The sequence below is a fragment of the Ursus arctos genome, unplaced genomic scaffold, assembly GCF_023065955.2.
Source record: "Ursus arctos isolate Adak ecotype North America unplaced genomic scaffold, UrsArc2.0 scaffold_3, whole genome shotgun sequence".
Classification (NCBI taxonomy): Eukaryota; Metazoa; Chordata; class Mammalia; order Carnivora; family Ursidae; genus Ursus; species Ursus arctos.
In genome coordinates, this window is record NW_026622985.1 from 86,077,861 (window position 1) to 86,366,218 (window position 288,358).

The window sequence follows — 288,358 nt, forward strand, 5'->3', positions numbered from 1 at the left end:
TCCCGTAATCTACATTCTGGAGATTGGATTTTTTTGAGCCAAGTTTCTTTTTCAACTTTCTCTTCTACCATCCCATCCTCCAATTCACTAATTTGTTCTTCTGCCTCATTTACCCTGGCCGTCAGAGCATCCAGTTTAGACTGCATTTGATTCATAGCATTTTTAATTTCTGCCAGATTCACTCTCATTTCCTCCCCTAGAGATTCTATATTCTCGTTAATATTTTCGTTAATATTTTTTTCAAGCTTACACATTATCTTGACCATTGTTACTCTGAACTCCATTTCTGACAATTTGGTTATATCCATATCCATTAGTTCTGTGGCAGAGGCCACAGTCTCTGTTTCTTTTCTTTGTTGCGGGGGATTCCTCCTCCTTGTCATTCTGATGAGGGGAGGTTGCGGGGATGTAGTGTCCAGATTATTGATCATGACCCAAGCAATGTGCACTTGTTTTATAGGGACCTTAGGGATGTGGGCTTCTTGATTTTTCAGCCTGCCTTCTGGGGGAGGGGCCTGCTGCGCTGACACTCAGGCAACCCTGTTTGGGTAGAGTCGCCCCGTCCCCTGTGAGGGGTGGGGATGGGCACAATGCAAACTGGTATTTCCGGGCTTTTGTTCCCTGGCGACTTTCCCTGGCGGTTTTCTGTGCCTCTGCTGAGAGAGCAGCAGTGACCGAATATTAGCCTCTTTCTCAGAACAGAGATCGCCGTCCGTTCTCCACTGAGCTCTCCTGGCCACTTTAACTCTCTTTCTGTCGGTGCTGCTAAAAACCCGGCAGCGTCCCGGGTTGTGCGCCCCACAGCCACTCTCCCAGCCCTCACTTCCAGGGCCAGCACATCTCTGTCCTTTGTGCTTCTAACACCGCCAGCCGCCCCCAGTTCCCATGCGCGTGCTCCCCAGCTCCCTGTTTCAGTGTCGTTCATGTGTGCTCCGGAGCTCTGGTTTTCAGTCTGGTCGGTGCTCCTGAGCTCCTGGTTTCAGTCTAGTTCGAGTGGGCACTCCGGAGCTCCGGTTTTCATTCTGGTCTCACACGCACTTCGGAGCTCCAGTTTTCAGTCTGGTCGCGCGTGTGCTCCCAAGCTCCCATCTCAGTCGCTTTCTCGGAGGCTGCTGGTCGGCGAATCCATCCTGCTCCCCAGTGCAGGTGGCTACTGCTTCCCGGCGCCTGAGCTCCGTGGCTCCATCCCCCTTCCATTTATCTTCCAATATCTATGTGCAGATTCAGGGCTCTCTGCTTCGTACCTCAATACTCAGCGCTGGAGATGTTTGTTTGTAGAGATCCAGATGTATCTTCATACGTCTCGGGCTGATTTCGTGGGTGTTCAGGATGATCTGGTAGATATCCAGCTCGATTCAGGGGAACCAACTGAATAAAGGTCCCCTATTCCTCCACCATCTTTTTTCTTCCCCCCATTTCTGTTGTTTTAATGCACCCAGTTTGTGGTAATTGTTAGAGTAGACCTAGGAAACTAATACAGATGGTAAAGGCAGCAAAAAAAAAAAGAAAGAAAGAAAGAAAAAGGAGAACGAGTGTGGTGCTATACTGACTTCCCTTTGAACATGCTGAGATCAAACATGTTATAACTTTGTTTTGTAAGATCTAATAATATGTCCTATAAGTCACAGGTCAAACAGATCAAGTCACAATTTAGTGAGCAGGAGTAAGTGCTCAGAAGAGAGCACAGGAGCAGGAGCAGTAACACCCTAATGTGTATGTTTTTTATGCATATTAGTGTCTGTAAACTGGTAGATGCTCTGAAAACAAAAAACAGCACAGTTGCTCTCAGGCTTTCATTTCTCTTTGTGATAAAAAAGTAACTAGCTATTTATATGTAATTAAATTATTTTGTATTGGGAAATATTTTTGTTCTTTGGTTTTTGGGTCCCGGTGAAGTTCCCTTATGATAAAATAGATTCTTATATTATCTGAATTTTTATTATGAGTGTGTATTACTTATATAATCAAGAAATAAAAATAATTTCTAATTTCAAAAGTAAAAGGTTACGATCTACTAGGGTATACAGACTAGTTTTTCCTTGTTTCTCTTTGTAAAGTGCCCAAAATAAATTAGCCAATAAGGTCCTTAATTTCTTTTAATAGCTAAGAAGGTACCTAAGAAGGTAATGAAAGATGACAGGTCATGCAAAATGATTTTTCCATAGAAAAGTCATTTTAAGTGTTTTTGTTTATACTACATATTTAAATTTCTGAGCTTGTAGAAAAAGGAAGAATATAAATAAGACTGACTGGATATAGATAGAAAATATTGAAATGAGTAAATGTTAGGTGAGTGATACTTTTTTATAAGATTGTGAAGAAAGGTAAGAAAAATTTGTTTTACAAAGTCAACATTTAGCATATTCACAAATATAAAGTAAATTCATTTTATAGTTTTGAGTTTTCTCAAGCCAAAAGAGGAAGGTCATTTCTTTTTAGGTGTTTTGTCTACAATTAAAATAAGCTCTTACCAGATTTTTATAGCCAGGTTTTTATAGGTGTCATAACTTGAACCAAAGAGAATTGGAAAGGAGTAAGCCATCTGAGAGAAGTATTTACTAGTTTAATAATGGTGTGAATCTGTTTGTCATCTTCTGCAGAACCAGCACTGGGAGCACTTGCTTCCTCCACCCCTCTGGTGGTTTCCATGGGTTTTCCTGGCACAGCTTCTCTTCCTGCCACACTGTGCCTGCCATCTTTTTCAGTGCATACGCCTACTATTTTTCCCCTTAAAATGCCTCAGTGATCTGCATACATCCCTGTTCTTTAAATTTCCTCAGCCTGATTCAGGACATTACACTCTTCACTCAGTGGTTCCAGGTGTGATAGTGCTCTGTGTGTTCATTAACTGGATGGACAGGGTCCATTCACCATATGTATGCACCTCGAATCATCATGACTTGCACTGTAAATATCTTACCATTGTATTTGTCCGTTATACCTTGACAGAGCTGGGGGGACAAACACTCTAGCATTTCAGAAGTATTCAATGTAGCTAAATGTGTCTGAATTGTTGGAAAGGAGGTTCCAAAGGGAGAAGGCAATGTAAGTAAAGGCAAGAAGGTGCTACCATTGCCCAGAACCCATGAGAGGAACACCTGGGCTACCACAACATGCAGCAAGGAGCCAGGAGCTTGCAGGCCCTCCAGTGCTGCTGAGCTCGCTGCTGACATCACAGCAGCTGCCAGAGCCAGAAGCAGATCAAAATGACTTCTTTCTCTTGATTTCCAATCAGCTGCCAAAGCCTCCCTTTGGCAGAATTTAATCAAAACCCAGTTAGCAAAGGAGTCCAGGAAAAATAGTTTGGAGACTTACAGTCCTTGGCAGAAGGGAGGAGAAAATAAAAAGGCATGTGTGGGGCTGAGAGCCAAGAGGGAACTAAGCCATGCACCCCAGAACAGATCACAATAGAAAAGGTGGGGCAAACAGATCTACTCCATTTACCTCATAGGCCACCATGTAGCTTGGGTAGCCTGACAGCCTGACTAGGCCAGTGGTTCCCAAAATGTTGCTGTGTTTTTTGAATCACCTGGGATCTTTAAAAAAAAGTACCCAAGCCTGGTTTCCACCCCCCTAAATGTTCTGATTTAATTGATAAGGGGTGTAACCTGAACATCAAGATTTGTGAAACCTCTCAAGTGATTTTTGTGTCCAGTACATTTGGGGCTGGTGCCATAGGTGATAGTGGCAGCCAGAGTGTCTGGATGGCAGGGCACTGCAGCAGCAGTGCGTCTGTGAAAAATGTGAAATTTTCACCTGGGACTTGAGAAACTTGCAGGGGTACTGTTGTCATGTATAAGGAGGAGAGAAACCTCAGTAGGGTGAAGACACCTTGAAATAAAGTCAGTGCCAATATATGAAAATCAGGCTCATGATTCAAATAGGTACACAGTTATTACCATTACCCTAGACTTGTTTGGAGTGCCAAACATTCAAGGTAGTGTTTTTCTTTTTCTTTCTTTTTTTTTTTTTAAGTTCAATTAGCCAACATCATTAGTTTTTTTTTTTTTGTTTTGTTTTTTTATTATTATGTTCAATTAGCCAGCATATAGTATGTCATTAGTTTTTGATGTAGTGTTCAACGATTCATCAGTTGTGTACAGCACCCAGTGCTCATCACCACACGTGCCCTCCTTAATACCCATCACCCGGTCACCCCATCCCCCGTACCCCTCCCTTCTGTAAACCTCAGTTTGTTTCCCTGGTCGAGAGTCTCTCATGGTTCATCTCCCCCTCTGATTTCCCAACCTTCAGTTTTCCCTTCTTCTCCTAACGATCTCCCTGCTATTCCTTATGTTCCACAAATGAATGAAACCATATGATAATTGTCTTTCTCTGCTTGACTTATTTCTGTTAGCATAATCCCCTCCAGTTCCATCCATGTGGATGCAAATAGTGGGTATTCATCCTTTCTGATGGCTGAGTAATATTCCATTGTATATATGAACCACATCTTCTTTATCCATTCATCTGTTGAAGGGCATCTTGGCTCCTTCCACAGTTTGGCTATTGTGGACATTGTTGTTATGAACATTGGTGTGTATGTGTCCCTTCTTTTCACTACATCTGTATCTTTGGGGTAAATACCCAGTAGTGCAATTGCTGGGTCGTAGGGTAGCTCTATTTTTAACGTCCTGGGGAACCTCCATACTGTTTTCCAGAGTGGCTGTGCCAGCTTGCATTCCCACCAGCAGTGTTAGAGGTTCCCCTTTCTCCACATCCTCACCAACATTTGTTGTTTCCTGTCTTTTTAATTTTATCCATTCTAACTGGTGTAAGGTGGTATCTCAGAACTTATCAAACTCAGCACCCAAAAGAAAAATAATCCAGTCAAATATGGGTAAAATGAACAGATACTTCTCCAAAGAAGACATACAGATGGTTAACAGAAACATGAAAAAAATACTCCACATCACTTGCCATCAGGGTAGTGTTTTTTATGTAGAGGTTAGGCTAATATATTTATAATATGGTTTGTATTTTATTTTGCAAATTTACATAGCATCTTCAGGAAAATATCTCTTATACTTTTGAAGAGCATCCTAAATGAAAACAAAACACCAAAAAATGTTGGCAGAGTAAGGTAGAATGATCATTGAACTTTGGGACAGACCAAAACACTGAGTTACAGTCTATGATTTGCCTTTTTGTAATTATGTATTCCTGAGTAAGAGATTAAACTCTCTGGACCTCTAAAAAAAAAATCAATAGATGAGGTATGAGAACCCTTCTGGCGCAAATATTCTGGATTATTCTGTCATTTATAGTATCTCTTTATCATAAGATACTTTGAGTAGGTTTTGCACTTTTAACTTATCCTTCTAAAGCCCTCTCTAGGAAGGAATTGTTTTGCTTATAGGTGAATGGCTCAGAATTCCCATAGTCTCGCTTCTGAATTAGTTCATCTAAAATTACACAGTAATCACATAACTGGCTGTAGGAATTCTCTCCATACTGTACATGTTCTCTGGGGCAAGAGAAGAAAGGAAAACAAGAGTTGTTTGGCATAGCACAGAGAACTGAGGCTCTATAGACATGCACACAAACGTTTGGCCTCTTCAGACCACTTATAGGGTGTCTCTAGTTAAACTTACAGTCAATTTTAGGTATAATTAAAAAAATAAGTTTTAGTACAATATTATTAATTTAGAATGTAAATACAAGGGTTTTTTAAAAATAGTTACACCTTTATCCCCAAGAGTGAACAGAAAAATAAATGTATCTTCTGTTTTGGTAATGGAGAATTTGAGCATTGAATCAGGTTCTACTTGCATTTCTTATTCTTCACTTACACTGAGTGAAACAAGTCTAAAGTTACAGTCACACATCACTGGGAAAGGCAGCCAGAATAAGAGGGCTCTGTCAGATAGTTTTGGATGGTTGGATTCACATGGACTCAGCTTCTTCCTGTGCTCCTCCCTCAATGCCAAGTTGGTAGGTATGTTTCAGTCAAAAGCTGTTAGGTTGACTAGTTCAGTTAAAAAAATAATGAATGGCAAATGGATTCCCAATTCACTCTTTGCATGTATTCAATGCTCCAGAGGGTTCCTTATGTTTATAATATCATTTGGATGTGATTTTAAAATACTCTTAACAATTTATCATCAATTTTTTCTTTAGTCAGTTAAAAAAATTTATAAAGGGTTAGGAAAAAAAAATTTCAGCAATCTATTTATTGTCTATGATAGCTAATTTTATTTGTCAATTTGACTGAACCAAAAGAACCGTATTATTTCTTGCTGTATCTGTAAGGGTGTTTCTGGACGAGTGAACTCAGTAGACTGCACTCATCCATTTCATTGACTGACAGCCTGACTAGAACAAAAGGCAAAGGAAGGAAGAATTAGCCCCTTTCTCCTGCCTCATTGGTTGAGCTGAGACACCTCACCTCTTTTCCTGTGCCCAGATTGGGATTTACATTATTGGTTCCCCTGGATCTCAGGCCTTTGGACTCGGACCAAATTACACCACTGGCTTTCCAGCATCTCTAGCTTGCAGACTTGCTTGAATTTCTTGTTTTATTGACTTTGAGTTTATAGGTTAACCATAATGGAAAAGTGAGTTTTCTTTGTGAAATATTTTTTTTAATAATTTATATGTAATTCTGTGCATTTCCCTTTCAAAAAATGATCACTAAGTGCTGAGAAGGGTCAAAGGAAGAGAGAATGAAGGTAAAGTGAAGAAGCATAGGTGAAGAATGTGGTCTATTTCTTGGGTGTTATTCATCCTGACCCCAGCCAGAGAGAATTGTCTTTTGATTAATGAATATTCACAGCTGAGTGATGGTTGGCTTTTTATTTGCTTAACACTGAAAGTAGAAAAAATAAGGAAAATTAATGGATTGTCATGGTCTACATGCTTCAAATCTTTTTTTAAGGTTTTATTTATTTGAGAGAAAGTGAGAGAGAGAGAGAGAAAGAGAGAGGATGTGCACAAGCTGGCAGGGAGATGCAGAGAGAGGGAGAGGGAGAAGCAGACTCCTGCTGAGCAGGGAGCCTGATGGGGACTCCATCCCACGACCCTGGGATCATGACGTGAGACAAGGACAGATGCTTAACTGACTCAGCCACCCAGGCGCCCCTACATGCTTCTAATCTTCCAAAATGCCTTTGGAGGGAAATAATCCCATAATTCCCTAACCCTGCTAAGCTTTTTTCCTCAGTCATTTGATACTTGTCTGTATTTTGGTTCCTCAGGTCTAGCTAGTTTTGCTGAAAATGCTTCTAGGAGGGGAAATGCAGAACAGTCCGAGGCATGCTGATTTTTTTTTTTAAAGGGAAAGGGAGAACTTTTTCCTTAAATTATGTAAAAGGTAACTTTTAATATGATTATTAGTAATTTCCTTTCATAATCCTAGATTCAGTTTAGTATTCCTCAGCTCTTTGATTCCTGATTATCAGCATGCATTAGATAATTATATTGAAGACACATTGTTTCAAATGTGCTTGAAGACCATGTTTATATATCTTTTCCATTTCTAAGTCCTTGAAACACTTCTTTCATTCTTTCTTTATTAAAAGTATCTGGGTTAATGTCTAAAAGCATCTTTAACAACATAGAAAACACATCAAGAAATAAATCCTGCAATGAACTATAGAGAAAGCATCAATACAGGTGTTTCATTCTTGTTATTTTACTTTCAATATGGTAATTTTTCTCCCACAATGAATGCTGACCCTGATTATGAAGAACCCTGGCTGAGAGCAAGGGTTGGGGGTGGTGAAAACGAGAAGGTTTGTGTGTGTCTGGGTTTTGGTTAGAAGAAGAAAATTTACAGGTACAACAGTTTTTTTTTCTATGCAGTAATTTTTTTTTTCTTGACCTAGTCTGCATGCAGAGTCTCCTGGGGCAGAACCTCCATTTTACGTAGAGAGCCACTTACCTAGTTTCAGCTTCTAGGAAAATTCCTTATTGAGACACTCACTGATCTAACTGTTCCATGGTCCTTAAATTAATCAACCTGCTAACCACCTGACAGGGCTGGTCCTACTCCCACTTCCAGCTGCCTTTGGAATTGTAAAACTGTGGAAGTCTTGCTGAGTAAACTCATTTTTTTGGTGGTCCTTGTTTTTAAGCCTGTGCATGAATTGCAGAGACTAAGCTTAGTCAGATTTCATAATATGTTTTATGCTGTCAAGAAATTTCTCTATGTTCTGATAATTTAACCACATCTTTTTGGTTTTTGCAGTGGTACAACAGATTTAGTGGTGCACAGTTGTTTTTAGAGTTTTCTCACATTTCAGGAAGATTTAAAGGAGGAGGAGAGGTAGTCATAGATGTTAGTCAACCATCCTGAAGAAGAATCTCTAATAGGAATTTGGAAAATGGAAACCAAACACTTAAAATCCCAGTGACTAATAGAACAAATGTTTTTCCTCAGTAAATTGTGTGGTTTTTTTTTTCAAAAGATAAATACTAAGCTAAAATTTACTTATGAGCAGATGGAATATCGTAGTGGAGACAAAACCCCAGAAGATGCAAGAAGTGATAGGATCCAGCATTTAGGGGAAAGAACTCAGACTAGAGAAGTGGAAAACATTAATTCTTTGAGAATTGAAAGGATAACTTTAGAGACAGCTATTTACTTTAGTGCATTATAAAGCTCATGCAGATTGGTCTCATCGTCTCAATTCAATAAAAGCTTAATCATTAATTAAAAGCTAAGGGGAGAAAAATGGAGAAGTTGGAAAGAAAAAATCTGAAATTATCTTTTTAGGGATTTTTTTTTTTAAGATTTATTTATTTGAGAGAGAGAGAGCACGCATGTGCACGCAGGGGAGGTGCAGAGGGAGAGAATCCTCAAACAGACTCCCAGCTGAGAGGGTGGTGTGCCCCAGGGCTCTATCCCAGGACCCTGAGATTATGACCTGAGCTGAAATCAAGAGTCGAGTCAGATGCTTAACCAACTGAGCCAATCAGACACCCCAGGGAATGTTTTTTTAAAGCCAAATAAGGGGTGCCTGGGTGGCTCAGTCAGTTAAGCTTCTGCCTTTGGCTCAGATCATGATCCCATTAGGGACCTGGGTTGGAGCCCCTCACCTGTCCAGCTCCCTGCTCAGTGGGGAGTCTGCTTCTCCCTCTGCCCCTCCCCCTGCTCATGCTCACTCAGTTTCTCTCTCTAATAAACAAAATCTTTTAAAAACCCAAATAAGATTAGAATTTTGGGAACAGTAAAATATTTGTAATAATGCCATTTGGTACCATCTGAGAGAGAGAGAGAAAGATTAAATAGGAAAAGTAGCACGGCAGATGCTAGGAAAGTTGAGGGTGGTAGGAAAATCCATGGTAGACCATAGGAAACATTAGTAGGGGAGCATGAAGTGTAAGGGAAGTGTCTAATCTGGCAACCAGAGGACTGGTTACAGGGAACTGGGGAAATAGGGTAAGCTGATAATATTAAAATAGGCAAATTTAATTAATTAGTTAATCAAATTAATTTAAATGGATTGATTTTAAGTCAGCAAGCTAATTGAAAATAAACTTTTTTCCCCCTGAACTTTGCAACCATTTATTAACATGGAAAAAAATGAAAGTATCTCCTATGCTTTGAGGATCTTTCTCTTTCTTGCCTGAATTCTTTTCTTCTGCATTGTTTCTACTGCCAAGAGCCCACTTATTGCTGTGCAAAGCTCAACCATGGTCAAAGTCAGGTGTATATCATTCTGGCTCCTTACTGTCCAGGGATGTGTGGCGCTTTCATTGCTGCTACTCTCATTCCTATGCGTCCATCTCCATGCCCTTCCCACTCGTCTTCATTACTACCGGAGAGAATCACAGGTGGCTGTCTCGCCCTTCCTTTCCCCGTTTTCAAATCTTAGTTGTCCCTTTCCTTTAGACAGATGAGAGTCCTCATTTTTCAGAAAACTTTATGACTTCTTAGCACTTAAAGGATCAAATCCAGACTCCTCAAATGGGTACTTAAGTATTTGCCCTGTTTTCTATTTACCACCCTCCCTGTCTGCCTTCCCAACCCATGCCCCCAACCTTTCAACTCCACCGTCTTTGTATCACATTAAGTGGCTGTGCCAGGCAGATGCTTTCCTCCTTGCCACCAGCCACCCTCGGATACCCTCACCTGCGCTTTGGTCATAAAATACTCTTACCTCCACATGTGCATTGAAGCCCATTGTCCAAAACACATTTTCTCTTCTTCTCAGTGACAATTCCCTAGCTATTGTGGCCCGTAGGGATAGCATACTTCTCTATGACTACCATTAATTTTGTTTTCTAAATGAGAGCAGTGTGTGGCATTAGTTTAACTCCTTATGAAACAATTCTTTGAAGTGCCTTTATTCAGCATAGGTTTGTCATTTAGGGGAAGAAGTTCCTTGACAAAATCTTTCTGACTTCAGTTTTTCCCAGCATTCATGGAATGTACAATCCAGAGAAAACTGAAAGTAGAGAACTGTAGGGCCAAGATAGATCAAGTAATATTTTTTTTTCATTCTCAGTTAAAGAGAGAATAGCATAAATAAATACACAACATGAAAGAATAACATAAATACATAGCATAAATAAATTAAAAATTACTACTCTTCTAAAAAGATTGAACTACATTTGCAAGGTTCCCCTATTTGAAAAGCACTCTTAAGACTCAGCCTCTGTGCTTTGGGTTATATCACTGAAGGATTCGATAATGTAGAATCCTGCTTTTTGTTGAAGTTAGAGGAATAATATCATTTCATTTCTTTCACCCTAAAATTTCTGTTGAATTTGATGTGATGGGTCAGTTGAAACTAGCTAATTCAAAAGAAGAAAAAAATGCTGTCTTAAATGAAAAATCATTTGTACTGTTTTAAAAAATAGTACAATACATTATAAGGAAAACTGTACAACATTCAGTGCTGTATGGAACTCAATTAATCTGTAAGCCATTAAGTAAATGTAATCTTACAATGTTTCCTTGCTTCTCTGAAGTATCAATGCATTATAGCAGTCTGGCAAGGCTCTCAGCCATTACAAATAATAGAGTTAGAGTTGCCCACACACTCATCACTCTCAGGGAATATCCCTCTGCCTGAGTTTCCTATTACAGAAAGAAAACAATGCTCGTGATTGAAAGGGAGGGAGGGAGAGAGGGAGAGAGAGGAAAGAGAGAGAGAGATCGAGGGAGGGGGAGAGAGAGAGAGAGAGAGAGAATTTTTACCTTTTGCTTCTTTATTTCTGGGAATCTTTTTGCAACAACTTATTGGGTCTGCCTGTTCCCTCCAAAATTCACTGTGGGAACCATTTGCTTTGTGTGAAAATGAAGAGTGGAACCCTTTACACTCCTATAAAAGACCTTCTGTACAGTGTGGTAGGGTTGAGAAGGTTGAGAGGAGGATCTTACGGTCAGTGACTTAGAGATGTTGCACAGGCTTCTAGGAATCCCAGGGAAGTGTCCATAGTTCACACGCCATCATTCAGTTAGCAATGACATACCCTTGCTTCCCAATTTCCTATTTTTTGTCAGGTATGAGGAAGGAAAGCACCTTGATCCTATAGACTAGAAAACTAAAAAAACGCATTGGATATTATTTGAAAGTGTAAAATATGTATATTATCTGCGTATCATCTTTCATTAAATTACCTATTTTATTTTTAGCATTTACCAAATTTGATAGAGAATTGGGACTGATAAGAGTGAAATGAAGAGAGACCAGAAGAGTTCTGGCCTCCAAAGCAGGGAATACAATTGGCTGTGGGCGTCTGAAGCAGCATGACCATAAATAAAGGGGGTTATTTTTATAGTGTAGGGGATCCAGGGCTTTGTGTATGATAGTACAGGGAGGATTTATTATTAGCAATGGGAAAAACAGATTTCCAAATTTAGAGACCACTCAACATTCATGAACTTGGAAATTCCAGGCAAACTTGAAACCTCTTGTTGGCATCTGAGTTGATTTATCCTTGGCAAGAGACTATGTGTTTCTTTTGTTTCTTTTTTCAGCAGAATAAAATAGTTGCCTCAAATAAAACTTAAATTAGTGCTTTCTTCAAGTTGTTTTATATATGTGTGTATATATATCTATACAAAAATATACACATATGTACACATATATAATAGAAGCTATACGTACAGACATTGTAAAAAATTACAGATAACAAAAATCATAAACAATAATAAAAATCATACTTAATGTTAACACCTTAGTGTACACCCTCCTGGATCTCCCCTCTGTTCTCCTCCTCCTCTTCTTCCTTTCCATCCCTCCATCTCTCTCTCTCTATCTCTCTCTTTGGGAGTTAGTTGAATAAGTTCCTCTCTCTCTCAGAGTTCTATGAATAACACAAACATAAATGTATCTTTTTTAACAAAACATCACACCATATATTTCTGTAACCTGTTTTTTTAGTCAATAATTTTTATCTTTTTTTACAATTACAATGTTATATTCTTTGGTAATCAGAAAGGAGGTCCTGAAGCAAGAGAATAGATGAAGATGAGGAGCAAGAGTAAACAATTTACATATTTAATTTGGTAAATGTATTTAACCTTAAGCAATGATAGAAGCAAAAAGACAGACTATTTGAAATCATGTGCATTTCAGAAAGTGTTTAAAATTAGTTCACTGCCTGATATATAAGAGTTTTTCTTCTGATTAAGTAACTTGTTTTGAGTTTTATATATGACCCCTATAAGATAGATCCTAGAATTACATAATATTTATATTTTTTAAAAGGGAGGAAGGGGGGGCGCCTGAGTGGCTCAGTTCATTAAGCATCTGCCTGCTGCTCTGGTTATGATCTCAGGGTCCTGGGATCAAGCCCTGCTTCAGGCTCCCTGCTCAGTGGGGAGCCTGCTTCTCCCTCTCCCTCTGCCGCTCCCCTTGCTTGTGTTCTCTTGCTCTCTCACTCTCAAATAAATAAATAAAATCTTTAAAAAATAAAAGGAAGAAAGGAGGGAAAGGTACTATTAGGTGCAGAGGAGACTGTGATGATTTTCAGAAGTATTGTGTAGGGGCGCCTGGGTGGCTCAGTCGTTCAGCATCTGCCTTCAGCTCAGGGCGTGATCCCAGCGTTCTGGGATTGAGCCCTGCATCAAGCTCCTCCAATGGGAGCCTGCTTCTTCCTCTCCCACACTTCCTGCTTGTGTTCCCTCTCTCGCTGGCTGTCTTTCTCTCTCTGTCAAATAAATAAATAAAATCGTTAAAAAAAATGTATTGTGTAAGCAAAGAGCAGAGGAGACAGAGTTGGATTCTCAGGTGGTATATCAAGAACACTCATACGTAATATAATCTTAGAATGCTGTTCTCATTCTCAGTAGGTTCCTGGGGTAATTAATTTGCATTACATATATAAATTATCATTGCAGCTAGAACAGAGAACTCTAGACCTATAATCTCTTTTTATGAATGGTCATTTGTTAGGGAAGCCATTTTCTTTGAATTGAGTTGTCAAAATTCTTCTTTTCCCATGTGTTCTCATTTCCAAACCTGGAAACTTTGTTTCTCCTTTCTGAAATAATGTGTTCAAGTAGGCTGATAAATTTTTCTTCCAAGATCTGACATCTGGGAGAGAAACAGCTACCATGTTAGTCCCTGGTCTTCAACCAAATGAAGAGACTTAATCACATTGGGAAATGACTTTATGTAAGTCTGAGTAATCTGTTTTCTTCCAGGGAAGGTCATGTCAGGATTTTAATAAAGGTGTCAAAGAAAACAGAAAAGAGAATTATAAAAATGTCAACCTTTGGTAACAATGGAGAATGGAGCCGATCCTTGCAGGTGACTTTAATAGCCCTGCTCAATAATTACACAAAAAGAGCTGCAAGAAGCATTCACTGAAAGAAAAGTTATCTTAAATTTATTCTTTCATTTCCTCTCTTCACTGAAGGAAATGAGTAAAGATGGATATAAGGAATAATTAGAAGGGAAGATTTTCAGAATTTTTCATCATTTCTCATTTCTGTGTTACCCAGAATGCCTTGCTCTTTCTTCCTATTATTTGTTTGGCAGTTACCTGTGTTCACCACACTTTATCTTGAATTCATTTCTTGAATGCAGATTCTTTCTTCTTCTGTGTGAGAGTTTTCACAGGGGCCAGAAGATTGGCATCCAAGACATCAGTGGTCCTCATTATAAACCTCATCTTTGCCTCTCCCTCCACAGGACATCAGATAGAACTATTTCAGGGTAACTTTTATGAACAAGCATTCATTTACTATAGGGGAAATCTAAATTTATCCTTCCTTTTTTGGACTCGAACATCATTAATTTATGTTTCACATTTATGAGTGCTTATGATTGTCAATAAACTGCCAGAAAATGAAAGGTGCTATGGTAGCTGGAAATTCAAAGGTGGAACAGCATATGCCTGGAAAACCCAAGAGAAAATAGGAACCGGGTTCTCATTAAAAGGGCTTCTTCAAAACGTTTAGAGTAAATGCCATTTGGCCTGGTGATATTTTTTTAATAAAATTTATCCAATAGATGAAGAACATTCTGTGAATTTTGCACTATTGGATTGCTATCTGTGACCTCTCAAGTTCAAAGACAGTTTGACAACAGGATATTCTGTCTTATTACCTTCAGTGCCCATGGAGTTATAGATTTCATTTGGCTCCTCTGATTTTAATCTTGTTTTTATCTCTGTGAATGCCTTTTAAAATATATACTTTTTATATTAACATACAGTAAAATTAGCAAGTGTGTCATACAGTTCTGTGACTTTTTACACACGTATAAATTTGCAAAACTACCACCACAATCAGGGTACAGAACAATTCCATCACTCTGACAGATTCCATCTTGCTATCCTTTTGTAGTCACACTGTCCCCCACCCCGAAACCTGGCAACTGCTGATCTGATCTATAGCTTTGTCTTCACAAGAATGCTCTCTAAATAGAAGGTAACTTTTTGAGAATGGGTTGTTTTAGTCAGCAACATGCGATTGAGATTCTTCCAAGATGTTGCCGTGTACCAACAGTGCACATGCTTTTCATTGCTGAGTAGTATTCCGCCGTATGAATGCACTAAAATATTTTCATCCATTCACTCATTGAAGGCCATTTGGCTGCTATGAACTTTGCAGTAGTGTTGTATGCATCTAGGTTTTCATTTCTTTATTGTGAGCGCCTACAAGTGAGGTTGTTAGATCACATGAAATGTAGGTGCTTATAAGAAATTGCCAAACTGTTTTCTAGAGTGGTTATTCTATTGTTCATTCCTTCCAGGAATATTCCAGTTGCTCCTCTTTTCCAGCAGCACTTGGTATTGTCAGTATATCTTATTTTAGCCATTCTAATAAGTTGACAAAAGTATTGGCGGTTTTATTTCCCTTTGTACAATTTTTAGAGATTTCTCTGGATGTTTTAATACATGTATTTTTTTTTAAAGATTTATTTATTTATTTAAGAGAGCAAGAGAGAGCATTTGTATGTACATGAGTGAGGGGAGGGGCAGAGGGAGAGAATCTTCAAGCAGACTCCCTGCTGAGCATGGATCCCTACATGGGGCTCAGTCTCACAACGTTGAGATCATGGCCTGAGCCAAAATCAAGAATCAGATGCTCAACTGACTGAGCCATCCAGACATCCCCAATATGCATATTTAACTCTACTAATGTTTTTATCACTTCAAGTAGAACCTTACCACCATATAGATCCCTTTACCCTTCCTGCTTTATGCTGTCGTGGTTTATGCATTACCTCCACACACATTGGAAACCTCATTAGACAGGGTCACGCTTTTGCTTTCAACTGTCAAAACATATTTTATACAACTAAACAAAAGAATAGTTTATTATATTCACCCTGATTTTTACTCTTATTTTTTTACTCTTGATTTCTGTTACTGTTTCTTTATTCCTGATGTTCCAAGTTTCTTTGGGGTAGCATTTGTCTTTTGTCTTAAGAATTTCTTTATGATATTATTACAGTGTGTTTGCTACTAACAAATCTGTTTTCCTTAATCCAAGAGTATTTTTATTTCATCTTCATTCCTGAAGGATATTTTGGCTGGCTTGGGAATTCTGCATTATATTTCTAGAATTGTCATTGCTCATTTTTCTGGCCCCATGATTTTTGAGGAGACATCCATAGTCATTTGAAACATTATTCCAGTACAAATACACATTATTTTTCCCTGGGTACTTTTAAGAGTTTTTCTCTTTACCTTTGGTTCTAAGCAGTTTAATTATGATATGTTTAGATATGGATTGTGGGGAATTTATCTTCTGTGAGATTTTCTGAATTTGTGGGTTTACTTCTTTTGCCAAATTCAAGAAATTCTCAGTCTTTATTTTTTTCAATTTTTTGTACTGCATTTTCTCTTCTCCTCAAGCACTGATAGCCTGAATGTCAGACATTATAATACCTTCCCACATGTCCCTGAAGCTCTATGTAACTTTTTCCATTAATTTTGTACTTCATTGACTCATATTGGATGATTTCTAACTGAACTGTCTTCAAATTCACTGAGTCTTTCTTCAGTCTTCTTCATTTTGCTATTGGCTCATCCATTGAGTTTTGTTGTTTTTACTTTTTGTTATATTTTTCAGTTCTCAAGTTTCCATTTTGTTCTTCTTTATATAGAAAATGATACATCTGTGCCATCTCAGTGTTGACTTCTGATTGTTCTTTCTCATGGGAGTTGAGATTTTTCTTGTTCTTCATAGGCTAAGTACTTGGGGATTGTATCCTGGACATCTTCAATATTATGTTATGAGACTGGTTTAATTTCGATAGTGAATACTATATTTTAAGGAGGCAGTCATCCTGAGGCTCAGGCCCAGGATTGGGCTCAGGCTGCAAGTCTTAACCAACCTTTTGTGGGTTGTGATTTCAATGTCAGTTCAAGTTTCAGATTCTGAGGATATATGCCATGTGTACACCTCCCACTGAACAGTCTGGGACTTGAGTGGTGGTCCATCCCATAGTTTGATTATCAAAGTCCAGCCACTCTGTTTAGGGTTAGGTTCATATATACTTAGCTTAGAGATGAACCTAAGAGTTCATAAAGGACTTTACAAGGTCACATTCCCATATTCATCCTGCTCTGTGGTCTCCTCAGTACTCCCTTTTAGGTACTCCATTGAGGAAGCCAGGCTTTATATACCCTCTTGTACTGTGTACTTTCTTGGACTATGCCTGTGTCTATCCAAGAGGATAGAGACACAGATAAGTAATAAGAATTTTCCCCTGCCCCTTGTGACCACGGCTTCTCTAATAGGAAAGAAAGGTACCTTTCTTTCAGAATTTTAGACTTCTTTGGATCTCCATTGCCTCTGCTGCTGTTACATCATAAGATTATTTGGGGTCTAGGATGTAAGAAAACAAAGGAAAAACAAATGAAAAATGAGGAATTTCCTCTATTGTATCTGAATGTTACAAGACCATTTCCTGACTCAACATAATAAAGGCCATATATGATAAACCCATAGATAACATCATACTCAGTGGGGAAAAACTGAGAGCTTTTCCCCTAAGGTCAGGAACAAGACAAGGATGTCCACCCTTACCACTTTTATTCTATACAGTACTGGAACTCCTAGCCATAGCAATTAGACAACAAAAAGAAATAAAAGGCATCCAAATAGGTGAAGAAGTAGTAAAACTTTCACTATTTGCAAATGATACTATAAATAGAAAACCAAAAAAAAACTCCACCAAAAAACTACTAGAACTGATAAGTGAATCCAGTAAGGTCTCATGATACAAAATAAATGTGCAGAAATCTGTTGCATTTCTACACACTTATAATGAAGCAGCAGAAACAGAAATTAAGAAAATAATCCCATTTACGATTGCACCAAAAATAATAAAGTAACTAGGAATAAACCCAACCAAAAAGGTGAAAAACTTGTACTATGAAAACTATAAAACATTGATGAAAGAAATTGAGGAAGACACACAAAAAAATGGAAAGACATCCCATGCTCATGGATTGGAAGAACAAATATTGTTTAAATGTCTAAACCCAAAACAATCTACAGGTTTAATGCAGTCCCTATCAAAATACCAATAGGATTTTTCACAGAACTAGAACAAAAAGTCCTAAAATTTGTATGGAACCACAAAAGACCTTGCATACCCAAAGGAATCTTGAAAGGGAAAAACAAAGCTGGAAGTATCACAATTCCAGACTTCAAGTTATATTACAAAGCTGTAGTAATCAAAACACAATGGTACTAGCACAAAAACAGACACATAGATCCATGGAACAGAATGGAAAACCCAGAAATAAAACCACAATCACATGGTTAATTAATCTTTGACAAAGCAGGGAAGAATATCCAGTGGGAAAAAGACAGTCTCTTCAGCAAGTGGTGTTGGGAAAACTGATCAGCTACATGCAAAAGAATGAAACTGGATCACTTTCTTACACCACACACAAAAATAAGCTCAAAATGGATTAAAAACCTAAATGTGAGACCTGGAACCATAAAAACCCTAGAAGATAATACAGACAGTAGGGTCTCTGACATCAGCCATAGCAACATTTTTCTAGATAGGTCTCTTGAGGCATGAAAAACAACAGCAAAAATAAAATACTGGACTATATCAAAATGAAAACCTTCTGCTCAGCAAAGGAAACACTCAATAAAACTAAAAGGCACCTATAGAATGGCAAAAGATATTTGCAAGTGACCTATCCAATAAAGGGTTAGTATCCAAAATATATAAAGGACTTATAACTGATGAAGGTGATCTTGACCCTATTACTTTATTTTTTAAAATATTTTGTTATTTATTTTAGAGAGAACACGAGCAGGGGAAGGGATAAAGAGAGAGGCAGAGGAGCTTAAGCAGACTCTGTGCTGAGTGTGGACCCGAGTTGGGACCCTGATGAGATCATGACCTGGGCTGAAATCAGGAGCCAGATGCTTAACCAATTGAGCCACCCACGTGCCCAGACTCTATTACTTTAGACCTTAACCAAGGGTCAACCCATAGTGGCAAGTCTGTCCTTTATTTTCTCATAGTGTTGCTTTGTCTCCTCTTTGTTCCTCCAGAGCCAAGTGCACCCTGTGAGCAGGTTCTGTCTCACAGTTAACTTCCTCAAGAGTTACCATATATATGACCTCTCTATAAAGAAACAAAGGAGTCAGCCATGAAGGGAAAATACATGATCTTTAGTGTTGACACCAAGGTTCCATCCTCCCCTGTCAAAAGGTGCCTGAAATTGAGGAAGGAGAACTACAAAAGATGTAGATGGTTGTATTAATTGGGTATTACTGCAGCAAACTATCCTATGATGAGGACGGGAATCCTAGGAGAAAGCAGAAGTGCACAAGAGCCTATAAAGACACATATGTCAGAAATGGCATAACATTGCTTCTACCACATTTCATTGGCCATAGTTGAGTCATGAGGCCTGCCCAGACTCAAAGGATAATTAGACTCCACCTCTTGATGGGAAGCTTGCAAGGGGTGTGGATACAGGGAAGGGAAGCATTGTGACCAGTGATATTAACTTGGAGAAAGAAGCTAATTTTTAAAATTATTTAAATAATTCTGCTTAAATATGTTTAAGTAAAATTATTTAGTAAATAATATTAGAAGTTATGGATAACTATGGCAAAAGTTTGAAGATGTAACATGCATTGAGATCTGAAAACACTTTTCTACTCTCATGTTATTTTCACTTTTATAGCATTCCTTTGGCATTGTCTCCATAACCTATCATTGATAATTCCTATGGCTCCTTCTACTTGAAGCGGTAGGATTTTTTAGAGAATGTGTGACCTGCTCTGTTCTTTATAATAGTGCTGTGTTTGGATTGCTCCCAGCATTTAAGTTAAACATACTGTGCTCCCCTCCCCCCACCCCTTTCAGCTGTATCCTAGCATGTCTGGACATGCTACCATTCTCTCTGGACCAGAAGCTAGTCCATGAAAAGCCAAGGACATTTGGAAGACTGTGTAGGTTTCCACATTTGTCTAAAATATGAAGAGTGAATTGAAGTTAAAATTAATCAAATACTTCATCTGAATTTCTTAAAACATCCCTTGGTAATTTTCTAAGGGACTCTTGAGTTCTGTATTCAATATGAAAATATTGAAGATGTAAGCAAAATTGGTAGTTGGTTGTTTTAAAACATTCAACCTGGGTCTGTTCTGGCTGGTGGATGAAGAAATAGAAGGATTTGGTCGTTGGTTCTCTTTCAAGCCATGCATGTGTGAAAGCCCAACTAAGAACAAAACTCAGAGGCCTGAGTTGCCTCCCAGTTCATGTCAGAATAGCTTGCTTTCATGTTTTGAAAATGGATAAAAGTAGTGGTATAATTTTTTTTCTCTGAATGAAGATCTTAAACAGGCCAATATTCCTTTGTCTTTAATACTGACTCCATTAACATAACAGCTCATTCATTCACCCTTTCCTCTAATTTCTTTTTGGGTTATGAATAGATAACTGTACTCCCTCCAAACATGATCTATAAAGACACAGAATCATAGTTTATTGGACCAGAACTTACTGTTGTAATCCTATAAAACTTAGACTACACTGTGGTCAATCATTAATATGATAGATTAATTGCTATGTAATATACTACTCTATGTAGTAATTAGGCATAGGAAAAAATTCCATAAATTTTTTGAAGTTACTATTACTCTTTCATAGTAAAGCCAAGTTCTTAAAATCTCTTGTCTTTGTTATTATTTATCTTTAAATTCTGTCAGTCAACATTTTTCTCCAAATTTACATACATCCACTAACACTTAATTCAGAGGCAGTTTTCTGGTTTTGAATTTTGATTCATCTCATGTTACCCACTACAGCCTGGCTCTATTACTTTTGTTGCTCTTTTCTGTTCTTCTCTTTCTCTGCCTTTTACCTGAGTCTTCTGGGAGCCTTTTCAGCTATTCACTGTCTGGAAGACCTAATCCTAGATATTCTAGATGATGGAAGGACCGTAGTTACAGTAACTCTGAGTCACTGGGCTTTGGGTGGATGGTCAAAACCATAAGAATATGATTATGTGCTGGACCATGGTTAGGCTACAGTGTGGAAGGGAAGAGGAAGCAGCACAGGAGAATGACCTGCGTGTGGAGGCATGTCAGTGCTCAGGGAAAAAGTCTTCAAAGTCAGTTTTCCTGGTTAGAAACCAGTAACTCCTGGACTCATGCTCCTCCATCTCTCCCCACCAGATCAGGGTCCTTCAAAAGGTTCCTCCTTAGCAAACGGAAGGAAGTTTAAAAGGGAGTTCAGAACAATAGAACCAAGATTTCAGACTTTCCTCAGGAAGATACAGTAAGATTTCAGGAGCAGTGGGGAGGATTCTGACAGGAATTTCCCCAGATATATGCCTACATACCCCCTTGCCAGAATGGTTACAGTTATTTTACAATTATATGCCCGAAACTTAACTAAGCTTGGATTTATTTTTTAGCCCTTTATAAGGGCAAGTCTTGATTCTTCTGGATTGTGTGAGAATTGTGTTTGAGGATCAAGGATCCCATTCATTTAGGTTTGCCAGGCTCATCTCCAGTCCTCTTAGGTGAGGTCTCAAATTTGTTGCCCATATTTTGCTTGGGTTCTTAAGCCTGCTTCCCTAGATTCTTCCCTTGAATTCTGTTATTGTCCGCACTAAGTCTTGGTATCATCATCTACCTTTCAGTGTTTTCTCAAATTAACCTACAGCCACCCATACCTTATAGAGGTTATCAGTTGCCCAGTAACTATTTCCTATAATGTTCATCAACACGTGATGTGCCTTTGGAAGTACAGTATGAAGAGAGGATAATGAGGAAATGGAAAGCAACCTGAGTTGCCTAAAAGGGAATCTAAAAGGGCCTAATGATCAGGTTTAAACAAAACTTAAGGAAGACTAAATAAAATTTGGATTACTTTACCGTTTTGCCTAAAGCTAGCTCTTCTACCTTTCAGTGGTGAAGAGAAGCTGGCAGCCCGTGCGGGAGTGTTTGCAGTGACGTGCTCTGTGCACAGTAGCCCGGGAGAGGCCGCGTTGCCAGTCAGGCTCTAACTCAAAATGTTCGCACTGAGAGGGACTTCAGAATCATCTCTTCCAACTTCCTCATTTTACAGGTGAGGAAACTGGGACCAAAAAAGCCACTTGCCCAGGGTCAGTCATAAGGACTCTGTGCAGAGAGGCAAGGAGCCCCAGCATTAATTCAGTGTGGTGAGAACGAGCTGCTCCATAGCTGTAGCCTTGACAGCTAAAGCCATTTTCATTGATCTCACAAGCTGAGACAGAAGTTTGTCCTCTGGATATTTCTTTCTCTTGCCTTAAAGGGAAAGCATTCTGCTGTCATTTGGACTTTCTGTTAATTCTCTTTGCCTTCTCTCTGCTAAGACCCTTAGAATCACCCTTTACTTACTGAAAAGCTCATTTACTTACTGCAGAAGCTGATTTCATTGGCCAAGACTACAAAACTTGTAGTCAGCATTACCAGAGAGGAAATCTTTGGCACTAATTTTCCATAAATGTAAGTTTTCTTCCTTTCACTTTATGACTCTCATGTCATTTAATCAATGCCTTTAAGTTTACATTCCTATAAAAAATAAATAAGTATCTATTTCCAAAGTCTATGGGAGCTTGGCAACGATGAGACAACAGCTGTGGGTTTCTATCCTTTTTCTTTTTCCCACTTCATAATAACTCCTTATCTATAACACATTTTTCTAATTTTAAAAAGTTTTTTTTAAGGCTAGTACTACCCACTTCTATGATTGAAACTACATAATTTTCCTAGCCTGGTAGTTAGTTATCACTCTGGGGAGAGGTAGACAGGAGTAAGAGAGGACTGAAGGTAGAAGCCCCTGTACAAGTTTGCAGAATGACATATGCCCACTCAGACTCCACCCCACTTCCCTCTGAAGCACAGTTCTCAAGTTTGGTCCAAAGACCAGCCGCCCCATCACCACTTAGGTACTTGCTGGGAATGCAGGTTTCTAGCCCCACTATACACCTGCTGAATCCGAGACTCTGGGGTGGGAACAAGCAATTCCTGTTTTAACACGCCCTCCAGGCAACTTGCATGCTCACTAAGCTTTGAGAACCGCCACGGCAGAGTGTAGCTCCCAAACCAACAGTGCTCATTTTTTTGTGGAATATGTGGATTAAAATCACTGTTTTGGAGGCGCCTGGGTGGCTCAGCTATTAAGTGTCTGCCTTCGGCTCAGGCTCAGGTCATGATCCCAGAGTGCTGGGATCGAGCCCCATATTGGGCTCCCTGCTCGGCAGGAAGCCTGCTTCTTCCTCTTCACACTCCCCTTGCTTGTGTTCTCTCTCTTGCTGTCTCTCTCTGTCAAATAAATAAATAAAATCTTAAAAAAAAAATCACTGTTATGCCCACCAAGTATATTTACTGAGTCTTTCATTGGCATATCTGAAATTTACTCATTTAAACTTTTGCACAAGTCTAGAGGACCAAAGATGATGGTTTTTACTCCAGAGAGAGCATTGTCTCCTCAGAGTCTTTTGCGAGCACTGGGGAGTTCCTGCTGCTACTTCCCTGAGGCCAGCCCAGCAAACTTGCTGTAATGAGGCCAAAAGCTCTTTACTTTATACTGTTCTAAAGTACTTATGAAATCATTGCATATAAAATTAGTAAGGAGATGCAAAATCCAATTTTACTATATAATGTTTATTTTTAACTTTAAAATCCTAAGCTATTCTAGTGATGAGTTGGGATCTCTTGCACATTCAGATTTTAGAAGTGCAAAAAAAAAAAATAGCACTGTACTTACAAAGGTTTAAAAGATCATTGTGAGAAAAACTGCTCTCTTCCTTTTCACTAAAACTGAAGAATAGTTTCAGCTGGTGTAGATACTTCCTCTGAGTGTGGGTGTCAGTGTTTGCAATTCCTATATATTTGGATGAATACAAATAAGAGTTTGTGTGTCTATTTGATTGAATGGATCTCTATGTTTAGTGAACACAGGCCTATGTTCAACTGTAAATAGATGTAGAGATGTGACTCTTTTTGGAAGTGTACCTATAAATACATGCATGACTGGAGAGCTATATGCTGAAGCATCTATGTATGCATGCGTTAGGGCTGATTTAAAACAAAGATGAAGAAATCCACTTAGCCTCTGCTCTTCTGTCTTCAAGAGCTATGTCGAATTTTTAAGTACTGTTCTTATACGATGATACATTCTTCCCTGTTAGAAGATATGTAATTTTTCCTATTATAAAAATAATATTTGGTTTCTGGAAAAGACTTTTGCAAAATGCAAAAATATAAAGAGTTCAAATTAAGGTATTCCTTTTTATACTATCCCTTTTCTTTTAACTGTTTTTTCTCCCCTTACTTCTAGATTAGTGTTCTTTACATTACTCCCTGCTTCCCTCTGTTTCCCACATTGTCTTTCCACATTGTCAATATAAATGTCTTTTTTTTTTTTAAAGATTTTATTTATTTATTTGACAGAGAGAGACAGCCAGAGAGAGAGGGAACGCAAGCAGGGGGAGTGGGAGAAGAAGAAGCAGGCTCCTAGCGGGGGGGGGGGGGGGCTGATGTGGGGCTTGATCCCAGAACACTGGGATTACGCCCTGAGCCGAAGGCAGATGCTTAACGACTGCGCCACCCAGGCACCCCCTATATAAATGTCTTTTTAAGAATGTCACAGATAGGAGATAGCAGTCAGATATTTGGAGCAATTCTTAGGTTCAGAAATTGGTTGTTTCTGACCATTATAGATCAGAGAAAGACACATAGCATTATTAGGGAAATATATTATAATGCATCAGATGGAAACTTTGCATATAATAGAAATATAATATCAAAGATGATAAGCAGACTATATAAAATGAACACATCTAGTCTAAATCAATTATAATAGTAGCTTCATTTATTGAGCACATAGTGTGGTCCAGCTGCTTTTTATATGGCATATCATTTGAAATACTCAAAACAACCTTAGGTCATTCTATTTTCTTCTTCTATAGATGAGGTAAATGAAGCTTGTAAAGAATTTTCCCAGGGCACAAATGGATTTCTAACAAATGCTCTGATGTGCATTAACTCCCAGTTCTGTCTGATCCAAATCCTCTGCTTTTAATCCCTATGCTGTACCTCAAAATATATAAGAAGAAGAATTCATAAATTGAATGTAATATAATGAAAAGAATACAAATTTCGGAGCTAAGAGGAACTGAAAGATCTTCTAGTCTAGTTCCTTCAGTCAACAAAGGAGAAAAGCTAATGTACTGAAGTATTAATTTGCTTAACATCATACAACTAGGGGCACCTGGGTGGTTCATTCGGTTAAACAGCCAACTCTTGATTTTCACTCAGGTCATGATCTCAGGGTCCTGGGATGGAGTGCCCCACATCGGGCTCCATGCTCAGTGGGGAGTTGGCTTGGGGATTCACTCTCTACCTCTCCCTCTGCCTTCCCCCCTGTGCGTGCATGCTCTTTCTGTCTCTCTCAAATAAATAAGTAAAATCTTTAAAAAAAAAATAAAAAACATCACACAACTAGCTAGTGGCAAAGCAGGGGGTAGAATGCCAACCTCTCCTAAGTGTCAGGATCATACTGGCACCTAGATCTGTGGTTCCTTTGATGTAGACTGGCTCCAAATTTCCACAGGGTATGTCCTCATGAGCCTATCTGTATATTATCAATAAAAATCACTTTTAGCCCAGACTGAAATAAGTTGCTGTGCCATCCCCTTTTCCTACTAAAATTCATGCTTATTTCTGCTTTACTTTTATGTGTTGAGAGGGTGAGGTGAAGGGACAAAGTAAGAGATGGTCAGACTCTCCAAATTAGAAGGCTACAGATTCTGAATGTGATAGACAAAAGAACAGAAAGAAAAAGAAGAATTAAGATTTTGACTTCGTCCCACAAAATCTCCATTTCTTGCCACTGGACTTTGATGTATACTGAACTACCTCTTCTAAGTGAGGCAAGTAAGGCAGTTAAGAGGTAGTAAAAGATTCAGTCTCCTACACCTGGCATTAATATAACACTTGTGTTAACTGTGCTGGAATTAAAATTAAAAAAAAAACTTAATAAAAAGAAAAAGATTCGATGTCCTAAACTGTGGCATATAAACTATTTGGTTGATCATATAAGTCTTTGTATTTTTGCTCAGAAATTCCAAATTGTTACTATTTCTGACTAATATCAGAAAAGAGATGATCACATTTCAGGCTCTCATCAAGGACTCTTCATCTTTCTAAGTTAAAGCACCTCATTTATTTGAGTTTCTACTCTGTCCCTCTTCCTAAAAATCCTACATGAGAAACCTCTACATCTTAAATGAAACTTAAAGTAATTCTACTTAGGACACACACACACTGGGCATTAACTCCCACAAGCTAATAGGGTCATACTCTCATTTTTCTAAACAAAGAAAATCAACAGTACACTGGTTACTGTGCTGTTAGTGGCTAACTCCATGCGAATAGAAACCGTATCTGTTTTGCTCACCACTCTGTATGCACGCTGCTCCCGGCACGGTGCCTGACACAGAGTCAGTATTTGCTAAGTAAGTGCATGATGAAAGAGTGATTGAGAGAACGAGATGGATCTCTGTAACAAATGCCGTCATCATTTATTTGTTGATATGTCTCTCACTTTATTTATGTATTTTTATTAATTTTATTGAGATTAATTCATATACAGTTTATCCATTTAGTGTACCGTTCAGTGGCTTTTAATATACGCACAGAATTGTGCATCCATTACGACAACTCACTTTAGGACATTTTCATTACCCCACAGTGAAACTCCACACCCCTGAATCTTCACCCTCCTTCACATTTCCTAGTTCTTCCAACAGCCCCATCCTGCTGTTTCAGTAGATTTTCCCTGTTCTGGACAGTTCCTATAAATTGACCCATGTAATATGTGGACTTTCATGACTGGGTTCTTTCACTTACAACATTTTGGGGTTTGTCTATGTTGTAGCATGTATCAGCTCTTAATTTATTTTTATTGCTGAATAATATAACATTGTATGGATATAGCATTTACCAGTTCATCCACTGATGGGCGTTTGGGTTGTTTCCACTTGTTGGGTGTTATGAATAATGCTTTTATGCATATTCACCTACAAGTTTCTGTGTGGAGGTAGGTTTTCATTTCTCTTGGGTGTGTAGCTAGGAGTGGAATTGCTTGATTATACGGTAACTGTGTTAACCATTTGAGGAACTGCCAGACTGTTTACCAAAGTGGCTGTGTCATAAACATTTGTTGAATTATATAGTTATTTCATCTGCAGGTTTTCTGTGGGTTTTCCTAACTTCCTTGAAAGTGAGAATCAAGGAGGTTAAGCCACATTTAAAAAACTGCCTTTGATGGCACTGTTTAATTCCATGTTTAATTTACTACTTCCTATTGAATCGATTGTTGGATAACACATATATTAGGGGCACGGGATGTGTAGGTCAATCAAAATCCTATCTCTGGTATTTTGAAACTTAACTTTTTCCATCCATCACAGAAACTAGGAGTTTTCTTTAGGATATGTCACATTATTTACACAAGAAGGAATGGAGGGTAATCTGTGTGCTTCTGTATATGCTCTCCATTACATGTTAGACAGTCAAAAATTACATATCTTAGGAGTGATGAAACTCAATTTTGGAAAGACTAGCTTACGCATGGTTATATTAGTAGAAGGATTTGAAGCTGGGATTTGAATCCAGGTCTTCTCACTTCAAGTGTGTGTATGTGTATATTTGTGTGTATATTTTCCTAGAGGATTTTTTATAACCTCCCACCATGAATAATTGGCATTAGAGTAATAAGTCTTAGCATTTCTTGCTCGAGCGTTCTCTATCTGATTTGTATTTGCAAAATTATTGTTGACCTGCTCACAGAGAAACAGCACAACTTGGTGTTTGTGAGACTAAAAGAAGAAAACTTCTTGGCTGAATATCCCAGATTCTGTCCTCATGTACCTCAAGGGTGAATTTAGATTGGAAACAAATGTACTGAGTTTTGTTCCATCTCTTTAATTCCATTTGGCATTTGTTATATTTAATATGTTAGAGGTATAAAATATCTCCTTAGAACAAAAGTTCATTATGGTATTATCTATTTGTAGAGTCTATGTAAGCAGAACATCTCCTGGGCCATCTTTCAGAATTACTAAATGATTGCACTGATTCCCACAAGCTCTTATCTTTAAAGTATCCCCCCTTTCTTCCAAAGCTGAAGTAAGAAATGGAAACACATATGCACACATGAAGAAATAGCATCTGTTTCTGATCCAGCTTTTGTCATTCTGACATGAAGGGGTTAAAAGAGCTGGTAAGCATAATCTTACTCATTAAGAATGACTAGAAGGAGAAGCATGGAATTATCACATTTACATTTTAGGATAAAATCTCGTGGTTGTGGGATAAATAGACACTGAAACTAATACATATTGAACATCAAGTCGTTACCAGTCCCCTATTAGGAAATGTATATTCATTATCTCAGTTAAACCACCTAAAGTACTAGAAATTAGAGAGTCATTGTCCTCTTCATTTTACAGATAGAAACTAAGGCTTGGAGAAGTTAACTTTGTCCAAGCTCACACTACCAGAAAATAATAGATGTGAGTTTTAGATCACAGATGTGTCTAACATTAAAATCTGTTCTTCTTCCAGTAAACTACCTTTCCAGTTAAACTGCTAAGTCCAGTAAGGATGATTGCAATATCTTTAAAATATAAGACATTATAGAAGAAATTCTCTAAGATACTTGGGGAATGTATAAGTTCTTCCAAATGGAGGATAATTTGATATATTTTCCTCCAAGAACTAAATAAGCACCATTTGAAATCAGCACATTGTATGCAAACATCTGCTGCAAAATTAGTTTCCAAAAGAGCTTGAAAACAGCCTGTCAGATGTTTAGAGTAGATTACACCTCATATTCTTGTTTACCCTATTGATGCAATTAGCTAACATCTTTTGTGAAGATGGTATTGAGTGAAATGAAGATCAGTATCTACTGTACTAATGACAAATTATTTTTAAGTATTAAAATTCAACAAGACTTAAAATGTCTTGTATTAACTCCACTAATACCACTTTGCCTGTATATTCACTCTGAATGCTCAGTGGCAACAGTCTGTTTACATAGCAGCCCCAAATATGTCTTATTGCAAAGTTACTGAATTTGAAAGATCAGTACTTTGAATGTGGAGCATGTGTGTCTGAGTATGAGTATAATGATGATAGACATATTTTAAAATGGCAGAAATAGTTAATGAAGAGATTGCTTTCCTCCATATTTAAAATGTATTACAATAATAGGTATGTTTAAAAAAAAAACTAATAAGACGTAGGCATTCTCAAAATCAAGATGAGCATCTTCGTAAACCAGAAAGAGAATAGAATTATAAAACACAAAGAGGTAAACTCAGTGTGAAGCCATCTAATTCCTAGATCCGGAACTGAAAATAGTGGTAGCCTGATGTTCTGCTACAGGAATTAAGAACATCTTCATATAATGTGAACCAAAGTCAGGCTTAGTGCCAAAAAAATAAGAAGAGTCTGAACTCATTGCTTATCCACAGAAGGTGAAAAATCTGTGATTAACATTTTTTCCAGCTTCATAGAGATACAATTTACATATAATATTGTATTAGTTTAATGTATACAATATAATGATTTGATATATATGTATGTATTGTGAAATGATTATGACAATAAGTTTAGTTAACATCCATCACCTCACATAATTACAGTTATTTTTATTGTGAAGAGAACTTTTAAAATCTACTCTCTTAGGGATGCCTGGGTATCTCAGTCAGTTAAGTGTCTGCCTTTGGCTCGGGTCATGATGCTGGGGTCCTGGGACTGAGTCCCGCATTGGGCTTCCTGCTCAGTGGGGAGCCTGCTTCTCCCTCTGCCTCTCCCCCTGCTTGTGCTCTCTCTTTCTCTCACACAAATAAATAAAATCTTTTAAAAAAAAAAGTACCCTCTTAGCAACTTTCAAGGATACAATTGTATTGTTGACTGTGGTCACCATGCTGTATATCACATTCTTAGAACTTACGTATCTTAACTGGAAGCTTGTACCCTCACCCATTTCTCCCACCTTTCACACTCTATCTGCTGCCTCTGGTAGCCATCAGTTTGTTCTCTGTTCCTATGAGTTTAGTTTTTTAAGATTGCACATGTGAGATCATCCAGTATATGTCTTTGTCTGACTTAATAATGCCCTCAGGGTCCATTATTATACATATATAGTAGGGTCTATATATATAGCAAATTTTCCATATCTATTAATCCATCAATGGACACTTAGGGTGTTTCCATGTCTTGGCTATTGCAAATAATGCTACTATTGTAAATAATGAGCGTGGGAGTACAGATACCTCTTTGAGATTCTTTTTTTTTTTTTAAAGATTTTATTTATTTATGTGACAGAGAAACAGCCAGTGAGAGAGGGAACACAGCAGGCGAGTGAGAGAGGAAGAAGCAGGCTCCCAGTGGAGGAGCCCGATGTGGGACTCGATCCCGGAACGCCGGGATCACGCCCTGAGCCGAAGGCAGACGCTTTAACGACTGCGCTACCCAGGCGCCCCCCTCTTTGAGATTCTTATTTCATTTCCTTTGGATACATACTCAGAAGGGGAGTTGCTGGATAATTCTATTTTTAATTTTTTGAGGAACCTCCATACTGTTTTCCACAGTGGCTGCACCAATTGACATTCCTACCAACAGTGTACAGGGTTCCCTTTTCTCCATACCCTCACCAACACTTGCTGTCCCTTGTCTCTTTGAGGATAGCCATTCTAACAGGAGAGAGGTGGTATCTCATGGTGGTTTTAATTTGCATTTCCTGATAATTAGTGATGTTAAACACCTTCTCATGTACCTGTAAGGTATTTGTGTGTCTTCTTTGGAAACATGTCTATTCAGCACCTCTGCCCATTTTTAAATCAGATTGTTTGGGTTATTTATTTATTTATTTATTTGCTATTGAGTTGTATGAATTTTTATGTATTTTGAATACTAACCCCTTAGCAGATACGTGTTTTTTCACCTATTTGGTAATTACTTTTTAATTTTTTGATTGTTTTCTTTGCTATACAGAAGCCCTTTAGTTTAATGCAGTTCTGTTTGTTTACTTTTGCTTTTGTTGCATTTGCTTATGGTGTCAAAAACCTCATTGGCAAGACCAATGTCAAGAAAGTTATTGGCTATTTATTTATTTATAATTCCAGTATAGTTAACATACAGTGTTATATTAGTTTCAGGTGTGTAATATAGTGATTCAACAGTTCTGTGCATTCCTGAGTGCTCATAAGGATAAGGGCACTCTTAATCCTCGTCACCTATTTCACCCATCCCCCCCCACCGCCTCTCTCGTGACCATCAGTTTGTTCTCTATAGTTAAGAGTCTGTTTTTTGTTTGTTGCTTTTCTTCTCTGTTTGCTGTGTTTTCTTCTAGGAATTTTAGGGGTTTAGGTCTTACATTCAAGTCCTTCATCTGTTTTGAGTTGATTTTTGTGTGTGGTGTAAGATGGGGGTACAGTTTTACTCTTTTGCCTATGATTGTCCTGTTTTCTCAATATCATTGATTAAAGAGACTATTCCTTCCCCTTTGTATATTCTTGGCTCCTTTGTTATAAATTAATTGACCAAATATACATGGGTTTATTTCTGGGCTCTGTGTTCTGTTCCATTGATTTATGTATGTTTTTATGCCAACAACATACTGTTTTGATTACCATAGTTTTGTAATCAGAAAGTATGCCTCCAGCTTTATTCTTTTTCAAGATTCCTTTGGCTATTTAGGGTCTTTTATGGTTTTATACAAATTTTAGGATTGTTTATTCCTGTGTAAAATGCCATTGGATTTTGACAAGGATTGCACTGAATCTGTAGATTGCTTTGGGTACTAGTTCAACAGTATTAATTTTTCCAACTCATGAGCATGGAATAGCTCTCCATTCATTTGTGTCTTCTTCAGTTTCTTTCATCACTATATTATAGTTGTTTTTTGTTTGTTTTTTGGGTTTTTTTGTTTTTGTTTTTGTTTTGAGAGAGATGAGAGAGGGGAGAGGGGCAGGCGGCAGAGGGAGAGGGAAAGAGAGACTCTTGAGCAGGGCTCAATCTCATGATCCTGAGATTATGACCTGAGCCAAAATTAAGAGTTGCATGCCCAATCGACTGTGTCACCCAGGCATCCCCACTTTTTAAGGATTTATTTATTTATTTTAGAGAGAGAGAGAGAGAGCTGGGGGGGGCGGGTGTGAAGGATCATTTTCTTAATTTCTCTTTCTGGTATCAGAGATAGCCCAGCTTTTGGCAGACCTGAAAACCTGAGGTAGAATCACTACAATCAACCTGCAGTTTCATGAGCAAGAAATAAATACTTATTATTAGATGCCACTGATATTGTCTGGTTGTTTGTTACACCAAAATAGCAGACCAATATAGAAATTGGTACTAGAAGTTGGGTAATGATGTTATAGAAAACCTGATTATGTGCCAGGCTCTAAGGAACTATTATGAAAGACTGTAAAAATGTACACTATATTATGTATTAGTAAATATTTGGCAAAAACTATCACCTAGGTTAACTTGGAAGACAGAAAATGTGAGTAAGCAGCTCCACCTAGTAGAAGGGCATATTCTTCAGGGCCCTCTTCAGTAGTGGGTAAGGGGTAGAAGGAAAGAAATGTCCCCCAACCCCAGACAGTGGAGATGAGTCAGGAGGGAAAATTGACTAGGAAGCTCCTTCTCAGCAGAGAGAAATCTGTGAACATTTGCCTACCAGGGTTTCAGAATTGCTATGGCCAGTGATTCTGTGTGTCTCCCCTTTTATTATTTGTGAATGGGAGTATTAATTGCATGTATTCTGTCCCTACCTAGAGAAGAGTATTATAGAATAGATTCCTGCTCAGAGAGGTGAAAGGATTGAAAATATGAAAAACTAATATAATATATAGATGATAGACTCAGAAGCCACAAACACAAATTTAATAGGAATTATAGAATTAGTTAATAGAGGAAATTGAAGAGAAGCACTATCTGAAGAAACAGTAATCAAATAATTTTCCTAATTTTTTTTTATTCATGTCTGGTAGGTGTATAAATAGCCAAGACAATCTGGGAAAATGTTTTGTGGTGTCTACTAAAGTTCCATATACGCCAAACTCTGTGACCTAGCAACTCCTTTTCTGGGTATATACTTTTAAGAAATGTGTGTGTATGCCCACCAAAAGACATGTACAGGAATGTTTGTGGCAGTTTTATTCATAATAGCTAAAGTTGGAAGCAGTGCAAGGGAATATCTATCCAAAGACTTAAAAATGAAAGGAGAAATATGTTCATGAGTAGACTACCACATAGCAATAAAAAATAATTGATTACTGTTCCATGCATCAACATGGATGAGTCTCACAAATGTGAAAGAGTAGGGGCGCCTGGGTGGCACAGCGGTTAAGCGTCTGCCTTCGGCTCAGGGCGTGGTCCCGGCGTTATGGGATCGAGCCCCACATCAGGCTCCTGTGCTATGGGCCTGCTTCCTCCTCTCCCACTCCCCCTGCTTGTGTTCCCTCTCTCGCTGGCTGTCTCTATCTCTGTCAAATAAATAAATAAATAAAATCTTAAAAAAAAGAAATGTGAAAGAGTAAAAGAAGCCACACAGAAAAGTTTGTAGGATTCTGTTTACAATTGGTAGTATTAATCTGTGATAACAGAAGTCAGATTAATGGTTAACGTGGGCAGTAGACATCAACTGGGCATAATGGGCCTTCTGAAGGGTGTTGACAGTGTTCTGTGAGATAGATCGGGATGGGTGCCTGGGTGGCTCAGTTGGTTAAGCGGCTCCCTTCAGTTCTGGTCATGATCTCGGTGTCCCGGGATCAAGCCCCACATTGGGCTCCCTGCTCTGTGGGGAGTCTGCTTCTCCCTCTGCCCCTGACCCCACTCATGCCCTCTTTCTCTCTCTCTCTCAAATAAATAAATAAAATCTTTAAAAAAGATTGATCTGGATGTTGTAACATGTAGATATTCATATATAAAAACCCATAGGGATACACACATCACATTTGTGCACTTATCTGTTATACATCAATAAATAAATAGAAATTTTCAGGATTGAAAATGTCATGATTTCTCAGATCAGATGTTCTCACTCCTATATCTCTACTGTGTCCCTTGGGCCTCTGGCTTTCTGAATCAGTTTTTTCTGTGACAAACCTGTTTTCCTAAAGCATGTCTATTGGGGCTAGAGGGTGGTAGTATAGGAGACCTCACCAGGGCTACCAACTTTTTACTATGAAAACTTTTCAAAATTCCCTTGCTTTTAGATCATTTATTTTTTGTGTGTCTTTTTGGTCCCTGATGCCCCCAAGTCCTAAACCTCTCAGAGATAAGCAGGAAGAACTAGCTGCTCTTCTCCCATGGTCCCCTGTGTTCAGCTGGGTCAGTTACACACTCATCCGTGTGCTTTCTCCTCACCTAAAATTCAGTGAAGGCTTCCATTTGCTGGAGCCTTCCTCTTTCCCATTCTCTCTATTCCTGTGTGTTGAATACGTACATACTCTCTCACACACATATGTGTGTGTATATAATTGTGTTTTAGTGGGATTTGGCAGAGAAACAACAAATATTTGATGTATAAATTCATTAGAACACTTAAAAATCCAGACCCATGAGATACAGATACAGAGGTTTGATTGACTTACATTTGGGAGACATCCCACACCTTTTCACACAGAAGAAAGCCCAAGCTGCTGCTGTTCAGGACTTCCAACTTTACTAGGAACTGGGGAACCTCCCTTAAGACTGAGACTAATCAGAATAAAGAATTAGAGAAGAGGATTGAAGGATTTTAATTTCTTAGGATTTTAAATTGCAAGGGCAAGGAGTTTAAATTTTTGGCCTTTAATTCTTCTTTGATAATTTAATAATGAAAGAGAATTTTTATTGTGCAAAATTGGGATAGTGGGATATTTTATGTTGATGAAAAAATTCATAGTAATTTTATGGAGTCATTTGTGTTCATTGCATAACCTCTAGTGAGTTATATGCCACAGAATGGTAGGGAAACATTTGAAGTAAGAATTATAATAGTGATGAGATATTAGTTTGAGGGTATATGTTAGTCTTTGGGTTAACTTAATTTATGATCCAGGCCCATTTCAGAATTCTGAATTGGAGAGGGGGAGGAGCAAAAGATGAACTTCCCACATTAGTCCCAGAGATATAGACAAAGAAGCAGTGTTGTGTATTGAAAAAGTGGCCCATGAGTGTGGGAGCTGGTCTTCTTCCTTGAGGTATACTGCCCTACCCTTAAGTTGTGGGGGAAAAAGAAATTGCAGACTGTGGGAAGTATTACAGATTTTGTGTGGGTTTAAATCTCAGCTCAGACACTTATTAACAGTGTGACCTTGGGCAAGTTACTTACTCTTTCTATGCCTTCAGTTATTCATCATTAAAGCGGAGATATCATGTAGAGTTTTGGTAAATATTAAATATTTTAATAAATATAAATTTATTAGAAGAGAGGGTAGCATATGGCAAACACCTTGTAAATATTACCCACATATTAATTCTCTTTCCTTCCATATTTCTGCCGTGGTCCTTTAGGAGATTTGGGACCATGGCTTTGCTTCAAAGCAACCTCTTGGACAGATGAACGTAGGGAAGAGCTTCATGCAGAGGGAACCCAGCCAGTATTTCCCCTCTTCTTCTGAGCAGCCTGTCCTTAAGATGCAAGGATTCCGTTTCCCTTCCTGTGGCACGCTATGCCCTGGGTGTGGGGGGAAATGGCAGTTCTGGGAGGATACATTGAATTCCAGAGGAAATAATACCTGGCCACAGGACAAGCCATATTTTCTACCTCAGTTTTACCAGTAGTAAATCATATACTTTGATCACTCATCTCTTTTGCTCTGTATCTCTCAACCGATTCTGTTCTTGGTGATGGAGTGGCATGGCGAGTGAGTGTGATTAGTCATCATACTGCAATCTTCAAATAACATATTCATTTATTATTCTATTTATAGTCTTTTTACATTCCATAAGAGACAGCTTGTATGGAAAAAAAGAATATTTAATAGAATCATTAATATACACATGGATTCAGATTTTTTTTAAATATCAGGAGATAATTAAAAGCACTGAAAGTCCAGATCAATTAAGTATTAAAATATAACTTTGTACATCATGTCAGCCAAAGCCAAATGCTAACTTCTCAGATGAAGTTTTCTGTTGTCACTTTGTAAAGCAGGGCCAGGAAGAACCAAGAGAATAGGCCGTTGATGTGATAAAAAAGGAAGCACTAGGGGCGCCTGGGTGGCACAGCGGTTGAGCGTCTGCCTTCGGCTCAGGGCGTGATCCCGGCGTTCCGGGATCGAGCCCCACATCAGGCTCCTCTGCTGTGAGCCTGCTTCTTCCTCTCCCACTCCCCCTGCTTGTGTTCCCTCTCTCGCTGGCTGTCTCTATCTCTGTCAAATAAATAAATAAAATCTTTAAAAAAAAAAAAAAAAAAAAAAGGAAGCACTAGTGAAGGTAAACATCCCTATTTTATGTGTAATTTTAGAAGTAAACTTTAACAAACCCTCAGGAATGTAGTGATTATATTCCTCAATATGCTACATAAAACTGACATGTATGCTGGAATTCACTGTAATGAATTTAATTTTTATACAGTAAAAAATCCTGTGTATGATTTCTGAAGTAAATGCAGTCAAAAATAAAGCAGACTTTGCATTACATTACATGGCTGTGCAAATAAAATATTGATACTCAGGTGTCAATGTCAGATAATGTCAAAAGACACGTAAAATAATGTCTTAGCAGCTTTATGTATATGGGCCAAAACAGGAAAATACCCAACTGCTCATCAGTTAGAATGGATTAACAAACTGTATTTTATTCAATCACTAAAATACTATACAGCTATAAAAAAGAATTCAAGAAAAGGCAGTAAAAAATAATGAAGAAAATATATTGAAATGAGTCAAGGAAAGGCAATTATAGCATATTATTTGGAAATGTGGAGATAAATACTGGAAGACACGGCAGGAAGAAATCATTATAGTTGTCTGAGGGAATCAGGACTAAAAGATGTGAAGCGGTATGGTGGCAGCTGAGTATAATTTTAAATGCAGACCATGTTTACCTTGTAGGACCATAAAATGCAGTAGCGCAGGACTGTAAAAATGACCATGTAAGTTGAGACTGGGCAAAGAAATGTCAGTAATTAATGGAAAATCCACAATTGTTGTTTAACTGTAAAACGTTTTTGTCAAAACATTAAAATATCTGTCAGTTATAAAAAATAATAAAATCTCTGTCAGTTATATATGTGTAGGGAAAGGGCAAAAAAGCTGTTAATTTACTAAATAAATCTCCACTTACTAATTACAACTTTGTAAAACCGTAGAAATTGTATTAATTAAAAAACAATTTATGTTCTATATCATGGCAATTATATTATTTTAATTATATTTCTATAAAAGGATGCGTTTTGTAACTGTTTAAGAATTAATTAATTTAAAATATCCATGAAGTACTTATTTAAATATAATACCAAATACATATTTATTGAGTACACTGTGGTTTAAAATATTAGAAACCTTTGAAAATTAAAATGTTTTATTTCTTTGTTAGAAACTCATCAGGGAGTAATTTGAACAGTGCTTGCTTTTCTCCTCTCATCGTAGAACTTACAGTATAGAGCAAGTTATCTTTTCTGTGCCTTGGCAGATTGTCATACTCCATTCTAATTTTGAATCGACTGGTAACATTTTATCCTTAATGCTTTCAATGTTGAGAAATATGCCTGAGAGTTCCCTTAACCTGAGGTTCTTTGCCAGTGTCAGTTCCTCTGGGAGGTCTTCATGCTTTTGGTCTCAACTGGTTTCCTCATTTATGATTAGAAGTTGGCCTTCGCTAAGTCCCTCTGACTGTATATCTAGAGGCTCTCAAAGAGAGGCTGTGTCAATATTCCCATGGCCTGCTGTTTCTTCTGTAACTACATTTCTGGCCGATTCAAGTTCCACTTCTAGCATTATCTGTTTTCACTGCTTTGCTGCACTTTCATCTTTTTTGGCCAACTTCTTTAGATTATCCATTTTTGTATCATGTCATATGGGTTTATCACTGAGAGATGAGGACACCACAACTGCATGCTTTGTTGTCTGTGTGTGAACTGAGTAATCGATGCCCAGTAACCGATCGCCAACAGATTTTAAAAGAAGTGACATGATTGGTCACTGATGATAATGTGCTCTTGTTATTTGCATATTGATTTCTGGACTCAAAAGCTAGTAGGGGAGTTTGTACTTTATGTAATTACTCACAATTAATATACCATGGTAACTGAAATTTGAATGACGCTGTTGGGAGGCTGGTGTTTAACTAAGCCATGGAAACTTAACTACATAAATGTTCCCATTGCATACTTTCTACATCTCTTTTTGATGTAAACACATTCGCAGGTGTCCCAGGCATCAATAGGTTTCTCCTCCTTTTTTGAGAAATTTCTTCTCTGCTTCATTTCTTTTGTGAAGAAGTGATTGAAGAGACACAAAAGAGAAGCTATTTTCTTCAAAACTTACAAAATGATTGAAGTTCCCATGGAATGGGCCAAAGTGGAAATAGCCAGCAGAGGCAGTTCATGCTCCATGGCTGTACATGCTATTAAATAGTAGTTTTTTGGAGAAAGTTTAAAAAATACCTTTCCCTATAGTCAAATTACTCTACTAATGAGACTGTCATCTCAGGTGGGACAAGGAAATGTTGGGACAAGGGAGTAGTGTGGGATCGTACTCAGGGGTGGTAGATCTTGGTATTGACTTTCAGAATCACGCATCTACTTTTTACAGTGAAAACCGGAATACTTATATTTAGAACACACTGATGTTGACTGTGTATGTCTAATATATTGGCTCGTGCTCCACATATAACATTGCTTTTCTTTTCTTATTGCTGTGTAGATTTCCCATACTTTGGTCTAGATTTTTACCCTCTCTCTCTTTTAAGGTTAGCGGCAAATGTTTGCACTTTCGTATTGCCTTGATTTCCAAAGAACTGTTTGCGTGTGCTATCTAATGAAAATGTGCTGGATCTGTGCTTCTGGTTTCTAATATGGCAATTATAGTGCTATTTCTTGATTCAGCTTTGCAGAGACATAAGAATAGAGCAGGTAGTGGTAATATCAACTTCAGCATCTATTTTACTTCCAGATCCAACTTATTATACCTTTTGGAACAAGCATATTAAAAGATGGCCCAGAGAGTACTGTAGCTGAAAAGAAGTGTAGCAGTCCTATTGTTCTATCCTCTCATTTTAATGATGAGGAAACTGGACTCTGAACAATTATTAACTATTCTTGAAGTTAGTAGATTAAACAGGACTACAACCCAGTCATTTGATTCCTAGGTCATTGACCTTTCTGATACTTTGTGCTTCTATAGGCTGACAACTATAAGAATAGGCTCAGAGATTATTTTAAAACGGTCTCTAGGGGCACCTGGGTGGCTCAGTCAGGTAAGCATCTGACTTAGTCTCAGGTCAAGGTCTCAGGGTTCTGGGATCAAGCCCTATGTGGGGCCGCATACTCAGCGGGGAGTCTGCTTGTCCCTCTGCCCCTAGTCCTGCTTATACTTTCTCTGTCTCTCAAATAAATAAATAAAATCTTTTTAAAAATGTCTATAAGGCACAGTGAGTGCTATATTGAAAAAAAATTATCTCCAAATATATTTTCTCTCATGAGAAATGATTTGTGCCAAATAAGACTACAATAATTTATAAGTTGAGACAGTTGCTTTGTGCATCTCCCAGACATCTCAAACTGTGTCTATTGAGCTAAAACACATCAAACTGAAATCCAATTGAACTGGTCCCTTGGATAACTACGATGACTAACAGGCTCAGTTTGCCAGATCATTTGAGTGAAGATGAATTGCTGAAGAGTCAGATCATTTACCTGGAAAATGTTCGCTTGTAGATGTGGTCATGGTGAAAAGATAGTAGTTTTTAAAAGTCTATTTTGAATTCCCAGAAACTTTCTGAAGTCAAGGACCACTATTCATACATATTATATAAACCATACGTAATATATCTATACCTCTATCTTCCCAACTCCTGTGGAAAATGAAGATTATATCATGATTGATTGCCACTTGGAGAAATATATTTGGTTTGGGAGTGGTAAGGGCATAAGGCCAAACAGATACATATTTTGGGTAACTTTCTTTTGTCTTGTCTTATAACTAAATTAAGACAGACTCTTAACGTGTTAGAGGCAGAATCTTTGTTCTTTCTGAGCCTAGACTAGAACTCCTATCTCCTAATTCCCAACTAAGTGCTCTTTCTACTATATTCTATGAATTGTTAGTTGTCTCTTTTGGATACCCTCATTGATGAGACAAGAAAGCAGTTGTGTCTTTAATCTACTGTTCTGTTTCAGCACAGTGTCCTATTCAAAAGAAATGACAATCTAATTCCAAAAATGACTGCTACTGAAATTCTAGTTGAAGTTTAAATGAAAATCCTCCCTGGAGTTCCATTCCCACACCATGCAATATTCTTTACTCTTCTTTTTACCCATCCGTCTCCCCAAAGCTCAAGTAGAGATTGTCATTTGTGCCATCTCTCACTTTAACCATCCTCCACTTTAAAATCCAATACACAAGGACTTTTGTATTTCTTATCATTCTTCTTTTTGCTTTATGGTTTTTTCCTCTACAGAGAATTCCTATGCCCTTCCCAATGCAAATCCATGCAGTCTACCCTTTATGCCACTTTGCACAAGGTCGGGAACCAGCACGATGAGAAAGGCACTTTTTGCATTGTTTTGCTTTTGCAAAGGGAAGAAAAGGCTATGAATGTTCAACATGTGTGCCTTTTTCTTTCACATATCTTTCTGACAATTCAAGTTCTTTCCACAAAATGAGGCAAAGTATACATATATACATAAATTATGGTTTTATATTTTATTTGACATTTTTCTCTAAGTCTCTTCTTTCATCTCTTTTTTCCTCAGTATCTGCACTTACAACCAGGAGACCTTGTGTGAAGAAAGGAAGGGCCTGAATGAGTTCTATAGGACAAGGTAAGATATAGATTCATACATCAGTGAATATGATTATATATTTGAGTTTCTGTGCCTCCATTCTCAATTCTGTTTATCCCTGTGTAGCTATATCTGTGCCCAGAAAGTAACAGGGTGGATGACAGCTGTAACAACAGTCACTCTGTTTATGTTTATACAAATGACAAAATGACAATACTAGAGCCATTTTGTGATATTACTGATTGTAGCAAAGACAGACATAATTTATTCAAATGTATCATTTGAGGTAGACATGAAATAAAAGATTAATAATGCACTAAGAATGATTGGTTGTATTGTTCAGCTACCACATGTCTGTTATTTTACATATCAGAAAATCTTCTATTACGTAAACTTTTTTTTTAGTTTGGAGTTCAGAATGATACTACTTTTATTGTACTATATCATGTTGTATTTAACTAAATGACCATAAAAATATCGCCCATATTACTAGCTGTTTTTAAGTGGGACAATGATAAAATGAGGACTATCTTTCTTCCACCTCGAATTTGGTCAGAACCTGTGACTGCTCAGACACAGGGAAGAAGTGAGGCTGTGTGACTTCTGAATCTAGCACTTCAAGGGAATATGGTTTTCTCCTGGCTTTTTTGGTTATATACATATTTGGATCCCTGGGCTCCAAAGAAATCTTGCTATCCTGAAGCTGCCATGCCAGAGAGACCATTTGGAGAGATTGCAAACTGAGATCCTCAACCACTATCCTCACTTTTGAGTTTTCTCAGCTCAGTCATCAGGCATGCGAGGGGTAATGCTTCAAATGACCATGGCTTCAACCACCATATGTAGAAATTAAACAAAACACTCTTAACTGGTGAGAAAGGAAGAAATCACAAGGGAAATTAGAAAATATCTCGAGACAAATGAAACAAAAACATAAAATACCAACATTTATGGAATGCAGCAAAGGCAGTGCTCAGAGGAAATGTATAGCTAATAATGCCTACATTAAAGAAGGAGATCTAAAATCGATAACCTAACTCTGTACTTTGGGGAAGTAGGAAAAGAAAGGAAAAGCTACCTTCAAAACTAGCAGAAGAAGGAAAGGATAAAGATTAGAGCTGGGATAAATGAACAGAAAATAGAAAAACAACATAGAAAATTAACAAAACCATAAGTTGAATCTTTGAAATGATCAACAAATTAATGCTGCTGAATTGTACAATTAACAATGGTTAAATGGCTTATGTTATATGAATTTTAGCACAATAAAATGTAAAAAATCGAGTGTGGAATGCACTCCTCTCCCCTAGAAGATCACAGTAATTCTTGTTTTTGCTCAATAGGTTATCAGGATAGAAGTGACTGTATTTCCTAAATAGGTAAATAAGTGTTTGTAGGCACTCATAAAACATCAGTATGCTTGGAAAAAAGTGAAATATGCAAGAAAGTAGAACAGAGTTACATAGGAATAAGATGAGAAAAGAGTCAAAGTGGAGGCCTTCATCTTACCCAGAAAAATGAACACTTCCTTGAGTCAATAGCATAGGCTGAGAAATTGGGTAGAAATAATGGAATCATTACTAAGGTCTAGAAAAGGAAGATTGACTGAAATCCCTTGAGGTACCAAGGAAAGTACAAACCACCAGCCCTCTATAAAGAATGAAGGAGTAGAGTTGGTGATTAAATTAATGAAAAAGTTTGGAACAATAGGAAGTCAACAAGCAATAAATAGGATTGCTAAGTATCAGCAAGAGTCCAGCTGAGGTTAGATAACACGACTTTTGCCCCAAATTTAATTGACAAGTTAATTTTTTAAAAATGCTTGGGTATCTACTCTCTACCAGGAAATTGGGTACTTAGTATTCAAAGTTGAATAAGATAGTCTTCACCTTCAGTGTGACGAGGGTGAGGAGATATATGTAAGGACCTTTCTACACCAGTGATTATCAAAATTTAATGAGCATTAGAAATTACCCCAAAGGCTTATGAAAACAGATAGCTCGTGCCATTCTCAGAGTTCCTCATTTGGTTGGTTTGGAGTGGAGCCTAAGAATTTGCATTTCTAACAAATTCCCCAGGGCTGCTGCTTGGATGAACCACACTTTGAGAAGCATTGCTCTGTAGACACTGTAATAAGTTGCTCCTGCTGGTGATGTTCAAACTCTTCTTTCCTCCATAATCTCTGTCATGTTCCTCTGCTATGTTACTCTCTCCCTCACTGGACCACTGCTTATCTTCTCTGTTTGAATGCAATGTCAGCTCCTCTTCACTGCTGGCCTCTGTGTGGATAATTGTACCTGCTTGAGGCAGGACAGAAAAATATTTTTCTCATTCGAGAAATAAAGCTGCTGTAAATTTTAAGTGTTTTTCCCATAGTTGCATAACCGATTATTGACACAGCTGGGGTTTAGAGTTCGCTCATTACTCTTAGCTTCATGCCTTTGTCAGTACAATACAGAGGTAGTCTTAGTCATCCAAAGCTCTGGGAAGGAGCAGACATCACAGAAAAGCAGTAACTGAGACGTGGAAATGGGCTTATGTGACCCTGCTCTGATTTTCTTCTCTTTGGGAGATAATAAGTTATGACATTTGAGGGCAGATGGAAGATGTCTTATAAAATCAGGCAAACTTCTGGATTAGGGAGGTGTCTGACTAGCATTCCATGACTTGTTCTCTCTGAGCTTTCAATGAAATACCTATGCAGACTTAAAATAAAAAGAAAACCTGTAACATCAAAGACTGAAAGCAAAAACAAGTTACTAGGAGAATCTGAGAGAAATTAACACTAACTTAACACCTATAAGCTGTAATAAAAAGCATTCATCCACAGTTTATATTGACAGCAGTGCTGCTCAAGAGAAAATATTCTGCCTGGCATGAAGGACTGCATGGGGATGCCTCTTCCCATCTCTGCTGTCTTCCATCTAGATAACAAGTCCTGGGAATTGTACTAACCAGAGACCCAGGCAGTGGTCCCTCTGCTGCCTTATTGGCTCACTGAGTTTTAATCCTGTTCTGTACCATGTATCTTCCCACCATTGCTCTCCCTACATCCATTCCAATAGGACAGTTGCCAGTATCGGGACACAGGTAAGTGTGCAAGTGGACAGGCGTTGAAGTTAGCAGAAGAAAGGACAGAAATGGATCAGGACTGGAGAAGCTCCTTTGGACATTGTAGCAAAGCAAGTTTCTAGAAACAGAAAACCACAAATAGCTTTAAATCATTCACAAAAACACTCTTTACAGTAAAAGGAGCATATAGCATGTGATGGTTAATTCGATGTGTCAACCTGACTGAGGTAGGGGGTGACCAGCTAGCTGGTAAATGTTACTTCTGGGTGTGTCTGTGAGGGTGTTTCCAGAGGAGATTAGCCTGTGAATCTGTAGGCTGAGTAGAGGAGATTGGCCCTCACCACTGTGAGCAGGCATCACCTAATACCTTCAGGGCCTGAATAAAACAAAAAGGTTTGGAATAAGGAGGAATTCTTTCTTCTTGTCTCTTCTTGAGCTGGAGTATCCATCTTCTCTTGGCCTTTGTCACGGAAACTCCTGGCCTCTGGATTCCGGGACTTAGACTAGTGCCTCCTCTTTCGGGCCTTAGGCCTTGGACTGGGGATTGCACCCTATGCTCCCCAAGTTCTCAGGCCTTTGGACTCATAGTGAAATATACCATCAGCTCTCCTGGTTCTCCAGCTTGCTTATGGCATATCAGCAGACATAGTGGGACTTAGCCTACACAATCACGTGAGCCTATTCCCACTATTATGCTCCACTGTGTCTCTCTGTGTATATCCTCTTAGTTCTCTTGCTCTGGAGAACCCAGACTAATGAACACCAGGTCCAGGTTACTCTGTTTTAGAATAGTTTTCACCCCAGTAAAATTTGACTAGGCGGTGTATTTATCTAGTTTGATATCTGCCATGAGGATTCTAACAATTGAGGTACAGTGATAATAATTAAGAAGAAGCTGTGTCTTTATTTTCATCTTTCTCTCTCTCTCTCTCAATAAACATTATGCTTTGCTGGAAGGTAGCTTTTATTTCAAGGATAACTAATAGAGTAGATAACTATAATATCTGCAGCCTAAGAGGAAAATAGTATGCAGAGTTAACATACTTTTGAGAAAGTATTTCCGGAAACAGGCATAAAATTTAGAATGCATCGGTTCTTGTGTTCTCAGGAAAATATAAAGAAATATGACCTCTAAGATATGAGAAATGAACAAAGAATTGATAAGACTACAATTTGAGATGAGAAAAAGCTATGAGAGGCAGATATAAATAAAAAGCTGATAAAAATGATATAGTAGCTTATAATAAAATTAAAAATAAAAGGGCAAAATAAAATATGTATGAGAACAAATAAGGACAAAGAGACACTACAGAAAATTAAATTAGTGATGAGCAAGGTGAACTTGAGATATTCCTTAAGGAAATGCAGAGGAAATGGAGGAGATGAAGCATATTAAAAGTTGAAATACTTCCACAGGTACTCTGAGAACTTCACCCCACTTCCCTGAAAATAGAATTATATTTTGGATAGGACATATTTTAAAAATGTATTTCTGGGTTCACAATTCTACTCAGCCCTTTAGGAGTAGGAAGATTCTGTTGGGAATGACAAGCAACAGAAAGTCCAAGAGCAGATTTGTGCTGAGGATAATAGCCTGTAGCAGCTTTACCATCAGGAGACTGAGCCTTGAGCCAGCTGAAAGCACAGATTTGAGCCCAAGGTCCTGCACTGAGCCCAGACATCCACGTGCTAGACTCTGGGTCCTGGAAGAGGCAGAAGCAAACTTTCCCTGGAGGAGAATCATCCTGAATTGAGATCCACAGGAGTTCCACAGATCAGAATCAAACAGTGATTTTCAATCAAAGATCTAAAATGCTCAAAGAGACAGAAGATCATAAGTAGGAATCAGCAGAAGTAACAAACAAAAGATACAGATGCCAAGAACTGAAGATAATGTAATTATCAGATATAAATTATGGACTAGTGATACGTGAAACAGGTGAAGAAATTAAGGGCAGGAACACAAACTGCAAGCAACAAGAGAATAATAAGGCAGCTTTTTTTTTTAAAGTGGAACTTCACAAAATGAAATATAATTGTGAAATCTAAAACTCAGTTGATGATTTGAACATCAGACACATGCACATATACCCCTGAGAGATTAAATTTTTTTAAATAATTCTATGTATCATGATAAAATAAATAACAATAAAGTGAAGATCTTAAAAGCAGGCAAAGAGAAATCATACTTAAAAAGAATGCAAGTAGACAGCAGACTCAAAAGCAACAAGATGACAGTGAGTTAATATACTCATAATGTTCAAAGAAAATGACTGTCAAGTACAGTTGCACCTAGCAAAATAACCTTTTAAGAACAAAGGGAAAATAAAGACATTTTAAGTGAAACAAAAACAAGAGTTTGTCAAGTAATGGAACTTCTTTAAAGGAAGTTCTACACATCAATAAAGAAAACAATCCAACAGAAAAATGGGCCAAACCATGAATAGACTTTTTATAGATAAGAACACACAAATGGTATATAAACATGCAAAAAGATACTCAAAAGTACTATCAGAGATATGTAAATTAAGAGCACAATGAGATATAATTTTAAAACAAATAAATTGACAAAAATAGCAACTTATGAAAATGTCAAAAGAGGTGTATATCTGCTTGAATTTTTATAAGCCGATAATGGCAGTGTAAATCTGTGAAAGCAAAAAAAAAATCTGTGAAAGCAGATTGAGAACAATTTGGTATTATTTTATAAATACGAATATTCACATTACCTATGACCTAGCTATTACTCTTAGACAAATCTCTAGAGAAATGCTTGAAAGTCCATAAGAGAGCACATTTACAAAACGTTCATTGCAGCTTTAATCTTAAAAACAAAAACTAGAATCAATGTACTTTGTTGTCAAGATAATGGGTAAATAAAAATTGTATATCATACAATGGATTGTTATACAGCAATGAAAATCAATTATGGCTACATGTAACATGAAGAATTCTAGAAACATTATATTAAATGGTTGGGGGAAAAATAAAGGTCCCAGAAATCTGTAAGTAGGTTGATACCATTTTTATAACTTAAAATTAAGCAAAATTAATCAATGAACTGTCATGAATATGGATGTCTGTACATATATGTATGATATATTAAAGCTATTTTAAAATGCAGAAGGATGACAAAAACAAAATGATACTGGCTCTTCCTTGAAGGTAGATCCAGGAAGGGATAAGCAGGAAGCACACAGGCTGAACTGGGATTGCTGTGTTGGCAATGGTTTAGTTGGGGAGCAGCATGATAAGATTGCTAGTCTTTTGTGTTGTGCTTTATAACTTACATTCATGTTATCTTTAGCTTTTTTTTTTCCTGCATGACAACTATTATATTAAAATATAAAGGAAAATAAATATGACAAAGAATAGTTAACAAATCTGATTCATTTTAGGTATAAATTACTGATAATTCGACTTCCTAAAGAACTGAAAATAGCAAATGGAAGAGAAACTAACAATAGAAAAGAAAAAAAAAATCCAGAGCTGAAGAAAACCTGAGTCAGTTAAAATCATTGATGATAACATATTTTAATGTATTTTTTTTAAATGTGCCCCTGTAAACAATCATGGAAATGTGAAGAACCCCCTCCCCTGAATAAAACAAAAAGAAAATTAAACAAAAATAACAGATTACTTACAAAGAAAGAATTAGGTCTGGGAGAGAACAACTTTTATTTATTTATGAGTTAATATAAAGTGAGGGAGAAAGGGTTGCATGTATAGCCTAACACTCCATGGAAGGAAGATGAATGAATGAGGAGTGTAGAGGTGCTAACAAAGGAAGAAAGAACAGGCTAACTTCAGATTTATCCTCTTCAATAATAAACTCAGGAAGACAATGAAGAAATTTTTTTAACAGAATTAAAATTTTAATTGTGGAAAATGAAAGCAATTCAAATGACCAGTGATAGGAAAATTATTAGATTTAGCCAAATCCATACCAGGATTATTATCTGTGCCCTAAAAATAAGATTACCACCTGACCAGTGCTCCTCAAAATTGTCAGTCGTCAAGAACAAGAAATGTCTGAGGAACTGCCCAGCCTCAAGAATAGCTTTAATCCCAAGCAATAATGGAAGATATGAAACAAGATTTTCAGACATAATTGTTTATTTCAACACTATTCATAATAGTGAGAATATGAAGCAATATGAGTATTTAGTAATAGTAAAATAGTCTTAAAATTTTTGATACATGCATACCAATGTACGCACTAGTCAGCTATCATTAATCAAGTTTTATGACATGAATTAAATGAGGTAAGAACATTCCAAATATAAAAGCAGGTTGCAAAGCAATATACAGTATAATTTCTACTGAGATCAGTGTGCTCTCAGAATATCTGATATGCCTATTTAGAGGTTTCTTTTTTTCACCACTTAAGTCACCATGATGACCTAGATACAATAGGTAAGACCATAGTGGCCATTTGACCTAACTAAGCTCTGTGCTAGCCAGTGGCCTAGGATATAGTTGGGTACAAATTTGGGCTACTCAAAAATAAAGGAAACTATTTATAACAACTGGATTCACTCTATTAGACATTTGGTATTTTTAAATAAAGAGTTGAACAATTTTTAGTAGATATGGAAGTAAAAAAAAAAAAAAAAAACGAAAAAACACCTAGAAAACAGTCTTGATGTGGAAAACACCCAAGTCATATTAATGATCATTCTAGATCATGAAGCCATAAAATTTTGCTACTGAGACCTGTTGGGTACATCTGCTTTAGAGTCTGGATTACTTTGCCATCCACAATCTATATTCCTATCTCCATAAGGACAAATTACATTAGTATTCTTGAGTATACCTGCAAGATGTTGCTTTTTTCCATATATATCCTTATACTAAAACCTACGTTACCTGAAGATATTTTCTTCTTTGTAACCAAAGAGCCCAAGTGATACAGTATTTTACTGCTCTGATTTTATAATTGTCTATTTTTGGATAATAAATTTCTGTACACATATCCATACACATGTTGAAGATGAACTAAAATGAAATATACCAAAATCTTGACACAAGTTTATTCAAATGTGTATTGAGTGGTACTGTGTGCCTCACGGCATCCACAGCAGGGGTATATAACAGTGAGAACTGAACACCTGCCTCCCTAGTGCTTGCATTACCATCAGATTCTGACAGTAATTGTCTGAATGGTGGGGTTATAGGAGACTTTTACTTGTCTTATACTCTTACATATTTCTGAATTTTCTGCAGTATGCATTTTTAGCATAAATCGATATTAGTTTAAAACACAAGAAATATGTCTTCTCTGAGATTCTGATTTCTGCCTCTCAAGGGAAATTCACTAGGAGGAAACAAAAGCCAGAGAACTAATGTGGTCTGTTTTGTTTTGTTTTGTTTGTGTTTGTGTTTGATTTTTTCCCTTGGATGGAATCAGCAAAGAAAATAGCATCCTGTAAAGAAAAGATTTGATTCCTCTGATAAAAAAGGCAACAAGAATAGTTTAATGAGAACAACAGCCTGGCTTCTGAATTGTTCACTACATTTTGAGCCCTGTTACAGTCACTGCAATGCTATACATTTATAGAACTTGGTGTTTTTCAAAGCTTGTCCTTCTGTTCTTCTCCCTACAACTTTGAGAGGCAGGTAGGGCAAATGTCATTATTTTAAGTCTGTGGAGCCATCACAGGTTAAGAGAAGTTAAGTCACTCTCCCCTAGTTGCACACTTTAAAAATGGCATAGCCCAGACTAAAACCTTTGTTTCCTTCGTGTAATTCTCTTCCCACCACACTGCATGCACGCACCTTGTCCTGCAACTGGCCTTTCTTACTGTTCATCTTGATTACACTATTGTGGGGAAAATTATGGTTACATTGTTAGAAATTACATTCTAACGAGTGTTTAGACTTCAGACAGATTCTCGGAATCATTGAGTTTTGGTGGAATAGAACAACTAGTCCATTGAAAGGCCATTCTTCCATAGGGTGCAGCAGAATATAACTTCATTCTTTCCTGTCTTTGTACCTCTAAACACTCTGTGCGGGCTCCATTTTTTGCTTTCATTGCCTTCGAGCAGATTTAATAACTGTCCTACTCTCTTGGACATTAAAAAATATCCTCTAGTCTCATAAATCACAAGTAAAGTCTCCATTTCCATAGTTTAAAAAAAATTTTAAATTAAAAAATTTAAAATTTTTTTTAAAAAGCTGAATCCAGGGGCGCCTGAGTGGCTCAGTGGTTAAGATCTGCCTTCGGCTCAGGGCGTGATCCCGGCATTCTGGGATCGAACCCCACATCAGGCTCCTCTGCTGGGAGCCTGCTTCTTCCTCTCCCACTCCCCCTGCTTGTGTTCCCTCTCTCGCTGGCTGTCTCTCTCTGTCAAATAAATAAATAAAATCTTTAAAAAAAATAAAAATAAAAATAAAAAATAATAAAAAATAAAAAGCTGAATCCAATGTAATCACAACTCCTAACTTAATGTTAAATATTCATACCTCCCGAGTGTGATATTGCTTCAAGCTCGGCAGCCTTCAGTGAAGAAATAGGATGTGCACCTTCACTTCTCTTGCCTTTTGCTCCTTCTTATGCTACCTTCCTCCCCCCCCCACCCCCACCATGGAGTATTCTTGCTGGCACCTGGCTGGCACCTGGCTGCTGGGGCAATATAGAATAAATTGGGGACAGGAAAGATCTTACGTGTGGCCTGGTATTGGTGTTCTCTGGGTTTAGTGGATTTTTAAAGCTGACTTTCCTGCATGGTACTTTATGGATACCTTAGAGATTCTCCATTGGAAATATTGTTTATATCTCTCTCAGTATGGACAACGGCCCATCCTCCAGCCAGAGACTGATGTGGCCACTGAAGATAGTCCCCTCTGAATCTACATCTCAGCTTATACCTCAGCTTCTTCCTGTGGCGATAGCTTGTCCCTAGAAGGGAGCCCTCTTGGAAAATGTCTCTTTCAAGTGACCTGCAGACCAGTTCCCTCCTACATGGCTCTTCATCTAGGCTTATCCAGTGGAAAGACACATTTTGTCTTGCTGCTTGTGGAAGCTTAGCTGACACCTGTGGAGATTTCTCTTTCCCTCTCCCACCAGCTCCAGCTGCAACTCTTGCCTCTAAAGTTCAGAGATGTGGGACAAAAATCTGTCCCCTCGATTCCTCCAAACTGCAAGGGGATAAATTTGAAACTCCCTGAGTGATCCTCTCAAAACCCCTCTTCCCTGACTGGAATTGAGAATGAAATAAATGCCCATTTCCCTTCCTCCATGGGGGGGATAAGGGAAAATACCATGACTCAAAATTGGACCCCCCCCCCCAAAATCCTCTCTAACAAAAACCATGACTTCTCCTCTATGCCTAGAGGTAGGTAAGCGTCACAGAACTGTTTCACTTTTGCAAGTCTGCATAAGTTATCATGGTGTAATTAATGGGCCCCTATTGTTTTCTTTTTGATTAGGAGGCTATCATAAAACTTAACAAAGACCTCTTTTTTCCTGATTTATGAGTTGAACTGAAAACTTAAAGATGTTGCTCTTATGGGTTCTAGCTCAGTTTTTAGAAACTGTCCCAGGGAAAGCAGTGAACTGAAACACAAAACTCTCAACAAAACTGAAATATGTAAACCTGGTTCCCTATACATCAATTTGTCCAGTGACACTATTTAATATTCAGAAGTGTTTCAGTATAATAATGTGAGAATCTTCTAAAACAGAAATGTACATCTCTAACCCTTCACACATCACCTACTGCCTCTCCACACATTTGCTTCTTCTCATTACCATCCATTTAATAACATAACTATAACTAATCTCTAAACCAGTGGTTCTCAGACCTAGGTGGATTATGGGAGTTTTTAAAATATGACAATACCCAGTCCTCAGACCAATTAAAGCAGAATCTCTGGGCATTGGAACTAGTCTCAGCAGTTTTAAAAGCTCCCCAGCTGACTCTAACATGCATTTAGGGGTGAGAACTGCTGCTATAAAGTCTTGAAGTGGAATGCCACTTAAGAGTCAGTCTACATTCAATCTTTTTATATCCACAAGTAAGGAAGGATAAGCTACTACTTAAGTGATTTTGGTTCTGCTCATGATCTCTCCAACCTGGATATGGGGTCATGGTTCAGTAAAATACATAAGGGCAGATGGACACAAAGAGAAGGAGCCCAGCTACCTGGCTCCTGGTGCTTCTTTTCACCTGAACATCTGCTTTTGAGCCCTGTAGGAAGAGGGAGGACAGAAACTAGATTATTCTTCCTGAGTTTTCGCTAGAGGAATATGAATGTCTTTCACCTCTAAGCCATAAAAAGCATCTATGTGCTGGAGCCAGGTCATAACAACTCAAGAGAGACAACTGTTAAATGTTCAGGAATTTGGGAAACCAGTTGTTGTCACATTGAAATTGACCACGATGGGAATATTTACACTATATAAATAAAATGCTATAAATCAGGACTCCCTAGTTTACCCTGAGAGAACCACCTGTCAAACATTTACCAGCAAAGCACTAGATATTAGTATTGAAAAGGTGCTTCTCGAACTTTGTTCTTACTTTTGAAGTTTGAGGCAAAGGATAGGAGGCTTCGAAGCTGGAAGTTTCAACAAAACTAATAGAAATTACCTACTCGATAAAATTTTATAGAACTGGAAAAGAGGGAAACATGAATCATTCTCATAAACTATGTACTTACTCATGTAGATCTACTAAAGTGCATTTGTCGTAATATAGAAAAAAACGTACTGTAGGTGTTTCTCAACTTATTAAAGTTAATTAGTGCCCTTGCAACAGTTCAGCTCTACTAATTAGTATCCAACTTCTGTTTTTAAATCTATGCATGAGGAAGCAGTGTTTTTGTTTTTCTAAATGCCATGTTTATTCCTTTAGTTTCTGATGTCGGGATATGTTCAGGTAATTTAAAAAATTGTTTCAGTAAATTATGGGTAAATACCATTTCTCTTTCCCTGTAGAGTCAAGATTCATTTTAAGGGGAAATTATTTTATGCAGGATTATATTACTTTGAAAGAATATACCACTGTACTGAACACAAGGTGACACACTATGAAGACGGTGATGGAAGCCCTTGAGATGGCTGATTTTTTAAAATTTACCATCTCAGTATTTTCTCTTCCATCAAATACACTAAAAACATTAACTTAAATAATACAAATTAAATAATACGAATACTCAACAAGACCAAAGAGGCAGGTCATGTCAGCTGTTTAAAGTATAACTAATGACTGTTACACATACCAGTGGCAGATACTAGATAGGTAGGTAGGTAGGTAGGTAGGTAGGTAGATAGATAGATAGATAGATAGATAGATGGATGGATAGATATCGTGACCTTGACTTTATTAAACTTGAATGTAATGGCTCCATGGTTCAGAACTCAATTTTTACTGTACCTCCCTTTTATTCCACCTTCCAAGCCCAATCAAAATGTATTGTTTCTGTGATCTCATCCCTTCAAGGACTGATACTGTGGTACCTACATTTGTACTTCCTGAAAGAGTCAATGTCTAATCCAAAATACCCATCCAAAGACCGAGAATTTCAAAGAATCATAAGAGAATGTTGGAGCAATTTGAGGCCAAGTTTAACAGCACCCATAACATTGCATCCAATGTGAAGAAAGGCCTCTTCATCCTTCTCTAAGGAAAATTCTTGGTAAACACACAGCTGGAATGGTGGGATCTTTGGTAAGATTAACTCTTTCTAGTAAATGTTTTTCTCATTCATATAAACTGCATCTGTAGCAGTATATTCCACCCTTGAGCTTGGCATTTGACTGGAGAGAGAAACTGGGATCATGTTAAGTCACCCCACCCAGTACCCATTCAGCACATACATTAAACTGTGTTTGAAACCTCTTAGAGGTTTTGGTCTTATTTTGTTTTGTTTTGTTTTTTAACTGTACTTTCAGCTGATGCAGTATTGTACATCAAATCCCATTTGATTTAGGAAGGCTCATTCATAATATGAGAAAATTATTAAGATATAGTGAATGAATTAGTAAAAACAATGTTGATAACTGTTCTTTGTGATAACTTAAAAATATGCAAGGGAGCAGACGTTAGCTCTGGTTGGTGCTGGTGAGTGATGTTTATTCTCTCTACTTTGTTTCTAAACATTAACATAAAATGCACACATAAATGTCTTTTTTGTTTAACATATGTTTATTGGACAGAAATTCCTGATCATGGGCACTTCATAATCCATTTAGCTAACAGGACTTATAAAATGAGTCAAAATTATTCATACAGGGGCCAAGCTGAGCTTTGCAAATCAGGAGAACATTTGTCATTTGAAATTTTTCCTATCAGCTCATTAATACCTGCTATTCTTCTAACAAAGAACCAGTTATTTTGTTCTCTATTTAGAGCAACTAATGTCCAGTAGCAATCCCACAGAGAGTCAAATAATAAACACCGCCTTCATACTGAGGAATAAAGGGTCTCTCCTGAGTGTTAGAAGGAACTGAGCTCCTCTTATTCCTTTCCCAGCCCCCAGAAAGAAACATTAGATGTTGTAAGAAATTAAGTCAAATAGAGGATTTCCATTCTCAGTGAGTTAGTAAGCATCCCAAGCAATACTTCAAAATCCAAACCAAGAAAGAGTTAATGTTCCCTTTCCTTTACGTTCCCCATTTCCCAATTACCTGGATGCAGGTTTTAGTTCCAGACAGCGATCTAACTTATCTATCTTTCTTTTCTTTTTTTTTCCTTTTCTTTTTTTGCCTGTGCAACTGCTACCTAGTAATCTTTCCAGAACTCATTTCATTGTCTCTCTTTTAAAAAATTTAGCTATGATGTTCCATCTGCTATCACTGAACTAGAATGTCCCCAAAATGTAAAGTGAGTCCCACTGGGATTTGCCTCAAAGAATCATTTGCCTGGTAAACAGTAAATCGCAGAATGGGTTTTAACTTCTTTCAATTAGCAGCAACAACAACAACAAAAATGAAGAAGAGAGATGGGAAAGGGAGACAAAGACTCACTCAGCTTGCATTGTAGTCATGTCTAAATCCACTGAATGAAAGTGGCTGTTGAAGGAGCCATAAGACTTCAACATTGCAAGGCAGAGTAGCCTGAAATTTCTCTGGGGTGGAGGGTTCAACAGAGAAGAACATAGGGAAGCTGTCACATTTCTGTTTCTTATTATGAAAGATCTCAGAGTACTTAAAAGCTCCCCCTTTAAATTACTTTCCCATACAATATTTATAAGTAGGACATTTTGCTTGCCAGTGCACTTGACAGAAAGAAAGTGCTCCCTCCTGCTTTTGTGGGAAAGCAGTAGAACAGTTTGGGATTCTTCAGTTAGGTAGGAAACTAGATCATTTATTGAGCAAGTCTTCATGGAGTGCTTACTATATCCCAGAGCCTGTGCTAAGCACTGGGTAAATTAAGGTATATGTAGTCCTTGACAAGTGAGTTTACTGCCTGGTGAAAGTGACACGTATCAATAAATAACCATTCAAGCAAAGGCATAATTAGAACTGTGACTTGGACTATGAAGAAGTAGTAGATGATATATAAGAGCCTATAAAAGGATTTATTCTAGTGATGGATGCCAGAATGAGACTGAGATGGGTGATCTGAAGGATGAGTAAGGGATTACTACAGTTTAATGGGAGTAAAGAGCTTTAACTAAAGCCACAGGAAAACTTCTGTACCCTGTGCAAAAATGCTGTGGTAGCATGGAGCATCCCAAGCATTCGGTGCTAGAAGACAGCCATTCTGGCTGAGGCAGGAAGAGTGAACATGACAAGGTCCGTATTTTGCCTTGTAGACAAATGTTAAGGAGTTTTGCTTTTGTAATTTTTATTTTGAAATAATTTTAGATTTATGGAAAAGAGTTTAAAGATAATAAAGAGAATTCCCATATTCTTTTTGCTCAGGCTTCCCTATTATTAACATCTTATATTGCCATGGTATATTTATGAAAACTAACAAGTTAACATTGGTACAATATGATTAAACTACAGATGTATTCAGATTTTACCAATTTTTCCACTCATGCCCTCTGTCCCTTTCAGGACCTAAATCAGGATGCTATGTTGCTTTTAATCATCATGTATTCTCAGTATCTTCCAATCTGTGATAGTTTCTTAGTTTTTCTTCTTCTTTCATGATACTGACACCCTTAAGAAGAGTACTGGTCAGTTATCTTATAGAGTTCCTTTCATTTAGTTTGTCTCATGTTTTGTATAATTGGAATGAGCTTATGGATTTGGGGGAAGCATACTACAGAGATGAAGTGTCTTTTTCATATCTTATCAGGAAGTACATAATATCAACAGGACTTAATACTGATGGTATTAACTTATTAGATCATTTTGTTAATGTAGTATCTGTGAGATTTCTCTACTATAAAGTTACTATTTTTTTCCTTTCCATACTCTATTAATTAAAAGTGAGTCACTATGTCCAAAGAGAAGAGAATGAACCTCCATCTCCTGTAGACATGAATATCGAATAATTTGTGGACATCTATTAGAACCACCATAACGATGAATATGTATTTGTGAGAGATACTTTGAAGCTGTGCAAATATCCTGTGTTTCTTGAAGTTTCACCCACAAACTGTAGTATGCATTAGTGAATCATGCCTGCAGCAATTACTACTGAGGTGAATTTCTTATTTACTTACTGAAAGTAATCATAACAATAGCAAGACCCAAAACAGTTCAGCATTTGCCTAGATTTACTCAACCCTCCACTAGCAGCAGAAGAAGCATGTGCATTTCAGGCATAAATGCAAATTATCTCAGTTCTGCTATTCTACAAACTATGCTCAGGAACCCCCCCCCCCAAAAAAAAGTTGTGAAACGTCAAAACAATGCATATAGAGAACTATACATGATCAAGAGACAAAGCAGTCAATACAATCAGACTCAGAAATGATCAAGATTTTGGAATTTGAGGCAGGCATTTAAAATTAACTATGATTAATGTGTTCAAGTCTCCAGTGGAGGAAATTGACAAAGTACTGTAATATGAGCCATTTCAACAGAGATGGAAACCATACGAAAAAAAAGGAAATGCTAAAAATAAAACCACAGTAACAGAGGTGAAAAGTCACTTTGATAGTCTCAACACTACATTCAAAATAATTAAAAGAAGAATCAGTGATTTTGAAGATTTTTCAACAGAAATTACCCAAATTGAAACACAAATGGAAAAACAAAAACAGAGCATCTCAATCTGCAGGAAAATATCAAATGGTTTAACATACATGCAATTCTTCCTCTCTCCTGCAAAGGGACAGGATGAGTATTTGAAGAGTAAATCATTGAGAATTTTCTAAAAATAGCAAAATATATCAAACTTACAAACACAGGGAATTTTGGGAATTCCAAGCACAATAAAATCCAAAGGAAATAAAACACATGTACACACCTAGATATATCATATTTCAATAGCTCAAAACAAGAAATAAAGAGATTTTATATCTTGAAGATATTCACAGAAAATAATGGGACAATTGCAACAGACTTACTATCAAAAATTTTGCAAGCCCCCCAAAAAAGATTATCATGTTTAATATAGCTAAAAGTAAAATGATATCAGGGGCGCCTGGGTGGCACAGCGGTTAAGCGTCTGCCTTCGGCTCAGGGCGTGATCCCAGCGTTATGGGATCGAGCCCCACATCAGGCTCCTCTGCTATGAGCCTGCTTCTTCCTCTCCCACTCCCCCTGCTTGTGTTCCCTCTCTCGCTGGCTGTCTCTATCTCTGTCGAATAAATAAATAAAAAAATCTTTAAAAAAAAAAAAAAAAAAGTAAAATGATATCAGCCTAAAATTTTATTCATAGTGAAAATACCTTCAATAAGTAAAATAGAATATTTTTAGGCAAACAAAAATAGGGTATTCATTGCCAGGAGAACTGCCCTACAAGAAATGTATTTAAAAATGGTCTTCGGGAAGACTAAATGTGATATAAGAATAAAAACTTAGATCTACACAAAGAAATAAAAATTCCTAGAAATGGTTAATATAAATGTAAATATTTGTATAAATGTAAAAAAAAAGATTTTTAAAGAAATCTTAATTGCTCTGGAAGATATCTTACTGCCTCCCATATAAATAATAGCAGTGTATTTGGGTTGATAACTATGAAGAAATAGCACAGATGACAATAGCATAAAAATAGGAGGGAGCAATCTACTGTAATTTGTGAAATTCTTATACTACATGCCAAACCATATAGTATTATTGGAAGGTAGGTTGTAATTAAAGATGCATATTATAAACCTCAAGACAACCATTAAATTTTTAAAGAGGTATAAATTAGAATCCAATAATGGAGATTAAATGGATTCTTATGAACATAAAAGTAATTCAAAAGCTGCCAGAAAGAAAAAAAAAAGAGAGACAGAAATAAAGGAACAAGAAACAAACGCAACACATAGTGTTCTATGTTTGTCAAGTCTGAATGGAAAAATAGTGATATGTAACAATATGAACATATAAATATTTGGGAGAGGGTATTTTACCTATTTTACATACATAAAATACATATTTCTATTTTACATATTTGCATATTAATTTCAATTTTAAAAAAAGATTTTATTTACTTATTTGATACAGAGAGCGCACAAGCAAGGGGAGTGGCAGGCAGAGGGAGAGGGAGAAGCAGGCTGCCTGCTGAGCATGAAGCCTGTCTTGGGGCTCGATCCCAGGACCCTGGGATCATGACCTGAGCCAAAGGCAGATACTTGACCGATGGCGCCACCCAGGCGCCTCAGTTTATTTCAGTTTTTATGTAATTGTTTTATCATGGTGTTTATGCTGTGTTGTTTATTGAAGAGATTTTTGAAATCATAACCAAGTGGAATTTTGTCTCTTTGATTCTCTCTCTCTCTCTCTCACCCACCACCTCTTTACCCAGACTCCATACTCCCGTCTCTCACATCAGCCATCAGTGGGGAGTGTAGTCCTGTACACCATGAGGTCATTACAAAAGCATCACGCTTTATTTGTTGATACTGATTTTCATTTCAGTGAATAGAGTGAGACAGTGTTTGGGAAAAATAAATATAATAAAGTAAATGTAAAACTAAAGAATATTTCTTTCTAAAAAATTACTTGTTTTAATATTTATACTTGCTCAAAATCAAGTGTAATTAAGAAAGAAGAATATCCCACCATGCCACCGAAAAAGGATAATCAGTCACTATTTTGTTATGGTTTTTCAGACATTTTCCCATGCAATTATAAGCACATGTATGGAACACTGTAAAAACAAAATCTAATGTGCATGTTATTGATTTTTCCCTTTTTTACTGTCATATTGATTTTGATTATTTTTTACCAACATAGTTTTTAGTTAATTTGCTTTTACCGTTTTCCTTATTTTCCTCAGCCGATTATTATTTTTCATTTAATTTTATGATTATTACTGAAAATATTTTATGGTAGTGTGAAGATATGTTAAAAATGATCCTCTCTACATGTCATTATGTAACATATTCTCATTTATCTGGCTGTTTTTGCTGAGAATTGTATTTGGGAGTTTCAGTAACCCTGCTGTTTAGGTAACAGAGTTTATTCTTCTTATTGCTGAGTAGGAGTCCGTTATTGAATATTCCACAGTTTTTTACATTTAATAGCTTGATAACCATTTTGAAAGATGAAAAGGAAGGAGGAGGAAGAGCACTGCTCCTTGGACATTTGTTTGCCAAGCTCTGTGCTTAGCAATTTATCTGCATTATTCTAATTAATCCCCACCAGGAACTTGTGAAGTAGGCACTATTGTTATCCCATATTTACAAGGGAAATAACCGAGGCACAGGGCATATAAAAGACTTGTGCAACGTCATATTGCTAATAAGTGACTGATCCTGTATTTGAACAGTTAACTATACTCGTTCAGTACCCCAAGTCTTGACAACCATGAAATATTCCTTCTCCATCCAACTCCAGGAGTACATAAAACTGTTTCCTCCAACATTAACCAGCACTGTTGTAACAAATGATTTTTTAAAAATTTCTAACTGCTATATTTGTAAAATCAAACCTTACACTGATAGCAGAAATCATAATTTCAATCTGCAGAGTAAAGCCTCATTTTTCAAGCATATCTAAAAACACTTTGAAGTTATTTAATATCATTTTCATAGTATTGTATTCTCCCTTTCTTCTCTTTTCCTTTTCTCTTTTAACTTCTTGTATCAGGTGCTCCCTGCATCGTACATCTTGGAATTTCTGTAAAATTCCACAGTCAGAAGAATCCATACATGGTTCAATATTGATATCTAAACTAGGATTGCCAGAGTTAGTAAATAAGAATACCCAGTTAAATTAGAGTTTCAGGTAGACGGTGAAGATTTTTTAAATGGACTTATGTCCCTATGAAATTTTAGGAATAATTTATACAAAAATTATTTGTTGTTCATCTTAAATTCAGATTTAACTGATGTCCTGTGTTTTTCCTGACAAGACTAATCTAAACTAAAGCAATATAGTTTTTGAAGTTTTCTTCCCTGATGAGAGATAATCCTGTGTGTCCCAGGCAAGTAGAAACATAAGACAGTATCACAAATGTTGCTTACTGGGTTTGTTTGTATAAAAAGAACATCTAAAGTCTACAATTAAAAATGCAATTTCTTCCCTCCTTCAGAAACCCTCCATACCACCTCCCCAAGTAATTTAAGGGGAAAAAAAAACAAAACACAAAAACAAAAAACAGGGCACCAATAGCATGAATAGGATACCTTAAAATAAACAGGGTCCACTTTTTGTCCAAGTGTGCCCTCATTGAAGTAAGAACTCAAAAATATGGGCCAACATTCCTGATATGAATAGAATTAGTTGGGGAGATACCCTCCTCTCTCACTTCTGTTCCACTCCCCTTGCCCACTATACTGCAATCTTGAAACAGACCTGGAGATAGCACTTTTGCAAATGCAATGAAATTGCTTGCATGCAGCTATCATGAACCACCCAGAGTAGGGAATGCTTTTTCCTTCGACAGGTGTAAAACTTATAAAGACACTAACGGAAGGCAATTTGAGACTCTTTAACCTTCCCCTTTGGCTTAGAGTTAGGTTGAGGACCTTGTGAGTCCCAGCTCCTTTCTGTCACTAGCCCCAAGCCCTGATCTGCCAGAATGATGGTGAGGCTCTCCTGGATGGCACGAGTATTCAAAGTTAGCATGCCGTTCAATGCAGTCTATTTAAAACTTTATTAGGAGCTTGGATTTTTCCTCCCCTATAATTTAGAAGGCAGAACAGAGAGGCAGTTTGCTCTTAAAACAATGCAATTGTGAGCTCCTGAGCTGTTGTCAGACTCACTTCCCTTCCATGGAAAGTAACTCCCTTGATGTGTGCCAGTGATCTGTGTACCCCCAGATTAAATGAGAGAGGGTTCACATAGCTTGTGCTTAATTCCGGACCTTGAAAAATGGTGAAATGACTATAGAAGGGACCTAAGCAGCAGGCAGGAGACTTGGGCCTAGTTACCTTTTTCTCAGTCTTGCTTCCCATTAGTTGTATGACCTTAGGTAAATTGCTTATCATCTTTGAGCTGCAGTATCCTCTTATATAAAATACAGGTTCTTGACTGGATTATTATAATGATCCTTTTGAAGGTTTTTGCCATTTTACATTAGTGTTTTGTTTCCCTTGAGATTCTTTTTAAAATAATATTTATTATATTATGTTAGTCACCATACAGTATACATCCCTAGTTTTTGATATAAAGTTCGATGATTCATTACTTGCATATAACACCCAGTGCACCATGCAACACGTGCCCTCCTTAATACCCATCACCAGTCTATCCCATTCCCCCACCCCCCTCCCCTCTGAAGCCCTCAGTTTGTGTGTTTTGTTCAGTTCTTCCAGCCATGCCACTGCTCGGGCAGTAGTCATATATCACAGGATTCACTAGCTGTCTCACAACTCTTTTAGAAACCTTTATATAACAGACCAGGATAAGGAATATCAAGGGCTGCAGCCTAAAGGCCCTCTGGGAAAAAAAGATAACAATGTGTAATTCTTAAAAACAAAAACAACCAAAGCACCGAAGTATACATGAGAAAGGGAAGAAAGGGGAAATATACCAGAGGGGAATATTCAAATAATTGGACAAAAAGATGAGTAGGAGGAAAACAGAGTGACAGCATTGTAGTTCAGGGTTCAAATGAGATGCTGTTTTTTCCAAGGGGTGGTAAAGATACTACACAGGAAGAAAGCGAAAGACATTGTCACATGGAGGAAGGAACAAGTTCAGGCTGCAGAAGTAAAACTGTGTTCATTCTTCTGATGAGCAGAAGAGCTATAAACTTTCTCTAAATATTCCTGAGAAATAAATAAAGCATGTAGAATCACGTATACAACTACCAATTTCTATCCTTGGGTTGTTGGGCTATATGACAGAAAGGGAACAGCAAGGCAAGGTAATGAGTGGGGTGGAGTAATTGGGTAGCAGTTCGTATTATGGAATGGAAGAAATTAGTCATGTGGGAGTGGGGATACAGAGGAAATGATGGGGAAGAAGAGCAGTGATGTGTGTCTATACTCCCTGGGAACTCTGAGAAACAGCAGCCTACTCAGAAACTCTTGACAGTGTTGGAGAGAGCTCTGGATGTTGAACACTTAAGGAAAGATGGAAATTTCTCCAAATTCTTCAGTGACAGAGCAGAAAGTATATTCAATTTGACAGACATTTGAGTTAGACTTCATGGACTTTTTTTTCCCCCCTTTGGGCAGCTGATGGGTAGCTGCTCCCTCAAGCTGGATAAAGAGATAGGTTTACTCTGGGCTGCAGAGGCAGCTGGTACGGTGAGGCTCAGTCTCTACTTGAGATAGATGCAAGCTTCACAGGAAAAACAGACAGATTTGGGGCTTTTTCCCTTTCCTTTCATCCATTATGCCTATTAATTTGATAATTTTTTCATTCACCTGGATGTAAAGAATGAGGCGTATTTTCATCTGATCAACAGAAAGGAAATGGATTGGGCATTAGCCTTTGACTCTTACCAATTGATGTCAAGTGCGGTTCCTGTTTTCATAGTAGAAGTTAAAACATGAAGACACAGAGTAGAAAGGAGCCTTAAAATGTGTGTGACTAGAGAGTGGAGAGGGTTATAGACAGTGGAATAAATAATGAAGAAGGATATCACGTTCTATGCAGCACTGTCTCATAGGTCAGTAAAGGAGGTAAATATCCCTAACTCCATGAACGTTTTCAAGTTGGCCTCTTTCAGTAGGCCATTGAGTGTATAACTTAGCATTCGTTCAGTGGGTTTTGCACTCCTGGCTCTACAGAGAAGAACTTTGTCACAGCCACAGCCAGCCCTCTAATCCCATAATGCAAATATCTCTTATTTCTGTGTCATTTAGCTTTCAGAATTGACAGCTAGACAGTCTGTCATAGAAAGCCAAGCTGTAAGTATTTACTGAGTACCTACTCTATGCAAAGTCTGTATTAAAAACTGAGAAGACAAAGGTGGAAAGAAAATCTCTGCCTTAAGTTTTCATTGTAGCTTTAAAGAAAAACGTTTAACAAAGCTAATTCATAGCAAAATATGTCAAAGAGGGCTCAGAAAAATAATGGCACAAATGTTGAAAATGTGAAAAAGAAAAATGTACAGAAAAAGAAACATGGCTTAAAAACAGCTGAAAAGATAGAAAGAAAAGTGTGATGAATATAAACATATACGTATTATAATAACACATTAGCATTTTTATCAATCAGGTTGGTAAAAACTGAAAACATCCAGATTGGTGAGGAAAAATAAATCCTCATACATACTGCTAGTGAGTTTTGGAGGGGAACTTGTGAAATTTTATTTAAATTTTAAGTGTATGCACAGTTGACACAACATTTCCTTTTTGATAAATCTCTCCTATAAATGTTACGTAAGTATTCTATAGAAGAGCAGAAATATTCATCATCAAATTGCCTGTCCTAGTGAAACATTGGAACAATCCAAAAGATACATATATATAATCACATACGTAATATGATCACATTAAAAATTGAGTATGTGCATGCACGAAGTATTTGCACACTTTGGGGGAAAGACAAAAGGGAGATCGTGCAAATGAGGGATTGGATGTGAGCTCTGTGGAGGACCAGGTGGTTCTTTTTCTAGGTATACTAATTACATACGTTACAGGAGATGTGTAGAAAAACCTGAACAGTATTAACTTCTTAGTAGTTGTTACTTTGGGAGAGGGATCTTGTAGACAAGTTAGTGGTCTTTCCATTTTTTTTTTTTTTTTACACATCTCTGCACAGTTTGAATTTTTTACAGCAGTAGGTAGTACTTCTGTAATTTAACAATCAACAACAAAAATTGAGACTTATCACAAAGCACCACATGGTTTATATTCAGGTGAATTGTAGAGACAGTAAAAATGATACAGAGATTCAGAAAGATAGCCTTCCCAGCTGGCTTACTCATGGGGATTGGTGGCAGGGATCACATTCAAGTTATGTCTCAGAAGGTACTGCGTTAGAATCCATGGAGTCAGCACTGACATCGTCTTAGTTGTCAGCTCACTGCAAGTGGCCGAGCGCAGCAGGAATAGCATCGACATATGTCTGAGCTATGGGTCCAGAGCAAAGGGCTGTTACTTACTGAAGGAATTGGGCCTGCCTAATCTTTCTGTATCTCAGTTTAAAATAAAGGACTTTAGACAGATCTCTCTCAAGACCCTGGGAGTTCAAACATTTTCCCCCCACAGAAAAAGGTTGATAGAGAAGGATGGCAAATATTGCAGAAAAGGTTAGCATGAATCAGATTGTAGTTGGTTTTGAATGTCAGGCCAGAGAAGATGAGCTTTATCTCATTTCATCATTCGGGATTTCAGAGTGGGAGACTTCTGGAACTGTAATCTGGCAGTGATATGAAGGAGTAATGGCTAGAAGTAGTGGGGAGGGTTATTTGGAGGTCCTGTCAATTGAAAAGGTGATGTAAAAATAACTTGTAGTGTTGGGGCACCTGGGTGCCTCAGTCAGTTAAGTGTCTGGCTCTTGCTTTCACCTCAGGTTATGATCTCAGGGTCCTGAGATCAAACCCTACGTTGGGCTCCATGCTGAGCGTGGAGTCCACTTGGGATTCTTTCCCTTTTCCTCTTCCTCCCCCTATGCCCATCCCCCTCCCTAAAATAAATAAATAAATAAATAAATAAATAAATAAATAAATAAATAAATAAATAAAATCTTTTAAAAAAATGACTTGTATTGCATACTGGCTATGGGTATAGAAAAATGGAAAAATCTTGGACCTGGTGTTAGAATAGATAATAGAGGCCTTGGGGTTGGAAGATGTAATTTTGTTGCTAATATTTCAGTTGGGGAATAAAAATATTATTAAACAGATATGTGTATGTCACTAGAAGATCTTGTTGTGGGGAAAAAAGAAAAGGGATTAAAGTTTAAGCCCTGGGTAATATTTATTAGTGCCTTGGTCACTGATTTATAAACTATAGGGGTACATTAACAGATCCATATTCTTGCCTGTAAATGGAAATGGGATGATGTGCTCAACAGTAGCCAGCATAAACACCGTGCATTAAGAACTGAAAACCACAGAGGGCGTGTGCAACACACAGGAACGGTCACAAGAAACTCCTCACTTCCATATTTAAATTTTGCACTTTTTGTTCTAACAAGTGAAATGCTGGGAGGTTTAAATTTTGCCATTTTTATGACAGATTTCTTTTGTAAAGAAAATATTTTTTATTCTTGTACCTCCTTTTTTATTTACGTAGCCCTCGTAAACACTTTTGACTCCATTGAGTATGCTCAACCCTTTGAGCTGAAGATGCTGCGTATTACAACATTGTTTTGCATGAGGGGACTTTAACTCAGAGAGCCTATGGTGATTTACCCAAAGGCACTGGGTATGCACTATCACTGGGGATGCAATAGTGAATAAGAACGAACCAGACAAAGTCCCCACTCTCATGGAGCTTACACTCCATATAAGTCTTAGCTCGTGTTCCCAGGAAAACAGACTCTGAAGTGGAGGTTTGTGTACAGGAGGTTTATGAGGGATCAAGACATGTCCAAGTGATCAAAGCAGGTTTGGTCAAAGGAAAAGGCAAAATTGATAATTAATTCCAACAAGAAAACTGCAGAGACAGCCTAGAGTTGGGATGGCCTTTGCACTGAACATGTATTAGTTGTGGTTGCCCCATGGGAGAGACAAACCTTGAGTGAGCCCGCTTCCTTTAGTCAATGGCAGTGTCCCTCAGAGCAGGCTCATTACCCACGATCTGTGAGCAGGCCCCACTCTCCACAGCTTGGAGAATGAATGTCTAGTTCCTGAAGGGATATCTGAGTGATGCCTCACAGCATCCAGTATGGCAAATATATGTGTGCTCTGTCAGGTGGTGACTGCGGTAACCATGGAGAAGAAGAAGGCAAGGCAAGGCATTAGAGCCTCCGTGGGAGGAGGGGGCTTCTATCCAGAAAAGGCACTAGGGTATATTGAGAAGAGATTTGAAAGAGGCGAAAGCACAAAGCATGCATATTTCTGTGGTCAGAACATTCCAAGTAGAAGGGAAAAAACCTGCAAAGGCTCTGAGGCAGGACATGCTGGTTGATGTGTTTGAGGAACAGCAAGGAAACCACTGGGCCTTAAGCGGCATGAATAGGGGGCACATTGGTGAGAGGTGAGATCAGAGAACTGGTATAGGGACAGAGGAGAATCGTGCAGAGTCATACTCACCAAACATTGCGTTTCTACCATAGCCAGGCCTGATGAGCAAGGTATCAATAAGCAAGGGTGACTAGGCTCCTGCTGTCATGGAGTTTATATCTGATGGAGGGTTGGGGAACATGGAGCAGCACATAGGGTAAACAAAAGTATAAACGGTTCTATTCAGTAGTGGTCAGCACTAGTAAGAAAATGTCTAAAAGGGTAAGTGATAGAAAATGAAGGAGGTACAGAGGAATCTTCAGATTGTGTGATCAGGAAAGTATCTTCAAAAAGGTGATACTAGGATTGAGACCTGAATCACCTAAAAATGACACCAGAACCTAAATGCAAATTACTGAACAATGTAGAAATTTATTCAATTTACATATATTCACACTCTTTCTCTCATTTCAGTTAATGGCATGTGGACTTTGGGAAAATTCTATCAGGTATAATTAATTTTAAATGTGCCAAACTCACTAGCCAGGTACAAGATGCTACTGGACTGACTCTCAAAGACAGTTGAGCAGTCAGATCCTTGGGTTCATTGTTTTAGAGATAGGACCAGAGTCCTTATCCATCCTTGTTCATTCAAGTCATCCCTGGAATGCAAGGCTGATGAATGTCCAGAGAACAAAACAGATAAAATCGGTCTAATTGAGCCACCATTTGTCAATTTTTCATTACCTTATTTAATTAGAACTTGGTGAATGAGACTAAGGCAATCTCCTCTGTGAGTCAATTAACTTCATATAGTTCTATAGTGACTTTGCAGATTTATTATCGCAACTAACATTTCAATTCAATCCACCTCGAAAAAATGCTTATTAATAACGGATCGTGTACAAAGCACGATGCTAGATGCAACAAGTGTACTTAGATGATCAGTATATGGTCCATGTCCCCAAGAAGGTTACAAGAGAATTAGAGAAGGTGATATTTATGGAAGAATAGAGCACCAAGCTGATTGTGATAACTATTATGGGAGCACAGTGGCTAATCATTAATTATTAAATACTGCTTTTGATCACGAAGCAGATAAGGCAAGTGAATTTAATGCAGCTGATCAGCAATACTAAAATACACTTTAAGGAGCATATCTTTAACCAACATTAACAGCAGGTAGCAAATATAACTTACTAATTTACTTCATCATTTTGCACAGATATCAGATGCTACAGATTATATCGTGTCATCCCCTCCCCAATTAATATGTTGAAACCCTAGCTGCAGTACCTCAGAATATGGCCTTTTTTGGATAGGGTCTTTACAAGTTAAAATGAGGTCATTAGCATGAGCCCTAATCTAATATGACTGGTGTCTTAATAAAAGGAGTAAATTTGGAGACAGACTTGCCTAATTTAGAGAATGTCATGTGAACACAGAGGCTTTTTATAAGCCAGGAAGAGAAGCCTGGAACAGACTCTTGTAGCTCTCAGAAGGAACTAACTCTGACAAGGCCTTGATCTCAGATGCCTACAGAACCACAAGATAGTATTTTTCTGCTAAGCCACCCAGGTTATGGTACTTTGTGATGGCAGTCCTAGAAAACTAATACACAAAGTTTAAATATGCTTCCTGTTATTGTCTAAAGGCAGGAAAGAATATTAGCTAATGCATTGATTAACCCCTGCTTATGTATTTGTCTAGCTCATATAGAAATGAGAGCTTGGGAAAACATTTATTTTCAAGATGACTAAAGTTTAGGGGCGCCTGGGTGGCACAGTCGTTGAGTCCTCTCCCACTCCCTCTGCTTGTGTTCCTCTCTGCTGGCTGTCTCTGTCAAATAAATAAATAAAATCTAAAAAAAAAAAAAAAATGACAAGTTGATTCCTTCAAGTCCTGTTTCTGTTTTTTTTTCTTTAAAGAAATTAATCTACGACATATATCAATTTTTCTGCCCTTTGAAAGAGTAGAGTTGGCATAATTCAACCTCAGGATTATCAGAATGACTCAAAAATATTTAGCCAACTTGTAACACAGCAAACTTTGCAAGGGCCTTTGTGGTGAGAAAGGTTTTGTGTTCTCTCTGTGGCCCCAGAGAGCGCTGCCTCTTAAAGTCTCAGAGGATTTTTTATTGATTTTTCTTTTTTTCACTCTTTCCAGGTTTTTAATCATCCATTCTCCTTAGTGTCTGTGTGCCTGTTCCTTAATTTTTGTAATTGAATGCAGTTAACCTTCTATTGGTTTGGAAATCAGATAACAGAGTCTGTGAGAGGTGAAGAAAGTTGCGTCTGTCTGTGTAAGGAATTCCCCCCCACAAAACATATCTTAGGGTCTTTTTTTAAAAATATCTATTTGTAAAGCAAAGGAAGTGTCTGTCTGTTTGCTTGGAACATGCAGTAATGTTTCAAATACTTCATTTGGTGGAAGTCTGTGTTTTGACCAAGTAAGTTATTGCTTTATTTTCATCCTGGGATGTAAGGCTCTCTGGTGTCCTGTTCCCACAGGTATGCTAATCACCTGCACCTCCCTGAGGACACTGTATCCTGCAATGGTCTGTATCCTTAGAATGGATCTCTCATTTATAAACCATCAACTTTAGGACAACTTGGGGAAAAAGAGCCGTAGCTGATTTCAGAGAAAGGACCTGTCCTTCATTCTCTAGTTCTGATAAACTGCATGATTAATCTGTGAAGTAAATGCTTTTCTGGAGAACCTGTGTATCGAGACACAACCTCTTTAAAATTTTTTCACTGGACCATGGTGGACAGACCTCAGATTACCTGATGTTGGTCCTGATTCAGCTCTAGTTCTAACCCTGTGTCTTCTGCTCCTTCTCTGCTTGCTCTGCTAATCTCCCATGGTTTGCCACCCCTGCTGCTGCTCCTCATTCCACAATGTCTCCTTAGGCAGTCTCAGCCTTACCCATGGCTTCAATTACCACCTAGGAGGAAATGACTCATAAAGTTATATATCTAGCTTAGACCTTTATTTGAGTTTCAGATCTGTAGTTTCAATTGTCTATTTGCCATTCCCTCTTGTTTGTCTGAAAGGTCCTTCAAATTCAGTATGCCCACCATGAAACCTTCTCTGAGAGCTTTTGTTCTCTTCCTGTGTTTCCAGTTTTAGTCAATGGCATCACCACCTCAGATTGCAGGCTGTCATCCTCAAAATCTCCCTCTTTCTCCACCATATTCACGCCTTGCCAAACTTCATAAAATTCACCTCATTAAATATTTTGGAGTTCACCATTTTTCTCTCTTCCCATCACAGTGCATTGGTCTTAGGCAATGGCCATGTCAGCCTGCCCCCATTTATTCTGGCCTTCCTCCAACCCATTCTCCTCACTGTGGCCAGCACATTTTTTCAACACATTTGATTATAGTCATCTTTCCTCAAACCACTTGAATTCTCCAGTGGCTTCCCACTACCTTCATCATAAAGACACGGAGTTCTTTTTTCTTTTAAAGATTTTTATTTATTTATTTGACAGAGAGAGAGACAGCCAGCGAGAGAGGGAATATAAGCAGGGGGAGTGGGAGAGGAAGAAGCAGGCTCCCAGCAGAGCAGGGAGCCCGATGCAGGGCTTGATCCCAGGACCCTGGGATCACGCCCTGAGCCGAAGGCAGACGCTTAACGACTGAGCTACCCAGGTGCCCCGGAGACACGGAGTTCTTAAATATAGCTATACTTCATGCATGGCTTCCCTCCTCCACGCCTACCCAATCCATCACCTCTCATGAAAGGCATCCCGTAAATCTCCTCATTTCATCCCTACAGATTTTTCTTTAGTTTTTTCTACCCTCCACATTCTCTCCCACCACAGAATATTTGACCGGTAGTTCCGTTTTCCAGGCAAACATTTCCTTCAGCCCCTTACCTGATTCATTCCTCCTCCGTCTATGGGATGTCAGCTCAAGCTTTCCTTCCTCAGGCAAGCCTTCTCTGACCTTCCTGGCAGATTCAGATCCCCCATTAGGCACAGAGCAACATGACCTTTATTCCATTACGTTTATCACAGCCGTCACTTTGCATTGAGTTTGTGGGATTACTTGCTTAAGGTTTGCTCCACTACACTGCAAGTCCTTCGTTCACCATTGTATCCCAGGTGGTTTTCCCAGAACCTGACATATTGTAGTTGCTTAATAAATATTTATTTAATAAATGAATGGGTGAAAAATGATGACATTGCAGTGATTCGGAGGCTGCATGGGCTCCTAAGCATCTCCCCAGGGTTACAAAGAAATTTATAAGACTAACTTGGGCTAGGGTATAAAGGTAGTACCAAAAAAAAGTGACTGCACCTGAATAGAAAATTGTATGGGTAAGAAATAAATTAGGTCCTTAGCTATATTTCTGGGATAGGATTGCTAAGAATTAAAGATATGGGTTCAGACATCTATGTTTTTCAAAATAAATACTATTATGTAAATAAATGTAAATAAGTAAGAAATAGGCTAAGGAAAAAAAAACTGGCATTGTCCAGAGTTATCATCCATGTTGAGGCCTGTTTCTGAGGTGCACAGCATTGTATTAGAGCCTAGTTTGAGCATGTCTCAAAGCCTTCACGGGAGCTATTTTCTCTCAGAAATATTCTTAGTCCAGAACTCAACGTTGCTCATTTATCACCAGTTATGTCTCTGATGAAGTTTCAGCTCTTTAGTGTCATGCCTTGCCTGACTATCTTCATCGATCAGAATAGGATAAGTTATGTTGTAGAGGGAAAGATGTATATTTGTGGCATAAAACAACAAAGTTTCATTTCACAATCCCATTATCTATCCAGTGTGGTTAGCAGGAGTCGTTCAGGGACCCCAGCTGTGGAGCTTCTGCCATCTTGAATGTTCCAGTTGCTATATCAGAGGGAAGGAGAGCCCTGGAGGTTCTCACACTGGTAAATGCTCAGCTTTGAGTCCTGTCAGTGCCACTCATACCTCATAAGTAAAACTGATCACATGAGCCTATCCCACCAAAACTGCAATCTGATGTTGTGTCAGCGAGGAGGGAGAACTAGAAATATTTAGCAAACTGCATAATATCTGATCTAGACTAGTCTCTTTACTTGCTTTTGTATTTTATAGTAATTATAATTGTTTCATACACACACACACACACACACACACACACACACACAATTATTTTTCTGTTTACTGCCTGCTTCTCTTACAAGATGCCCATGAAAGCAAAATTTTGTCTTGGTCAACCTTTAGCTCTACCACATAGAACCATACATAGCTTATAGTAGACAGTAAATAAATATTGTTTATTGAATGAATGTGAATAATCTGTGGTGGCTTTTTTTTTATTTATTTTTATTTTTTTTTTTTTTAGCCCATACCTTCTGTCCAAGCCTTTTAGTAATGAGTTCAGTTTGCCTTTATTCTGGGTCAAGAGCATTGCAGGACTATAAAGACAGGTTATAAGCAAGAGCTATGAGATTCAAGGCAGAGATTGAAATTAGGATGTGGAAAGACATAGGAAAGCAATTCAGACCAAGAAAATTCACAGAAGCTACATGTGGTTTGCAGCACTGGGTCAGGGAAAACCTGACCTTTTGGCTCCATCTGGCTTTGCCAAAACTCAGATGAGGGAATTGATGGTAAGGCAAGGGCTACTCCAAAATGGAGGCAACTTTATAACTCCTTCCCAGGTTCTGATCAATCAGTCACTTCCCAGGTCTTAGAGATCTCGACAGAGACTGACACCACAGAATGATTGGCCATTTGGGCCTATCCTGATCATCTGCTATGAAAGAATGTATGTTGTCCTCTTTCCAAGGTACTGACTCAAAACTAGTAAATAGGTTGAAGTATCCTAAGTGCTGAACATTAATATCAATAAACTACCTCTTCAAACCTTTTGCACACACCCCCCCCCCCCCCCACCATAAGAAAATTACTGTAGCCAGTATACTTGACTGAGACTTTTGGTACAATTATATTACCACTAACATAAGGACTCACCTGGAAATTTGGATAAGCTGAATTAATGTTAAGCCTACAATACCTAAATCATTGTCTGTGACATTGCTGGAAACTTGGTATATTACTTTCCTCTGGCTGCTGTAGCAAATTATTATAAACTTGGCTTAAAACAATTATAAAATTATTATCTTATAATTTGGTAGTTCAAAAGTACCAAAACGAATCTCCCTAGGCTGCAGTCAAGGTATCAGGAAGGCTGCATTGCTTCTGGAGGCTCTAAGAGAGAATCTGTTTTCTTGCATTTTCCAGCTTCAGCAGCCTTCGTGCATCCCTTGGCTCATGGCCCCTTCCATGTTCAAAGCCAATGATGGCCAGTCAAGTCCTTGTTACATCCCATTACTCTGATACTGAGTCTTAAGGACACTTACGTAGCATGGGGCCCAACTGAATAATGTAGGACAATCTCTCTATCTTAAGATCAATGGATTAGCAATGGATTAGCAACTATAATTATATTTTCCATTTAAATATTTTTAGCCATGTATGGGAACAGGTTTAGATATTACAGGGATTAGAATGTGGACGTCTTTGGAGGGGGAGACATTTTTCTGCCTAACGAACTTAGCATATATAAACATTAAAGATTATAAAAAGCATCATAAAGTGAGTTAAAGGAATATTATGAGTAGCTGGTTTCTCAAAATATAATGAGTCTTAAGGTATTAAAATATTTTTTAAATAATCTGGAATTGCTTAGGATGGACACATTGCCATTTTGTGGATACAGAGAATGAAACATGGATGAGTTAAATTTCTTGTCTAAGGCCGTGTCAACTGGAAGAATTCAGATTAGGATCCAGAGCACTTTCTACTAAGACATCACTGTTGCATTTCACTTAGGAAGCCAGGTTATTTTCTAATAGATTTTAGAACAGATCTGTCAAGTGGTTAACATTTGTTTTTAAATTAGTGAAGCATAAAATCATAAATTTACAATACTAAGGTAATTAAGAAATAATAGAGTGAGGTCATCCTTTGATTTTCATCAAAGGATGTTGGTCATTCCTCTAAATAGGTGGTGCAGGGATATCCCAGTGCTTAAGGTGACCTGGCTACGAGAGGCTGATGTCCCCAGATGTGGCCGGGTGCACATTCACCCAGTTCATCCATTACAACAGGGCAGTGCTGTGTACAGGCTACATCATCCTTTTTGTGAGAAGCTGAAGTTTGCCATTTGCTGATCTCACCACACAGAGTATGCACATAAATAGACAAATGTTTGGCAAGTTATTTTTAAGTGAGTCAAGATGGTCACTATTAAGGAAATATATAAACATTTGCGGTGATAGGAGCAAACATAGGACAAGGTGAATGGAGAGACTGGAGATCTCCAAAAGAACCATTCATCTGCAAATTCATGCTGTTTGGAATTGCATTATGAAGTATTATCTATACTAGAGAGTCACTTCTATTCTTCAGGGTGAACCGAAAGCTAAACAAATACTCTGCATGTTTATACACAGTCACATAGAAATGCTTAAAAAACTCTGCCTCCCTAGTGCTGCTGTGCTTTGTAATACTGGCATAGGAGATGCTATTTATATCTTTAATAAAACACTGAGATTAATTTTTCTGCTTCACCATGGATCCATTTTGAGAGACACAGTGGCATGCTGGTTTTGAGTATTAGACTCTGACCCTTCTCCTTAGCAACTAGGTGGCTATACACTTTCAGCTCTCTCCTCCCCACCATCACCACACCCCAAGTGTCTTTTGAGTAAGTTCTTTTCCTCTGTGCCATCAGGCTTCCAAAAGAGGCCCACAGAGAGAACTGTCACCACACCAGGGAGAAAGCGAGCAAAGAGAAAGAGGGAGGCGGAAGCTTTTTCAGGACTGTTTTTGTTTTCTCTACTTAATCACCTTAAGAGCTCAATGAAATGGGTTTATAAGCTGTACTGGAGGAGCTGAGAACTTTCAGGCTTCAGTGTGAGAGCCAAGCTGTAGTTTCCAGCAGTTTAGCAAAGGAGCACAAAACAGCAGTGTCCCATTGCCCTTTCCTGACAGCGTAGTTTCCCATCCTCCCAAGGGTGTGTGTGCTGGTGCATGCAAGAAGCTAGTTAGTTGTCTTGTTCAGATCGTATCTGAAAAAGTAAGTGCCTTTTTCACAATTTCTTCCCGTATTCCCTCTGTCCGCTGTAATCTCTTTCCAGCCACTGCAAACATTTTTAGAATTTATTCCTATTTTTCTGTCTTCATTAGTCTGTCAATCCAGTGCTTTCCTTTTAGGTCACAAGTTAAATTCACCGGTGATAGCTCCAGATTAGAACCACAAATAACAATCACTTCTGGAGAGGAGGGAGAATGAAATAAGACATTTTGCCAATTCTCCCATTTCGGAGTAAGTCACTGTCACTAAACAGGCATAGTGAGATATGTGTTTAATGTGTTGTGATAATTTTTAATGAAACATAAATGATGTTTATGTTAGTGTGTATATTAGTGTTCTGGCCAAAGGTAATCAGCCCAGTGCCAAAGACAACTCCTATTTAACATGAGTTTTAAAATTCATCCCTGAGAATCATTACCGTATCGGTATGGTAGTATCCTGAGAAACGTTGCCTAGAGTTTTTCAAGTTGTGAGCAGTTAACTACATCGAATATAGTTGAGACTGAATATGGTTAAAGAGAGCTGACTTGGTCACTGGAGGGAAGGTCTGCTGTGCATACAGCTCAGCTGTAGTGACCACACCCTGATTTACAGGAAATGTTGTTAGGTTTAAAAGAGATAGGAGGAGCATGGTTCAGACCAGAAATATATACATTTAAGAAGGAGTCCAAGTCTGAACTTACTCAGAAGCATTAGGAAGTACAGATTTGGGGCCAAGATTCTCTGGTGAATCTCAAGCCAATCTGTAGGATGTGTAAGAACAGGGTAGCAATTAGGCCTGAGAGGATATTTAAAAGCAAATAGGCTTGGAATGAGAAAACATTTGTGAATTTGAGTAAGTCAGTTTCTTTTATAAATGTGTAGATTCATAGGGAGTTAGTCTATATCATTTTACTATCAAAAAGTACTTATGGTCTAGAAGATTAGAAACTCATTCCTAAAGTGAACAGGTATCACTACTTATAATTTTAGAAGCCAGAGCAAAGCAAATCTTGGAGTTCTGTATTTGATGCAAGGCAGGACAGGCCCTAAACATCTTTGTTTTAGAACAGAAATTTCATCTTCATTGAGAGCCATATAAGGACAAGGTACCTAGATTCAGTATTCCATACCAGGAGCTGGTGAGACCAAGAACATGAACAAAAGGAGGCACCAGCGACTCCTTCATTTTTCTGGTAGGAGTTCACATATTTTCTTTTCTGGTGTGATTTGAATGCACAGTATTAACACGCTGCCCCACACTTTCCCTGTCTCCAGCCACATATTGGTTAATATTCTCTTAAGTAGACATTATAACACCTGCCTGAAGTGAGTTAGAATTGGTCAAGAAGAAATCAGTCATTCACATCACAGTTTAATTACATATCCACAGTCAATGATAATTCACATTTTACAAAATGCTTTTCACAGATATGACTTCATTTGCTCAGCACTACTTTGGGGCACAGTCTACACATTGTTTACATATGAGGGAACTGAGGTAAAGGACTAAGCATTTTGTCTGAGATCACATATCTGATTAAGTTCTGAACCTAAACCTTGCTTTAAGCTGTGTGGAGGATTTTAAATCCCATCTTTCCTATGTTTTGGCCCTAAAAGCAAATCTCCTGTTTCTATTTTAGCAATTTCCATCTAGCTCACTCTCCTAGTATTGTCCACATGATCTCTGCTTCTGAGATGATGATAAGGAAGCTTCCTACAGAGCACTGTTCTTGGATACTGGGTGCCATAATCCCACTTTCACCTTGAAAATGTACATTTTCCCCCAATTTTCATTCTGTCACCCATCACTCTGGGCCAGCTCAGGGCAAGACATATAGAAGCCTGGGAGAACATTCCCAGGGAGAAAAGCCTAGTATCATTCTGCAAACTGGAAGTATGGACTATGGCTTAAAACAAGGGTTCCATTCTTTGAGTCCGTTCCATGAACAGGGACTGCATTCCAGTTGGAAGTAACATGACCATCATCCCTAATGCTGTTATGTAATTAGAATAAGCTGTAACAGGCATGACTAAGAGTTTTCTTGTCAAGAAATTACAGAAATGTCCATGTGCCAGGGGCGCTCATTGCTAAGCGACTTTGTAGTCACCTTATTACCTCTAAAACACAAAACAAATTAGTAAAAGAAAGTAAAGAGTTACAGAGGAATTGGAAGTACACCCTAGAACATAGGACACTGCACACAGAGTGTGTAGAGGTGCATCTGTCCTGTTCTAGGCTTCTCCATTAACTAACCTTGGAAATTAGACATGGAATCCAATGACTTTTAGTTACATTTGTCCACCCTGGATACTATAAAGCATGAGCCCATGGTTTTGGTAGATGGTGTAGGGGAGGAAAAATAATGTTCCTTCCACCCTTCTAGGTTCTTGGCTGAGACCCCCATAATAGGAGAAAAACAAGCAAAAGTTTAGTAACATGTATACGTCCAGAATATATGGGAGAGACCCAGGAAAACTGAGTAACTCCCCTGTAGTGGCCCATGCTGTCACCTTGAATAACATCTCCAGCTAAAGACAGAAGAAAATACTGGGTGAAGGGAAATGAAGACAGTTATGGGAGTTACCCAGAAAAACAGTAAGGTGAGGGTCAGGTCATGATACACATTTAAACCCTCACCTTCTCCATTGATAAGAGTTTCAAGAGATTTGTCATCCTTCTCTTCCTGGTACAGAGAGGGAGACATCTTTACAAATGGAGATTTCGCCTATAAATGTCTCTTACAAAAAGCTAACTTCTATGGTGCGCCTGGGTGGCTCAGTCGGTTAAGTGTCCAACTCTTGATTTCGGCTCAGGTCATCATCTCAGAGTCCTGAGATCGAGCCCTGTACTGGGCTCCATGTTGAGTGCCAAGTCTGCTTGAGATTCTCTCTCTCCCTCTCTCTCTCTCTCTCTCTCTCTCTGCCCCTCCCCTCACTCTCCCTCTCTCTTTCTAGTTCTCTCTCTCAAATAAATAAGTAAATAAAATATTTTTTTAAAAAAGGTAACTTTTTAAAACTTTTTTTAAAAACTTTTTTAAAAAAGAAAGAAAAAGGTAACTTCTCAGTTTTCAGAGCTTCTCCTTTATCTCCTGTTCCTTAAAAATAACCAGGTCAAAATAATCAATATGCCAAAGAGGCATATTTGGGGATGGCATAGTCAGCTCCCTTCCTTGGTCATTAGTGTATGCCTTAAATTTTAATAATGCCTTCCCAGTGATTGCTTTACATGATTGCTTAGCTTGTTTACATGAAACTTGCTCAAGAAAGAAACATTTCCAGGGGATTACTGTCAAGCAGGAGAATCTATATACTCCATATCCTGGCATCAATAAAAGGAGAGCACATTGTGTCAGCTGCAGAGCTCTGAGGTTAGGTTTTCACTGGTTGTTATTGAAGACTTTCAGTGATTACCAGTACATGTTTATTTGGCATGCTTTTTAAATTAACTCATTTTCTAGGGAAAGGTTTGTCATTAGAAGTCTTGTAGGAATGTAGCACGTACATTGACTTTGCCTGGGGCCTTATCTCATTCCTTTCAGCGGGGATTTATACAGTACTGCCTATGAGATTTTGTAAATGAGACCCTTAAGCCCCAAACCCAGGGACCTTGCTGAATAAATGAGGAAGAAGAGACCAAGTGTCCAGGATCCATCTCATTAGGCACAGGAAATCAAGGAGTGCTTTAGGGATGCTTCTTTGGGTACAGTAGTTTTGGAGTTTTTTGTTTGTTTTTAAATTTTTATTTAAGTTCTAATTACATACAGTACAATATTGGTTTCAGGAGTAGAATTCAGTGATTCATCACTTACATACAATACTTAGTGCTCATCACAGCAAGTACCCTCTTTAATACCCATCACCCATCTAGCCCATCCTCCACCCATCTCCCTCCATCAACCCTCTTGTTCTCTGTCGTTAAGAGTCTCTTATGGTTTGTTGTCTTCTCTTTTTTCTTTTTTCCCCCCTTTCCGTATGTTCATCTGTTTTGTTTCTTAAATTCCACATATGAGTAAAATTATGGTATTTGTCTTTCTCTGACTCATTTCACTTAGCATAATACTCTCTAATTCCGTCTGTGTTGTTGCAAATGTCAAGATTTCATTCTTTTTGATGGCTGAGTAGTATTCCATTGTGTGTGTGTGTGTGTGTGTGTGTGTGTGTGTGTGTGTGTGTGTGTGTATCACACCTCTTCTTTATCCATTCATCAGTCGATGGACATCTGGGCTCTTTTCGTTGTTTGGCTATTGCTGATGATGCTACTATAAACATTGGGGGTGCATGTACCCTTTTAAATCTGTATTTTTGTATACTTTGGGTAAATACCTAGTAGTGTAATGGCTGGATTATAGAGTAGTTCTATTTTTAACTTTTTGAGAAACCTCCATACTGTTTTACACAATGGCTGCACCAGTTTGCATTCCCACCAACAGTGCAAGAAGGTTCCCCTTTCTCTGCATCCTCGCCAATGCCTGCTGTTTCCTGTGTTGTTAATTTTAGTCATTCTGGCAGGAGTGAGGTGGTATCTGATCATGGTTTTGATTTGCATTTCCCTGAGGATGAGTGATGTTGAGCATCTTTTCATGTGTCTGTTAGCCATCTGGGTGTCTTCTTTGGAAAAGTGTCTATTCATGTCTTCTGCCCATTTCTTAACTGGATTATTTGGTTTTGGGGTGATAAGTTCTTTATAGATTTTGGATACTAGCCCTTAATCAGATATGTCATTTGCAAATATCTTCTCCCATTCCATAGGCTGCCTTTAGGTTTTGATTGTTTCCTTTTTGGGTACAATAGTAAGAGAAGGAGTCTGTTTTTAAAATGAAAATGTCTATAATACCCTCCAGTTACATCCACATCGATGTAAATGGGTATTATACTGAGCGAAATAAGTCAATCAGAGAAACACAATTATCATACGGTTTTACTCATATGTGGAATATAAGACACCGTGCAGAGGATCATAGTGGAAGGGAGAGAAAACTGAATGGGAAGTCGTCATGGAGGGAGAAAAACCATGAGAGACTCTTGACTCTAGGAGGTAAACTGAGGGTTGCTGTAGGGGAGGTGGGTGGGGGATGGGCTAGATGGGTGATGGGCATTAAGCAGGGCACATGATGTGATGAGCAGTGGGTGTTATACACAACTGATGAATTTTGAACACTACATCGGAAACTAATGATGTACTATATGTTGGGTAATGGGATCTAAATAAAAATAAATAAATAAAATGACCAAAAAAAAAAAAAAGTGAAAAGGTCTATTTGGAGCAATATTATCCAACACATTCAGTTTGAGTCTTGCTTGGCAAACCACTGCTTTCTGCACCACAGTGATCTCAGTCACTCTCATTAAATAGAGGGTAAATCACATTTAGTGAGGACACTGTCCTGTGTTGTGGGGGCTCCAGGATATGGTTTCTTAGAATGTGTTAGCATTTCCACCCTTCCCTTGAAAGACCCTTCTAGATTAAGATAGGGTGAAGTATATGACCTGAGAAATTATGTGAATTCCCGTGAGTGTGTGATTAATTCACTTAAAGTCTAAGAAATTAGGTTTCTTTACAGAGTAAAAGGATATTGAGTATTCTAGACTACCCTTTCCTGCACAACGGGCCATGGATTAAAATAATTTGGAGCCCCGTGCACAAAGAAGGGTCTGATAAAAGTTTCACTTTGCATTTGCATTCTAGAATCTTACCTCTGCCTTAGACTCCAGCATCCAGCTTAGGCTGCGGAAGGAGAAAGCTTAAGCTGTTTGTGAAAATACACCTGAGGTAGAAGGCAGTTGAAATGTTTCAGTTCTTTGTGTTAGAGGTTACCTCCAAAGACATCTCAGCATTACCTCCTGGTAGGAGGAATGCACATACACTAAATGCTTCTCTAAGTAAACATGCGTCCCAGCGGCCTTTTACTTCTGCATGCGTAACACTGATTTATCACCATTGCAGCTGCTTAACATTTTGCAGGGCCGTGTTTCATTCCCTCCCCCCTCCTTCTTTGCATTCCCTTTTTGAAAAAGAGCTCTGTACTGTATTTTAAATATTTTAGACTCGGCAGCAGTAAAAGTTTTCAGGCTGTGGATAACACCATCCCTGCAAGGAGAGGAAGATTTTAACACAGCTGTGATACCAAACTTCAAGAAAAAAGGAAAAGGAAAAGGAAAAAAAAATAGGCAAGCTATTTGTTTGTTAGACTGTCCCCAAACACTGTCCATCAGAATGATTCCCATTTGTGTGTGGAAATTCCTGCTGCAGGGTCTGCAAAAATAAAAAAAGCTTAGGATTTTCTAGAAGAAATGGAGATCATCTTCTCTAGCTAAAGAATAGAAGCATTACAATTACTCCGAGAAGGTTTATATGGGAAACAAAAAACTGTGAGAAGAATGGCGTGTCTCTTACGGGGCTGTTATTAAGATTTCAAAACAGTGAGGGACACTGAAGAACCCGTTTTAAGCAGTGATTGTCATCTAGTGGAGGGTCACTTTTAATGCAGGATTGTTCTCGTTCACACTGAGGTCAAGGAATAGAAAAGTTCCTTTGGTAGATTTTAGCTACATCAGCCTGCCATTCCCAAACTTCCTGCTGATAAATGCTGTGCTTGCCTAGTTCAACTCTTGAACGGTTTGTGTGAGCAGGAGATGAAGGAGGCAGGCTCTCCTGCTCTGGGCCCATTTCCCCCATAGAGGCCAAGTTTTCACCTTCATTTTTTTTCTTGGTTCTTTGAAAGCAGAAAATTAAGAAAATGTTATGGCCGCCATACCTGGTGGGAAATCACTTGAGTTGAACTTGTCACCCTCTTAATCCACTTATGATGATAGAGCGCTGATTTGTGCATCTAATTACTGAAGCGTAATTATGCTGCACTGAAATCAACGTGGCACAATAAAATATGCACCACCTTCCCAGGAATGAGACATGCCGTTCTCCTTCTCCTCGCCGTTAGTAGTGACCTTATTTACAGTCTTAATCAAAAGGGAGCTTTGTCAAAGATTCAAAGTCATCCCTTTCAGGCAGCTGAGCTATGCGACACATGCCTAAAACTAGCTTTATGAGGTTGTAGGTAATGAAGTTTGGCTTCACAAATGGAAATTACTAATTTATTAGTGTTCTTTGAGGTGGAAAATAGCCATGTAGATAAAGGAGAACACGTAGGTGCATTCTACAAAGTCTTTAAAAAGCACTTTTGAAAATGTTCCACACCATGGCTTACGAATAAATGTAAAAGCTGTATGCTCAGAATTCGGGTGTACTCTTTTATCTCAGAAAGAGAACTGGCTTAAGAAATAAAAGTAGAATGCTCAGAATACATATGATCTCCTCTTGTAAAGAAAGAGAAACTAGAAGGGAGAAGGATGGGGGGGCTGGGGGTTCAGTGTTATGTTGGATTATGTTTAAGACGCTTACTGCATGGTGTTGATGAGCAGTATGGTTCCCATTGGCAAGACTCATTCTTAAATATTCTGATTCAGTAGGTCAGAGGTATGGTCCCAGAATCTATGTTTTTAAATCCTAACAGTCTTATGATTATAGCTTATTTGCTATATACCAGGCATTCCTCTGAAAATTTTACATGAATTAACTCTATTCCTTAAAACAGCCCCAGGAGATATTACTATCACTTTTTCCCTTTTACAGGGCAATTAAATAATTTTTCCAAAATCACACATTGAGTGGCACAACTATAAATGTACATAAAAAAAAGTGTCTTCAGTGATGACCTAGAAGAAGAAAATGGACATCATTGCAGATCGTTTGGCAAAAATACTGCTTCCATTTGCAGCTCTTTTCCAAAAGGCCATGAGTATAGTGACTTCCTTTAAACACAGTAGTTCAGTTATTCACAGACTGTTTTATTCAAGTTTAAGAAAATATTTGTTAGCTTTATTGGCTTTTTGCTTGTATCACTTTTTTTGGAATGTGTAGTCTTGTTTATAAGAAGGCGTTAATGGTATGAAAGAACAAATCAGCAACGTATTACTGGGTTTTCTTCTCCATTAGTGGTCAGGGATCCATTCCCCTTTACATTTCTTCTTTGGTGTATATGTGGAGGGAGGGGTGGTGGGTACTGGCAGGTGGTTCAGAAAGATTGGAGCAACTCCATGGGTTGGTAGGGGTTTAATAAAAATAATGGAGTAAGGAAGGAAAGTGTAAATTCATTTTTAAAAGAGCACCTAAAGGAGAGGAAGTAACTAAATCAGATTGTTAATGTCATAGACCAAACACCTGGGGAGGCTGGGACCAAGATTGGACAGAACTGTCTTGATTTTCTAACAAGTATCTTATAATCTTCCAGTGATGGCAGGATGTAGGGATATGGAGGCTGAAGGTAAAGCCACGGTGTTATAATGCATTATTTCAGGATGACTTCAATCAAGCAAAATCGAGTTTATGCCACATCCTGCTTGGTGGTGGCTCCGAGTTAACAGGCAGAAACTTTTCGCTATAGGATTTCCATTTCTCAGTGAATTTATATTGCTGTATAATCGTTTATCTTGATTGGCAGCTGCTACATGGGTGTCTTATATGCGTATCTTTCCTAACCAATAAGACCGAAAGCTTAATAAAGAACAGGGGCACTAACTTGCTTTTCCATATGCTCTTTGAAACACCTAGCAAAACCTGGGCATCAAGAATTGAACTGAATTAAATCGGATATATTAAACCAACTTGTTCTTTGTCTTTGTGATGCAAAAGGTGATGTATCTAATTCTGTTATTCAGTTTAAGGTTTCATTGTTTTTCATTTGATCGCAAAAGGTAAAAATTGATGTTATCTTCATATACATATATACTTTCGCAAAAGGAAGTCTTGTTCTCAGCTATACTTTAGAATCATAACATTGTACCTTTATCAAATGGGTTAGTATCTAAAAATAACAAGCAGTCTTCTCGGAAGGAATTTCTCATTAAAATGAAGAAATAAAAACCTAAGGCTATTCAGAACACAAGAAGTTTGCATCTTAATTCTTTTCGTGGAGACCTCAAATTCCATGAAGTGTTATCAGTGCTTTGTAATCTAATGCCTACTAGTTGAAGAAAACATGGACACTAGACCATGCTTAAAATTAGAAGAAAAAAAAATTACCTCTCTCTGTAACACATTTGCCAATATCCCAAAGAAATAAACAATCCGTAAAGAGTTCAGCATGATTACATGTTTACAAAGCACAGAGGATTTATTCTAACATTTTTCCACCTGGAAAAATTGAGCTTAAGCATCTTCAGCAATCTAGAAGCAACATTGTGTTCTTTCCAATGTGTCATGTCGCCTTTATAGTAATCATGTACTTGCAGAACTGGGACTGGGTGGTGGTGGTAATTGTAAAGGTTCTGGTGTAGAAATTGCAGATGGAGAGCTAGGCTCTGGGGATGGACGTGGAGGAGCGGAAAGGAGCCTGGAGAAAAAGGCTGTCATATTTGCTCAGAAGAACCGCCAAATCAGAGAGCAGAGGAGATTTCATTGGAGGAGCGCCTTCAACAGCAACTAATCCTGTCATATTGAAAGAAAATTGTAAATGTTCTCTCCAGAAATTGTCCGCCCATTGCAGCGAATCGAACACACACGCAGGAACACAGACACGGTCTCCTGCTATACCAAAGGCGCCTGGGCGCATAGACCCGCTCCGGCGAGCGAGCCACCGCACGCGCGCGCGCGCACACACACACTCTCGGGCGCACGCCGTCTCTCTCTCTCTCTCTCTCTCTCTCTCTCTCTCTCTCTCTCTCTCTCACACACACACACACACACACACACACACACACACACACACACACACACGCCAGCCTGCGGGTTGGCTAAGGGCCTTGAAACCGCAGATCCCACTAGGACATCGCCAGAGGCACTGAAGTAGGTGTTGCCCCCCACAGTAATTACTACTTCCCCAAACACTTTGGTGAAGAAATGAATCCCGCCCAGCTCGCGGGTGCATCCAGGTCTTGGTTCTGTTATGCTCTCCAGACTCCTCTTCTTCGTGAAAGCCAGGTTTGAAAGTCCTTTCTGCGTTTCCTTTGGTGGTTTGGTGTGGAGGGCGGGGGCAGCGTCGGTTTAACTCCAGCCTAAACAGCGAAGGGGTTCCAGACTCGCCAAGTGACCGGGACCGGTGTGGGGTGTGCGACTCTGCCCGCGCGCGCCCGAGGTCCGCAGCTCTTGTCCGAGCCTTTGGGTCCGCTCTCACCCCGCCTCCCCGCCCCACCCCTCTGGCTGTCGCGGCACCAACTAATCTTTGCCTTTTCTCTTGCAAGATCAAGGGAGAAAAGGAGCTGGCGGCTGGCTTCGGACTCTGAGCGGGGCGCAGCTCGTTCCCGGGCCAGTCAGCCCCGAACCCGCGAAGGGGCTCCTCGCTCCTGCCAGCCTTCATCAAGGAAATCGCAGCCCGGGAGGCAGCTGGAGCTACACCGGCGGCAGGTAAGGGCGCCGCGCTGCCCAGCTCTCAGTTCGCCCGCGCCAGGGACCCTGGCACGGCAGGGTCTCTCCCAATCCCCAGAACCCGGCGTGGAGGGATCGGGGACTGGGAAATTGGGCGGTAGTCCTCCACAAGTGCAGATTCTCAGATGGAAACTTTGACTCTTGGGGCTTGGAGGGTTGAAGGCAAGTGATGGCGGGTCTGGAAGGAGGGAGCAAACGAGGCAAAGCGAGAGGCGGGGGCGCGATTCCGCGGGTCACTGAGTCCGGCGGAATGTGGCGAAGGCAGCCTGCGAGCCGCGCCTGCAGGGCATTGCTCTCCTTCCAGCCTGCTAGCCCTCTCCCCAAGATGCTGTCATGGAAGAGACAAGGAGAGCTTCGCCCTTTCCTGCCCCTCACGCTCCCTCTTGTTGGGGGGTCTGGCCACGTCTCCCGGGCGTTTGGGGTGGAGGCCCAGCTCGCCCCGGCTCCACAGTCCCCTGGCTCCGCCTTCCGAGCAGCCCCTTGGGTGCCGGCGCTGGGTCGCTGGAGGGAGACTTGGTGCTGCGGTCCGAGGACCTCCGCCAAGGGGTGCCGGGAGTGGGGGGGGGGGGGGGTTATAAGAATGAGGAAAGGATCCCAGGACAGAGGAAGGGGGCAATCTCCTGCAACCCCATCCCACTTCGGTCCCGCACACCAGGTCAGCAATCCGCCTGGGCTTGGGACAGTGTCCCAGCCGGAAGCCCGCAAGGTCCGGGATCATGCCAGGGCTTCCCCTACCTCCACCTCACTGTGAGCCCTAGGCCACCGAGGTGGGGCACGGGGTCACAGTTGGGGGCTGCTGCGCCCACAGTGCCCCTAGTTGTCCGCACCTGCGAACCTGGGTGATCGCTGCTAACTTGTAGCTCGCAGAACCGGTGAGGTATGGTCCAAGCCCGCGCAGGGTGGATTGTGCAGAAATCCCACCTGTGCGCTCTGCCCCGTGCCCCTGCCCCCCCTTTAGGGGTGGAGGAGGTTCCCCCTGGGAGAGCTTTCAAGAAGGGAAGTTTCCCCTGAATTAGTGACCCAGAAAGCAGCACACACCCACTGCCTCAGTCCCCCTCTAGCGTCCCCATCTTTTTCTCTGCCCATCGCTGTCCTCAAGGCTGCTTTAAGCCACAAAATCGTCCATGCAAGGGTCCATGGAGCCACCAGCCCCAAGGCTGTCGCATATATGAAAATATCTGTGGGAGTCAGCCGGTGCAGACAAGCAGGAGGAGAGCAGAGAAATAGAGGTAAACGCCTAAGGCAAGCAGAGCTGCCTGCTGATAGCTCACCCAAGCCGCCCTCCCGTGTCCTTATGTCAGTTCACGGCCATGGCAGGTCTGTGGCCTCAGTCACAGGAGGGTTCCAAGTCCGCCTGACCAGGTGCTGCAAGCCCAGCTGGAGCCTGGCACCTCCCAGTCCTCAAGCTTCGGAATCCCCCACGTTGACTTTCTAGTTCCCTTTCCTCTCTCTCTCTATGGTTTGTTTTTGCATTTCTTGCTCTTTTTCCTAGCGCTGGGTGGCAGTGGGTACGTGGCAGCCAGCCGTGTGGTTTGTCCATCCCCTAGTACACGCAGCCAGCACCACAAACACACGTCCCCACGCTCTACCACACACTGGCCCGCTCTCTGGTATGCTGCCCCTGCTCCGCAGCCTGGGGCACCTGCAGCAGCGTCCACTGCCAGGGCCATGCAGAGGGCAGGGCTGGAGGAGAGGGGAGCCATCCAGACTCCAGAGGGAAACCATGGGGCAACAGAAATGGTCTGAGAAAAACTCGAATTTGGGGGTGGGGTGGGGTGAGGGTGAGGAGGCTCTGGGGGAACTGGCCAGGGAGTTATGGCTCCAGCTGTGCGTGGTCAGTGGGCCAGAGGCTGGTGCACCCAGGCTTCTGCCTTGGGCATGCCTCAGGCCAGAGCCCAGCCACAGCGGGCAGCCTCTCTGCAAACCTCCCAAGGAAGTCCAAATGGCCAGATCCTGGGGTAACCAGCACCTGACTTCACTCCAGGCTATTCTGGCTTACTGGGTTTAAGAGGGCTCTAAAAGTGAGGTAGCTTATAAACTCCTGAAACTCAACCCGGCATTGTGTGGCAAAGGCCACGCATTCTATTCTGTTGGCAATCTGTATGTGTGTATACATTGTATTGGAAAGCATATGGCAGGGAAATGACATTTTCACTGATAAGCAAATAATGATGACGATACACTTTAGAAGCTACAGTTAGGCACGTGTGCATGTCATATTTGGGTGATAACAACAAGGAACTGATAATCATAGAAGTAAACCAATTGATTTGGCCAGAAGACAGTTTCACATTGGGAACTGTATTGGGCTGCAATTTAGAAAGTGGACTTTTGAGACTTGTCAAATGGACGGAAGAATTTTGTTCTAGTAGTGTCAAAGCTTTGCAGGATTTGGCACTGAAGGTCTCAAGAAGTGATATGTTAATGCCAGGTGAATTTTTATTGCTATTACTATTATTAGTAATGTGTTCCAGTTGAGGCAGTACATAGATAAGCGAATTCTGCTGATTCTATATTTTTTACTAGGCTGAACAATTAGGCCAATTAAAGCTGAAAAATAAGGGTGTGGAAATTCCAGCCAAGTCAGCTTGCTGTTTTAAAACTCTCTGAATGAAGTGGGGTGGGAGTGAGAGAGAGTCCTGAGACCCAAAATTTCTGCCAGATGCTTGGTCTTCCTACAGAAGAAAGAGGCATATTTGTTTATGTAAGTATGCCTAAAAGTGTCTGGAGAGGGACTGGAGTGACAAAATAGGTAGATTTGAATATCCCTACCATGTTCAAGTTCAAGGGAACCCAAAGAAAACATTTGCAGCTCTCAACTTCAGGGGCAGATAGGGAAGGGACCAGTAGTCAAACGTAGGTAAAAGTCTCTTGGGATGCATCCCCATGTTGTCTCAATTCTGGGGGAAAGCAGAGAGAGAGAGGCTGTCTTCACTTTTAAAAACCACATTACTCCAAATGTAACCCTTTCCCCTTCTTTACACAGATAATTCCAACATCAGGCACTTGGATGTACCTTCTAGTGACATTTTCCAGTTCCAATCCAGGGCAGCCGTCCCCCAGGGCCAAGGGCACAGGAGGGAGGGGCAGCCTCTGACGTCTGAGGAGTACAGCAGTCCCCAGCCTACTGGCTGTCAGGGAAGGCAGGAGAGGCATGGCATCCACTTTTGTGGGAGAGGGTAGGCAGGCTGATTAGGGGGCACCTGTCTCTCCCATCCACGACAGTGACCAAAGTTAAGGCAAGTGCAAAAGAGGAAGAAGAGGGGACAGTAGAATAATAGGAAATGAAGAGGGACTGGGAAAGGAGTCAGTGAGGGCAAGAATGTGTGGGTGTGCCATTAACAGCCCCCCGAAGTGCTCCGTCAGCGATGTCAGTCTCTGCAGTGTGCCTGTGACAGGATGCCTATCAGTGATTCCCTAAACACAGCCACTCACAGCACACCCCACTCATGATCTTATCTTAATCTTTATTCACTTTACTCAGTACGATCTAGACACTGACAAACATTTTGTCACACATTTCTCTTGAAGGACTGGTTTTCTTCATTTAAACTTGTATTTGAATTGTTTGGACGTCTTATGGTATGAATTCTGTGTCATTTTCCTCAGACTCCTATACATCAAACACCGTCAGTATTCTCCTTGTGACTATTACTACCTGTCATTGATCCCCTGTCACCTGTCTGCACTTTGTCTACCTTCGGTTCATGGAGCAAGGCGTTGGGACTGCTTTTGTTACAAGGTATCAGAGCCAGTGTCCTCATTGCATACCCCAAAGCTCAACTGAGTCATGTGATCGTGGTGGTGGTGGTGTGTGTGGTTTCTGTTTTTCCTTGGAAATGAGTTTTCATAGAGTGTGTTCTAAGTCCCTGGCACTGTCCTAAGCACCTTTCATGTATTGTTATCATCTGTTCTGTTAGTGCTTTATCCCCACTGGTGAAGATAGTGTCTGGTACATCCTAGGAGCTTATTAAATATTTGTTGAATATTTATTCAAGAATGAGTAGATGAATCAATTCTCATGTTGTCACTGTAACAACCCTGTGAGGTAGACGTAATTTTCCCCATTTTGCAGCATTCGGAGGGGTCAGGTAATGGCCCAAGATTGCACAGCTGGTACATTGCAGCCCCTAGATGCAAACACAAGCCTGTTGGACTTCAGTCTTTGTCTTACGCTGTGCTGATTGGCTCTCTGAATAGTGGCAGCATTCATTTTCCCTCTGTTTGGGGAAGTCAAAGCTCTGGTGTTCAGAGTTCAGCATTGTTCTCCCCATCCTTTAATTCAGCTCTGCATATGCTTGTTGGATCCCCTAAACCCTAAGCAAGGCAGATTCGGTGCCAACTAGATTCTTAGTTGGCACAACATGCTTGTTCTGATTAATCAGTGAATGCCTCTGGCAGAGGAAAACAAACGCACCAAAATTACCTGATATTTTGGCAGATGTTCTTTCCGTCTTTTGCTGTACTAAGATTTCCTTTTGTCTGGTGCACAGGATGAAAAAGAGTGTTGATATCTTTCAGATTAACTCAGGACATGCGCTGAAGTGGGTGAAGAGGCTTTCCTAGCATGAGGCAGATCACCAAGAGCTGCCGAAGGGCCCACATCTCCCAACTTCGAGTATAGTGTCTCCTCATTTTGCCATGCAGAATGAGTTCCTCTTAATTTATTAAGATTGCCCGTGCTTACAGTCCTGAATTTCAATGGCAACTTTTAATTTTAGTTAGGATTTACTATCCCCCTTTCTTCTGAGAGGCGTGATGTGACTTTGTGTGAAACAGCTATTAGCAAAGGGCGAGTGAGGTAGGTGCTGGCTGGTTTGCCTCCTTCCACACTTCATATATTCTTGTCTTTATTTTGCTTCCCTTTTTTCCCCTCATGTTCAAGCTCCTTCTTTTATACTGTGACCTAAATATACAATCATCTTAACTGGTGCTGTTACCATGGTAATGCTTCATGGTAGATAAGGGTACATACTAAAAAATCAGTTTCTTTCATTAGCAATGGAATTCCTTCTTTCTCCCTCTCTCCCAAATCCTGGCTTTCACTGAATGATGCCCTCTGGTGTTCAGTAACAGGAAGCACATTGCTTTGGAGAGGGCAAGAACCATCATTTTTTAAAACTTTGAGAAAATTTCAATTCTAATTTTAATTTGAAATGGACAAAAGCGAGAAAGACCTGTAATTAGTATATTTTTTAAGCAGAGAGATTGGTAGAAGTTCATAGCCTGAACATTGTGAGTGCCGTTTGCTCTGTAGAATTCTAGAAAGTTACGGGAAAGCTGGGATATTTATACCCTTATCTGTTTAAAATTGCTATGAAAATATTTCTGTGGGAGACAAAGAGAGTCCATTGAAGCATTTCTGGAAGAAAAATCTAATGGAATCTTCTGTATTTTTAAGTCTTTAAAACTTCAAAGTGGAAGTCTTTTATCTTTAGAATGAGAACATTTTTATTGGTGGATAGGATATATAATTTTTAGTTGTTTTGTTATATGAGAACCTTGGAAGTTTTACTCTATATTGTTGTGTGAATAGTAATGCCAATCTGCACATTATTATTAGTCACAAATTACATGACATTAGAAGAAGTGAGGTTGATATGCTATAAGCATGTCTTCTTTTTTCCTCCCTCCAAATTCTGCTCACACCGTGGTGTCCCCCTGTCCAACCTGTCCCTGAAATTTGGCTAGAATTCTTTCCCTCCTCTCCATCCACATAACTTTTCCAGACCTTTAGCATCTCTCACATGAACTGTCACCAGAGCCTTGCATTTCTAACTGGTCTCCCACCTCCAGTCTTTCCCTAGTACAATCTATGCCTCACGCTGCCAGCATGACCTTTCTAAAATGCAAATCTGAACATGTCATCCTCTTGTTAAAAATTCTTCACTGTTTCTCAACTGTCTAGGATAAACTCTAAAATCAAACCCACATGAGCTCTTCTTCCGTAGCTGACCAAAGCCTTTTCACCAGGCTGTGTCTCTTTCTGCCCTTTCTACATTCTCCCACTGCGCAAGGAAATAATACACATAAATAGCTGTGTAGTGACTGGCACAGAGTAAATGCTAAATAAATATTGGCCAACATATTTGCCTCTTTATTCCCTCCTCTGCTTCCTTCTCCTTTTCCCCTCCTCCTCTTTATCGAATTTATTAGTAGTATGGTAGGCAATGATAAACATCACACGCACATTAGCCATCACCCAAACGAATAACAATAGCTGAGAAAAGCAGTGATGTGGCAGGTACTTTGCTGAATATTTTATACTCCATATCTCATTTAATCTCCCACAGCCAGGCACACTGCATTCCAGTTACTCAGTGCATGTTTGTTATTTTAATATGCATAGTTGATATAATAATGGTGACACTTGACAGTTACAGCAAAGTGCTTGGAAGGTGAAAACATGGGTTTTTCATTTTAAAGAGTTCTTTGGGGTTGGCGGAAATATGTTCTTGGAGAGTAAACTGAACTATTTACAGAAGGGTTAGCCTATAGAAGTGTTACAGAACTTGGGTGATTTTACCTGGTGCGGGTAGCAGAGTGCCAGCTGGAGCTCGCTAGGGAGGCCCAGGAAGGTCTGAAGTGAGAACAGAGGCCATAATTTTATAAATATATATGTTTCAAATGCGTTAGAAATACGGAGCTTCATTTTTTCCTGCTGTTTTTTCACAGATAATGTGCTCCTTGGTCTGTATGCATAGACTCGCATTCTATTTTATTGTGTCAAGGGAGCTATTGGCATCTCCACAGGCTACACACCAGTAGGGCTGGCAAGCCCGTGGATAATGTGCAATGGTACTAGCAACAGAACTGAAGATCTGGATTTTTTAAGGTCAGTGAAAATAAATAGCAAGAAGTGTGGTAGCAGAGCAGTATTTTGAAGTGATCTGTATTTACTAGGTTCAGAAAAGCAGTACTTCTCTTTTCCGAACCCTATACACCGTTGAGTGTTGATCTCATGGCAGAACCGGACCCCTTTTCCAGCAGTCAGTATTCAGAGACATCGGGTTAAGTGCTTTGAATCACTAGATTCTGAATTAGTTAAACCACTACTGTCTTCTAAAAAGGCTTTTAAAAGATGAATTCACAGGTTATGTCATTGAAATACTCTGTCTTGCAAAGATTTTCAGGCAGTAGGTTTGGGGTCAGACCCAGAAATCTATTCTTTAGCATCTCAGGTGATATTGAGGTGGGTAATGACAGCGCCACTTTTTAAATAATACCAGATCGAAGAACTGGCATCCAAAGGGCATTGAAGAGGAACAAAGATAGGATGCTCTGCTTGATGTAGCCACCCTGACATCGTAAGAGTTTTCCAGCTTGTGTGAGCCATTGAGGCTGAGAGCTTCGTTGTGGCCAGAGACTGGTTTTCTGGTGTGAGTGATCAAGAACTACTCGGGAGGGCAGCCAGAGGGAAAGATGCTTCTCTTCCATTTCATACCGTCCCTGTACCTGTTTATTTAGAGGGGCACAGTCCCTACCTGTGTATCTTATGTGCTTATGCTAAGTCAGCTCTGGCCATTTAAGATAATGTAAGCAACTTGATTTCTTTGCTATGCTTTGCTTCACTCCTTCTCCTCCACAGTTCCGCTCACCCTCCCTGGTATCTTCCTGGGAAGATTTCTTCATGATTCCAGAGCTCCTCTGTGCTCTCTCCTGTCTGGTGTTCTGACAAAGTTTCCATGACTAATCCAGCTGGACCAAGCACCTGGCCCTCATCCTCTTTTTTCCCCCCAGCCCTAGTGGAGGTATTAGAGTGAGAAAATATTCTTTAAAGTTAACGGGCATGCATTTCATTGTTACTGGTGAGAAATGCTGGTGAGCTGTCATGATCCTCAGTAACAGACTGATATATTACATGTAATATCTCCCCTAGCAATAGGAACGTTGTAATGACTTTTCCTGATGTTATTGCTCACCCTTGGTCATGAAGATGATTCCTGCACTTTAATAAAGCAAAGTAGCTTCCCCTTACCTCCCCAACTATGCCAAGCCAGTAAACAAGACGCAATAATATAAGAAGACAAGCCTATTATTTCTTGATTATTTAATTAACTAAGGATGTTTTTAAAAGCAGTGAGATGGGGAGCTAAAGAATTCCCCGAAGACTAATTTTTCCCACTCTTCATAAAAGCTAAGCATGGAACAACTTGATTGGTAGAGAGAAGAACATAAATTTCACAGACAATTTCATATTGTTGAACACGGTGAAGATTTTCTCACACCCTGTGCCTTCCTTGGCACCACTATAGAGAGAAGAGGCGTCTACCATATAACCAGCATGAAAATAGGAAATGATAGGAAAACTCTACTTGATTGTACTCTTTAGAGAGCATCAGGACACTTGGTTTCATTTTAGGGAGAAGATAAAGTACAGCCCCAGGGCCAAAGTATTTCCCAGATCTGACCGCTGTTTTCTTGCTTCATTCTCAAAATTACTTTTCTATCAAATTTTATCAGTGGAGTGGGCAGTTATGTCCTCACTTGTAAGCCTGAATATTACAAACTGTTTTTCCTCCCTTTGTACCATGTGCTGGGAGTACTGAAGGTGTGCAGAGTGGTGGAAGAGTCCGTTTAATTTCTGTTGTCTTGGCTAAGGATGTCACTCAAAGCCAAACAAGGAATCACACTTTTGCTTTTATTTTGCAGTGACCATGACTGGATATTTCTATGTTAGGGAAAATTTCAAATTTTGGATAAGGTTCTCTTTCTGTGACAATTAAAATGACAACAAAAACAAAGAAACAACAGCCACTCTTCCTTAGGTATAGACCAAGTTTTCGGACCCGTGTCATTTCTTTACATATGTTATTCCTATACTTCATGCCAGCCCTGTGTGGTAGATGTTTGTTATTATTATTTACTTTTTTGTAAGTCTAGAAATTGGAGCTCGTGGACGTGCACGAGTTCGTTCTAGGTCTGAGAGTGAGTTCGTTGCTTCAGGCATCAGTCACCCATTTAATGTCAACGATCATTTTAAAAATTTTTTGTTTTGCTTTACTATACCATAAGCAGTTTTTTTAATAGCTCATATCATTTGGCATTTAATTCCAATAAGACAAGAAAAATTAGAGAGAGAAGAAAAAGAAATCGAGGCATATCACACTTTGAGCCAGTGTTTAGAAAAGGGAATCACGAAAACCAAGTTCATGTTCGAGGAATTGGTCTCAGGTGAGATTTAGAATGTGTCGTGGCTACTTACCCCTCGGCTTAGTCTAATTCTAGGCTTCCTGTTTGAAGATGCTTGCTCCTTCATAGTTCCTGGGGAACTCTTTCCAGGCACAGTGGGGGAAAGAGTCTAAGCAAGGCTTTCGGTATGGGATTTCTAAAGCAGAAAATATGATTTCTTGAATATTTATAAAGCGTATGTATGTTGGAAAATTTCTGTTGCCCATGAAAACACTGTGTGCTAGTAAAATATTATTTAGTCTCCTTCTATTTCATATTATTCTGTCTATTCCCTTTCTCTGCAAAACTATGGCTATTACTTAACATTAACCTCTGCATTGCAGATATAAAACAGAAGGCCAAAGGAACTAATTATTCTGAGGGATGCACCATCAGTGGATTAATTCTATTTTTGTTTGCATGTCCACTGTCACCTCTAACCATTTGTTTGTATGTTCCAAGTCTCCAGAGAATCATTAGTGTCTATTGGTAAATGATAATACCAGCTAATTTTTTTACAATTAATTGAAATTTCACACTCTTACGTTTCAATATCAGTCAATATTTTTACACACTGACACTTTTAATCAAGGATTATCTTTCACAAGGGAGCTACAACAGGGCTCTAATTAATTAAAGTGATAATTGCTCCTCTCCCTTGCAGTTTGTTAGTTACATAACACATCTTTCAGGAAATTCACATCCTTAGCATTTAAAATTCCTTCATTTATAAGGAGACACCTTGGCTTCTGCCTCTGTAAGAATTTCCTGAAAATTCAAATTTCTTTTATTTTCAAGCAGGGATACAGAAAAGAGGTCATATTTATATTCCAGCATGTTTCCATATTCAAAAAAATAAATAAATAAAATGGTGCCTTTCTATCACTGAAGCATTCAGATGAAATCCCAGGGGTCATTCTCATGGAAGAAAGAGGTTGTCAGGTGTCTCTTCTTTGATGTTCACTAGCTCATTTTAGTTTCTTTACCACAGTGCAAGTCCCCATGGTCCATTCCTCTTGGATCTTTCTCCCGTTTCTCAAACCTCAGTTACTTAATTGCTCCTGCCTCTCCGCAGCTTTTTCAGTGCCTACGGTTTGTTATATTTTTCTTCTTGGTTTAGTCCCATTATTTTAGTAGATATTGAATCTAGAGAGTCGGCTATAATTGGCAGCCCTGCTCTCTTCTCCTTTAATAGATATTGCTCCAATTTCTGTATTTTGGCACCTCTTGGTATGAGATGCATTTTCAGAAATAATTGATGGTGACTGTAAATCTGTTAGCTCATCTCCCTAAGACTTAGGAATCGCAGATCATTGAAATCACTGCACCTTGTATTGGTCAGATATTCTAAAGGGCATTATCCCTGTTTGCTTCTTTTAATTAAATTAATGTGACTTACTCATTCCCCTTGCAGCAACTATTTGGCTACTTTTTAAAATCCGTTTTTTCTCTCAAACTCCCGTGTGCTCTTACTCTACATTTCCAATATAATTGAAAATGGAACAGTTTCAATAGTTCAGTTATCTAAAATTCAAAGTACTATTTTTTCATTACTCTGTATAATTATTGGAAGATAACTTTTCTTGGGCTGCCTGGGTGGCACAGTTGGTTAAGCATCTTGAATTTGGCTCAGGTCGTGATCTCAGTGTCCTGAGACTGAGCCCACTGTTGGGCTCCATGCTTGGCTGGGAGTCTGCTTGAGATTCTCTCTCCCTCTCCCCCTGCCCCTCCCACTTATGTTCTCTCTCTCGATCTTTAAAATAAATAAATCTTCTTTTTTTCTAAAAAAGGAAGATAACTTTCTTGCTGCACTAATTTCATGCTTTTAAAATAAACTTTATTTTTTAGAACAGTGTTACGTTAACAGCAAAATTGAGTAGAAAGTACAGAGCATTCCCATAAACTCCCTGTCCCACTATCAACATCCTGCACAGGAGTGGTACAGTTGTTACAGTGGATGACCTACATTAACACATCATAATCATCCAAGGTCCATAGCTTTACATAAGGCTTCACTCTTGGTGTTGTGTGTTCTGTGGGTTTTGACAAATATATAATGGCATGTATCTACCATTATAGTGTCACAAAGAGTAATTTCATTGCCCTAAAAATCTCCTGTGGCCCCCATTTATCCCTCCCTCCCTCCTAATCTCTGTCTACCACTGGATCCTTTTATCGTCTGCATAGCTTTGCTTCTTCCAGAAGGTCATATATTTGGAATCACACAGCATATATAGTTTTGGTTTCTTTCAGATACTAATATGCATTTAAGTTTCCTCCATGTAATTTCATGGCTTGATATAGTCCATTGGCTTTTAATGCTGAATAATATTCAGTTGTATTTGTTTTTCTTTGGTATTTTCATTAAATCAGCAAATGCTTTCTCTTATTTCTTGAAGATACCTTTTAGCTATGCATTAGGGGAAAATTTTTTTTTCATTTCATCATGTGTATTATTTTATTCTTGTGTTGAATTTTCTCTAATCTTATAGTTCCATGCTCTTAAATTCTGGAGCTTTCCAATAATAGCCACAGCAGAACTCGTGTTCTAAATATTTTAATTCTTTCTCTTTTTTCCCCCTTTAACCCACCCTACTCCTATTTCGGCAATAGTGAGAAAAGAGCATTGTTACTTGGCATCTTGTGGTTTTTATTGAACTGTTTTTGTTTTCCCTATATTATCTTTTTCGTAAGATACTTTTTGGGGGGGGGGTAATTCAGGCAACAAAAATCTTTCACCTTTCTGGTGAAAAACTTAAGTGGTTTGTTTATCCAGTTTTGGTAATTCTTCTCCATTGAGTCTGCATAAACAAGAAGAGGTAAGAAAGGACACCACAGAGCTGTTTGTTTTCCATTTCTCCTTCCCAGTTGACCGTCCAAGCTCCAGCAGCCAGTGGTCATGATGAAGCTAAGTAAGAGCCAAAAGCTTACCCAAGATACTTCTACTGACCCCTGAATGGAGCACTATAGATCTTAATTTGTTTTACCAATAGCAGACCGAGCATTCTTGTCTATTTGAGAAGTAAACAAAGTCCTAAGAGGTTGTTTCATACTCCTTTAGGTTGTGTCATTTCCTCTGTTCTCTGCCTTCAGGAAAAGTAACGCTATTTTTTATTGATCTAGTCATTCCAGCTATTCAGACATGGCCTTTGCACTGGGCGCCTAATGGCACCCACTTTTTTTAACTTGACTTTTGATAGCTTTGCTTGGGCCCACTCCACAGTTCCCACACGTAGCTTATATTCAACTCCTTTTCACGACGAATTGTCATTGATATTCTCTGGTTTCATTAGAAGAAACCTGCTCCATATGGGCAAAATTTGTATTTTCTTTTTAAATTCTTTTCAACATTAATCTTGTGCCCAGCTCTAATCTTGTCACATAACAGAACTCAATAAATATTTATTTAATGATAATTTTGTGCCACTAGTTTCCTGAACATCTGAAGTTTCTTACTACCCTAACTTGCTTCTTCTGTTGCTTTCACAATAGCAAGTCATCATTTTCTGAAAAAGCTCAAAGAATCTCTCTCCTAGGGAAAAAAAATTTTTTTTTTTTCAGAAGAAATCTTCCCTTCTGGCACATTTTCCCGCTTTTGAAACCAACACTTCACCTAAGCCTGAGCAAAATTGTATATGGGCTACCTTCGTAGGTACATAGAATAGTATTATTACTTAATTTAAGCTGAATCTAATTAATACCTAGAGCGTGAACTTTTAAAGGGACACTACGTGTTTGTTTTTTTGTGGAACCTATGTTGAAACAAATGTGAGCTAGCACAGATCACATTTGATTTCAACAGAACACTTTTCCCCTCTTATACTGGGATGGATTTACAGTACCACTGATTCTTTTTGTTGACTCCATCTACAAGATACATGACCAAAGACAGAGAACAATTTACATCATGAAACTAAGTACTATATTGAATAACTTGCCATACTATAGCTTTGGTCTTATGCATAGAATTGGAGGATTCATTCAGTTGTTCTTTTATTCATTCACTCAGGAGATATTTGCTAAACACTTATTTTGTACACATCACTGTGCTTGTGCCCCCACTTTTCCCTCCTAGCCGACCCCTCTCTGTCATCACACACAAGCATCACTAGTGGAAGGGGAGGTCCACATATGCCCATGTTCACCTCTTTCAGAGTAAGCATTCTCTCACAACAACCCTGCCACGGCCTCAACAGTCAAGCAGCCCTATGCTCCCTGGCTTTGGGAATCTTCCACGGACCTTCACCACCTCCTTGAGAGCAGGAAAAGAAAAGGCTTTGAGTGCTTTCTCTGACTTGAGAAGGGTGTCCCCACTGTCAGGCAGTGTAGAGTAGAGGTTAAGAATATGACCTTGGAGACAATTGCATCATTGTCAGTTTACCTTTAGTTCCTTCAGCTTCACATTCAAGAATTTAGTGAGGTGTTCAGCCTCATTTAGTTTGGCACCTTTATTTTACAGTTAAGGAGACTGTGACCAAGAAGTAGTAGTGAGTTGTCCTGTGAGAGACAATGATTTAAGGTGATAGTGCCAGAATTTGGCACCTAAGCATCCTGACACCCAACCCATCGTCCGTTTCACTCCTTCACCATGACTACCCCTATGGAATGTTCCACATGATTATTTTTAATCTTAGAGTTTAATTCCTTCTAAGAAAGATTTGAGCTCCAAACAAAAGAAAACAAAAAACAAACAAAACCCTTGTAATTCTTCCTCATTTATGTGGGATTTCTGTTCTTTCTCTACCTCCCATCTTCTGTTTCCTTGATGATTTCCAAAGGGTTTCCACAGTTAGTGGTAAGATTTTGTGGGAAAGGCTGAGGTTCAAACATGAGTGATCATCAAAGCTTTAATGGTAGATGTGACATGGTGCTAACCTACGGAGCATGAATCAACCGTTGTGTCATTCTTCTGGGTCCCTGCCAGAAGTTCACTAGGTTCGCTAGGCTACTCCAGTCCTGAGAGTAGCTGCTTTCCTGCTTTCTGAATGTTTTGGAGATCTCATTTATTCATTTTTGCTACTGAATTGTATGTAAATAATTGGGGCTTTCATTTATCTTTGCAGTATCTATTTGGACTAATATTTTTTTTAAATAATGTTGATGCTTATAAAAATATATCAACTCAGCCTTTTAACTTTACATAATAAAAAATAATTGAAAACAAATTGCACAGTGTATTTGTTCCCTGAAGATGTATGACATCTTTTAAAAAGCTGAGGGAAATAAGATGGATGAAGCCTTTTGGAAAATGACGTCAAAACCCAGTTCTTCCTTCTGCCTCCCCAATTCACAAGGTCATTAGGAAACTCTGTTGTCACATTTACTGCCAAATTGTCAGAAATTGTCCATGCAATATCTTTAGAGTAAGAAAAAAAAAAAAAAAGACAGATTGGAAAGCTGTATTTTCATGTCGTCTCTCCTAATTCTGTCGATGTGCTTTTCTTCCAAAGAGCAGATTACTTCATCTGAAGGGCTGATAACTATAAGTGTAATCACTGTCACCACAAATGTTTTCAAAATGAAATGCCCATTTTTTTGGTTGTCTTTTTTCTTTGATATCAGAGGAGAGTGGCAGGGAGAAGCAGTTGGTGGTGAGTTGAGGAATTGGTGTTGTCTGGGACACTGGGCATTTCATGGTCCAGAAAAACTCACAGTGAGGTGACAGAATGCTCCCGCAGACCCCTGTCACTTACACTGGAATGCGATGTACTCCTGGGGAATGTTGGGAAGGCACTTGAAAAGCTATTTTAAGAGGTGTTTGGAGTTGTGAGAGGACAAGAAAGTATAGGAGAACATGCCAGAAGCCTTGTTTGTAAATACTGTATTCTCTTTGGGGGTTACTCAGTGGCACAATCAAAAAGAGGTTTTGCCAGGAAATAAGGCTGCTTATCTTGCCTCACTAGAAGAGAGTTCCACACTAAATGAAGACCTACAATCAAAATGGAAGCATTTCAACAAAAATTGCAGGAAATCCGCTTTGTTTGTTTGGTCTTTTTTCAATATGAGCTCCCTGAGCTTATCAGTGAGCTGACGCCATTCCCTGGTACCAGTAATCCATCGGAAGACAGAAGCGACTTTGTGCTCAGAGAAACTGTATTACAGAGGCTGGAAGCTAATGTGCCTCCACCTTTTAAGAAATGTTTCATTCATCTTCATATAAGCTCAAAGAAAAAATATTTGAACAGGGATGACAATCCTTCTGTGGCAGATTGCACCTCTTTAATGATGGCAACAAGGGAGGAACAAATCAGACCCCGACATCTCCCACCTTTTCTGTCTGATGGATTCCAAAGGAAGCTGGAGCACAGCCTGCTCAGAAAGATGAGCAGGACTGGGGAGCTCCCTTCAACTCCACCCCTTTCCGCAAAAGAACTCAAATTCCAGAGGTATCATACACACGCACACATATAAAGAGGACATTTTTTAATATTTAAAACTAAGAGAAAATCCATCACTCATGTCGGTATCATCCTCATCATTCTGTATTTTAAGCTTACTTTTCCATCTCCCTGCAGTATTCAGTCCTTGTATAGAAGGCACATGGGAGTGCTTTATAAGATAGTAACACACTGGAAATACTTGTTTTTTCATGTATTCTTCAACATTTATTGCTGCAAAATTAGTTGCTACCAGTTACTCTGCCTGGACATCTAGAATACAAAGATGATTAATTATAATCCTAGCCCTTAGGGTCTATCCTGGGAGATAAGGTGAGGGATAAACAATGACATAGGATATATGGGTCCTATAATAGAGGTATTGGGACTCCTGCAGCCACAGAGGAGAAGGTGGGACTTAACCTAGGAGAGGTTTGGTTTAATAGAACATTTAAAAAGCAAGTAGGATTTTACTGGGTTAATGGGGTGTCTTAGCTTGGGCTCCTGTAATAAGTATACCATAGGTAAGGTGGTTTCAACAGCAAACATTTATTTCTCACAGTTCTGAAGGCTGGAAGTCTGAGATCAGGGTACCAGCATGGTTGGGTTCTGCTAAGAACCCTCCTTTTGCTTTACACAAGCTACCCTCTTGCTGTGTTTTCATGTGGTGGGGGTAGGGAGTGGGACACTATGAGCCAGCAAGATCTCCTGACTCTTCTTATAAGGGCACTAATCCATCATGAGGACTCCACTGTCATTGGACCTCATTTTCTCCCATCTCTAAATACCATCAAACTGGGGATTAGGGCTTCAACATATGAATTTTGGGAGGGAACACAATCATTCAATCCATGGCTGGGGAGGAAGAAGGATCTCCAAGAAGAGGGTACAGCATGTACTAAAGCATAAGAATGGAACATTCAGGGTCCTACACATTATTCTCAGTGGCTCCAGCAGTGGGTATGGGAATATGGGAAAGAAAGCTGAAGAGGTAGATTGGATCAGACCATGAGACGCCAGAATGCTATTACAAAGGTATAGACTTACCCTGTTGGCTCCCGTGAGCAAAATCTTTCATCAAAGGGAAACATTTTATTTTATGCCCTGTACCATTCTATTTCATCTGACATTTACCTAAGAAGGCAGTAGAAAATTGGATAGAATCATGGCAGAGATTAATTAGGTCATTCAATTGGAGCATCTAACTTATGACGTCTGCCAATATCATAGTGTCCTGTGTTAAAAGAAAGTGGGGCCGTGTAAACAGAGAGCAATAGGTCTCTACTATTCTATGACTTTCTCCCATTCATAATGGTCTGGGCTTTAGATAGAAGAGTAGGCTCATTCCTATACTGAAGAAAGTGACCAAGACACTGAAGGAAGTGGGAAATTTATGCCATTTAAAAAAATTATTTTATTGTATTTTATTTTATTTTATTTTATTTTATTTTATTTTATTTTATTTTTGGTGTTGGAACTAGTTATTGACTGTTTCCAAGACACTAAAACCTCTCGGGGGAAGCAGTGAATAATTGAATTGGTCACCCAAACGTTTTCTCTCTGCTGGGCATTACAGCTTCTAGTATTCTTTCCCGAAGGTGTGTTTATGAGCAGAGTAACAAGATGCTCTAATGGCAATCCAGTCAAAGCCAAGTTTATCTCAGGGAATCACACCACATCAATATGTTAGGATCTGTCAATACTCCAAATACCATGATTGGATTCCCAAATATCATGATTGATGGACTTCTGTGCTTTCTGCTGGTTGTTTGGTTGTGTAGGCACAGCTAGATAACTTGACATACGTAGTTCAGTTAAACACAACAAAAAATATTTGTCACAGACCCACTGCTGTAGCTGATGGAATGAGTAATTGAGAAGGGTATGACTTGGAATGGAAATGAGTCCTTATTAAGTAGTGCTAGACATGGAGGTAATTTCTTCCATGTGCTTCATCTCACTCAGCTCTCACAGCTTATTGGTGTAGGCATCATAATCTCTCATTTTACATTAGAGAGAGAGGTTTAAAGAAGTCAAATAACTTACTCCGGATGAAGCAAATAGGTAGAAAGAGTTGGTTTTGGACCCAAGTGGATTTGATTCAGAAGCCCCAAATCTCTTATAAAAGAAGACCCACATAAAATAGAGTAAAATAGAGTATAATATATATTATTTATATTATTATTTGTTGTCGTTATAATTGAGTGCTTATTATATATAAAATATTTTAAAGATATAAATTTATATAAAAACACCTCTACATATGTAAGTGTATGTAAGATACGAAGTGAACAAAGGCACTTTACTATAATTGATCAAGCAGCATCTGTCACAACAGAAGTAAAGAACAAGTATCAAAATATATAAAGTACATATTAGGAGGTCAGAAAAAAACAGTGTGGATTTGAGCCAATAACCCCTTCTATTTGCATGTTGCCCTTGAGTTCCCAGATCTCATCACTGCATTGTTTTAGAGTAGGAGTTGGGGCCAAGTGCAGCCTTCTACCTGTTTCTTTAGGAAAACTACCCTTGGGACTTTTAAGTCCTCTGGGTGGGACATAAGGTGCCTCCTGGGTTCTCTGAGGAGAGGTCTCTGGGACTCCCTGTTTTTAAAACTACAGGGCTAAATTAAGATGGACAATCTCCGTTCTTTTTCTTCCTTGCTGGCTCTGCTGGATGTGTTGCTTTGCCCTGCTGTATTTAAACAGGAAAGTTTTACTTGTGTTCTGACAATTCCGCCAGAAGACTAAAGCATCACGTGAACCCTAAGAGAGGCCTTACTGTTTTAAAATGCAAAGGAGCTGAATTCCCCTCTTCCCTGTGATGTCTGATAAATGTATGTGCTCATGCCCAGGCGATGGGGCCAGGAGAGATGTGAACCTGTGAGAACCTTCCTGGTTTAATCCTTGCTTCAGCCTAACATGAATGGTTGACCTGTGGTGTTGGAAGCTATGGGAATTCAGTGAGAAGTGTTTTAGCAGGTTTTCAGAAAGAAATTAAATATATGGGTAGGAATAACATTTTTCAAGTCACACCAATCATCAGCCTTCTATCTTTAGGGCCAAAGGTTTCTCTGCTGGGGAGTGAATTTTGAGAAATGAGGGATTAGCATTTCCTGCTCAGACTGTTTGTCGATGAGCCCCAGGCCTTACAGTTTCCCTTAATTTAACCGGGGGCTATGATCTGTTTTCTTTCCTCCAATGGGAAATCATAAGAATAGTGATTCTTGTTAAAACAGTGACTTGGCAGTTTTAAAGAAATGTTAGTATGATTATTCCAATTAAAAGTGATTGCCTCTTAGAAAAGAACTTTTCTGTCTCATAACCCAGTTAATACTGTCCTCATTTCCTTAAGAATTATTGCTCTTGAATATTGTAATCATATTCAATACCGATGGGTAGATGTGTTCTGAGGAGAGAGGCTGGTGGTGTGAGCTTGAGGGTTCAATCATTATGGAATGCTAGCCCTTTACAGGTGGCTTGGAGTGCTCGGGGAATGGCGGCTTCCTTGCAGAGAGGTGACTTGACCTCAGGTGCGCCTCGCTCTTCTTGAGCTGCTTCTATAGCCGTTGAACATTTACGGCTTTCAGATTTATTTTTGCATCTATTGTTCCCTTTATAATCCTCTGAGGTAGGTGTCATTACTGATTTCCAGGTGAGGAATTATGAGTATTTAAGAGTTTGCCCAATCTCAACATCAAGTATATGACATAATCAGGAAATTAATCAATTTTTCCAACTCAAGTGCACGGCACTTTTTTCCAAAAAACAAAACAAAACAAATAAACAGTGACTCTCGGGACATCATTCATCCTGAAGCTTATTTATTCTGTAATGGATATTACCAATATGTATACTTCCAAATCCATAAGATAATTCAAGAATCAGAAGCAATAAATTTGAAAGCATTTTGTAAACATTTAAAATGCTATACAGATGAAGCATACTAAAATTATTATTGCCATTTACCTAATTTAGATTCAGATTAAAAATTCCAACTGTTTTTACTTGGTTTATCTATCTAGTATTGTTATAGGGATGCTGTTTGTTTCCATTTATGTTCCTTGTCTTGGTAGACTGATTTACTTATTCCTGTTGGACCCAGAGGTATTTCACAAGCATAAGGCAGACATGAGAACTGGCTACCTTCGCAGTTGACTAGGATTATAAGTGAGCAATAAAGAATTCTCCCTGCCTCAGCATATCTTATCGTATCCAGCCGTTCCTAAATGTTTCCTGTCAAAGTCCAGCATGAACTTTACAGTTAATAGTCCTGGAGGTTTTTGTTTTTTTTTTTTTCTAATCTAGTGTCCTAGGTTAAAGTTATTCCTGAAATTTTAAGGAAATTCCTTCAAAATGGAGATAAAATATTCCTCATCTTGGGGAGAGTTAAGATATGTGTAGCTTGACTAGATGTGATTCCTGGAAGTGCCGACGTATATCCTGCTGAGACAGATTGGGAAGGAGGTAACGGAAATGTAATCTAAGGAAAGGTTGTGGGCAATGGAATCGGAACTGTGATATCCCCTCAGTGTTTCATGTCACCACGTCTCACACCAGGCGATGTACTGCTGTGCACACCTAAGGATAACCAGTGATATTGATCATATATTCTGAGAAAAAAAGAAGGTTCTGAACAGAGTATTTTGTGACCATTGGCTACCTTTCAAATTAAGTAGTTTTCCTTTGCAGAATCCCCAAAGGATGTCAGTACTCAAAAGGAAATTACCCTGTTCTGCAGGAGTGAGAACTTGTGACTCAGAGGCAGAAAGATCATGAATAGAAACCGTCTGTTTATCAGCGGTGTTCTAGGGAGAAGCCCCAGAGGACTGTTTCAGCCCAATAGCCAAAAACCATGGGTTCTGCTGTAGTGAGTAATAGAACCTTCTGCCTTAAAGAGGGTACAGGGTTTGCCACTCTGGCTTTGCCCACTTGAAGGAGACTGTGACAGAATTGTCTGTCCAAAGACACTGTTTACAGTAATAAAGCTGCCCTTTGTTGAGTATGTCTTAAGATCCAGTAATACATGTGTCTATATATTCTATAAATCTTATTCAGTCTTCACCTAAACCTTCAAGATAAATATTACCTCCATTTTACAGATAAAGAAAAAGGGGCTTTGAAAGGTTGAAAAACAGGGACGCCTGGGTGGCTCAGTGGGTTAGGCAACTGACGCTTGGTTTCAACTCAGGTCATGATCTCACGTGTTATGGGATTGAGCCCCAGGTTGGACTCTGCACTCAGTGGGGAGTCTGCTTGAAGATTATCTCCCTCTGCCCCTCCCTGCATTCATTCTGTCTTGTGTGACCCCCCCACCCCATCTCTCTAAAATAAATAATATATCTTTAAAAAAAAAAAGAAAGCTTCAAAAATAGACAAGGCCACAGTACCTGTAAGAGCTGACGCTGGGATTCAAATGCAAGCCAGCATCTTTGCCTCTAGATCAATTTATCATCCTTAGTGGTCATAGAGGGGCCAAGGATGTGTGAAAAAAGAGGTTTCTTCTGGGAAGGACACCCAGAAGAAGGTCAGGCAACTGAAGGTCACCACATCAAACACACACTCCTTGACTTTCCATCTAGAATAGGTGCCAGTCACCACCTTCATTGTTCTTTTCAGCACTTTTTAATTTTGTGTGTACTTTGCTGTTCTTATTATTACGTTTGTAATACTGAAAACGTTAATAAAATAAGTACTTGTGTTTCTGCCACCCAGTCATTTATGGCTTTTTTATTGTAAAATATACATAAAATTATATTTATTTACCATTTCAGTCATTTGTAAGTGTACAGTCTGGTGGCATTAAATACATTCACATTGTTGTGCAATCATCACCACTATCCATCTCTAAAAATTTTTCACCATCCAAAACAGAAACTCTGTCCCCATTATTATTATGTACCCTCCACCAGCTCCTGGCAGCCCCCACTCTCCTTTCTCATTTAGTTTCAAGGCATCATCCAGACCTCCATTCCCATCTGCCTGGCCTCTCTCTGGATGTTCTCATGTAAGGTGCTCCATAGTGAAATGTTGCTGCCTCCTGGCACTTGTTTCCCCTTCCTCCTACATTCATCCCATTTGGTCTCCTTGTTTTCCTCATTTCAGGAAATAGCACCACTATCAATTAATTTTCTAAGTCTAGAAATTTAGGATTCTTTTTTTAAAATAAACTTTTTAAAAACGTTAGCATAGTTTAAGAGTTAACAAAGTTTACAGAGGTAGTACAGAGTTCCTATATACCCCTCACCCCGTTTCTCCTGTCATTAAGATTTTACGTCAGTATGATATATTAGACACAGCTAATGAGCCAGCATTGATAGACTATTATTAATTAAAGTCCTTTATTGGGATTTCCTTAGTTTTTACCGAATATCCTTTTTATGTTCTGAGATCCCTTTCAAATACCATTATAAATTCAGCTGTAATGTCTTTCTCCTTAGACTCCTTGATACTGACAGTGTCTCAGACTTTCCTTGCCTTTGATGACTTTGACAGCTTTGCGGAGTCCTGGTCAGATATTTTGTAGAACATCCCTCAATTTTGGTTTGTCTGATGTTTTTCTAAGGATTAATACCAATCACTGGTTTTCTGGGGAGGAACCCCACAGATAATTAAGGGCACATTTCTATCAGCATGACTTACTAGTGATGTTCAGCTTGATCATTTGGCTGAGGGAGTGTCTGTGATGAGTCATTCTTGATTCTTCCCTTCCTTCCCTCATTACTCTTCTTATCATGGTCTTCTGTGCATGATCTAGAACTTCCCACCTCTCCAGTCTCACCTTGAGCCACTCTCTGCTTCAGTCAGGTTGTAGCTGTACTTCTTTGTCTCAGTTTCTTGAACATGATAGGCCGTTTCTGCTGCAAGGCTTCCGCTTAGAGTATATGTCATTTTCTCCTCCCTTCATCGAGAACCTTCTCATGCTTAGCATGGAAAGCATCCTCTCATTATCTAGTCTGTTTACCTGCCCCTCCCCAGAAAGCTGGTCCCTTCGATTCCAGTCTAAAATAATGGCTTGGTTTACAAGTCATCTTAGCACCTTGTATATTTCCTTCCCAGAATTTAATGCAGTCATTTATGTAACTTTTATTTTATGTCTTTAATATCCCACTAGAAGGCAGGGACATGAGCTCTCTAATTTACCACTGAATCACCAGGTCTTAAAATGGTATCCAGTATATAGAAGATATTAACATTAGTTGAATGAATGAATGAATGATGTCACCTTAGATAAATGCCAAGTTTGGCTTTGAAAGATGAAGGGAAAGGCATAAGTATTAGATAACTCTGATGATAATTTATATCTAGAGAAATCCCTTTTTCTTAAATTATTGATAGTTGACAAATTGTTCATTTATTTAATGTCATTTATCGTTCTTGCTTTGAATATACTTTAAAGAAGATTAAAGGAACAAGGTTTACTTACTGTGACAAATAAAGGAAAACTATCAGTGAGATGATATTGGTCTTGTGAGACCCTAGTTGGATTGCCATACTTGATAGTCCCTGAACATCAAGATTATACAAACCAATAAAAAAAACTCAAGGGGAGGGGTATGAAAAGATCCATTGGCATGAGCAGAATGGAAAATTATAGCCTAAGCCTAAAAACACAAATAAATAAATTGGTGTTAATGACTTAAGTTTAAGCTCGAATAACTTAAGTTAAGCTTAAGTACCAACATGGAGAAAAGTTACATATTAGAAGGTGTCCAAGGGTGACACCAAAGAAGAAAAAATAATAAGATATTTTTGCCAGAGTTCTTTTACAGTGAAGTTAAATTAACGGTTCATATCTCTTCTGTCTTCCATCCTTTAAAACAAACAAAAGTCCCTCTATCCTGCTCTTTCTTTTCTTAAGGCTGACATTCCACTGACCTCATTGAAATTGCCCTCAGACTTCTAGGAACAGTTCTCCACTGTGCTTACCACCCCCTTACTATCTGACTTCTGTCCTCCCCTACTTCACTGATAGCAGCACCCATGTTTTCCCTTTTCCTGTGGTCTTTTGGGGATGATCCTTTTAGGGGGTGGGTATTGCAAAGACTTAAAGCAAAGAGTTGTTGTCTGAGAAGGTAGGAAGCAAATGTTATCCTTCCGTTACACCCAGTACTTCTGGAAGGACTCAGTGGGACAATCAGTTGCCTCAATTAAAATAATTCTGCCACTGGTTGATCATAATGATGTAAAGCCAAGATAATGGTGCAAACTCCTTCTACCACTGGTTTACTACTTAGGCCATGGAGTCACCAGTTAGGCCAAAATTACCTGGGAATAACTTCCCTCTTTCTGAATCGCTCCCGGATAAGGTTTTAAGTTCTTCAGGAGGTTATGCCCTCACCGTCAAGCTCTTTGACATCACAGATCATGGTTCCCAGATCCAGCCTTGAAGCCAGGTAGGTGGATCTCTGCTACCCTGCAGCCTTTCATAACAGGGGGTGTAGACATTACAAAGAAGGCTTTTATCTGATAATATAACCATCTCAGCTTAATTTCCAGCTATTATTTTGCTGATAGACCACCTTCCTACTTAAGGCAGATAGGGGATGAGCTGAGGGGTTGTGTCGACCTGGAAACTCCATCCTCCCTGAAAAGAGGGAAGAGTGTAGATAGGGAGGGAACACAATGAAATGGCAATACAAGAACATGGGGGTTAGGGATGCCGACACTCCCCATGAAGTCAAAAATCCATGTATAACTTTTGACTCCCCCAAAACTTAACTAATAGCCTACTATTTACCAGAAACCTCACTAGTAACAATTAACATATATTTTGTACATTACATGTATTATATACCGTGTTCTCACAATAAAGCAAGCTAGAGGAAAGAAAATGTTATTATCATAAGGAAGATATTATATCTTAAGGTATCATAAGGAAAATGTTACAATCATAAGGAAGAAAAAAAGTACTTACAGTACTGTACTGTATTTATAAAAAAAAAATCCATATGTAAGTGGACCCATGCAATTCAAACCCATGTTATTCCAGGGCCAGCTATAATTGATCACTGGGCTTTAAAACACTGTTCTCCATAAGCAATCCTATTTCATTCTGCTTTTACTTCTATGTACTCTCACTGCTCTTGACTCGATCAATTTATTCTACCTTTTCTGCCACCTGAAAACCATAGTCTTCCCCACCCTCTTGGCTCTTGTTGGTTCTATCATCAATGAAACCATAATCAGCTTGGAGGTGATACTTCATGTAAATCATTATTTAAAATCATAGGTTACAAAATATTTTGTAATGATAAAAATGAAAGTATCTGATCTCAAAATATCCTCTCTGACCACTCTATATATAGAATGATACCAATGATAATATGATCATCATAATAAATGGGTGTATATATACCCTTTTATATTTATATACCATATACAAAGAGTAGCATATGAGTAAAAACAACCCCAAAGGATATACAGAAAATGCAATCCTGGTTATCTCTCAGAGAAAAACATAATGAACTTTCACTTTATATTTTTAGAGGTCTATTTTAATTTTTACAATGAGTATGGATGTATTTTCCATCAGAAAAAAGGTTCTCAGTGTTTTCAAACTATAAATGATATGTAAGCTATTATGTTCCAGAAGTATCTAGCACTTTGCTAGCTACAGCCACCCATCAATCACCAAGAATTCTTCCGAAAGGGGATGGTATTTCTTCATCAGGGCCTCATTGTCACTGTTGTCTAGTAGGGGCATAACGAAATGAACAAACTGAAGGCTGTCATTGAATGGGCTTTACATTTGCACTTCAGCTTACTTGATTTCTTTTCTTTTCTTTTCTTTTTTTTTTTTGAGTCAGTATTGTGTAACTCACAGTGCTTTGAAATATCTAGGCATCCCTCGGCATCCTAGAATTGGAAAATTTCTGTAGGACCAGCAAAGTAAATTAGGGCAAAATGTTTTATCTGCATGGATTCAAATATTCCTGGAAATAATAATAATAATGTATCTTCATAATGTTACCTAATTATACAAAATATATTCACAAAATTATTCTTTATTTGATCTTCACAATGGGCCCATGGGTAGAAATATAAAGCTGTGTACTTAAAATAGGTCTCATTTCCAGTTTGATAAAATTTATATATATCATATAATGCCTAATTTTGAGCATGTATAATGAAAATATAAGTCCTAACAACTTTGAAGAACCCTCTTAAAATAAAATATTATTTGAAATTCTCAAGTTCAGACTTCCCAGTTTTTCTAATGCTTGGAGCTATAGCCTTTTTCCTCATTCCATTTCCATCTCTTCATTAGTCCAGGAGTTATATCTAAAGTGCAGAATTAATAGGCAGGTTCTCTGAACTTCTGATGTTTCCACTGTTCTGGCCATGCTATTTCTGTGATTCAGTTTACCCTTCTTAGCGTGGATTCTCTGAAAATAAATTTTAATAGCCCTGTTAGTAAACCTTTGGAGTTTGAGTCTTAACTTGGCCAGTTCCCCTCTCTCACGGTTGAAACAGCAAGATTCACCCAATTGAAACTTTCCCGCTACCATACGTTCCTTACGTTGCCCAAGGCACATAAAATGATACTCCTTCGGTAAGTCACTTTTTCCTTTTAATGGCAAAAAGCTCAAATGCCAAATTGCGTTTGATGGATCAGGATGTCTTTTTGCTGATGCATGCTCTTACTGATGTGATTGGATTATGTTGCAGGTTTACTTTGTTTAATGAAACACGCTGGTAAACCTCTTTTTCCCCTTTAAAATGTAAAGAATCCAGTGGGACGCTCAAGAACCTATAAGGAATTTTCTCAGCCTATTTGATGTTCAAATAAAAAATTAAATGAAAAAGAAATATAGTCCCCATCATATAAAACATGGATTGGATTCCAGTAGTTTTAGGAATACGAAGCCCTGCTTCTGGCCATGCAAGTCTTGAAGATGTGTATCATCAGTGAGATCAACTAATCGATACACCTGTCAGGGAGCTGGGGGAATGTGTGAAGTGTGACAGACTGGGGGGACTTTCTGGTTGAACTGTCCTTTTGCATATAACAATTCTGTTACCTATTTCATGCTTCATCTAGTCCAAGGCTTTAAGAGTATAATAAAGACTCATCTTTCTATTTCTTCACAGACAATGCAAGAGGGAAATAAAAGCGTTTGAGCAGTAGGGAGGAGATTATCTCTAATCTTTCCAAAAGGAAAAAAAAAAAAAACCTCAGCAATAATAGTAGAGCTGTTCAGAGAGTGTCACATTCATCTGGGCTTCAGTCTCATCCTAAAGTGAGAGCATTGAACTAGATGGCCTTGGGAAGGTCTAAGAGATGATGCTCACCAGAGGCACTTGGAAAGGCAATCCCCACGGTTCTCTGAGACGTGGGACACGATTCCTCAATGATTATGAGAGGTTAAAGTAAATGTTACTTTCCTGAATTCTCTTGAACTCCCTGAATTGCCCAGTCTAGTCTAGGTCTAGGAAAGCATCATAATGAGATCTTCAAGTGTATCTAAAGACAACATTAATGTTCTCACTAGGAGTGATTATGTTTCTAGGTAGAATGTGATACTTTCAAGGCTGGAAGATTATTCAGTAAGTTGTAAGCTATACCACCCAGAGAGATCTAAGGCCCCAGTGCTTTTAGAGTTCATAATTCTGCCTTGTGTGTTCATATGTGCACTTGTATCTGTGTTTTCAGAGTGATTCTAGCCAAAACTGAAAAGTACATAAGGACGTCTTTAGGGTCATGGACTCTCAGTTAAGGTTGAAGAACCAGAGGGAAGAACATGATGTGTTTGCTAAATTAAGGTAGTTCAAGATTGACTAGACTCAAGAGTGGGGAGGGGTGAGTGGTGGGGATGTGGCTGGTTGGCCATGACGTACTGTCAAGAGCCTTTATTATCACCTTAGCAAGGTTGAGTTCAGAGAAACAGTTGACTTATGGGTAAGAAAATGGTGGTGATTGAAGAATGCAAAATGATTTGGAGAGAAAAAAAGACTGAAAAGAGGGAGCCTAAAAGAATAAATGAAGTAAGAAAGGGCAGTGACTCCCAAACTCAGTGTTGATGCAAGTGGAAGGAGAGGATGGGTTGGAAAGATTAATTAAAGAGTCAGGATAGATTGACCTGGGTGATTGGGTATGTGTGGTAGTGGCATTGGGTGGTAGGTTGGCCCCCCAAAAATCAGGCCCCAAGAGCAGTAGGGACTCTAGGGTAGGCAGTTGGGCTGATGGAGAAGGGGCCAGTTTGCTAAGAAGTACGATTAGTTCAGTCTTGAACGTTTGAGTTTGAGGAAACCAGTGCATAACCTAGAGGAGCATTAGGGTAAGCTGTGCAGAGATCTGCACTGACGATCTACACTTAGTATTTGCCAGCAGAGTAGTGGCAAAATGCTATTGCATATGTGTATTCATATCTAAACAGCTTATTTTCAACTTACATTTGTTCCCAACTGCAAAGCTCTCAGGCTATATCCATTTAGGAAACAAAATTGCCAAGTGGTGACAAACAAAGGCAGATTTGTCATAAATGAGCTCCTGAACTGGAAAGCAGTGTTCGGTCATTTTTCTTAATTGAAAATAGTTTATCTTTTATTCATTTCCCCGCTTTTTGTTTTCTGTGTTTGCCTTCTGAATAGCTAGGTGTAACTCAGAGTATAATTAAAGGATCCTGGTTGCACCACTGTTAACAGCCATTTTTAGCGAGCATTAATAATAGTCCTGAAAAGTAAAAACAGACATGTCTTTTGTTGTATTTTGCAGGAGAGAGCTCATATTTGCTCATCTGCATGTCTTAATTTTTCCTTTTGTGTAAACCTAATCACTGTCCCCCCCACCCCACACACTTTTTGTCTTTCACTATGTCTCCCCTCCATGTGTTGTTTTTAGCAGGTTTTTCTTTTTAAAATAAGAATGCTGGCCAAAAGAAAATAATTTTCTAAATGTCATCTCTATCTAAAATCAACATGCCATCTAATTTTTGTGCTTGTTTCTGTAGTAGAATCACAGAGGTTGGTTTATACAGGCGTACACGTTCCTCTCTTAAATACTTCGGGATTGCTGCTGATGCCAGCACACTGTGATGGCAATAAATAAGTTTCAAGTGATCTTATTTCTGGTTATCAGACACTTGAGCTGAAGAGTTGACAATGAATTTAATGGAAGAACAGAAAGTTAAAATTAACACTGAAGATTATGAAATATTTTTCTCAAGGTTTATGTATTTCTCCTAGCCCATACAACTGGTTTTTTGGAATGCTTATTTGATAAGCTCATGTTTGCATTATGTGCTTGTAGAATTAAAAACAAAGACGTATCCTCTGTTAAATGCTGTCAGAGTAGCATTAAATCTAGAAAATACTCTTAATTGGTAACAAGGTATCTCCATTGACAAGCACTAAGTAGGTAGAGTTAGTAGAAGAGTTGGTTTAGGTGATATCAGTAATCAGTTTTTTTGGCACATTGATTTTGTCATTCATGCAGTTAATTACTGCACATTGTTAAATCTCTAAGACTGTGGATTAAATATTAGCGTGTGTGTGTGTGTGTGTGTGTGTGAATTAATAGATTATGTGGAGCCTTTTCTGGGCCTTATTAGAGAAAGAATGAGACTAACTGTCCCAGTGACTAATTCACTTTCAAGAAAGAAGGAGCTGACCAGAAAGGACAAGCTGTGTCTGATACACAGTAAATAGAAAGTAGGATAAAGGATGTATTCAGTGTATATTGAGTGTGGCAGACCCTGAAGGTACACAAATCGATGCTATGACATGGCTACAAAATGGGAAATTAAAAGGCTAAAATGAACACTGTGTGTTTTGATTTGTTAAAAAACAAAACAAAACAAAAAACCCAACACGGTTAACTATCAAGATAGACATAATCGGGAAAGATTTCACTATTCAAATCTTGTTGCTAGCCTAAGAACAGTCATAAAACAGTTACAAAAGAATAGAAAATTCCAAAGAGTTAATGATCAAGTGTCAATTTATAAGTAGAGCAAATCCCATTATGCTAAAGTTGAGTTGGCTGATTTATGGCTTACAGTGAGTTTGTTCTCCCCAAATTCAAAACATCACAGTTATTATTATTCTCAGGAAGCTTACTGCTAAGGAATGTTACGCAATTCTGAATTTCAATATTTTGATTATGTTCCTAGTAATCTCTCATACTTTATAATCTGTGTAGTTTCAATAATAGGCGAGTGGGCATAGGCCATTGCTCTCAAAAAATGTACATTTTCGTTCTAGGGGGTTCTTACACATATGTTGCTCTTATTCATTATTTATAAAGGAAACCTGATTCTGTATTGAAACTGTCATTTGGCAAACTGAAAATGTCCCCACAGTTGGGCTGGAACTTCCTGTTACAACACAGATCACAGATGACTGCTCATTAACTTAAGAGTTTTTTAAGGAGAGCATGTGCATGGAAGCAAGCACAGGGTCGGGGATGGGTGGGGAGGGACAGAGGGAAAGGGAGAAAGAGAATCTTCAGCATGCTCCACATCAGCGCAGGGCCTAACATGGGGCTCAGTCTCAGAACCCCAGGGTCACGACCTGAGCCAAAATCAAGAGTCGGACACTTAACTTACTGAGCCACCCAGACACCCGTGCTCATTAACTTCGTAATGTGAATAATTGACTTCACCCCAAGAAGAATCTAAGCCACTGATTCTAAACTTAGTGAAAAATTTTCTAAGATATGCCCTATCTTTGCTTATCTGTTGGTTAAGAAGTGTGATGTTTAAGCATCTAATTCATGTCACCGAGAGTCAGAATATATGTCATTCAATCAAATTAAAAATTTAAGAAGGTATTAATATAAGAGGCTTGAGAAGTGTTCCATTCCCTTTAGAAACAGTGCAGCAGATATAGAGAGCATATTGAAGTCTGCATCCTCTCCCTCAGGCGTCTGCGTGCATTGTAAAGTGCACAATGTAGTAATCCATCTCTTGTTTTACGGTTCCTTGAACTCAAAGACTTGTTTGTGAGAACGTCAGAATCTTCTTCAGAGTTAATATTTGGAAGGAAAGATACAAAGAGAGTATTATGGATTAGGTGACAAACAGTAGATATGGGTGTACTTCGTAGCTTAAAAAGCGTGTTTTCATGCAAATATCTCTAGTAAATTCCTCAGGGAGGATAAACACTGAAAAGTATCTGATAAAGAAGAATAATCTTCTATAAAGAGGAGTGCTTAGTTTTTATTATTGTCATTATTTTCCCTTTTGTTTTCCAGGAGGCAGTGAAGACTTTTTAAATAAACAAAACAAACACAGAAACCTAGTGAGCCATGATTTTGTTTGCATGAATTAATGGGAAAAAAGTAATGCCACCAACATAAGAGCAGGGTTATTGCTGAGGCCATCATCCCCACCTAGTGGGTATCTTCCCCATCCCTCCCTTCAGAACCTGGGAACAACCCCTGCTGGACTTTGCAGATACTGGTTAAAGAAGACAAGTCTTAAGACTAACCTACCTGTTTTGTTGCCACATTCACTTTTTTTTTTTTTTTTTTTTTTTTGGTATTGTACCAAAATGCAGCTACACTGTGCCACAGAGAGCAGGACTGATTTTTCTCTGCCAGGGACTGTGAGCAGATTGCCTTTGACGATCGATAAAATAGGGTCATGGTTTGGATCAGCAGCATCTGAATGATTCTGACCACATACCTGTTTGGGTTTGGGGTTCTCCCAGGAACGAGACCCTGCTTCTGCTCGGGACGTAAATGTGGGGAGGTAAAAGCTATGTAGGAGAGAGAGGACATGAAACAGGGAAGAGAGGCAGTCACTAAAAGATTTTCTGTTAGGCTGTGCACCTCACGCGGTGACTGGAGCTTGAACACATGGGAAGTGCTAAGAAATGGTGCCCCATAATTCTCTTGCCTGAGGACTGAGGGGGCTGGGGAATTTATATACCAATGGCTGAAATAATCATTATTTGACAGGCGCCTGGGTGGCTCAGATGGTTAAGCGTCTGCCTTTGACTGGGGTCATGATCCCAGGGTCCTGTGATGGAGCCCCGCCTCTAGCTCCCTGCTCATCTGGGAGCCTGCTTCTCCCTCTCCCTCTGCTCCTCCCCTGCTCCTGCTCACTCACTCACTCCCTTACTCCCTCACTTGCTCACTCTCTCAAATAAATGGATAAAATCTTAAAAAAAAAAAAATCATTATTTGAAGGCTACTTCCAGTTTGCCACAAGGGGAGGGCAGAGCCGACTTCTAGGTTTCTGAAAAAGCTCTGAGACATAGAGGAGCAGCTATGGTCATATGGAAATCAGCAGGAGGACACCAAAAGTTGGGAGTGATATGGGTGGGTACTTAATGAGAATGTCAGCTACTTAACCTCTGATCCCAGTATGTTGAGCCCTGATCAGTAATTGGGTATTTATTTATAAATTATATAGGTTAAGGGGGTATCACTTGATTATGTATATTACAGTATATGTGCACATTTTTTTAAAGGATGAGATAAAATTACATTCTTCCTGCAAGCCCGCAGATTGTCTTGTACAACCGTTGGAGTGCAGGTGCCCTTATATGGAGACCACTACACTGGGAAAGTGACAGTGTGCTTTCAGAATCCACACAGTTGTGAACTGCACAAAATTAAGGACATCGAGTAGTGACCCCTGGTTCTTGGCATAGTAGAAAGGTACAACATGAGTTTGCATCTGTATTCAGGTGGAAATGCATTGAGGCATTTCAGACATGGGTGCTTGAGCAGCACGTTTCCGGTGTCAGTGTGGATATACCATCTAGTCAGTTTTGAAAACAGACCCACCAAATAGCAACCCAAAGAGAAGAAAACCATGTCTTTCTTTATCCCACATCTAGTTACATAGCGTCTACCATGTGCTGGGCTCTTGCTGGACTGACTCAGACAGACCGGCAGCTTTTCACGGGAGCCCATAGTGGAACAGCACAAATAGCAGTGATCTCTGGGTCTTGATGGACCCACTTTGACCATTCCCTTTTGTCCTTTTTCCTCCTCCTCTCCACTACTTTTATTAAAAACATGCCGATGCCATTTGATCACATTTGTTGTAAGGACCTAACCCTTTAGCTTCTTGACCAGTTGGATTTACTAAAATAATGTTATAAAAGCGTCTTAAATGTGTAAACTTTACGACATACAGAGAACTTGCACACACGTTATCTTATTCATACCTCACACAAACTCCTGTGTTGTTTCCAAAAAACACATGGAGAAGCACGGAATTAGGGGCTGAGTGACTTGCAAAGGTAGATGCTGGTTAAATTGTTTGAAATCCAGGTCTTCTGACACAGGCGTGTGTGTACATGTGTGGCATTGCTAATCTACTCTGCAGCCAGATAGGAAGAACGGTCAGTGGATTCCATCATTCTCTCCTTCTATGTTGAAATGATATTCTTAGTTAAACTAGATTAATGAAGAGCCATCTTTAACACTTCAGCCTCCCCTCACCAGATCTTCATACTTTCCATGGTTTTCAGTAGGTTCCAAGGTCCTCTCTGCACCATCAGAACCTACTCTCCAATCAAAATATTAAATAATAGTTTACTACTAACATTTGTATTATGATGTTTCTTTTAAACTCACCTATCTGTCCATCTATCTGCTTTTGTAGTCAGTGGTCAGTAATTGAGAGAATAAGAATGGTTTTCAGAATTAACAATTGGTATAAATTTCAGAAGCGTTTGGATTTAGATAGCAGCTTTGTAAGAAGTGAAAAGTTAACCTATGGTGTCTTCTAACGGTATATATACTTTAATTTTTATCTCTCTTCAGTTGAAAAATAACAGACATTGCCCCAATTAAATGCATCTAAAAATCAGAAGCAGATGGCATACATGTATTTAAGCACAGCCCTCCCCTGGTCCTATAAACTCACACCACATATGCAGACACTTTCTTTCCCTACACCTTACTCCAACCTAGGGACAATGGCTGTGTTTGGAGGGAATGTTACTATGGGGCTCTGGAGCATCTGGTGTGGCCATCTGCGAGGAGCTGAGGGGCACGGCAGAAATTAGCAGAGCAGAAAAACACTTCAAGCATCCCGTGAAATGCAGCTCCAGAGGCTCCAGGAGCAGACCACAGAGAGGATGGAGCAGCTTAGATTGAGGGGTACTTAGGACACCCCTGAATGTAGAAGGGAAAATCAGAAACAGCTAGGCCTTTAAAAGTTGGTTGCAGTGCAACCCCAGGTCAGTTTTTAAACATGACTTAGCTGGGCATCCTTCCTCCACCATGTTAAGTACAGGTAACAGCTGCAAACAGAAGCACAGTCGTTGAACCTTGAAATTCCACAGCAAGGTGGATATATTTGGCCACCAAGTACAATTTCATATGTTTGTTATATAGCAACCAAAGTTGTGTACTCTTTGGACCTTTAGGAGAAAGTAGACACAGCCTACAATTTTTTTTTTTTTGCTAGTTTCCATGTTCATTTTTCTTTAGCCAAGGCAAAATGTCCAAGCTCAGGATTAATCTGGATTCTGGGAAGCGAGCATCCTGGCCGGGAGCTTAAAAATGGAAAATGGATAAAATGGATGGAGGAAACTTTGACCTAGAAGACAAAGGACAAAACTTAATTTGGGCTAGTGTAGATGCAGGTTGTGTATTCTTCAACCAACGATGGTGAAGAGGAGCTCCCTCACTTTATGGAGACCTTGCCGGTGTGCAAAGTTCATTGTTCGACACCATGGATCTCCAGGTGGGTCACGTTTAGAGATACACCAACCTGGAGGACTCCATGCTGTTGAGCTGTTCACAAGCAGCGGACACATCTAACCCCATCTTCCCAGGGATTTCAGTTGGTGTCTTCCATATGTTTATGCATATCTTCAAAAGGAAATCTTGCTTTTCCCTCTTTCAAAAATGGGAACAAACTTCCCACCTCTGCATCAAAATATATGTTACTTTTGTGGGTATTCTTAAAGCGCATTTCACAATTTACCTATGAGGATGGAAAAAAGTATGGAAAGATTTATCTTTATAAAAGTTAATTCAGGGGTATAAGTAAAATATGTACTTGTGGATTTAATTTTGTCTAGAAGGATTTTTAGTAAAAGGTGAGTCTAGCATATAAAACTGCATTTTTTATAAAATTGTAATTTATTGGACTTGATATGTAAGTATAGTATTTATAAATATATTGCATTACACTTTCATTATAAATCATGATAATGTCCCTTGCTTTGCAATAAATATATTCCTTGTTTTTATTTAACATCTTTTTGAATTCGATGTTTTATATTAATGTTATAAAACTGAAGATAACTATAGTATTGTTACAAAACAGTAACGATGTTGAAACAATCAGTTCTTGTTATATTATAATAAGAATTCTGTAAGTCTTTTACCAATAATATGGCATCAAGGTTTGGTTTAAGACATATACTATATATGATATTAAGGAATTGACTTTCATCAAATATTTTGTTTTTAATGCTTTGGGATTATTATGTGTATGTACATATACACACAACACATTCTTGTAGATAGGGACTGTTATGTGATGTATCGTATTTTTAGTTTTCCTAGTATCAATACATTTTCAAATTTAGTGGCTTTAATTGTCATAAGTTTCTCTTTTAATATACTGTTGAATTCCATTTGCTACTGTTTTACCAAAACATTGTGCATCTACATTCATAATTGAGATTTGATATAAAGTTTTCAAAAATTTTTTTGAGTTCTCTTTGGCCCATATTTGTATCAGAATCATACTGATTATATAAAATTAATTTTGCCTTATGCTGCTGAAGAGTTCATAGAGCATGAGGATTATCAATTCTTTAAATATTGGAATGGTCCCCCACCTATAAAACTTTAAATAAAAAGCTCAAATTCTTTTTTACAAATTATTTTTTTAAAAAATTGAAAAAATTGATTATAATTCTTTCTAAGCCTTTTGACTGTATTTTATATATCTTCATTCATTAATTTTGGTAAATTATGGATTCCTTATCTATTTAGTGAAAATGCTTAACAATTTTTATCAAGTAATTGTGCAGATGATTCTGTTAAACTTGATTATTCTCCAAATCTGTTATTATCTTTTTCTTTTCCTAATTTTAGTCATATTTTTCTCATGCTCTTTTGTTAAGGTGTGCCAGAGTTTTGTGAATTTTTAATTTTCTTAATTCTGTTGCTTTTGATTTATACTTATAATTTATATTTATTTTTGTAGTTATTTCATTATGATTCCATGGGGATGTTTGTTTTCATTCTTTTCATAACATCCTGAGTTGAATACTTAACTCCTTCTTTTTAAAATTCTTCTTGTTTAAGTACTGAGAACATTTATGACTTTGTCTCTAACAATTGCTTTGGTCTCATCTAAAATTTAAAATATAGTCCAGTTAATAAGAACATGGGACTGGAATGATGCAGGCTTGGGTTTGATTTCTGCACATAGTGTGAAAGAACTTAAACTCATTAAGTTTCTTCATTTGTAATTTGTAGTAAAAATACTTACCTTATAGTGTGCTTTGCAAGATTAAGTGAGATAATATATTTGTAAGTGTACAGTATAATGACAGCAAAAATCAGTGTTCAACACAGATAGTATTTGTTGAAAATTGTGGCTTGGTTTTTCTTTTAACTGAAGAGTCACTTTAATTTTTAATACCTAAAGTGTTGAGTGTTTGTTGCTTTTGTTCTTATTTAAAATTTTCTTGTAAATTTCTGATTTTATTGCACTTGGGTCAGAAATATGACAATATAATGTCTATTCTTTGAGATTTTTCTCAGTTTTTTCAGCTTTTGAATTACTTGGATAATTGGAAAGAAGATTGTATTCTTTATTGAAGAGGGTCAGTTATACACATACACACACTACGTTATATTTATATTCATTCCCCATATTCATTATGTTATTCATTTCCCTTTGTTCTTTTTTGTTGTTGTTGTTAATATACTTGTTCTTTAGCTGTATTTGCATTTCTTGCACTTATTGTGTTTGGTCAAATTCTAATAGGGTTTTTTTAGTATAGTTTGAATTTTATACATAATTATTACCGTGTGTTCTGTTTAAAACATTTTGCTTTAATTCTAGTACATATGAAGCTAATATTACTACCTCTTTTAATTTGAGAGACATGTGCCATTCTTTTATTTTTAAATTCCCGTGTCATTTTCTTCAGGTTAGTTTCTTCTAAAGAGGCTATAGTTGGATCTGTATCTGCTTTTATTTTATTTTTTGAGAGACAGTGACCATGCAAATGAGTATGGGGGGGGTACAGTGGGAGAGGGAGAGAGAATCTTAAGCTGACTCCCCATTGAGCATAGAACCCGATACAGAGCTTGAACTCACAACCCTGAGATCATGATCTGAGCCGAAATAAAGAATTGGATGCTTAACCAACTGAGCCACCCAGGCGCCCTGAATATTTGCTTTTAAATTAGTAGTTTAATCCTTTCACATTGTCTCCTTTTGCATTTTTGTCTGGTTTCATTTTATCCTTCCTTCTTGTCTCATTTCTTCATGTTTTACCTTCACAACTCTTTCCCTCTCTCAAAATAATGATTCAGAGAGTATAAATCTGTATTCAGAATTTAATTAGCTCTTAGTTTTACTTTGAAAAATTATATGCTATCATCATTTTTATGGTAATTATCAAAGCAAAGGATGAAATGTATATTTTGTGTGTTTGCTTAGTTCAAACTCAGTTTCAGATTTTTTGTGATATAATGTGAGGATTTAGAGTGAAAGGGTTGCTATAAAATTTTTGGATTTTCATTATTTATGCAGATACTTATATACATGTTTTCTTTTTTCCAATATTTTCAATCAGTTGCCTTGTGCTGTATAACCATTACTTTATTACTCCTTGCTTCACTGGTTTCTATGATTACAAGCGTTGTTTAGCAGGATCTATTTCTAAATTCTTTGTTCTGAATTAATCGCTTGAAAAATGATTTTAAATACTTAGCTTTATTTTAATGAACTTGATATTTCTTGAGCCACTGCATATCTATGTGTATATTTCTATTGCCTTTACGTGTGAGTATCTTAGATGACTGTGACAATCTCAAATCCAGAATCTTCTGTCAAGACTGTGAGTGCTTCTGATTCAGTTCATAAATGTGGAGGTAGGAACAACAGTTGCTTTTCCTCTCTGGGACAGAACTGGGATGGGTTGTCTTGACAGAACCTAGAACCTGTCATTGGATTGGATGGATGCTTGTGTGAAATATTCTAAGCTTTATTTGACATTCAGATTATTAAACACGTAAACAGGGACATTCCCGTACATTCTAGTTATATTTCTATTCCTGCATTTCACCCTGGACCCCTACTTATTTCATATCCAGGAAAGAGTAAATTCTTAAAATGGAATTTAAAGTGCCCCTTGGTACCCCTCTCTAAGCCGAGAGCCAGCCTGTGTAACAGGCCTGTGTTTTGTACTCTGTCTCAGTCAAAGGCTTTACCAGGCCAAAGAACAAAAGAGAGAATGGAAGATCCAGATCTCCCAACAAAAATATCTCGGTCCTACATTTTCTCATATTTTGTAAACCCCCCGTTTTCCATCCCCGAAGTGCATTTCAGACTGTGAAGCTGCCATCAAGGATTCAGGAAAGAGAAAGTGCAGTTCACCAAGTTCTTGACCCAGGGCAGCGTAGGGTCCATTTCTTTTTTTTTTTTTTTTTCGTTGTATTGTAGTTCACCTGGTTACTTTTTTTTTCTTATAATAATATTTTTTTATTATATTATGTTAGTCACCATACAGTACATCCCTAGTTTTTGATGTAAAGTTTGATGATTCATTAGTTGCGTATAACACCCAGTTCTCCATGCAATACGTGCCCTCCTTACTACCCATCACCAGCCTATCCCAGTCCCCCAACCCCCTCCCCTCTGAAGCCCTCAGTTTGTTTCTCAGAGTCCATAGTCTCTCATGCTTCATTCCCCCTTCTGATTACCCCCCTTTCTTTATCCCTTTCTTCATTTCTTACCGAGTTTGTCTTGTTGCTTCTCCCAGTATCATTCTTTCCATAGTGATGCTTCCCAGTTTCTCCATAAGGAAAAATCTGCTTGACTTCCTTGGAGATGTCAGGAAGGATTGACAAAGGAATCACTTGGGTTTACGCTTGAAGTGTAAATACCAGTTTCCTACTTGGGAAATACAAAAAGAGCATTTTAGACATAGAGAATAGGAAAAATAATAGCTACTAAATGCTTGAAGACTCTAAGCATTGCCTGCTTAATATCTATGCCTGAAACTCTAAGCCCTTTCTATTCATTATTTCATTTAATTTTCAGAACAACTTTATGAGATTAAAGTTTTAATCATCATCCTTTTGGGGAGGGGGCAAGACAATTGAGCCTTGAGTAATCTGCTCATGAACAAACATCTGGGAGGTGAAAGGGCCCAGTTACCAGGTGTTCATTCTTAAGTGTGGGGCAATGCTGCCTCAGTGTTTCAGCATTTTTGGACCAAAGGCAGAGTAAGATAGGGCATAAGTGTGTTTATTCATAAATAAATGTATTTTCAGATTGTATTATGATAGCCTTTATAAATTGTTTTTTTTTTTAAATATAGACTGTGATGAACATTTTACAAACCTGTAACGTGGAAAACTGAAACATTTGGGGGCAGAGGCAAAGCCAATTACCCTGACACGTTAGGTGGACTTGGGCATTCTAACTAATGAATAAGCACTTCAGAATTTTCATCTCTTCTCTTCTTTTTGATGATAATGGTATACTTATGTATATTGACTAAATTCTGAATGATCTGGTATTATTTTTTTTTTCCAAGATGAACAAGCCCGTCCTGATTTTCAAAGTGGAATTTTTGACAGGGTCTGTATGTTTATCTGCAAATCTAAGCTATTTTGTTAATGAATATACTGTAAAAACATGAGGAGAAAATTTATTTTTACTGCCTGCAAATCTGCATATATCAATGAAAGGAAGAGGTGAAACATATATATGAGAGTAAACCTGGAGAAGCAAAGGTAAGTCTGCGCCTCTAATACATGAGTGAGGTCGCCTTAATAGACACAGAATTTGAAATGCTAGAGCTACCTATCCTGGCACTGAACAAAAAGGAAGTTTGTAAATTATTTTGAATTAAGAGTTTCAAGTTTGTTTTCCCAAGGAGTTAATAAGTCTTCACCTAGATTTTCTGCTTTATTTTCATGTGTGCTAATTGTGTGCTAATATATTTAATAGGCTGCTTAGCCAGGGGCACACAGGATTCTCGCTGGAATTTCCTCATACTGACTCAGGGATCACTCTGGGCTTACTGATTGCTTCCAGCTCTTCTTTCTGTTCCTTTTTTCTAGTGGTGAGAGAAGGTGCCAACATTTATGGAGAGGGGGTGGGGAAGAGAAAATAGTAAGTGCATGCAAGGTGTAGACAGTGTTCTCTGACACATACATGGCAAGTACATTTATACTTCTCAGAGCATGTATCCTTTCTTTTTGGGGAGATGGTAACAGACAATAATTTTTACTGATGACTGTGTGCCAGGACTACGGCTTAAAAGATTATTGAATTCTTGTTACGACTCCATGAGGTAGGTAAAATTTTATGCCCACTCTGTAGATGAGGACACGAAGGCATAGAAAGTTGAAATAACTGGCTCAGGGTTACTCAGCTTATAGATGTTGGTCCTAGGATTTGAGTGCAAAAGATGCAGCTGCAGAGTTCAGGTTTATAATTACGCTAAATTGCATCCCAAGAAGATCTATATTTACCTCTGCATGCGTACACATTCGTGTTCATATATAATACACGTGCCGATCAAACACATTCGGGAAACTCATGTTCTTCAGACATGTCTGTGGAGAGTCTGAGACACAAACCTGCCAGAGTGTATACCTTTAGATGCACTTCCTCAGTTCACACACATTTGTCTTTCTCAAGTACACATGGGTAAGCAAACATTTTTCTCAGAGAAGGGCCAACTTTAAGATACTGAAATCATCTTGTACTAGGTTATTTGCAGAGTATAACCAACAGTGGGGAAAAACAGGTTATGGGTTGAGTAAGTTTTCCCTCCAAGATTAAATTTTACACACACACTCACACACACACACACACACACACACTCACTCATTCCAAGAGCCATGTATATTTACTAGCTGGTAAGTGTGACTTTTAGCCATGCTGAGGGGTTGGATTGGGGCTAAGGGTAGGGAAGTAAGTAAACTAAGAAAGACCAAAGGCAGCATTGCATTCAGATTCTTCAGGTAATTCAAGAAGATGCCTCACTAATCATTTGGTTCTTCATATTTAAAGTATTGCCCAGTTCTGTACATGGTATCGTAACTTTATAAATACTCAGATTTTAAATAGCATCGTTTTGATTAGCACAGTAAACACATATACTATTGCTTCTTCCAGTAACATTCTGTGTCCACATGACCTTAATGCTTCCTTATTTTCTGGGAGTTTAAATTGAAGCAAAGTAATTATTGTTGCAATTCGATAGATTCTGCAACAGGATTTTGAATCATCTTTCAGAACTTTAAGGTCCTTATATGAAAGCACCAAATGCTCTATTGGCTCAGCTACTACACCTGTCACCTTTGTAAGATGTGAAGACAGCAAATCTCTTTTCATCACTGAGATTCTCAGAATAAAGCCTTTCGTGTTTACTAAGGAAGGACATAAAAAGGAACATGATTGGCGGTGTGCAGATACTTACGCACAGCTAAACCTGCCATCACTGTCTCTCCTTTCAGTAGCATGGTGCCGTCTTTGAAAACTTGAATCTGCTTTTTTGTTATTGTTAAGTATTTTTCTGTGCTACTGATGTTTTGTTAGTGACAAGGAGTTCCGTACTTCTGATTTTATGATTCTTAAGTTTTGGTGCAGTTAATTAAAATTAAGTGGTGTGTGTGTGTGTGTGTGTGTGTGTGAGAGAGAGAGAGAGAGAGAATTATTCAAATTATAGTCACTCAGTTGTCATTCCAAATGTTGTGTTTTTAATTTAGTTTTGCTCATTAATTTAGTTGCTCCAGGATACAAATTCTATTACTCTGTAGGGGCTCTACTCATGGTGTCAGTCTCTTCCAAAGAAAACTTCAGCTATTTCTGATCAGTCCCATCCAAATAGCCTTACTTAAGAGTAAGTCACAGAACCAACAGCCTTACTGTACAATGATGGTAAATTATTCATTCATTTGAGAAGCAAATGTTTTTATTCAGCAGATGAAATGTTGGGTTTCAGCAGTGATATGAATTAAAAATTAATATTTTGTCACTTCACATAGCTGACATCATAGTAAAAAAATAATATCTAATATCTAATATGATATTTTGGATTGATCGCTTCTTAAACATAACAGCAGCAAAATCAACCACAAATAAGGAAAGGTAACATTTATTTAGTGCATACTGGACATTTATTACTTGCCTAAGTGTTCTGCATGTATAGCCACTCTATTAAGTAGATGCTGTTATTTTTCCCCATTTAAATTTAAGAAAATTAAAGATCAGAATGCTTAGTAAGTAACTTGCCCAAAGTCATACAACTTAGTTTCTGGTAGGGCCAGGGTCAAAGCCATGCCCCTCACCACCATATCGTGCTGACCTCATTTATTTGCATCCTCAGACAGTATCTTCGCTCTCACACTGATTTGGAGGAAGGAGGGAGGAAGTAGAATGATTGTATTCAGTTACATACAACACTTGGCAACTAGTTAAAATGTAGCTATAAAATGTCTTAGTTCAATCAGCTTCTCCTTTTTTAAACCAGTTTATGTATTGAATTTTCTTGTTTTTTACATAGTATTTATGATTCAGATGAATCTGATTATTTTTTCCTTTGCTTTTCTCCTCAATGCATATTATGATGTCTTATCAATATGGATTAGAACAAGTCTTAAGGCAGATTTTTAGATATTCTCTGGACAAGGAGGTCTGCTTTTTTGGTAGATCCCACTACATTCTCAAGTGGCCACCCACAAATTTCTTCCATTTCTTTTTTACATATTACAACCATAATTAAATATCTGTGTAGACAATGCTTTCAAGAAATAAAATAAGTTAAGAATACTTTAATGGGCTAATGACAATTTCTCATTTTCCTTATAATAATTTCTTTGTTAAAATTTTGTCTTCACAATAAAAATATGATTAAAACATAGATTATAATTTTCGTACCTTCCTATGAGAGACTTTTTATAGGAAAAGGAATTTTTAATATCAGAAAAATATAATTAAACATTTCTGATCCTCCTTCAATAACATTATAGTTTTTTGTGGTTTAAATATTTACTTCTTTGATATTGATGCTGTCAAGGAATAAAATAATTGTTTGACTTCTTTCCTCCTTCTAAGTATATTCAATTTAACAAATATTTATTGAGTACATGCCACAAGTTAGCTTAGATTCCCTGCCATGTTTCCATCAATTTTTGACATGTTTCACAAGTAATTTATGGACAATAATATTTAAGGGTCAAAAATCTACAGTTTCCTTTCTTAATACATTAGAACAGATCTGTTTTCATCTTAGTCATATGCAATGTAGTGGACTCACTTGAAAGAGAGAAAAAGTGGAATTTTATTTATTGTCTTTTAATTTCCTAGCATGCCCAAGGGAATGTCCCTTCACTGACCCATGTGTGTCATAGCAGGGAAAAAATACTGGTTTGAAAAATAAAAAGATAATAAATCCTGCTCCCTGTCCCAAAGGAACTGGGACCCCATGCCCTCCTCCCGACCTCTCAGCACACTCTCTTCATCACACCTAACAGTATTGTCACTCTGTATTGGTGGGAACAACTATAAGTTCGTGTAGAAGGTCTCCCCTTTCTCGTCAGTGGGTAGCAAAGCTGAGACTTGTACCCAGAATGTCTGACTCTTGGCATAGCTTGTGAGGTGTTAAAGGCATTGCCACCAAAAGTGGGTTTGTTTGTTTGTTTTTAAGTTTTATTTATTTACATAATCTCTACCTCCAACCTGGGTCTCAAACTCATGACCCCGAGATCAAGAGTCACAGGCTCCTCCAGTGGAGTCAGCCAGGTGTCCCAAAGTGTTATTATATATTTTTTAAGATTTTATTAATTTTAGGAAGAGAGAGAGAGCAAGTGCTCACATGCAAGCGGGGAGGGGCAGAAGGAGAGAGAGAAACAATCTGGAGCAGACTCCACACTGAGTGCAGAGCCCAACGAGGGGCTTGACCCCACAATCTGAGCGGAAACCAAGAGTTGGACACTTAACCAACTCAGTCACTCAGGTGTCCTCAAAGTGTTGTTATTTTTGATGAGAAATAGGACTAGAGTCTAAGTTAGCCCATGGAAATACCATATTAATTTTTAAAAGATGACTAAAACATGAATTTGTGTCATTACTACCACAAAGCTACAAGTTGACTTCAAATGAATTTAGTAGCAACACACATAACATTAATTTATCTACACCTTAGTTTCGTCATCTGTGAAATGGGATAATAAGGACACCTATCTCAGGGTTGCTATGCAGGATAAGTGAGATAATCGGCCAAAGAGCTTGCCATGATTCTTGGCACATGATAAGCCTCAATAAGTGTTTTGTTACTATTATAGTTTTGTTTAGCTCATCACTATTATGTAGAAAGAAAAGAGGGGAAAAACCTAGGATGCAAGTAGAAAACTGATTTTTATATATTAATTTATAATGAATTTGTAATTAATACATTTTAATACATTGAGCTCCTGAAAAAATGTCTAACTTGATAAGTATTCAACATCTATGCAAATATTTTCATAATGTGTAACAGACTATTCTATTAACTGATAGGCATACCTCAGAGATATTGTGGGTTCAGTTCCAGACAACCAAAATAAAGTCAGCAAAATGAATTCTTTGGTTTCCCAGTGCACGCGAAGGTGAGGTTTGCACTATACTATATTCTGTTACACGTGCAATAGCATGATGTCTTAAAAAAAACAATGGCTGTGCCTTAATGAAAAATACTTTATTGCTAAAAATTACTGACCATTTTTGGTCAGCAGGTCCTTTTTTTTTTAATAATATTTTTTTATTATGTTATGTTAGTCACCATACAGTACATCCCTAGTTTTTGATATGAAATTCCTTGATTGCGTATAACACCCAGTGCACCATGCAATACGTGCCCTCCTTAATACCCATCACCAGCCTGTCCCATCAGGTCCTAATGCTTGCTTTCAGCAGGTCCTAATCACTGATTACAGATCACCAAATAAATGTAATAATAATGAAAAAGTCTGGTATAGTGTGAGAATTACCAAAATGTGACACAGAGACATGAAGTGAGCAAATGCTTTTGGAAAAATGGCAACAACAGACTTGCCAGACACAGGGTTGCCCCAAACCTTCAATTTGTAAAAAGTGCAGTGTCGGCAAAGTGCAGTAAAGCGAAGCACGGTGAAATGAAGTGTGCCTGATTATGGTGTGTGTTTTTGAGCACCTTCTTTGTGGCTGGCATCTTTCTGATCGAAAGATTTAGAGTAGAACTAGAATAAATTATGGATTAGCCTATTTATTATTCAAAGTGGCAGAATATCAGCTTTCTATCTCTACAAGAAGGAGTTGTTTAAAAGAATCCTTTTTTTTTTTTTTTTCAGAAGCAAAAACATAAATCTTTGGAACTCTTGCTGAAGTAATTTCTCAGTTTCTGGAGGAGTCTGTTTCTGGAGGAGGTCTCTCGAGCACATTTGTCTATTTTTGAGGAGATTTCCTTCTCAGCTTATGCCCATAGCAAATAGAGCTGAGTCTCTGCTCTCAAGGATCGGAGCCCTGTAATATAATCTAATTTTGCTGAAGACCTAATAACCAGCTACCATTTCTATGTGCATACTAAGTGCTTATCACTTCAGTGGTTTAATTTACAAAACAATGCTATGAAGTGGGTATTATTTTTAAACGATAATGAAGCTCACTTTATTGCAGTGGTCTGGAATAGAACCCACAGTATCTTTGACGTATGCTTGTACATTAATAGAATAGTCTTTTTTATATTATGAAAGCATTTGGGTAGATCACGAATACTCATGACGTTAGATATTTTTTTCAGCAGCTTAGTGTATTAATTTCAAATTTTTATAATTGATATATTAAAATCTGAGAGAACTGACAAAATGTATGGGTAGCAGATCTGGGGGACTGATGGCAAATGCCTTTCTTTTTCCATTACGGTTTATTGCCCACTTTAGGCTTATTTCCCAAAACCTCATTTCTGAATGCAGAAACTATTTGTATCCCGATTGGCAGCCCACTGTGCCAAGAACAGTGCCATACTGTTCATTCATTATCTGGTCACGCATTAAATGTCGTTTGGAGATATTGAATGAAAAGTCTAGACCTTTATGCAAAAGATCACACAAAATCCAGGTGAAACCTGACCTTAACCCCTTTTCTCTCACGCCTAACGCAATCTCCTGTCTTGCATCAGGATTCCAAAAATACACTTGTGGTTGCTTCCCTCTGCTTCCTTGTATTTCATTTCATTATTGTTCCAGTTGTTACTCTAGTTCCCAGTTCATGCAATTTTTCTCAATTGATCATGCAGCCACTGAAGTGGCAACCCCAGACTCACCTATCCTCCAGCTGATTGCCAAGGATTTATAAACCAGCATCTAAAGAAAGGTTATATTTGAAAGAAAAACAATTACAGCTTTCAGTTGTTACTGCATATTATAGTGGTTAGTAAGAGAATAAACTGTCAGCCTGCTTACTTCAGAAAGGGGAGCAGAGCTCTCTGGAAGATACTGAAGGGCTTTCACTTTGGACCCACCTGGGAATGACCTCACTCTCCCACTTCTGAAAGTAGAATCCTGTAGGAGCGTCATGACCTGCACCTGGAGCAGCCCATGAAAAGAATCAGAACAAGCCCCATTAAAACATGTAAAATGAGGCAGAATTATACAAAAGGAACATGGTTTTTGCTGCTTCAGGTGCTACCTTGATAGTGTGTTGGGTAACTCTAATAAGCAGTGGGATTTTGAGCCTCGGTTTCCTCATTTATAAAATAGAAATATTAATCAAGTGTACCTTATCTCCCATGTTAGAACTCTTGTAGGGGAACAAATGGGATCATGCAAATGGTATGTTTTGGTAAATTGTAAGTTACATCGAAATGTTGGTTATTATAATGAAGTAGACTCTGCTGAGTGAATGGAAAATTAAGTCCTTGGGTACTTTCAGTTCTTTTAGATAATTGCTCATTTCTTTTCAAAACAAAGAATTGAGATCCTATGTGATGCCCTAGTGGTCTAGAGGAAAGGATTAATGCTCCCACCGAAGTGTCTGCACTGTGTCCACAGTGTGACTTATAAACTTTTAAGAGTCAGCACCATTAATCAAGCTACGGACTTCTACTACAACGTTCAGCTCATTCCTGTAAGGAATGTATTTGAGGAGAAAAGAGATATATTTTGGAAGAGAGATGTATAGCTGTTGCAAAGCTCATTTTGAGAGTGTAGGGAAAGCTGAATAGGAGAGATGCCTTAGTAAAACTTTATTACTTACTTAAAGTCACAAAGTACATTCATGCACTATCAATCTCCGGTTCAGTGGGATTAATTAATTAAGGCTGTGCATGCACACCATAAGATTAATTTACTGAATAATTCACTGACAAAAGTATGTTCAATTTTCAAGTGCTTGAGACTATAATGAATCATTGATGTGACTAATTTACCTTCCCTGAATTGACTGATAGGTTTTAAATTGAAGTGATCAGTAATTTGGGCATATTGATCTCACTTCATATCACGTATATTATTAAGAATTCCCAAGACTTTTAAAGGACTGGAATGTGTTTTTCTTTATAGGGAAATTGAGGAATGTCATAACTTTTCAACTGTAATTTCTTCTTTAGACCCCGTATGTCAACAAGTTCCAACTTCTGGTCGCAATTGATGAGTCAAGAGAGAGGATTATGTTGGGAGTGATATGCAAAATTCTCAGGATCTCAGGGAGGAAGGTGGACAAAGAAATGCCTACTATTATTCTTTGTGTCAGAATTCTTGTCCACACTGCCGATGACTAGCTCTGAGAATTCAGTACAGCATGACACTAAACAATAGAAAATGTGGCAAGCATGATTATGTTTTCCAAATCAGGAGACATTTTTGAAAGGAAGAAACTTATATTTTTGGTCCTGTGAGATAATCTAAATCATGTATTGGAGAATCATACTCTCTTACTTAGAAATAGAAGCTAGGAGGAATTAGATATATATCCTAATGACTTGTCATATTCATCTTTATGTAATAAATTCCATCCATCTCCAAGGCTGGTCCATTGTAGGTCCTTCTATATTGTTGGATTAATATAGAGTAAGGGTCTAAAAAAATAGGAGTAATGAATGATCTAACTCAGTGGTGTAGTTCCTATTTATAGGAATCATGACTGCATTATTCTCTCTTTCATCTGGACTAGGTGCCTCTTACTGGAGAGAGTAGTGTTCTAACTTTCCTTTTACACGATCACTGTAGTTGCCATCTTGGCCATTATATCAAGATTCTTATTATTGGGAGCAACGTAAACATAAATTAAATCTTATCTGCCTTCTTTAGCCTCTCAATTTGAAAAACAGCTGCATCATTTTGAGATCAAATTTTATCTTGGAAAGTAGAATAAGTAAAAATAAGAACACCCTTCACTAGACTTTAGCTTGTATGTCTTCTTCTGTTTTTCGGTCCTCATCTTGAATACTATAGTGTCCTCTCTAGAGAGGCACTCACTCTATAATGGGTCTGCCTTGGATTTCTTTGAGGAAGGTATGTTTTGTTTTGTTTTTGTTTTTTTCAAGTATTTAACCTTATAGGATGAATTCTGAGGACCATGTTACTCCATTCAGTTGAAGATTTATTTTATGCTGTTCTCTTTTTGTTCTTTTCTTTGAGTGTGTATTGCTACATTTCAAGTTCTCAAAATATTTTCTTCCATAGTTTTCTGTATTTTCCTCTTTATGTACTTTCCACTTCAAGGTTTATTTTTTCCTCACATTTTCCCCTTTCACTTATCTCCTTTCCTTAAATATTCATTTTTTAAGCTTTTCCTCATTTTTAATATTATAGCATATAATGTTCCTATGTTTTTGTAAACAGCCACTAAAAATGCGATTTACTATATTATATGGGGATTTTCATATAAAGACACAAAAGCTCAATCCCTATTACAGTTCAGGATTAAGGGAAATTGACAGTTTGTTATATTGTTTTCTCTGAGTAAATGTGTATGTAGGTGTAGTTCCTTTAGCTATTGGGAAGCTCAAATTTAGAGTCAAGTTTTGATTCCCATTGTAGAAGTTTCCTTTGCCAGATGTTTCTTATATGTCACTTCCACCTCTTTTCTTATGACTCCTGTTTCCTTGACCTGTATGTTGACGGTTCTAGTATACACATTTAGTTCGTTATAAAACCTCCCCAGGTCCTTCTCAGAAATAGATATATTACAAATTTAAAAAGAATACATGATAGTTTCTACATACAACTCAGTAACACCCACTATTGTTAACTTTTCTCATTTTTCCTTGCTTTCTTTCATATTTTTTTAGTCCTGTCCACTTCTGTTTGTCTTCTCATTTCTTACATCCCTATCTCCTCCCTTCCTGGGATGTTCAAATCTTTTCTCTGTTCAGCATTGGTCACCATGATTTTAATTTCCTTATCCTTTCTTGTGATCTGACATGGGGAAATAACATGTGAATAACCAACTTTATGTGTCTTTTCACCCCTATAGGTTCATAATAGTGTGAGAACATAATACTGTTTGACCCATTGAAAGGAGAGACTGGTTGCTGGCTGTCCACAGGTTCAGAATCATAAAAGGGTCCTGACAGATTAATTGGTTATGTTCTCTATGGTTCCTCTCTGCATTACCAAGCCTTCAGAGCTATTTTGCACACATGTTCTGTACTTCACAAAGAAAAAAATGATGTAAACAAGCATGGATAGTAGATGGCTGATGGTGTTTGCCAGAGCTGATATTTCTTAATCCTTAACTCCAATTGTGAATTAATGTCACCATCTTCCTGGAAAATACAAGATGAGACTAGGAAAAGTTGTGATATAAGATTTTTTTTTTAATTTTTATTTTATTTTTCCAAAGGTTCTTATAAATACCTTTTTCCCTTTATAACAACTAAGTAGGTCAATAATACTGGGGTTGTTAGCATATTTAGAATTAACTGTGACTTCTGCTGAGAAAGAAGAGAAAGCTTTAAAGAAATGAAAATGCATGTATTGCATGGTGCACTGGGTGTTATACGCAACTAATGAATCATCGAACTTTACATCAGAAACCAGGGATGTACTGTATGGTGACTAACATAATATAATTAAAAAAAAAAGAAAGAAAGAAATGAAAATGAATGAAGGGAACAGGAAACAAAGATTCAACATGAACATGGAACAAAATGCCTTATCTTCCCAACCAGATTATAAATTGACCAAAGCTGGGCGCTGTTCACCTCAAAACTTTATTTCCTTCAATATCTTGGACAGGCTTATCGAGTAACATATTCACATAACAATTGCTGATACCCCAGGAGAGTCAGGAAGTTGAAATTCACTTAGGTCAGCTCCTGCATTCTGCCCTCTATTTAACGTATAGATATTTGATGAAATTTTGACCTAAAAATTACTAGCTACTAACAACTGTTAGTTGTTAAAAAACAAGTGTTTTGTTTCAACTAGTGTTTTGTTTTACTAACCTTCTAGAATTGATACCCATGTCATTGTTATCCTCAAACTTTGATGCTCATAAAGTGGAGTTCATGATCACTTGATGAAATATTCCCCCGAAGTGATGTTGTCAGCAAATTTTGATGTCGGCAGCAAGACTGTTGATTCTCAAGGCTGGTTACAGAGAAATTTCCAGCAGCACAGTGATATATCTTTCTGTGGGACCTTCATGACCCTGTGCTTCATTCTTGGTCAATGGGAAACTCACAACCTAAAGCAGATAGCCTGGGAAAGGTAACCTAGGCAACACTCACAGCTCATTTCATGGCTGCCTTCTCTTCAATGATGGATACATTATTTCTGTTGGTGGTGATTCCTCCTGGGGAGAGCCATACACTGAGGTCTTCTAATGTCATTGCATAATGAGATATGAATATGAGAAAGTCATGCTGAGTGGCTTCTTAACCAAGTGGAAATCTGGGTGAATCTGGAGAAATAGCTATTACTAATGGTCCAAATACTTTTTCCAGGCAGTGAACATTTATAACTTCTGTGTAGCTAGCTATTTCTAAAGTGCAATGTGACAGAAAACAGTTGGCCATTTCCTCTCTATTATGCTGAATGGACAACCTTTTGAAGACCCCTAGGACAGGTCATAACATTTTATTTTGCCTGTTCTCAGTTCAGAGCACTGTATGAAAACAGTCATTCGTCCAGCATTACTGAGGAAAAAAGATATTTTTGTAAGTGAATTTCCAAACAATGGTAATGTATGCCTTTAAACTTAAAAGTTTGAAATACGATCACATTAGGATCAATGCTTTAATAAAACTTTCAATCAGATAGAAATATTTCTTTAAACATGCATTTCCATATATTCTAAGGCTCTAATGAATATGGTTTGCATTAATTAAAAAATCATATTATAAATATCAATTAGCATTAAATAGATTATTTCAAATGTCATATTCATATTCATAATGAAACTACTCTGCTCCTTCTAAATTGAAAATCCAGTCAAGTCATCCTCTTGCTTAGAATCCTTCAGTGATCTCCACTACCTGAGGATAAGTATTTGTCCTAGTAAGTTCTTCAAATCGTGTCTCTTCTTACCACTCCAGTTTGTTCTCTCATTCTCCTCACCCCTAAATCTGGAACCCTGTGGAACTGTACACCGTCCCCCCAGTGGGCCATAATGTTGCACAGCTCTGTGCTGCTGATGCTCCCACTTTTCCAGAAAGCCCTTTCTCTCCATTTCTACCTTGTGACCACCCACTCAACTTTTAAGATTCTGTTTGTTTCACCTCCTGGACAAAGCTTTTCCTGATGCATGGCCACTCCCACTCCCTTTACCCTGGCCCTTTTGGCCCTGTTGTGTCCTGTGTCTACTTCAGTTAAGTGCTCCTCAATCTTTGGATTGCTTATTTGTCCAGATATTTAACTCATGGTGACTTAGTCATCTTTTGTGTATTCCTCAGTGGTCCTCATAACTGGGTTTCCTAAAGCTTCGTACATGCTTATAGCATCAGTGAATGCAATGGAGTGAAGCTCCCGGGGCATTCAGAGACATGTGAGACACCTTGCCCCTGACTAATGACCCCAGCTATTCTGATTGTTGTGTATTTTGTGACTGAGTTTTATGGGTTGGTTTGTTTTTTCGTCTTTTCCCTCTTGATCAAGCTCTTGTCCGTTCTTGCTACTGTCAGTGTGTACCCTGAGCTAAACTGGCACCTCCTGCAGCTCAGTCCCATCCTTTTATAGCTATTAGTGAAATGAATTGGGGATCATAACAAAGTGATTAAACAGTTGACCATGAATGTTTGCAAGTGACTCAGACTTTGAACTTAAATGAGACTTGACATCCATTTACCAGCTTCAGAACGTAGTGTGTTCATAATCACTATGATGAGGAGCTCATCAGCTCCACACTGTGGGCCATACTGACCACATCTGTGAGGCTCTACGCAGCATTTTGAAACTTCGGCTTAGAACATTTCTGGGGACAGTGTTAAAGTGCTGCTCCCCTTCTGCCCTTACAGACGCAGATACACGCCCTTCACACACAACCCTGAGCATATGTAAACTAGGTTTGCATAGTAATCATTTTGGGGAAAAAATAGACTCAACCTTCAATCCACCACACCTTAGATCTCTGTCATTGTTTCTCACAGCCCATGCTGGAATATCCTTTCCGGACCTAGCCTTCCCTGTGTTCACACTCATGGCACTCAGTGTTCCCTCTTCCCAGACACAAACGCCTCATCTACCCACTTCTGCCAAAACTTCCCTCCGTCCCCTCCACATTTCTCATTTCTGTGATGAACAATTTTCCTTCCTCACAGCTCCTTCCCTGAATACCTCCCAGTCTTCACTGACACCTTACTAGCCCTCAAAGGCACTGCTTTCCCTGCAGCCATCTCAAATGGAGGATGCTTACTTTTTCCCAACCCAGGGACCTCCGGAGCCGGATGTGGCTTTTGGAATCCTCCAGCCTTCCCAGTGAATACTTCCAGAGCATTACTTCCACACAGTGATGTAAAAATCTCTGCTCTCCTGGGGCTCATGCTGCTGTGTCACCAACACTCACTCTTCTCATTACTCTTGCCTACCAACCTCTGGCTCACCCTGTCTCCTTCAGCAAAGCTCCAACACCTGCCCACACTCCTTTTCTCCACTGCAAGTCTCCTAGTCACCCTGGATGGCTTTAATGTCCACCCACCTAGTAATCTGGTCTCTCAGCCCCTTCTCTTCTTTGTCTCCAGTGAGATTTGCCTTCACTCATTTCAAGTCACTCAAACCCACAAAACCGTCATCGTCTGGAACAGTTCCATCACCTTTTAAAATCCTAAATTCAAACATTCCTCTCTATCTTACAAGTTCCTGTCCTAGCTCTCTTATTCTAACTATGTGCACTCCTCAACACTGTAAGGACCTTCAACAAGGTTCCCCTCTCACTTAACCATATTCCCACCTTCCTTCTCTCTTCACTTCTTTTTCTCATTGATTTCAATTTCACAACCCATCACTTCAGTACTACTCTTGTCATTCCTTCAAATCACTTTCCCCACTGCCTTCAAGTCATGCTCATTCAGGAATATCCCCTTTTCTAATAAAAATAAGTCCTCCTGCACTATTGATGGGAATTCAAGCTGATGCAGCCACTCTGGAAAACAGTATGGAGATTCCTCAAAAAGTTGAAAATAGAGCTACCCTACAACCCAGCAATTGCACTACCAGGTATATACCCCAAAGATACAAATGTAGTAATCCAAAGGGGCACCTGCACCCCAATGTTTATAGCAGGAATGTCTACAATAGCCAAACTATGGAAAGAGCCCAGATGCCTATCGACAGATGAATGGATAAAGATGTGGGGTGTGTGTGTAATGGAATATATACATGTAATGGAATATTACACAGCCATCAAAAAATGAAATCTTGCCATTTGCAATGATGTGGATGGAACTAGAGGGTATTATGCTAAGCGAATAAGTCAACCAGAGAAAGACAATTATCAAATGATCTCACTGATATGTGGAATTTAAGAAAAACAGGATCATAGGGGAGGAGAGGAAAAAATAAAATGAAACCAGAGAGGAAAACAAACCATAAGAGACTCTTAGTCATAGCAAACAAATTGAGGGTTGCTGGAGGGGAGGGATGTTGGAGGGATGGGGTGACTGGGTGATAGACATTAAGGAGGGCATGTGATGTAATGAGCACTAGGTATTATATAAGACCGATGAACCACAGACCTATTGGTACCTCTGAAACCAATAATACATTGTATGTTAATTAATTGAATTAAAAAAAAAAAAAAGTCTGCCTTCTTTGATGCTCTCTCCTGCCACCTACCAATTGGTGCAGTAGAAATGTCCCTTCTATGAAGAGTGGGACCACTATAAAGTCATGGTCTCCAGCCTCAACTGGGCCCTTGGAGATGCTCAGGAGTCTTGTTTCCATAGCTGGGGTTGTTATCTGTTTTAGAACTCTCCTAAACCTCATTCACTCAATCACAAACTTTGGCATCATCCTTGAATCTTTGCTTTCTTTCATGCAACACACCTCGTCAATCAGAAATCCTGTGAATTTTACTTCACAAACAATATTACTTCTCAAATGTCTCTGCATTTATACTGCCACTACCTTAGTTCACATCATGTTTCCTCTAGATTACCCTAGGAACATTTTTTTTACCAGTACCTCTCTGGTTTTGCTCTTCTCCATATAGTAATTAGTTTGATCACTTGACAATACATCCACTGGCTTAAGAATGTCCTTCTTGTACTTCTTAGTAAAAAACCAAAACTCCTTCATATGATGGTTATCATCCTGTGGGATCTTCTGCCATGGATTATGATCCCAGTTAATGTTTCTCTGCCCTCTCTATGTCTACGCACTCTATCCACAGCTCTTCACATTCCTGCTCTCCCTGAATTCTGCAGCCATCATGTTCGGACTTCTCTCTGTGTCCCTGGCACTCCCCCATTACTCCCTGTGACAGGCTTAGATAATGGCAATGTATCTTTCAGTTGTTGAATTTGATGTCATTCCTCTGGGATGCAATCCTTGACTCTATTCAGCAACTGAGAGCAATTTGAGAGTCATACTGGCACCCTGATTTTATTACCAAAGGCCCTGTATGTTGAGTTGTTATTTCTTCTTTCCTTGCATTTTTATGCTGAGGGATATATACCTGACAAAAACCAAAACACTCAAGCAGGTTACCATATTTTCCCCCCACTATGATCAGTAAAGCTGTGACATCTCCAAGCCAGATTATGAGTTACAGTGATCACAGTAGGCATGTGTGAAGTCCTTACATTGTTCAGGAATACACTCCTTGCTCTGTGTACACAAACTGATGAGATGAGTCAGGTGTGAAAATTCCTTGTCGGTCAAGCAATTGAGGAGTTGTTTCAATCTAATCAGTTGTTTATCTTTAGTCAGCCAAAGTTAGGCCCTGAGAGATGAGTGGCTTCTTCAAAAGAAGTGGTCATGAATATAGACTCAACAGAAAGAGGCTGCATGACATTAGGAACCCCCAAAGCTGCATGGTAGTATCTATGTGCCAGCATCTCAATGAGCATGTGCATATACCGTGTATCCTAATGATATTTTCACTAGTGTTACAACTGACTTTTTCATGTTTTTACTAAAGAAAGGCTTTCATAATTAAAAAAATGAAGTGAAAGGAATTGTATTTTTTCAGTATTCTCATCTCCTGCGTGTAGGTAGGTTACAAATAATTTCTCATCTGTTCACCTGAATACAAGGTTCCTAAAGGAAGAATGTGGGGAGGGCAGGGTATGTGTGTGGTATCTATGTGCATTATTTCTAAGATCCTATGGATTCTGCCCCATTAATACTTTAGCAAGAAATTCTAGGTTTACCATTACTTTTATATGCTGGGATCAGTTATCATAACATCATAGATTTATCAATGGAATTAACACAAACTGGAATTAACCCAATCTGGAAATTCCCTCTGCCAGCCCTGACGTGTGGTCATCCACACCATGTTTGACCCCTTCAATGCAGTTTCACCTCTGCCCTCATTCTGCTTCAGTGCTAATTGTTATGAAGCTCCTTTTTATGGCAACCCAAATTCCGTTTTTCATAGCTTCCCTCCATTTGTCGTGTTTCTGCTTTCTGGAATAACATAGGATATTCGAGAAAAATTCATAATTTTTCACTATTTTTCTCCAGAGCTAGCTCCTATACCATTACCTATTCTGTCTTGGTTTTATAATCATGTGTTTACGCATTCATTTATCTAGCATTGACCGAGTTTTTCCTAAATATAGGGTATTGTGTATGGGTGCTGTAAAGGGGTATACAGATACATAAGACATGATCCCTTCCTTCAAGTAGCTAACATACAGAAATTTGTGAATGTTTCTCTTAAAATGTGACAGGCTGAATGGAACCTAACCCTCCAGATGTGTTCTGAGCAATGAAGACTATCATAAGACTGCTATTTCTCCTCATCTGAACTCCTTATTTCTATTAATGAAGTCTATGTTTGTCTTGGCCTTATCATAGCTGTGTCAGATATTGGGTTTCTGGTCACATAAAAACTCAAGTCTTTCTTTATCTCAGCTGGCTGAGCAAGGAACTTTTCATAAATTATGTTTACTCAGGTATGATTAACCCCATGTTACTTAAGAGGAATTGGAGGCTCGGTAAAGTCGTGCAACACGCTCGAGGTCACAGAATAATTAAGTGATGAGTACAGGGAAACTTAGCTTCCCAATGGGGATGTTCATTGATGCCTTTTTATTTTTTCCTCAAAAGTAGAACAATCTGAAAGCATAAACAGCTTCATAAAAGTTTGTTATTGGTAGATCCATAATAGAAAATACAGGTGTTTGGTGAAACAGCCTTTTATGCCCCTCCAACATTTTCTAAGTACTGCAGGATTCTTTCACTGACTGGGTGTTGGGAAGCTTATTGTTGGCACTTCCTGTATCTGCAAAAATATTCAGGGCTTTTTATCTAAGAGAGTTCTTGCTTCACTTTCAGGTCTCCTTGTCTTTGGTTCATTGCATCTCCCTCTCCTCTCTTGATTGCATTCCTGACACTGAATATTTCTTTATCGTGACCTAAAACCTCTGCTGACTTCCTCTGCACTGATGCTTGCCAGATGTAGACATGTCTGTTTGCCCCCTGGGAGGTAGTTGCCTGCAACTTTTAGATCCCAATTCCAAGCTTTGATCTGATTCTACTAACTCCTACTTACAATTCAACTCAGTTTAACTCACTCAGCACATATTTTTGAACACCTGCTATGTGTCAGACAGGGATGGACTGTTGCTCATAGACAGGTAAAGTCATACACACTTTGGTGCCATTATCTGGGATGGAATACTGAGGAGTATCTGTCCCAGTGTGGAAATCCATGCTTTCTATTCCATTATTTAAATCTATCTTTGTAATTGTCAGATCTTGGACTCTTGCACATTTGAGTCTTTCCAACTAGATATTTCAGGTAAATAAGTGAAATAAGGAGCCCCATTATTCCATGTCTCTTCAATGAGGCAGTGGAGTTCAGATTGCCTATAAATGTTGTAGCATGAAACATTTCAGAGACAGTGATGGGAATGGATGGTATGAAAGAAATTAGCTATTTGTGGGAGGGGCGTGAGTCCCAGGAGGCCATCGTCTCTGCCTCCATTCCTCTGAAGACTTAGTCTGGATGCTGCTGTGAGCCTCCAGGAACAAGGCAGTTAGTGCGTTTGCAATGCCTCCTGATGGTGTTCCTGCTGCAGCTGTCAGATGTATGGAGACATAATTGATGAAATTCTATTTATACCCTGGGATAAACTTAGAAAACCAAGCCATGCCGCCTAAACTAGCATATTCAGTGGATCCCCTTGCTGCAGTCTCTACCATTCAAGTGTCAGTGCTATACATTTTTTATTTGTCTCAAAGTCATTAATTGGTACATACCTTTGGCTACATTAATAATGCAACAGGAATGCAGCTTCTGATATCAGAAGGCCTGGGTTCAAATTATGGCTCGATTCAGGGTCGAGATCGGTGGCAAGTCTATCAACTTCTTCATCAGTAAAATTAGAAGAATAAATAGTGTCCACTTTACAGTGTTGTAATAAGGGTTAAATAAGCCACGTTGTACTAAGCTCTTAGAACATTGTCTATGTACACAGGAAGCATTCAAAATTAATTGTTATTTTTATTCCCATGATTACTTTACCTCCAGTTCAGACACAGGAGTGGGTACTATGCCAGAAGGTGGCCTGGATCAGGAGCCAGAATACCTGGGTTACTGTCTCAGGTGTGCTGCTGGCAAACTATGTGACTGTACAACCTTGGGAAGTCATTGAGCTTCTCTGAGCCTCAGTTTCCTTGTGTGTAAATAGGTATATGTGGGGGGAATGTTACAGTGTTTTAAATGCTAAGGTTTCTTTTAGCCCCAAGATAGATTATCACCACCATCCGTTGATAGGTCCCTAGATAATACAACTTTAAAAAAAAAGAAGTAAATATTATGAGGAAATTATATTCGTAAAGACGCCTCAAGAGAGCATTAAAGCCTATAGGAAATATTTATACCAGAATATAGAAATTATAGAACAAATGATGCTGCAGTGCTATACTTCTGGGTAGCATTTACAGAATTATGTTTTTAGTCAAATGACAAGCTATTTGCTGTCAGTGTGGAAACAGGATCAATAGACTTCTGTTTTCAAAAGAATCAGGTACACCCCCATTGTCATTCTCATCACTAATCAGAAATTTAAATACACATATATGGCTGGAAATTCTAAATTCTGTGCAGAGATTTTCATCAAGTCGCAGGGATCTTACTTTAAGTTGGTTACTCCTAGAAAGTAGGCTTATGATATCAACCCTGAAAATAGGATTGTGAATTCTGGGGTATTTATCTGATATGCTATAGTGTTTGTGGCACAAAGGATTTCTGTTAGTCTAAGCAGAAGTTAGGCTTTATATTCCATATCTCAGCTCTTTTCCCAGAAACAAAACTATTTCTTGTTCTGTGGTGTTGCTGGACAGAATCTTGCACCATGGAGCGGATCAGGAAAGGGAAGAGGAAATGTGTGAGAACAAAAAAAAATTAGTCAAAAGGAGAAGAAGGAAAAGAAAGAAAAAGTTATTAGTTGCTCTAATGGTTAAACCTAGAATTGAATCCCAGCTTGCTGACTGTGTGACCTTGGGCAATTTAATTAACCTCTCTGAGCCTCATGGTTCCCATGAGTAGGTTGAAGATAATAATATTTGGATTTTAAAGTAAATGAAATATGTAAAGTGTCTAGAATAGAGACTGGAAAGTAGTAGATGTTTAATGGCTTGTAGTGATTATTTCTGAATATTAAGGGAGGAGGTTTGTACACACTATGCTGTGTTGATCCTGGAGCATAGTCACATGCTTCATAATTCTTCAAAACATCAGAAGAAGCTATGTTTTTAATATTCACTCACTTCACTTGTATTCATTGTAAATAATGGAACTGATTGCCTGAGTTAGCAATGTGGCTATTCCAGCTGCTATTTCTTTTTACATGAGATTATTTAGTAAATATTCTTCAGAGAAGAATTCACTCATGATTTTAAGACTGTAGAGCAAAGGGACTGTAGCTAGACCATTTTTGGCAATGTTATATATTGGTAAGAGCCCATGATTTTGAATCAGATATTTTGTTTGAATGCCAACTGAACCACTTACTGGCTTCTGTTTCAGGGGTAAGGCATTTAACCTCTGAGAATAAGACTATCAACTGGAGGTGGAAATGGAAACAGACAGCACCTATCTCAAAGGGCTGCCGGAAGAGTGGAGTTCAGATGGATGTGGGCGTATTTCTTGAGGGAGTAGAGTGCTGTAAACATTGATGTTGATTATTGGCCATGTCTGACCCAGGATGACAAGGAAAAGAGTTTCCCCTCCCCTTAGATTCTATTGTGTGCATGAAATACAGGAAGAAGTGAAGGACACCTCTTTCTTCTTTATGAACTGTTTTTACTCCTAACACTTCCAACACCAAATGTGTGTGGGTTTTTTCCCCACACCAACCAGTTCTCCAACTTTCCAGATATCAACTGGGTGTCCTACAATTCAGTTCTAACACTACCTCCCCAGAGTTAATGCAGACTGAGCAGACTAGGGGCTCAGTGTTCAAAGACTTCCTCCCACTTCAGATGCTAATCACAAGTTGTAGGCCTCCTGGACCTCTGACCACCTGGCCTTAAATTAGGGTTCCCATGACCCCCTCCTTAGGTTCAGTAATTTGCTGTAGTGATTCAGAGAACTTAGAGAAACACTGTGCTATTACTGGTTTATTATAAAATATATTTAAAAAGATACAAGCAAACAGGCAGAGGAAGAGGTATGTAGGGTGAGGTCCCAAGGATCCCAAGTGCAGGAACTTCTATTCCTGAAGAGCTGAAGTATGCCATCCTCCCAGCATGTGGATTCGTTTATAAACCCAGAAGCTCCCAAACTCTGTTGTTTAGAATTTATTTTTTTAATGGAGGCGTCATCACAGACATGATGGAATATTAACTCAATCCCTCGTCCCTCTCCTCTCCCTGGAGGTTAGGAAGTGCTGATGAAATCCCTAATTTCTGATCGACATTTGGTCTTGGTACTAGCCCCCAAGCCTGAAGCTATCTCAGGACCCACCAAGAGTTCCCTCATTAAAACAAAAGATGCTCCTATCACTTAGAAAATTTCAAAGTTTTTGAAGTTCTTGCGCCAGGAGCTAAGGATCAGAACCATGTTTCTTACTATGTCACAGGATCAACCCCTTTTCCAGGATCAACAGATTGGAGTATAGAACCTTTAATCATTTTACTTTTTTCCCCTACTGACTTGTTCTGTGGAAGGAGCTTCCAATTTACTAATTTAAATTTAATAATATACTGTATTTAATAATTTACTAATTAAGCCAAACTTCGTAATTTTTTCAGCTTTATCGAATAGAAATCAAAACCACAGTGAGATCTCATCTCACACCTGTTAGAATTGGCTGTTATCAAAAAGACAAGAGACAGCAAATGCTGGTGAGGATGTGGAGGAAAGAGAATCCTTGTGCACTGTTAGTGGGAGTGTAAATTGGGGTAGCCACTTGGAAAACAGTGTGGAGGTTCCAAACTTCTTAATTTTGGACCACATTAAAAACTGTGGAACTCTCTCTATGCCTCCAAAGGCACCACAGCTTTTCTGAATAGAGCAAGGAGAAATGTGTATCTTGTCTCTTAATTTTTGTAGACACAGCTGTTCATTTGAGAAGGAGGTTATACGTTCAGTCTCAGCCCACCCGTGTTTTCACTGCCAACCCAAAGAAGCTGGAGGAGATAAAGATATATAGTAGCCGCCTCCTCGCCTCCACTAGGTTACAGGATAGCCTCCTTCAGGAAGTTCAGACGTCAGGAAGAAGAGGAAGTCCCACTCTTGAGCGCTCCTTTTTTTCTGGCCCATTTATTTCCTTCCTCCTTCTTGCCACTCTGAGACTTAGCCCTCCCAGACCAGAGCTTCCAAGTGGATGGAAGATGATAACCTGTGAGTTAAGTGAACAAGGAAATCTTGACTCATAGTGATAAAAAAGATACTCAAGGAGAATGTAAATAGTTGTGGAACTGAAGATCAGAGCCGGGGGCAGGGGGAATGGAATATTTGGTCTTCTGTTTTCAAAAGGTGGAAAAATACGTTTCTGTTTATTGAGGAAAAAAGGTTACTAATTAAGGAGAGGTAATGAACCTCCAGGTTAATAAAGACAAAAATAGAATGATATAATATTAAGTCAGCAGAAATAAGAAAGAGGATAAGGAAGAAACCACAAAGGAGAATAAATAATAATCCTGTAAAATGGAAGAATTAATAGCAAGTCTGTTAGTCATTACAATAAACATAAATGGGCTGAGTGTTCCTTTAAATGATGGATTATCAGGTTGTATTTTAAAGCGAAAGCTCAGTACATGCTATGTATGAGAAACTATTAGAACAAAGAAATAAAGAAGGTTGATGATGGAGAATGGGCACCAGTGCCAGTGATAATCTAGCTGAATTTTAATTTCCTACAAGTTATTTCTGTTCATATACCATAAATTTAAAGGATACAGCCTAGGCTATCTGGTCTATAGATTTTCCGAACTATATGGTTTATATTTTGCATCGATTTATTTATCATTTTATTCAACAAATAGTGACTCCCACCGTATAGTGGCAAAACTGCATACTGTGACCAACTGAGAGCTTAATTTTATCTGTCTAGGAGATACGATTGGTTAAGACTCTCAAATCACCGCACTTTTCCTCTTTGTCTACTACTCTGGCTGATAAGTGAAGCTGCTATCCAGTTGTGTAAGCTAATATGATTTTTTATGTGGCAGTCCCATAGTCTATTCATTTTTATAAATCTTATGTACAATGTATGTTAAGAGTCTGAAATGCATTGTGAATGAGAAGGGACATTATTAATTCGGTAATTAAAATTCCAAATTATTTGCTAGTTGCTTTCTTTTTATCATCTTTAACTTTAGGGCTATAATTTCCTTTTGGTATTTAAAAAGGAAAAACAAATTTTTTCTATTGTCCTTTGCTGAATTGCTATAAGGGTGTGCCAGCAACAAAGGTTTCAAAAGGATCTTATTGTGCTTCAACTTCATCTGGGTCCTGGTTGCAAATGCAGATGCTCAGACCCCAGAACTTCTGAATCATAGTCTGCATTTTAATAAGATTCTTAGCTGATTTGTTTTCACATTCAAATTTGAGAAACACTTCTCTAGGAGATTTTTGGGGACCAATATATTAATTATGCAACTAAAATTATCATTGGTCACACAGTAGAAAATAATGACCAGAAAGGTCTTTATCCCATATTCCCACTTTGCTTTATCTGTAGGAGTCTTGGGATTTAATAGGGTGTTCAGTCACAGAAATTATCTTATCCTGTTTTCTGGTACAGTCATTTCTTTATTTACATTACTGGGATATTTTCATTCATTCTTGGTTTCAATGACTGAGATATGTACATGGCCAGTTTTTGTATACATCTTCAGAACCTTTTTGGAAGTGGGTATAAATGACAAATAGAAAAAAAAATGTAAATGTGTCTTTTCTGATAAGAGAATTTAAGTATGTTGGAAAGTGACAATACTTTAGCTTTCAATTCAGTTGAACTACTTTGGGCACAAAGACAGAAAGGGATTTTTGTTCCAGCAAATGCACAGCAGGAACAGCTGAAACCCAGAGAGAGATAATGCACTAAGTATAGCAGTTAAGTGATAAAGATTTTGATTCCTAAAGTGGCAAGCTCCAAGCATCAGAGCAGCAGGAACAGCTTAAGACAGCAAACAGAAATGGCAAGAATCTCCTGGAGCTATGAGGATGCCTTTGGGTACTGTCAGAGAAGAGGCCAAGTGGGGTACATCCCAAAAGACAGATGATTACAATTGGTGACTGTTGCTTGTAGATCACGCAAAGCACCATGTTGTACTTAGATACCAAACACAAAGATCTTTTCAAAATTATTTCCTGTTTCCTCTATAACATTCTTCGCTCCTGGACATTCCTGTGTTTCCTTCCTTGACTTTACAGACCTGCCGTACACTGTCCAGACTTGCCTCCTTGACCTCATCCTTTTTTTTATTTGAAAGATTTTATTTATTTATGTATGTATGTGTGTATTTATTTATTTAATTAGAGAGCATGAGCCGGGGGAGGGGCAGAGGGAAAGAGAGAGAGAGAATCTCAAGCAGACACCCCTTTGAGCACGGAGCCCAACAGCCCAAGACAGGACTTGATCTCACAACCCTGAGGTCATGATCTGAGCCAAAATCAAGAGTCAGTGCTTAACCACCCCTGACCTGATCCTTTGAAGACTACATTTTTTCCTTTCTTAATCACTTAAATGTTTTGTTTTAATTTTCAGTTCAGAAGTGACCAAAAAAATACATTTCAAATCCAGACATCCAGATCCCAAAACAAGAATATTCTGGACACACCTAAAATTCAGTAGGTTGATCAGAAACAAACAAAAAAACAAACTTATGATCCTTAGCCCTGCATGGAAGACTTTCAAATTGTGTTTGTAGAGTAATCAGACTTTTTTAGGGTTGTCTCAGGAGCCCCTACAAAAGACAAGGGGACCATGCCGCTGAGGTTTTTGGAGGAGCTCCCTCTTTGTCAATTTCATATATTCACCTATATATATATATATACACGTGTATATATACGTGTGTGTGTGTGTGTATAAGATTGCATTTGGTTAAATAATTATAATAACTGTAAAAATAATAAGCTGCTTTAAGATTTATATTATTGACATAGAAATAAAAAGGACTGGGGCGCCTGGGTGGCACAGCAGTTAAAGTGTCTGCCTTCGGCTCAGGGCGTGATCCCGGCGTTATGGGATCGAGCCCCACATCAGGCTCCTCTGCTATGAGCCTGCTTCTTCCTCTCCCACTCCCCCTGCTTGTGTTCCCTCTCTCGCTGGCTGTCTCTATCTCTGTCAAATAAATAAATAAAATCTTTAAAAAAAAAAAAAGAAATAAAAAGGACTATGAAAATACTGTGAACAATTGTATGTTAAAAAGTTAGAAAAGACAAAATTCTAGAAACACACAAATTAATGACTTAAGAATAAATAGGAATTTTGAATAGATATATAACAAGTAAAGAGATTGAATTAGTAATTTAAAGACTCTCCACAACAAAAAGCCCAGGTCCAGATGACCTCACTGGTAAATTCTACCAAATGTTTAAAAGAAGAATTTAAACTAATTCTTTACCAACTGTGAAAAAAACAGAAATGAAGAGAACAGTGCCCGGCCTTTTCTATGAGGGCAGTGTTATCCTGACACCAAAATCAGAAAAAGACATCACAAGAAAATCATAGGCTGATATCTCTTATGAATATGGACATAAAAATTTTCCACAAAATACTAGTAACTTAATGGAACACTACATAAAAATGATCACACATCATGACCAAGTGAGATTTGCCTCAGGATTGCAAGATTGGTTTAACATCTGAAAAATCAGCTAATGCAATGCACAATTTCAAAACAGTGAAATACACAAAAAACACATGATATTCTCAGTAAACACAGAAAAAGCATTTCACAAAGTCCAACATTTCTTCATGATAAAAAAAAAATTCAACAAAGTAAGAATATAGGGCAACACCCTCAACTTGATAAAGGGTGTCATCCCTGAAGAAAACACAGGTAACATTAAACTTAACAGTAAATGACTCACCCTGGGATCAAGAAAAAGACAAGGATGTCTGTTTCTATTCAGCATGTACAGAAAGTTCTGGCCAGGACAATTGGCCAAAGAAAAAAGGTATCTAGTTGTAAAAAAAAAATCTGAAGATGAAGGAGAAGAATTATCCCTATTTAGAGATGACATAATCTTTATATTCAAAATTCTGAGAAATCCATTGAAAAACTATTAGATATGTAAATGAGTTCATCAAAGTTACAAGATATAGAGTCAGCACACAAAATAATTATATTTCTATACACTAGCAATGAAAAATCTGAAATGAAATTAAGAAAATAATCCATTCACAGTAACATCAAAAAATAATAAAACACTCAGAAATAAATTTAACAAAAGTTCAGAATTTGTACTGTGAAAACTACAAAACATAGTTGAAATAAATGTAGTAAGACCTACATAAATGGGAAGGTAGCTCATGTTCATAGATTGTAAGATTTAATGTTGTTAAAATGGCACTTCAGCATAATCTCTATCAGAATTTCAAATATCTTTTTGCAGATATTGACAAGGTAATCCTAAAACTCATATGGAAATGCAAGGGGCCCAGGATAGCTAAAACAATATTGAAAAAGCAAAATATAGTTGAAGGACTCACTCTTCCCAATTTCAAAATTTATCAGAAAGCTAGAGTGATCAAGACAGTGTGGTACTGGCATAACGATAGACACACAAATCAAAGGGAATGCCTTTTTGTGATGTTGGGTTAGGTAGAGATTTCGTAGTTATGACATACACAATCAATTCCTACCATTTTCGCAAGGCCCAAGCTTTCATTTTTCATCTCTATCATTCCATTGACACTGAAGTTGTATAGACTAGAGTTGAAAAATGTCTTATGTTTATATGCCCAGACTCTAACTTAGTGGTTCTTAACCTTGCCTGTGCACTGGGATCACTGGGGAGCTTCAAAAAATACTCCCTACGTCTCACACTCTCACACTCAGAGCTTCTAAGTTCATGGGTATGGGGTGCAGCCTGAGCATCAAAATATTCTAAAAGTTCTCCAAGTGATTTTAACATACAGTCAAGTTTGAGAAACTTGTCCTAAGTGAACAGTAAATTCCTTATAACAGACTTGCTTTATGATTCATCATATCCCCAGCACTTAGCACAATACCAAAAATGAAGAAGATGCTTAGTCATTGCTGAGCAAGCATTCTTTAATTCTTTATCTTAATCGGGTTTTTTTACTTTAATTATTCTTACGTTCCCTTCTTAAATAAGTATGACCAGACTTAAGGTTTTGAAAAAAAATCATTTTAACTTCGAAGTAAGGTTCAATGTTTTGGGCTTGTATTACTTTCCTGAATCCATTAATGGGACGAACTGAGCAGCCACAGTTCTGTCAACACTGGAGGCACCACTCACACTGATTTCCCATGATCCATATTGGAGTCGTCCTCATTGCTACTGGACATCACTGGCTTAGTGGTCATGCCTGATTCTGTCAGCGTTTTCCCCCTGTGCTATGCAACATGGAAATAATAACACATAAGAAATAGCACTTGTCTTTGAAGAGCTGGCAGTCTCCTAAGAGATAGAACTCAGTGACCCAGGGATCTGGAGGCATTCTATTTCAGAAATTATATATGTAACACTAGAAGGGTTTTCTTTACTATCAGGAATGAAACAGGATGTTCACTATCATCACAATTGCTCTGACAATGTATAAAGTTCCTGTCCAGCATATTGAACAAGAGAACAGAAATTAGAAGGTTGAGGCTTAAAAAAAAAAAAAAAGAAGGATAAGGCTTAGACAGTAGCAAATAAAACTGTCATTATTTACAAATACTGTATTTTTTTACACAGAAAACCCAATGCAATCTCCAGATAAATTATTAGAAATGATAGAATAGTTTTTAGTATGGTGGCTGAACAAAAGGCTAATATGCGAAAAGGAAGTTGCCTTTCTATGGCCCAGCAACAAATAGCCAAAAAATATAATTGCAAAGAGGACATTATTTACTGTAGTATCAGAAATTATCTATAATCTAGAAATAAATATAAAAAATTACAAGATGCAAAGGAAAAATCATAGAACTGTAAGAGGCATTAATGATCTAAATAAATGGAGATTTAATTTATATTCCAGGTTAAGGAGACAATATTTTAAAGATATCAATTCTCCTTTAGTTGTACTTTAGATTCATTGAAATTCTGATTAAAATCTCTGATAGGAATTTTCGTGGAACTTTATGAGCAAGTTCTAAAATTTCCGTGGAAAGATAAAGAGGAGACTGAAGATTTCTGCTGTACCAGATATCCATCATTGCAGATTACCAGTCAGTCATAGCTAATTGTTTAAGATCTTCTTGGGTGTGTTTATGTTTCTGAGTATTGTGTATGTATACAAGATGGAGAACTGAAGTAACACAGAACTTAAGTACAATTACCGCTTTTTTTGTTTTGCCTCTCCATTTCGTAAATTTTCTACAATCACTTTTTGCTACCTCATAATCAGAAAGAAAATCAATTCTAGTCTTCACATATCTCTAACATGCTTATATAGGTTCTAATAGTGCATCTGACATTTTCTTCTATATTACCACTTTATGTCTCCACTTGCTTTTTTTTATAAGTTAAAAGGGCTCTAAATTGAGGTGTCTGAATATAGCTAAAGACTTTGTGTCACTGCTATAATCTGCTCTATTTCAAACAGATCAAGGTCACACATGCCTTCAAGCCCCAAGATCAAACCATTTCTATTAAGCCAGTCAACATGAAGAGAGTTTCTTATAAGCCCAGTGATTTAAACTAGAAGTACATTGCACTTCATTACATTCTGAATACTAATAAACTTCAGCTTTTCTTATTGTCTCTTGGCCCAAAGACAGAGGTTTTGACTTGAATGAAAATAGGTAGAATTTGATGTTGTTTTTCTGATTTACTCAGTGATCTGTAGAAAAAATGATCAGTTTTCAGTGGCCACATAAATAAAGGTACTACCCTCATTGACTCAAACACACAGGTCCAGGACAGTTAGAATAACTTTAGAATTACAGAGAATTTAGGCTCTTATAAAAATTCCTTTTTTCTCACTTTAATTCCTAAGAATGAGCAGGAAGCCAAATTGAACGTAAGAATTAATTTCAGAATTTAGTAAAGCTGTGTTCTTTCTCAATGATTTCTTCGGATACGAATGACTTTTCTGAGATCTATCTTGCATGTTGATTCACTATATTATATAATACATTCACTGATGGTCACCTTTTTTACTTAATAAGCTAAAAATAAGAGATGAGGCAATGACTGTGATTGCACTGGACTCCAGCTCCCAGGGTAGAGTCTAAGCAGTTTGAATTGACATTTGTGTCATTGTCAAAAACCAACCGCTTGCCACATCCATTGGTGTAAAACACAACATCTGGTTCAGTATAATTAGGTTTTCAAGTAAGTTGATGAGAAAATGAGCCTTGTGCACTTATCCAAATGAAGAAGCATGAAGAATTTTCTTTTGATTGACATAAATTTATGAGATGAGATTGAAAAATAGAGAATCAGGTCTTGGAATCACACTCTTCACCTCAAACATGACCATTGCGTATCACTTAGGAGAGGGAAACCGAGCACAAATTTTCTTTCATCACCACACACATGCTCAGTGATGACATTTCGGCATGAAGTGTCATGGGGGAGGATCCTCCGGGGTTGTTCTCTAATTGGGTGTTTGTCCCAGAAATAGAAAGGAATCAGGCCCAATGGCTTCATGATGGTAAGTGCAGAAACATCGGCATTGTCATGGGCAGGGCTAGGAATGTCACTGGACCACAGTTCTTCACTGTTCATGAGAGGGGAGTGGAGGGCATTTCTGGAATTGGGAACTGGCCCGCTGGGCAGAATGGACTTGAGTGACCTAGCCTTTGCTTCTGCCTCTTGTCAGGATCTGAATACTGTCAGCACACTGCTCTGGAATAGTCCATTGCTTGGAATGTTGCTCCGTTCTCAGAGTAACCTTGTGGAGCTGTTTAATGAGTAAATTCCAGTTCTGAGAGCAGGACCACTAGAGACAATGATTTTAGTTGAGGGGAACTGCCTCCCTGGTTTCCTTTCACAGCATTCTCAAGTTGTGCTCCAGTTTGAACTATGCACTTGGCCATTGGCCATCGTAGGCATCCACCTCCTGGTCCCCAGGGGGAGGGGGGCGGTGGGAGAAGGGAAACTGCCACACAGGGCCTCTTAAAAGACAATGCAAATCCCATGACTCTTCCCGTTATAAGAAGGAGTCCTGTTTCCTTTTAGAAGAAGGGCTATTTTCTCTCTCCTTTTCTAGGCTTACACAGGTGTGGAACCTATTGAACTTGTAATTTCATTCAGGGCTTCACTGGTTTTAATAACAATAATATGTACTTGAGTTAAACAGACTTGAGCTCAAGTTCTAGTTGGGTCCTTTTCAAGTTATGTAGATTTGGGAAATTAACCTCTTTTCAATGTTTCTTTATCTGTAAAATAAGGATAATATTTCTTTTCCCAACTAATGGGTTGTGGTGAAGACTAAATGGGAAAAAATACGCAAAAGAACTTTTTATATGTTAGCATTCTATGTAAATGTTACTACATTTTCCTCTTTAAAATACAATATGGGATTGCAATATGAAGTAAATACTGTTAGATGTTCTTTGACTCTTAAAAAGATCAAAATAAGTATAGCAGGACTTATTATCTACATTTTCCAAGTGAGGAGACAGAACCTCACTTAAGTAAAATGAATTAAGGAAAGGTCGTGCAACTGGTACAGTGGCAGGAATAAAACTCACATTTTAGCATATTTTAAATTGGCATTTTGGGAAGTTTCACAGGAGAAACCACTACACTTTCAGTGAAAATTAAGTATTGTAAAATGTAAGATTTATTTAAATGAGCTCATAGCCAGTTATACAGCTACTCTCCAGAGAATGTTGATTGTGTATCAGTGTTTGTCTAGGAACCAGGTCATTCAGTAGTTGTGTTTTGTTCTGTCCTTGGTTCTTATGCTTTGTAATGCAGTTATTAATGGCTTAGAAGAAACCTAGAAAACAACCTCAGGAAAAAAAATGGAATAGCTTTATAATTTGGAATCAGAAATCTAAGCAACATCAGTAGGTTTAAATAAGGAGCCAAAACTAGATGATATTCGAGATAATAAGTACAATATTATACACAAATATTCTAAAAATAAACCAAATAGGAAGAGGTTTGTATGTTAGTTGATAATAGAACCCATCTATCTGTGGTGTGATTCAGATGCTAGAAAGCCGTGAGTACAATTTTAGAAAGTGACCCGAACGGGAAGCTGTAACAGACCACTCCCCGAGAGGGACCCTTGTATGATGGTTATAAGGATATAGACTCTGGAACTAGGTTGATGGCCTGTTAAATCCTGGCTCCGTGACTTCTCTTCTAGTGGTATGACTTTGGGAAAGTTACTCAATCTGCTTGTGCCTTAGTTTCTTCAACAGCAGAATGGAGTAAACAACAGTACGTGGCTTACAGAGTTTTAATGAAGCTTAAGAGCATAGCCCTGGTGCTCGAAATGGAGCCTGGCCCAACACTAGTTAACCATGATGATTACCACTGTTAATTCTGAATCACAAACTAAGAAAAGCACTCACAGCCTGGAATATTTCCAGAGGAGATGAATAGGATGGCATGAAGATAATAATTCAATACTATTTATTAAAGATTTATTAAGCTCCAAATCATGAACTAAAAGCATTTGTATTTAATCCTTCCAAAAACCCTGGGGGTTAAGTATTATTATTTTTACATTGTATATGAAAGTGTGAATTAGAAAGGTTATATAACACAGCCAGTAAGTGATAAGATGTCTGCTTGACTTTGAAATACCTCTACCCATTAAGTAATGCGCATTTGAGGATCAGCTGACACACTGAGCAAGTTTAACCTGGACAAGCAGGGACCAAGTAGGAGCATATTGTTCCCTGACATTTGAAGGGCTGTCAAGTAGAACAGGGGTTTGACCCTGCCCAGCTAATAATACAGTCCTACAGAAAGACTCCAGGACAGGGCTCTAGTTCATCTCCTTATCTGCTCAGGCCTGGGTTTACTGCGTTAACCTCTTATCTGAACTTCATACCACTAAGCTTTTCTTAGTACAATTCATCCTGCATCCTGTTATGAGATTAATCTTCTAAAAATACTACCACTATTATATCAGCCTCCAGCTTAAAACCCTTCAGTGCTTCCTCCATGATATGCAAGATAACGTCCAGATACCTTAACTTGGCATTCAGAATCTCATGAGCTGCTTTCAACCAACATCTAGAATCGTTTACCTTTTTTTTTCATATTTTTTAAATTTAAATTTAAATTCTTTAAATTTATTTTTAAAATTCTAGTATAGTTAACATACAGTGTTATTTTTTTTTTTAAAGATTTATTTGCTTTAGAGAGAGAAGGAGCAGGAGAAGGGGCAGAGGAAGAGAGAGTCTTAAGCAGACTCCTTGCTGAGCACTGAGCCTGACATAGGGCTCAATCCCACAGCCCTGAGATCACAACCAAAGACAAAACTAAGATTTGGGTGCCTAACCGACTATACCACCCAGGCACCCCTGCAGTGTTTTATTAATTTCCGGTGTACAGTATAATCATTCCCCAGTTCTATACATTACTCAGTGTTCATCGCAACAAGTGTACCCTTCGCCTATTAAGTGTACCCTTAATCCCCTTCACCTATTTCACCCATCTCCCTACACACCTCCCCTCTGGCAGCCACCCATTAGTTCTCATGGCTGGATCACAGTTTGTTCTCACAGAGGCTATCATGCTAAGAGAAGTAAGTCAGTCAGAGAAAGACAAATACCATATGATTTCACTCATATGTGGAATTTAAGAAACAAAACAAGCAAAGAAGAAGCGAGAAAAACAGAATAATTTACTTCTAAGACCAACAGTTGCCTAAGACATAATTTAACCCTGCCCCGTTGTAATCATATGAGGAAAATTTAGCTCCCAGAAGTTCCAGCTACTTGAGAGAAGAGGGCAGATGATCTCCATTTTCTGTATTATTATTGCAAACAAGCTGTTCAAACCAATGACAGTAACTGAGGCAAAGCAAAAGTACATTGCCCTGGACAATATGGTAGACTTTCCACATAGTTTCTTCCACTCGGAGAGACGTTTGTCTTTTTTCCCCAATTTTAAAAACTTCATTTTTTAGGAGCAGTTTTAGAGTCACAGCAAAATTGAAAGGAAGGTACAGAGATTTCCCCCTAAGTCCCCTGCCCGCTCCTATGCATAGCTTCCTTCAGCATCAGCCCCCCCCTCCAGACAGCACCTGACCGTGGACGAAACTACACTGGCACGTCGTACTCACCGGAAGTCCAAGCTTATAGGAGGGTTTGTTCACTTCTGGTGCTGTATGTGCTGTGGGTTTGGGTAAAGACATGCTGTCATGTGTCCACCACTGTCGTATCATACAGACAGTATTTTTACTGCCCTAAAAATCCTCTCTCCACTTATCTGTCCCTTAATCCCCACTCCCCAACCCCTGCAAACCATGGATCTTTTTTTTAAGATCTCTTTGTTTTAGAGGAGGGGGAGGGACCGAGGGGGAGAGAGAGAAACCCAAGCTGACTCTGCGCTGAGCACAGAGCTGGACGCAGGGCTCTATCTCTCGACCCTTAGATCATGACCTGAGCCAAAACCAAGAGTCAGAGGTTTAAGCAACTGGATCTTTTTACCGTCTCCATAGTTTTGCCTTTTCTAGAACGCTATGTAGTTGGAGTCATACAGTCTGGAGCCTTTTCAGATTGGCTTCTTTCACTTAGTAATATGCATTTAAGTTTCCTTTGTCTTTTCATGGCTTGAAAAGTTTATGTTTGTACAATCTGTTAATAATACCTTCCTGTAGCTTTTTTTTGAACCTATAAATATGTCGAAACTGATTTGCTGAAAACGTATATATTTAACTCAAGGCAAAGTCAAAGTAAGTGCCATGTTAAAATCACTAGAATTTTTTTTTTTTTTTTTTTGCTTTTTGTTTAATTTATTATTTGTCATTGTCGTCTTTGAGCCCAGGGTAAGGATAGAGAGGTATGTTAGCAGTACTGGGTGCTTCTCCATAGTTGCCAAAATACACTCATGGTTTAGAGAGACAAGCTCTCGTTCTGGAATCAGACAGTACAGTTTTAACACCTTGGCTCCATCCATTTCTAGCTGTGTGACATTGGGCTAATAAGTACACTTCTTTGAGCCTCACTTTCCTAGGCCTAAACTTGGACCTTTGTATCTTACTTTTTTTTTTTTTTTTTTTTTTTGGAATTGCTTGCCATGTTTTATTTGTCCTAAACAAAAACTTGCTTGAGTTTTCAGCTCTCCTTGTCTATCTTATTTGGTTATTTATTAACTTACTTATTTAGTATTGAAGTAGAAATAACATACAGTGTTATATTAGTTTCATAAATTAGTTGTATTAGTTTCAATATGGTGATTTAACAATTCTCTACGTCACCCAGTGCTCATCATACTGAGGATGCTCTTAATCCCCTTCACCTTTCATTCAGCCCCCACCCACCCCACCTCTGGTAACTGCCAGTTTGTTCTCTGTATTTAAAAGTCTGTTTTTGTTTGTTTGTCTCTTTTTTCTTTGTTCATGTGTCCTGTTTCCTAAATTCTACATGTGAGTGAAATTATGTGGTGTTTGTCTTTCTCTGACGGACTTTATTTTATCTAGCATAATACCCTCTAGGTCCATCCATGTTGATACAAATGGCAAGATTTTACTTTTATAGCTTGAGCATTCCACTATATTCCACCATTAGATAGATAGATAGATAGATAGATAGATAGATAGATAGATATAGATAGATATAAACACATCTTTATCCATTCATCTATATCCATTCATCCATTCATCTATGGATGGACACTTGGGTTGCTTGCATATCTTGGCTAAATAATGCTTCAATAAATATAGGGGTGCATATATGTTTTTGAATTAGTGTTTTTGTTTTCTTTGGGTAAATACCCATTGATGGGATTACTGGATCATAAGGTAATTCTGTTTTTAATTTTTTGAGGAACCCTTGTGTGCTGCTGGTGGGAATGCAAATTGGTGCAGCCACTGTGGAAAACACTATGGACTTTCCTCAAAAAATTAAAAATGTATCTTACTTTTGGATGCTTGTGAGGTTTTATTGAAAAAATGAATTGAAGACACCTACTTAGCCTTTAGAGGCTGAGCTGAGCCTCAGGAGGAGGTGTCCTTGAGGGCACAAGGAATGCAGCTGTCCTTTGTAGCAGTCTTTATTTTGAACACGTAGTGTAGGTGTGGGCCCATTACCTTAGTGAGATAATGACATAAAAAATGCAATATTTAAGGTCTGTTGTTTTTCTCTCATTGGGACCCACTGTCATCTTCCTGAAGGTCCTCACCCTCTGGAAGCTGGAGCTGGAAATTTCCATGAGAAGACCCCCATCCAAACAAGCCACAGCAAGCACTTTCTAACTTCTGCTTTGTGTGATGGGAAGAGCAGGCTCTTGTGTCCGGGCAGCTTCCCAAAGCTTCTCTTCCCCCACGCCTTAGGAAGTGCTCCTGGCCACTGGTCCTCGAGGACCAGCATCAGTCCTGTTACTCAAAACCAGTAACGAACAGGGACCCCTGCAGGACTCAGTTTTCAAAGTGCCTATTTTGAAAGATAAAACACATTTTAGTCAGGAAGCCCAAAGTGCCTCTCTCTCATTCTTCAGAACCCACATCCTTTCTCTGTGATGTCTGGCATTTTTAGTTCTCTTGTCCCTTTACCCTTTCATTTAACACATCACTCCTTGACAGAGGCTCACCTTCACTGTCGGGGAAGAATAACCCCAGGGCAGGCTGTTTGCTCTTCATCCTCTGTGGGGAAGAGGAATGCAGAGAAATAATTTAGTTTTTCCCAAATCTCTTTATCCTCTTTGATTTTTCTCATGCTTTGCTGGTTTGCAGGCACTCACTGGGGCGGCCACAGACAATGCACTGGAGAATTTTTTTTTTTTTTAATTTCGCTCTTTTCTTCTCTCTCTCTCTTCCTTTTTTTCTCTCCCTTCAAAATCTGTCTTTGTCCTTCACATCATTGTCTAACCTCTGACTGTCAGAGTCTTCATTCCCAGCTAGGAGATGCGATGTGTTCACATTTCCATTTTAATCATAGCCTCTGAGGGTTGGAAGGGAACTTGGAGGTCACCAAGCCCAGCTCACACAGGGGCTCTGTCTTCAGCTCATGTAACAGACAGGCATTTAGCCTTTCAGTGGACACCTCCAGTTTCGGGAAGCTCCCTGTTTTGTACTGCAGCCCATACCATTACGGGAGCACACCCGTCATCAGGGATCTTTCTTATTTTCAGCTGTCATCTGTCACCTGGTGACATCCAGCCATTACGGTGGTTGTATCTGGAGCCGTACAGAATAAATCTATCACCTCTTAGACATGTTATCTCTTTTCATGTGCTCCCCTTATTGTATGCCTTCAATGATTCCTGATACAGTGTGGCCTCCTGACTTGTTTCTTTAATTTCTGGTGGAAATAATTTAGCTTACAACTGCTGTTATACCCCCCAAATTGAAAACGAAGTATACAAGAGGAACATAAGTGAGATAGAATTTTTTTGTTTCCTTTACTAATGCAGCCTAAGACCCTTTGCATTGTAATATGAATTCTTCAATTATATTGCTATATGCATCTATGATACAGGCTGTTTCTATTAGGCTAGAAACAGACCCCAAGCTAATATTTTATTGACCAAAACTCATTTCCTCAATCAGCGATCTTTAACTTGGTATTATCTTCCAGGAATATTTTAGGGCAAGAGGAAAGAGGCTCTTGCAAAGACAACCCCCATCCCCCCCACCAAAAAAAGGTAGCAATAAGAACCAACAAGCTTTTCAAGGTAGTATCATGTTTTAAATTGATACAGTGTCAGATGATCTTACAGGAAGTCAGCTGGAGAAAGGAAGAGATTAAGATGGTCTGTATGCTTACTTACAGAGAACACAAGATATCTCAAATTAAATTCCACAAAAAGAATCTGCATACTCATAAATATAAGCAAAAACATTGGCAAATAGACTCTTTCAGAGAGTTTAATACATATAGACACCACCTTTTCCTATATACAAAAGGGGATATCTGGACTCCTATTTAAACACAAGGGCAGGATCAAATTGAAAATCACGCACAGCTCTGTGGCAGATAGGACTCTCAGGGATGTGAATGTGGGCTTACCGACAAACCATGGCTACAGTAAGAGGACTAAAGTGACCCTCCAAGTTGGTTTTCTCCATGGAAGCATGGGCCTCTGACAGCAGGGCATGAAGGAAGCTGGTAGAGAAGCAGCCGCATCTGCCAGGCCACTGAGTAGGCTCTCCATTGAGAGATACCTGTAGGTAGGCATGGATTTGCAGGTGCACATAAGCACAGAGAGGAGCTCTAAGGGAAGGATGCACAGAGTGGGAAGTGCAAGAAATGGTGTAAGTGTGGGTGGGGAGGCCTGGGTAAGAGGTCAACTAGAAGAAAGCGAAGGATTAGGAAAACAAAAATAAAACAAAAACCCCAATAAACCTTGAGTTTGGTATCAGTCACATGTATAGTATGGAGAATCTTCCTGGAGACCTTCTCACCTCAATTTTTAAGAACATGTTTCCTTGTTTTTATTAATATTAACTATTACATTCCAGCAAACATTTATTGGGCACTTTGCTGTGGACCTGGCTAAAGGCTCGTTTATTTCCTATAGTATCTCAATTAATCCTTAAAATTTGGTAATCCATTGTGCTTTTTTGTTAGTGAAGAAAATGGCAGAGAGCAGAAAGGCTAACTGATTGTCCAAGATTGTGCTTCTAGTACTTCAAACCCAGCTTAGAAATAAGATCAAAGAAAAAAAATATGATCAAAGAGTTTAAGCACCATGACATGCTTGTGTATGATTATTCTTTCATGTTGACCCAAATGACCTCCCAGAGTCAGCTTAATTCTTCTGATCTTGCACAAATTGTATTATATGGAATGAAAAATAGCAATATGTTGACATGGAAGGAGAACCAGAGCGGGAACTTTGACAGAGTTTATCCTGCCTTGCTCCTAGCTAAATTCCCTCAGGTAAATCATTCAACTCCTAGAATCAGTTGCCTCAGCTGGCAAATGGGAGTAACAACCTATCTCAGGGGTTTTCCTGTAAATCAAGTTATAAAATGCAAAGCATTTGGGTCCTGTAATCAGAAGGCCTTCAGGAACTTTGAGAATGGAAGCAAAATCCATGATATAAACTGATAAATTATATTAAATCATTTTTTGTATTGATTTGTAAAGCATTTTTGGAGCACCTGCAAATCAGGCATTGTGCAGAGCAAAAGGAGATACAAAGATATGTAAGACATAGCTCTTCCCTCAAGAGGTTTATGATCTAAAGAGTTTTTACTGGTATTTGCTGCTATATTTTAGAAAATTAATTTTATTTCCAGCATGTCTTTGTTTATGTGATAATAAAGAATACTAGTATTCTAGGATTTCTTGTGTCTGAAAACACCGGAAACTGAGATTTTTAGTCTTGATTTTGGTTTGGTTTGATTTTTATCCACTCCAGTACAGAGTATGTACCTTGGCTCAGTACCACTATTTTCTGTGCTGTCTTATATTCAGGCTCACTACAAATAGAGTGATGCTACTCATTTGTAAATATATTTATTAAATCACTTGAATCTGGAGATGCATAGCAATTTTAAAATACTTAATCTACACTCAAATTAAAGGCAGAAAGGTGAAAATATTTCTGGAGGAAGCAATTTTCTTCAAAAAGGAAGGAAAAGACCCCGAGGGCCACTCCCTGACTCTGTAGAACCCTGTGGTTCACTCTTAACAGCTTCTAGGTTCTTGGTTACAGATGCAGAGAATGGTGAGCAGTAAAATTATTAGAGTCACTTTCCAAGATGGACTGTATGCCCAGTGTAGCAAAGGGTTTAATCACTAGATTCCTTCTATTGAAATTCCTGCCCAGATAAAATCTGCCGTTTTATGTCAGCCAGATTGTTTTTGCTTCTCATTCCCAGTGAAAACTTGAGCAAATCATCATTGTCCCAGCAGATTGAGGAACGGTTCAGCCCATCTTATATCTAAAGCCAGAAAGTAGCTGGAAAACCGTGAAATTACTCACTAGAAAAGCAGTTGAGGAGGATTTTTTTTTTTTTTTTTAGATGTGGAGGTGGTTGAGAAAGGAAAAAAATGAAAAGAAATAGATATTTGATCAGAAAAAAGGTATGTGTATACCTCTTTTTCTTACGTTCTGCCATTTTCTCATGATCTAAGGATGGGAAGTATTAGAATGGTAGAAATAATGTTACAAATAGGATGTAAAAATGAGAAAATACAGTAATTGAAGTATTGGGAGTTTTTCTATTTGAATAATAACAAAGGTCAATGTAGACATGCAGTAGAGTGATTATCAACTTAAGTAACAACACAGTCTTCTCCATGGAAAACTTACTATAGTTTTTTCATCATTGCTGGTTTGCCCTTCTGCCCAGGAGGTGTCTTCAGTTATGTCCCACACCAGTTAGCCTGTCTAGAATTGCTGCTAAGGACCTCTGCTTCTTTAGAGAAAATTATTTTTTCCCCAGGATATTATCATTTATAATTTACAGATGAAGACACAGAGATCAAGGACCTTGAGGAGTCGGGAGTTGATGGGATCTGGTGGTGGGGTTGAGGGCAGATAAGAGGCTTCCCAGCACAGAGTCAGGAGAAAAAGTAGGGTGTAACTGGAGAGAAGTCAGTAGGTGGCAAAGGTGGATGACTAGGGCTTTCTCTCTTTATAGCCTCAGTTCCTGACAACGTAAGAGACTAGAGACAATTGTGAGAGTTTGGGGAAATTTGTGAAGAGTAGTGAAGGTTTGAAACAGCTAATGAGAGAGTTTGGGTGGAGAGCTAATTAAGGAGAACCCTGGTGAGACTGGGATCTTGTCTTAACCATGGTTCCAGTCCTCCTGGCGGGTGATAATCAGCAGCAGCAGGAAGTAGTTAACTCTGCCACTGGAGTGATTGGTACATTTCACGAGAAGGATTCTACAGAATAGTAAGGAACGAGTGATCCATGTCCGCTAGTGGGTAAAGAAACAGACTATGGAGTATTGTCTAGATAGGGATGGAAATGAGGGAAGGAGGTTAGGGAGAAACCTAATAACTGGAAGGAAAATAGAGGGTCGAGTAGGGATCTCTCTATAGTTAAGAAGATAGTTAATTAGAAGAAAGGTAGAGAGCAAGAATACTAAGTTGGAGTCAGTGGAATATTAAAGTTTAAGATTTTAAAGATGGAATAATTCTGAGTTTTAACAAGGTCAAATTTGTGCCAAAGGGAATGGATCACTGAAACTTAAGTGGAAATGAGGGCAGGTGGAGTCAAAGAGGTCAAGGAAATGTTAATCTAGGACACTGAGTGGGTTAACTGTGTGGACATTTAAATCCCTCGAGTGGTTAGTGGGATCGAAAGTGTAGAAGAATATCATGCATCTAGAGCCAGAATCTTCTCAAAACATGGTTGGGTGTCCATGGATTTGGCTAAATGGAAATAGAGGGGTTAAATGGCAAGAACATCAAGTTGTTTCTATTCCGTAATGAGTTTGAACAATGAAAAGAAGTGAGAAGTCTCTCCTGCACACGTGACAGAGAGCGAGGAGAGAGCGGTCTACAGTGGATAATCCAGGGAGGTAGCATCCTCAGAGATGAGAAGCAGAGGCAAGTCAGTTCACATGGATCCACAGTTTGCAGAGCAGGAAGGGAAAGGAGGAAATCCATGGAAAGTAACCAAGGTGAAATGAAAGAGGGTGGTAACTGGAGGGGCTGTGATTTGAGTCAACGATGAAGGACATCCAGAACAAGTGACAGGATAGCATTAGCCAACTGGAACGTTGATTTAAAGATGTGTCTACACTTAGTCACACAGACATGCTGGGGGGTGTCCCCCACAAGGTGGCATTTGTTGTCTGTGCTTCTGCAAAGAGACCTGTATTACAGAAGGTAAAGAAGACAGATACTAATATTTACTACAGTGTAGACAAATTATGTCATTTAATCTTTATAAAAACTCCCGAATGTATGCGTAATTATCCTCATTTTTTAAAAGATGAAGACACAGAATCTCAGAGAGGTAAAATAATTCTTCCAAGGTTATTAATGCCAGCAAGTGATTAGTACAAAAATCCAAACACAGGTTTGTCTGAATATTCTTTCTGTTGTACCAAGAATTGACATCTAGCTCTGGATCTATACTTTGCTCTAGGTGAATCAATTAATTTCTAAGTCTAATTCTTTATATATAAAAAAATAGCAATATCAGCTTTGTCTAACACTGACTTCTTAAAGGATCAAGTAAGATATTTGTAAAAACAGTCTGAAATAAACATAAAACTATACATGCAATATTAACTCCTTCATTTATGAGTCTCCTCTTTTTTTTGTATCCTTAAATCCCTGTGAATATAGGGAAATAACTCATTTATTCACTAGTAATTGTGTTTCTATGGTATAAACCCCAACTATGAAGAGTTACTAGATGTAGAAATTAGAAATGTTCACCTTTATAAGACTGAATTATTTTCTATAAAGGAAAATTTCTCTAGCAGTGTAGAAGGGATCATGTTCGTGCACATTCTTTTGAGCACTTGGCATTGTAATGTTTTGTTGGTGGTGCCAGTCTAGTGGTGGCAAAATGGTTTCTCATGGTGGTCTTCACTTCCATTTCTCTGATTGCTACTGAGATGAGCATCTCTTTACTTGTTCATTGGTTGTAAATGTTCCCTTTCCTATGAAATGTCCATTAACATTTTTGCTCATTTATTGCCCTTTTCTATTAAGACCTTCTATGTCATAAGTGTTGAGTTTGCATCAAGAACATGAAGTAAGGTGTCCACAGTCACACGGTAAATTGGTGTAAGAGCCCAAACTAGGACTGAACTAATTCAGTGCTTTTACACAAATCATGGTCTCTGTTTGACTGAGATTCCTCCTCCTCGAACGAGAGTGGGCACCTGAGTGAGGCTGTTAGCATGGGACCCTGTGGGATATCCAGCGAGGATGGATCTTGTTACTTCAGCTTTATTCTTCCAACAGAAATGAAACAAAATGTGCCAGACACATCAATATCCAGGGAACCCTGTCAATTTTGATGATACATGGAATTTGTTGTAAAGCAACCACTAGCACAGAAGTCCCAGTCTGGAGAGAGGTGGGGGTCAGTGTAGATATGATTTGAAACCTCATGTACGATATATGATAGGCATTAGAGCAATGACAGTCAGAGCCACAAATATAAAATGTGACTTGCAAGAGAGGCTGGCTGGCTGGTCAGCGTTAGGTTTTATTACTGCAGCCAAGGGGAAGTATCCCCTTGTCTCATGGTATTTATAATGTACTTGATAGTTTGCCATTCTCTCTGTTCTGACTGCATATGAGGAAAGGGGGAGTGGGGGACTGGCATATGAGGAGACAGAGGGAAGTGATTTTCTGTCATTTCCTAATGATATCCTCAAATAATAATTTGAGATCTGGAATGGAAGAATACCGTACAGGTGGAATATTTTAGTGAATTCACTCATTCATCAATTCATTCATTCTCTCACTCCTTCCCACCCCCCCATTCATTATTTTAAGCACTAAATCATTTTGCTTGAACAATATGCTGAGTTGAGCTAGAGGGGAATCGTGTTTTTCTATTTGAAATGACATTCTGTGGTCTACACGCATTCTTTGCCTTGCCACCTGCTATCAGTTTCTTGGGTTCTGCCCACCGTCTCTCCTTCTTGCTCATTACTTTCTCCTCCTTATTCAGTGGCTCTTAGATTGGAGAAAATGTAGCATCCATTGAGCTTTTTGCATGCAACTGAGGTGACTCTCCTATGAGACACCCAGGGTCTGCATCCCTAGCCCCATAAACACTGGGCTGACACCATGGACCTTCAGGGTGGTAGGAGAAGAACACCAGTCCTTGATAAGTTCCAGCACATGTTCTGGGAGATGAGCCCCATGGCTGTGGGCTGATTTTCATGCCAAGGGCAGAAGTAGATGTGAGGGCATGTGGGGTCGTGGAAAGAGAAGAGGGCAGACAGCCCACGGCAAACTTTTGAAGACACTCAGTGATCTCTTTCCAATATTTGGTATAGGACAAATAGTTCCTTGTTTCTAATATGACAGTTTAAACTATAATATTTGTAACTATGCCTTGTTCTCTCACTACAACATGCAAAATATTCCTTTTGAAACAATACTTTAATTATCGCCCTACATCTCTTGTTTTTAATTCCCCTCCCTCCCTCCCTTCCTTAAAACCACCCTTCCTTCTTTCCTTCCTTTCTTCCTTCCTTCCTTCCTTCCTTTCTTCCTTCCGCTGTTATTCCCATATCCTCTTTATTGAGCTGGTATGAAGATCTTGTAATCCAACCCTGTCATTTTAAAGAAGAGGAATTGAGGGCCAGGGACTTTGTTCAGCTTGCTTAAGTTTTTAAATCCTGAAGCTCAGGTCTTCTGTCTTCTAGACTAGTGTCCTGTATTCGTCGTGACCAAGAGTTGATACTCCAGGAAACTCCCTCACAGATGACACCTCTGACAGCCTTGCAGACGGGCTCCCTTTTCTGTTGTTATTGTTGAATATTTGGAGACTGAGCCGCTAAGTGCCCCAAGGTTTATTGCCCCATACCGCTGACTTTGTGGTATTGACAAATGGACCTCACAGAGACCTTATAGAGTCCTTATCCTCTGTGATAGCTTGTCAGAATGCAACTCAATACAAAGATAGCTTTTCTGGTACACTTACTTTCTGGGATTCTCCAAAATCACAAATATCTTGGTTATATGAGGGGTTTACTCTATTTTACCTAATCTTAGGAACCCATTTTTAGTAAAATGTCACATCAAACAGGACATTCACTTATACCACATGCACAATAGTTCATTCAACAAATGTGATCTCTTTGAATACCAGTCATGTGCATTACACTGACAGGCAGTGAAAATATAAAGGACAGATATGACTTTTATCCTCAGAGAGCTTATAGGCTAGTGGCAGAAATGGACACACAAACCAAAACTTCAAACCCTGTGCCAGAGCAAGCATGATATATCCTAAGATTTAAAGAATGATCCAGTGTTTTCAGGCAGACAGAGCAAGCCAGAAGGCATGGCAGCATCAGAGAGGCAGTGCCTCTTGCTTGCTGGACCCCTCAGCAGGGGTCCATCAACACTGCTGACTGATGGTGGAGGCAGGAAGACTGAGTACGATCTAGAAAGCAGACTCCTGCCTCAGAGAGGCACACACAATCTGCCGTTTTCCTGTCCAACGTCCCGTCCACCCTCTCACCATGACAGTGAGAGGGGAGCTTGGGCCAGAGCTGAACGAGTCAACTATGTAATAGGAAATTGATTGTGGTGGGGAAATGGCCCCTTGAACATGGGAGGGCCTCTGGAGCTCTGCTACTTAGACAAGTCAGAAACTCCGTGTTCTTCCTTGATCATAACACAGACTGTGGTAAGACTGGCACGTTCATAAGCTACCAAAATGAAGGAGGAAATAATCCAAGGCTACCCAGATTTGTCTCTCCTATTCTTCGTTCTACACGCATCTACATGTTTTCTCTCAGAATGTCATTATCAGAAGTTGGTGACCTGTCTGAGCAAGTAAGCCAAGTACACATTTGGTTTTGTTTGAAATCCCAAACTTTCAGCATTCTTTCTTTTACTTCTTGTTTATCTTACTTCTGGAATCAAAATAATCATTCCACAATTCTGCCAGCTTCTCCCTCCGCATTATCTGTCTTTCCATAAGATCCTGTAAACTTGCGTATTATCATCCACTAATTCAGGTTATTTTATTTATTTTGACTAACCCTCATGCACTTTCCTCTTCGTGGTCAGTGGACTCCCTATCTGAACACCCTTTCTGATCATTTTTCCACATGAACCACAATAAGTTCATGGAACTACAAACAACCCAGGAAGACTGAAATACAGGAAAGACATGAAAGACCTGAAAAGATAGCTGCGATGGATATATTTTATTCTCCACTCTTTCACCTTACTTAGTGCCACGGGAAGCTGAGCCATATGGACTGTATCCATGGGTTCTCTGCTGCCATTTGGGTTTAACCAATGGGAGACACCAGAAGATGATCAGAAGGCAAGAGAAGAGTTAGATTAGGGTATTTATTCCCTCATCTCCTTCTGCCAGGTCACTATAGATTGCTGCATCCCTCTACTGAAGGCCAGAGTTCCAGTCAGGCAGCCCTTGGCACAGAGTTACATCCTGGTTCCAGGAATCTCTCTCTTCTCTTCCTCCTCCAGGCCTAAGGGTATCAGTGAGCCCTGCTTGTACTATACCCTAAGTCAAGTACTGCACTTTCCTTTCTTGGTTCTCTTAGGGCATGCTCATAGATCTGTGTTCTAGGTGGTAGGATAAGTGAGCCTGAGGCTCAGAATAGAATTTCTAGGATAAAAGTATAGATTGGTAGTTGACATTGGGGATGGTGTGCAGAGCAAGAAAGGAAAATGGCTGAGGAGAGAAGGTTAGAGAGTGCTCATAGGTTCTCTAAGGGATGTTTCTCTCAGTGTTCTTGCCATATTATCCTCTTCCCTTTTTTCCATGAGTATTTCTCCCATTCAAGAATATATATATAATGGCCAAATTATAGCTGTGAAAGAAATGAGTGGTTCTTCAAGGGGCAAAAACAAAAGTAAAAATCTTTATTTTTAAATTTTTTTAAAGATTTATTTATTTATTTTAGAAAAAGCAAGAGTGGGAGGGGTAGAGGGAGAGGGAGAAAGAATCTCAAGTAGACACTGCACTGAGCATGGAGGCCTATGTGGGGCTTGATCCCACGACCCTGAGAGCAGGACCTGAGCTGAAACCAAGAGTCGGACACTCAACCGACTGTGCCACCCAGCCGCCCCAAAAGTAAAAATCTGTAGAAAACATTTCTGATATGTGACAATCAGTCATGGCATATTTGAATCTGTATAATAACAAGTTTTATTATAAATTCTTTAACATGTGCTATGTATTTAACAGCAGAAAGAAGTGCTTTAGTCAGACTACTTTTCCCTAATAACATTTCTCACTGGCTGCTTCAATTGTTTTCTCCTTTTTCTGGCACATTAATTTAAATGGAGCAGGCCTTGCTCTCTACAATAATTGTCATTTAGTTGTATGTTCATTATTTTCACAGGTAGAGTAACCACAGGATAAACCATCTTTCACAGTTTCCTTTATTGCTCCAGGAGTCCCAGTTTCCATTTAACCATAAAAGAATTTTAAACATTTGTGATTTCTGTAACACTGACCAACTCCCCTTTTGAGAAAAACATTCACCTTTCCTCTCAATGTTTCATGACCAGATTCTAAAAATGTGCCCTCACTGCTTCCTTCACTAGCCAAGTCATTTGATACTCGAGTCATAACAATCAAGTAATTAATTCAGTTTTTATAAATTATGTTCCTGGCCCAAATAATAATAATGTGAGTGAAAATGGCACTTTTAATGACTTTTTTTTTTTTTTTAATGTTTCTACTTGGTACATGTTTACTTCCTTGGAGTATTCCTGCCTTTAGTTTCTCACCTCCTACTTGACTTCTTATTATTTCCTCAATGGCAGAGTCTCAGTTTCAATGATAGAATAAAATGGGACGCATTCTACTCTATGTAGCATGTCATTCATCAAATTCCAACTATGAATTGTGTTTCCACAGCCACGATGGAACATGGTTCAGCTTCCCCATTTCACCCCCATGAGGAGCGTCTTAGCCTATTTTTCCCCATGTTCTTAAGAAGGCATATTGGCTCTGTCAAGCCGTTGGAGTCCTAGAAAGTATGGCTCCTGGTCTTAGCAGTTGGTTTTGCACACACACCAATATTTGGGAAATTCTTTATGCTCTTTGGTGCTTAGTTTTTTTGTTGTTTTGTTTTTTTAATACTATCGTGAGACTAAGTTGGTAACAGTGAGGACCTGCTGGGGCACCTGGGTGGCTCCGTCAGTTAAACATCCAACTTGATTTCTGCTCAGGTCATAATCTTGGAGTCATAGGATCAATGCCGCGTTGGGCTCCTCGCTCAGCGAAGAGTCTACTTCTCCCTCTCACTCTGCTCCTCCCCCTGCTTGCTTGCTCTCTCTCTCTCTCAAATAAATAAATAAAACCTTTAAAAAAAAAAAAAAACAATGAGGACCTGCTCTTTTGATGCCTGAATTTCAACTTGGCATGTTAAACATATGTTATCTATGCAAAGTGTTATGAATCACCATATGAACACTATACTTGTTGTATGCATATAGAATGAGTTTTTATTTTAATTTCTGGTATACATTTTATTGTACTTGAATAAATGGGTATAATGCATCAACTGATAATTATTGGATATACCTTCTCTCATCCTTATACTGCTCTTAGTGGTAGAATTAACTCAAAAGGAAAAATGTTTGGATTCTCTGTCCACTCTGATGTAGATTTTTGGTGGGAAAAGGAGAGATACTATAATTGTCATCATAGAGAGTAGAATTTAAAAAGAGTTTTGAACAAGTGGGGTGAGCTCGTGAAAAGAAGGAGTCTATTTCAGGATTCTGGAATGGCATAGAATATAGCATATGGCCTTTACGAGAAGAAAGAGAAAGGATTGTTAGTCAGTGGCCTTTTTGTTTTGATTCTTCCTTAGTTTTTATGCATTCTTTTTATGTACTATTTCTTTTCTGTTTGAACTATTTTCTAGATGATCCTTAATATAAATGTACTGTTTAAGGGGAAATGCCAACTCTTAGTCATCTAGAAAAGCTGTTTCACTCTGACCTAAGATTAATGGGTATAGATAGTAACAGGAAGCCCAGATTGGAAATAGATCTGGTTTTGGAATTCTCCATTACAGAACACCAATATATTAAATAGATATAAGTGGAGCTTATCAGTTGCAAAGGAGACAGGAAGCCTCTACCCGCACCCCCACCCCCTTGCCCAGTGGGTTTGAAAATTACTAATGTACTTCTCTTCTGTTGTTAGGCCATCTTCTTATTATCCTTTGTTATTAAATAAATGGGGACTGCTGACACATGAGCCTCAACTCAGATCCCTTTGCCTGCGGTTATATAGTTAGTTTCCAGGAGGGTTGTTGAATGTAAACAGAAGTAACAAACCAGTGCAGGCAGGGAGCAGAGAGAGGGAATGGGACCATAAGAAGGGTTTTTCTTTTTCTTTTGTTCTTACCACACCCATTTTACCAGAAGATATGTGCAAGCAGTAGCATGACGACCCCTTTTCCCACTGACCCTTCGGCAGACGCTGGACGTGTACTACTTAGAGGCTACATCTGGGATGATGGGAAGTGAGCCCTGCGACCTACTACCTAAGGATTCTCCACCCTCCAGATCTCCTCAAGGAGCACCTAATGGGAGAAGTTATTTAGGCCAGCGTGGACAACCATCTTGGCTGGCCCTATAGGCCAAGTACCAGAATGCCACTTTAATTCGTGCTGAATAGACAAGTACATAAGTCAGGAACTCATGGGGGCAGGAAGCCAGGGCTTTGAATGGCCACTTCTGTGCCTTTTCCAGCCCATCTTTTGGAGGCAGCCCATTCCTATCAACACAAAAGCTGTCATTGTGCTTTTTTCCCCTAAAACTCTATTAAGGAAGGGACCGAGTAGTGTCATTATTGGCATGGTGTTCAGTGGGTTCTGATTTCCAAGGCGTCGACTTACTCCTGGTCCGCTGATTTGATGCTCCTGCAAATGAACCAGCGTGCGGAGTTAAACAATCTGACAAGGACGTAAGCCAGAGAGAGAATGAGTAGATTCATTTGCTTTGCCATGACATCCTTAATATTATGAAAATACTGGATTATTCTTTTGGACTATTGCTTAGTGACACCCAAGGAATGAGTTAGGATCCCTGAAAAATGAGGAGCTACCATGGGAAGACAAATATTTATCTGAGAGGCCACAAGGCATGTACCAGGACTGCGAGTCTCTGTATTTTTTTTTTTTAAGATTTATTCATCTGTTGTAGAGAGAGAGAGAGCAGGAGGGAAGGGCAGAGGGAGAGGGAGAGAGAATCTCATTCAGACTCCACCCTCAGCACACAGCCTGACATGAGGCTCGATCCCACAACCCTGAGATCATGACCTGAGCCAAAACCAAGAGTTGACGTAACACTCAACTCAAGTGGCTCTGAGTCTCTGTATTATATTAAATATCTAGTGTCTCTATTATATTAAATATCTAGTGTCTCATCACTCCTCAGTTAAAAAGGTTTGTTTTTTGTTTTGGGGGGGTTGGTTTGTTTTTGGTTTTTTTTACTGAATATACACGACGTTTTGTTGAATTCTGAAACCAATTTAAAAGTATTATGACCTCTCAGTGCATAAGAAATCTTCATATCTAGATTAAAATGTAAAGATTTTATTGAAGCCACATCTCTAATCAAAACATATTCTCAAGAATTAAATCAGTTCACTAAGAAGTCAAGTTAATTTTTGATATTTAATGAACCAAGCTAGAACTTTAATAACTTAAATACTTGCCATTTGATCACCTGATTTGGAAAAATAACAATCATTCCTTGTGGCTGCTTGATATAATGCAGCCTTTCAATTTGGGGGCACATCTTGAAACTGATGACACTGGTGTCGTTTAAAAAAATCTTCCATTGGGGCGCCTGGGTGGCACAATGGTTAAGCGTCTGCCTTCGGCTCAGGGCGTGATCCCGGCGTTACGGGATCGAGCCCCACATCAGGCTCCTCTGCTATGAGACTGCTTCTTCCTCTCCCACTCCCCCTGCTTGTGTTCCCTCTCTCGCTGGCTGTCTCTATCTCTGTCAAATAAATAAATAAAATCTTTAAAAAAAAAATCTTCCATTTTTCTAGTGAGAATTTGGCAAATTATTAGTTAACAGCATATTTGTATGCTGATGGGAATGAACCAGAAGAGAGAGGAGGAAAACTGGCAGAGACGTCTTGAGGTAGATGAGAAAAGATGGCACCTGTTGAACAGAGGAGATGTCGTCTCCAGCTTGGATCCTGGGGCTTCGTCTCTGGTCGCAGCAGGCTAGGCAGAGCGTTTGAGCCCTGATGCTCGTAGCTGTAAATGGCACCATGGGAGCATGTGGACGTTTTCTTTAACTCCTATGTATTTTCTCATTGTAAGAACAAGGGACAAGGTCATCTGCGAAAGTGAGAACAGGTGAGGAAGTCCTGGGGCTGGGAAGGGACACAAATGATATGAAACAGCCTTCTAAGGGAGATAGGATGGAGTTGAGCCCCCTGCTGTGTCCTTAATGGCTCTTCAATTGACAGTAATGTTATTATTCCCAAGTTTCAAGAATTTGTGTGTCTGTCTAGTCTGTCTAGTCTCAGTTGTTCCCTTGCCTTTGAAAGATGTCTGGAAAAGGGGGCTCAGAGACTGTTCTTATGTTTGTACCCTGGACACCCTGAACCTCTTCTAGGGTAGGCGCTAATGGCACGTGAACAGTAGTTACCCAGGTCCTGCTCTGTCTTCCTCTTGTCCCTTTCCTTTTCTCTCCCCTTAATATTCCCTTCCACCTTCCTCTTACTTTCTTTTCCACACGCCTTTCCTCGTCTCTTTCTTCTAAATGGTGTTCTCTATACATATCTTTCAGCTAAAAATAAAACTGAGAATTTACCCACCAATAAATTTAAATCACTTATAAATAAATATGTATCTACTGCTAAATTAATTTTTACATTAAAATATATCCCAAAGCAAATAAATATATCCCAAAATATAAATTTTAAAGGGGCTTGTACCCTTCTGCCCAGGATAAGTGATGTGGGTGAGGGAGTAAAAGGAATTTGTTTATTGAGATAAGGGTGCTGGAGAGATGTGGGTGCCGACATCCGTTTCTCGGATTGCCAGTCCTCCAGGCCCCTTCTGAGCTCCATCAGAGTGGAAATGGCAGCACTGCTGACAGAGTTGTTAGGAGATCTTCACAATGTCCCCGAAATGTGGAAGATGTGCTTAAACATGGTCACAGACACCAGTGGCACATTTTTCTGGAAATTTTTGAAGTGGATGATAAAGGACTAGAGCAAACAGTGAAAATGAAATTAAGGATGGGGCCACCCCACCCTGGTTCTCGGAGGCCTCGTGTAGTACAGATACCATCCAGGTGGTTCCAGAGGCTCCAGGTGCAGGAGAGGAGCCAGCACAGGAAGGGCAGGAGCTGGGGGGCTGTGCTGCAGCCTGTGACCAAGCAGCTGTGCATCAGCCTGAGAGGAGTTGAAGGAAGGAGCTATTCCCGTGGGCACAGAGAGACAGAGCTGCTTCTCTGCTGCTGGTCTTGGGGGATAGCAAGGGCTGGAACAAAGCGGCTCACTGCCCTAGAAGACCACCCCCATCATCCACACAGAGACTGCTGTGTTCACCATGTTGCCAGAGGCCATGGAGTGAGCCGGAAGCTAGGACTGCCTCTTACATAGTACAGGGGTAAAAAACTGTACAAGAGGATGTCCTCCTTCCCCCTTCCCTTCTTCTGACTTCCCCCACATGAGAGGAGCAAGACTGAGGGCAAGGTGGGAGGGCCAGAACACGCCACCCCAGGGCCAGAACACGCCAGGGCCAGAACACGCCACCCACTCATTGCGAGGTGCTTCTGTAGGAGGAGGCAGCAAGTAGACCAGGCCCCCACCCTACTCCGGAACCAGAGATACAGTGATGGGGGATGTCTGCAAGTGGAGTGGTCACAGGAACTGAAAACATCTGGGCTCTCCCTAAGATAACATTAAAGAGCAATTTGACCAAGCATGGTTGAGCCAGTGGTGAACAAAATACTTACAATTTCATGTTTAAAGCTCACTGTGTTACACTCAGTAAGCCCATCACACAAGTATAGAACTTAAAGTGAGCTTGGAACCAAACCTTCAAATGACTGTCCTATAAAATGTTACCCCAAGATACTTTCAAAATGATGTGTCTTCAACCAAGTTGCTTCCACTAAAAGTATTTTCACTGTATATTTTTAAGGAAAGCAAACATGTTTCTGTTCACTAAATAGATATAAAAAGTAGTATTTTAAAATACTGTTCCTTTTATTGTTTTTTCATTCTTTAAGGTTCACACTTTGGAGTATATTTTAATGTAAAAATGAGGACAGTAATAGATGTACATTTATTCATTTCTTTATAAATTATATAAATTTATTGGTGAGTAAATTCTCAAACTTTTTAACTGAGAGAGGTATCTAGATGCATTCTGTTAGAGGAAAGACGTAGGAAAAGGAACCTAGAAAAGGAACATGAGAGGAAGTAGAAGGAAAGAAATGTGAAGAGAAGAAGGCAGAAAGGAACTCAGAGACAGGCTGGCCATTTATAGGGGGATGAGGTGGATTGTGGAGGGGTGGGGCAAGGAGGGGTGCAGTGAGGCAGGGAGAGGAGAGGTGAAATGAGGAGGACTTGGGTCACTATTGTTCATGTGACATCAGTACCATTCCCAGAAAAGGATCAAGGTCCAGGGCACTCTTTCAGGCATCTCTAAAGGTAACAGAAGAACTGGAGGGTCTCAGACAACACTGAGGGGCATATAGCCACATCTTAAAAACTCTGGAGTAACAATATTATTGTCAGCTGAATGGGTGGTAGTGGGTAGAGTGCTAGAGGAGAGGGGAAAAGAAATTTGGGTAAATTTAGATAAACTCCAAATAAGAACAGAAAGCCATGCCCTGGTCTTGGGGGTCATCCGTTAGGCCCTTCATATTTAGAATGTGAAAACATCCTTGCAAGTCAAAGTTCATGGAGAAATACAATTTGTGGAAGAGTAAGAATTTCATTTACTTAGCATCGGTTTGGAAAACAACAGTACAAACTCACAAGATACGCTTCACCTGCTAGAGCTTGGTATTGTACTGGGAATAAATACAGCACCTGGTTGCAAGAGCCAGGAAAGGTCTCGTGAAAATCCACATTTATGCAAAATAGTTTCTGTCCTCCTGAGAAGCTGCCTCAAAGTGACTCAGAGTTCACTCACAGAAAAATAATTAAACCCCTGAAAGTCGACATATTTATTAAGGACTGAAAGTATGCTCTATACTGTAGTAGGAATTATGAAAATACAGTCCTTGCTTTCCAAACAACTTATCCACTTGTGGGTAAATTGAAGATAAAAAATTGCAACATAGGTTCAATACAGTTATGATTAAGCACTTACGCTAGTATTTACAAAGAGAGAATGCTAGCTGCACTTAATAGAACTGGATTTGTGATATTACATGGATGAATGAGAGAAAGGAGAAGTGTGACGAGGAAGAAAAGAGACAGAAAATTACTTTTGAGGCAAAACATCGTCCAAGTGTTCAAGAGGAGCAAAACAAAAATAAACAGGAGGGAAGAGAGTAGAAAGTTTAGACCAGAAGAAAAGAAAGAAAAAACAAGATAGGAGTACCCAGAGTAATGGAGACCCCACGTGCCTAATGCTTTCTTGTTCTCTCTATATTTTCCATTAATTTGCTGAACAAGCATGTATCTCATAAGCACCAGGCATGGTGATAAGGAATGAAAAAAGAGTTAAAGAAAACATTTTCCCTACCTTGGAAGAACTTGCAATGCGGGGGAGCAAAGTAGTAAAGCGCTGGTTACATCGCAGTGGGTGACGATGCTTTGCCTGAAAAAGGCAAATGGGAGCTCAGGAGGAAGTTAATAGACCTGCAAGATCTCTTTGCTCCAGGATCTCAGATGTTCTGTTTTCAAGGATGAAAATCGAAGGAAGAACATGCTGAAATTAATGTATGACACTGACTTTTCTTTATTCAAAACACACTTCCCCACTAATCTAGTTTAGACAGATCAGCTGTGGTTCATCTGTTCATACCTAGAGGCACGGTTTTGCTAACCAGGGATCTCAGCCCTGATTTCACAGAAGAATCACGTGCCACTGATGCCTGGATCCCACGGCAGAACAATTAAATCAAAGTTACTTGGGCGGAACCTGGGCAAAGGCATTAATTTAAAAAACTTCTCCAGATGATTCTAATGTGCTTCTGGAGTTGAGAACTAGCCGCCTGCATATAGACCTGAACAGACTCCTGCTATAGCGGGTTATCTAAGGTTTATGACTTGGTCCCAGATGCTAGAACAGAGATAGTCTCTTCTTTCGGTGGCACTTATGTCCTCTCTTGTACTTCCCCTTTGCATACCTCACTGTTTAGTTGAGTCCATATGACATTTGGTCATTGATGAAATAGATTTTTTAAAAAATTTTTTAGGGCACCTGGGTGGCTCAGTTGGTGAAGCATCTGCCTTTGGCTTAGGTCATGATCCTAGGATCCTGGGATTGAGCCCTGCTCCCTGCTCTGCAGAGAGCCTGCTTCTCCCTCTGCCCTTCCCCCTCCTCTTGCTCACTTGCATGTCCTCTCTCTCTCTAATAAAATCTTTAAAACAATTTTTTTAATAGATTTTATTTGTGGAAAATTCTTTTTTTAAAAGTTTGACTGCTAATGTCCTCCATGTTATGCCTTATGTTCCACATATAAAGGAAGGGAAAAATGAAGGGGGGAAATCAGAGAGGGAGATGAACCATGAGAGACTATGGACTATGGGAAACAAACTGAGGGTTTTTGGGGGGGGGGTGGGTATCCCAGTGAAGGGTATTAAGGAGGGCATGTATTGCATGGAGCACTGGGTGTTATAGGCAAACAATGAATCATGGAACATTACATCAAAAACTGATGATGTACTGTATGGTGACTAACATAATAAAAAATTTTTTAAAAGAAAAAAAATAAAAGCAGAAAAAATATAAACAAAATAAATAAATAAAAGTTTGGCTGTTTGCTGCTATGCCATATATATTGGCTAAAATGTGCCCAGGCAAATAATTCTTTCCCAGGTGTATTTAGTGAAAAGAAAAAGTAATTTCTGACAGTATGACATCTTCATGAGAATATAATTTTCAAATAATGTATTAGTATCTGTTAATTGCAATCTCTAAGAAATGGGTAAATATATATGTTAATATATATATATATTTTGTGACTATTTTATGTTATTAATAATAATGTTTTTTATTATATGATGTTAGTCACCATACAGTATATCCCTGGTTTTTGGTGTAAAGTTCGATGATTCATTAGTTGTGTATAACACCCAGTGCACCATGCAATACGTGCCCTCCTTATTTTAAAAGAGGATTTAGGAGCAAATTAAGAACATTTCTATGAAGTAATCTATATATCATTGTTGTTTAACAGAAAACTTCTCCAGCTTGTTCTTGTGTAGATATTAACTCTTTCTTCCCTATAGATTTTAGAGGCAATGAAGACTAACCCAAATTGCGACATTCTATGACCTCTGTAAGCTTTTTGAATGCTGCCTGGACATTTTGTATTAGGTCTTCTGTCGGTGTTGGCAGTTTAAGGGCTGGAAGCAAAACTGTTTTCAATTGTCTGCCTGCAAAAAATAACCGGAAAATATTACGAGACTAGTGAGCATTGCTAAAACGCTTTCTTCTTTCTTTGTCCAGTCTCCCACAGGAAATACAAGATTCCCACCTCATTTTCCTTTACAGTTAGGAAAAAAAAAAAAAGAAAGAAAAGAAGAGAAAGGAGGTGAAAAGTCTGTTAAGACAGAATTGCCCTTGCCTTCATGGGCGATTAATTGGAGTATCCCGTCTGTAGGGGTCTGCAGCCCAAGCAGCCATGGACCTAGTCTCTCTTCTGTCTGTGGCATCTATTCAGTTTTTTTACTGCTCCTTTCTGACCAGTGGAACAACTACATTCAATAAAATAAGTGGTAACAGTTTATTAAAAGTGACCAAAACTAATCACAACTCTCAAAATTAAGTTCTTTTCCCTTCTGAAACACACATAGTTGTAATAAATTACTTTCTGGATATTACAGAATCTCGTAGATATTGGAAAACTTGTTGAGTAGGACTCATGGCTGATACAATGCCACAGAAGTTACACCTTGTTTAAATAAAACAATGGTGGACTTCGTAGGTCGAGAATTATATTAAAATAAATACAAATATTAAATCATTATGTTGTATACCTGAAACTTATATAATAATGTATGTCAGTTATATGTCCAAAAGAAAGAATTATATTCAAGTATAGAAACCTACAAATTGATTCAGAGAAGCATTGTGATGAGTTTTTAAATGATCACAAATTAATAACAAAACAGAAGCAGTGATGTTCAGGATGGTTTGTGCAGACTACCTTGTCAAAATACCCTCTTAATCCAGGTATCCAAGCTGCTACAAAAACAACATACATTAAGAGGGAAGGAATTCAAACATCTACATAACAGTTAGGACTCAATTTCTGCTACATGGAAACCATCTAAAAGGAAATGTCTTGTTTTACTGTCAGTTGCGTAGTTCAGAAGTTGAGGGAATGGAATTGCTACTCTGGATTTACTTCTCATTGACAAAAGCAAATTGATAGGTGAAATAAAAGCAAAAAGAAACGATCAGAGGCAGTGGTCATGCCATTTTATTGTGCAAAGGAAATTTCTAAACAGAAGAGGAGGCATTGGTAAAATTTCATGTCCAGATACTCTAAAAGAAGAAATAGCTCAAAATAATTGGGAGGGGTCCAGCAAATAAAATGAGATCAGTCTAATTAAAGCAGTTGTGATGAAAAAGAAAGAGAAGCTCCCACAGACACACAAATGAAAAAAGAACTTTCATCTGATTATATCATAGCAAAGTCCTCTAAAATCAGCCCCCCGCAGGCCAGCCACCAAAGCTATTATTATGAGTTCATGTTTTAAAGGGAACTTTACAATACATATATGAACTAGGATGTGAAGTACAAAAACAAAAATAAATACAAAAGAATGACATGTTGGAAAGATAGGAATGATATTAGGAGGGAAAATACCTAAACGCACTAAGATGCGTTAAAAAAAAAAAAAAAGTGGGGCACCTGTGTGGCTCAGTCATTTAAGCATCTGACTCTTGATTTTGTCTCAGGTCATGATCTCAGGATCATGAGATCAAGCCCTACATCAGGCTCTGTGCTGAGCATGGAGCCTGCATAAGATTCTCTCTCCCTCTGCCCCTCCACTCGTGCTGTCTCTCACTCTCTCTCAAAAAAAGAGAGAGACTGAGGCTGATGTGGGTGACAAAAATAACCTTAAGCCTTCATTTGGAGAAAGCTCAGGGAAAAGCTGGGTCCCCTGCCTTTAGAAAACGGTATAATTTTCACAGATTACCAAAGAGAAAATATTGTTTTGCTTCCACATTTTTCTAAGGAAAATATACTGCAAACTAGAAAGGGCAGAAGAATAATCGATGCCAAAAAAGGGAAAGTTATCATAGGAGAGTCTTGTGGTTTGAATCACTGGCTTCTAAATGTTTGTCTTCTGCAAAAGGATATAATAATAATTAATAATAATAATAATAAAACAATTTACTTGAATTTATTTTATAAAACTCTGTTTAATTTAAAGGAGTGTCTTCTGATATTTTCTTCATTTGGTTTTTTTCAGGTTTCACATATTTTTGTTTTTGTTTTACTGAAATGATGGTGATGGTATGTGTAAGTTCGTTGTCCTTATGTCATGAAATCAAAAGTTAGCAACGTTATGTTAGCTCCTATTTTTAAGTTTTATTGGTTCACAAAATCCAAACACCTGGGAGTTCCTAGAGATTTTATTTTCAACTTAAAATTTCCTTTGAGTAAGGAATAGATGCACATGATAGAAATTGAAAAGGTTTGTGTAGTCACAGTGTTTTGCCTGCCCCCGTCCTCCAGACTCTTGTCCTCTCGGTTTCCCTCCGGAAAGGCAACCATTGTAACTCATTCTGTATGTAATTCTGCCCAGGTTCTGGAATTTGCATTAAAATTGCTTGTGCTTTTGACACAAATGACAGAATATATCACTGAGCTATACTTTGCTTTTTCCACACAGACTATCTCAGAACATAGCCACCACTATTTTCATTGTATTTGGAGTTGAAACTAAATCTAGGTACTAAAATAATTTATTGATGTGTTCGTGGAATCAGTATCAAAAGTTCTTGAGAAATGCTGTATGATGAAAGAAGTGTCATAACACAGGAAAGACGAAAATGTTGGCTGGTGATTTCACAAAGTAGCAAAAGAATAATTTAATAACGTAGAGACTGGTGAACTTGACATCCATCAGGAGCAAACTTTGTGCTTAGGCTGATGACTTATGCACATTTGAAAATTAGGGTCCTGTGATGACTGGGAACAGTCATGAATTCATAAGACTATATAAATAAAAACTTCATCAAGGTTTCTGAACTGATACAAGGAAAGAATGTCATATTATCTTATACATTTTGATTGTAAGTAGCCATTTGGCAACATTTTTCAGGATCTGTGTTTGTGGCTATGGAAGGTAGGGAGGATAGAGTACAGCCCAAAACCAACTGAACCCTTTTATCCAGAGGGATTAATTAATTACTCCTTGGAGGGACCCTAAAGGGCAACTTACCCAGTGAGAATGTTGCAGGGCTTTGCCTATTAGCATTTTATCCATGCAGTGATGACAAAGTGGGCATGATCAGCAAATTTGTGAATAATGCAAAAAGGGATGGAAAACCACATGGTTATCATAATGTAGTCAGAATTTTAAAGGATCTTCACATTATGGAACAATAAACAAATTAAACCAAAATTAAATTTTAAAGGGGTTCAAAATATCAGCTCTCTCAGAGCAGGGAAGTAGATCTGGCTTAATAATTTATATAAAGAAAAGCTGTGCATTTTATAAGTTAACTGCAAAACATCCTTCTTAACACACATCAGTCCCTTCCAACTTGAAGACTGAAGCTTTATTTAGATCTAGAAATCTTGTTTTTTATGATTTCCTTCTTTATTTCTGTTCTCTGTTTCTGTAATTTCTATCAGACTTTTGTCTCTAACCTTCTCCCTTTCTATTCCTGGGTCCCTTTATACTCCCTGTGTCCATGCTGCGAGCTTAGAGTTCCCCTACACTTATGCTCTGAGTAGTAGTATCCTGTGATTTCCTTTCTTTTATGATATGACCCCAAATATTTATGTTCTTTAAGAATTTTGTAAAATGCTGGAACTACCAATAGCTTTCTAGCTCTGCTGTGGATTTCTCTCTCTCTCTCTCTCTCACACACACACCCACACACACATACACACACACACACACACATTTATGTTATATCATGGGAATTTGAGAAGTAAGAAGGATAAACGTCATGGTCACTGCTCTATCTTGATCTGGTATCTCTTAACATAAATCAATAACATCAAATGTGTCATATGATCACATGAGATTTAATGGAAATATTGTGCTCAGGAGAAGAGCAATAATAATTGTACACATCAGAGCCTATTTGAATATTATATTCAGTTTAATGTATAATCTAAGTTATATGAGGAATGTTTGAAAAAAGTTAAGATGTTTTGCTTATAAGATACAAGATAGTCATCTTCAGTTATTTGAGGGGATGTTATGTAGAAGTTAAACATTTTAAATATCTGCAGAAAATAGACATAGGATCATTTTTTTAAGAACAAGGTGGTGGACTTTATTTTAGAATAAAGAATAACTTCTTAATAATTAGGCCTGTACAGAAGTAGAATGAGCTACATTCATAGTTGAAAGTTTCCCAGCACTAGAAATGTTCAAAGACTGAGGGATGACTTTTCATATATATTTTAAACAATAAAGTAGTTATTTATCTACTAGTACCTTTTAAATTTCCAATCCCAAGTTGTCTGTTTCTTTGGGTTCCAAGTAATCTAGCTGGCCCTAGATTTAAGTTTGTTTCTCTGATTGGATCCATCTGATTCCTAATGATCTACCTAGTTGCTACCTTGCCTTGAACTCTGATTTCCATGTGCCTCTCAAGTTCTTGACTCGCTGCTTATCCAGTTTCAACCCTGTGCCTTACTCACCTCTAGATCTTGAAAGCATCCCATCTCAGATGTCCCGCTGGATTCCAAAACCTCACCTCCAAAACACCTATCAAGTTTTGTGTATTGTTTTGATTAGGCCTTAGACTCTTGCCTGTCTTCTGCTCAGTGCTTTGTTTCATGTCCTAGTTCCCACAAATATTACATCATCTCATTTCATTATTACGAGAACCTTCTAACTGGGCACTGCTACCAATCTATCTTCCTTCTGTTTTGGGTCTCCTTATTTCCCATAGACTGACATGCATCCTTCCAGTACATTAATCTTTCAAAATGCTACTTCAATTATTGCTTATCTTCCCAAAACCACTATCTCAAAACAAATGTTTCCCACTAGCTATGGGATGAAGTGTACATTAGTCAGCTTGGGCTGCTGTAACAAAGTACCACAGACCAGATGGCTCAAACAAATGCATTTTTTCCGCACGATTCTGGAGGCTGGGAGTTCCAAGATCAAGGCGCCCACCGATTTGGTTGCTGATGGAGATTGTCTTCCTAGCTTGCAGAGAGAAAACAAGCTCTTTTGTGTTTCTTCTTATAAAGGCTCTAATCCCTTCATGAGGCATGAAGGCCCCACCCTAAAACCTTCCCAAAGGCCTCATCTCAAACACCCTCATTTGGGGGCTAAGGCTTCAACATAGGGGTTTTGGTGGGAGGGAGGACAGAAACATTCAGTTTAGATCAAAGTGTGTCTTTATGGTCTGGTTCCAAACTATCTTTCTAGTTTTATTTCTTTGTCTCTTTTACATAATTCTTCTACAGCTAAATCTGCTTATTTACTCTTTCATCATGATACCATTTCTACTCTCATGACTCCCTTGCAAGATATACCCTCCCCTGTTTCTGGAATCCTACCCATCTTTAGCTTATTGTAATTATTCTATTATTCTCTTAAACTCTTTCAACCCTATACTTTATTTGACCTTCGCATGGTGACAGCCGGGGTGCGGGGGGGTGGGGAGGATAATTCCTCCACAGCTACCTTGTAATTCTTGTTGAATGTAGAGACTGTGTCTTAGACTTCTTTGTACTGAGCACGTGGGTCTCAAGAAAGATAATTTTTGGCTTGATTTGCTTTCACTCTTTTATTTATTCTACAGCGTTCAGTGACTACCTACTTTGTGAGAGCAGGCTAAATATAATTCTCCACCATGTGCTCTCAGTTTCAGAATTTTTTACTCTCCCTCAGACTTCCATGTCATTATCTTAGAGAAAAAGACCATTTCTCTTTTTACCTTTTTTCTTTATAACTTTACAGTTAGACTGCCTTCCTCACCTGCCCTACAGGTGACTCTCAAGAGATGTTGCTTGTGCTATAAGCCCAAGATCGCTATCTTTCCTTCCAAGTTTCTTTTGGAAAACAGAGAGAGAAAGTGAATGTAATGTCCTTTTAGCTTCCTCAACTTTCAAAAGATCTGAGGAGAATAATTGGAAAAAATGAGCCAAAAAAAATTAATTACTCTTCTTCTCCATTCCCTTGGTTAACCTAAAGCATAGCCCAGTGTCTGGCAGTAATAAGCACTGAAAAAATAGATTGAACGTTGAATGAATTAATTCTCAAGACAATTGCTGATATCTGCCAACTTAGAAGCCAGAAAAACTAGAATTAGAACCAGATCTTGAAGATCATTTAGATCAACTTGTTCATTTTCTAGATAGTGGAATAGAAGTCCATAGAGACTAAAGTGTCCATCTGCAGGTCACACAGAGAGTAGCCAACCTGGGTTAGAACTGTGGTCCTACCTCATTCCAGCACTGTTTTAACTGTATCTCATGGTCTAGACCACATGCTTCAGTGAGTCTAAGTGGATAACTTAAGGGTATGCTGAAGAAGTTTGGGGGAAATATGACAGAAAAGGATAGTTATAAAAAGACCCAGGAAGAAAAATATAAAATGGAAGAGGATAGATTTACTTTTAAAAAGCACTTGGTGATTGCTGTCTTTATTCTATAACTTTGATAAGGTTCTGCATGAGAACCAACTAAAAGAGTCTTGTGTTCCTTACAAGCTACAGGATCTTTCTTTTCTATTTTCTTCCCCCCCCCCACATCCACCACTTGCATCTGTATTTTTGGTGTTAATCTCTGAAAGGAGGAGACCGTTTTTACAATCTCCAAACTCTCTGTTTAACTATTTGAAAACTGCTGCTCTGTTTTCACGATTCTAAAAAGGGAAAAATGGTTGGACTGTCCTGTTACTGATTGCTGTGATATTTGGACATTCTGCATTACTGAGTCTTAGAGAAAAAGAAACAGAGTCATTTTGGGGAACGTCAGCATGACTCTTTATACCCTGGCTTCTTTCCTAAAGTTCAGTAAAGGCCATCTTTCCAAAGCACATAAATCCACTTACAGATAAAACAAAACTAAAAGAATTACTTTCTTTACATGAGAGTAAAATCCTTATTTATTTCTTAAATGCCTCTCCTCCTTCCACCTTGGGGGAAGCTTCTGGTATCTATGTTCATTTTAAGCCTGTGTCATCTGTCCTCCTTCTTTGAATCTCTGCCTTGTTTTGTCCAACCTGGAGGATAACAACGTCTATTACTTTATATATCTTGTTTCCAGAAACAATAGCCTGTGGCACTTCCATTATTTATTCTCTCTCCTTCTGTCAGTGACATAATGGTCTGCTGCTTGCCAAAAACTCTGCTTTTCCAGGCCAGTGATTCCATTCCCTCTAGCATTTTCTCAGATTTAATTTCTTGTGAAAGAAAAAAAAATATGGCTGATAGTTCTGCCAAATGGGAACTCAGCTTTGAATGAATTAGGCTGGACTTCAGCATATGCTTGTGGCCAACATTTGAATTGTTGTTGAAGGTGGTGGTGGTCATGATGGTAGTAGGTGATGGTGGTAGTGGTGATGATGGTAGCCATGGTGCTAATGGTTGTAGTGGTAGTGGTGATGGTGTTTGTGATGGTGGTAGGTAGAGGTGGTGCTGATGATGGTAGTGATGGTGGTAATGGTTGTAGTGATAGTGGTGATGGTGGTGGTGATGGTGGTAGGTAGAGGTGGTGCTGATGATGGTAGTGATGGTGGTAATGGTTGTAGTAATAGTGGTGATGGTGGTGGTGATGGTCTATTTGTTGGTCTGCCTTTCCTTCCAAAGAGCTCATCATTCTGAGGATGATTTGTTCCCATTGTAGAATAATCGAGAAAAAATATAACAATAATCTAATAGTCTAACATGACAGCAAATAATTTGTGATCAGTATTACACTATTTGTCTTGTTCTCAAGAATGGAAAATCATTAAATTACCTTTCTTGAGAATAAAAAATTGAGTAATATTATCATTTACTGTCTCTTTGACTACAGTTTCATATTTTTATTAATTTTTTATATGGGAGAGCCCATAATGAATATAAAAAATAAAATTGGAGCATGTCTTATGTTTATGTCACCTGAATAAATCTGTTTCTTTATCAGAATGTGCTTAATAAGCTTCTTCTGAGCACTCAGCACTAATTTAGGGACTGAGTGGGGTGTTTGTTTTCAAGTCAATATATTTAGGTCAGAAGATATGATATTTATTTATCCTATAAATATTTATTGAATACCTTCTGTGTCCCAGACGCTGTGCTGAGAAGAGATGCAGTGCTTGACCCCACACTAATTGAGAGCATAGAATTGCAAACACTGTTGCATTGCAAGAAGTTTGTTAGAATGAAAATACATTAAGTATCCTGAAAATCAGAGGACCAAAAAAATCTAAGTTTCACTAGAGTGGTAAGGAAGGCTTTATCTGAGGAGGAAACATTTTAGCCAAGAGTCGGAGGGAAAAATTAAACATTCAAAGAAAAGAAACAATGCATAACAATATGCCAGTCTGAATGCAGCTGCCTTATTTCAATAACTTCAGTTACTTCAGTGTTGCTTTGGTGTATTATTTGGGTAGGAATATGATGTGGGAGGAGGTAGTACTGATTTGAGACGAGGCTCAGCAATCAGGCAGAAGCCATTGCATGAAAGGTCTTGTAGGATGGACCATGTTGGGGTTTTATTTTCCCCCGATTAATTTTCAACAGCAGATTGGCACAATTAAGTTGGTAAATTAGAAAAACCATTGAGTAGAGGATATATTTGAGTAAGACTGAAGGCAGGGAGACCCATCAGGTGGCCTTTGGGGTGAGAACTGATGAGACTCTAAACTAATATAATGATGGTAATAAATCAAAAGTGGTGACTAATACACAGGGAATAAAAGAAATAGTATCCTGAGGAGTCATTTATTTATTTTTTTTTTAATGTGGGAAGAGTGAAGGATGATTTCCATGTTTCTGGCTTAACGATATGGGACAAACACTGCAAGACAGTGTATAATTAGTTGCTAAACTATGCAGCTTCAGAAATAAATACTTTAAATCTCATAGGAATGAGCAATAATTGAAGATGACTCCTTGTGGAAGGTGTCAGGATGTAAGCTGAGATATCAGAAAGTGGTACATACAGCACTCTGTAAGAAAAGTAATTTTCCTAAGTGACTTAGAATTTGCTTTCTTGTTTCCGACTTGTGTTCTGGAGGGTCACTTGAGTCCCACAGAAGAAACTCTCTTCTCCCCTCCACCCTTACTCTGAAAAAGTAGGGTAAATTGTCCACAGCCCTTTCCCAAATAAAATTATATGTCTAATTAGATACATAAATTTTCTATCACAGATCCCAGTAGGGAAGGACAGAGGAGGAGGGAAGGAAGAAGAAAGGAGCTAATTAGTAATTATTTTCAGAGATGGGGAAGAGTCAGTAAGATTTTACTTTTTAGGTTGGGAAAAATTAATCTGCAGTGCGCCAGTAAAACAAAATAAAATCCTACAATAAAATAATCACATCAGCATTCTCAAAAATTAAAATGTCATATTTCACTGTTTTCAGACAAGGTCTGTAATAACAAAGGAGAGATATTTTCTACTTTACTAGGAGTGCCATAATACTTCTATTTATTTTATCTCTTCCTTACGCTTCATTTTCGTAAGTTGGGGCAGTGTTTGGGGAAAAAATTATGGAAGATTAGTGCCCATAATACAAAGAGCCGATGTACAGAAACAGAACAAGAAAATAGAGTAGGGCGGCATATCACCTCTTCCAACAGTACTGTAGGTAAATCAGGAAGTTGTAGTCCTCTGATGAACGACGGTGTTCTTGTTCATGTGAAATGTTCATCAGTGCACGCATGTGCATGTGTGTGTGTGCACGTGCACACGTGTGCGTGATGCAGTGTTGTTTTGTTTGATACAGAAGATACAGCATCATGATCAAGGACACAGGAGAATGATCTTTCCAGTGACGTTCCACTGGACAAGACCCTGAAGAAAGGTTAGAAATCGACTAGTTAAAAAGAAGAAAGGCTTTATTATGAAAAGGGAACCATAAGTACAAAACCTCAAGGTTAGGCTAAGAGCTAAGCATGGTTTGGGGTATACATAGGAAGTCTCCAAGCTGAACTTCAGAGTGAGTATCAAGGAAGAGTGGGATATGAAGTATTACATGAGATAGACTATTTTCAGGGGTAGGAGTTTAGACTTGGGAAGATCTTGGAAGGTTTTGAATAGGAGTAGTGAGTGACATATTGCTTTGTGAATGATAAAATATGAACATTATTAATACTAATGAGATTAATAATAGCTAGCACTCAGTGCTTATTAAAAGTGCCAGACACTTAGGGGCACCTGGGTGGCTCAGATGGTTAAGCGTCTGCCTTCGGCTCAGGTCACGATCCCAGGGTCCCCAGGAGCGTCAGGCTCCCTACTTGGCGGGCAATCTGCTTCTCCTTCTCCCTCTACTGTTCCCCCTGCTTGTGCTCTCTCTCTCTCTGTCAAATAAATAAATAAAATCTTTTTTTAAAAAAGTGCCAGACACTTACTAACTGAATCCTGATCATACCCAATAATGTAGACAATGTTATCCTCATCCCTATTTTCCAGATGTAGACTGAGAAAGTGGCCAGGGAACCTGCACAAATATCACAGATAGCACATGAGAGAGCAGATCAGTGAACCAGGCACAGTCTGGCATCTTAATCTCTGCATCACGTTTGTTATTTGTAAGACAGAATGAAAGGGAAAGCCAAAGCAGAGAAACCACTTAGGAGCCCGTGGTCATCCATCAGTCTGAGGTTTTGAGGTACTGTGCTTTAGTGACTACAGAGGAGGTCCATTCGTGAACCTTTAGTTTTACTTTCACTTGGAGCAAGATGACCATTCAAGTCAAACTGAAGCTTATTATATAAAGAGAGAAACTCTTAGGCCCAGTTGTGGAGATGCATCTCGCCACCAGCCCTGAATCTACTTGGATCCTGGAACAAAGCCCCTAATTCTCTAACTGTAGCCTCTAGCAATAGCATTTTTCCCTCAAGGACGTCCTTAAATCCATTCACAGAGCTTTGTCTCTAGAAGTGTTGCAGTCTATTGACTATGTAAATGGTGTAGTTGCTTTTCCATGAAAATGCATTAAATTCCTATTGTACTATGTACTACTATTGGCTCTAAGGAGAAAAAAATGCAAGTAGCTCTGCATCATTGTGGGAGACAGAACATCTGTTTGCTTTGGAATCCAAGAGAAACTCTCCACATGGCTTCCCTCTAAAGCAGACTAGTAAGGAACTTGTGAATAAATTACCCCAAGGGCTTTCTTGTCCACAAGAACAAGAGTTTAATGTCCCCTAGAACCGATTCCGTCATTTTAATGGTTACATGATAGCCATTTTCTCTGGGATACATTTCTAATGATAAAGGGAAGCCATGGTTTCCTCTGATTCCCTAAACCTCTCTCCTTAGGATCTTATTATGTTCTTCCTGATCAGCCCAACGTCTCTGAGGATATGCTTCCCTGAAATGTTTTTTGTTTTTCCTATTCATCTGTTTACCAGATATTTATTTATCATTTCCATATACAGGGACTTGGGAGAGGCAGTAGGTTTACAATAGGGAAAAGGGCAGCCAATTCCTTCAAATAAAAAAAGAAGTGAAAAGTTCTTAAGTGCTAATGCAGCACTAGCTCACAGTATTAAGAAGTATCAGAAGAGAGACACCCCACGCAGTAAAGGTATCAGGAAAGACTTCACCCAGGAAATTACTTTTAAGCTGGGACTTGAAAGGTCTTAACCATCATAGGGACAGGGCTGGAGAGTGGGTGGATTGCTGATGAGAGACAGTCATTTCAGGAGAAGGAACAGTATGTACAAATGTAAGGAGGTACAAGAATTATTGGAATGTCCAGGAAACTTCAATTATTTTAATAATTCAAATGCCCCATCAAGTTATTGATTCATTTAGCAAGTGTTCACAAACTGTATTTTTAAAAATAAGATGTTAATATATATCCTGTGAAAACAAATGTTCTCTGGTGGAAGAATTTTGAGAAGTATTGAAATAATCTAAATTAATGGTTTCTTTACTGCAGCATTTTTAATACACCAGTGTAAATAATGACTCACCAAAACAAGAATTGAGGGTGCAATTTTTCCCAAACTTTTTTGACAGTGAAATTGTCTGTTGCACAGAACATCTTTTAGCAAATCATGGAACTTGTGTTCTATTGAACAAACTTTGTAAATATTGGTTTAGCCTCATGGTAAGGTGTTGGAGCCCTGATTCCAAATTTTCAACACATAGTGTTGAGATGAAATCTGCAGATGTTAGAACATGTGCATTTCAACCCTATGCACCATAGGAGATTGCTTAGAATTCTGTTTGAAAACCACCTCTAGTATCTACAATGTCCTGAGTCATGACATCGAAGAAACCAATGAAGTTGGTATCAACCTAAGATAGGATTACATTTCAGTCTTCCAAGAATGATTCCAAGGAATAACCTAGATGAGCATCTTAGAGACCATTCCATGGAGCCTAAATTTGTCTTTATACTCCAGACATATTGTAATGTGAGCATTTTCTTTAGTTCTCTGGAGAAGACCCACGGTAAGGTTGATTTGCTGAGCTATATGGAACTCAACTGCTGTGCAACCCACTTTGGATGAAGAACATGTATGGTAGCATCAGTATTTTCCATATTCATTTGGTAAAGACCAGCTTTCACACTGAGGTCATTTTTAAGCGATGTGCGAGGCCAGCAAAATCTAGTAACTTTTCCATAGCCCAAAGGGCTGGGGGGGGGATTGGAGGGTAGATGACACCTCCTATTTCTTCTCTTTGATATAAATGGATGGATCCTTAATAACTACATCAAGTGGCTCACCCCTCCCCCATTCTAGAAATAGATGTACATACAGTCAACTGATTTATGACTCATGTAAGCGGTGACAGAAGTGGAGAGGAGCCCTGAACCAACCCCATGACTGTTTTTTTTAAGTTGAATCCATGTCTGTGGAAAAACCAAAGCACTTTCTTACTTGGGCGGTTTAAAAAAACATAAGTATGAAATAGCCTACCTTTTTTAAATTTCTCTGGTTACTCCATTTTTTTCCTTCCAAGACTAGGTTATTTATATTAATACTTTCCTACTCTGTCTTTCACTCTCCAAAAAGTCTAAGCAATGTGCAAATGGACTCAATCCTATTCTCAACAGATTCTAAGCTACAAGCTCTCTCTCCAGTACAAGAGCAAAGAAAAGCAGAATGTATATACTGATTCCCCAAGGTCCTGATAACAGGTTAGTTCAATTCCTCATAAACTGCTTAACTGTCTGCCAGACCTAGACCTCCTTCCTTCTCAACCCTTTGGTTCATTCATGATGGTTTGGGCCACTTAGGATGAGCTATTTTTGCCCTTCCATAATTTGCCTGGTCATAATTTTGGTAATGCATATCTTGTTAAAAATTTTTTTCTGAAGGTCCAAAGATACTCAGCTAAGACAATGTCAATAATGCTTTCCTCCTACTCTGAGGCAGGTCTGTTCTTGATCAGGTTCGGCCAGAAGCACCTGTATAATACTTTATCTGGGCTTCCCTTATCTGCAGGGACCCTTTCAAGTTGTAGGGTGAGTAGAGGTTTTATGTTGTTCAAAATCTTTCTGATTACATATGAAACACACCTATTCTGTATTGCATTCAGTATGTTCATGAGGACATTTATTCATTTATTAACTTAAATTCTGCCTGTAATGCTATGTAAAATATCTCACCTTGTATGAAGTAAAACCAAAACAAACAGGCAAAACTAGAACAAACCAAGCAAAAATGGTTTTCTCTTCTACGTGAGAAAATGCACCATCAGTGTCTTAGATGCAGTTTCTAACTGCTTTCACGTATTCTTTCTTATTTCTCTTTCTTTTTCTTCACCTCCTTTCTCTTGTCCTTCTTTCCCTGAACTAGGTTCAGGTTCACAGCCCCTCTCCTGCCCTGCTCCGGAGCAGCGTCAGGGGACCGTATCAGTCCAGGCACAGGGGCACCTGGGTGGCTCAGTTGGTTAAGTTCCAGCTCTTGATTTCAGCTTGGGTCATGGTCTCTGGGTTGTGGGATCGAGCCCCCTGTCGGGCTCCACAGCCCACATTCAAAAGTTCTTTCTTTTGCATTAGACAACCATTCAGAGTTCCCCTGTCTTGCTTCAGACACATCCTCTGACACATCTCCATCTGTATCTTCCACCTGACCAATTAGAGGTCAGAAGGTGGGTGTGGAGAAAATGTCTCTTAAAGCTGTGTCCAGTGTCCCTCCTAGTCATTTGATTAACTTAACACCATTTATTGCACACCCAGTGTTTACCTAGCATGGACCTAGTGGCTGAAGACAAAAACCCCCAAAGACTCTCTCCAGTGAGTTTGTTTGCCACTGCACTTTACAGTGACCGCAGCTTTGCCAATGGACTGAGGTAGGGCAAATGAATGAACTGTACATAGGCATGAATACGTTAATTAGGGCTACTGATGACTATTCCCAGAAGATTGGCCTCCTAAATTTGCATTCCTCCTTTTTTAGCCATAATCAAATTGCCCTATTCCAGGCCATGTAAGTGTTCTTTTAAACGCATTCAGGCTTTATTTAAGTCTTTCTTTCTTTCACGGACTGTGTGTAACACTCTTTATTGATCTCAGAAGTTCCAGCATTTTGGAGCGCCTGGGTGGCTCAGTCGTTAAGCGTCTGCCTTCAGCCCAGGGCGTGATCCCAGGGTCCTGGGATCGAGCCCCGCATCGGGCTCCTGCTCTGCTGGGAACCTGCTTCTTCCTCTCCCACTCCCCCTGCTTGTGCTCCCTCTCTCTCTGGCAATGTCTCTGTCTGTCAAATAAATAAATAAAATCTTTTAAAAAAAGAGGTTCCAGCATTTTTATTACATTTTTTTACAAGCAAGTAGGGGAAATGGGGGGAGGGGGACACATTAGCATTGTATTAGTATTATTTTTCCCTTCTAGAATGAGAAGAAATACTGTGTCTATAAACCATACTTTTTTTTTCAAAGATTTTATTTACTTATTTGAGAGAGAGTGAGTGTGTACACGCATGGGAATGGGGAGGAGCAGGGAGAGGGAAAGAGAGAATCTCCAGCAGACTCTTTACTGAGCATGGAGCCTGACTCAGGGCTCCATCTGACAATCATGAGGTTATGACCTGAGCCAAAATCAAGAGCTGGATGCTTAACCAACTGAGCCATTCACATATATATCTCATCACTCTGAAAACATATATATAAAAAATCAAACACAATGTATTTTCTTCTGGGAAAGGTTCTTTTATAGATAGATCCAGAGAAACTCAGATGTAGTCAGCCATAGGCATTTACCATTAAAAAGGAAAAAGAAAGAAAAGAAAGAGGAGGAAGGTGAGGTCAGGAGTGGAGGGAAGGGAAGGCAAGGAAGTAGATTGCATGACAGAATATAATGTGATAATCTGTAGAAAATGGAATTTTAGTGAATAATCAGCAACTTGTGTAACAATAGCTACCATTTTGGAGTGCTTACAACCTTCTGGCCTCTGGCCTCCTTCATTATCCCATTTGATACTTAGGACAATTTTATAATACCTTCATCTTGTAGAGGAGGTAGCGGAGGCCTGGGGAGCTTAAATAACTTGTCCAGGGTTTTTCAGATCTGAGTTAGAGTCCAGTGGTACCGTCCACCTTAGCCCACACGCTTTACTGCTTCTCTTATAGTTGTGACAGTAAGTAGGCAAACATAATTTAGTGTGCAATTAATTCAACTCTCTCCTGAAGTCATTGCTTCCCTGGGAAGAGGAGCAAAAAAGAGAAGTAACAAAAGATGTATCTGTATACATTTGTATATGTATCTAAGATTGGATATTATTATAGAATACCTTATATATAAGACTGTACTATAAGTCAGCACCATTCTTATCTTCAAATGGTTGAATATTGGCAATTTCATGTGGTTCGGACAAGTAAATGTCTATATATACATGTATCATATATAGAGAGAGACATAAATTTATGTATTCATAATAATAACATATTCAGGGCATATCAGGTTTTAGGAAATATTCAAAACACTTTACATTTGTCATTTCACATAGTCTTCCTATCAGACTTAATAAGCTTGTTATCATTTTCCCCATTATATAAAAGAAAAAATTCAAACATGCAGATGTGTAACCGTGCAAGTCACACAGTTAGGATATGATAGAGCCAGGACCTCGTCCTCATTAGTCTGACTTGAGACCTCATTCTCTTGACCACAGTACTATATTGACTCTGTATTTTACTTATTTATTTCTATACATGTTAGGGAAAATCCATGCTGTAGTAAATTAATTATTAAGGACTCAATCATATTTACTTTCATAGTTTGTACTTTCTGCATCTTGCCTTCGTGTATCTCCTTCCCATGTAATAGATCTTCTTTATTTTTATTTAATATTTAAAGAGATGAAGGTTAAATTAGTTACTTCATTTATTCAAGGTCACACAATGATTAATGACTGAAGTGGAATTCAAACTTAGGCCATGAGGATCTGAGGGCTCTTTCTCTGTGTGACACATGGTAAATGCAAACCTATGCAAAGCCAGATGCTTAATTGAGAAGCAGTTTACTTAATGAGAATAAAATCTGTCATGTCCTGCAGGCTCACTGCTAAAGATACGCATCAGTGATATGCACGGTGGTCTCATTAGCCTTTTGTAAGGAGTTCAAGTCCCTCTGTTTGTTTGAGTTCACGCTAATGATAGAAATGTGTGCGTTATCTCTGATGACCCCCTTCTCTTCTTCCCTCCATTTCCATCACTCATTTTAAAACCTAGCATCCATTTTCTGGCCCTACCACTTCTGCCCTGGGTCTCTTCTTTGCCATGGATCATTGCTGTGATCCAGGTACTGGTCTCCCTGCTCCGGGTCTTGTCTCTTCAAATCCAGCCCCAACACAACAGCCTCATAGATCTACTTAAAATAAACATGTGTCCGTTGGGCTGCCTTTTATTTCAACCCTCTTCAGATCACCACCCAATAGCATAAAGTCTGAGTTTCTTCAGCGGGGCATGCGAGTGCTCCACAGGTTAACTTCTTTCTGACTCTCGGCTACCTCCTTTGACCTCTCCCAGACTCAATCTTGCACTCGCAGCACTACTGAACTTAGATGCCCTGCAATTTCTTCCTCTCTAAATTTGTTCAGTCTGCTCCCTTCCACATTATCATGATCACATTTAGTCTTTACAGCAAATTGTTGAGATGGGTACTATAATTATTCCATTTCAGAACATTGGCAGGCTTGGGTTAGCTTTCTGTAGCTACCATCTAAAGGTCTGGAGGAATGCTCTTCCTCAAAGACATTTATACAGATGTATAGTCTTCTCCTGGTTTTCTTTTTCTCTGATGGAAATTCTTCCTCTGCCATGTCTACCTGATAGAGTTATATGCATAATCAATTTTCAGTGATGCCATGTGAGGGGAACGTAGCAAATACACTGTATCATGAAGGCAACCTGTAGTTGCTAAAATAAGTCATTTATAGATACAACTTTACGTTGCTATGAAGTCATAATAATGCTTTGAAGAGATGGATATGTCAGTTCAGATTGAACATCAGATACTATTATGGTTTTAGAAATACCAGTTAATCTAGGTTGTCATGTTAGGATGTTTCATTGACTTCAGCCTGAAGAGACCAATGACAGAGCAGAGACAAACTATTTGTTAAGATGTATCTGCTATTCTAAGTCAAGTTGATTCAGCTATCAGGAAGAGGGTCCACACGGTACTTTAAACACATTGCTTAATATGTCAAAATGTTCTGAATTTGGACATTCTTCTTGCTGTTGAAAAACAAACTTCTATTCTGATTAGTTCATAGGCTCTTGATCTGTTGACTACTTAAGAGTCAAACTTTATTTGAGTCCTAAAGAAGGAGGGATGGTAGGGGCAGAGGAGGCCCAAGAAACACGTACCAGAGACTAATATATTGGTAAGGAAAAGATAGGTAGAAGGGAATGAAGAAGAGGGTAAGATTGACACTGACAAAATATCATTTAAAACAGTTATATTGTGGCTAAAAAAGTTGCTGATCACAGATATATGACAATACATATATGTTTACATTCTAATTTATGTATAATAATATGTATGAAGCCACATATATAAAGCACGAACAACTTTCAGTGAATACTTACCTTACATGCAATGCTCATAGTTGATAACTAGAAAGAGGAATGAAAGAAACAATCAGGTTATCTGTATGCATAAGCCTCCGTTGGCACAGACCATGTAAGTGGATTCAGTATTCTTAACAACCAAATGCAACCTGCCAACCAAGATTTTGAACTTACATCTTAACAACTTGAAGTATTTTCCCCCTATGATGGGTTAAAGTGTAAGAAACACAGGCTCAATCTCTCTCTGTATTACAGCCTTAATTCAGGAGCACATTTGTAATTATTAGATTAATTCTAATAAGCTCTACTGTTAAATTGGGCAAAATGTTGATATTTCTCATGAGGCTTTCATTTCATTTTCTATCAATTATTCATAATTAACAAATTAAAATGTCACTTTATTTGGGGCTGTATGGTCATTGTATCAGTCAAGGTTCTCCAGAGAAATATAACCAGGAGGATGTGTGGCTATATGTGTATACAGTCGATATACATTATGTGTGGATTCCATATTTGTGAATTGACATATACTCACTAAAATTTAATTGTAATCCCCAAGTCAACACTTGTGATATTTTCATGGTCATTCCAGACATGCGTGGAAGAGTGAAAATTTGAGTCTTGTGACGTAACATGTTTTCAGCTGAGGTCAAGTGTGATGCTCTGTCTTCTTGTGTCCTTTTTGTGGTCCACTTAGTGCCATGTTTCACATTTTTGTGCTTTCTGTAAATGATTTTGCTGCTTAAAATGATCTTCAAGTGTAGTGTTGAACTGCTATCTAATATTTATAAGCACAGAAAGCTGTCATGTGCCATATGGAGAAAATATGTGTGTTAAGCAGGCGTCATTCAGGCACAGATACAGTGCTGTCGGCTGTGAGTTCAATGTTAACAAGTCAACAGTGTGTGTTAAATAAGATGTCTTTAAACAGAAACACATACGTACGTAAAACAAGGTTATATATTGATTACTTGACAGAAATGTTGTGACCAGAGGCTTGCAGGAACCTAACCTTGTATTTCCTCTAGGAGCAATGTGTCAGGATTCACTGATTTAGTGTTCATGTGGATTTTATAGAATCTAATTGCTGCACATAACAAGGATGTACTATTATCTCTTCATCTATCAATCTATTTATCTATTTATTTAAATTCATTGGAAAGAATTGACCCATGTGATTGTGGAGACCAGCAAATCTGAAATCCGTAAAGCAGGCCAAAGGCTGAAAACTCAGATAGGACTTGCTACAGTGTTTTTTAAGTTTTTATTTTAATTCCAGTATAGTTAACATACAGTGTTATATTAGTTTCAGTGTACAATATTGTGATTCAGCAATTCTGTATATCACCCAGTGCTCATCAAGACAAGTGCACTGTATCCCCATCACCTACTTAACCCATCCTCCCACTCACCTCCCCTCTGGTAACCATCAGGTTGTTCTCTATAGTTAAGAGTCTGTTTCTTGGTTTCTCTTCCTCTCTTTTTTTTTCCCTTTGCTCATTTGTTTTGTTTCTTAAGTTCCACATATGAGTGAAATCATATGGTATTTGTCTTTCTCTGACTGACTTATTTCACTTAGCGTAATACTCTCTAGCTCCATTCATGTCATTGCAAATGGCAAGATGTCATTTTGTTTTATGGCTGAGTAATAGTCCACTGTATTACACATATACCACCTCTTCTTTATCCATTCGTCTATGGATGAATACTTGGGCTGCTTCCATATCTTGGCTGTTGTAAATAATGCTGCTATAAACAGAGGGGTGCATGTATCCCTTTGGATTAGTGTTTTTATATTCTTTGTGTAAATACCCAGTAGTGCAATTGCTGGATCATAGGGTAGTTCTATTTTTAACTTTTTGAGAAACCCCCCTACTGTTTTCACAGTGGCTGCACCGATTTGCATTCCCACTAACAGTGCACGAGGTTCCCTTTTCTCCACATCCTTACCAACACTTGTTTCTTGTGTTTTTTATTTTAGCCATTCTGACAGGATTGAGGTGGTATCTCATTATAGTTTTGATTTGCTTTTCCCTGATGATAAATAATAATGAGCATCTTTTCATGCATCTGTTGGCCATCTGGACGTCTTCTTTGGAGAAATGTCTTTTCATGTCTTCTGCCCATTTTTTAATTGGCTTATTTGTTTTTGTGGTGTTGAGTTGTGTAAGTTCTTTATGTATTTTGGATATTAACCCTTTATCAGATATGTCATTTGCAAATATCTTCTTCCATTCAGTAGGGTGCCTGGTTTTGTTCATTGCTTCCTTTGCTGTGCAGAAAGAAACTTTTTATTTTGATGTAATACCAATAGTTTATTTCTTCTTTTGTTTCCCTCGCTTCAAGAGACATATCTAGAAAAATGTTGCTACAGCCGACGTCAAAGAAGTTACTGCCTATGCTCTCTTCTCTAGGAGTTTGATGGTTTCTGGTCTCACATTTGGGAGTTGCTGCAGTTTTGAGGCAGAATGTCTTCTTCTCCCAGAAATCTCAATTATTGTTCTAAAGGCTTCAGCTGATCAGATGAGGCCCACATGCATTATTGAGAGCAGTGTCCTTTGATGTAAATTCCACTGATTGTAGATGTTAACCACATATACAAACTACCTTCACAGCAACATCTAGATTCATGTTTGATTACATAACTGGGTACTATGGCCTAACCAAGTTGACATCCAAAATTAATCATCACAGTTTTGATAGATACTGATGAACTTATAGTGAGCCGCTGGTGTTTCTATTTATAGAGGCAAGTTATAACTATATTTTCAACACATGCACACAAACACACAGAGAGAGAAAAACAACATGTTCCTGCTCTGACAGGTGAGAAGTTTGCATGATCAGAAGCAAAAGCTTCACCATCAGACCTCCTTGGATTCAATCATGAGCACCACCATTAGCTGGCACTGGAAAACTTGCTTTCTTGTATCCAAAAGAGAGAATAACTGTAGTACCACCCATGACATCGGACCCGTTCTTTTTAGATATTCGAAACATGTTAGCTATTGTCAGTCCTAGCTCCCTGTGAAATGTGGAGAGAGCAGTTGGACTGAACAGCACAAACTCCCTTGAAGGTGAAGCCATAGCCCGTGCCAAGGATGGCCATTAATGGGAAAGCAGCCTAGTGGCTTTCTGGTTGCCACCAAAATAAGCTCAGGCTAAGAGGAGCATGGGAATGGGCTAGGTGCAAGGTTTGGACCTTCCTTCATCAATAAAGAAAAGCTTTCACATATGTTACATGGAATTCTTATTCCAAAGTTCTATGATGGGAAATAAGTAAGCAGAGGGAATAAGTATGATGGAGGAAAACAAAGACCCTAAATGCTTTCCATACCTGATGTTTTCCCCAAAAGAAGAAAGCACTCATAAAATCAGTCAACAGAGAAATTACAGCCACCAACTGAACAATGAAAAATTCACTGAGCTCATAGACTTGATGCTAAAAAACGGGTGTGCAGCTTTGTTTAAAGGTTGCTTGCTTCTATGATCGTTGCAATGCCATGTAATTGCAGAAGACTCGATGATGAAAGGTGAAATCAGGACCTTGCTATTCCAAATGCTCTCGCTGCCTCTCTGAGTGTACCTGCTGCTGGGCTCCAACCCCTTCCCTGACCTCCCCATCACAAAATGACAGACCTTGGGGAGAATGAGGGGACATGCTAAAACAAAAATAAATCTGTCATTTTTACAGTCAAAAGTGTCAGAGCTCAAACATCAATGGTGATTCAGAAGAGTCAGTAATGTATTTTCTGTCTGTATTTACTAACATTTAGCGCTCATTCCATATGAAAGTTATTTGCAAAGTATTCTTGCATTGCCATCTAATCAATATTATTTCTTTGGCTTCAGAAATACCATTTCAACCTTCCTAGACCACACTACATATGCCACATCAATTCCTTATTTAAGACGGACGTATTTATTTGGTTATACAGTAGTCACTTTCCACAGTGCCTTCTCCTTTCCAACAAAGAGACACTTACCTTGAGCGTCTTTACACAGATAACTGTCATAATTATTAAATTATTTTTCAAGTTATATGTGATTACAGCAAATGTATTAAGTATTTTATATACGAATTTTTGTTTTTAAGTATCTTAAATTTTGGGATGAAAACAACTTATGAGTGGGACTAGATTTTATGCAGTCTCTGCTAATTATTAAGTGAGATAGTTGGTTTAATTAGGAGGAGGGTCTATGCAGATTTATTTGCTATATTTTTTGAGAGGGGAACTTTCAGTTCTATACAGAATGAACTTGGAGGCAAGAAAATAGTCACCAAGTTATAACAATCCTTATTCATAGGTGAGAAGGCTGTGAAATAATATGAACTTCAGTGAATATGTAAGCATAATTTTTAATTAATATATGCATTATTTGTACTTATAAAGTGGCCAAATGTAAAATCACAGCTTTCACATAAAATGTATTCCATATACATTATGTAGAGGTGGCCAAATACAAAGACTATAGTTTATAGTCTATATGAATGATAAACATTTTTATATATCACAGTTAGAAATATAGTGACAAAAATTCTATTCATTATGCAACCAAAAATAAATAAGGTCAGTCTTAGCAAGATATATACAATATACATACACAAACAGGTCTAGAAAAATTTCATGTTAGATTTATATGAAAAGAACTCTAAGACATCATAGAGAGACAAAAGACAAAACTGGAATGAATGAAAAACGTTCCTCGCTGGGAATACTTAATACTAGACAATGGTTAATTTTTCTCAAATTAATTTATAACAGTCCAATAAAAATACCATCAGGAAAAGGAGTTCACAAAATATTCTAAGGTTTACGTAAAAATAGCATGAAAATGCAATAAAGGTAATTAAAAACAGTACACTAATGGGATTTATAATTAGAGCTTCTAAATACATTATACAATTAAAGTAGAAAAAAATCACGTTGCTGGTACTAGGACAAACCAGATGAAACAATGGAATAGAACGGAAAGCACAGAAATAGATGTAGGTTTTTGGAAATATTTAGTAGATGATAGAGTTAGCTTTTCAGATTTGTGGAGAAAGTGTGAGTTGTTCAATACATGTTTCTGGAGTTGTTTTCAAAACTATTTAGAAAAAAATCTATATTAAATCTCTTCATACCTTATTCTAAAATATAGTCTGATAAATTAGAGTTTCAAGTATAAAATATGTGAAATAGTTAAAGGATATTATCTTAAACATTGACTTATTTGGAGTAAAGAAATCTGAATGTTTGAATATGATACCATAAAGTTAAATATTAGTAGATACAACACATATCCAAAAGTTTCCATGTAAAAAGGGCAAATAAAAAATGCCAGTGGTCAATAAGATGAAAAATGTAAAACTTCACAATCAAAATAATAACTAAAACTTCAAATGGAAAATTTTACTTAACGGATCTACAGCGTTTTTTAGTGACAATTCTTATTTTGGTTAATGGCTATAGGAAAATATCATAATGATCCATTGCTGGTGGGAATTTACTGTCAAAAATACCAAGGGTATGTAATTTTGGGCAATGGTCCAACTTTTAGGAATTAATCCAAGAAAAGCAATTAGAGATCTATAAACAAAAAAAAAAAAAAATAAGATGCACAAAGAAGTTCTCTGCACCATTCTCTGTGAGAGTGAAAAGTGAAAAATTGGAAATGACTTCTGTCACAAATAGAGGATTGTTTAATTAAATTGTAGTGTGGCTACAGAATTAAACATAATTTACCCATTAAAATGATGCATTAGAAGATTAGGTAATGTCCTAGAAAAATGTCCATGTTTATCTTTATTTTGAAAATGTTGTAAGCCTTTCGATGCCAAAGGTCTTAAAGTGGGGGCCAACAGGCCAGATCTGTTGACACAGACATATTTTGCTTTCTTGTCAGTATTTTATCATGTTGAGCCAAGATTTAAAAATTGGAAGACCACACACAAAAATCCAGATTTCCAGTGTATGTTTACAATTCTGAGTATCTGACAACTCTGTCCCCATTTCCAGCTCAGTTGGAACTGAACGGTGGAGTAGCTGGGAGCTACTCCAGTTAACTCCAGTTGCCCACCTCTCCGAGCCTCCCAGCCACGCATCTCGCCCTCTTAGTTCACTCACACCCAGCCTGTGTCTGTGTTTCAGTTCCCTGCCTGGCCCCAGTGACAGTGGACTGACGTATATCATGTGATCTAAAACTTTTAACATATATATGTAGGAAGATAGACAACAAAATATCAATAGCCCTAAAAGCCACAGGTTTCTCCAACCATACTATAAAGTTTTTGACAACAGGAAACAAGTGAACATTGTTCCCTTTTTTATCCCCTGAAGTTAGCTAGGAGAAAATTATCTGTTGAATGCTCAAGTAAATAGCCCCTTCGGGTCACCTATGAATGACTAAAAATCCTTTTTCTCTTGGTTTACTTTTCTAGTGTTCTGACTTGAAAATCAGAAAGACAATACACAATAAATTTTATTTTCAGCATCCAAGGGCAGAGGGAACTGTGTAAGCAGAGCAAAAATATATCGTAATTAAATCTCATGTATTTTTGAAATGAAAAAGATAAACACACCATTCTTAGTTGAGACTTCACACAGAAATCTCTGGCACCAAATTCTGCTCTGTAACACAGAACATAATACAAGAGCCAGTTTATTCTTGTTTGATTTTGTAATTTTGTTTAGACTTCAGGCTTCCAATGAAAATTGTCAAAATACCCTTCCTTACCCTTTGCAATTGTTGCGGATCTCAAACACACCCGCTCCAGGAGCCTCATTTCACATCTCTGCTTCCTTGCAGGGATACTTAGGTAGCGATTATAGCGATGCTGTAAAACCAGCATGCAAGTCACTGGACGACTATTTCTAGTCCGTCCACTAAGCAAGTCCAGGAGAAAATCACTGCCACAGAGGTGTCAGCTAATTGAGGAATCAGACAGCCGGAGAGACCAGACTGGGCGAGAAGACACCCTTATCCCAAGGACAAACCTTTGCTCTGACATTGGAGAGAATACACAAATGAACTTGCCAAGTAAATTGCTTTCCTGCTCTAATATATGATCTCTTGCTCCAGTGCTAAAGCCACTTTTTAATGAGTTGGTAGGTAAAAACGGAGCTAGATTGAGAGAATTAGTTCATGCTTGTACGTTTTCAATATTGAGAGTGAAATGAAAATACAGATAGCAATTTGAATCTAATTTTCAAGCTTGCATGGATGAAGGGTCACAGAGGGAAGCTGAGACGTACCAGGATATTGGGGGTGGGAGACGTAGGGATGGTAACAAAGAAAACCAGCTGACACAACGCAGAAGCTTCTTCAGCAAGTACATCAGAGCCCCAGTAGTATAAATTCAAGAGAGAAAGAGAGAGCGCGGTTTTCTCTGTAGGTATATGCAGTTCAGTAGTTAGGAAAATATAGATCTAAGGCAGAAGTCAGTGACGATCATCTCTGACCTCTCAGTCAGCATCATATGGATCCTAAGAGAATTAAAGTAAAATTAGAATTCTAGAATGCTTTTAGAGTCGAGAGAGACGTTGGAGTCGAACGTCCTCACTGCCACAGAGGACAAAAATCAGACTCAGGGAGGTTAAATACCAAGTCCAGGATGGGAATGCAGGTATTTTAACATCACAGACCCCTGCTCTTTGTGCGAGTGTAGACCAACACTGCTATCTGAAAACAAACAGATCCCTGTGAGAAATGGGCATGGGTGGAGGGTGTGGTTGTTTGCCGTCCTGAGGAAGACACTATCTTGCATAATTAAACATTTTGTTTTTGAGATGAAACAGATTCAAAATAAAGCTCCTCCCAAATGGCACCCCCAAAGTCCTAAATTAAAAAAGAAAACACAGCGACTCAGGCAGAGAAAATAATTGGACCAGCTACTAGTGAGTTAAAAGAGAGCAAAATGAGTGGTTTGCGGTAAATAAGGGGAGCAGGGATGTCTCAGATTCATTCTGTTGCTGATACCAGACAGTGTCAAATCCTAAAATTAGAGGAAAACACTCACTTAGATACATCGATGGTTTGGGGCTGAGACTATTTCATATGATAGGTTTACTTAATTTAGTCATTAAATTGTCCCACGAACATTCTTTTATATTCCTATCTCCCTTTTCCCATTTATTTGTTTTTCATCATATAGCTTAAAAATGTAGAGCATTTGAATCACCGTTAATAATGCCATTTACTATTTATCACCCTTCAAAAATGTATTCATAGGTTCACAAAAGCCGTACAGGACTCCGTTTTGCTCTCGGTACTCACAGTGTGATGCAGTGTGCTCTGTATAACAGACTATGTAGACAGCGTGCCCAGCACTTGTTTGCCTCCCCGGTATGTACACCGCGCTGTCTGGGAACTCAGCATCAGTTTCCGGTTAATGTTCCTGAACAGGTAACAATTATTAGCATATTTATTTATTATAAACTTCTACAGAGTTGAGTAACAAATGGCGATTATGTGAATGTGAGAGGTTGTGACTTCGTGAACATTGTTATTGTATGGGAGAAGTAGAGGAATCTTTGTAATTCCTGTGAACTTAAGAAATGCAAGACCATACATTCCAAATAACAGAAAGTAGTCAAATGGCAGTTCCAACAGACCTCCTGTACAGTTAACAATTTGCAAACTGTGAAGGTAATTCTCTTTCCACTTCTACTTCCAGCCTAGCCAGAGCCTTTACTTCAGCCTTTACTGAAGTCTGAGGAAAGGCTGAGACGCCCAGACCGGGCTCGGTTTAAATCCATTTGCAAGTATTATTTCATTTGATTCTTGAAAGGGATCTACTGAACAGGTGTTGTCAGTACGTAAGCAACGAGAAAACTTACTCTTGGAAAATTTAGAGACTTACTGAAAATCTGGAGTGGGCTCACATGCCTGGACTGGAGTTTGTGGGTTGTCAAAAGGAAGACACTCAGCCCGTGGTCAGAAAATCAGGTCAAGCCAGGACTGAACCCAGAGAGAGACAATGATTGAGATAATGAGGATGGTTGATTTGAAACTGAAGTGCGGTTAAGGATCCGTGGCAATGAGATGACTCTTAATACCAGCTGGGTCCATGACCTCAGTAGTTTGTTACGGTTTCTGACTTCAAGTGGTCTTCACTGCCATGGGGTTCTGTTTCTAAGACGCCTGACGTCCTCTACTGTTACTACCTTCCTCAGACTCAGTAGATAGCTTTAAAAAGGTTCCTAAACACCCTGTTCCTTGATACTCCCAAACGAATCACATCTACTCTCACCCTCACCCCTTCCCTCCTCTTTGCAACACTAACTCTGGGCCATTCTCTCCCCATGTCCCCCAGATGCTCTTCTTTCTGCTTCTGTCAGCTATTGCCTCCTGATGACACCTGTTGCTCTTAAATCTTGAGACCCTCACTCAGCAGGGTTTTCTTCTCTTCAGGTTGTCATCCCTATTTATTTTTTAAGCAACCAAACCAAAAATTTTCAAAGGCCTCTTGTGTTTTCTTCAAATCACCTTTTTTTTTTCCCCACATTGCTTTACCCTCGGGATACAAAGTAGGTGTCTCTCTGCCCACCTTGCTCCCGTTCTCTCTCCGTTATCTATCCAAACATCAAGCAGGCACGAAACTACACTGCATGGTTGCTTATTCTCTGGCTTTATAACCAAAGAATTTCCATTTTATTGAAAGTAATTAATAATTTTCTAACTCATTTAACCTCAGCACATGAAAATATTGTTTGGGTTCTATAAATAGGAATGTGCAGTTCATAGTAAGGATAAAGGAGCTAGCCATAGGTTGGGTGTTTAAAAACTTGGAATTCTATCCAAACAGAAATTAGACTTTATTCAAATGGCTCCTAGTTGGAAATCTGAGGTTGTCCCAGGCATTGTCTCATACATAATGAAACATCACCCCACCCCACTTCACCATCCCTGCCCCCCCACCGTGCCTCCTGATTTTGTCATTTCTGAGGCCTAGCTACTTTCTGCTGCTCCCCTTAGGGCTGTTTCACTGCGATTTTCTGCTTTATGCACAGAGTCATTTGTTATTTTAATAGCAATACCAAAAAGAAAAAAAAATGTAGCAAAGTGGGTCAGGCTGTCACCTTTCAGATTTCCAGTGGGCTTTGAAAGCAGCCAAACAAGGGAAGAGCCAGAAGCAGGCTGCTCACAAGTTATATTCCTAAATGCAGACACAGAGCTGAGGATGTTTTAACACGAAGAACAGAGACGAAGAAGCAGCTTACAAATGAGCCTGTTCTTAGAACACTTCGGCTAAGTGTTCCCATCCCACTAGCCACACATGAACCAGAGTGAAGACTGACCGAAAGATGCATAGACCTGATATCCAGGTTCAGGATGAGAATTGCCCTGGGGCAAGCTGGCGAGGGCCTGCCTGCTTGGGAGGCTGTGGTGAGCCCTCTGTACCCAAGAGATTGTCCATAGAATAGGTCCGAATCCCTTGTCCTGCTATGGCAGGTCAGGTCTAACCCCTCTGCATGACCCCTGGATTCTAAGATGGTGAGGCCATGTCTCTTGTCTGTGGAATAATATTTCCAGATAAAGGTTACATGGTTACCATATCATAAATAAAGTTAAGTGTCTTACTTCTAGCCAGTCATGGCAGAAAAGGAACATGACATTAGGAGATTGGGAAATTGGCCTCTTCTGGGGGTTCCTCGGACAACCTGCACCATCTCCTACATGGAACACTCACTGAAGATGGGATGATGAGGGAGAGATGCAGATATGCAGGAGGTAAAGACTTGCATCAAGAGATTGGAGAAGTCATGAGAAATAAGCACAGGTAAAGCCAGAAAAGGCCTGAAAACACTCAAGAAAACTAGTCTGTGGCAGACTGAACATTCTATTATGTTGCTATTCTTGTTATAAGGTATTTACCTTCAATTTTACCTTCATTTAGCAGAACTGCTAAAATGAAATTTTAAAAGTAGTTTTTTTTAACAGCACTTCAAGTCATATGGTAAATGTTAAGTCACAGATTAGTTTTATGCATGTCCACAGATCATATCACTACGTTGCTCTAAGCATTCACAGTTTGACACAGAATGGAATTTTGCTGTTTTTGTATTTATTAACAACAAATCAATCTCATAGTTTCATTATTTGTTCTTAATTTATGTAGGGGCAGAAATTTTTCCTAGTTCCTTGGGAAGATCATGTTTTCCTCCAAAATAAACTGATAACTTTCAGCTAAAATATAAGTATAGAATTGCTAAATAATCTTTCAAGGATCCACAGCAAGAATTTTATTTTTGATATTTTGTATTTGAGTATAATTGATGCACAATGATACATTAGTTTCAGGTACACAACCAAGTGATTCACAGGTTTCTACGTCCTACGGTGCTCACCGCAAGTACACCTACCATTGCTCTATCAGCATATAGTACTGTAAAGTATCATTGACGTATTCCTTATATACAGCAGGAATTTTAAATGGAGGTTTACTTGCCTTTGACCGTGTGACCTTTCATTTAGGAACAGAATTAGTCACTAACTTTCAGACTGACATGCCTTGAAGTTTAGATCGAAGAGTCTTACCATCTCGGCATTAAGAATCAGGATACCATAGAATGATCGTGGGACTTCCCGAATGCTTAATATAAATGGAAGCAAATAATAAAAGTGGCATGGAATAGACTCACACCAAATTAAAAATTGCTTCAATTTACTTCCTTATTTTGGGGGGAGAAATCCAGAGTGCATGCTTCATTCCTTTTTTTTTTCTTTCTTTCTCTCTTTGTTTCTTTCTTTCTTTCCTTTGTTATTAATGTTCTACTTGTTGCTTAGAACCACGTGTTAGGGGCACCTGAGTGGCTCAGTCGGTTAGATGTCCGACTCTTGATTTAGGCTCAGGTCATGATCTCAAAGTGGTGAGATGGAGCCCCACATTGGGCTCTGTGCTGAGCATGGAGTCTGCTTGAGATTCTCTCTCCCTCTGTCTGTCCCTCCCCACCTCACATGTGCTCTCTCTCTCAAAAAAAAAAAAAAGGAACCACATGTTAAATGATAATGAACTTAATAATCATGACTTCTTAATAAGCACCCACTAAGAGCCTTGTGTATTATATATATATATTTTTTAAATTCTGAATGATAAATTTTATTTTCCACCTCCCTTAAATGTGGAAAGGGAGTCAACAGATTTAACTTCACATAAGTAGAATGTAGCAGAGATAGGTTTTGGTCTTAGATTCAACACCAAATCTGCTGTATTCCAAGACCCATCCTAGTTATCTGTGGATAACTCCTACAGAGAGAAAAGCTAGACCAGGCTTAGGGGGCAAGGAGGCCAGCCTTCCTGTTTGCGTGTCTCTTAGAAGGATATCCAGGCTGGTGGCCTTTGCTGCTGTCTTCCTCAAGAGGAAGTGACATTTGTGAAAGAATTTCCCTAGACTTAGACCTTCTTAAGAGCAGAGACATTCTTTCTTTCTTTTCTTCCTCGATGTGTCATTATCCCTTCTTCATCAGCTAAAACTCTTCACACACACTTGCACACACAGTGGTTAGGTGAGGGAGTCCAGGGGAAATTCTCTTAGTTTGCTATTTCCTTTCACTTTGAGTTGTTTGGGGGATTAATTAACCACAGAATTCTAGTCTAACATGTTCTCTTCAAGGTCCAGCTGTGTATAGTCCTGCCCCAGGAGAACACAAACTAAAACTGCTCTGCTGATGGTACAATTGTACTTGAAGGAAAAACATCCCACCCAGCAGATCTGTGCACAAGCCCCCATCCAGGCATAGCCTGTCTATCTGATGATCTCCGCTTCTCATGCATTGTTCAGGTACAGACAACGTATTTAAATATCTCAGCAATGTGAACTGCTCGAAGTTTAGCTGCTTTTTCTTGGATGACAAGGTGGAGCACGTAAACTGTCCTGGGGATGTTTACTAGCCAAGACACTGTAATTTGAGAAAGGGAGTGTCACTGTCATGGCTCTCACTCTGGGCACAGTCAACAGGAAGCCTGCCTCCTGAGGAAAGAGAACAGGACTAGCAAATCCTAGCTTAGTCTGAATGAGAGCTTTGATTTTCCGAAGTGTTGAGAGAGTCATAAGAGTTGGGGGAGCTGGGAACTTAAATATTGAAATAGGCTTGAACTAATGGTGCCCAGAGAGGAGAGGGGAGTGTGGAGGAAGAGAGGGTGAGGCAGCAGTAGTGACATACACTACAGACATTCAATATGGCGTGGTTCCCGTGGCTACCACCGGGCAAGTGATTTCCTTGCGAGCTGGTAGAAGGATGGACTGTCCTGATTTACCACTTAAAACTTGATTCTCTCCAACCAACTTGCTTGAACTCTAAATTAGTGCTTTAGATACAAAATCTTTGCTGAGTTGTTGCATCTTTTTGTGTGTCCCCATCTCGTTGCTGTAGATCATTTAGACTTGAATCTTCTCCGTGCTCTCATTTCTTACGTTCTGTGGGATAACATGGTGGTCATTTTGCTCCGTTCTAGAAATAGGCTGCAATCAGACTCTGAGGAAACAATCATTTTGTCTTTCGACTGGGAACAATTAAAACAGTTGCTGCGCATTACTGTCTACACTTCATTACTATTTTATTTTTATAGTGTCACGGAATCTGATGTGAGTCATAGGCATATGAGGCCTGTGTCATTTCTGTCATTGAAAAGCTGAAGAACCCAGATTTACCCTCATGGAGGTGAATTCATTTCTTGGGACTCCATGCCTACCTACATTCTGGGTGTTGCTACCAGAAGAATGATTGTGTCTGTTAAGCTTACACTTAAGGGTACATTTATTTAAAGAGGAAAATCATGTCTATAAAATTCAGTACAGTTTATTTTTCATATGTATATTTTTATGAAAAGAGCAACACATGTATTGATTTTTTTTCCTTTTTGTCCTTAAACAATATAATATTAAGTAGAGATGTGTTTACAATAAATATAGATTCCTAAGTATGGCCAAATGTCTTTTTCTCTACTTACCTGTTATAAGATGTGTTATCTAAATTTGCCTTTTCTTTGTACTCAGAAGAAGAGAAATTAACTTCTGTATGTGCCTCCTAATCTTTTCATGATTTCTGGTCCCATTAGTTCTTAACTATCTGAATCTGAAGAGTAGTTCAGAGGAAAAATACTAACTTGCAACTCTTCTAGCTTCTCCCTGACCCTAAACTGCTCCTTACTTCCCTTTTCAAAACTGTCCTTGACCTACTATCCGAAGTTCCCTGTTGCCTTGTGTTCTGCCTCAGCTTCCAGTGGAAGGCACGTGTGCCATTGAAAAGGATCCCTAAAGGGATGCATTGTTTGCAGTTGCTCAGCTTTTCTGGAACAACAGCTTTCGTTCTAGAATTTTCTGTCAGAGTCATAACAAGCCTCAACTCCTCTGCAAATTTGATTCACATGTTTAATTCAAAGCAATGAATTAACTAATTTAGAGTTATTAAACCAGAAGCCTGCCGACTTTAGGGGAAAAAAAAACAGAACAAAATTTTTAAAAAGCCAACTATACACATTTCCAACTTCTCAAGACAATGAGAAAGACACAGACATCAACTCAAATACAGCTGCCTAATCATATACAACTTTTAGTAGCTCTCTGAGGATTGCTTCCATTTTCCTTTCACTCTCCTTGTCAGGACATAATAACCTTTAGACAGAGGGCTTTCTCTAGCTCTGCGGCTGTTGGTCCTAGAGCGCACCGTTTGGTCAGCACCATTCAGGAGATTATGTTCATCATCAATACTGAGTTCTGTCAGATTCCTAGGACAGAAAAGGAAGGTGCACCAGTGCTTACTCAGATGGATTTTCATTTTGAAAAGTCAAAAGAATGGTTTATTCCATACCGTGTTTTCTTTAGAGCCATCCAGACCTCTTTTCCTTTTTGGCATGAGGTACATTGTGTGGAAAAATAACTAAAATGTGCCACGGACTCAAAGGCAAGGACTAAGGTATTCGTTAAACCATTTTAAGGTCTCTTTCCCTCTTAGTCATGACATATTTCTAGAGTAAGTGTTGTTTAGGATGTGTTTTAAAGAAAGGAAAAGATAGTTTGGCGAACAGGGAGTGAAAGTCTGTCCAGCATCACTAAGAATAGTGTGTTTGACAGGCAGCCAAAACTGCGAACATGTGTACATTGTAATAAGGGCTTGAAGGTTCTTTAAGGTTTTTACCTTGGAAAAACTCATGAATTCTCTTGTATTTGTACTGGTGTGGGGATCAGATTGCTGTTTCTGCTACTTTCACTCTTTTTCTACCATTTGCTTTTACATTTTTTCCCTTTTTTACAAAAGTACAACTTGCATATAGTAAAGTGCACAAACCTTAAGGATACAGCTTGATAAATGCAATTTGGGTGTGGTTTTCTTTTTTCAAATATTTTGCATATTGCATATCCGGTAAAGTCTGCAGTTCTGTGCTGAAGTTTTCTAAATGAGAACAACCCTACACATTGCTTCCAAAATACTTTTGACGTATCTTTTGAGACAGAATTAAAAACCCAGTATAGGTGAGGTCACAGCTCAGTCTTACTCTGTGTTTCAAAACCTACAGCTTGTCAGGCTCAGTGCACTGGCGTGAACACCCCCCATGAGTATATTGTGCTTTTCTGAGAAATGTAATATAATGCAGAATCTTGAAAACATAGTAAATATATATATTTATATTACATGTATTATATATATAAATGTCACACACAAACGGTGAGGGGAGTAAGAAAAAGAGAAAGAGAAGAGTGATAGATCTACCAGGAAAGGCATCCGGGGAAACGTCTGTATTTTTCACCCCAATCTGACCAGCCTTCCTCCATGGATTCTGAGTCTTGACCATTAATCGTTATATTGGCCCAGAGTTGTTTTCGGTAGCTGGAAATTCCATCAGTAATTTGTGTCTCCCTGAGAGTATAAGCTCCTTGCGGACAAGAATGTGTTCGATTTTGTTTGGTCATTCCTTCCTCCTTCACTTCCATCCTCTGAAGCCCTTGAAGGTATATGAAGATCTGTTCACAGCAGAAATTCAATAAGGTGTTTTAGAATAAATAAAAAAACAAAAACAGAGCTAGCCCTGGTTTCCGAGGAGGGCCCCTGTTGCTCCTGCAGCCCCCACCCCACCATAGCTGCTCACGTAGTGAAATTCAGGAGTCATGAAAAATCTCTCGGTATGTGTACTCCCTCCTAATATGTTCTTTGGCTAAAGGGAAGCCTGATTAAAATTGGGGGGGGGGTGGAAATTTACTCCATTTCTGTCTGATGTTGTCAAAGTACCAGAGTGTGGAATGTCAGTGTTCAGCTCTCAGAGCTGCACTGTCCCCCCAAGCCCCAGGTCAGAACTCTCCGTTTCTTGTAAGTAAAATGGAAAGATACTCAAGATTTGTAGGGGTCATCATAGTATAGGCAAACTGTGTTATATCTACTGCATTGGTATCAAAACTGAAACTTTAAAGAAGGGGATTTTTTTCCTCAGACTTCCTTAAAATCTCTCCCTATTTCTCTTGCCTTTCTTTTTTTCTCCACCATCATTCATGGCAGGTGTGATGGATCGTTGGTGTAGGAACAATTCCAAAGCCTATCATTTACCTGTACCAATGCTATTTATAAACTAGTGGGATTAATTGCATGTGTAGAAGATCTAAAACAATACAGGCTGTATGTCCCAATGGTCATCTGTCCGACGTCAGGGTAATCTTACAGTTACTATCTCATTCATCAGACTATTCTATAATACATTAGATTTATTTTTAAATATATAAATTAAAAACAAATAAGCTCTATTTGCTTTCTCATTGGTGATAACACAGTGTAAACTGACCACATCTCATTCTTCAGTCAGAGAGGAGAGGGTGGGAATGTCTCTGTTAAGCTCCTCAGTCGTAGGTAGTGTTGCTCCTAATGAGAGTCTGACGGTTCTCCAAGACACTATATTGTACCATCCTTGTAGTTTTCATGTTTGCTGTAATAGCAGTATTTTGTACTGAAGCTAGATATCTTGACATAATATTGTTGAAGTAAGTTTTTAATTATTTCAGAACAGTCTGCATGTTTAGCCCTTACACATACAATTTAAAAAGCTACCGTGGGCCTTATCGCACTATCCGTTGAAGGACATTCAGGCAACCCTGGTGAGGCTGACGATTTTATCCCTCGTGTTTGCTCAACAGTTAGCCTGCGTCCCAGTGAAAGACATGGACAGAGAACACTCAGAACACCCTGCCATTTTTGGTAATGTGTTCAAATAGCAGCAGAAATTAGAAATCTATAAAAAGGAATATACACCAAGATTACATTTGAAAAACAAAAGTTAAATAAATATAAACAAGTATAAAGTCAACTTCATGTGACTTCTTGATTTCTTGTTCTGAATTTTTTTTTTTGTATAATTATGTATCTTCTCTCTGGATTCTAGTTATCAATCATGGACTCCCTCTTTTTTTTCCCTGACTTTTCTTATTCTTCTAGAAAACATTTTTTTTTTTATTTCAAGTTCATGTCATGGGTGGCATAGAAGAGTCAGATACCTAAATTTTTTTTTTTTTTTAAAGATTTTATTTATTTGACAGAGACAGCCAGCGAGAGAGGGAACACAAGCAGGGGGAGCGGGAGAGGAAGAAGCAGGCTCCCAGCGGAGGAGCCTGATGTGGGACTCGATCCCAGAACGCCGGGATCACGCCCTGAGCCGAAGGCAGACGCTTAACGACTGCGCCACCCAGGCGCCCCCAGATACCTAAATTTGAACCATGGCCTCAGTACTTGCCAGCTCTTTAATCATTGTCATCTACAAAACTGGAGAAGATGATAATTCTTACCAGGTTATTGTGATAATTAAATAAAATAACGTGCAGGAAATTCTAAAACTTAGGTTAGAATTCATGTGTTGGTAAATTTATGATTAGCTTATTACACTGTGGATGCACCTATGAAGAGATCATTATATATCAGGCATGCTGCCTCGCTTGGGCAGGGTGTGGAGAAAATCCCATTTTTTAATTTAATTTCCATTGTGTATCTAAATACATATCAGAATTTATTTTTGTAAATCATTTTGCTCAGCATTCTCTCTGTAACTTCTTAAAAATGTTACTGAGCTTCTTTGTGTAGAACTTCTATGTAATTGATATGAATACTTTGGTGAGAGGTTATATATTAATTCACATGGTGACATATTTTTATGATGATTGCTTTTTAGGAAAATGTTTTAAATCTTAAATGTCATGTATTTACATAATCAGGAACCTTACTTACTATTCGGTATCTTATTGTGAACAGCTCCTGCCCAAAGTCACTATTTTAGCCTGGACACGATGATCTTCCGTTGTCTGAACCAAGGACCTGACTTGAATTTGGGGCAAAAGGCTTAGTCATGGCAAGTTAAGGAATCAATATTTGGGGCACACGTTTGCTGCCAAGTAAGATTGCTCCTCAGACAAACAGTAAATATTTGTAGCAGAATCTGGAGTCAGGCACTCGGGGGTTGAATCTCAAATAACTTTGTTCTTTGATCTTTTGTTCAAGTTCTTTGATCTTTTGTTTATATAGAAAAGCATATAATAATAATAATCACTTCAGGAGTTGCTGTGAAGAGTAATCATGTTCAATACCTATTAATTATTGTCAATATATTGTCATCGATGATCTAATGTTATTGATAACTTAATATCATGGATAATGATAATTTAGTATTACCATTCCCACTACACCTCCTCCCTCCTAGTCTGTTCACCCCCCATACACACAATTTTCTGTTAACTATTAAGAAAAGTGATTAATTTATACCCACTTAGCAAATGGAAATATTAATGGCACTTACTTAATGTTAACATTTATAGATCATGGTTCAGAGACATTATCTCACTTTGAACTTTCCCACAGCTCCAGAAGAAAAATAGGGTGATTATTATTCTTGTTTGAGAAAAAAAGAAAATTAAGGTTCATGGAAGCTTAGTGACATGATCAGACTCTCACAGCTAATAATTAAGAGCAGAGATTAGCACTCGCAACTTTGCAAAGATAATATTAAACCATTATGCATTCCTCACTGCTATGTATAGAGACTCAAGTAATAAAGAAAGTAAGGCCAGAGAAATGTTTTTCTCATAAGTTTCCATGATACTTTCAAACCTTACTCATATGCTAACATTGTAAAATACAAATGGGTTGGTGAACACTTGCCATATTCAGATATTGAATCCTGGAGATCATCTTCATTGTTTAGTCTGTTGTGATCACGTTATTTCATCAATGATGTCACAGTTTTTGCTTCAATAAAACCCTGCGGTGCCACACCAGAAGTAAAAACTTCTCCAGAAATGTAAACAGCAGAGGTGGGAAGAGGGTGATGAAAAGAAGCTGTTTTCTTTGATAGAAGCGCCGCGGGCCTTCCATAGCTGTGCGTCACGTGGGGAGACAGGAACGCCATCCCTCAAACGTTTGTGCTTGTCTCTGAGTGAAATGTTTTCCATTTTTACATATAGCCTTAGTATAAACGAGCAAATACTAGAACTCTAAGAATTTAGAGGAGATTGATAGCAACAAAGTATATTATATAAATTTGCTGTGTTCTACCTGTGTAAGAATTCCAGGTCCCCCAGACAGCATGTGGCTTAGCTAGAAACCTTTGGGTATAACTCGCCATTATACAAATGCCTAGCAATTTCGGATAAAGTATAATTCTCAAGTGGAGAAGGGAAACAGAGAAAGAGTATCTAGCTCAAAGGTAAGGATATTAGTTTTAGTGGCAGACTTTTTGCTCTGTAGCCTTGAAACCGAGAGTGATCACTTCAGCTTCTTCTGTGGCCTCAGCTTCTGTCTTCAGATCAAGGGGGTGATAGGATGTTTATATATTTTAGAGTTGTTAATTTAAGTGAGATAATGTATGTTTGAGAGTCCCAAGACTGTTTTCTTTTAGCTTTTTGGATTCTTTGTTTTTGGGTTTTTTGTTTGTTTTTTTAGCTGAAATGTAATGCACGCTCATTGTAAACAAGAAGAGGGAAAAAGGAGGAAGGAGAAAAACAAACTAGCAAATAAACAGAATCGTTACATCTCTGTATTACTGTGATGTTTTAGAATAATAATAGGTATTATTCTTAGCACAAGCAATGGCAAAGGCCAGATGACTGTGGACAAATCACTTACTCTTACCCTTTCTTAATCTACAAAATAAAATATCAAACTAGTTTATTTTTTGACAAAATGTCATATTTATACATTATTCTCCAGGGGAAGTCACCAGAAGGCTTTTTGAAATGAAAATAAATATAGTCCTACATTTTAGTAAAATGAATGTGAAGAATGAAGTGTCAAACAGGACATTCAGAAAGTAATGTTTGGTGTTTTTCAATCAAAATTTATTAAAATGAACAATTTGTGAAATGTAAATATAACTCAATTCAAAAATTGTCAATGAATTTAATGAATAGACAAAAGCAAGCTGATAAGCTAGTTAGAATTCTGTCTTACAGTTACCTTAGCTAATAAGGTATCATCAGAATCAGTGATTGGATTAGTGAAATTACATTGTTCAAATAAATTTCATGAATAAACAGTTGTATGAATCATGACCAAAAAAAAAAAGTGCTGTTAAAGAGAAATGTTACTGAAACAATTCCACTGGATAAGTAAATAGAGATTGGATTAATAGTACTAATTATTAATCCTGTTTTGATTTGATAAACGTTTTTGAGCACCAATTACATTTGAGTCAGGAAGCTGGATGGTAGAGCTAGGAAGACTCAGAAGCCAAAATTCACTGCTTTTCCAGGGAAGGAAGAAAATCCTAGATAGGTGTATCAATCAGTGTGCCGTGGGTCAATGTATGAACAGGGGATCTGTAGAAGTGGAAACCTAAGGGCTACTAACTACAGTAGTCCTCCCTTACCCGCTGCGGGGTACGTTTCAACATCTCCTGTGGATGCCTATTGTGTTATCTGTTAACAAAACCAAACTCTTCATAATACCCAGTGAGGAACAGAATATTGGAGAAAGTGTTTCCTCCTACATGTAATACACAAGAGACACTGGGAATGTTTATGTGATGGGTGAGGACCAAGCCCAGAGAAATAGGTTGTGGTATACAAAACCAAATTTTAAAAGAGATAACACAGGAGAGGTCTTAGAAGTGTTTCCTAACATGGCTTACCATTCTGAATCCAGAGGTCTGGAGTGAGCCTGAAATCTACATTTTGTTTAATTACAAAAGGATATATTCATAATGGACTCATTGGGCAGTATTCTGAAGCACTTGATGTCAAGAGTAAATGACACTTTGTAAGACCCTTTTTCTCAGCGCAGTAACTGACATGTATAATTTTGGAAAGTAAAATGGTAAGTTGCACCTTCATTCACATCGTTTCCTTGAGCAAACTCTTCGGTGTTTCCTCAAGACCTACAGATTCCTATCATATATGTAATCGCCTTTGTGCTTAAATGGAACGCTGTTCTGTAATATTATGAGTCTTGCTTTGATCATATCGTCTTCTAACTATAACTTTCCACGACAATGCCAGAACACATGTATCTGCCTTTTTGTTTTAACAGCTGCATACTATTCCATTGTAAGAGTATTCCATAGTATGTTTAACCAATCCTCTGTCGGTGAGTCATTTTAATATTTCTAAGGGTTTTGTTTTTGTTTTTGTTTCTGTTTTTGTTTTTGTTTTTGCTGTAACATTTCTGAATGAACATCCCTGAGTAGACCTCTGTGCACATTTGTGTAACTATAGCTGAAATAGGACTTCCTAGCTGCAGTCTGTCACCAGACTTGCTTGATATTGTCTGAAAAATGATAATGATGTGTTTATTGAAACTCAGCAGTGTTTGGCAGCAGAAAGGACACTCAGGTTTCATCACTACTTCTTCGGCAACCCATGGCTGCCACCAGAGCGCATACATCTCCCACACAGGGATCTTGTCTTCATCATCACTGAATATCCAGCCTATAGCAAATGCCTAATACAGAGAAGTCACTTAGTAGGTATGTGAGGACAAAGTGAATGAGTAAATTCTCGAGCAAACTGAAGTTGGTTCATAGTCTTATCTCTGTGATTGACTCGATATGTGACCTTATATAAAGTACTGACTCTTTCTGGGCTTCAGTTCCTTCTTCTGACAAACAAATGTAAATCCCAGCCAGACTGCACCAAAGATTTGGCAGGAAGAACAGTAGAATAATAAATTTGGTAGTGACTTGGAAAATAAAACGTTCAGAGAAGTCACATAATCATTGTCAGTATGCATTTAATAAACAACTTTTTCTGCAGGGCATGGAATATTGGAAATGCTAGCTATGTGATGCTAACTACAAGTGTAAAATGGAGATCAGAGAAAAATAATAGTCTGTGGGGGAAGGGTATTGACTAACGAATTATTATTATCTTATCTTTGTTAGTATCAGTGTCAGTATCATTATGAAAAAGGCTTAAAGCTTCCAGGTGGATAGGTGCTATTGGCTATAAAAGTGACATATTCAATATTTTAAGTTTTATGCTTTCTTCTTCCTATCGGCTTATTAATTTTTATGTATATACCAGAAACCTCTTGATGCTTCGGAAAGTCTAAAGGGTAATTTTAGTTCATTCATTTTAATTCATCAGTAGTATACTCAGGGGCGCCTGGGTGACTCAGTCACGTAAGCACCCGACTCTTGATTTCGACTCAGGTCATGATGTCAGGGTCATGAGATCGAGCTCCACATCAGGCTTTGCGCTCAGTCGGGGTCTGCTTGAGATTCTCTCTCTTCTCTTCCCCTGCCCTTCTCCCCACTCATGCTCTAAATAAATAAATAAATAAAATCTTTAAAAAACTTTAAAAAATAACATACTTAGTTAAATTGACTAATGATAGACAGATATTCATATCTAGATATGGACACATTCAAAATGTTATCAGACTTCAAATACGTTGCCAGCCTGAAAGGATCTTTTGAATCCTCCAGTTAATGTCTTTGCCTTTTATGTGGGGAATTGAGGCAGATAGGCACAATAAACATGGAGCAGAAGGAATGAAGATTTTGGAGAAAAAATTGTGGTTCAAAAGGAAGAAATCTGATATATTTTAACCCAGTGTTTATATTTGTTAATTTTATTCTATTTCCCTGCAGGTTTAAATGTGTATTTGGCTACTGGCTACTGATTAGCGAACACAAAATGAATAACTCAACAAACTCCTCTAACAATGGCCTGGCTCTGACCAGTCCTTATAAGACATTTGAAGTGGTGTTTATTGTTCTTGTGGCTGGATCCCTCAGTTTGGTGACCATCATTGGGAACATTCTGGTCATGGTCTCCATTAAAGTCAACCGCCACCTCCAGACCGTCAACAATTACTTTTTGTTCAGCTTGGCCTGTGCTGACCTCATCATTGGTGTTTTCTCCATGAACTTGTACACCCTCTACACTGTGATTGGCTACTGGCCTTTGGGACCTGTGGTGTGTGACCTTTGGCTAGCCCTGGACTACGTGGTCAGCAATGCGTCCGTGATGAATCTGCTCATTATCAGCTTTGACAGGTACTTCTGTGTCACCAAACCGCTCACCTACCCAGTCAAGCGGACCACGAAAATGGCAGGTATGATGATTGCAGCTGCCTGGGTCCTCTCGTTTATCCTCTGGGCCCCGGCCATTCTCTTCTGGCAGTTCATCGTAGGGGTGAGGACCGTGGAGGATGGGGAATGCTACATTCAGTTTTTCTCCAACGCTGCCGTCACCTTCGGTACCGCTATCGCAGCCTTCTACCTGCCTGTGGTCATCATGACTGTGTTATACTGGCACATATCCCGAGCCAGCAAGAGCAGGGTAAAGAAGGACAGGAAGGAGCCTGTGGCCAACCAAGACCCAGTTTCTCCCAGTCTGGTACAAGGCAGGATAGTCAAGCCAGATAACAACAACATGCCTGGCAGTGACGACGGCCTGCAGCACAACAAAATCCAGAATGGCAAGGCCCCCAGAGATGCGGTGACCGAAAACTGTGTCCAGGGAGAGGAGAAAGAGAGCTCCAACGACTCCACCTCCGTCAGCGCTGTCGCCTCTAACATGAGAGATGATGAAGTCACCCAGGATGAAAACACAGTTTCCACTTCCGTGGGCCATTCCAAAGATGAGAACTCGAAGCAAACGTGCATCAAAATCGTCACCAAGACCCAAAAAGGTGACTCGTGTACCCCAACTAATGCCACTGTGGAGCTCGTTGGTTCAGCAGGTCAGAACGGAGATGAAAAGCAGAGCATTGTGGCTCGCAAGATTGTGAAGATGACTAAGCAGCCCGCCAAAAAGAAGCCTCCTCCTTCCCGGGAGAAGAAAGTGACCAGGACGATCTTGGCTATTCTGTTGGCTTTCATCATCACTTGGGCCCCATACAATGTCATGGTGCTCATTAACACCTTCTGTGCGCCCTGCATCCCCAACACAGTGTGGACGATTGGTTATTGGCTCTGTTACATCAACAGCACTATCAACCCCGCCTGCTATGCACTTTGTAACGCCACCTTCAAGAAGACCTTTAAACATCTTCTCATGTGTCATTATAAGAACATAGGCGCTACAAGGTGAAACACCTTTGTAGAGAAGGAAGGTGGTCAGGGGAGCTTGGGAAAAAGAAAAGGGATAGAAGAGCTCCCAGTTTTAAAAATCTCTGCCATTGCACTTTATAGTCTCATTACGGAATGTGCAATTAAGGAGCCTAACAGTGACACTTTTGTCGTGCCTATGCTCCAGTTCGAGAAACCTGCACCTTATAAACCCTGTCAGTTTAGGAGCAATGAGACCATGAAAGAGACATGTTGGAATTGTGGATTTGAGGGACAATCTATGCTTTCTTGTACTCTCTTGAAGAAGGGCTTCTGAATCTACAATTTTATCTCTGCACAAGAAGAATAACCTCCCTCCTTTTTTTCCCTTTTTTTTTTTTTTTTTTTTGTTCCTGGGTGTCCATACAAGGATGAAATGCCACAGTTACAAGCTCACATGGAGACTTAAACATAAGGAAATAGACATCACACAATGGAGAAGTGAAGAAAGAGAGTCCAAACAGGATGTAGAAATGGTCTCCGGAGTGTTAAGCCTATATTATTCTTTTGTTACAGTTTTATTTGGAGAGTTGCAACATAATAAATGCTCTTTTCCCCTTACCTTTCCCTCTTCCCACCATCAAAAGAAAGCAAACAAAAACCCTAACTAGATCATATCATTATTTTTCTCATTATACCATTGGCTTTCGTACTTCCTTGTTCTACATTGTATAAGGGCAAAAATCTGCAGGACTTCCACTAACTACAACCAAACACAGCCATGAAGATGGGCCTTTCACTCCTGCCCACTGTGTCGTTTGCATTCTTTGGGGTATAAAAGCCTATAAACATTCAGTTGGCTTAGGATCCTTCGGGTGAAATGTTTTCACCAACCTGGTTTTCTCCCACACGAGCTTCTTATGTGAATGCAATAGCCTACCTAAAACCTAAACATGCTTGAGAAACCAAAGTCATTTTTTAAACTGAGGTTTTGTCAAATTAAATAGTAGTCATTTTTAGTTGGAGAAAGTTTACTGAGGCCAGATGTATTTTGCGAAAGGCAAGTGGAAGGCAGAGAGGGCATTCTGTTTTAACCGGAATTTGCCCGACCCGTGTATGAAATGCTGACTTGAAAAACATGACCTTCTGGCCTTTGTCAGCAGGACGAAGCTGCTTTACTCATTTGGAATCCTCAGTAGGATTAACGTACTCTCATGGCACCCGTGACCTCTGGGTCAGTCCCAAGAATAAGACCTTCTCTTCAATGCCTGCTAATGAATGATACTCAATTCATCGTCCAGTGAGGTTGTTCGTAGCCGCCCTATGTCCCACTGGAGAAGGAAGAAGTCGTTAAAAAACATTTCCTGAAACCACCTGTTCCATTTTCCTCAAACTGTCAATTCTCTCTAAAATTTCTTAACTTCAAAATTTTGTCCGTAGAAGTATAGTCATCTTTGTGGCACCTATGTGATGGATAACTAATGGAGGCCAAGTGAGATCAGCAAAATCTGAAAAAAAGTGTAGGTAGCTGTGCCTGTGTCACTTCTCATTATCTCTTTATTTCTAGACCATCAAAAGTCAGATCAGAAACTATTACCCAAACAGTGGCTTTCTATAGAATCTTGTCCATGTAGAGAATTTTTATTCGGTACCCCTAGTATATGATTGTACTGATTCACATTTAGCTATTTTTATCCCTCAACTTTTTTTCTTACTGTATGTGCTGTAGTCTTAAAAATCAGATTTTCTAAAGATGGCCCGATAAGTAGAAATCAAACTTATAAAACCCACCCCAAATTTCCTATTTTGCATTTTAGATTTATGGGCCTTATGATATCTTGACCAGTAATATCAATGTGAGTAGCATGATTAATTTTTCAGTATTAAACCTTAGCACTTTAGAGTTGTTTTCTGTGGCTTGCCTCATCGATGTCATCTCAGCAGTTTTGAGAGTTAAAAAAAAAAGCACAAGATAAACAACAACAAAAAAGAACAGTAAGAAGCAAATTGCCAACAATAGTTGTATGTAACTTAGCCTTTATAAAAATAACTTCCTGTTTGAAAAGCTTTAATCATTCCCCCACAAATCTTCTAGGTGTAAACATACAGGATCAGTTCATACAGATTCCTTTACTCTACGGTTATTGTAAATGTTTACAATTTTAAATTGGCATTTATTTTTATTTTATTTCTTCAAATCACTGAATCAGTTGAATGGAAGGGACATTAAGCCAATGGGCTCTTTGGTTTGTTGTAAATGAATCAACTGACTGGCTGAATATTTCACTTACTAGCTTGTTGTACTCTTACGATGTAGATTCAGCTTTAGTTGGGATGAACTCTTTGGACTCAAGGATTCAGGAGTCTGGATTTGAGTCTTTTCTGGTCCACTCTAACAATTCAACTCACAGTGAATCAAACTGCCTCTTGCTTTTCCTTGCCATTACATCCTCCCTGCCTTCCTTCCTCCTGTTCTTGGTCTTCGCCACAGCCACCACAACCTTGTTGAAAGAGAAACAATCACGCATTACAGCAAGGACGTGACTACAGAGCAACACATCATGGAAGCTTTGTCAACTGGAACCAGAGAAATGGGAAGAATACTGAACACGGTAGATGATTAGAAAGACACAGAGATTTATGCAAAGGCTTGCGTGAACTGTTGCTGGATTTGTCTACTTCAGTGGCTCTCATACAGGAATGATTTTGCTCCCCCAGGGACATTTAACAATGTGTGGAGACATTTTTGGTGTTCACAACTTGGGGGAGAGCTACTGGCATCTGGTAGATAGAGGCTGGGGAGGCTGCTATACAGCTTACATGCACAGGATAGCCTCCCCCTCACATGCACACAACTAAGAATTACTTGGCTCAAAGTGTCGATGGTGCCAAAATCGAGAAACCCTGGTCTATTTTAAGGAATTCTGGAGCTTGCTTTGTATACATGGGAACATAATCTTGTATCACTATTAGAATATCAATGCAAATTGCTCACCTGTTTCAAAAAGTTAATGCTCACCAATTGTGTATCAGACACACTGTCATCCATGAGTCTGGTGTATTTGTAATTCACAGATCGGGAACACAGGGGACATCGACATATCCAGAATTACCAGACCATGCACATAGCACATTGTCTCCGACATCTTCATGTCCCATTATGATTGCTACAGAGTCTAGTCAATTGAGGTTGCTGGTAATTGGCCATTGAAATGATTGCAGTTGATGTGGTCAGTTTCTATTAGAGCTGCCACTTTTCCTTTCAAAAACATTGAGAGACTCTTTCAGAAACAATATGACTCACCTCCTTTATTTTCACTGGAAAGGTGAATATCTGTCAAGAATTTCTTCTCTCCTCATAGCAATAATGTAAATATTCCAGAGTGGTCTTAGAAGAAGAGGAGATTAAGAATGTCAAAAAGCCAGTTCATTTCTTTAAAAAAAAAAAAAATGATTCCCCTTTTACCAGTTCACATTAATTTAGTATCAGCTTCCAAGTGTTAGGACAAAGTCACCAATATAATAAGTCACATGGGATAAGCTTTCCCATTTGAATGTGGAAGCTGGAGATCCCACATACTTCTGCTCCTTATCCATTTGCTGCTTTTTTGATCCTGGAGATCTGACATTGGGGAAGACGGAAATTCAAAATGATGGCAACATATACTTAGAAATGCAATTTACTTTTATTTTCTCCTACTTAGTTCACTGGTAGCTGCCTTTCCCCAGTTTGATGATACCCCTTTCAACAACCACAGCACTGGTGTTGCAAATAGATTAGGGAAGCACCCAAAGCTGGATGAATTGTGCACAGTGTATTTTCAGCATGTACATACAATACCATGCCTTTTAAATATGCTTCTTTTAAAAGGGTGCACGCTGCAGCATGAACTGTGTGCATATTTAATGTATCTTTCTGGAATATGCTGTATGCTTAATATACATATTCTATAAATAAAGTAATGAACTGTATCATAGAAATACATATTTCTGTATGCAAATAAATATATTATACACAAAATCTTAATATGCAAATGGTATATGTTGCTAGAGAGAGTAACAAGACTAGATTTTATATGCCCAATTTTTTTTGAAGTAGTACTTGCTTTTGAAGGAAGAGGTTTAAGAACAGCCAAAATCCTACCCATATTACTATTAAGCTGTTTTATAATCTTTGAAAGCATGGCACTGATTTTAAATATCTCTTGGAGGAATATATTAATAAATCTTTGCTGGTGTCATCCCATGTGACAAGAATGCTCTTTGCTCCTGTGCTCCTGACTGGCCTGTGACTAGAATCTTTCTGGCTGTTACTGTTCCAACAGCTGTGTTGATCTCACGTCTGATTGCCTGATGAGATTGCAACCAATTCATTGACATACAGCTTTGCTCTCCTCCAAATTAACTGATTTTTGTCAAATAAAAAATAATCAGACAAGGAGGAAAGGATGACCTTCAGAATGTTTTTCATTCTGTGAAGCAAGGTAAAAAAAAGAAAGAGAGAGAGAAAGAGAAAGAAGAAAAAGAAACATACAAGCACCATATTTTATAAACCATTCTTTTCAGTTTGAGTCCAATACAACATCCTATACATTAAATGCCAGAAGTTTCTAGTGTAGTATATTACGGGTTTCTCCAAGAAATGGTGAAATAGGTGGTTTGTTTCTACAGTTTCTCCACAGCACTTTCTCCATAGCCCTACATTTTCTCCATAGTACTTCTCTTCCTCTCCTTGTTGCCCACTCAGCTACCCACATTCCCCAGAACATTTTCTTTGGCTCAGTAGCATGAGTTCCTATGTAACAAATACTGTTACGATTTTAGTTGATATGGGGCATGCCATCCCAAGAGACACTTGCATTTTAATAAAAAAGCAGAAACACTGAACATCTGCAAGATCCCTATTAGTCTTTAGTTACCAAGGTAGGCAGTGGGGGAGATGATTTTCAGTGAATTCTAGTTCTCTGTGCAAATTTTATAACATGCTTTGCCGTCTGTCCCCTTCCTAAATTTTGCCTGTTGTGTCACCGTCCACCTTGTGCATTGTTGTCTCTTATCTGAACCAGATAAGAAGAAACTGCTAGAAAACAGAAGAAAATTTGCTAGAAAAACAAATGAAAGAAAAAAATTGAGTTTTCTATCAATTCTCATTAGTTTCTTATTGGTCCAGTGAAATGTTCTCATTTCATTTTTTAGAAGTTGACTGAATACTCTATCAATGAATTGTCCAACGTTATTCCTGACTAGGTGGTTGTAAATACCGAGACAGGAAAAACATCTTGCCATCATAAAGGAAGAATTTTCCACGTTATACCACGTATCAGTCTTTTTCAATCAAAAATTGAAGAAACAATGTGGTAAGTTGTGGAATATAGAAATTTATTAAATAAGTGGCAGTCTATAAAATCTGTTCTCTGGCTTCCTAAACACATGCACAGTGAGCCTTGGGAAATCACAGGGACAAAAAAAAAGGCATCCATCTTCTGAATTCGCACCATTTACCTGGCAGTTCATCCTCATCCTTAAACTATACCTTTACTGGAAATGTGCATATTTGCAGAGATTTTATTGATGGATTTTTTAGAATGAGTATCTTTTTTGATTGAAGTCATTATTATAAGATAAGGGATGGATGGAGTTGGTGAATAAATTATGCTGTCTGTGTCCAGGAAGAATTACAATGGATTGCCGAGGCGGCCAGGTCAAATCTGGATAACAGTTGAACTAGTTGTACAAAAATATGAACCTTATGATTCACCCTACCTTAAAGTAATTTTCTTGGCATTTTAAGTCCTACTGTCCTTACTGCCGTTGTATACAGAGCAAGTGCCTACGTTTGCGACAGTGTGAGTATCTTTGCCAGGGCCATATTACATTATGCCCCGGGCCAGTTGTTCTCAGTCTTCAGCCTGATATGGAATCACCTGCAGATTGCTGGGCCCCATCAGTAGGTCTGAAATGAGGTCTGAGAATTTAAACAAGTACTCCAGGCGATCCTGATGTGAACCACACTTTGAGAATGACTGCCTTTTATAGTCTAATGAAAAATTTCACCAAAGCATTATGATAATTAGCAAGACATCTGTTACAGACAGTGAAAACTTGACATTTAGAGCACTATCCACAGGAGAGCAACTTTTTTCTTAGACAAAGTTTATTGCTTACTTACAAATAGGCTCTTTATATTTTCTGTCTCTTAGGAGACTTTTAGGGCCGTGATCTCAACACCAGAAACTAAAAATAAACATATTGATAAGTTTACTTGAAGAACCATTAGCATATCAAAGTTTGAAGACACATACAGCAGAAGCTTGAATTCTGTGATATCTCCAATAAAAGATACATTAAAAATACATTTTATATTGTCTCCTACATCATACATTTTTGCACAGGCTATATATGCAAACGCATTCTCCTATGAGTATTCAAAATTAATCATTCCATTATTTTGTTTAGAAGTAATGTTACGTTAAAAAAAAAACCTGCATTCTAGAAGGAATTCTTCAGCCTCTTCTTAACACACACACTCAGGCACATAAAACACATACCCACACTCACATACACACACGTGAAATTCACACAAACCACACACATGCATACAAACACAAGTTTCACCTTACATATCTTGACAGTGCCCAGAGGCATAACCTTTCCACTACCTTCAGAAGCACTTGGAACTCTGCTAGAGAAATCGTTGGAACTCAGGTCAGCCAAGTGGTACTGAAGAAAAAGTTCTGTACTGTGATCAGTAAATAGCAGAAGGTTCTTAAAGCTATTAGGATCAATACATTTTAGCTTTGTGTCTGCCACGAACACATCCCAGTCATCTGAAGACCATCTCTGTGAAGAAAGCAATTACATGACGTCATGGTGAGAAAACACACCTGAAATCTATCAGAACACCCGGGAGACATATCTACAGATACATACTTCATGATGGTTACCCCCAAACACTAAACAGCTATACAATACGATGCTTTCGATATCAACCAGACTATATAGAGAACTGCGTGCAAGAAAAAAGTAATGATTTCTCAGCACATTTCTTCCAAAATCATTCTCAGACATTCTTTTTAGGTTTATAGCTCTTTATACCTGTGGATGGTGCAAAAACACGAGTGATATTTACTGTGAATATGCAACAGATGATCGAACAGTCCAAATGTCTGCTATCCTGAAAAACAAACAAGAAACCAGGAATGCAAGTCTCATCTTGCAGAAAAAGTAAGATTACCAATCAGATTATGTTTGCTTCTCTTGGGATCCTCCCCCACTCTGTTTATTTATGAAGAAGTACAAGAGATCATTTAAAGGCCACATATTAAATGGCTGAATAAAACTGTTATTTTTTCTCAACCCAATTGGGTAGCTTAGAAATAATAATCTGAATAACTTCGTATTTAAGCAGAAAAGATAACCATAGGATAAAATTAAGAATTAAACAGGAGCAATGCAAATATGACGTCCCAGTGAGGAAAAAAACTTACCCCCAAGGTCTCTCAAAGAAATAACAGTAAATATTTAATAGAACTTCTTTTCTTTTTTCCAAGTTCTTTCCATATTTTTTGTATACACATTTCCTTCATCTCCTTTTAGTATTTTTGCTAAGGTCTTTACTAGTGTTGTTTTAAAAGTAATTTTTATAAATGTTCTGAGTATCAACCCAAAAATTGCTGTTTCCCTAGAGCTTGTTTTTAATTTTTGTCACAGTTGACATTGCTACTCCAGAAAGCAAAACGCATTTAAAAAAAAAAATACAGCTGCTTACAATGACACGTGTTTTAAATATCGAAACAAAACAATATAGCAAAAATCTGGACAAAGGGCAAAAATACGACTTTAAATGAAAAAAAAATCTATGTACATGATGCCTTTCAAATGTAATTCTTTCCAAACACCATGGCATCGATTTCCTCTGTTTTCTCGAGGGCCTTTCCAGCACCATTCACAGCATGGTGGACGTTGACCCTCGGTCACCCTGAGAAGAGCTCAGGACATATCTACCTGCGGTTTGAAACCAGGCTCTGTGGGGACACGAGTGGCACAATCATCAGCTGGGAACTTGTCATGATTAAGTATTGGACCTAAACCAAGCAGTTCAAGCCTACTAAGTCCTCGTTGAACGTGCCATGCACGAGAAACCACAGTGTCACAATTTTGAGCATTGAGGAAGAATAAAATAATTGGAAGTTTTAGACATGATGGAAAAGGGAGCTAAAGCTAATGCTCAGGGTACCCACATCTCCTAGGAAGCCACTGTTACAGACCCTTTAACAGATTCCTTGGCCACGTACAGGTGAAATATTTTATGTCACTGAAAAATTAGGATGATAAGGTTATATTAGCTGTAACGACTCCTAAAAACCTGTCATGACAAAGGAACCTGGTATCCTCCTCGTTTCCACTGCTTTACTTTTTATTGAAGAGTAAAAAATACAACATTCATTAGAAATACAGAATGGTGTAGAGTCCTAGTCTTTTTAAAATCTTCCATTAAAAGACAGTTACTTAAATGCATGTGAACTTGATAGGCTCTTTAACGATAATCTGATTTAAATTGTATTAATGATATATAGAGTATTGCTATAAATTACATTTTTATACAAGTCTTACACATTCTGTTTATAAAAGAAAAGAACATGTTTAAAGAGACGGTAGTAGGAATTTAATGGAAAGCGATTCACAAATGCAAGGAATGAGGTGTGTGCCAGTGGAAAATACTCAACATACCAAAGGAGTGTTGTCTTAAGTGTTGACGATGCATGTGTGCAAAAACATTCCAGCTTCCTGATTCACACAGAGGACATAGCTGGAAGATGCTAACAATGACACACCACGTCCTGGGATGCGTTCTGGCCAAGCTGTCTTCCTAAATAAAGCATTATACCAGTCAGAAAATCCAACAATAATTTTTTTTCAATAATTCATCATGTTTAGAACATATCTGTGAGCATTTTGGAAGTCAGACTCTAAGTACTCCTGGGTACTCTCGAAGAAAGAATACCAACGGGGACAAAGTGCTCTTTTGAGAAAGTACTAATTTTTGTGAGCTCTGGCTCTACCCTTGCAAACTGTCACTTTATCGGATGAAAAGTGCTCCAGAGCTCTCTTTCTATCCTCTGCTTTCCATTTCTCAAATATCTAATGTATTGGAAAGCGAGATTCCAGATTTGCTCAGGTTTCTAGAAATAGTCAGTGGGCTAGGTGTATAGTGGGCTAGGTGTATAGGGAAGCTTTCCTTTTTGTGTATGATTTCCCCAAATAATTAACTTGGAGACACTGCTCTGGAATCCCTTTCCTCCTTCCAAACAAAGGGAAGCAAGTCAAAACCCACACAAACTCATGCCAAATGTCCTCAAACTACATGGTCCAAGAAGTACCATGGTGAATGGACTGAGAAATTACTGTCCTTGCCCTGAGGTAGTGCTGACCTCAGCCAGAGGAAAGGATTTCCTTCAGATATTTTCACACTCAAGCTTCTGGTAAACTTAGATTATTTGATTCTCAGCGTCGATGCAATGTTATGTGCCACCTATTCACACCTCCCATCTAAAAGCATGAATTCTCAGTAGCACCCACAATGGTCATAAACACTTTGCTTTATGCCATGAGCAGTCCCTCTAGGTTCCATACTCAGCTCTCTCCCATCTCTTTATTCTCTCCTGACACAATCCCATCCATAACTTCAGCTTTTATTATCGTCTTAAATGTGACAAGACGTTAATATCCTCTCCGTCCCAGTCTTTTCCAACAACTACACTGCTGTCTATCTACCTCAGAACCCCTTCTGATGCGTCAAATGTACCTGGAACTTACCACATCCAAGCTCACATTCATGATTTCACCAACAAAACTGGCCCCATTCTGCTCTCTCTTAGCCCATCATCTACTATGTGCACAAAATGGACACCATACCATCATCCTCGACTCACCACGATCACATGCAAGTCCTCCCAATTTTATTTCCTAAGTATGAAATGTGTCTAGTCTACCCATCAGCTTCTCCCATTTCCACTAGCACCACTACATAATGAAAGCAGCAGCCTAATTGATACCACATCCATTCAGCTCCCATGCCATCCGTCTCGCACCTGCAGCCACAGTGAGATTTTCAGTAGACAAATCAGAACACATCACTCTCCTGCTTAAAACCTGTTAGTGAGTTCTTTTGGCCATGTCCACATACCTATATCTGACTTGCAAGCCCTTCATGGATTGAGTCCCTCCGCCTCTCCATCCTCACCTTCCTGCACACTCCCCAGGTGATTTCATTGCTCTTGCCTCATTGCCACAAGCCACACTAGCCCCCGGCATGCCCTCTCCTGCCTAAAGACCTTAGCACAACTTAGCCCGGAAAGTTCTCCTGACCCCTCACTATCTGGTTAACTCCTAATAATCCTTTAAACCTCAAGTCAAAGATGACACTTTCAGAAATGTCTCCCCTGACTTGTCTGACTACATCAAATCTTCCACGATAGCTCCCATAGCATTTTCCACAATTGCAATTTTATTTGTCCTTGTAGGATTATTTGAATAAATTTTTGTCTTAGTTTGTAGACTGTAAACTAAGTACAAAAACCATGTTTGCATCTGTCTACCTGAGACAGTGCCTGATACCTAATTACATTCTATTTAACATTTTTTCCCCTTACTAGTTATATGACCTTGAGAAAATCATTTAATTTTTTCAGATATACATAGTCCCTCTTTACATGTATGCAGTATTGCTATAAATTATATATACTTACATAAGGAATATTTAGAAGATCAGAAGTGACCATGTATTTCCTAGCAGAACGCTCAACAAAGAGGGCTACTCAGTAAAAGCGTGTATTTATAACACTTCTTATAGTGGAAAGCTGGGATAGAGACAGAAGATTCCAGGGCCTTTCAGACTGTACTTTGCTGAGCCCTAAATGTCCTGTCAAGCCAATCAGTGCTTTACTAAAACAAATGAGACCTCTGAACCCTCAGGATCTCTTCTTCCAAATAGAGAATGAACTTCAAAACACCCAAAATGCAATTATTCTGTCCTTCTGAGACATGGCTCAAATTCTGTAGTGTTTTGCTACATAATGCAGTAATAAGATTATTGGGGTCTTAATGGATCTAGTTCATTTTATGTGCCAGGCATTTTGTTACTAAATCTGGTGAAAATCACATAAGAAGCTATTATACTCATTTTATAAACAAGGAACCAGAGGCTCCATGAAACCAAGTAATTACCCAAGGCCATAGCTGGTGTCCATACACCCAGGACTCAGATCTCAAAAGTGGTTTATCAAAAGCAGGAAGCATATAGAAGCAGCCCAACCTGGTTTCCAGGGTCCAGGCCTGGTCTACACTGACTGCCTGATTAATTAATCATGCATCCTCCCCCACCCCCTGCAAAACCACCAGCTAGGATAATAAGGTATGTGCTTATCCTTTATTTTGTTGGAGTGGAGGAGCCCTAGGGCAACTAACAGTTGGAGAATGGTTTCTGATCCCAATTCTACCATTTCTTAGCTATAAAATCTCAGGAAGTCTCGTTTCTTGGGATTAGCCAAAATACCGTTAACCTAAGCGCTTTGAAGATTAAACAAATTACTGTCAGAAATATTTTATAGAAGATTAGAATTGATGCTTGGGGTTGATATCTGTAGTCCATGGATGCTTTAAGCAGCTGCCTAGAACTCGTCTGATGTGAGGACTTGAAATTGATCTGTGTTTATTGGTGTTTAGAGTGGGCTCACCACTGGGTGAGCATTTCTGAGAATTCACACTGTGGAGAATCTTTTATTTGGTGTAGTAAGTTGAAAGATACATTTAGACAGTTAAGTGGAATGTTTGTAGAGTAAATTCATTCATCTCTTTTCTGTCTAAATGTATGACAGAGGCAACATCCAAATAATCTCTAAATAAGTATGAGTGTCTCGAGTAAGCAAAAGAGGATGAGAAATGAAGGTAAACTCATTTTGCACTAGAAGCAAGGAAAAGCAGAGCAATGCACCATCTCCTGTTTCAACCAAGACTTAATTTCAACCTCCTAGTTATACTTTGCTTTGTGAGATAGGCACGTTTGACCAAGCTTCGTATATCTGTTTCAGGAAGTTTGTGTGTCGGTACTAAAAACAGAAATTTAAATAAATTATACAAGAAGGATTTAAAAAGAAAAGAAATATATATAGGAGGGACGCCTGGGTGGCACAGTCGGTTAAGCATCCCACTCTAGATTTTGGCTCAGGTCGTGATTGTTAAGCTCCATATAGAGCTCATGCTGGTCATGGAGCTTGTTTGAAATTCTCTCTCTCTCCTTCTCCCTCTGCCTCTCCCCACTCCCTTTCTTAAAAAGGAAAGAAATATATATAGGAATAACTACATATAATAATTATATACATGGGAATATATGCCAGATCCCAACAGTGCTTACCATCAGGATCAACACGTGTGGGATGGGACTGAGTGGCGGGCGTGCTAGGTGGTAGGTCTTTTCCCTTTTGGGCTTTTTGGGTTCCCCAGGAACACAGCTGGGGGACGTGGGGAAGGGTTGAGGGCTCTTAGGAAAGAGTAAGAGTTCTCACCCCACTAGCATTGCATTCCACAATGTGGTTCTAAGGAATCTGAAGGTTTTGATAAGGCAGAACAATTTTTTTTCTCCTTTTTCCCCTTAAGCCCTCCCATGTGTCTTACAGTTACTGAAATTTGGGGAATTTTATTAAGATTGTCAGATACTCTGCCATTAGTCTCCAAGCAGTACAGTTCCTACTAACTTCAAACAGAACAGTGGAAGCATCAGTAGTGGAACAAAATGTCCCTTCATAAAATGCCCACCGACATTTTCAGGGGACGTGACACATCCGACCAAGCCAATCCTCACACCTACTCTTGGAAGTAGTCACTGTTATCCCCTTTCCCAGGTGAAGAATATGTCAGTTGTGAAGTTAAATGATTTGGCCTACACCGGTTTGATCACCTGTAAGTAAGGAAACAAATTGCTCTTTCTCACTACTTCAGGCAGTGGAAAATTAGGAGACAATAGCTTTCATATGTGCTTAACATAGACGCTACCAGATTTTCCTTCCCTAATAAGTTTGAGTTTGTAAGGAAAGTCTTTCAGGGAACTAATCTCAGGTATGAATCAAGAATTTCAGGATATTGTCACAAGGTAAAACAATTTGAGGTCATGTCAATACGGACCACTGGTTTATGTCATCCCCAGATGGTGCTGGGTGGGGCCAGCTATAGGTTCCATTGATTTAAATTTCTAATTTATTTCAAAATAGTGTTCCCAGTCAAGGGAGTACTATATTTGCTTTTCAAAATAGTTCAAGAATCATTAAGGTCTGTTATGTATTTTCCTAACTAGAATCCAACTTGTTTAAATTAAAAATCTTTCCTTTTTATTTATTTTTTTGGAGAGGTGAAAAAAAATCATAATCATCTTTAGAAATATTCTGGGATACATTTTGAGAAGCTGCTTGAGGTTTTCAAATTAAATGATTGAATATGAAAGCTGAGACTTTAATTTTCCATCTCCCTTCTCTGCTTCCAAGAGTTCTAATCATAGTTCTTACACTAACTGCCTTAAGTGTCAGACACCATTTTTCAAATCAAGGTAAAGTCAGACCTGCAAGGAGAAGTCAGGTTGAAGAGAGAGCTCGGAGCTGATGACTGGAGCTAAGCGCCCAGGGAGATCCTGTGAATGACTGACACAGAGCCAGAGTAGACGGGTGAAGAGGGCAGGCAGTGGAAATCTCTGTCAGGTAAGAGGCTGACCTGCCACAGGAAGCACAAGAAGAGGGAGACTTTATCACTGGTCATCAAGCAGAATCCTCACATCTGGACCCCTGACAACATGCAGCCTGTGTGCCAGATATTTTTCTGGAGCCTCTCCCAGTCCACTACCTTCCCCATCCTGCTCTGTGGATTCTGAGAAGCTGACCTGTGGGCACTGCGTTCACATGTCTCTTTCCCTTCTAATTTCTAGTTGGAATGAGTCATCCAGGGGACTTTGCAAGAAGTCAGAGGATAGGAAGAGAATGAGACCATAATAGGTGTCTTTCTTCCATTTGATACACCACAACTTGGCTGTGTCCCTCTACAAGGGACCGTACAGGTGGCTTCTCTGGATTCAGTAAGTTACCCACCTCGCATCCTTGCTGTTGCAGTTTTTGGGTGGTAATGACTCTCCACGTTACTACTACTACTGCTAGAAGACCCAGGATCTTGCACTAATCTGTGTTGTGTTTCCTAACCACCACCCTTACCTTTATATATAGCACCTTTAGTAAACTTTCCTCCCTGTGTCTGTTTTTAATGGATTGTCTGTTACCTACTGTGTCCCTAAGTGACGAGCAATGGATGTTCATTAGAGTAAAAACAGAGTAAATGTCTCTAATTTCCATGAAATGATTAAAAGTGTAATTTAGGACTCCAGTTCTTAAGCAATGGATTTCCAAGGTGCAATAGCAGGACAGGACTAAGGAATGATAATCATTGGGTATCCATTGTTTTTTAGAACTATGGCCTAATTTGATGGATTGGCCAAACAAATCAGGAGCCGATTATTATTAATTCTTCCATTTATTCATAATCTCGGTTACTCAGGAAATATTTATGGAATGGAAACTCTGTGCCTTGTCTGTATTAGGTGCGTGAGACCCAGAACTATACAAGAAAAAGGCAACTTTGGTCTTTCCATCACGGAATTAGTGTGCTTGAAGTAGGGAATGGACAGAAGTCTGAGAGACGGTCTCTGGAGGCCCTTGTCTATGGAGATGTTGGTCAGGCCATACTGAAGATTTTCAACTTTCTCCTAAGCTGTTAATGGGTTTTGAAGAGGGATGGCATATGCTCAGATTTGAGATTTTAAAACACTGCTTTTACAGCAGTGTAGACAATGGGTGGTAGACACAGAGAGATCAGTGAGGGGATTATTACAGTAGTTAAGATTCCTGCCTTGAACAAGGGAGTGACTGGAAGTGCTGTTTGCTGACATAGTTCATGTTCTTTCTTGTGAATGTTTGATTTTCACAGAAACATCTAATGTTTAATCACTAACCATGGTGACTTTAACTCTCTCCAGCTTGTGCCAGAAATATATTACCTCTAAGAAATAAGATGTTTTTGTTTAATGTTTTATTGTTCTTGGCATTAATTCTTGTGGACAATTTTTAATGAAATATATAGAAAAAGAAAAGTTTAAACAAAGTGTCAGTGATTATCGGTGAGACTGGAAATATTCATTCACTGTTATAATCTGAAGTCATGTAAGATTAGCATATCTTCCCTAAAACAGAAGATAAAAATGTATTAGCTCTAAATAAATATTAACAATGAATAGAATGAAAGAACAAGGGAACCAGCATTCAAATCTTCCTAGAATGTCTATTGGTGATCTAAAAATCATGTGATCAGCTGTTTTGCTTGGAAAGTTGAGCAGAGCAATGAGAACCATAAGAAACCACCCGAAACCTCATGTTTTGAGAATTTGGAGTTATTGCATTATGTAAGCAACACACTGATGGTCCTTAAAAGCCAAACGTGTTTATTATCCAATTCAGCCGCTATACTCCTGACCACTTAATTGCAGAGAAATGAAGACTTGTATTCACACAGAATCCTGCACATGCATATTTATAGCAACTTTGTCATGTTCCCAAACTAGAAACAACCCAGATGTCCTTCAACAGGCCCCTGGTTACACAAACTGGTATATCCATATCCTGGGAAACTACTCAGTAATAAAAGGAATGAACTATTCAAACAGCCAGCAATGTGGATGGATGAGAATCACACCAACTGGAAAAAAAAAATCCCAAAGGGTTTTAAACTCATACAACATTCCTGAAATGACAAAATCGTAGAAATGGAGGCCAGGTGAGTGGTTGCCAGGGTTTAAGAAGGAAGTGAAACAAGGGGAACTCTCTTACACTGTTGGTGGGAATGCAAGCTGGTGCAGCCACTCTGGAAAACAGTATGGAGGGTCCTCAAAAAGTTGAAAATAGATCTACCCTATGACACAGCAATTTTACTGCTAGGTATTTATCCAAAGGATACAAACAAAGTGATTTGAAGGAGCACCTGCACCCCAATGTTTATAGCAGCCATGTCCACAATAGCCAAGCTATGAAAAGAGCCCAAATGTCCGTCGACAGATGAATGGATAAAGAAGTGGTGTATATATACAATGGAATACTACTCAGCCATCAAAAAAAAAATGAAATCTTACCATTTGCAAACATGTGGATGGAACTGGAGGATATTATGCGAAGCGAAATAAATCAGTCAGAGAAAGACAAATACCTTATGATTTCACTCATATGTGGAATTTAAGAAACAGAACAGATGAACATAGGGGAAGGGAGGGAAAAATAAAATAAGATGAAATCTGAGAGGGAGACAAACCATAAGAGACTCTTAATTACAGGAAACAAACAGGGTTGCTGGAGGGGAGATGAGTAGAGGAATGGGGTAACTGGGTGATGGGCATTAAGGAGGGCACGTGATGGAAGGAGCACTGGGTGTTGTATGCAAGTGATGAATAACTGAACTCTACCCCTGAAACTAATAAGACACTATATATGTTAACTAAATTGAATTTAAATTTTTTAAAAGGAAGTGAAACAGGAAAGAAAGTGACAGGACTATCCCAGGGCAACATGTGGGAAACTCATGGGTGCGTAAATGTTCCGTCTTGACTGTATCAATACCAATATTGCAGTTGTGATATTGTGCTGCAGCCATTATCATTGGCGGAAACGGGGTACAGGGTACATAGCGTCTCTCTATATTCTCTCTTAAACTGAATGTGAATCTAAAATTATTTCAAAATAAGGTTATATATATATATTTTTTTCCATAAATGTAAGTAGGTGAAACTCTTATCTTCTGTCAGCAAAAGGAAAATCAGTGGTAAGAACCTAGGCATCCCCTCCACAGCCTATCGCTTTAACCACCCGGTTGCCAAATATCCATTTCTCTTTCCCTTCCTTTCTTAAAATCGACCAACTTCTTCCCCAAGGAGAACGATCACCCCCTCAATGCAACTAGCTCAGCAACGAAGATCTCTGTGTGATAGGTAGTCCTTCCTTCTTTATCCGGCAACCTCTGAACCAAAAAAAAAAAAAAAAATCAAGTTATCTGCACCCACCTGCTTCACTCCCCAGTGTGCTTCCCACATCACATGTGCAGGGATGGAGTGGAGACAGGAAAACCACCACACATTCCTGGTAAGGGGAGGCACACAACTATGGTGCAGTCCCCTTGGGCAGTGTGAAGGCCCTATTGTGGTAGAGTGAGACGTTCTTAGATTTCGTTCTAAGGGAGAAATTCTCCTGGGGCTTGTTGAACAAGGCCACTGCTCCAACTTTGGGGATGGGCGTCCTTGTCTACGATTTCCCTGGCCTCACGTACAATGTAGATGAGCCTGCAGAATTTGCCTCCTGGGAGCCCGTCTCCTGCCAGTACAGGGAACTTACGTTTCTATGTTTCTGTTTTGTATGTCGTTTTGAACAAAGAATTTTTGGTCCGGACTTATAGCCTCTTTGGAAACACAATTCATTCAAACACTGAAAAGGCTTCTGTCCTACAGGATAGTCATTTCCGTGTCAGAGTCACCTTACCTGGCATTCTTTTATAGGTAATAAATGTATATATACATGTTTTGTTTTGTTTTGTTTTATACATAATAAACAAATCTGTTCTTTTTTCTTTTTTTCCTTTTTTCACTAATGCTATTTTGTTTCTCCATTAAGTGGCAGCTAATTTTAAGCTACCTGGGAAAATAGTGAAAAGGTCACATCTTATCTTTGTCCTGCACCACTTTATGCAGGTGAGACATTTTATCAGGGCTTTACCACTCAAAGCTTTTAAAAATGTATTTCTTTCCATTTGGGGTTCTGAAAGCAGCCAGCTTTTCAATCTGTGAAGTCCTGAACTTCTATTCCTTTTTCCTTTCATTTTTGGTAACACACTGGCCAATTACTTTTGGGCTCAACTCTTCCCAGAAATACTTCACCAACATCACCAACACACGCTAACTCTTTCTAGATTTCCCCTAGAGTTGTGGGTCCAAAACATGTGCTTTCTGCCTACGAGTCACTGTAAGCATCCATTGTTTTCACTGTTTAATGTGAATGTCGCTCTTTCCAGCCCCTGATATCGGGTTTCCAGCCACTCATGTCTAAATGACTAAATGAGCTAAATGACTTGTATAACTTTATTTTGTCCTCATAATAACCTTTTAGGTTTGGTACTGTTATTCTCACTTTACATTTGAGGAAATTCCGGCTCATTGATATTAAATAGCTTGGCCATGATTCCTTACCTAGTAAATATAAAAACCAATAGTTGGTTTCACACTTGTATGGCTTCGGAGAGCCTGATTTTAGTTAACTGTCATTTTCTTGGTCTTCTGAGGCTTGACTTGAGCTTCTCCATCTTCTTTTCTTGCACAGGTCTTAAAGAATGTCATGTTCTCGCTCTCTCTCTCTCTTTTTTTTTCCTACACATCCATTCAATAAGAGATACTGTGAGAGTCTTAAATCAAATAAATATATTTATTAAATAAAAATAAATTTTAAAATGTATTTAAATAAATAGAAATATAAATATATATAATAAATATAAATATAATAAATATAAATATATACATAAATAAATAAAAATATATTTATTATATATGGATGCTGGGTACAAAAGTTTTGTTTATATGTTTCTACATTTTATACATTTAGAGCAGTATTGCTACCTTAACTGTATCATTCATTTGTTTTTAAAAAGCCCATAAACAAACTGAGGGCTTCAGAGGAGGGGGGGATGGGACAGGCTGGTGATGGGTAGTAAGGAGGGCACGTATTGCATGGTGCACTGGGCGTTATACGCAACTAATGAATCATCGAACTTTACATCCGAAACCAGGGATGTACTGTATGGTGACTAACATAATATAATAAAAAAACATTAAAAAAATAATAAAAAAAAAATAAAAGCCCATAAAGACTAGTTACGCTTATCTCAGAATCATCCTTCTTGTTTTTATTCCTGGACCCACACTTCCTGGTTCTTTAATAGAAATTTGATGTGGAAAGCCCAAGTGAAGAGAACACACTAAAAATACTAGCCCTCAGGGTGCCTGGGTAGCTCAGTAAAGGTAAGCGTCTGCCTTCTGCTCAGGTCATGATCCCGGGGTCCTGGGGTTGAGCCCTGCATCGAACTCCCTGCTCAGTGGGGAGCCTGTTTCTCCTTCTCCTCCTGGCTCGTGATCTCTGTCGCTGTCTCTCTCTCAAATAAATAAATAAAATCTTTTTAAAAAAACTAAAAGAAAAAAATACCAGCCCGCAGAGGTAGCACACCACTTAGAGGTAGCTTACCAATTACGTTGTATCTGTTAATAGCGACTGTCTGGTACCAATACTTTGCTGTCGCTGGCTTGCATGTTTGCCCTCATATTTACCATCTCTTATCATCAAAGTTTGCCCAAAGTGTATAGCTTTTATTTTGGAGTGCAAACATTTTCATACATTGACACGGCCCCTGCTTTCACATTATCAATCTGTAGTCACCAATATCTTTGAAATCTGACTAAAAACTCACTTCTTCCCAAAAGATTTTTCCCATTACCCACTCCCTTCTGAATCCTTTATTCTGTGTGCCCCAGGAGTTAAGAAATAATTCTTAATTTATGCTGGAACTTTTTGTCAGGCTTTTGCCTCCTTTGATATCAGTGTTTTTGCGTTCCTTAAGGGCTTGTGTTGACTTTTATCACTGTTATCTGTACTATTAGGATTCAACAAACTCAGTCACTGCAGAAATAGCATCTATTGATCTACCCATCTATCTATCTAACTGTCTGTCTTGTTTGGAAGGAGCAAGTATAACATTTTTATCTTCTGTGTCCCTGAAATACGTGAAATGAAACTGTATGTTTTGCTAAACTCAGACTATACACAGATTCCTTCTGCAACATTGTCTAATTTTCTTTTCTTTCTTTGTCACCTTTTGATCTGTGATGGATGGTCGCTGTTGCTTTCTTAAATCCCAATTCACTATAGAAAGTATTGCTTCACTCCACTGCCAAATACCTCAATGTCTCAATGCCATTATGAATATTTCATGACGTCCTGTGTACACAGACTCTTACTCCTTGTCTTATTTTAGTAACCTCCAAACTGCATGATTCTCTTTGGGGCAATTTTTCTCCCATTTTCAATTTTCTTTCCTACTTTCTACCTACATATTGTGAAATTTTTTTTTCCCTCCAGAAAATTGCTTCTGTGTGGAAGATCGTGCTATCTTGGGTAAAATGGTCAGAAAGTACAAACTGCAATCTGGTCCTTTCTGAGGGGAGATCTAATTACCCAGCTGGTGCTGGAGAATACAAACATTTTCACTTTGGACAATGTTGATCTGTTTTTTTGCAAGTACATCACTTTGGAAAGCTACTTGCTCAGCTAATCTGTAACTGTCATGGAAATGTAATTTTTCCCTCCTCCAAACCAATAACAGGCACCTGGTAGGACTGCCTTATGCACCCAAGCATTCAAGTCTAACTGTTGCCATGGAAACCGATAAAACTCCGACTGCAAGTTTCCCAGCATCCTGCCACATGTCCCTTTTCTCTACTCTGCTCTATCTCTCCATTCCCTCAGTGTACTTGCGTGAGATTACGTTGCTTTGCAACACCCCGTAATAGACTTCTTTTCCATTCTTGCCATTGACAGTGATTCATCCTTGCCGTGTTGGAGGGCAGAGACTGAGTCTTTTTCAGATGTGTAGCTTCCTCACTACTTAGTCCAGTGCCTTAGACTTAATGGGCACTCAAAGCATATTTGTTGAATTGCACTGGATTAAGGGCTTATTGTCTTAGTCAGTTTTACTTTTGTGGTATCTACAACACGCTCATTAAGAGCTTCCTCAGCAGAATAACTGGAAAGATAAAAAGAGCCTGCTGACTAAATACAGAGTTTAAACCACCAATTTATATATTTACAAACTAAACATGAATTTTCAGCTCTCTCTCAAGTCTCGAAAAATGTTAAGTCTATAAAATTTAGAAATAAAGGAAAGCAAATTAATATTTGTTCAACAACTAGTAAATATCCAGCATTTTAATTTTCCTTTCCCTGTGAATTGAGTATTACCATCCATAGGATCTGATTAAAACCTTAGGATGTTCAGCACATGCAATTTATGTTAGAATTTACTTACTTAACCTTATGATCTCCTTAAATATCCATGCTGGCACAGAATTAGTGATCATGCATTTGTAAATGCTTGGGCTTACGAATATTAGGGGGTGGGGAAAGAAAGTATAAAACTTAGGGCCTTATTGTATGAAAAGATGAAACAGTCTGAAGAGATACTCTGGAAAAAGATGTTGAAGAATTTACTGATAGCAGAAACTATAGAGTGAACACAGACATTCAGGAGAGATTACCTTAAATTGGAGGTACACCAACATACAAGAACAATAATTACTACTCGGAAGTATGAAACAACAACACACAAGAACGTCTGTAATATTGGCAAAAGATGATCCAGGTCAAAGCATTCTAAATCGCTAGTATTTATGAGAGAAGGGGCAAAATAACTATTGGAAAAGGGAGCATGATTTGAAATGCTACAACCCCACTGCATGTTGGGAAGACCATGCTGGGAGTTCCCCCTGCACTTAGTAGTAACAAAGTGTCAAAGGAGACCTGGTGGAGGGTACGTGTTTATGCTCTGCCCATGGGCAACAAGACCACCTCCCCTAGGAAGTCTCAGCAGATACCACACAGAGAGGCCATACTTTGAACCCTTCTGCGGTAATGAGGTGTCCTTCTCCTTCTCTGCAGCAGGAGTATCAGAGGACACCCAGACTTAGTGGAGAGTCAAGACTTTCATCATTGCTCTGCAGTAGCAAGGACACCCCCACGATGTTAGGAGAGGTTAGTTGGGGAAGGGTAATGAGGCATCCCCTTCTAGGGCGCCCCCCTCCTAACTGCCTAACAAGGCAGTGTTAGAGGAAGCATGCTAAAACGCAATATTTCAATAAAATCCAGAGTCTGATAACATAGTACCCAAACTGTCCAGGTAATCAACTGAAAATTACTTGTGACACCAAGAGTGAGAACAATCTCAATCAGAGTGAGAAAAAACAATTAATGGATACCAACACTGAGATGACAGAGATGTTAGAGTGACCTAATGAGAATTTTAAAGCAGCCGTCATTTTAAAAAGTCCCAACAAGCAGTTATAGACATGTTTGAAACAAATTTTTTAAAGCTCTCAGCAAACAAATAGAAGATATAAAGAAGGAATACTAAGTGTCAATTTTATAAATAAAAATGTCTAAAATTAAAAACTGACGAAACCAAATATTGGGAAGAAAGCAGAGAACCTGGAATTGTACTGCTTGTGGGAATATAAAATGGCACAGCCACGTTGAACAAGTGAAATGAAACACGTACCCAAAGATGTGAACATGAATGTTCCTACCAGCTTTATTTGGACTAGCTCATATTAGAAACAATACAAATGTTCATCAACACATGAATACAGAAAGAGCGGGTTGTGTCGGTGTCCGAACGGTGGAATACTACTCAGCCATAAAAAGGACCTGTTGATATGGACTACAACATGAATGTTAAAATAACTACATGCAGTGAAAAACGTCTGACAAAAACAAATACATACTGTACAGTATTCATTTATATAATATCTGGAAAATGCAACTTAACACACAATGACAGAAAACAGGTCAGGGCGGTGGGGAAATGGGAGGAAGGCAGGAAAAGGCGGCACAAGCAGAGGCTCTGGGCGCATGCGTGAGTTCTCCACGGACCGTTCGCGCTGCCCGCCTACGAAGGGTGGGGTGCTTATTTCCCTGACGGACCTAGGACGGTCCCCGGCGGGCTCCTGCGGAAGTTCACGCGCCACTGCGAGGGCCGCCCAGGTTCCTCTGCGCACTTGCTGCCGAGGTCGTCTTCCGGAGCCCTTCCTGGAGCGGGAGCCAGACCAGAGGTGAGCCTGGAATCCCGCGTGCTCTTCTCAGCGCCTGTGCGACCTCTTCGCCCCCGGGATGTGGGGACAACGGCCGACTGTTGTGGCCGGTGAGGTCTGCCAATCCTTAGTGAAATGTCGGTCTGGAGTAAAAGAAAGGTAGTCCCTACAGAAATTGCATTTGGTTTCACGAAGTATTTACGGTCCACATCATCCTACCTTAAAACTTCAAAGACCCCAGTTAAGGATGTTATAGGGTTGCGTAGTGACAAATGGCAGCTACACTTGTGGTGAGCACAGCACCGTGTAGAGCTGTCAGAGCCCTATGCTGTCCACCTGAAACTAAGGTAACGTTGTGTGTTGACGATACACAACGAAATTGTTTTAAACAAGATAGCATTTTGGCAGTTCTGTTCTCTAACCTTCCTTTATGTAAATTGAAACTTTCTTCGATTGCACATGACAGCCAACCCTGCAGGAAATTTTGGCCAGTGAGATTAGCTCCAAGGCTCTTAAAAACTTTGATGTCTGATACTAGGATCTGCTGTTGTGGGTGGCTATTCAGCCCAAAGGACTTTTGATCAGTGGAAATATATACTTGACCTTAGTAACCAGAAACGGACTGTGCCTGACAGTGTGTGGGAGATGAGTGAGTGTATCTAATTTAGGGGAAATTAGAATTAAAGCCCACTTAATTCAAAGGGCTTTGCGGAGTTGGCACCCAATTTTGACAAGATTGTTGAAAGCCTCCACTTATGGAGGGTTCATTTGGAGAAATGGCATTTAGAGCAACAGATCTGAAAGTGACAAGCATTACAGAAAGGGTCTGCTTGGTGAGCTCATTGTCTTAAAAGAGCAAATTCAAGAGCATGAGGAGGAAGTGTGCAGAGCTGCTGGCCAGTGTAGCATGAGCTATGCCCAACAGGCACAAGGTCAGGCAAAGAGAAAATTGACCAACTTCAAAAGGAACTTCTGCATACTCAAAGTGCCAGGGGATCTTGAAATAGTTAGAAAAGGAGAACAAAGAATTTTTAAAAATATAGTATTACAGAAGGATGACAAAGGAATCTGTGACAGAAGGCTTACAAAATCTTTGATTAATGTATATTCGGAAGTTCTTGATATTCTGTCTGATTATGATGGCTGCTGTAATAAACAAGATCATTTGCCAAAGACTGTTTGTGGTTGAACTCGGGAGGCTAAGGCAGGAGGGAACTTGGCCCAGGAGCTCTGGGCTGTAATGTGCTATGTCTATCAGGTGTCTGCGCTAAATTTGGCATCAGTGTGGTGGGCCCTGAGAAGCGCGGACCACGGGTTGCTGAAGGAGGAGTGAATAGGCTTAGCTTGGAAAGGGAGCAGTCAAAACACCCCTGCTGATTAGTACTAGGATTGCACCTGTGAATCACCACTGCACCCCAGCCTGAATTAAAAAAAAAAAAAAGGTGGCATGAAAAAACTTTATGGGGTGATGGATTTATCTTGATTGTGGTGATGGTCTCAGAGGTGTTTACATATATCGAAACATCAAATTGTAAACTTTAAATATGTGCAGTTTATTGTATGTCAATTACACCTTAACAAAGCTAGTATTTTTTATGTGGCTATTAAAAGCCCTAATTTTTCAATTTAATAAACCATTTTTGATTAGATCAATTTGTATTCTGTCCATCATATAGCCTTATTAAAAGATGTCTGAAGGGACCTTTATTTGGAATAATTCCATTGTTTAGAAACTTCTAACTCATCAATGAAAGCTTGGTTTTGTTTTTTTTTTTTCATTCTAGAGATTATCTTTCATTTCTATTCTGGGGCTCCACTTCGGTGTATCCTTTGCAAAAATCAAAAGTTCCTAAAAAAGGCCATTGGAAGTGAATAGCATCTTGATGTTGAACTTTAATTTTTATCAGAATTGACAACTATTGTGGCCATGAAAAAAAAAAAAGAAAAGAAAAAAAGGCTTGAGTTGGGGAGGACAGAAAGGGAACTGATCTTTAAAATTATAATTAACTCCTGTTGTCTGCCACCTGATGGAAATTTCCAGATGGTCAGACTGTGGTGTCAAAGGCTAGATTATTTTTTAAGATTTTATTTATTTATTTATTTGAGAGAGAGAGCAGGGGGTGGAGGGTGGAGTAGTGGAAGAGGGAGGAGCAGACTCCACACCCGGCTCAGACCCAACACGGGGCTCTATCTCATGACCCTGAGATCATGACCTGAGCCAAAATCAAGAGCTGGACACTTAACTGACTGAACCACTCAGGCACCCCAAGGCCAGATTACTTTAGCCATCAATGGGAACAAATAACCAGCTGGCACAAATCAGAATTAAAACAAGAAACAAACTTACTCAAGATGTATACTTAGCATGGTAGAGTTGAAGTATTGAATTAAGGATCATGAGACTTACCAGAGGAGCCAAGGGAAACTGAGCCCCTTGAAGTGCACAGTTTTATTGGCTGCAATTTTAGAATTCAGGTCAATATTGCTTCAGTTAAAACTCTAGAAATAAATTGTCACAGGGCAGCTCAGAGATACTGAGTCAGTTGTATGCATGCCGGTTAGTTATTTATGTGTAGGATGGAGGACACTAAGCTGCCATCAGTCAGCAAAGGCAAAAGCAGATACATAAGGAAAAGAAAGAGGGGAAAGGAAATCTGGGAGCAGTTAGTGTTGCTTTTATATATTTGCAGCTAGCAAAGAGACTGGTTACAGCAGAATGATCTCGCACAAGCTCTTCAAAGCAAGGGCCATCAAAGGAAGACGTTTCAGTTCATGGAGTCTTCGGGAAGACTTGAGAGTTTAGCTGGAACACACAGACGATTAGTGGAGATGCAGTTGGTTCTCTGTTGAGTGGTTGGAAGATGAGAGCTATTTTTTTTTTCTGCTAAATTCTATATACTCAATGAAATATAGGGTAGAATTGCCATCTGAAGATTGGCTTATGAGGTGAATGCCGTAGTGGAATGTAGGAAGAAATTTGATTAGAAAAGGGAGGGTATGAAATTATCATCTTATGAAATTGAAAAGTAAGCTCACTACAGAAATATGGCAGGATTGAACAGAATTTCCAAATGAAGTATTTTTTTATTCCAGTTCAATTTTTTCTTTATCCTTAATTTTACTGTGACACCTATATTTTCCCCAGATAGGTTAATTTCAGCTATAATAAAAAATCCCAACTATATGTATATAATACAAATTTCACTGTTCACAATGTTTTAATTCATGTGGTAAGAATTTCCTCTTATCATCATCCCCTTTATCTCCTGCAATCTTCTCTGTATAGTCATTACTCTGTAATTCTCCTTTTTAAAGGAATCTGTGGCCATCACCAGCTCTTTCTCATTCCCCTTTATACTGACTCTTCAAATGAAATGTTATAGTATGATGAGTTTGTTTCTCTTTTTAAAGTAAAGTCATATTTTATAAGTATTGTAGATAATTGGTAAACACTTAAAATTCAAATAGGACTAAAAGTGTACAACAAATGTAAGATTCCTTCCCATCTTTGTGCTTCAGTTTTGTCCACTATTTTTAGTTTCTTATTATCCTTTCCCAAACAAGTTGGGAGCAAATATATATGTGTGTGTGTCTGTGTGTGTGTGTGTATACAAATAGTCCTCTTTACATAACAAATCATAATATACTATATATAATGTTTGGCATCTTGCATTTTTTATTTAAAAATATATATAAACCCTCATCATAACATGATGAGTAGAATACAAATTCAATCAAATAAAATTCAGTATTGCATGATTAGGGGGTTAATAAAATGACTGGGGTGACACTATCCAGATTTGTCTTCAAGGAGTAAGGGCCTAATCTTTCCTGGTCTCAGGTTGAGGTTTGCCCTGCTCTGGTGACAGTTTTCTGTTTCCACTTAAATGTCTAAAAGAAGATTCTTCTGTGGCTGGCTAAACTATTCAGTAAAGTGGTAGGGATTCTAGCAAGCTGTTTTGTCAACCTGGTCCAGAGGGCTTTGGCCGAGCAAACATAGGGACCAAAGACACTTCTTTCTTCTGCTTTCCAAACTGGAGTTGCCTGCCATATCTGTAGCAGGCCCTACTCTCTTCTCACATCTTCCTCCCTAAGATGGGAAATTCAGTCCACCCATTTTGGGCTGGCCGGAAGCCAGTAGCTAACAGCCAATCAAATTATATCCAAATTACATTTTCCCAGGGCTGTTTATTATTGTCATTGCTATTTCTAGCTTATCAAGGTTATTATTTAATATCAGTAAATATAGATACACCTCATGCTTTTAATGGCTATATAGTTCTCTATTGTATAGATGTAGAAAGGGCAGTCAGCCAGATAGATTTGTTTTACTTCCCAGACAACATTTCTGAGGCTGATCAATAATGCAGACGCTTTTTAATGGTGCATCTTCTCCAGGGCAGGTCGAGGCTTTTAATATGCCATGTATATTGTTGCTGGAAATTTATGCATCAGCTTCTCTAGTGTTTAATTTACAGCATCGATAGTCTGCATATTGTCAATATTCACATTATTTCCCTCTCTCTTCCTGTTCCTATTGAGACTGGGTTTTCTCTAGGCCTGATGTACAGCCTCCATCTTTAGACATCTCTCCACCACCCTGTTGAGTTGGATTCATTCTTTCCTGTACCCCATTTCTCTTCATTTTCAGGTTTGGTAAATGCAATCTCCAGTATCTTCCTAAGGAAAGATTCGTGGAGAGATAATTGCATAAATACCTAAATGTCTAAAAATATGCTTATTCTGTCCTCGTACTTGATTAATATTAGTTGGATTACGTATAGGATTGATTCTAGATTGAAAGTAGTTTTTTCCCCGGAATATTTAAAATACGGACCTGTTCTTTGTTGTCAGGTGTGGTCAATTGGCATGTTATTTTATATTTTTAGATTTTTCATTATCTTTTTTCTTTTTTTTTTCTTTTTTTAAGTAGGCTCCACACCCCGCATGGAGTCTAACTCAGGGCCTGAACTCATGACCTAGAGACCAAGACCCAAGCGAGATCAAGAGTTGGACACTTAACTGACTGAGCCACCCAGGCACCCCCATTATCTTTTGAATTCCATTTTTATTTTTACCAGAGCACTGCCTGTGCATAATAACATATATAATTTTATAAGTCTCCTAACAAAAAAGAACATTCCCCGACTCCATTCCTGCCCCACCCATCCAATTCCTGTTCCCCACATTCAACTACTTTCAATTCTTTTAGTTGCTTTTTCTGATATTTATAGAAACTTCCCTACACCGGGTGGTCTCAGGCTTCTTTTGTGTTTATAAGGAACAGGGAAAGCAGTTCACTTAGGACAGCAGTAGTCACTGCAAGCCCGTCAGGCATTGCCAAGGGAGTGATCTTCAATGGTTCCTAATTAAAGAACCGGCTTCTACGTAGATATTAGTTGGTGGAGAAATAGAGGAGGAAAAGTAACACAAATATGCCTACACTGATTTATTTAAACACACGAGGAACTGAGCTAGAGAAACAACAGACTGGAGCATGCTAGAAATAATCCAATTTGCATGCTTAGAGTTCTATCTTTATTAAAAACAACAGTAGCAATAACAAAATCTCCCCTTTTTCCCATTATTCCTTGTATTACTTCCTCTTTAATTTTCACTGCTACCCAAATAGTCTCATGGTCCTGCCACTTTCATGACTAAATTAGGTTCATTAATTCTCCTTGTATCACTGTATCATTATTTCATTGGATTTTTTTTTTTTTTTTGGTGTGTGCTAACTGGTTTCCTTCCAAGCTTGTGCAAGCCAAACTATACTTCTATAATCCAAATTATGCAAAGAACTGAATATATAGCTTCTGTGATGTCCCGTAGACACTGGCTGGTTTTAAATTATCATATATTTTTTTCACTGCTTTTGGTGCTGTGTTTATGTGCAAATATTTCCCTCCTCATTTGTTTTATGGTCAGTTTTTACCAATTTACCATTTTATTATCTAACATTTATACTAATAGTTCCTATTTTTGAGGCTTAGATATTATCTCTTAATGTCCTAATATGAAAGATGAGAATTTAGAAGCCCACTGCCTATATTCAGAATATAATTACCAGACCCTTTGGTTGCATCAGTATTTGCTGCTTATGTTTGAATAACATATAACCTTCAGCTTTCTCTGGTCAGCTCTGACAGTTCCCGGTTGTGGATCTTTTTATCCGTCCTTTCTGTGTCCCACTAGCACACAGAGCTCCTGTAGAGCAGTCGAGCCGTAACGAGTGACGTGGGACAGGCCTTGGTATAGAGATGAGGTCTTACACAGTTACAGGAGCTGGCGAAGGTGCCTATGGAAGGCTGGTGCCTGTGCATCTCCCACGGTGGCCGACTTGCTGCAGGCCAGGAGGGCTAGCATTTGGGGAGAAACACTGAAGGAAAAGCAGAAGACAGCAAGGACAGACTTGAACCCATGAGGAAAAACCATAACCCGATCCTGATAGCCGGTGGCTTCAATGACCCATCTACTGTAGAAAAGCTGGTACCTTTCACCATGCTGCAAAAGATGTGTCTGGCCCAGGACTTAGAGAGTTTGAAGAAAGAGATCTGGCAAAAACTGGAGGGTCTGTGGCTCAGGAACCAAGATTAGCCAGCAGATACCATTTGTGAGCTGCATGGGGTACCTTATACTGATCAATGCTAACCCAGGACAATAGAGGAAAGGGAAGTCCGGGATACATAGTTCCAACTTAGATTAACTGACACTATAAAAACCACTACAGATATTTGGAGAAACCAAAAAAAAAAAAAAAAAAAAAAGGATCCATGAAATAAAGCATAATATTAAAAAATCAAAGAATTTATTTAAAAAAAGAACTTCAAAAAATAAAAAATAATAAAAACATGGTGAATTTTTGTAATTCAGTAGAATATTTGTAAGTTTTAGATGTGAAACTCTTCAAAAGAATGGAACAATAAAAGAGAAGAAAAATGGGAGTGAAAAAAAAGATACTCATAGGATCAAGCTAAGATAGCCCAATAATTGGATTTCAAGAGAGAGAACAGAGAAGATCAGGAGGAGGAAACCCTGTAGTCTACAGACAGGAGAAACCATTGACTCCACTGACATTCAAGGCCTTACTTCTACAGAGAGAGGGAACTTTGAGTATAAGAAATCTGAGAAATCATGGAAATACAGCAAGTACGTTCCCAGTTAGTCTGACTACATAAAAATCCAAAGAGCTATACATTTTGCCAGCTTCTTTCTTAGGAGAATATATGCTCATCTAATGTGGATACCTGCCTTTAAGAAGGCAGACACCGTAATAATAAGCGAGCTTAAATCTGAGTGTTTCCAGCTACACAATACTGGGTTACAACACTGGAACACAGAAATAAGGAAAACCACAGACAGGTCTCCAGCTAGAGCTCTGCAGGGTCCTTTGTGTAAGTCAGTTAGGACCCTGTGTACTCAAGCTCGCTCTTGACTAAGTTCCCCCTGATCCACAGTTTTTTTTGTTTTGTTTTGTTTTTGTTTTTTTAAAGATTTTATTTATTTATTTGACAGAGATAGAGACAGCCAGCGAGAGAGGGAACACAAGCAGGGGGAGTGGGAGAGGAAGAAGCAGGCTCATAGCGGAGGAGCCTGATGTGGGGCTCGATCCCATAACGCCGGGATCATGCCCTGAGCCGAAGGCAGACGCTTAACCGCTGTGCCACCCAGGCGCCCCTGATCCACAGTTTTGGTTACCCATCGTCAACCTCAGTCTGAGGAGATGATCCGCTTAATGATGAGTCTTTGGAAGGTCAATAGTAGCTTAATGATAGGTCTCAGTGCCTACATCATTCACGTAACTTTCTCTCACCACGCAGGCATTTTATCATCTCCTGGCATCATAAGCAGAAAGGTGAATACAGTACAATGAAGAGGTTTGGAGAGAGAGACCAAATTCACATAACTTTTATTCAGTATATTGTTATAATTATTCTATTTTATTATTAGATATTGTTGCTAATCTCTTACTGTGCCTAACTTATAAATTAAAATTCATCATACGTAGATATGCATAGAGAAAAACAATATAAATAGGGTTCCATACTATCGGTGGGTTCAGGCATCCACTGGGTCCCTGGAACATATTTCCTACAGATAAGGGGGACTACTATGTTACAGTCTTATGAACCAGCAGCTCTTCACTAACTTCAGCATGTCCTAGGATTTCTGTTACCCGCTGAATTCCACGTATTTCACAGCAAACTCCTAGTTTTAATACCAGTGTTCTTCAAGTATGTTCTCATTAGATGGTACTTTTCCAAGACCGAGTTCTCAGTTTGTCCCCTCCGGAAGGCTCCTTGGAGCCCCATTAGCATACCCAGTGAACCAGCCCTCTTCCAACCCTCAGAGAACGGGATGGTACTTCTACCTCAGGAATTGACCCCTTGACTCATGACTAGAATTTTACATGGACTCTTTATACTGAGAGATATATGTCAGAATTTAGGATTTGCAACTCATCAGCTCCCTGCCTGAATTCTTATAGAAAGCCACGTATGTTAATGGCTACTAAACGTTGACCCCTTCGTCAGTGGGGAGGATAACCTGGGTTTGAAGGGCAATGAGACAAATAAGGACATTCAGTTAGGTTGCCACAAATTATATTTACCCAATTTGAAGATTCTGAAATCATCTTCCCAATTTTTGTTGTAAGATTTTCCTTCATTTTATGAAATGATAGAAGTAGTGTTTGGTTGAAATGACCTTATCTGGCCAAATAAAAATTCAGCTGCCAAAAGAGAAAAATAAATGAGCCACCATATATCACTTTTCAGATATCAAATTCAAAGCCCTGGAGGCAGGTGGTCCCCCTCACCATGACAGGAAGAGCCATCTTTTCCCGTACATTGCATTTGAAAGCTGAGTGTATTTTTTCCCAAAACTACACAAATTAATCTTAAATATAAATTAAAGTCTGAAATGTAATTGATTAAAAAGGTATATATAAAGCAGCCAGGATTTGGACAAGACTACATTTTTCAGCTTAAAAAATTCTGTAGAAGTTTCTGTCTTAATAAACAAGTTGTATTTTGTCTCCCTAGTTACATGTGTTAAGGTAGGGAGAGACACACAGAAATCCAGCCTTTAGGGTCTGGCTCTGCCTCTTCACCAGCCTTACCTGGGGTCAGTCTTCACCATCTTCATGAAGCAAAAAGGGCATGGGACTCCTTTCATGTTCTTGAATATACCAAGATCTGTCCCACTCAAGAGCCTTTGCAGTGCTGTTCAGTTTTCTTGAACTCCTTTTTTTTTTTTCAAAATTGTATACTCACTTTCTAGCAGTTTGCCTGTTTCATAATAGGCATATCATAATTGTTTCTTAAGTGAATAAATGAATTGTGGTATATGTCAAGATACAAGCTAGACAGCTGATCAGCGGGAAAATAACGATGGGGTTTCAACGGTATCAAACAGGAAGAGATCAACTGTAGGATTATTTCTCGTGTAAATAAGGATACAAGGTATTATTTACTCTTGACTGGAATAGCTATTGCTATATATAGATACTTTGAAGATACCCAGCAGATGGACTGTTTCCTCCACATTTACATATTCTGCCCAGAACCCTTTTAGCTTGTTGGAATTTCTTTTAAGAATTCCAGTTTTCCAGCAGTGGTTTTCCAAGCCCACAGTTTTTGCTAACATACATTATAAATACTCGTAATGCCAAGCTCTCATCCCGAGCTGGATGACAGTTTTACATCTCTAATTCTGAGTCAGATGGAGGCATTTCGCACGCCTGGGCGGCAGCAGTGGGTGTCCAGGCTGTCGAGCTTACTGATCCTTCAGCATTTAGCTTCTTATGGAAAGTTTAAAAAGGATAAAAATGCTGGAAAAGCTAACCTTTAGGTCTAGCATGGTGATTTCTAACCCCAGATCTGACAATCATTTGTGGTAAAGATTATGGTAGGAATCGCGAGGGGCTTTAAACAGATTGGAAACTTGATGAGTCCCTAAACCTTTCCTCTGGTCTCATGATGAGAACGAGAAGAGGGCACTTTTCTAGGAGAAATTTCACAGCACCCCTAAAGTGCCAACACTTTAATTAGAACAATATTTCAAGTGTCAGTGACTATGACTACGAAATAAAGCAGAAGGATAAGCTGGTGGAGGTGAGAAAGTCCTTGAAGGCATTTTAAGCTCTCTGGAGAATAAAGAAATGTGTCATATACATCATAGGAGGACAATTAAATATTATTTATATTCCTAGATCGCAATATAATCAAACGTCATCTTATTTTCCTCACTAATGGACTTCTGTTTTGTTTTCAGGGATTGTGTTGACGATGCATTACATTTTTTAACAGGCAGTGAACTGTTTAGCTTATTGCTTTTTACATTCCCACTTTCCCCGCTGTACCTTATGAAGACTTGAGATCTAGTCCATAGGCACAAAAGAGAGATGCTGTTTTCTGTGTGTGGAATATCCTTTCCTCTTTCCTCTACCTGCTGCTTCCTCACTGAGACTAAACCTTGCATGTTCTTTGGAACGCAGCTTAAATCTACTCCACAAAGTCTTGTTATAATATTGGAATTGTCCTCCTTCAAAATGCCATAACTGTCAAGTTTCTTCATGTCCTACCACTTGAACTAGGCTTCTCTGCTTATTTCTGAGTTTCTCCCAGGAAACTAGAAGCCCCTATATTGTCGTAATTAAAAGGTTGGGCTTCAGAGCCAAAATATACCTGTATTGTTTTCTTTGCAGATAACTAGCTCTGTGACCTTAGAAAAGTTACTTAACCTCTCGGTGCTTTAATTTTTCATCTGTCAAATGGAAATGATAGCAGTGACTGTTTCATAAGGCTGCCACGATAACAGAATGAGGTAATGCACATAAAGAACTTAATACAGTGCTTGGCTGAGTAAATGGCCCAAAATGTTTATAATATTTTTACTATTATCGTTATTTTCCATGATGACAGGAATTGTGTTTTGTACCTAGGGCCTGGCTCATAGTAAAGGCCTGCAAATGTTGAATGAATGAATAATATTTCTTTTTTCTCTTCCTATTCAGTAAGTAAGAAAATGCCATTAAAAAAAAAAAAACTAAAAACAAAGAGAAAATGCTTCCCTTCTGCTTCTTGCAAGTTTGAGAATAAAATGGGTAATATATACATAGAAGACACTCAAGTTAGATAGCTGTACCTTGCATTAATATCAATGCAATGAAGACCATTCTTGTAAAAATTTATGAAAAGGATCCCTGCCAGGAGGTCTGTTTTTAGGTCATTACAGTGCAATATCCATATTGGTTGGAATTACTAGTGCTTTCTAAAATATTTCATATACCTACATTCAGATGTGCAGACGGCATTTTAAAGTGCTCAATATTTTAGATTTTCCATTTTCTGCTTTTGTTGCATGAATAAATTCTCTCTCCTTACAACGAGAATCTGCCTGTCCATGACAGGCAAGACATCCGGAAGTTCTGAGTCATTACCTTAGAGGTTGTTTGTAAATCAGCGATTGCTCTCCTAGTTTGGATACGACTGTGGAAGAGTCGTACCTATTTGGGAGGAAAATTGTTCACCAGCAAAAGAGAAACAACAGGAACAAAAGATTTCCTGTAGCCTTCCTTGTTGTCAGTATGTGAAATTTCCTATTGCTTATTGCATTAAGTCTCAGGTTTGCCACCTGGTTTTCAAAACCATAATGTTAACGAAAATTATTTTGCCTTACATTCACGTACTGCTTTGCGATTTACAAAGTTTTTTAACAGTGATCGGTTCATTTTCTCTTGGCATTTCAGCCTGGATGGAGACAGACCGTCATACACCTGCAGACCTGGTGTGGTATCATTGGTCCTGCAAGAATTGCTTCGGATATATCCATGTGGCACAATCAGGCTGCAAAAATGTTGGCAAGTTGTTGAGGAGGTATGTTGGTCACTATAACAAAGAGTGTTCTATTTTGGGAGACCCACAGAGGAAACTTCTTACTACCATAATCTAGGGGAAAACTGCTTCTCTAAAGCAAGTTAATCATATAAACATTATACACTATGAAATTGATCAGATAACCTTCGATGTGTTAACTGACAAAATGATAAAATCCAATTTTATTGAAAACTAATAGCAAGGACATAGGGCTTACAGTAGCCACAGTCTCAGTTATCTTACACATCTCCATGCTTTCTTTTCCTCATCTATTTCAAATTTATGGTATCTTGCCACATTTAGTGTATCACTACAAACTACTTTAAATCCTTTTTTAAATAAGGCAGGACATACATTATTAAAGTGTTTTCACATATAATATTCTGTTTGATTCTTGTATCAGCCCTGTGAGATAGGCATAATACTAACCCAATTTTAACTATCCATCCACGGTTCTCACTATTTTTCCCCCAAACAGGCATTTTCTGCAAAGTTTGAGGCTGACAGAGCAGCCCTGGATCCTGCTTTGTATAATAGATCCCAAATGTAGGCTTATGCAAGCAGGCAACCCAGAATCTATGCCAGGAGTGTGTCTCTCCAGCACTGATTAATTCCTGTGTCTAAAAGCCATGTGTTCATTGTGGATGATAAGCTTGTTGCACAAACATAAGCTAACCACACTGAGGAAGTTTGGCATTAGTTCTGCACAAACCCCAGTGAGGATATTTGCCAAAAGGATGGAGAAAAGTCCTGCCAATTTAGACATGAATGAAATGTTTTGAGGCATCTGTAGACTTTTACATACTAAATAGAGAAAACATACATTTATAACACTGATTGAAATTTATTCAACCAAAGTTGTGTTGAGGAATCCCAGATTCCAGGCTTGGGAAATGGTCTAGACCTGTGCTTAGAAGCAGATGGACACACGTACAAATAGATACAAAATCACTGAAAAGTCAAAACGTGCTGTTGTTCTAATTCTGCTCCAAATACTCATATACAAAGACAATGGCACTGGTTTCACATCAAATGTGATGTTTGTGGATGTAATAATGGAAGCCTAAAAATTTCCAGATAACTTTCTCCTCCTTCAGATGGGAGCAAGGGAGGAAGGGGGTGGGGGGGAAGGAAGGAAGGAAGGAAGGAAGGCCGGCCTTCGTAGAGTGAATCTTTGAAGAATCACTCTGTGTTCTAGTTTTACTTTTTGTTTTAACTTAGAACAAATTCTGCCCTTTTATCTCTCAAAGAAGATTTATTTTCATATATCTGGAGGTGAAAGAGGAAGTGAGGCCATGTGTATATGGCCCAATTAAAAACACAGAGTTTAAAACTTTTGAAGGACTCCCTGAGATTATTTACTGGGGCTTCTCACCTGGGGCAGCAAGTCTCACTGCTGCATCTCTGACATCCGGTCATTGAGCTGCTGCTGGAAAACTCCAGCCGTGAGGGACTCAGCACAGCCCCACGACCACCACGCCACAAGCGGGGAGGCTTGTCTACCCTATACTACCGTTGACAGCCGTTTGTTTTTTTACACGTATAGAAGTTTTTATCCCTGCCACTTTTGATTGTTCTTGTTCTTTGGAGCACCAGAGGACGACATCCCTTCTGCTGAGTTGATAATCCTCCAAATAAATGGAAAAGCTCTAACAACCGCCCTACTCTATTCCTGAGATAAACTCATGTGTTTTTCTTTATCTGTTCCACGTGTAGTATGATTTCCAGAACTTTGATCAGTCCGGTTACTGTCCGCTGAGAAGAATCAGCTTGTTCATGTTTTCTCTAAAATGTCATTCTCCAGATGGGGATGGATCGGTTGAAGCCTCAGTGGGCCTGTGACCCCCTGTGATTACGTTACGCAGTGTGTACCGGCCTGGCCTAAGACTGCATTGCTTTTCAGTAGCTCATCAACATTATCTGCTTTCGTGAGAAGTAGAGTCACAGAAACTCTCTGAAATGTCTACATTTTTCCGTATAATCATTTTTAGTCAGTTATAGTTATTTTTTTAACCAAATACTTGATAGGGGGATCGCATGCTAAATGCAATAAAATTTTTCAAAACTGCTTGTCAGCCAAAGCCCCACTCCCACACGAATGCTTGTTTTTGAGCAACAGGTAAATTATCCAGACTTTGTAGATATGTCTTATTTTGAATCATCTTTGTGTGTCCTAAGTATTTCTATGTAACTGAGGGATCTGGAACTGGTATCTTACTCACACATGGTAGCAATAGTCATCCCTAACTATAATACGCACGTAACCAGCATATTGAGCAGGGATAACAATGAAGATGCTTTCTTTTTATTTTTCCTCATTATTGCTTTATAAACTTACTCTATTCTTCTAATCCAGGAGTATGGAATGTTTTTTTCCATCTTTTTGTGTCTTCTTCAATGTCTTTGATCAGTGTTCTATAGTTTCTAGAGTATAGATCCTTTACCTCTTTGGTTAGGTTTATTCCATGATATCTTATGGGTTTTGGTGCTATTATAAATGGAATCAATTCCCTAATTTCTCTTTCTACAGTTACATTGTTAGTGTGTAGAAAAGCAACTAATTTCTGAGCATTGATTTTGTATCCTGCCACATTACTGAATTGCTGTATCAGTTCTAGTAATTTAGGGGTGGAGTCTTCTGGGTTTTCCACATAAAGTATCATGTCATCTGCAAATAGAGAGTATTTGGCTTCATCTTTGCCAGTTTGAATACCTTTTATTTCTTTTTGTTGTCTGATTGCTGTTGCAAGGACTTCTAGTACTACGTTGAACAATAGTGGTGAGAGTGGACATCCTTGTCGTGTTCCTGATCTTAAGGGAAAACTCTCAGCTTTTCCCATTGAGAATGATATTTACTGTGGGCTTTTCATAGATGGTTTTTATGAAATTGAGGAATGTTCCCTCTATCCCTACCCTCTGAAGAGTTTTAATCAAGAAAGGATGCTATATTTTATCAAATGCTTTTTCTGCATCAATTGAGAGGATCATATGGTTCTTGTCTTTTCTATTATTAATGTTTTCTATTACACTGATTTGCAAATGTTGTACCACCCTTGCATCCCAGCAAACATTTCATGCTCATGGATTGGAAGAATAAACATTGTTAAAATGTCTATGCTGCCCAAAGCAATCTATACTTTCAACGCCATCCCAATCAAAATACCAACAGCATTTTTCAAAGAGCTGGAACAAACAATCCTAAAATTTGTATGGAACCAGAAAAAGACCCCAAATCACCAAGGACATGTTGAAAAAGAAAAACAAAGCTGGGGGCATCACATTGCCTGACTTCAAGCTATATCACAGAGCTATGATCACCAAGACAACATGGTACTGGCACAAAAACAGACACATAGATCAATGGAACAGAAAGCCCAGATATGGACCCGCAACTGTATGGCCGACTAATCTTCGACAAATCAGGAAAAAATATCCATTGGGGGAAAAAAGACAGTCTTTTCAATAAATGGTGCTGGGAAAATTGGACAGCTTACACAGAAGAATGAAATCTGACCACTCTCTTACACCATACACAAAGATAAACTCTAAATGGATGAAAGACCTCAATGTGAGACAGGAATCCATCAAAATTCTAGAGGAGAACATAGGCAATAACCTCTTTGGCATCGGCCACAGCAACTTCTTTTAAGACACGTCTCCAAAGGCAAGGGAAACAAAAGCAAAAATGAACTTGGGACTTCATCAAGATAAAGAGCTTCTGCACAGTAAAGGAAACAGTCAACAAAACTAAGAGGCAACCCACAGAATGGGAGGAGATATTTGCAAATGACATTACAGATAAAGGGCTGGTATCCAAGATCTATAAAGAGCTTCTCAAACTCAACACCCAAAAAACAAGTAAGTCAAAAAATGGGCAGAAGACAGGAACAGACATACAAATGGCTAACAGACATTAGCCATCAGGGAAATTCAAATCAAAACCACATTGGGATACCACCTTACACCAGTTAGAATGGCAAAAATTAAGAAGGCAGGAAACAACAAATGTTGGAGAGGATGTGGAGAAAGGAGAACCCTTTTACACTTTTGGTGGGAATGCAAGTTGGTACAGCCACTTTGGAAAACAGTCTGGAGGTTCCTCAAAAAGTTAAAAATAGAGCTATCCTATGACCCAGCAATTGCACTACTGGGTATTTACCCCAAAGATACAGATGTAGTGAAAAGAAGGGGCACCTGCACCCCTATGTTCATACCACCAATGTCCACAATAGCCAAACTGTGGAAGGAGCCGAAATGCCCTTCAACAGACGAATGGATAAAGAAGATGTGGTTCATATATACAATGGAATATTACTTAGCCATCAGAAAGGATGAATACCCACCGTTTGCATCCACATGGATGGAACTGGAGGGGATTATGCTAAGTGAAATAAGTCAAGCAGAGAAAGACAATTACCATATGGTTTCACTTATATGGGGAACATAAGGAATAGCATGGGGGACATTAGGAGAAGGAAGAGAAAAACAAAGAGGGCGAAATCAGAGGGGGAGACAAACCATGAGAGACTGTGGACTCCAGGAAACAAACTGAGGGTTTCAGAAGTGAGGGGGGTGGGGGGATGGGTTAGCTCAGTGATGGGTACTGAGGAGGGCACGTATTGCAATGAGCACTGGGTGTTATATGCAAATAATGAATCATGGAACACTACATCGAAAACTAATGAAGTACTGTATAGTGACTAACATAACATAATAAAAATATATATATAAACTTGCTCTAATGAATATCTCTCTTTCCTGTCCTTGATAACTCCTTTGGCAGCTTCCATAGCTTTCCTGTCAGTTTCAACTAATATACAACCTCTTTAAAACACCTTGAGACTCCTACTTAAATGTCATCTCCTTCTCCCCAACTAGTGCCAGGTAGGCCTAAGCATGAGGGACTTGGAATGGGCAGGATGCTTTTTTATTCCTCAGTTTTGGGGAGGGGAAGGGATAGGAGCGGCAGGGTTGAGGAGGGTGTGGTCTGATTTGGGACATGGATTAGTGTCCCTGTATCAGTGCCTAACCTCTCTGGTGTTGAGAGCTATTATAGGGAATGATGGAGGAGCGGTGATGCCATTTACATAATTTCTCATTGTTGTCATTCCTCTGCCTGACGTTGGCTTCCACGTGATGGTCCTGCAAGGCAAGCGTCTACATGCTCTATCCTTCAAAGAGCACTGCACAATGCCTTCGCGTCATGTGGGAGACCTCTGTGTAGCTCAGTTTGTTTCACCATGACTTCCTCATAGATCCCACAACATCACCCCAGCTTAACTCTTAGCATGCCCTCCCTGGCAGGCAGTCGTCTTGGTTGTGTTTACAGTATGGCAACTCACTCCCCACTTGAACTATGGAAACATCATGCATCCCTCATGTGCCAAAGAGCAAGCAAGCAGGCCATCTGTTAACGGCTCCCTCGCAACACAGCAAACCTCTCTCCAATTATCTTCTAAGGCCTGTTTCTCAGGCAGTTCGGCAAGTATGTTGCCTGATATAGGTCTACCTGGAGAATAAGAAGCCAGTACCATCTGCTTATAGACATCTCTAATCTTGAGTAAAATTTTTGAAATCTCTTCTCCTTGGATTTGGAAAGTAGTCAGCCTCCCTCCCGCCCCACTTTCCCATTGGGAAGAGAGAGAATTGTCTTAGCTGTACTGTATTTGTCGTAAGGACCATGGATTCATGTCTCTCTTATTTGCTTCTCATTGTCTACATGTATAATGAAGGAAGTTGATTGGACTAATGGAGGTTAGTCTGATTTTCTCTCTCTCCCTCTCTCTCTCTCTCTCTCTCTCTCTCTCTCTGTGTGTGTAGGGTGTGTCTCTCTTAATCACGTGAGTTTCTCTTTGGGTTGCAAGGTACATATCCTTTGATCGTCATCTGTCAGTTCTTGTTAATTCCAAGGAGATAGACACCTATCAAATCTGCCTGTTCCCTGTCTCAATTCAGATGGATAAGAATCTGTCATTGCCTTTCTTAAAGAAATACACATTTGCAGTGATTCTGATTCTATGGTTTTGAGTGGGTCCCAGGAATATATGACGATTCTTGCTCTCATCTCCACCTTTTGGTTCTGAGAACTGTAAGAACCTGTGCTGTGGTTAGCCCTTTCTCCTCTACATCTCATGCTTCTTGGTAGATACAGAGCAGCTGTACTCCCTTCAGTCTCCGTTGCTGTATCCAGAGAACCCAGGCAGAGACTTTTTTGTTTCAGAAACCCGTCTTTCAAAGTGTACTACTGGTGTTCAGCGTTCAGACAAGTTGTGCATGGTGTCCTTTCACATATTTCTTTATTTCTTCCATATTTCATGTTGGTCTCCATTTTCATACCCAATCTTGAATATTTTTTGTTGTTTCTCTTTTTCTCTCTCTTTTCCTTTCTCCTTCTCTCTCCTTATTCAGATCATCTGGATCTGGATAATGTCAGTGATTTAGAAAGAGACCTGTCTGAACTTGAAGGAGCCTGGGGAACAGTTGTTCCTCCTCCTCGCACTTGTCTGTCAGGCAACTGGGGACAAAGCACAGAAGACTCTAGAACTGTGTGTGGTTGAGCACATCAGTTGTCTGTGCTTATGGGCTTGGGATACATGCTCACAATTACAGGCAGATTTTGTCTCTTCATATTGATTATGTTATGCTTAATTTTTAAGAACATACATGAGCGTCAAGTATCTTCTTCAATAAAAATATGTCAAGATTCAATTGTGTTTTTGAATAATCAGAGCCTAGCTTCCTGTACAGTTAATTTCTCGCCCCATTATTATTTATTTTCATCCAATATTTGATAGGCTCTGTCCCTCCTCACTGCCTTATTTCCCACAGACAGAAATAGGAGAGGAGGGCATATGCGTAGAGACAGTGTAGAGAACGCTTGTTCACCCTGCAAGTTCTGTAGACTCTTCCTCCTTTTTCTCTGACAGCTAGTGCTATGGAGGGGTGGTCTGATCTTCACTCAGAGCTCTCTGGTTTTACTCCTCTGGCAAGGGAGCCCTTCTCTATTTAAACCCTAACGAATCTGATGAACACTAATGGGAGAAGAATGCAAAAATATTGACCATTAGGAATAGGAAACGAGACATAGCCACAGATACAGAAGAAGTTGTAGGTTTAGTTGCACATCGTGATATCACATGAGACTGTGTTCCAACCCAAAGGAAAACCTAAAGGAAATACTTTCCTAGGAAGTTATCATTTAGCAAAATTGACCCAGGTAGAAATAGGAAGCATTTTTAAATAAATCACTTTCAGATAAGAAATTGGAAAGGAGATTCTGATTAGGATATCCATGCCAAGATAGACTCCCTGCCAGAACTATCTCCTTGTAGATAGTGAAATTCTTTACACAGAATCATGCTGCAGGAAAACTCAATGCTTACGTACAACGAGGCTCTTTGAAATGGAACATCTAGGGCTTCAGAAACCTGGTGTCGCTCCGCGTGCGTTGCCACAGAGGTATTTGAATAAAGAGAGCATTTGACATGACCAAAGTTAAGAGTCTCTTAATTCCCTAGCTTAAGTAAAAAAGCAAGTAAATAAGCTCAGTATTTCCCTTTTTGGAATTTTTAAGGAAACAGAAAACGGGGAGTGTTTACAGTTTGGAATTAGTGAGAAATCGTTACTTGGTGTTGTTTTCTCAAGAGGTTTTTATATTTTTTTTCTTTTTTAAAGCTAAGTAATATGAAATCCAATTGTTTTAATAAATATGAAAGATTAAATTTTAAGACGAGTTTGCACGTTCCCACATGTAGTGATTTCCTTTGGAGATAATACAGCACTTTGCTTGAAAGGGTTGCACAGAAGGATATGAAAACAGAGAGCATGGATTTGTAGAGCTAGAATTTTCCATGTGAAGCTAAGTGAAAGTGGTAGAGAAGGCCAAGACATCCTTCAGTTGTCTTTTAATAGGGAAGTAATTTTATTTCAGTGCTCCTTTTGCAGTCCAACTTGTAAATCAGTCATGAAATGCTTGACATTATCACAGCCTGGCGACTTAATCATCTCTGCAGACGCTCCTGCAGAAACACCTTAGTCTGAAGCCCCCTGGGACTCAGTACCAGTCCAGACCAGATCCGGGTTGAAGTTAATGCTAGTTTGCTCAGAGAGCACCTACCCGTCAGGACCCTTTGGCAGCTTTACCCATGATGGCCACCTTTGTTTTTCTTATAAATCTGTCTGAGGTATTTATTTATTTATATAGTGTATAATTATAATTATTTATTATCAATACAGAAAATGTAAGGGAAAACAGATAGCAATTATAATAGTAAAAAAATTCACAAACTCCCTGGGAATTAACAAAAACCTGTAGGATTTATCGACATCAGTCAACAGAAAGTAGCAGAAGATATAAAAGGTGACTTGACTGCGTGTGATAAAATAAATGACTGTGAATGGGAAACCTTGCCAGTCCAGACATAAACTCTGGACTCAGATTTATGTACACATTATGCTGTCCTAATCAAAATGTACATAGATTTTGAAGAAAGGCGTATTTTGCAAAATGGTCCTAACTATCATAATAAAATTTAAATGAATAAAAATAATCTATGACATTTTGAACAAGAAGAGGGACATACCCCCACTAAGCATTACCATATATTGTTACAATAAATAAAATCATATGGTATAAGAGAAGACAGGCTAATGGAGCAATGTAGAGAGAAAAAAATCAATGTGCATTATGCTAGGTCGCTTATGACACGTTCCATCTGGAAACATATCTTTCAACTCAGGAACATTTTTGTGAATTATTTTGTTAATAATTTTAGCTTCATTTTTTTCCTACTCAGTTTGGAAGTGTTTTTAATCGTATGTTGATCTGCTGGACTTTTCCTCTTTCTTTCATATTCCCTCTTATTTTCCTGCTCAGCCTTTTTTCCCCTCTACTTTCTAGGTGAGCAATTCAACTTTATTTTTCATACCTTCTGTTGACTTTTGAACATCTACTATTATGCATTTACTCTGAAAGAGCTATTATTTTATTTTTCAGTATTTTTCCGTGTTTGTAAAAGCATTCTCTTCTTATTTCATAGTTGCAATATCTTCTTTTGTCTGTCTTCAGATTCAAATTTCTCCTCTTAGATTTGGTTAACCACCTTAACCAAGTGATCAAATTTAACATCATTAATTATTCTTATTGGAGGACTGATCTAAATTTATATGCTCTTCCAACCTGGTATAATAATAACAACACAAAATAACATCATCTATAGAGTAGACATACTTTTGGGATATACAAGAATTAGGGAAATAAGTTAAATGGTATCATGATGAAACAGTCAAATCCCGATTATAGAATATTCTATCTACAAGACAGCTGACCTGGACTCCTCAAAATACTAAATGTCATTGCAAACAAGAGAGAGGGACTGTTCTTCAGTAAAGGGTCCATAGAGACCCAAAAACAAAATGGAATTTATGGAATCTGATTACATCATGGAATAAAACAGAAGCATCAGTAAAAATCGCTTATGGGTACAATGTTGAAGGTCAATGATACAGAATCATTATTAATATTTTTACATGCAAAAATGACATTATATAGGGAAAGCCCCTCTTTTCAAGAGATATATGCCAAATTACTTAGGAGTAAAATTTCATGATTCAGCATTTGAAAGAGAGAGAGCACAAACATGGTAAAATATTCATTGCCCTAGTCATTCAGCTTTTCTGTAAATTTGATACCAAGATAAAGTTGAGGAAAGGGATTCTTTTCCTGCAAAGTCTGTTTCGTCTGTTACCTCTTTTTTTCTGTCTGTGTTCTGTCTTTCATGTGTAGAGGATTTTCTTGGATAAGGCAGGTAAGCCCTGCTCGTCTGTTCCTGTTTAAGAGTGGAAGATTAACATGCTGATCATGAACTGTGAACATGGGTGGGGCTTGCTTCCAATGACCGAACTAGTGCTCTGTCTGTCTGGGCTGGTTTTTTGTGGATGACCATACTGTAAATATTGTTACGTATTTCCTCGTGGGCCGGCCAGATTCTCTAGAAGAGAGTTTTTCAATCTTCTATCTGAAAGTTTTAAGCTTGGGTGCCTGGGTGCTAGTAAGAAAAACAAACCAGGAATCTCTGCATGGTCCCAAAGACATCTGTCCCCCATCCCCTTAGTGCAGAGACCCTGCAGTTATCCTCCTCAGAGCGTAGATCTCAAGTAGGGAAGAGATGGGGGGAGTGGTTGAGGAGCTCTAACAGACCAGCACAAGCTTCTGGCTATGGTTGCATCTTTACTTCTATTAGGAAGTAGCTGGCACTGTCAGTCCCTGTGCCTGCCTGGGATCCCCATTGCCAACCTACAATTTTGTTTTCTTGTATTTGCTACATCAGTTACCACTCACCCATCTGCTTTCAACTTCCAAAAGTTTGTTGCCTTTACCTCTTTCACAGCTATTTTTATTCTTGTAGAGTCCTGATGCCTTTTTAAAATCCCTTCACTCTCATCATAGTGGAATTTGGAGGGTAGGCCAAAGTGTATATGTGTGTATAACCCATTATCTGTAACCAACATTCCCAAGAATATATACTGATAAAGAAAAGCATTAAGATAGGTTGCTATGAAAAATAATATATCTTTTTATTTTCCAAAGTTGCATACAATAATCCCAGTTCTGTACAGTTAAGTTGTATATGCTTAGGAAGTATTGGAAGGACCTACATCTTAAGTTATAGGGATTAAAAATTGCAAAGGTAGGATGTCAAGTGAATTTTTATTTTATTTCTTTTGCTTATCTCTATTGTTCTTTTTTACAGAGACAAATATTAATTTTTTATTTTTTATTTATTTTTTTATTATAATAATATTTTTATTATTATTATTTTTTATTTTATACAGTACATCCCTGGTTTTTGATATAAAGTTCAATGATTCATTAGTTGCATATTATTAATTTTTTAAATGAAAAAAGCACATACAAGCTACATCATAACAAATAACACCCCATATGTTTTGATGGGTTTCTTAGTAGGTGACCAGAATGCCAGAATTCAGAAATTACTAAGAATATGAAATGGAGTTCGTGTAGTTTCAGGTAATGTTCCCAGTTTTAAGTTTGCTGTTCCTGAATGACAGGGCCCTTCCTCGTTAGGCATGTAAGTGTGGTATGACTGTAGTAGAGAGCAAAACTCCTCCATAACTCCATTCTAAGAATGATTTGCCATTCCCCGTCATGTGAACAATGCAAACGTCTCGTCTAACCAGGAAGGCGGACTTACTGTCCATTCCTTAATGGGCAGTGAGCTTTTTGTCTTATGTGAAGTACAGCTTCCGAACTGTGGCTGCCAGGTAGATGAGACAAAAGCAGTGTCAGCTTAAGTCCATCAGGCGTAGCTAAATCTGATTTTGACCAGATCTCCATCCATAACAAATTCAACAACACGCTTAGAAGGAGGAAGGGACTCATGAGACCTTTATTTAAAAATTTCAAAGGGCTTGATGGCACCCAGTTCTGCTTTCTGATTGTCAGCCAACAAGAGGCTAATCCCAGGGGACACAAAAGTCATGTTCGTTTGCTCTCTCGCCTGAGCAGAGATGGGCAGATAGGACCTGCAGTTTCAAGAATTTGCTACTATATTTCATTATTTCAAGTCTCATCAGAATCTGATAATGATATGACACTTGGTGAATTGTAAATTTCCAAGAGGAAAGGGTGCCAGGAAATTGAACTTTCAAATAGCTGGGAACAGAGACTGCATAGACCTGTGTCAAGAACTAGCTTGCTTCCCACCTTATTGCCCTTCAAAGTAAGGCCAGATGTCCCTCTGGATCTCCACTTTCAGATGATCTGACCTTGAATGAGGGAGTAAAACTTTTAGACTTTTCATCTTAGCATCGATTTCCATTTTTCCTATTGATGGCCTGTACTTACTGCTGAAACTTTTTAACTACCGCCCGACCACTTCTTGCTCCAGATTTTCTGCAAGGTTGCTAATCTTTTAGTTCCATTCTCTTACTGTGGTTCCCATTCTAGGCTATCATTTTCCTATACTTTGGAAGTTGTACAGATTTAAATTCATTTCATGTACCTATTTCTCTTAATTGCCTTCTCCGAATATAATCCTAGAGCTGTGTTGTTTACTGAACCATGGCTAAAAGTGACACTTTCTGCCAATGACTTTCTAATCAAGGCCAAAGTCCTAGTTATCTTTGGACATTCCATGTAAAATCCTTATGTATAAATTCAGAAGAGAGAAAGCAAACATCTTTTCCTTAGGGCAAATAAACTGGACCAATTCTTGTACTTGGATTCCCCTGATTATAGGTCTTGCAGCTCCTAGAGGGTAGTCCTTATCAACTGTATCTAAACTCTCTTACATTTGGGTAGAACGCAGACCATAAGCTGAACCTACTGGAGAAGCACTCCACGCATATCCTTGAAACCTTAGCTCAGTTTTTCTGATGAGGGGCACCTGGGTGCACAGTCAGTTGGGCAACCGACTCTTAGTTTTGTCTGAGGTCATGATCTCGGGGTTGTGGGATTGAGCCCCAAGTCAGGTTCTGTGCTCAGCGAGGAGTCTGCTTGGAATTCTCTCTCCCTATCCCTCTGCCCTTCCTGCTGGTGTGCTCTCTCTCTCTCTCTTTCTCTCTCTCAAATAAATAAATAAACCTTAAAAAAAAAGTTTTCAGATGGGCTATTCTCTACAGCTTTTGCTTATTCAGGGCTATGCAGGGTCAAGAATACAATGACCCTAGTTCACCGGGAATAAACACCTATCTTCCCAGCATCCTGTCGAGTTAGTCATACACCTTACCCACCTTCTCCCACCCTACCCAGTTACCTTCAGTCTTAAAAGTGTCCTGCTTTGGATAATAAAGTATACAATAGGGGCCCCTGGGTGACTCAGTTAAGTGTCTATCTTCAGCTCAGGTTGTGATCCCAGGGTCCTGAGATCAAGCCCCATGTCAGGCATCCTGCTCAGGGGGAGGCAGCTTCTCCCTCTGCCCCTCCCCCTGCTCATGTTCTCTCTTTCTCTCAAATAAATAAATAAAATCTTTTTTAAAAAAGTAAAGTATACAATAAATTCTTGTTATAGAACCTTATTTTCATTTCTTCATGTAAATATCCAAAGGCCTTGTCTTTGATCACTGAATTTTAACTCTGGTGTGTGACTAGTCTTGCTATGCCTTAAGAATAAGAAAGATTCATTATTTGAATAAATCAGAAGCAGGAGGGCTCCTGGGTGGCTCATCTCGTTAAGCATCAGACTCTTGATTTCGGCTCGGGTCATGAACTCAGGATCATGAGATTGAGCCCCAAGTAGGACTCCTCCCTGGGTGTGAAGCCTCCTTAAGATTCATTCTCTCCCTCTCCCTCTGCCCCTCTCCTCCCCCCGACTCCCATTCACACATGTGCATGCTCCCTCTCTTAAAAAAAAATCAGAAGCTGAGATTAGCCTTTATAATATGATCTGGAGGATTTTGGTTACTTACTATTCTGAACAATAATAATTGTTGATTCTTCTTTCAACATATATTTGAAATATTTCTAATGTTCAAAGCAGTTTTCTGAGTACTGAAGTGTTCTATAAATATAAAACAGACACAGGCACACTAATAAGGGGCTAGTACTCAAAACATTACCAGGTATTTATCAGGATAAAATAAATACTTGCTGTACTTATGATTAATATCTTTCTAAGTGTCAAGAACCCTATAGACATTATCCTAATTCTCACTACAAACCTGCTAAATAAGGAGTGAATATAAAAAGAGTTTGAGTAACCTAAATAATGAGTATCCCTAGAACATGGTGGAGAGCAGATAAACATCTCAGTCTCTTTGATATCAAAGCCAGAGATTTTTGATGATTCTTAAAAATACTGATGTATAAAAATATATCAAATATAAAGATGTAATGATAAAATTAATTGTTCAGAAGACCTTTTCATAAAAAGCCACATTCTCCTTTCCCTACCCATCTCTATCCCAGTTCCACCCTAATTCCTAAGTCTTTCCACAGTTTTCTCTGTACTAATTTAATCCTGTATAGATATATAGATAGATATGTAGGTTTCTATTGTGTAAATATTCATTTTACCAAAACGGAAAGATCTCACAGACTATTTTATGTACCTTGCTTTTCTCACTCAATAAATCTTACAGAAGTCACTCCAGATCATGTAAGTATGTCACTTCTAATTTCCATAAAATATTTTATACATAAATGTGCCAACATATATCCAATAATTGCCTGTTGATGGGCATTTGCTTTGTAACTAGTTCTTTACTATAAAAAATGCTACTATAATAATCTTCAGATATAGATATTTGGAAATTATTACTTTTATTTTTATGAAGTAGATTTGCAAGAGTGGAATTATTGGATCAAAATACCTGTGTTACTGATGTTAATATATATTTGCAGGTACTTTTCCAAAGAGGCGGTAGCACTTATTATTTCTTCCATCAGTGAATGAAATTACATATGCACATACTTCCTGGAAACATGTCTTACAGATTTCTGTGTATATGTTTTGCCACTCTGATATGCACAAAATAATGTTATTGTCCCTTCTATTTCTTTTTACATTTTAGAGCTTTATTCTGTTATATTGTTTTATAATTTAAAACAATGTATCTGTTTGAAATCTGTTCTCTTAAATGCATAATCATATTGTTTTATCATTTAAATTAATTTAATTTATATTTAATATAAAACAAATGATTATGCATTTAAGAGTACAGATTGATCAGTTTGGTCTGTATACAGCTATGCATTTACCACAAAAGCGAAGTTCTCCCTGGGACCAACTACATAATCTGTGAGCCCCAGTGTGAAATATGGCCATTTTGTTCAAATATTTAACATCTTAAGATGCTGACAGCTGCAACAAACCAAAACCAGAGCTCTATGAGCATGAGACTGCACAGATCACACCCATGGAACTGGCCCTGCTCCATCACCTCCAGAAAAATTCCCATACTCCCTTTCAGCTAATTTCTGACAACAGAACAATGGAATCATTTAGTATCTGGTCATCATATAGTATATAATCTTTTGTGTCTGGCTTTGGTTTCATTAATTTCCCCTACTGTTTGTCCACTCTCTATTGCATTGATTTCCTTTATGATGTTTATCATTTCTTCTACTAAACTCTTTAGGTTTAAAGTTTTTTATAGGTTCTTAATGTAGATGCTGAGATTTTTGAGTTTTTGTTTTTCTTGTCTTCTAATATAAGCATTGAGAACTTTAGATGTCACTGTAAACACTGCTTTAGCTGGATTTTGCAAAGTTTGGTATGTTGTGTTTTCATTTCCATTTAGTTCAACATATTTTCTAATTTCCCTTGTGAATTCTTCTTTGACCTCTGGTCTACTTAAAAAATGTGCTTGGTGGGGGCACCTGGGTGGCACAGAGGTTAAGCGTCTGCCTTCGGTTCAGGGTGTGATCCCGGCGTTATGGGATTGAGCCCCACATCAGGCTCCTCCGCTATAAGCCTGCTTCTTCCTCTCCCACGCCCCCTGCTTGTGTTCCCTCTCTCGCTGGCTGTCTCTCTCTGTCAAATAAATAAATAAAATCTTAAAAAAATAAAAATAAAAAAATAAAAAATGTACTTGGTATTAAAAACTTTCTTTGTATTTGTTGATTTTCCAGATTTCTTTTGTTATTGATTTCCAGTTTAATTATGTTAATTTCCAGAACTTATTCCAAATGTATTTAATCCCTTTTAACTTATCGGGACATCTTGTCTGACCTAGCATTTGTTCTATACTGGTTAATGTTCCGTGGGTACTTGAAAAGGAACCTAATTTACTGTTGCTGGGTGTTCGATAGATATGAATTAGGACAACTTGATTGATTGCATTGTTCAAGTCATCTATATATGTATTGGTTTTCTGTCTACTTGATGTGTCTGTTATGGGGGAAGGAATATTAAAATCTTCACTGATTGTTGTCAAGTTATTTTTTTTCTTTTTTCAATTCTGTTAGTTTTTTGTTTCATATATTTTTGAGCTTTTTATTAGAAGTATATGCATGTTTATAATTGTTATATCATCTGCTATATTGACTCATATCATTATGGAATGTCCTTTTGTGTCATTAGTAATATGCCTTTTCTTAATGTCTATTTTTCTATGTTAATATAGCATATCTAGGTCTCTTATGTATAGTGCTTTTATGGTTTTTTGTCTATCCTTTTACTTTCAAACTATATTGTTTTTGATCTTAAGTACATCTCTAATAGAAGGTATGTAATTAGTCCGTGCTCTTTTGATTCAGTTGAACAATCTCTTTTTTGATGAGAGTATTTAGGCCCTTCACATTTAATATTAGTAGTAGTAGTATAGCTATATTTCTATTTATGTCTGCTATTTTGCCATGTATTTGTCTATGTAAAAAAATCCTAGATATGTTTAGAAAGGTCACAAAGTACAAGATAAATATAAAGACAAGATGCTCAAGTCCATAGTAGGGAAATAAAAATATAAGGGACCTTATTTCTGTAGCTTGATTCTTTTCTGGAAAGAAAAAGCAAAATGCACCCCCCAAAATTTCTAAAAACAACCATTGAAGGACACTGGAAAGTGGTCAAAGACAGGCAGCCGCGTGAGAAGTGTTTACTCACTCCTAAACATTAGCAAACTACTGTGTATTAGGAAAAAATGTGATTTGTGACCTCCTACCCTTGGGGTGTTCTCTTCATCCCCCGCTGGCTGAAGGTGGTGGGTTCCGTTCATGGCCCATGGCAGTAGGGCCTGTTACTGTAAGGCGGCAGACTTTGGAAACAGAGATGACAGATACTCGTATTTCTGGCTGACTGATACATTCTGTGCTCATGTAAGACATTCCCATGGAGCCTGAAGAAAACCTGAAAGTCTGAGGACTCTTACAAACTTTCCGTGTCTTTGAATCTATTTTTTATCAGGCAGCAGAGATGGATACTGTAATAGCTTCAGGTATCTGAGCTATAAAGTCACAACAAGCAAAGGAGAAAAGGCAAGAATTAGATAGTTGTATGCTGCACATAAGTCAAGTGTCACAACTGAATCAGGTCAAGTTAGTTGCCTGTTCTCCCAATGTCAAAAAAACCCAAAAACAACAAAACAAAAACCCCACAAACCCTCAGAAAAATAAAACAATCCTTAGAGTAAATGCAATATATTATATACCTCAACTTGCTTTCAACCAAAAATTACTAGATATGCAAAGAAATAAGGATTTAGTACCCATTCATCAGACCTGGAGACACCACATTCCTCATAATATTATGTAATATCTTCTTCAATTACTTGGAAGGAAATCATTGAATGTGTGTGGTTTTTGTTCTCTTTTGTTCCCTAAATTATTTCTGATTCCTCCCAGTATTTTTTGTTTCTTTGCTTAGCTTAGTCTTTTTATTTCATGTTTCTGGCTTTGCTCCAGCATCTGGCATTCTTTGATCATTCATTTATGTTCAAGAATGAGGCAATGAAACACTGACTGTAGGCCCTCGAAGAGAGATGCTGCTCTTTCGACTCTACCCTACCATCCTGTAATCTGTATTTATTGATACCTAAGCTCATAAGAGTTTTTCTGGACTTCACACTTATGATGATGATAATGGTCAGTGTTATATTCTGAACCAGTGTCCTCCCCAAATTCACATATTGGAATCCTAACATCCAATGATGGTGTTAGGATGTGGGGCCTCTGGGAGGTAATTAGGTGATGAGAGCAGAGTACTCACAAATGGGGTTAGTGCCCTCATAAAAGAAGGCTCAAGAATGCTCATTTGCCCTTCCTGCCATGTGGGCAGAGCAGGAAGTCTGTAGTATGTCACCCAAAAGAGGGCCTTCACCACAACTGGACTGTGCCAGTACCCTGATTGTGGACATTCAGCCTCCAGAACTGTGAGAAATAAATTTCTATTGTTTGTAAGCCACGTAGTCTATGAAATTTTCTATAGTGGCTTGAATGGGCCAAGACAGTTGGGTAAGACTTAAATGATGATGGACAGAGCTGAGAATTCTTTTTTTTTCCTCTCTATACTTTCAGATAACAGAGAAATTGCAGGGTCAAAGACCATGGACTCTCAAAACTAAAATAGATTATCAGAGACAATTTTTTTCCATCCTGCAACTTTTGGGTAGATTCATTTTAGAAAAATAAAATTTTGTTCTCTTCTAAAAGATACCAATTTAAGAATTAGTAGGAATAAAACGATTTCATCTGAAAAAGGTTATTTTTTTAATGGCCAAACTAAAACAATATATGTATTTAGACTATGTATGGTTTCTCAGTCTTGAAAAAGAAATTACATCTTCCAATATCTAAACCAATAATTTTTTCTGAATGTAGCTCTCAACACTTCCTGTAGTATATGCATGTGTGTTTAATATAGTTGCACTTTTAAAATGGAAGAAATATCTAAGGGAGTGATTCTCCAAAAATGTTTTGCAGAAAAGTAATCCCAGGAGATGATCCTTGAAAGAAAGAGTTCGCTAAGCAATTTACTTTGTTTTTCTCTTGGGACTCACAGCGCATACTAACACACTCTACTTAGCTGTCAGTAAACACACTTGTATCACTTTTAAGTTCCTTTCCAAATGGTTTGCCATAATAATCATTTTCAAATGAAAACCCACGAATATGTTTTAGGGCCTTAATATTGAATAGAATTTTATGAAATGCTGACCTAAGTTCATGCTGTGTCCTAGTAAACTAGAAATCTATGGAAACACGAAAAAAAGCACAGTTATTAATTATAGTACATTTTGCCAAACAGAAGTTTTCAAAATTTAGGTTGTTTAAGTCAAATCATGTGGAAAAAGATTATCAAAGTCTTCAGCCAAAGCTTCTTGTACCTAGACCCTTAATGACTCATTCTTGAAATGAATAGAAATCCCATTCTTGGAAAGAATAGAACTGTTTGCGTAATATTTTAAAATCCTCAAAAGAAAACAATTTCTTTTCAAAATATATAAGAAAATGGACCTTTATTTCTTTAGGAGATAAATCTTTGCTGTCAAAATATATGCCTAAAATTTCACTGTTTTATAAATTATAGACATTTTTTGTTTAAAAAAAAGTGTGCCTGGATAAACATATCTAAAAAGTGCTCTAGTGAGATATATGGCAGTGAACAGGACACTTGGAAATAGTTCTTGTTAGAATAGATCCTGGCGTGGGGCGCCTGGGTGGCACAGCGGTTAAGCATCTGCCTTCGGCTCAGGGCGTGATCCCGGCGTTATGATCTCCTCCGCTATGAGTCTGCTTCTTCCTCTCTCACTCCCCCTGCCTGTGTTCCCTCTCTCGCTGGCTGTCTCTATCTCTGTCGAATAAATAAATAAAATCTTTAAAAAAAAAAAAAAAGAAAGAATAGATCCTGGCAATTCTAGTGTTAGTATAAGAAGATAGTCTCTAGAGTTGGAAATGGAAGTAAAAAGAAAATGTCCGTTGATGTTCACACTTATTAAGCAACAATACCAATATTTTCAAAAAGATTCTTACTCAGAATTCTAATATTTAAAACTGATCAAGATTGTGCTGGACGGATTAAAGTCAAGTGCCCTCCAGGCTCCTTTGGCTCCGAATAGCTCCTGCTTCACCCTAAGTAATGGTTCAACAAAATCATCTAGAGAAAACTTTCAAAACTAGAAATCTGCACCTCTTTGGGAAATAGCCCTAGGAGTCTGAAGGAAAACAATGAGAGTGTTTAGTGTAACTTGATCTAATTTCAGAAATCCTCTTCTGTTGAAACATTTCCAGTATTTGGCAACCTACCCTCTTAAGTAATATGATTTTAATGCTTTCTCCTAATTTGCGTAGTGTGGGTTCCATAGCTGCCATTCTGGTGGCGTCCTCTGGGATGCCTACCTTTAAATGCCAGATTCTTAGATTACTGCAGTAGATTGTTCTGTGCCTTTATGATGTCATCGGGGATTCCACTTGTGCTTCACAAGGTCAAAAAGAATGTAATAGCTGTATGAAGGACTACCTAGTCTCACCTTCAAGAAATCTGCTAGTCTGTCTGCTGGAATGAAGTTTAATCATTCCTCTTTTCTGTTTTATTCCGTTATAACTTTTGAGCTCCATTTTTCTTTCATGCTGATGAGTATAAGCAGTTAGTATCCCATTAGGTCTAGGACATTCTCGAATATGGAGCCAGGCTCTCTGTTTCTTTTACATCTTTCAGAGCACAAAATAGAAAAATAACAGCAGTTCTGATTAACTGACATAGCATTGCAATTAGTCTAGTATCATAAATGGCTCCATTAATAGAAAGAAGATAACCTGAGAACCATGGGATTAGAAAGGTTTAAGATCCAAGGAAATCATCTTTTAAATGGAAATGTTCCTGAAAAGATTCCTCTCAATTAATCTGGCGCATCAAATTCGATTCCAAGAGCACGAGGGAATTTAACTCAGTAAGGAAGACTTCTAGAAAATCCTTATGAAAAGTAACCACGCCCTTCTGTTTCATTTTGATTATTTTATGTTCTCATTTCTCAGGATTTTGTTAAAGCAAAACCCATCTTTTCACTGCAACCGGAAAGAAGTAGGAAAAAAAGAAGGACTAGAAGTGGATTGTTCCTTCTGGTAATAACATAATGAGATTAGAGATTTTCTTCTTCTTCTTGTTTTGTTTTTAATGAGAGCATTTTGATTCTGGACTAAAAGATTGTTCGTGACACTAATTGTCTTCTCAGCATGAGAAGATGAATCACTTTCATAAGAGTGTGTATACTGTGTGTGTGTGTGTGTGTGTGTGTGTGTGTGTGTGTAATCTGTTCCTGCTTGTCATGCCACAGGAAAGACTTTAAAACCATAGATAAAGTCCTGGAAGCAACTCCAGTAAATAATTAGAAAGTGCCCATGTTTACCCTTCAGGGGACGAGTATTTCCAGAGCACCTAGAGACTATATAGATCAAGTTGAATTAAAAATCTGATATTTTAAAAAATTCTTCCTCGTTTTCAGAGTTTTGTATTTCTAAGATTGAAGTTCTTTTCCTGTGGGAGATGACTGAGCACTTAAGTTCTATTTCATACATTTTGCACCTTTAGGATGTCCGTTGACTCTTGAAGACTCAGTTTTGGTGCTTGCAGGCTTTTTTGAATTTCATAGGCAGATGTGTGCAGCTCCATCTCACAATTACACAGATCTATGCAAATGCTTTCAACTGGCATTTCACATCATATTGTAGTAATTTGACTTTCTCTGAACAACTGAAACAAAGATCACTGAATAGCACATAAGCGGTTCATCACAGTTGCTAATTGTCAGACACTAAGAAAAATGGCGTTTTATCTTTGGACATCTTGTTTTCCTAAGAGCTTGTACATTACATTCCCACTTCACCTGTTTGCCATGTGGTGTCATTAGGAAGAGGGAAAGAGGGCACAGGGGCTCTAGGGCAAGAACTAGTCACTTCTCCTTTCTGTGATGCTTACCTTTGAATTGCTATGGCTATTTAATGGAGTTCTCTGATAGCACAATTACTCTGGACTTGTTCTGTTTCCTTTTTCTCTAAAGTACTTCTTTTGTTACGATGGTGGGATTTAATGCTCATGATTTAGTATCCATTTCTGATACTGAGTTCTACTTGCTGTTGGAGTGTAAGCTCCAAGTGCTGCCAGGACTGAAACTAACCCGTATCTGAATCTAGCCTCTTATGAAAGCCCTAACTAGAAACAGCTGCTGTTTGTTGAACACTTTAGGCTTTTGAAACAAACAAACAAAAAAGGGATAAATGATTTAAAAACCTAATCACTAAAACGTGGTGCTCTTGAGAGTTGAATGTAAGAGGTGGGGCACATATCTCAGCTGTCAGCTGTTGGGTGCTCCAGAAATCTGATGATGTCTGTCGACTTTGAGAACCACAAAAAGGGCTAGGGAAGGTCATTCACATAAACAATATTTTTCTGGGGCTGTATGATTATCATTTTCAAATAAAGATAGTAGATAGCATCCGCTGTGTTTGGCAAAAAACACACAGGTCATAGTATCTTTATTAAACCAATAATGAAAAAGAAGCCAAGATCATAAAAAATGTCCAGGTGCCAAATACCAGTTTAAGAAACAGAATTTGTGTTTCATAATTACAGTTATTTTTACCTTAATGTGTAGATCCTGAGAACTTTTGTAGTTCTTTAATAGGCAAGACTTAGATATGAATGCTGGGGGGGGGCCACAAACTCAAAAACAACAAGCCTCACCCCAGTGACACTCCCGTAATAACGAGGACACCTGCTACTCAGAACTTGGCTTCTAAAGACCATATTCCAATTAAAAAAACCCAGAGATCCTTGTAGGAATGGAATATTCTAGGGCTGGGGCATGGAAAATACAAGATGAGCCTAGAGACTTGTCATGCCGGAAAGTAAGAAAATGCCCAGGCAAAACAAAGCAAACAAAAATGGGGCGTATCAAATTGATCAGGAGCCAACTTCAAAGTGTTTCCAGCGGCCCACACTGAAATGATCTGAGCACCAGAATAAATAATAATAATATTATATTAAATCCCCTGAACTAAAATAAATATCCATGGGTCCATACTGATAAAAATAAACAACTGAAGAAATAAACGATGGAGAAGGAACAAATCATCCTTACAGAAGAATTCCAAATATGGTTAATTTCCCTCCTCTTGAGTATGAACTGGATTTAGTGACTCAATTTCAGAGGATAGGGTATGGGAAGGAACAAATAATAATAAGAGTAGTTATAGTAGAGAAACCTTAACCAAGCCATCAAGTTAACATAATCAGTGATCAGTCGTGTTGGTATCATACACACTCTGATTTGATGCAGTGAGAGGAAAACTCACCTCTGTGTTTTCTTATCCCAAATCCATAACCCTGGTCTAAATATGAGGGAAATTCAAGCAAATCAGTATTGAGTGTGTTCTACCAAACACTTTACAAGCACTTTTCAAAAGTGCCGGAAGCATGCAAAACAAGAAGAGACAGAAACTTTCATAAGTGAGACTCGGAAGATGTGTTGATTAAATGCAAAATGGTTTCCTGGATTCTAGCCTGGAACGGAATAGGGACACTAGTGGAAAAGTTGAAGAAGCCCAAATTAAGATTCTAATTAATAATTAATAGTATTGAAACAATATTAAGATAGGAGTTTTGACAAATATATTAAGGTTAAATAAGATGTTAACGTTAGGGGAATCTGGGAGGGGTATCTAGGATGTCTCTGTATTATCTTTCTAATTAACTTTCTTTTAATCTAAAATTATTCTGAAATAAAAAGTTAAAAACAACCTTAAGATAGTATTCTTATGCAGATTATATTTTTTAGTTCCTATGTTAGAATAAATGCTTTCCCTATGAAGTGGGAAAGTATTTGCTCTCCAGTAACTTTTATTCCTACCCTCCCAGTATACTAGAGAACACATATTCCAAGAGCAAGACTGATGTTTATGGTCCTAAAAAAGTTTACAAATGTAAATAGGTCTACAAGGACTGAACCAATGACCACAGCTAATAGCTCTCAGCTCTTACTGTGCTTCAAGCCCCTAGGGTGCTTAAAAAAATACAGAGGCCAGGGCCACATTCTCAGAGGTTCAGAGTCCATTGTTCTGAGGTGAAACCAAGGCATCAGTATTATTTTAAGATCTTTATTGGGGATTTTATTTTGTAGTCAGGTTTGAGACCCACTGTATCTAATCAATTGAGGCATGTAGGAATTGGGTTTCCAAAAAGATGAGTGGGGAAAAAAAACAAACAACCCAAGATACTAGATGTTATCTTAGATCCCTGAAAGAGCCACTGGTTAATTTCAAGGGGAAAAAAGCCAAATATGATTGTTCTACTAATAGACAAATTATGCATATATCATAATTACAGGATAGGTATGTGAAGGAGCAGGAATATCAGGATTGCATAGAGAACTGTCCTCATAAATTGATGCTAATTTTTCTACTTGAATGAAATATAAAGGAAGGGGGAGAAGTGAGTCAAAGCAGGGTGGAGGAGATGCATGAAAATGAGACTCCATTGCTTATTTTGCCCAAGGCTCCCTAATATTATTAGCCTCATCCAATCAGGGTAGCTGTCTTTCCTTTATGGCTGGTATCCATTCAGATTAGTATTCAAAGATCACATTGTTATTGGTAAGTGACTTTCATAGCTTATAAGCTACTACGCATACTAATGCAGAGTGATGGAAAAGTGTTAATGTCAGAAAGAATTTGCACTTGAGTTTTTGCCATTTCCAGCTAACTTCATGTGCCTCTGAATATCAAGGCGTAGAGAGGAGAGAGAAAGGGGCAGGGTTGGGGAAGGAAGGGAGTAGAGTGGGGGCAGAGAGAGAGAGAGAGAGGGATAGAGGAGAAATGATCTAGTTTGGGGGGGCAGGTGGAACGGAAATCTCATATGCAACATTCTATATTCCTAACACAAGTAAATCAGCAGTAATGGATTTGTTAATAGAAAGGCAACTTTGCTTTCCCTGTATTTTACAATCCAGAATTTATTCATTTGCTTAACAGGGGTTGGGAATCCTTACAGCTCGGAAAAGTGCTTTGGTTTTAATCGCTGACTTGATGACTTGATCCTAGAGCTTGAATACAAGGTATTTTTTAAAAAGCACGTTTTGATTGGCTGTATTGCATGTGTTTCATATCTATCCGACAGATATTTCCTGAGTGCCTGCTATGTGTCAGGCCCTATTCTTAATTTAGGGGGTTCAGTAATGGGCTGAATAGATAGATTGTTTGTTGCCATGGATTCTGACAATCAGTAGATATTTACACTTATAACCAAAATCAAATAAAACTGAAACATTCAGTTCATACCATGATGATCAGTAATTTCAGAGATACCATCTAAATGTTTTGCTCTAGGATGACTGTTTCAAATGGTCGCTTTCTATATAAAGGCTTTCTTACAGAATACTCATTCATTTACTCATTCATCTATTCATTCATTTCTTCGTGGATACCATGTGTTCATCAAATATTTATGGAGCTTCTACCAGGCGAATACAAGCTTTGTTGGGAGCATGGAATATACTATTCTTTCTACCCCAGTGCATGTCACAGTGCCCTATATATTGTGAGGTGCTGAACAGATGTGAAGAGATCGAATATTTACAGCGTACTGGATTAACAAATATTGAGGCAGGGCCCCACCTGTTTGGGCTTCTTGCCTTAGTTAACTTTCGTTTGTTTGAGTCTCTTCTCCCCCATGGGTATTTGTATTTCCCTCCGATTATATAGTTTTTTCTGCAGTATTATCTCCAAGTACTCCTCTAAGAAATTCTCCCAAATCCTGTGAATGATAAGAAACACTGAGATTGTTTTAGTGGGAATTTATAAAATAAACTATAGTCTGATGGTATGAGTCTAATAATCTATTTTGGTATGTTTTGATTTATTATAGTTTTTTGTGACATTTTATTGAGAAATCATGTTTAAGCTGGGTTGAAACTAATATGTCTTACGTGTATGGTCAGAAAGGAGATATGAGAAGCCCTGTGTTATAGGAAGTTACCATTTTAATGTCTGGATTTTTTCCAGAATTTAAAGGTAAGGAGCAATGTCTTTGACCTTTGATACAGAGGTAAAGGGAAGCAGGCATTTAACCTAATTTTAAAACACAGCATCATTGTCCTGATTTTGTTCCTTAAGGAGTATAGCCTTTTACAATTAATTTTTAATCATAGCTGAAGAGTTTACTATGAGACTGTAATGCATGAAATGCAGCATTATCCCATTATAACTGAGGGCATTTACTTGAAAAACCTGAGCAGAATTTTCATCCAGAGAACATCAAAGTCTGTAGGAAAAGCTCTCCTTTACAAGTTATATAGAATCAGATCCACATTTGGAATATGTGTATAGTTAGACTGTAGAGGATGGAAGGAACTAGATATTAGCATTATTTCCATCTTTCATAGTAGAACTTTGAGGGAGGCATTTAACAGTACCAGCTACTTCTCTGTTTGAAATAAACTTCTTCAGATTAATGTCATCGTGCCTTTGAAGAGCAGATCTCAGAAAGATGTTGAGGCTTATGTATCATTAAATCCAAGCATAACTGAAATGTTGATGTTTGATTATGTAATTTCTTCTTAGGGGCTTATGCTTCTGAATTCTTGGCGAACACCGAGTATTTGAGGTTATTTTGCATAAAATTGCATGCTGTGTTCCTCACAAGAGTGGGAGGGAGGGTTCTGACATGCGTGATGTATCCCAAACTCCACGACATCTCTGAAACTGGTGGGTCCTCACTAGCTGGAGTTATCACATTAATTCACTGGATGAGGGCCGCCAGAGTCATGACGAAGCATAATGGCAAAAAGCACCTGAAAATGCAGTTGAGTATCTCCGAGTAGTTAGTGCATGCAGGTGATGTCTCCGAAATGTCCTTGGTGGGTACCCTTGACCACCCTCGCTTCTAGCCAGAAAAGAAGGACCTCCAAGAAGGCACCTAGGTACAGTCCCTTGATTCAGAGTTTACATTCTGATGCCCTCAGGTTGTTAGAATGTAAGCTCTGACGCCCTCAGTTTGTTACAATGTAAGCTCTGAATCAAGGGACTGGACATAGTTGCCTTCTTGGAGGTCCTTCTTTTCTGGCTAGAAGTGAGGGTGGTCAAGGGTACCCACCAAGGACATTTCGGAGACATCACCTGCATGCACTAACTACTCGGAGATACTCAACTGCATTTTCAGGTGCTCTTTGCCATTGTGCTTCGTCAGAGGTCAAGGCTGGTGGTGGGTAGTAAGGAGGGCACATATTGCATGGCGCACTGGGTGTTATACGCAAGTAATGAATCGTGGAACTTTACATCAAAAACTAGGGGTGTACTGTATGGTGACTAACATAATATAATAAAAAATTATTATTAAAAAAAAAAAACTTACATTCTGAAATGCCCTTTCCATGGAGTCATTCATTCATATAGTGAATGATTTTGTGGGGACTGCATATCACAGGAAACAGAGATCAACCCCAAGGCTATCTTGTGATACCCCTTGTTTCCTCCCAGGGATGCTATTAAAATAATCCAGAATGGTGGTCTTATTTTCTGAAAGATTCAGGGAAAATGATATCCGATCATTATTTATACCAGGATCATATGGTCTTGAAATAAGTTAGGGGATTATCATTCTGAAAAGAGAAACAATGTTGGCCAATAATTCCTCACTGTTTTAACCCTGTGTTCTTTCCTTCTTTGCTTCCTTCTTAATTTATCCTTTCCTTCATTCATTTCTTTCCGGGAATGAATACATGATTGCATTTATCCTTTCTCTCTCCTATTTCATTCTACTTTCCTTCTTTTGTCTTTCACTTTCACGCAAATAGGAGACAGAAAGAGAATGGCAGCTTTGATCCGTCGTAAACTGTATGTGGTTCATCTCTGTCTCCCACAAGGCCTGCCTCTGCTTCCTGTGTGTATCTATGAGATACGAGCCCTTATAATAAATTCTCCATCACTTAAGCTAGCTGGAGGGGGGGGGTCTGTTTCTTGAAAATAAATAATAACCTATAACTAAGACGATCTTCCATCCTGCAGCCAGTGTGAACCACTTGCCATTTCGAGGCAGCTCCTCTGGGCTGTAATGGGGTAGTAGCCCCTGTTACGCCTGCTTCGTGACTGCTCTTCAACAGGGTTTTGTATGATTTAGCACAAGGGAAGTACTAAAAGGAGCAAAGAAAATAAAATGCAATCACAATTCAACCACCCAGTGCCCCATTATTAACATGTTGGTGTATTTCCACTCCAATTATTATTATTGTTTCACTGTTTTAGTCCCCACAAGTAGTACATTTTCTCTCTTTAAAAATTTAAACTAAGAGCCTTAGAGTCCCCTTTAAGCCACTCCCAATCCTGATATTTCAGTCATTAGAATGAGGCTGTTTTGTTGTGTCATCTTCTGACATAATTCCCATACATTTACATACATATACAGGTGCTAGTGCAAATTGTAAAGTATCATTTTGTCTGTGTGTGTACAGACACATTGCAACATATAAAACACCAAATTTACATATTTGTAAATATGTTTTATTCCGTGCATATTATTTTACAACTTGCTTTATCACGTATATTTATTTCATTCATTTCTTTAAATACTTGCACAACACTTCATACTCACATAGTAAATGTTGCCTTCCCTGTTATTAGATATTTATATTTTCAGCAGTTTTTTCAATTACAAGTAACAGCAATACAGTTTCTTGCACATGCCTCTGTTTGCAAATATACAGGTGTTTGTCTCAGACGGTACTCACAGGTAGGTCTTAAGACAGATACAGTTTTTAATTACCACTGCAAAGGTGCTCTCTTAAGTAGGTACAGTTTACATTTCCCAGCAGGGAGTAAGTGGAACAGTTTCCCTATTTCCCCTCAACATTTTAGATTTTGAACTTTTACCAATATAACATGCAAACATGGTATAGTGTTGTATTTTAATTTCCCCGAATGTTATAGAGGTTGGATGCCTTTTCATAAGTTTCTCGGTCACTGTATTTATTTTTATCCTGGGCCAAGTTTTCTACTTAATCTCTTGTGTTTTCCTTAATGATTACTAAGCTCTTTAAATACTGTGGATTCTGATCCTTGGTGTTTATATATGTTGCAAATACATTCTTCCAAACCAGGGCTTGTCCCAACTTTTCCTTTGTGTGGCTTGCCTTCTTGTCTTTCTGCTTTTGTCTTAAGCTTTTATTTATTTATTTATTTTTAATTTTTCTTTAAAAGATTTTATTTATTTGACAGAGAAACAGCCAGAGAGAGAGGGAACACAAGCAGGGGGAGTGGGAGAGGAAGAAGCAGGCTCCCAGCAGAGGAGCCTGATGCGGGGCTTGATCCCATAACGCTGGGATCACGCCCTGAGCTGAAGGCAGACGCTTAACGACTGAGCCACTCAGGCGCCCCTCTTTTAAGCTTTTAGCACTTGTTTAAAAAGTCCTTTACTATCCCAGTATCATAAGGATATTCTACATTTTTTCTACCAAAATTTTATAATATTGTTTTTATTATTTAAATGTGTAATCCATTGGGCTTGTTTTTTTTTTTTTATGATGGAGGGAACCATTTTTTTTTTCACTATACCTCATTAATTACTTCTTGAACAATCTGTCCTTTCACTTATGATGTGACATACCTTTACTGTGATTTTTATGTTACATATATATGGATCTGTTTCCGAATTCTCGGCTAAATGCTTTTCTTATACATGTACCACAATGTTTTAATGACTCTGACTTTTATATAATAAGTCTTGCTATTAGGTAAAGCATGCGTGACAGGGAATGGCCAGTTACTCATCAATCTAAATCTTCTTCCTACAAACACTGAGAACTAAACTTCCAAGTCCCTCTTGGAGTTTGACTTTGGCCACATAAACTATTTTGAGTCAATGGAATGTGGAGATTGTAACAAAATCTCAAGACGATTCTTCTGCATTAGAATTTGAGGAGTACTGGTGTACCTTCTTTCAGATCTGTCTGGAAATTCTCTTGCCAGATCCTTGACTCTGTCTTTCTGTCTGCCATCCTTATGACAGAAATTTTGTGATTCTGAACTGATGACATGACAGATTAGGAAGAATTTGCATACTTGAGTCACTATTTGGAAATGAGCTGACCAAGGCAAGTGCCCAACCTACATTTGCTGTCTTAAGCTACTGAGACTTACAGCAATCATTGTTATCGATATAGGGATTTGTACCTTGGAGTGGAGGCACAAAATATACCTGAGAAATATTAACCAATCAATACTTATTGGTTACTATTATTTTTTAAAGTACGTTCAGAGTCACAGGTTGTGATATCCAGGGGGAAAAATGCTGACGTATTTCTTGCCTTGAGAGTTTCAGAATTAAATTCTTTTAAAATCAGTTGTACTGAGGGTCCAAAACATTTCCTCTTTCTCCCTTACCATTATCCCTGTCCCCACCAACAGCCCAAGGAAACCGCTAATCAGCATTCCGTCACCATAAATGTGTTTTGTCTTTTGGGTTATTTCAAATAAATGAAAACAATTTCAACTCTTTTGTGGGTAGCTTTTTAAACTGAGTATAACGTTTTGAGACTCATCCAACTAATTGTACTAATTGTACTAATTGTATTGGTAATTTGTTCATTTTTCTCTCTCCTTTTTTTTTTTTGGTTCTAATATTATCCATTGTTGAGTATACTACACCTGGCTTATCCTTTACCTGTCTGGAAAAGTTTGGGTTGCTTCCAGTTTGGCCTATTATTATTAAAGATGCTGTGAATATTCGGGTACAAGTCTTTGTTTGAAGATAGGCTTTTATTTCACGTGGGTAAATACCTAGGAGTGGGATTCCTGGATTGTATGGTAAGCATATGGTCTACCTTTTAAGAATCTGCCGAACTATTTTCCATCGGGGCTATCACATTTCGTATTGCCATCAGCAGTTTGTGAGTTTTGAAAGCAGCACTTCTTCAAGACTTGACTCTGTCAGTCTTTTTAATTAAGACCATTCTGCATATCATGTTTCATTAAGGTTGTAACTTGCATTTGTGTAATGACTAAAAGTTGTAAGCATCTTTTGTGTGTTAGCTCTTTGTATCTTTTTTAGCGAAGCATCTTTGCAAGTCTTTCTCTAGATTTTTGTTGTTATTAAGTATACGTATTCTCCTTATTAAGTTGTAAAAATTCTGTATCCAGGATACAAATCAGATAAAACTATTATGGATATTTCCCCCAGTCTGTGGCTTCAGCTCAATTTCTTGACAATGCTTTAGGAAATGCAAGAGTTTTAATTTCATTGAAGTCTAATGTAACATTAATGATTTGTGCTTTTGGCTTAATATTTGTTCATCTCAAGGTAGCAAAGTTTTCCTTACTATGTTTAGTGTAGAAATGTGATAGTTTTAGATTTTACATGTATGTCATGATCTGTGTGAGTGCTTTTTCTGTATGTGGTATATGTCACATGATGACATTTTTGCCTTACGGATATTCAGTACTTCCAGCGTGATTTGTTGAAAAGGCAGTTTTTCCCAATTGCAAACTTCCCCAATTCAAACCAATTGCAATAATATGAAAGCGTTTACTCTTGAGATATCAATTCTCTTTTATTGATCTATAGATCCTGATGATTCTCGTTTTATTGTAGATCTTGAACTCAGGCAGTGTACGTTCTCCAACTTCGTTCTTTTTAGAATTTTTTTTCCTATCCTTTGTCCTTTGAATTTACATATAAATATTGGAATAATCTTAACAATTTCTATAAAAATGCTGCTGAGCTTTAAAATTGAAATTGTGTTAAATCATGGTTCCCTTCCACGTGTTCACAATCCTCTAAAATTCTGACGAACTTCAGATCCATAGGCTTGCTCATTCTCATGCTCAGTCCCTTCGGTAATACCAAGGCATTGTGTAGTTTGTGTTTTTTCATCAGGAAGCACATGATATCTAGTTCTGTTTTTATGGCATTAGCAGCTGTTGAGTTTAAATGCTTGCAGCCAATAATCCATTGGGGTTGCAAAATAGTGCTACTGTAGTTTAATAATTAGTTTTATTTCCTAATTAAAATACTTTATAAAAGATGTTTACTCTATTTGATTACAAAATATTCATACCAGGAAGGCAAGAGAAATAGTTTGTTTTGCTTTATTTCAGTTTATTCTCAATTAATTGGTTCCGTGTTATCCTCTAAACGTAATCAGTTAGATTTTAAAAATTGTGTTATGAATCCTGTATTTAAATATACTTGATGGGTTTTAACAAATTGAATTTTTTATCCTTTTTGAGAAGCTAATACCATCCTTGGGTATTTATTTTATAGTAAAATGAATTACATTTCACAACGTGAATTGTTAAGATGAACTACCTTGAAAGAGGTAATTGTCAGAAATTTCCAGTTATATGTGGAGTCACTGAACCCACTGGTTAAAAATATATCACAGTA

The 288,358-nt window shown here is 38.6% G+C and overlaps 1 protein-coding gene across 2 annotated transcripts; it reads left to right on the forward strand.

The window, feature by feature from the left end:
• The first annotated feature begins 84,141 nt into the window (after window positions 1-84,141).
• CHRM2 (cholinergic receptor muscarinic 2) lies at window positions 84,142-226,715 on the forward strand. Of its 2 annotated transcripts, none has more exons than XM_026514315.4 (3): window positions 84,142-84,581; window positions 84,842-85,004; window positions 220,284-226,715. In XM_026514315.4, exon 3 carries the CDS (start codon window positions 220,330-220,332, stop codon window positions 221,728-221,730), a length of 1,401 nt encoding a protein of 466 aa, XP_026370100.3. In that variant the 5' UTR covers window positions 84,142-84,581; window positions 84,842-85,004; window positions 220,284-220,329; the 3' UTR covers window positions 221,731-226,715. The 2 variants fall into 2 exon arrangements, with proteins under 2 accessions (XP_026370100.3, XP_057160281.1); XM_057304298.1 differs by lacking the exon at window positions 84,142-84,581 and adding an exon at window positions 84,677-84,735.
• The last annotated feature ends 61,643 nt before the right edge of the window (window positions 226,716-288,358 follow it).

What these genes read in the sequence shown, in the direction of transcription:
- CHRM2 (XM_026514315.4), top strand. Translation starts at nt 220,330, where the DNA reads ATGAATAACTCAACAAACTCCTCTAACAATGGCCTGGCTCTGACCAGT.